The sequence below is a fragment of the Capra hircus genome, chromosome 20, assembly GCF_001704415.2.
Source record: "Capra hircus breed San Clemente chromosome 20, ASM170441v1, whole genome shotgun sequence".
Taxonomy (NCBI): domain Eukaryota; kingdom Metazoa; phylum Chordata; class Mammalia; order Artiodactyla; family Bovidae; genus Capra; species Capra hircus.
Window position 1 is genome coordinate 4,544,478 of NC_030827.1, and position 243,793 is coordinate 4,788,270.

The 243,793-nt window shown below is 50.9% G+C and overlaps 3 protein-coding genes and 1 long non-coding RNA gene across 5 annotated transcripts; 3 read left to right on the forward strand and 1 right to left on the reverse strand.

The window, feature by feature from the left end:
• Positions 57,496 to 60,651, reverse strand: DUSP1 (dual specificity phosphatase 1). The gene is made up of 4 exons (XM_018065720.1): positions 59,983 to 60,651; positions 59,561 to 59,706; positions 58,978 to 59,197; positions 57,496 to 58,547 (listed from the first exon to the last, which is right to left on the reverse strand). Exons 1-4 carry the CDS (start codon positions 60,347 to 60,349, stop codon positions 58,177 to 58,179), a joined length of 1,104 nt encoding a protein of 367 aa, XP_017921209.1. The 5' UTR covers positions 60,350 to 60,651; the 3' UTR covers positions 57,496 to 58,176.
• Positions 90,111 to 101,932, forward strand: LOC108638392. Its single transcript, XR_001919776.1, has 5 exons — positions 90,111 to 90,205; positions 95,873 to 96,000; positions 98,990 to 99,162; positions 100,132 to 100,252; positions 101,205 to 101,932. It is a non-coding gene; the product is annotated as an uncharacterized LOC108638392 (long non-coding RNA).
• ERGIC1 (endoplasmic reticulum-golgi intermediate compartment 1) lies at positions 112,002 to 228,497 on the forward strand. 2 transcript variants are annotated; one of them, XM_018065547.1, is made up of 10 exons: positions 112,002 to 112,151; positions 165,319 to 165,380; positions 172,220 to 172,292; positions 182,704 to 182,798; positions 187,410 to 187,534; positions 201,086 to 201,190; positions 208,245 to 208,305; positions 212,835 to 212,935; positions 215,667 to 215,789; positions 226,608 to 228,497. In XM_018065547.1, exons 1-10 carry the CDS (start codon positions 112,132 to 112,134, stop codon positions 226,713 to 226,715), a joined length of 873 nt encoding a protein of 290 aa, XP_017921036.1. In that variant the 5' UTR covers positions 112,002 to 112,131; the 3' UTR covers positions 226,716 to 228,497. The 2 variants fall into 2 exon arrangements, with proteins under 2 accessions (XP_017921036.1, XP_013828124.1); XM_013972670.2 differs by lacking the exon at positions 112,002 to 112,151 and adding an exon at positions 133,958 to 134,022.
• RPL26L1 (ribosomal protein L26 like 1) lies at positions 236,420 to 242,959 on the forward strand. Its single transcript, XM_005694533.3, has 4 exons — positions 236,420 to 236,541; positions 236,936 to 237,112; positions 241,793 to 241,933; positions 242,653 to 242,959. Exons 1-4 carry the CDS (start codon positions 236,446 to 236,448, stop codon positions 242,779 to 242,781), a joined length of 543 nt encoding a protein of 180 aa, XP_005694590.1. The 5' UTR covers positions 236,420 to 236,445; the 3' UTR covers positions 242,782 to 242,959.

A 243,793-nucleotide genomic window follows, 5' to 3' on the forward strand; every position in this document is an offset into this window, starting at 1 on the left:
AAAGGTACACAATAAGTGCCGGGGTCCAGCCCCGGTGGATCCAGGGTGATTCAAAGGTGGGGATGGAGTTGGCGTCTTTGGAAAAATACATATTTAATCACAGATATAGAGAGATTAGAAATGGATAGTGTAGTAGGAAGATTAGTGGAGAAAAAGAGGCTGAATAACTTGGATTACGTGGAATAGCATCCATGCTCCAGATGGGAATTCAGCCAGAAAAACGGGAGCAAGAAAGAAGCGACATGGGGGAATCAGTCTTTCCGGAAACTGATCCGATTTCTTTATTTTTGGGTTTGCTTATATACCTTTTGTTACACATAGGGATGAATACAGAGTCACGCGGGGGTCAGCAGTCCTGACCTTTATCAAAATCAGGTGCTTCACATAAATGTATAAAAAAGGTACATCATCTTCTGGCCATGAGTGAGACCTGCTGACATTTTATGATCCTTTCTTTCTGATAACCAAAAATCTTATTTTTCCCAAGGGTGTTTTTTCTTAAACCAGGCACCACCCTCCAAATAAAGTTACATTCCTATAGGGTGAGGGTGTAGTGAGTTACAATCAAGAAAGGAATTTATTTAACCCAAGGTTAACATGATCAATCTTAAAGGTTAATACTTATTTCTCCTATATGCTTAAAGGTTAATACTTATTTCTTCCTATATGCTAGTTATATTCATTATAAGTGTAGGGAACATGGAGATTTAGCAGCAAACATCAGCCCAACAAATGAAAATCCTTTCACCAATGCTCCCCTTAAGATCTATTTAGTCTTAAGATATGATAAAGTTACATTTTTACATAGCAAGGACACAGTGATTTATAACAAAGTACAGTGATCTATTACAAAAGAGAAAATCCATTAACTCAAAAAGTCTAGTATTGCTAACATCGAAAACTACCATATTTTCTTTGCTATATTCCAAATACATTGATTAATATATTCCCAGGTGCCTAAGGATATGGAGGCCTGGCGGCAATCATTGACTCAACAAGAAGAAAAAGTCCTATGCTAATTAAGACTCTCAAAATACTCCAAAACTCTCTGTGCTGTTTACCGTTGAGAGGTAGTAAACAATCATGTGCCTAGTGGCAGCAGTATGGATAATCCTGTCACACAAGCTAGTCTGTCAGCAGAGAGGTTTGACCTGAGACATCCTTGTCCCACCCAGAGCAGGGAATTAGCAGCAATTATTGACACAACAAATGAAGAACACTTCACCAATATAATTCCTAACCAACACACTATACTAATAATTTCTAACTCCCCAAAAGATTTTGCCTTTAGTAAGTCTAAAACATCTCGTGCCTCTCAGGTTGGGAGGCTGTAAACAATCACATGTGGCTGGACAAACCTATACAGGCGGGCTAGATAGCCTTCAAAGGAATCCGTAAGCTGAAACACTCTTGTCACGCCCAAGAATTTTTATTGCCTTGGAGCTGCACGTTTACTCCTTCTCCGAGAGAAACGGTTATGGGGGAGAGCCCCCTCATAAAGTCAGAGGTGTAGGTGAGAGCATAAAACAGACTCTGGTTTTGGGGTTAGATGCTCGGGAACAGGGGGTTTCCTGAGGCTTGATCACGCCTTTGCGTATGCCAAGCCTCCTTCCTCATGACCTTTGCCATGGGTGGAATTCCTCACGCTGGCCCCCGGCAAATAAGCCTCCGACTCTTTGCGATCCCATGACCATGGGATTCTCCAGGCAAGAATACTGGAGTGGGTTGCCATTTCCTTCTCCAGAGGATCTTCCGGACACAGGGATCGAACCCAGGTCTCCCGCACTGCAGGCAGACTATTTACTGTCTGAACCACCAGGGACTCACACAATAAGCCTAAAGTTCGCCTTTTAGGAATCTGGAGAATTTGTACTTTGAGTTGAAGGACTTATGGAGAAATGAGACAGCTTCACAAAAAAAAAAAGAAAGAAGGCCGAAAACAAACAGGCACAAATGCGTGTTTTGAGGTCCCAGCTGGGCCTCCCGACCGGAGACTGGGGCTGGGCCTGGCAGTCAGGGCCTGAATGCCCACCGGGTGAGACCTCCAGGCTGCAGCAGCCGGTCCTCAGGCGCGGGCAACAAACCTACTTTGTTTTGTTCCCTCCTTTGAAGGGAGGGAAGGACCCTGAGGAAGGAAGCGTGGAGGGGCCGCTTTGTGACCCCATGAGAGAGGAGCAGGAAGTCGAGGCGGCGCCAGGCTGCCAGTAACCCTGGGGGGGCAGGACCCACCAGCTGGAAAAACCCCCAGCAGGTCTTGCAGCTTCTGTGACCACTGGGACCACTCCAACAGATCTGGGGGCTGTGGAGGGCTGGGAAGGAGGTGCTCAGACGCCCCAGGGAAATCACTAGCCACGACTGCCCTGCCACTCCCCTGCATTTCCAGCCTGGGCCCAGGAAGCTGCCTTGGGAAGAGGCCCCCGGTCATCTCTCTGTCCTGTGGCCTTGGGGGCCTCTGGCGTGGAAGGTTTTGGACCCGCCAGGCCTCTGCCGCTCATTGGTGCTGTGATATGATTGACACTCTATCCCCTCTTCCATCTGCAGATTCCTCCTGTATAAAATGCGGTCGGTCATGGTGAAAACGAGAGAGTAGTTTCAGTGTACCAAGAGTGGCTCAGGACTTCCCTGGTGGCTCAGTGGTAAAGCATCTGTCTACAATGCGGGAGACCCGGGTTCGATCCCTGGGTCAGGAAGATCCACTGGAGAAGGAGATGGCAATCCACTCCAGTACTATTGCCTGGAAAATCCCATGGACAGAGGAGCCTGGTAGGCTACAGTCCACGGGGTCGCAAAGAGTTGGACACGACTGAGCAATGTTCTTTCTAAGAGTGGCTCAGGACGTTCAAAGCAGCAAAGCTGGCTGGCACGCGGGGCAGCAGGAGGAAAGGGGTGCAGCATGTCATCCTCACAGCATGGATTTCTGTCCCTGGGGTAAAGGGGAGCCATGAAAGGGATTAGCCCAGGAGACACACGATCAGATTTGCATTTTCCAACGTGGTGCTGGCAGAGGCTGAGACCGGGAGGAGGCTGCATCCACTGGGGCTCTGGTACCAGCTCCAGGCCAGACACCCAGGGTCCACATGCCTGCCCTGCCCACTCCCCGCTGCTGCAGACCTACTTAACTTACCCTGCCAATGCCTTAGTTTCCTCATCTGTGAAATGAAAATAAGAGGATTATGAGAATTAAGTGAGAGACATGAAGCACGAGGCCAGAGTAAGTGCTGAACCCAGGGCAGCCATTACTGTTTGTCAGTAAAAACCGTCATTTTAAGCAGAGTACATCATGTGAGACGCCGGGTTGGATGAAGCAAAAGCTGGAATCAAGATTGTTGGGAGAAATATCAACAACCTCAGATATGCAGATGATACCACCCTAATGGCAGAAAGCGAAGAAAAACTAAAGAGCCTCTTGATGAAGGTGAAAGAAGAGAGTGAAAAAGCTGTTTAAAACTCGACATTCAAAAAACTAAGATCATGGCATCTGACACCATCACTTCATGGCAAATAGATGGTGGAAAAGTGGAAACAATGACAGATTTTATTTTCTTGGATTCCAAAATCACTGCAGCCACGAAATTAAAAGACACTGCCTCCTTGGAAGAGAAACTATGACCATCCTAGACAGCATATTAAAAACCAGAGACAACACTTTACCAACAAAGGTCCGTCTAGTCAAAGCTATGGTTTTTCCAGTAGTCATGTATGGATGTGAGAGTTGGACCATAAGGAAGGCTCGGTGCTGGAAAATTTATGCTTTTAAATTGTGGTGCTAGAGAAGACTTTTTATGTTTTCGTTCAGAAAGGCCACTTGACTGATGGAGGTAAAACGGAAAGGTGTTCTCCACAGCCCTCCCTCACTCATGTCAGTGGCTTCACTGGGCCCTTGGACTTCAAGATCCAACCAGATCCAACCTAAAGGAAGTCAACCCTGAGTATTCACTGGAAAGATTGATGCTGAAACTGAAGCTCAAACACTTTGGCCATCTGATGCAAAGACCTGACTCGCTGGAAAAGACCCTGATGCTGGGAAAGACTGAAAGTGGGAAGAGAAGGGGAAGACAGAGGATGGGATAGTTGTATGGTATCACCAACTCAATGGACATGAATTGGAGCAAACTCTGGGAGACGGTGAAGGACAGGGAAGGCTGGCGTGCTGCAGTCCATGGGGTTGCCATGAGTCAAACACAACAGCATCTGAACAACAACGAAAGAGTCGTAATCAGTGAATGCAGGAGTTTGTGAAGACCGAAAAGGACGCAGTCACTGAAGGCCCTTGAGAGTGCCTGAGGAACAGTGTGGCCCGGAGGACACAGTGTAGCAGGACTCCCTGGCCCTCCTTGGGTGCCAGGCTGGGAGCTGATGCCTAGATTGCACTCCCGCCCCTCTCCTCCCTGTGCCCTGGCCCGATCCACCCACATGACCCAGCTTCCTGTTTGTGATGCCAAGGCTGGTGGGAGGAAATCAGTGCCCCCACCCTGGGGCTGGAGGGCAGGAATGTGGATGTGCTGACGTCAAAGCGTGTCCTAGTTCTAGGGAAGTCGGGATGGGAAGGGCTTCCTGCAGCTTCGCCTTTGATCCCATGGCTGCACTGGAGATGTGAGCCAGCCCAGAGGGAGTCCAACCACAAGAGCAGGGTTTTTTTCTGATGGATGCCCCTATAGTGAAGTCAGGGTCCTACCCCCACACGGCAACGTGGTCCAAGGAAATCACCTCCCCCTCCCAGGCTCAGCTTCCCTAGCTATAAGGATCTATGAGTATCCATTCCAAAGCCTGCTTCACTCCTCGGACGCATATTAGGGGACCCAGCCTGACCTGGAGGGACTGATGCTGAAGTTGAAGCTCCAGTACTCTGGCCACCTGATGAGAAGAACCAACTCATTGGAAAGGACCTTGATGCTGGGAAAGATTGAGGGCAGGAGGAGAAGGGGGTGACAGGATGAGATGGTTGGATGGCATCATGGACTCACTGGGCATGAGTTTGAGCAAACTCAGGGAGATGGTGAAGGTCAGGGAAGACTGGCATGTTGCAGTCCATGGGGTCGCGAAGAGTTGGACATGACTTGGAGCGTCAACAGCCTGAGCTGGCTGATGGTGGGGGTAAGAAAGGAGGCCCTGAAGCCAGCAGACTGTGGCCAAAGCATTTCTGGAGGTGGCTGCAAGTGGTTTTCCCAGCATCAGGCCTGTGACGCAGGCTGAAGCCTGACCCAGGCACCTCCTGGCCCAGTAACTCAGTTTCCCCAGCTCTGCAGAGGCATAATATACCTCTTCTCAGCCGTGCAGAGGCAGTGAGGCATGGCTGACATGTGTCCATCTGTGGGGATCCTTCATAATATCATCTATCAAGCACTTGTCACACCCTCAGAGATTTATGTGTTTTCAATTGATCCCAAATTTAATCCTAAGAGATAGAGACTGGGATTGCTTCCATTTTACAGAAGGGTAAACTGAGGCTTCCCTGGTAGCTCAGTGGTAAAGAACCTGCCTGGCAACGCAGGAGCTGAATTGTACTTGGTCGTCCAGTTGTGTCTGAGTCTTTACGATTCCATGGACTGTAGATGACCAGGCTCCTCTGTCCATGGGGATTCTCCAGACAAGAATACTGGAGTGGGTTGCCATGCCTTCCTCCAGGAGATCTTCCCAAACTAGGGATCAAACCCAGGTCTCCTGCACTGTGGGAGACCATCTGAGCCACCAGGGAAGCTCAAGAATACTGGAGTGGGTAGCCTATCCCTATCCAGTTCCCAAACCAGGAACTGAACTGGAGTCTCCTGCCTGCAGTGCGGATGTGGGTTCAATCCCGGGTCAGGAAGATCCCCTGGAAAGGCAATGTCAACCCACTGCAGTATTCTTGCTGGGGAAGTGCCATGGACAGAGGAGCCTGGTGGGGCTACATATAGTCCCTGGGGTTGCAAAGAGTCAGACATGACTTAGTGACTAAACAAAAACAACAGCTAAGCGAGGCTCAGAGAGGTGAGGGAAGCTGCCTGAGCTCACAGTTAGGAAGTGGCAGAGCCAGAAAAAGAGCACCGTGTATCCCCGGCATCAGCAACATGCCCCTTTGACCATGGTACGGCCATCATCTCAGAGCACGCCGGGCAATCTGCCCCACAGAGGGTCTCCCACCCACTCAGACAGCCTGACCTGCAGGCCCCCAGAATCTGAGGAGGTGGCCCAGACCGTCCAAACCTGTGTGCAGGTCTGCCCTCCCTTCTCCAGGGTGACCACCCGTGGCTCCCTGAGCAGCAGGCTCACCCCTGCCCTGCGCTCCCTGGAGCACAGGGGCTCAGGCTCGCCACCCCCGCGTGGTGGGAGTGAAAGAATGCCCGCCCAGGAGCACTGGGAGGGTGTCCGAGGAGGGCACAGAGGGCTCAGGGCTCAGAGGGCCCGGGGCTCGGTGTCTGAGGATGTCCGAGGAGGGCTCAGAGCAAGGTCTTGGGACAGCAGGAGAAACCAGGGGTGAACTTCCCTGGGAAGGGCACCAGGAGCAGTTTTCAGAACCTTCTACCGCCCTCCACCCTGTTCTGCTGCCTTGCCTGCCCGCCCTCCCACAGCCTCTCTGCCTTTCTCCAGGACACTGCTCAGCCCCACTGTAGAGCCAGAGAACCTGGGAGAGAGTCCAGACTTGGCCGTCACTAGCGGACCATTTTTCCTTTCTCTGAGTCTCTTTCTTTTTCTGTATAAATACATCAACATAACAGCTGCCTCATTTCAAGATTGTTGGATATTAAGACATGATGTTTTGAAAGTACCTGGTACAATGTCTGACATAGAGTAGTCATTTGATAAAGTCACAGCTGTTGATACTGCTCTTGGTATCTTTTCATTCAAGAGTCCAGACAACAGGAAGAGCTCACTGAGTGTCTGTGAAGCCCTTTCCCCAGACGCCCAGTAGGTGGCGGCAGAGACTCCTTGTTAATTGAAATCCCTGCTGAGCGACAGCTCTCTCAGCGTTCAGGACTGTTAATCCCATCAGCAGTTGATTCCTGAGCACCCCAGCAAAGCGCCCAAGCCCAGGGGCAGTGGGAACAGATGGGAAGGGCAGGGACTTCTAGCCAGTGGATAGGTCAGGAAGGAGAGTACTGACCACTTCGAAAGAAAGCTTGGTTTCAATTCTGCACATATACCCAAAAGTGGGATGGTAGGATCATATGGTAATTCTATTTTTTTATGGTAGAATTAAAATTTAATGGTAATTTCTATTTTCATATGGCAATTCTAATTTAATTTCTTCTCTCTCTCTCTCTCTTTTTTTTTTTTTTTTTGCCATGCCTGTGGCATGTGGGATCTTGGTTCCCGGACCAGAAATTGAACGCATGCCTCCTGCATCGTAAGTAAGGAGTCTGGACTGCCAGGCAAGTCCCTATTTTTAATTTCTTGAGGCCCCTTCATTCTGTTTTCAACAGTTGAATTCAGTTCAGTTCGATCACTCAGTTGTGTCCAACTCTTTGCAACCCCATGGACTGCAGCACACCAGGCCTCCCTGTCCATCACCAACTCCCAGAGTTTACTCAAACTCATGTCCATTGAGTCGGTGATGCCATCAAACCATCTCATCCTCTGTCATCCCCTTCTCCTCCCACCTCCAATCTTTCCCAGCATCAGGGCCTTTTCAAATGAGTCAGCTCTTTGCATCAGGTGGCCAAAATATTGGAGTTTCAGCTTCAGCATCAGTCCTTCCAATGAACATCCAGGACTGATTTCCTTTAGGATGGACTGGTTGGATCTCCTTAGTATCCAAGGGGCTCTCAAGAGTCTTCTCCAACACCACAGTTCAAAAGCATCAATTCTTTGGCGCTCAGCTTTCTTTATGGTCCAACTCTCACATCTATACATGACTACTGGAAAAACCATAACTTTGATCAGACGGACCTATGTTGGCAGAGTAATGTCTCTGCTTTTTAACATGCTATCTAGGTTAGTCATAGCTTTTCTTCCAAGGAACAAGTGTCTTTTAATTTCATGGCTGCAGTCACCATCTGTAGTGATTTTGGAGCCCCCCCAAAAATAAAGTCTGTCACTGTTTCCACCGTTTCCCCATCTATTTACCATGAATTGATGGGACCAGATGCCATGATCTTAGTTTTTTGAATGTTGAGTTTTAAACAGCTTTTTCACTCTCTTTCACCTTCATCAAGAGGCTCTTTAGTTTTTCTTTGCTTTCTGCCATTAGGGTGGTATCATCTGCATATCTGAGGTTGTTGATATTTCTCCTGGCAATCTTGATTCCGGTTTGTGCTTCATCCAGCCCAGCGTTTCTCAGTCCAGTTTTCAACAATAGCTACACCATTTTGCATTCCTGCAAACAATGCGCAAAGGTTCCTGTTTCTGCTCATTCTCACCAGCACGTGTTTTCTTTTTCCATTTGTTTTGTTTTGTTAATAATAGCCATCCTGAAAGGAGTGAGGTTTTGATGATTTAGTGATACTGAGTATCTTTTCATATACCAGTTGGCCATTTGTAAGTCTTCTTTGGAGAAATATGCATTCAATTCCTTAGCCCATTTTTAAACTGGATTACTAGTTTGGGTTCTAGAAGTTTCTCATGTCTTTCAGATATATCCTTTGTCAGACCAGTGGCTTGTAAATATTCTCTCCCATTCTATAGGATGCCTTCTCGTTCAGTTCATTGTGTCCTTTGCTTTGCAGAAAGGTTTAGTCTGGTGATCACTGTAGCACTGTTCACAGTAGCCAAGGTGTGGGAGCAGCCTACGTGTCCACGGACAGGAGGATGGAGAAGGAAGATGCGGTGCATGCGTACAGTGAGGCCTCGCTCAGCCTTGGGAAAGAAGGAACGCTCGCAATTTGCAACAACATGGATGAACCTGGAGGACACCGTGCCAGGTGAAATCAGCCAACCACAGAAGGACAAACACTGCATGAGTCCACTTGCATGAGGTCCTTAGAGGCGTCAGATTCACAGAAACAGAGAGTAGAGGGTGGGTGCCAGGGCCTGAGGGCCAGGGCAAGAAGAGCTCCTAATCGAGGTGTCCGCACCGAGTTTCAGGGTGAGTGAGCTCTAGGGGTCTGTGTACAGCCTGTGTGTGCAGCTGACCTGCTTAGTGCACCGTGCGCCTCAAAATCTCTGATGACAGGTCTCAAGTGTTTTGGGTGTTTTTTCAAAATTTTTTCTATATTGGAGTATAGTTGATTTACAATGTATTATTTTCAGGTGTATAGAAAAATGAATTACTTACACATATATCTATTCTTTTTCAGATTCTTTCCCCATATTGTTGTTGTTCAGTTGCTCATTGATGTTTGACTCTTTGGGACCCCACGGACTGCAGCTCACCAGGCTTCCCTGCCCTTCGCTGTCTCCTGGGGTTTGCTCAAACGCGTGTCCGTTGGGTTGGGGATGCCACCCAGCCGTCCCACCCCTGCTTCCTGTCGAGGTCACTACGGGTTATTGAGGAGGTTCCCTGTGCTGGACAGTGCCTTCTTGCTGATTTGCTGTTTGAGCGCCGTTTGTCTGTGTTAGGCCCACACGCCCTATCCACCCCCTCCCCCATCCCCTTTCTGAATCTGCAAGTCTATGTTTCGTAATTAAGTTCATTAGCATCCTGTTTTAGATTCCACATATAAGTGGTATCGTACGTTATTTGTCTTTCTTGGTCTGACTTAAATGTCATCTTAAGTGTTCATACCACAAAAAAATACTTTGAAAAAAGAGCAAGGAAGAAAAGAAAGTTCAGGTGAAAACTATCACTGAAATCTGAAGGACGGTGGGGAGAAGCAGAGGAGGTTTGGGGCTCCCCAGCCGCCACTGCCCTCTTCTCTCCTTCATCTCTTCTGTTCCTTCCTCCTTCCCTTCCTTTCTTCCTTCTCTCAACAAATACGCACCATGTGCCCACTACATGCTCTGTGCTATGCGCTGAGAACGCAGCAGGGAGCCAGACCAAGCCTGTGCCTTCTGGAACCTCCACACTAACAGTGAGACACAAAATAAACAGAAAAACTGAAGAAACAAGAAAGATCCTTGCAGATCCTGGCAAGTATCAGGAAAAGAATAAAACCAAGTGATGGGATTCAGTGCCCAAGCAGAGAGGTAAGGAGGGCGGTGGGCAGCTGGGGGAAGGGTGCGCCTGCCAGAGCAAACAGCCTGTGGGAAGGCTCTGAAGCACTCAAGTCCATCATGTATTGGGGAAGAGGCAAGAGGCAACTGTGAGGTCAGCAACAGACAAGGGGCCCAAAATGCCAGGCTCAGCCAGACGTGCAAGGGTGTCTGCAAGCCTGCAGCAACCACAACTGCCTTGAACACTGACAGCACTCTCCAGGTGCCAGGCCCCAGTCTCAGCCCACTTTACAGATGGGGAAACTGCGGGAGGAGCCACAGCCGAGGCAGGGTCTTCAGGGCTCCTGGAAACCTCCAGGGCCACTGGTGAGAAGGAAGAGAGAAAGCAGGGCAAATTTAACATGTACTTAGCACCTCTGGGTACCAGGCACCCTGCTGGGCTGTTTGATGTTGAGTCCACCGTCATCCTTACTCCAGAGGATGGTACCATTGTGATGCCCACCCTAGAGATTGTGAAACTGAGCATCCAAGAGGAGAGGTAATTTCCTTGAGGCCACAGTCAGGGAGTAGCAGACCCAAGACTTGAACCTGGGTCTTCCTCATTGAGGCAGGGGGTTCCCTGTATCCCCGAAGCCTCAGAGCTCCCTGGAGGCCATTCTTCCTCAGACCCTACAGGCACCCTGGCTGCCGCTCCTCAGGGTCCTTTGATCCTGCCCATCAGCTTGTCCAGTCCATACAACCACGAGGTCCCCTCTGTCCCCCACGGCCAGTACTCCAGCACATCCCATCATCTCTCCCTGGATGGCTGGGCCCTGTTTCCTTCCTCCCTAACACTGCGACAGTCTAAGATGCTCTAGTTCACTTCTGTCTGGCCATCTCCCCATCTGACTGTACTCTAACACTGTGACAGTCTAAGATGCTCTAGTCCCTTCTGTCCAGCCATCTCCCCCATCTGACTGTAGTCTAACACTGTGACAGTCTAAGATGCTCTAGTTCCTTCTGTCCGGCCATCTCCCCCATCTGACTGTACCCTAACACTGCGACAGTCTAAGATGCTCTAGTTCATTTCTCTCTGGCCATCTCCCCCATCTGACTGTACTCTAACACTGCGACAGTCTAAGATGCTGTAGTCCCTTCTGTCCAGCCATCTCCCCATCTGACTGTAGTCTAACACTGCGGCAGTCTAAGATGCTCTAGTTCACTTCTGTCCAGCCATCTCCCCCATCTGACTATTCCCTAAATCCTGCAGACCTCTCCAGCCTCATTTCTCAACCCCCTAAACCCTGTGCTCTGGACTCTACCACCCTGACACATATATTTTCCTGAAAAAACGCACCGTGCATGAAAGCAGACACGAGTCCATCTCACTCATCCCTCCTTCCTCAAAGCTTAGCACTGCACCTCGCACAGAGAGCAGGCTCCGTGAAGGTGGACGGATGGATGAGGCTGATGGGGATGAGCAAATGGATGGACGGATGGATGGAGATGAACAAATGGATGGATGGACAGATGGACGAGGCTGAATGGAGATGAACAAATGGACGTTTGGATGAGGCTGAATGGAGGTGAGCAAATGGATGGATGGATGGATGGAGATGAACAAATGGATGGATGGACAGATGGACGAGGCTGAATGGAGATGAACAAATGGACGGATGGATGAGGCTGAATGGAGGTGAGCAAATGGATGGACGGATGGATGGAGATGAACAAATGGACGGATGGATGAGGCTGATGGGGATGAGCAAATGGATGGACGGATGGATGGAGATGAACAAATGGATGGATGGACGGATGGATGAGGAGGAATGGAGATGAACAAATGGATGATTGATGAGGCTGATGGGGATGAGCAAATGGATGGATGGATGGATGAGTGAGGCTGATGGAGATGAGCAAATGGATGGATGGGTGAGGCTGAATGGAGGTGAGCAAATGGATGGATGGGTGAGGCTGAATGGAGGTGGATAAATGGGTGAATGAATGGATGGGTGGACAAATGGATGGATGGATGGATGAAGAACTATTTGAGCATGCGTTGTACCCCTTACTCCCAGAAAGGAGGTCGGAGCATAGATGGCAGCAGGGAGCCAAGTAAGCGGTCCTCCAGGTGGGACCATCTGGGTTCAGGAGCAGGGGTCAGTGCTGGGGGCAGGCCATCACTGGGTGCTGTCAACCTCTTGTGTGCACAGAGTTATGACGTGTGAACCCCAAGACGTGAGCTGGAGCATCTGCTGGAAAGGACAGGAGTGGGTGGAGTACCAGAGCTGGGAGCAGTGAAGCATGTCAAGGCTTTGACTCAGTCAGGTGCTATGGGAGTTTGAAAACTGAGTACAAACACCCACCCCACGCACGGACACAGTCTTGTACAGGCACAGAGGACTGTCGCTTGTGGTGCCATGACTGAGCTTCACTGTGGTCCCTGAGAAGGTGAGATTCTGCCCATCATGCAGATGAAGACACTGAGGTTCCTGAAGGGGAAGTGACTTGTTCAGGACCGCCCAGCCAGAGGATGGCAGAGCTGGGTTAGCCCAGAGTGCCAGAAGAAGGTGGTCTGGTCCTTGCTGAGAATGTACCTGGCCTCTCTTTCGCGGAAGCCGGACGCACAGGTAGCTCAGATGTGGGGCCAGGCTTAAGAGCGTGCCCACGTGCAGTCTCCAGGCCTGCCCCCCGAGCTGGCCCAGCACCCAAATAACCTTCCCAAATGCAATGTGACCATGTCCTGCTCTTCTCTGAACTTCAGCTCTCCAGTGGCACAGGATGAAACCCTAGCTCTGGACTTGACCTTCTAGCTCCTTCATTCTCTGACCCCTGGAGACTCCTCCAGCTTCCTGCTTCAGCTCCCTGCACTCCATCACCCTGAGTGCTTATATTTTCCTGAACAAACACACAGTGCGTGCTCTCAAAGGCTGAACACCTTTAAACAGCCCAAGCTCTGTGTCAGGGCCACCTTCCTGGTCTTCTTCACTCCAATAGTTCCTACGTGGTCTTTAAGGTGTAGCTCTGCCTTCAGCCACCATCTGTGACCCACCCACCCACACCTAGGCTGGGCGAGGCAAGCCCACTGCTCTCTGCTCCAGTTACATGCTAGGCTGAGCTCTGCCGTCAGCGCAATTATCATAGAGCAGCAACCCGCTGGTTGCTAGTCTGCCTCTCTGACTACACTGTGAATTGCAAGAGGGTGGGCATCACGACTTGCCTCTGGAGCTGCGGTGCCTGGCACAGCACCTGGCTGGAAGAAGGGAGAGAAAGACAGGAAGGAGCAAGGCAGGGCAGGAGTGAGGATGAGCGAGATGGGAGGAGGGCAAGACGGAGAACAGGGAAGGAGGGTGAGGAAGGGCAAGAGGAAGAGCCGTCGAGCGTTCTTTCCTCTACGTTATTTTATTGAAAAGTTTGGGCAGCGAGGAAACCCGCAGGGAAGGGGCCACACCTCATTGCATAGGGCTTTGATGATTTTTGCTAAAGCTGCAGACCATTGTTTTTAACCTTAATCTTTGTTTTTAATTGGCTCACTGAACCAAATGAATCTTAAAAGGAAATGCTGCATCACTATCCTGAACGGAAGCTAGAATCACTTCCCATCAACAAAAAGTCTTCATAAAAATGAATAGAACTAGCGCTTACCGTGTGCCAGGTGCTCTGCTAGGCACATCACTCGCATTAACTCGTCCAGCCCCCAGCAGCCTTAGGGTGAGGCCCCACTGTGTCTCAAGCACAGAGATGGGGAAACTGAGGCACAGAGCCCCACCCAGTGTCACAGCAAGGAAGCAGCAAGCTTACCATCGGAAGCCAAGCAGCCTGGCTCCAAGAAACAATCAGATAAGACAACGTCTCGTCTTCTTTTTCAGGTTCTGTGCCTGAAGCCTTTCTTTGTTACAGATATCAGCAATCGCTAAAGAGGCATGGTGGCTCAGACGGTAAAGTGTCTGTCTACAGTGTGGGAGACCTGGGTTCGATCCCTGGGTCGGGAAGATCCGCTGGAGAAGGAAATGGCAATCCACTCCAGTGCTATTGCCTGGAAAATCCCATGGACAGAGGAGCCTGATGGGTTACAGTCCATGGGGCCGCAAAGAGTCGGACACGACTGAGCGACTTCACTTTCGCTTTCAGCACCAGCCTGAAGCTTTCTGAAATAATCCACTGATGGAAGGGGAATCAGAGAAAAACGGATTTCTCATGGTGTGGTCGGTCTACTTTTATTTCATGCCAAGTCTGGAAAACGGCCTCTGCTCATTGGCTCAAAACGAGCCGGTAGGGTGCAGCCCATACGTCGGGAACCTGGAACAGAAGGAGCTCCCAGCAGCATCACCAGCACGGCCCTGGCATTTTTAGCTCAGAAGACTGTCTGCAACTGTAGGAGACAGAGCCAGAGAGGAAGCGGAAGAATGGGCGAAATTCTAAAATTAAACAAATAAAATAAAATTAATTTAACTCTATAGCAAATTGATCTATCATTGGGGTATCTTAAGACCACGGAGCAGGGAAAAAGAACAAATCCAAGACACCTCTTAACACAGCCAAAACACCGTGCTGCCCTTGCGCTAAAGGCAACCGAAGTGGAAGGAAAGGCCGAGCTTTGTACAATAGGTTGGCTGTGGCGCTCCAGGTCTGAAACTGCACGTGGTTACTGTAGCACTGAGCCAATGAGCAAACACATTGGTGCTTTTGGAAGTCAGGGTTTTCAGCAAAGGACATACGAAGACGGAGGGGAGAAAATTCCTGTGGTGCTGAACTGGAATTTGAGGGGAAAGCATGACCTCATGCTGTAAATGTTGTTATTGTTGTTCTGTCTCTCAGTCGTGTCCAACTCTGCAACCCCGTGCACTGCAGCACGCCAGGCTTCCCTGTCCTCAACTGTCTCCCAGCGTTTGCCCAAACTCATGTCCATCGAGTCGGTGATGCCCTCCAACCATCTCATCCTCTGTCTCCGGCTTCTGCTGCTGCCTTCAGTCTTTCCCAGCATCAGGGTCTTTTCCAACGTGTCGGATCTTTGCATCAGGTGACCAAAGTATTGGAGCTTCAGCTTCAGCATCAGTCTTTCCAATGAATATTCAGGGTTGATTTCCTTTAAGACTGACTGGTTTGATCCCCTGTAAGTGTATGCAAATGAATGTTGATTTCCAGCTCTCTCTGCTCAAAGGATTGGGATCAATGACACTCTAATAACAATGAGCCCACCAGAGCTTGGTTTTTAATATCATTCCCAATATAAGGAACCAGGGCCATCTGGGAAAATGGACAATTCCAAGTTCGGGAATGAGAAAAATACAAGATGAGCCTGGAACAGAAGGTTTTGGCAGAAGATAAGGAAGTGACCAAAGAATGATACATCAAAAGGACACAGGAGCCAGCTCCAGGAGATCACTGTTGCCAACTGTGGAACAATTCAAGTATTGACTTGGAGGGGACAATCAGCATTGAATAATGATGGCAATGGATTGTACCATGCTGAATTAAAAAAAGAACCCACAAATTCCCCCTGATAAATATAAAATAAAAAAGGAAGAAAGGAAAGGGGAAAGGGAAGAGGGAGGAAGGAAATGGGGGCAGAGGGAGGGGGTTTGAGGGAAGCTCGTCCTTGGAGAAGAATGCCAACTAATGAATGAAGAGGAAATGATGGGTTTATAACATCATTTGACAACCATCTGTAGTAAAAAAAAACTAAGTCCTTTGTCATCAGTGGATGCTGGAGAGTCATCAAGGCAGAATCATCAAGGAATGATGGAATTAGAAAACCATTTGGATCCATAAATTGATTTAAGTAAGAGTCATCAGTGGGGGGAGGCTTATACGGGGTAGGCAGGGTATATACACAGTCTCAAAGCTCAGCCTCCGTATTACTTGCTAATCCTACAAGAGAAAAATGGACCTTTGTTGCAGAGAAATCTGGCAGAGTCCAGCTTAGCCAAGAGCTCATTTGGCACCATTGGACCTCACGTGCCTCCTGATGGGCTGCGCGGAGGACTGGACAGCGATGCTGCGGAAGCCCTGCCAAAATGCGGGACCCGGGTCTGATCCTGAGCAACAGGCTGACAAACCGGCACCTCAGGACAAGGACGTTCTACAAAACAATGGCCCTGGATTTTGCAGAAACGTCAAGGCCATGAAAGGCACAGAGCATGGAGGGACTAATTGTTTCAGATTGAAGGAGAGAAAAGAGGCAATACAGATCTCATCCTGGGCTGGCCTGCAGGTGGGAAAAAGAAATGCTATCGGGGTATTCCTGGGACAACTGGCAATGTCTGAATATGAACTGTATATAAGATAATCGTGTGTACCAAATGAATGTTATGATTATGCGGGGGGTAAGGAAGCGTGTAGGGGTAAAAAGTCGTGATGGCTACAACATATTTTGAAAGGGTTAAGCAAAAGAAGGAGGGGTGGGGGAAGAAGGTATATAGATTCATACAGCAACAGAGATGAAAGCACATGAATCGGTCCATTTAGAGCAGGATTTCTCAACCTTGTCCTTATTTTGTAGACGTGGAGTGTCTCATCTTAAACCGTTTTTCTGAAGATCTGTTTGCTTTTGGCTGTGCTGGGTCTTGCTGCTGCGTGCTGGCTTCTCCCTGCAGTGGTTTCTCCTGTGGAGCGTGGGCGCCAGAGGCTGCAGGCATCAGTAGCTGTGGCCTGTGGGATCATCGGCAGGTGGATTCTTAACAGCCAGGCCACCAGGGAAGCCCTTGACCTTGTCCTTATCGACATCATCAACCAGAAAATTCTTTCTTTTTTTTTTTAAAGAGTTGCACATGGCAATTTCATCACTTGGTTGTAAGAGTTGGGCTGGACATTAGCGATGTAATCTCTAGGTTGCTTAGAGGTCAACCACCCAAATGCCATGAGATTTAGTACTTTGTCCTAGAGGGAACCCCCTCAGTCTCTCTAGCATGAGTGTGTGTGTGTGTGTGTGTGTGTGTGTGTGTGTGAAACAGAAACATTCGCTCAGTCATCCCTGACTCCTTGTGATCCCATGAACTGCAGCCGCCAGGCTCCTCAGTCCATAGGATTTTCCAGGTAAGAATAGTGGACTGGATAGCCATTCCCTTCTCCAAGAGATTTTCCAGACCCAGGGAGCAAAACTGGGGCTCCACACTGCATGCAGATTCTTTACCATGTATACGGGCACTAGGGAAGCTGACAACCATCTTACCCTCCGTCACCTCACACAGTTAACATTTTTTTCCTTGTGATAAAAACCTTGTTGAGAGGAGCAGTCACAACATACTACGTATGAGGTGGCATCATAGCAGTGTTGAGTAGCATCCTTGGCCTTTACCCACTGGGTGCCAGTGACAAGCAAAAAGCTCTCCAGACAGTGCTTCTAGACCTGTCCCCTGAAAGGCAAAACCACCTCCAACTGAGAACCGCTGCTCCAGGTGAAGGGCCGAGAGGCGTTTATTGAGCCATTCTTACCACTCTGCGGATTTATACATTTCCCAAATACAAATGCTTAAAGCAACAGCCCACGTGTCAAAGTGTTGGCTGAAATAAAAACGAACAACGTGAGAGCTGTGGGTTCCAGTTTTATCTGGGGACTCGCTGAGGGCCATAGTCCAGGAGACCAACTTTCAGATAGTTCTGAGGAACTGCTCCAAGGTGGGGGAGGCAGGGGCAGGTGAGCAGGTATGCGATTTTGGAGAAGGGGTACATGCAATCATGCAAATCTCTCAGCAGGGTTGCTGTTAGTCTCAAGGAATAGATATCTCAGTTAATGATTTTAGTACTTTCCTAAGTATGGAGAGAGGCAAGAAACTGGGTTCATAAAATTTTCTCCTGAAAACATCTAACTATGTAAAGGCCTGTTCTGCCAGCTTCTCCAGAGCACAGAGAGTTCCTGATCTCTGCCCAGAACTCCTTTCAGGGTGTGGTGAAAGTGGAGAGGGAACGACGCAATTCTTGTAGAGCTGGATTCAACAGTCTTGGTAAAAGAAAGCGGCCGTGGGGGCTGGGGGCGGTGCAGTGTGTGTGCGCTTAATCCCTCAGTCACGTCCAGCTCTTGGAGACCCCATGGACTGCAGCCAGCCTGTCTCCTCTGTCAACGGGATTCTCCAGGCAAGAACACTGGAGTGGGTGGCCGTGCCCTCCTCCCGGGGATCTTCCTGACCCAGGGACTGAACCCACAGTCCTGTGTCTCCTACACTGGCAGACAGGTTCTTTACCAGGTGAGCCATGAGCGGTCGGGGGGGTAGAGAGAGGGGCATTTACTCCTCTGGCCGAGTTGTTAGAGCCCCATGGTCCCTGTTCCCTGTTTGAGCTCCTTGGTGGCAGGTATCTTTTTCACCTTCATTGCCCCACAGAGGACCTAGCCACAGCGATTATGTGTCAACCTGGGCAAATTCACAACGCCATCTTCTGCGTCTGGGAATCCATTGATTGGCCATCAGATTGGGCGTGCGTGCCGCCAGCTAAGGAGGCCAGAGCCAAGAGTCAGCTGAGGTGAAGCAGAGCATGGAAGCCCAGACCCTAAGCCCAGAGGGTCGGTGGCAGGCGGGGTCCTCACAGAGAAGCAGGAAGGTGTCTGAGCCAAGGCTGGGCAGGGACCAGCACGTGGCCTGGAGTTCCCAGTGGGCCCAGCATGGAGTGTCGGGACTTTTGATGGAGCCAGGCAAGGGGGAATCTGGAGCAGGCAGCAGGGAAAGGAAGCTGATGCAGCCAGTGTATTGAACGGGGCAAGAAGAGCCATGCCCAAGAAGGGAGGACCTCGGGCCTCCAGCAGCAACCCCCTAAAGACAGCGAGCTCCCTGGCTTCAGCCCTTCACTCCTGCAGCCCCCATTGCCTCCTCAAACTGGACTAATGGAACATTCCAGAAGGAGAGGCTTGGACAAGAAAGAAGAGGAAGGGATGTGGGACCACAGCCACTGCACAGAACTGGCATCTCATGTGGTCCATGTCTGAGAACACGGACTTGAAGCCAGCCTTTCCGGACCATCTGTGGCAGTCCTGGGGCCCTGAAGATGGCATCAAATTCCAAGGCCTCTGACAGCCCTGCCCGAACCAGCTCTCAGCACTTCTCTACCCTACCACAACCCCCCAATTCTGCTCCCTCACATCACTGCAGCCACACTGGCCTCCTTGCTGCTCCTCAAGCCAATTGAGACAGTCCCCCAGCCCCAGGACCTCTGCACCTGCTGATCTCTCTGTCTGGAATGTTTTACTTCGTTTCCTCTCAGTCTTCCTTCCTCACTTGCTTTAGCTCCAATTGCACCCTCTGAGGGAGGCCCTTCCTGAACCCCAACCCCAGTCCTAAACTGCGAAAGTGAAAGTGTTAGTCACTCAGTTGTGTCCAACTCTTTGGGAGTCCATGGACTGTAGCCCGCCAGGCTCCTCTGTCCATGGAATTCTACAGGCAAGAATACTGGAGTGGGCTGCCATTCCCTTCTCCAGGGCATCTTCCTCACCCAGGGATTGAACCCGGGTCTCCTCCATTGCAGGCAGATTATTTACCATCTGAGCCACCAGGGAAGCGCATGAACTGTTCTACCCGGAACTTATTTCCTTCATAGCAGCATTGTTTCACTTCTGAAATGATACTTTTACTCGCTTGCTTGTTCACTGCCTCTCTTGCTAGACAGTAAACTTCGTGGAGGTGGGGACTTCATCCTATTCCCAGCTATACACTCTCTAGAACAAGGTCTGGCATACAGTAAGTTCTCAATAAATACTTGAAAGAATGAAATACTTTAATTCATCACCCTTCTGTTCCGTGTTAAGGTTGTTCCCACCTCCAAAAGGAAAAGTCCTGACTCCACTTCTCTTCCTTTCAAATCTTTACTTTACCAAACTCTTTTTTCTTATTCTAGAGTGGGAAAGATGATCTTTAAAAAATTTTATTTTTGAAGAGCAGGGGAGATCATAGTAAGCCTGATATTGACTTCCCTTAAGGAAGTTTTGCTTTTTTTTTTTTTTTCTTGGCTACGCTTCATGGTTTGTGAAATCTTAGTTCCCTGACCCTGGTGGCTCAGACGGTAAAGAATCTACCTACAGTTCGGGAGACTCAGGTCCGATCCCCGGGTTGGGAAGACCCCTTGGAGGAGGAAACGGCAACCTGCTCCAGTATTCTTGCCTGGAAAATCCCATGGACGGAGAGGCGTGGCAGGCCACAGCTCATGGGATCCCACACAGTCGGACACCACTGAGCGACTTACGCTTTCGCTTTTCAGTTCCCTGCTGCTGTTGTTCAGCTGCCCAGTCGTGTCCGACTCTGCAACCCCATGGACTGCAGCATGCCAGGCCTCCCTGCCCCTCACCATCTCCCGGAGTCTGCCCAAGCTCATGTTCATTGCATCCGCGAGGCCGTCCAGCCATCTCATCCTCTGACGCCCTCTTCTCCTTCCGCCCTCAATCTTTCCCAGCATCAGGGACTTTTCCAATGAGTCATCTGTTTGCATCAGATTACCAAAATCCTGGAGTTTCAGCTTCAGCATCAGTTCTTCCAGTGAATAGTCAGGGTTGATCTCCCTTAAGATTGACTGCTTTGATCTCTTGGCTGTCCAAGGGACTCTCAGGAGTCTTCTCCAGCACCGCAGTTGGAAGGCATCAACTGTGGCGTTGTACCTTCTTTATGGTCCAGCTCTCACAACCGCATGCGACCACCGGCAAGACCACAGCCTTGACAGTACAGACCTTTGCTCGATCAGTAACGTCTCCTTTCCAACACACTGTCTCAGGCTTGTCACCGCTTTCCTGACAAGAAACAATTGTTTTCTGATTTCATGACTGCAGTCACTGTGCGCAGTGATTTGGGAGCCCAAGAAGAGGAAATCTGTCACTGCTTCCACCTTTTCCTCTTCTATTTGCCGTGAAGTGATGGGACCAGGTGCCATGATCTTAGTTTTTCTAATACTTAGTCCTAAGCCAGCTCTTTCACTCTGCTCCTTTACCCTCATCAAGAGGCTCTATAGTTCCTCTTCGCTTTCTGCCATCAGAGTGGTATCATCCGCATATCTGAGGTTGTTGATGTATCTCCTGCCTGTCTCGATTCCAGCTTGTAGCTCATCCAGCCCAGCATTTCTCACGATGTGCTCAGTGTATATGTTAAACCAACAGGGTGGCAGCAGACAGCCCTGTTGTACTCCTTTCTTGATCTTGAACTGGTCAGTTGTTCCATACACAGTTCTAACTCTTACTTCTTGGCCCACATACAGGTTTCTCAGCAGACAGGTAAGATGGTCTGGTATTCCCATCTCTTTAAGAGCTTTCCACAGTTTATCATGATCAACACAGTCAACGGCTTTAGCATAGTCAATGAAACAGAGATACATGTTTTTCTGAAATTCCCTTACCTTCTCAGTCCCAGGTGCTCAGCAGTTTCTAAGCACTGGAGCACCAGGGAATTCCCAGAATAGTTTTGCTCTTAAAGGTGGGTTCCTTGTACTTCCCTGGTGGCCCAGCAGTTAAGACTGTGTGATCCCAATGTAGGGGGCTCAGGTTTGCCCTCTGGTCAGAGGACTAGACTCCACACGCCCCAGCTAAAGATTCCATGTGCTGCAACAAACACCGGCATAGCCAAATAAATAAATAAAATTTAAAGTAAAACAAAAAAAATTTTTAAGTGGATTTCCCAAATGCTGATTGTGATCAGCCCTGGAAAACCAGCATCATGCTGAATAGCGCAAGACTAGGCTCCCGCTGTGGCCTCTGCCAGCCACGCTCTTCCCCTCACTGTGTGCATGAAGACCCCCAGCTAAGCCTTCAGATATTGGCTCAAATGTCTGTAAGAGGCCTTCCCCCGACCCTCCACGATGCAACGGTCTCTGCCACAGATGGCATGTTTGGTTCACAGAACATTTCATATTTGTAATTGTTTGCTCCTTGGTGGGTTTCCTGCCTCCCACCCTGGACTGCCGGCCCCAGGAGGGCAGGGACCCTGCCTAGGCTGTGTCCCACTGCACACCCAGCACCTGGCCCACTGTGGGTGCTTGCTGAGCACACGCTGGAGGGTTAATGAAAGCCTCCCCGAAAGCCTCCAGCGTGCAGAGCCCACCTCACTGCCCCTCACCGAGGATCCACCTGAGCCCCTCTTACCCATCACGGGACCACACAGTCCAGCTGCCCTTTTCTTTCTCCCCACTGTTCCAGGAATTCTGCTGGGACACTGCCAGAGATGGGCAACTCCCTTCCCCAGCCCTCGGCACAGCACGGGATTGGGGGGAGGGCGCCCTGGGGGGCCCTCCTGCTCACTAGAAGGGCTCCTCTCAGCCATGGCAGGGCTGGAACGGAAACTGCCACTTTAGGACAGGTCCTCAGTCCCCTGCTGTTGTGACAAAGCTTCCAGTTGAAGGTCATAACCCTCCCTGTTAAGACCTCAAAAGGCACAGGCCCTGGTTCTCAGAGTCATCAACCCTTTTCCCCAATCCCCACCCCCACCCTCACACCCACACAGAGCCATCCTGAAGTCCCCACTGCCCCCAGAGTGAGCACAGCCCCTCACCTAGCATTCCAGGTGCTTCCTGATCCCCCAGCCCTGCTCACCTGGCCGCTCAGCATCCCAGGGTAACAGGCCCTTTCTCAGCCCCAGGGGTCTGCCTGAGCTGAGTCTCGTTCAGGACATCCTCCGGGCAGGGGCAGAACCGGCCTCTCCCATCGCTGTGCTCCACACATCTCTGCACACCTCAGCCCGACGGCAGTAACAAACCTACGTTGAGCTTCCCAAGAGCTCTGCGTGTTCTGAGTGCTTTGCGCTAACTCATTTAATCCTCACAACAAGCTCACAGTAGGCACTAGTCACTCATTCATTCATTCAGGGAATTTGTTGTTGTTCAGTCACTCAGTCGTGTCCTACTCTTTGAGACCCCATGGACTGCAGCACGCTGGGCCTCCCTGTCCATCACCAACTCCCGAAGTTTACTCAAACTCATGTCCACTGAGCTGGTGATGCCATCCAACCATCTCATCCTGTCGTCCCCTTCTCATGCCTTCAATCTTTCTCAGCATCAGGGTCTTTTCCAATGAGTCAGCTCTCTGCATCATGTGAAATAGGTATGTATGTATTGTGGACCATGCTGTTCTAGGTGCTGGGGACACAGCAAAGAACAGATCTCACAAAATTCCCTGCCCTCTGCAGGTTACATTCTGGGCAACTAAAATAAAATACAGGATCATGGGACCTCCCTGTTGGTCCAGTGGCTAAAGCTCCGTGCTCCCATTGCAGGGGGCCCGGATTCAGTCCTTGGTCAAGGAGCTAGATCCCACACGCCAAAACTGAGAGTTTGCCTGCTGCGACTAAAGACTGTGCCGCAATGAGGGTCAGAGGTCGCAGGCTGCAGCTCAGACTTGGTGCAGCCAAATAAATATTTGGTGCAGCCAACTATATGACATAATGTACAATTTTATATATAACATATGGTTAAATATATGAATATTTAATTAAATACTGAAGGAGGGCACAAGAACCCATTCTGGTATTCTTGCCTGGAGAATCCCCATGGACAGAGGAGCCCGGCAGGCTGCAGTTCACGGGGTCGCACAGAATTAGACCCAACTGAGTGCACACATGCATATGTTAAAGTAAAAATGCAGGGTTACTGAACAGTGATTAGAGCCACATGGGAAAATAAAGCAAGCAGGGGGAACGCGAAGGCTTGGGTGGATGGGGGTTGTCCTTTACATGTTGGAGTCAGAGAAGATGACATTTAAGCAGAGACCAGAGGAAGGTCAGAAAGCAAGGCAGGCTCGCATCTGGGAAAGAACATTCTAGCCGGAGAGAACAGCCGGGGGAATGCACCAGGGCAGGTCTTTCCTTGGTGTCCGCAGACTGAGCGAAGGGAGGGTGAGAGGAGATGAGCCCTCGAGGCGAGGGAAGGCCATGTGGCAGGGCCCGTGGGTCCCCGAGGCCTTGAGTTTTCCCACTGATTTAGACGGGGAGGCACACGAAGGGCACTGGAAATAAGCTGCCTGGAGCCCGTGTGGACGCAGAAAGAGCAGGGAAGTGACGGACAGTGCTGCCTCTGAGCAGAGTGCGGGTGGGGAGGGAGACGTGATTGGATTCCAAATAAATCTGAAGGTGGAGCCAACCCGACTCCCCAACGGTCAGATGTGGGGATGAGGGGAAGAGAAGAGTCACCTGTCTCTGAAGTTTTGATCGGAGCCCCTGGAAGGATGGAAGTGCCAACTCCTTTAAAATGAGGAAAGGAAGGCGCAGGGAGGCAGGTAATCTTCCTGAGCTGCCGGCCCAGGCTGGAATTTGAATCCCGGGCTCTGGCTTTGGAGACTTTGCACTCCCTAACCCTCTGTGATGTTCAGCAAACACTGAACTTTATGATGAAAGAGTTTTCCAAAGACATCGATAGTCAGTGCCTGGGTTGGAAATGTGATTGCTTCTAGGATTGGCCCTGGAGATGGGAATGGCAACCCACTCCAGTATTCTTGCCTGGAGAATTCCTTGGATGAGGAGCTAATAGTCTATAGGGTTGTAAAGAGTCAGACACAGCTGAGTGACCAACACTTCCTAGCAGTGCAGCACCCAGATTTGGGCTTTCCAAATTGCTGAATTTCCCAGAAGGCTCATCACCCAGGCCTAGCTGCCCTTGTAGTTTCACTGGGATGGCATTGGCCGTGCCAGCCTGTGTAAGCCAGCCTGCTTCCTGCAATGCCCTAGGCACAGAGACAGCACCTGGGGGTGCCGGGCACACAGGCGGTTTCCTCACCTCCATCCCACTCAGGGTGCCGTCACCGTGGAGACACCCCACCAGGTCTTTGCAATATTTGGGTAACACAGGTTGGAAAGGCTCCTCCTCGTTGTGGAGGCTAGGCCTGGGCGTGCTGGGGCGTGGGCCAGGGGTGGGGCCTGGGGGAGTCTGGGGCTCAGCCCGACACTCCAGCAGAGAGCAGACCTGCCCCTCCTGAGCGCCCGCCAGGAGTCCAGCACCCCTTTATCTCAGCACGCCCTCCCTCTACCCCGCAAAGAAGGACCGCCAATCCTGATTTGCAGATGGGGAAACTTGGGCTCAGCGAGCCCAGGTGGGACAACCAAGAAATGGCAGCTAGTCTGAGTCCCGAAGCCTGCGTCTTCCCAGTCACAGGCCTCTCACCGCACCCAGCACATGAGGCCCCGGCAAGTGATTTCCTCGCCCTGGCCTCAGTGCTCTGTGAAAATGGGAGCGTAACCTTGCCTTCCGCACCGGCTGCCACGAAGCCAGAGTGACCTCGTGTGGGGAGCCAGGATCTGTGTTCACCACGCTGTTAGGGGGTTCTGAGGCTCGCTCCTGCGTGGGCACTGCTGTTTCAGGGCACCAGCCTGCGTCTCCTCTCGGCTCTGAATCCTTCCATGGCTCTCCATCGTCTTCTGGAAAAGCCCAGCGGCTTTGGAGTGATCTGAACTGATAGGAGGCTATTCACAGATAGCCTTCCCTATTTGCACTTTCTTTGCGTATCCATACATTTTGGTGTAGAAACATCATCAGTGTGTTTGTTTCTAGAAGACCCCTCCCACTGGATGTGTTGTGTAAATACAAGGTATATTTCCCTTTTTTAAATCTGGAAAGCTCGGATTTCTGAAACCTCTAACCCCAGCAATTTGGGATAAGGGATTGTGAACCCCTGATACCCTAAGGCTCTTGCTATTTTTCCAGGCACTAGACTGAGCGCTCTGCCCATATTTGATCCTGACAGTAATCTAAGCAGCCACTTTATTATTAAGTTCATTTGATAGAAGAGGACACTGAGGCTCCAAACTGCGCAGCAGCTGGCCAGGTTCACGTATGACGGCCAACCTCTGAATGTCAGACCACCGCTCAGAGCCCCGCACGCAGTCAACACATGCCACCGTCCTCTCCTGCCCTCTGCGAGGTCGGCCAGCCTGGTTGGGGCAGGACACACCAGATGGAGGCCTGAGTCACGGGCACGGCCCCTCCACAGCCTCTCATCTGACCAGGGAAACAGGTCTGGCACATCACATCAGTCAGGGCCACTAGGGAAGGGCTTCAGATGCTGGTTAGAGCCCTTGAACCTTATCCAGAAGGCCATTGGGAGCTTGAGAGTGTCACAATCAGGTCAGTGCCCTGAAAGAGCGGTGCCCAAGCATGCGTGGGCACCAGAGGGCTTCTTAGACAACTGGGCCCCGCCCCCGAGCTTCTGATTCCCTAGGTCTGGGGTGGGGCCTGGGAATTCCCTAGGTCTGGGGTGGGGCCTGGGAATTTTCATTTCCAACCAGTGCCCAGGTGCTGCTGGTGGTACGGGGTCCCGTGCTGAGACCTGCTTCTTTAGAACAGCCCAGCTGTGTGGAGTGCCTGAGTATTTGCTGGAAGAAGGGCTGCCACGCTGGTTGCTTGATCCTCGCAGCTCAGAGATGAAAAAGCCCTGAGACTCAGTGGGCAGAGATGGCCTGCACAGTCCACACAGCCATTCCATGCTGGGGCAGGAACTCCACCCTGGGGGCTTAGGGCTTCCGAGTGACCTCCCCTACACCTCGGCTCTGAGACGGGGCCACAGGTGGGGCTCTCAGAGGGCAGGACAGGGTGCTCGGTCCTCGGTGAGCGTCACAGTCACCCAGTCCATGAGTCAAGCCAACAGGTGTGGGCGTTGCTGCGTCCCTGGGCTCCGGACCCTCTCACCCACTCCACCTGTGGACCCCCAGCTGCAATGAGTCTGCCCCAGCTGCTTGCCACGGCAGCAAGGCCGTGAGCAGGTTCAGCCAGGCTGGGCTGTAGCTGCTGCAGAGCGCATCTCCTGATGAGACCCCTTCCCTGGAGAAACCCCTGACCTTGCCTTGAAGTCCCCAAATGGCTGCTTCAAGAAAATCCAGGCATTTCCCTCATGACCCTGTTCTCTGGCAGGTTCTTGCCTTCAGCACCTCTTGGAGGGACTCCACCCTGTACCCTCAGGAAGGGATGGCCCTGGGGGACTAGTGGCTGTCCTCTCTCAGCTCCCAACAAGGCTCACAGTCCCGGGCCCCTTCCTGGCTGAATGACCCTGAGCCCTATTTGCAGACTGCCCACCTCAGAGGCCGTAGGGGGGTGAGATGCCATATTATCAGGAAAACCACTATTTCCTGAGCACTCTGTGCCAGTCCTGTAGTCAGGCATCGGCTAGACACCCTCTCATCAGCAGGATGGATGATCTGCTGATCTGCTTATCTCCCTAGACAGGCCTGGGGGCCCCTCACCACCGCCTGCCACGGATGGCCATGCTCACACAGCCCTTATGTTCCTCATTTTTTAGGAGAGAAAATGAAGCAAATAAGACAGATGGTTAAGGGTTAAACAGGAGTGAGGGGGTGCTTGACGGCAATATGGTTTTCTGAACTTTGCTGAATGCTTGAGCTATTTTCTAATACAATCACACTAGCTTGGAAGGCAGGAGGAGGTCTGAGAAACTGGGTCAGGAGCTGGCCAAGCTCCTCATCATCCAGCTGTGATGGTGAAGACAGGAGGCTGTGACTCACTGAGAAATGCTGGGGTGTTCTGGATGTTTCTGAAACTCTGAAGTCCCCTCGCCCCTTGTCCACCTTCTGGCAAGGGTGTGCATGGGGTGAGCCCCTCAAATAGCAGGGTAAACCAGGGTGCCTGAGGGGTCACCCATCGCATTCCATCCTCAGACCCCAGAGCGCAGGGGGAATGCCGGGATCTGAAGCCTTTCCTGGAGCCCTTGTGATCCCACAACGCCCCCGCCTCCCATGGCCATGGTGTGAACCTTTGAGCCCCCGGCCCACAGAGGCAGCGAGTCCCCAAGCTCTGGGCCTGGCGGAAAGCACCTCGGCTGTAGAAGTGGGCTGACCCCAGCTTGTTGTGCTGTTGCTAAGATCTGTGCTGATCAGTCTGGCCCTTGTGGGGTTTTTTCCTCTGGTTTCATGTTCTGACGGGAACTGTGCAAATCTGGAGCGAGTTCATAGCCGCCACAGCATTCCAGAGGGTGTGACGCCGCCCCGAGTTCCTCCTTGGCCCCAGACCCCACGTCCACACCCTCCCCAGCTGCTGAGCGGAGGGACCGTCAGGAGAGCAGCTCAAACCAAGGCTGGAATATGATTTATACGATTCGATCCTCAATTGTCCTTTCCAGATGCTAACTTGCCTTCCAGTGAAAAGGAAGACGTTTTAGGGTCAGTACTGAATTCTGCTTCTTGGTTCCCTTTTCAGGTATTTCAAACTCCATAAATTCTGTCCTAAAGTCTTCCCCCAGCCTCATATTCCACAGTGCCTTGCGAGCCAGACCGGCCGTCCCCCAAATATCCTTGCACCTGGGGTTCACCTCTCCCCTCCTTCCTGTGTCCTCCCAGCTGGATGGGATCAGATCAGACAGGCTCTAGTTCCTTCCTCCCTCCTGCCTGCCTGCACCCCTTCTCCCTGCCCTCTTTCCCTCAGGAAACATGCATGCTCTCCCAGGGCTTTGTGTGTTCGAGAGACAGTTGTAAGATTGATTTATACATTTTATAAATAAAATTTCCCTGTAATATAACTTCAGGAAGAGATGATGAGCACTTTGAAGAAAAACGCAGGCAGGAAAGGGATGAAGAGTAGGTTGGGGTGTACGTGTGGGAGAGAGTTGGGGGCACTGAAGCCGGGGGTCGGGGCAGGCCCCAAGGAAGTGGTATTTGGGCAGAGACCTGGAGGGGAACACAGCAGCCTGAGAAAGACACACCTCAGGGGAGGGAAGGGCAGCCCACAGCCCGCGAGGGAGACAGCAAGGAGGCCCTGTGGCTCCGCGGTGAGAGGCACGGGAGCAGAGGTGGAGAGTGCGCCTTGGGGTCTGGGGGTTGCTGAGCTGCAGGAGGATCTGGGGGTTTTCTTCCACATGCCCAGAAGCTCCAGGGAGTGGAACGCAGAGACGCGGCAGCATCGGGGCTAGGCTTTAAAAGGCTCTCTGGCTGCCCATGGGTCAACGGTGGAAGCAGATGTCAGGCAGAAGGAGGCTCCCGCTGCATCCGGGCAGGACACGGGTCAGGCCTGAGGGGCTAGCGCTGGTGCCCCTCGGGAGAGGTGGTTGGCTTTCTCAGGGGCAACACTGCCTGAACCGCCCTGGCCAGGCCAGATAGCAGCCACTTGCATGAGCTGTCTTAATGACAGGTCTTGGTAAGGAACGCAGAACTAACAAGGTACCACCAACCGGAGGGAATCGGCAAAGCTCAGAAGGAGACACCCGTTCATGGATCCCACCAACCTCCCAGAATCCACCTCGCTGGGACCCATCTTGGCTTAATGATGCACACACCACCGGGAAGGACCCCGAGTCGGAGTGATCGGCCAGAGGCAACTCAGAGCTAAGCCCGTCACGTAGAACCCGAGACTGAGAGCCACGTGGCACAGCAGGCCTCCTGGGGCCTCTCACCCTTCTTCTCCCCACCAAGGGGGCCCCTTCCCAGCGAAGTCTCTTGCTTTGTCAGCACATGTCTCCTCGGACGATGCACACTCTCAGGCCCTGGAAGGGCTCCTCCCTCCTGGAACAGTTTCGGAATACCTGTCAGAGGGACAGGATGTGAGAGGGGAGGCCTAGTCAAAAACAGTTCTGGGGCTGCAGGCAGGGCCACTGCTGCAGGTGGGGGGGCGGGGGGTAATGGGATGGGGAAGATGCAGGCGGAGTGTGTTTGTGGGGGCAAAATCAGGAGGTTAGTTTGAGTTCCAGACAGCGTGGAGCCTCGGGAGCCATAGAAATAAACAAACCCGCTCTGCGTTGGTCCTGAGGGCAGTGGAGGAGCCACTAGTGGGTTCCAGGCAGAATTCCAGAACATTCTAGATGTTATCTCCTCTGGGGAGCTTCCTGGTGCAAGTGGCCTCTGTCTTGTTAAGTTACTTCATTTCAGAATCTTGACTCAGTTTCTCCGATATTTTGTTTCACTCTAAAAGCTTTTACTGGGATTTCCTTGGCGGTAAAGGACTGAGACTCCACGGTCCCAATGCAGGGGGCCCAGGTTCCATCCCTGGTCAGGGAACTCTCAGTTACAATGCTGTACAATGTCACAGCATTGTAACTAAGAGTTCACACGCCGCAACTAAGGCTCGGTGCAGCCAAATACGTAAATAAGTATTTTCAAAACTAAAACAAAAGCTTTTACCATGTGTTAGGCACTGTGCTGACCCTGGCGCCAGTGCCGTGGCATGAATTAGGAGGGGCAGACCATTGACTGCGGCACTGTTTCTTAGAGGAAATAGGCACAGAGAGGGTGGTCGCTTGTCCAAGATCACACAGCTGGGATTCAGACTCAGGCAGCCTGGCTCCAGAGTCTGGGTGTGAAACCACTGCCCTCCATTACCTGACTCTTCTGTCACCACTTCCCCACCCCCCCACCCCACACACATGTCACTGTGCAGCTATGCACGTAGAGACCTCCAGGAGAACCTGAGTGGAGGATTATTCTCCAGTCTGGGTTTATCTGCAGGCTCCTCTCTCTGTGTTTAATTCACTAGATAAATATTTAGATGTGAAGGCCGAGGCTGGGGGCTGCTGAGAAGCAGAGACGTGGAGCCTGTATTTCCTGCCTGCACAGGGATGGAGGGAGGAGGGGAGCGAGGTGGGGGCCCAGGCCGGAAAACTTGCCTTGCGGAGGGCTCAGCCCCTGGAGAGAAGAGAGCCCAGACATGGCCCCAGATGCCTGGGTTAGGGACAGGGGAGCATAGGCGTAGACAATGCCAGTTTTAGGGTAACCAGACAGCTTTCCTACCTGTCCCAGCCTCAGTTTCCACCTCGCTATAAAGAGAGCAGAGACACCCACCTCCTCGCACCATCACGAGGGTCCTATGAGGCCGTCCACAGCCCCAAACCGCCAGTGGGTGTCCTTCCTTTTCTAGCTCTGTGAAAACTGGCTACCGCCACTCCACAAAGAGAACCAGAACTTGCACTTCCAAGCCTGGGTTCAATGTTCCATGTCTGTCGTGCACCGTTCTCTGAGAAGCTCCTTTCTCAGGGAGGCTAGACAGCGGCCAAATGTTGGGTGGTGGCTCCTGGCTTCCCAGTGCCCCCTGCCCGACACACGTCCCGCTGGGGCTGGTGCAGAGGACACAGGGCCACACGGATTCCCAGCTGTCTCTTGACACAGCAGATTCCAGGGCCTTATTTAGAACCTTTGCTGTTCCGGCAGGGGGGCGGGGGGACCTGACACACTCTCCCAACCACTCTCCCCTCACCTCCACTCCCACCCCAGGGTAAACAAGGGCCTGGGCTCTGGAGCCAGGCTGACTCCCCAGCTTTGAGCACAGCCTCACAACTCTAGTCCCAGGCCTTTCAGGAACCCTCACTGCCAATGTTGGCTGCTTCTGCCAGGGGCGCCTCAATTTAGTAGCCAGGATAGGGTGACTGGTGATCGAGAGAGGAAGAAAAGCAAGACCTTCTTTGGGAATAGAAGTGAAGATGCTTTATCTGCACCATCTACCAGTATCATTAAAATTAAATATCATGCGTCTTAATAAGCATATATGTGACATTGCATATTGCCTAGAAGAAAGGCTAGAAGGAAAGACAATAGGGGGAGACAATTTCTGTCTTTGGATGGTAAGAGATGAGGAGCTATTCTTTTAATTAATTTTTATTGGAGTATAGTGGCTTTACAAATTTGTGCTAGTTTCTGCTATACAGCAAAGTGAATCAGCTATACACATACAAGATCCCCTCCTTTTTGAGCTATTTTTATTTACGTATTCATTTTTTCTATGTTTTCTAAAATTTTTCCGTTGAAAATACATCATCATTAAAATCACAAGGAGAAAGCACCTTTTTAAAAAGATCAAATTGTTAAAAAGATGAAACCCAAAGATACAGTAAAAAGCTATAGAATATGTTTTGAGAAGAGATGCAAAAATACAACATTTAAAGCAAAGATAATATATATAATTAACATATAAACCAGATGAGAACAGATTAAGATGTGTGACTAAAATAATATATGATATATGTGGTAGCAATAATATATTCTAAATGAGAAAATTATATGTGAGATAGAATAAAATACTGTATCTCCTGTATATCTCCCAGTACAGTACATACTCAGGGCTCCCTATGGTTTACTTGTCTTCATCTCTTGCTGGACTCTAAGGCATTCAAGATTCAAGGTACAGTTTTACTTATCTTTCTGTTCCTCTGAGGGCTTGGTACATAGTAGGTACTCAATAAATGTCCACAAATGAACAAATCAATATCTCCTTAAAAAAAAAAAAAAAGATACATATGGAAGCTCTAAGTGTACCAGGAACATGTTAATAAAACACAGAAGGTTGTATGTTTTCAGACAGGATCCCCAGCGGCAGCTCCAATACCCGTGTCCCCATCTAAGTCCCCTTGTCCCGTTGGGCTGCTTGTGGGCCCTGTGTCTTGCCCATCAGTCTTGCAGATCCATAGACAAGGACTGTCTTTGCACAGCTCTGAAGCCAAGGCGCCCACGCAGCTTAGGCCTCTCTCAGGAGTCCAGCAGAAACAGGTCAACAGTCAGAAAAAGGCAACAGACAAGATGACGTTGGCTCTGTAAACGAGTTAAGGTAGGTCCTTGATTTCAGACAAAAAGGTATAAGGGCACCAAGGATGGATCCTTAAGGGCGGACCCAGCTCCCCCTCAAGATGCAGCTTCTTTCCCCACTGCTGCTTCTGCCCTGGGGACAAGAGGAACCCCAACCCAAGAACTTAGGGGAAGCACTGTTGGCTCAAAAAGGAAACATCAAGAATGAGAGGGGCCGGAAAGCGTCCTGTCTCCCTTCCTGTGTCACGGAGTGGGTGACTTGTCTGTTCCCCATCTCGACTGAGTTCCTCACACAGAGGGGTGAGGACTTCTCCAGCGTTATGCAAGAGACTCTCAACAGTTGATTAAACTCAGATGGTGCTGAATGAACTGCTCTGCCCCACTGTATTCATTGAAAGACCAAATGAATGAATGGATGGATAGAGACCGTTTCGGCTGCATCTCCAGCCCTGGGCCCCTTCCCTGAGGATATCAAAATGAGGACGTCTTTGAACATGCATTTGAAAGTGTTCACTAGCTTCCAGTGTGTGCCTGGCACAGTTGTATCCCCCACACTCATGAAGCTCACTTGCTCTGTCCCAGCTACAAGTGAGATTTTTTAAATCCACTCTCCCTACACACATGCTGACTTGGGGGATATTTTTTCCTTTTAGAAGAAAGTAGATTCCACTCCTAGATAGATACCCAAGGGAAATGAAAACATATGTCTACGTAAAACCTGTTGAATGTGTACAGCAGCACCATTCATTATACTTCCCAAATGGAAACAACCCAGATGTCCAATCCAATGAGCGAATAAAGCAAACGTGGCTTATCCATACCATGGAACATTATTATTTGGCCATAAAAAGCAATGAAGTACTAATACATCCTATAACATGGATGAGCCTGGGAAACCTTGTGCTACGTGAAAGAAGCCAGTCAGTCACAGAAGATCCCCTATAACCCCATTTATAGTAGGAGTCCAGAGAGATGAATCTATAGAAACCGAAGTAGAATCGTGGTTGCCTAGTGAAGCGGATTCATGGTTCTTAGCAGCGGCCATGAAACGGGGCCATGAAAAGGGGTTCTTTTTGGGAGTGATAAAAATGTTCTGGAAGAGATTGTGGCAAGGCTGGAAAAATTCTGAATATACCCAAATCTGCTGAATTGTACATTTTAAATGGGCGAATTATACATGTGAATTATATTTCAATAAAGCTGTTATAAAAGCAAAAAAAGAAAGAAAGCAGAGAATTTCCTCTTTCAAGCAGGCAAAGTGTTGTGGGGACGGATTTCACGGCCGAGTGGTCTGCTTTGTTTTAGGAGTGGAATTTTTCTCTTTCAACAGATTTGAGTTCATTCTTCAAGGCGTCTTTTCTCAAGGTTTGTGCTCAGAAGCTCTCTGCCTTCCACCACCACTCTGTCCCCAGGCCGGGCAACCCTGTCCATGGCCCTTGACCTAGTTTGCTCCGCATCCCTCCCCAGCCTCCCCCTCCCCTGTGCCCACACTGCTCAGCTGCCACCAGCTCTCAAATGCCAGAGCTGCCACCTGGAGCCCTGACGACGCAGAGGCCCGCAGTGTTGTGATGTGTTTGGATGGAGAGTGAGTTTGGGGCCAGCGTTACCAGGCTCTGAGGGTGACTAATCCCATCTGTATTTTTGGTTTCAGCTGCCTGGACTGCTCATCTGGAGGACCTCAAACCTCTCAGCTGTTTCTGGAGAAGCTTGCCTCCCAGATGAGGCAGCGCGAGCTTAATTAAACCCGTTCTCCAGCCCACTCGGCGACCACTCACATGTGTATGTGCCCAGCAAGTATTTACTGAGCACCTACTATGTGCCAGACACTAATCTGGGGACACATCGATGACTAGACAGAACGCTTGCTCCAACGGAACATCACAAAATATTGTTGTTTTTTTTTAAGAAAAAAAATCTAGATGGTGTTAGAAGTGCTGTTCAGATAAATAAGCCAGCATGAGGCGATGGTGGAACTTAGAAGTCACTACATCTAGTTGTGGGGGGAGTGGTAGCAAGCAGCTTCTCTGGGGAGAAGACGTGTGATAAAGAAGGGTGCCTGTGAAGACCTAGAAAAAGACCGGTCTAAGGAAAGCAGCCCTGATATTAAAAGACGTTTGCTCCTTGGAAGAAAAGCCGTGACAGACCTAGACAGCGTATTACAAAGCGGAGCTATCACTTTGCCTACAAAGATCCACATAGTCAAAGCTATGGTTTTTCCAGTAGTCATGTATGGATGTGAGAGTTGGACCATAAAGAAGGCTGAGCACCGAAGAACTGATGCCTTCAAATTGTGGTGCTAGAGAAGATTCTTGAGAGTCCCTTGGATTGCTCGGAGATCAAACCAGTCAATCCTAAAGGAAGTCGCCCCAGAATATTCATTGGAAGGACTGATCCTGAAGCTTCAATACTTTGGCCTCCTATTCAGTTCAGTTTCACCTATTATGAAGAGTCAACTCATTGGAGAAGACCCTGATGCTGGGAAAGACAGAGGGCAGCAGAGGATGAGATGGTTAAATAGTATCACTGACTCAATGGACATGAATTTGAGCAAACTCCAGGAGAAAGTAGAGGACAGGGAGGCCTGCAGTCCATGGGGTTGCAAAGACTTGGACATGACTGAGTGACTGAAAAACAATAACAACAAGCAGAGGAAACAGCACGTGCAAAGGCCCTGAGGCAATAATGGCAATGAGCCCACCACGATCACAACTCTCAGCCAGTGAGGAAGGGCAGAAAATAGGCTGGTGCAGGCTGGATTATATACGGCCTTCTGCACCTTGGGGAAGAGCTTGTTGTCTTTAAACGCAATGGGAAGCCATTGAGGGGATTCACAAGAGAGGAACAGCATGTGTCTTACGTTTTGCAAAGGCTGCTCTGGCTGCAGAAGGGAGAAGGGGACCAGACAGGTGGTGGGTAAGGGGAAACCTGGGGCCAGGCTTCAGTACCTTAGGGGTCAGGCTCCCTCGGCCCTTGACTTCTTCCACTGTCTCCAGGAGGCCCCTGGGGCCCCGTCCCTCTCTTATTCTAGCATCAGTGCAGTAGTTTTTTTCTATACCTTTCCTGTTTTTACTTGAAATTTTCCTTTAAATTAATTGCTATTTTTACTTGTTTTTTAAAAAGGAAATTATATCACTGCCAAAAATCATGAGTTTAATGCATGACTTCCATTTTTCTTTCTAATACCCATTAACATAATTAACATAAAAACACAACCATTAAATGGTTTTAAATGAACAAGTGAATATAGTCTAAAGATGATTAGTGAAATCACAAGACTAATAGTTCACCAGAAACATATGAGTTTGATACACTAGTTATTTCTTCTCTAACACACTCTAAAATAAATACTTGGTTATTGAATTTAAAAGCTAATCCAAGTACGAGCTCAAATCATCTCATGCTGGTTTGAGAAACAGTGTTATGAAAGTTAGGACTGGAGACTCAAGCATTCAACAGGGCCTGTCTATTCTACTTGTTGGCTCTGCGGTCTTGAGCTGGTTACTTACCCTCTCTGAGCCTCAGTTTCCTCTTCAGTGAAGTGGGGATAATAACAACCCAGCCTCATGAGGTTGTTATGAGAACTACATATGTAAGGAGTACTTAGAATACTGTTTCACACAGTATAGGCTAAACAAACAGTATCTAGCTGAACCATCCCAAGGATGGTCAGAAGGAGTTTCCCAGCTGTCTGCATGCCCAGCCCAGCCAGTACCCAGACCAGCTGAGCAAGCCTATCCTTCTCTTGCCCCACCATGCCCCAATCCACACCCCAGGAGTTCCCGGGCTGACTGGCTGGGACTGACCCCAGGAGGGAAGGTCATAGTAAATGAAATCAATACGCATTGCAGAGGAATGGCTTAGTGACCCGTGTGCTCAGGCCTCAGCACACAGCCCTAATAACCAAAGGCCCCCTTGATGAACCTTCCCCAAGCCTTCCACTCCCTCAGCAAGCAGACCAGGGGCCCAGAGTCGGGGAGGGCTTTGCCCAAAGTCATACAGTGGGGCTCAGGAGCTAAAGCCAAGTCAGGGACTCCAGGGCCCCTTCTTTGTCCATTGCACAAACATGTGTATCTGTCTGTGGGTTTCAATCCCCTTCAAGGGCCCCCCACCTGCTCCCCACTCCCTCTGACACTCCCTGTACCCAAGAACTTGCAGTTGCTGACCAGCCTGTTTATCTCAAACCTGAGCCTTCTGCTGACTGTTCCCTCTGCTGAAATCCCCTTCCTCTACCCTTGATGCCTCCTTTACTCCTTTCCCACCTAGCAAACTCCTACTCATACTTCAGGGCCCAGTCAACGGCCTCCTTCTCCTCCAAGAAAGCTTCCCTGATCCTCAGCCCAACAGACTCAGTCCATGCCTCCTCTCTCATCACAGAGTGCTTCTAAATCACAGTGACTGAGAGCTCCTGGAAGGTAGAAAACAGCCTCTCCTCTCAACTTTGATGTCATTAGTATCTACCAGTAACTAAATGAACACATGAAAGAATTTATGAGTCAGCTGGCTTGCCATCCCACATTCCTGAAGGCAGCGACTGGGTTCAGTGATGTTGTTGAAAGTAGAGAGAGCACGGGCCGCCATGTGCAGCCTCACAGACTGTGCACTGCGCAAGGCCAGGGATGCCAAGCAAACAGACAGTGATGTGAGTGACACCCTCCAAGGGGGGCAACATGCCAGCCGGACTCCTGGCCATCCTGCAAACAGAGGCAGCCCATCAGATAGCGCAACAGAAAGGGCACAGGCTTTAGACTCACGCACTTGAGTTCAAATCCCAGTTTTGCCACTTATTCACTGTGTGCCCTTTGGCAAATGACTGAACCTCTTTGAGCTTCTGGAGTGGAACAGAAATACCCACTTCACAGGACTGCCCTTCCTTCCCTTCCTTGGACATCTGGAATTCTTGCCCTGCTCCTCAAACTTCCAGACTGTTTGCACGTCCAGGCCAAGTTCCTCCCAGACTGAATATAAACCCTTTTTGTTCCAGAAGCCTGGTCACTAGGACCAGTTTGATACAAATCAGTAAGGCCTTGTTCCTCTGGGAATCTCTCTCACAGATTCCCTCATATGTGTGCATGAGAATATACACCAGCGCCTCATGTATGGGGCAAAAGGCTGGAAATGAACTACATGCCCATCAGAAGAGATAGATTAGTGAGTTACACGCAGCTACCATGGGTACCACATAGCCACAGCAAAGAGGCAGCTCTCTGCTTACTAACAATATGCCATTTCCGACATAAAGTAAGGGAAAAAGAAAGGTATGAAACAGTATGTTTAATGACTCAGCTGGGGGTCAGGATCTGACACAGAACATGGAAAATGACATAAGGAAACATCCTCGGTTCACCCTAGGATTGTTCATCACCAGCACCACTCAGGATGCCGAGGAGAGAAGCTAATTCCTTACACACAATGATCCTGTGAGCCATTAAGGAAACCCCACTGAGAAAGGCCAACCAGATGGTCTCTGAGAAACTGATAATGCAATTCCTGAAATGGGCAATCAGGAGACTACGGGTAGGTGTGTAAAGAAGTCACTTATTACTAATCAGATCAGTGGATACTTACAATATTTTGTCATGGACATGAACTTTTAAAATGAAAGCAAACCATTTAAAATAAGATTTTGCGGCTGATATGTATGAATTAATAATAATAATAACGTTCTTTGACCTTGTGCAAGGCTCATAGTGACCCCATTTCCCCATCTTTAAAATGGAAGGACGATCAGGGGAAGAGACCGGATTTCTGTTCTCACGTCCCAGGGCCCACTGCTGTGATCCAGGCCTGAGAGCCACTGCTGGATTTCAGCAGGGCTGTCCTCACAGGTGTGGGATGCCACCATTGAGGGCCACCCCTAATTTGGGCACGAGTTCTAGTTCCTAGCAATTGGAGCTTGTTGCTTACACCAGTTCCCAGGGAGCAGGATCACAGTAGCCTCTGGCTCAAAGAGTCTAATTTTAAACTCTGGGTTCTGGGCAGACAGAACAGAAAGGTCAGATCCTGGCTGCCTCCAAGATGCATGCCCTTTAAAAAGATGACCCTGAGTGCCGAGGACAGCAGAGAGGAAATGATCTCTCCCTCCTCCTTCCTCTCTCCCTCCTTCTGCAAACTCCAGTGAGTTCCTATCTCCCAGAGGTGCCCAGCGGGGAAGCAGTGACCCAGGGCAGTTCCCATTTCACCCTGAGTCAGGGATCTCAAAGCTGCTTGATCTCAACAACCCCATCTAGGGTCATCAGTTCAAAACAGATCACTAGCCTCCAGTCAGGTGATATATTAGGACTTCTTATTTCTCAAATGGCTTTCATCTGTTTGGGGGTTTTGTTTGTTTTATAATTTGTTCAGATAGGAGTTCCAAATGATATGTGCACCTGGCGATTGGTTGCTATGGTTCCGAATCTCCTATACTCTTCTGATTTCCTCTCCATTTATTGCTACTTTCGTGCTTATTATTCCTCTCCCTCCCTCCATCTCTCTCCTTGCAATTTATCTACAGAAGAAACCACCTGTGTATCTACAGAGCCGCCCACATCTGAAGTTGGCTGACTGCATCTTCAAGGTGCCACTTAACATGTTCCTCTGTCCCCTGTAGTTCCTGTAAATTGTTCAGATCTAGGGGTTTGATCAAATTCAGGTTTGAGTTCAGGGCAAGACTACTTCCTGGGTGCCGTGCGCTTTGCATCAGGAGGTCACACCATCTTTTTGTGCTGTGAGCAGCCGTAGCTGCCAGTTTATCCAATAGGGGTGGCACAATGATGAGTGTCTAATCTGATCGTTTTTGCTACATTTTAAAGCAGGCAGAGCAAGTTTAAAGCTTAAAGCAAGTTTCTATTTCTCGAAACAGAAAGGTAGACTCACTCATGATGCTTTCTCTTTCTTCAGCAGCTTAAATCCCTTTTGGTACAATAAATGTGTGCTGGCAGGCACAGCTCTCAGAACCTCTGATGTGCACCTATGAAATGGGGTGCTGGTCTACTCACAGACCTGTTCTGGCCTATACGCTCAGCTCTCTCGTCAAGGCTGTGTACAGGCCGACTTCCCATGAACTGCAGAACCAGGCATGCAGCAGGGTTTTTCGGCCTCCTCCCACCCCTCACCCAGCCTCCATCCCAAACCCCACTGCTGGAAGATGGCAGAAGCCAGCAGGCCTTCCCTTGAAAGTGAAAATGTCAGTCACTCAGTCCTGTCCGACTCTTTGTGACCCGATAGACTGTAGCGTCCTTGGAATTCTCCAGGCAAGAATGCTGGAGTGGGTTGCCATTTCCTTCTCCAGGGGATCTTCCCGACCCAGGGATTGAACCCAGGTCTCCCGCACATTCCAGGCAGATTCTTTACTGCTCTGAGCCACCAGGGAAGCCCTCGTACATGGGCAAGGCATTTGTGCACGGCCTTCCTTTAGCCATGCACAAACCCGGTTTGCGGTGGATGACCCTCTGCATGCCTGCTGTGGGAATTCCGTGAGATAATACAGCAGGGGCCTGACCTCCAGAGAAACCCAGTACGGGTCTCTGGTCTTTCTCCCAGCATTCCCCCTTCAGGAACCACACAGGTACACACACAGCCTGGTGTACACACACAATCCAGTGTGCACACACACACAAGGCCCTGTTCTCCCAGCATTCCCCCTTCAGGATACACAGACACACACACCCCAGTGTACACATAAACCCCAGTGTGTACACACACACACTCCCAGCACTATCCCTCCGGGAGGCCCTATTGTTCAACCACTTCCCCAGCCCGGAGGGGGTGGCCTGCGGGGCCCTTCCTGCCGGCGCTGACGTGAGGCCTGCGGAAGGAACAGCGCGTCTCGGCCCGCATTCCTTTGCTGCCCCGCCCGGCCGCACGCACGTCCGCACCTCCAGCGACGTCCCTGCGCCGGTCCCTGCGCCCTGCGGCCGCGGTCCTGCTCCCCATCTGCTCCGGGAGGGGGCTTCTGGGGAGTCTGGGGGTCGGGGACCAGATGCCCGCGATCTCCCTGAAACTTCCCGCCCCCGCGGCGGTGGGCTCAGTCGCCCCGTTCAACAGCTGAGCAAAGTGGAGGCCAGAGGCAGCTAGGATGCCCAGGGCAAAAGGGCAGAACCAGTGCTCATGGCTGGCGGCCGTGTTTTTTTTATCTACACCGCACGTTTTCCCCACTTCCCTGCCGGGGAGGGAGCAGGAGAGAGGACGGCCTGGCAGGAGGCTTCGGTATCCAGGTGCCCCACCGTGTAGCCAGCAGGGGTGTCCGTGGGACCAGTGAGACAGCGGATTTATGTGACCAAGCAGTGGGGAAAGGAGCCGTCACTTCCTGAGCACCTACCGAGGTCAGGCTTCCTGCAATGATACTCCTCCATCCTCATGACAACCTTACCAAATAGATACTGTTTTTCCCAGGTTGAGTGTTTGGCTAGGAAGTGACTGAACCTGGGTTTTCTTAAGTCCAAAGTCATCCTTTTTCCTGGCATAACTGGGGTACTGTGGCCCCGGAGGAGCAGAATCTAGATCCCGGCGCCATTAACTCAGCTCGCTGTTCTGCGGTGGGCAAGTTTACTTCGCCCCTCAGCGCCTCATTTTCCTCGTGTAAAATGGGGCTCTCAGTCCCTCAGTCGTGCGCAACTCTTTGCCACCCCATGAACTGTAGCCCTCCAGGCTTTCCTGTCCACGGGATTTTCCAGGCAAGAATACTGGAGTGGGTTGCCATTTCCTTCTGCATGTAAAATGGAGACAATAGCAGTACCTACTGTGTAGGATGATGGTGAACATTCTGGAAGATGACCCAGGTGGTTCTTTCTTATTCTTATTAATTCATTTCTGGAGCTAAATGGGGCTGAAATGGAACTCAGGTGACTGACTGTCCCAGTTGCCAGTGCTAAAACCAGGATACCCTAGGCAAGCCAGCAGCAATGGTCACCCGTCATGATGCTGGTGTCTTTAACAGTCCATGCTGGTCTCTAAAAGCTGGGAGGATAGCCATTCTGTGCTCTCACTGCAGGTCAATTTCCCAGAAGCCCTCAGGCCTCAAGCCCTTTGTCCTGGTCTCCATCCTCTGCCCTTGCACAGCCAAAGGGAAACCAGACATTCTCAACATAAAAACTTTCCGCATCCTTCAGGGCAATCTTCTGATGCCAGAAATAGTCAGCAAGCTTTGGGAATCAGCCCAGGCCACTGAAAATAGCTCCCATGGCCCCCTGGAAGGCTTGTACCATATTGGCCCCGGGTGGCCTGCCACCCAGCCAGCTGTCTGACCCAGCCAGCACCTTAAATGACCATGAGCTCTGCGAGTCTTGCCGACCGAGCACAGCGGACACAGAAAAGCCTGGCTCCTCCTCCGCTCCCTCAGGCCAGCTGGCAGGCCAGGACCACCCTGGCCTACCACCCAGAGATGATCCTTCCTCTTCCTCACGGCATGTCCTTCCCCTCCATCCAGACAAGACGGCACGTTGCCCGAGTTGACGCCTGGACAGTCCCACAAGGGCCTCCGCGGTGTTCACACAAGCAAGGACACAGCAAGGACACAGGCCCCCTCCCTGACTACCTACCCCACGCATGGTTCAGCGCCTGCAAACAGTGACGCGCACGCACACACCAAGTGTCTATCTTCAGCTACTCAGTTGCCTCTACCCTCTTAATTAAAGCAGTGTTTCCAAACCTTTAACACCTTTGCCTCGATTCTCTGCAACCCCTCCACCTTGCAATTGCTAAGAAGATATCACTTTTTGCTATTGGTACCCAGGGTTTAAAAAAAAAGAAAAATAAATAAAAGGATGAATATGCATTTTCAAGCTAGTCAATATGTACGATTCCCAAGATTTCATATCTGCCCCCTACCTCCCTCCCTTCACATCAGTGAAGTCCAAGACCGACAGAGAGAGGATGGCTGGGGGCACTCGTGGAGGCGCCAGGTCCCCGCCAAGTCTCCCAGCCTGAGGCTCACAGTCCTGGTCTGAGGCGGGAGAGGGGCAGGAGAGGCACTCTGCCTGGAGAGGGGCCGGGCCTGGGGGCGGCACTCCTGGGGCACCGCCGCGTGCTGGAGCAGACACACGGCCTGTGCTCCTGTGTTGCCCTTGTTCAGTTGCTGTGTCGTGCCCGACTCTTTGCGACTTCATGGACTGCAGCACACCAGCCTTCCTTGTCCTTCATTATCTCCCTGGCTTGCTCAAACTCATGTCCATTGAGTCTGTGATACCATCTAACCATCTTGTCCTCTGCCATCCCCTTCTCCTCCAGCCTTCAGTCTTTCCTGGCATCAGGGTCCTTCCCAGTGAGTCAGCTCTTCACATCAGGTGGCCAAAGTATTGGAGCTTCAGCTTCAGCAACAGTCCTTCCAATGAACATTCAGGATTGATTTCCTTTAGGATGGACTGATTTGCTCTCCTTGCTGTCCAAGAGACTCTCAAGAGTTTTCTCCAGCACCGTGATTCAAAAGCATCAATTCTTTGGCACTCAGCCTTCTTTATGGTCCAACTCTCACACCCATACATGACTACTGGGAAAACCATGCCTTTGACTAGATGGACCTTTGACGGCAAAGTGATGTCTCTGCGCTCCCTGTTGTTTGTTGCTGAGTCGCCCAAGCGTGTCCGACTCTTCACGACCCCATGGACTGCAGCACGCCGGACCTCCACAGCACCTCAGCAGACCAGACTGAGTCCATGGAAGGCACGGAAATAGTTGGACTTTTATTCTGGGTGCTGTCTGTGCTGTTACCCAAACCCTACCCTGGCCTGTCTGCCTTCTTTCGGGGAAGAAAGCAGAAGCAGAAGAAGGAATGTGTTCCGGAAGCAGCCCTCCATGGAGTGGAGGCCACATCCTCGTCCTGTGGAAAAGCAGAGGAAAGAGAGCTGCCTGCCAGGGTTTGACAAGCCCCAAGTGAATGCGGAGGAAGGAAGCTGAATTCCACGCAGGCATCCCCACCCCATTCCTGCTCTGGCCAGGTCAGGTCCTTGCCCCTCACTCAGCCTCAGCTCCCACTGACAGAGGCTTCGGACAACTGTGGTCCTTCCCACTCGCGCATTCATTCACTTCCCCAAGTATTTCTTGAGCACCTACTATATTCCAGACCTGGTCTAGGGCTGGGAATGCAACTGTGAAAGAGGTTGATAAGGGCCCTGCCCAGCGAATGACGAGGGCTTACAGTGCAGACAGGGGAGCAGAAACAGACACTGTCATCTAGACCAGAAGCTAGGCCTGGGCCTGCCTGGTGCATCTTGCTGTCTGATATGTTGGGTGAGTGGAAGCAGCCCTTGCTGGGAGAGGTCTGTAGTCAGGTAGCAAGGTGCGGGGGTGTGGAAGTGGAGGGAGGGGCCTCCGGCGTGAAGGTATTCAGGCAGGACCTCTCTGAGAAAGGGAGAAGCCAGCCTCACAAAGGAGAGTGTGCAGAGGTGTGTATGACTGTATGAGTGTTCATGGATGCATGTGAGTGTGAGTATGTGTGTGAGAGCATATGTATTTGAGTGTGGATATGTGTGCGTGTTTGGGTCTGTGTGGGTGTGTGACTGCAGGTGAGTGTATATGTGGGTGTGTGAGTGTGGGTGTGAGTGTGTGTTGGGTGTGGGGGTTCAAGTTCCAGGTAGAGGTAAGGGTACAAATGTTCTGCAGTGGGGAAGTGCAATCTGTTTATTGAAGTAAATGAAAGAAAATAGTGGAGATTCAGAAAGAAAGTGGAGGTGGTGTGGGGAAGAGGTGCTCTGCCAGTAGCAACATGTGTGGGGCACTTGTCACGTGCCAGAAGCCATGTTACATAGGAACTCGCTGAGCCCCACAACTTGAGGAAGTATTCCTATTATTAATCCATTATACAGATGAAGAAACTGAGGCACCAAAAAAGTAAATAACTTCCCCAAGATGACAGAGTTTGAACCCTGGCTTCAGGGACCTCTCTTTTAACTGTTCTACCAGGCACCAGGCTAATTGAGTCCACGGAAGCCAGGAAAAGAGCTGAGCTTTTATTCTGGGTATGATTGGAAGTCACTACAAGGTTCTAAGCAGAAGTATGACTTCAGGTGTTAGTCAGAATTAGGGTCAGGTGCAAGAAAAGTCCCAGAGAAGGCAATGGCACCCCACTCCTGTACTCTTGCCTGGAAAATCCCATAGATGGAGGAGCCTGGTAGGCTGCAGTCCATGGGGTCGCTAAGAGTCGGACACAACTGAATGACTTCACTTTCACACACTGGAGAAGGAAATGGCAACTCACTCCAGTGTTCTTACCTGGAGAATCCCAGGGATGGGGGAGCCTGGTGGGCTGCCGTCTATGGGGTCACACAGAGTTGGACACGACTGAAGCGACTTAGCAGCAGCAGCAGCAGCAGCAGCAAGAAAAGTCCAGTATAATAGTGGCTTAAACAGCAGGAATATAAAATAGAGTTTTCTCACACGCAAAAAAAACCCACCAGATTCCAGAGAAAGAGAAGACAAGCCACAGGCTGGGAGATAAACCACTGTTATCCAAATACACATACAAACATCTTGAAACTCAACGGTAAGAAAACCACCTGATTTTTTCTTTTTTATCGTGCTACCTGACATGTGGGATCTTAGTTCCCTGACCAGGGTTAGAACCTGGACCCCCTATAGTGAAGATGCTGAATCCTATCCACTGAACCACCAGGGAACTCCCACAACCTGATTTTTTTTTTTTAATGAGCAAAAGATATGAACAGATAGCTTACCAAAGAAGATATAAGTATAGCAAATAAGCATATGGAAAGATACCCAACATAAGTCACTAGGGAATCACAAGTTAAAACAAGATATCAAAATAAGATACAAGGATATATTGTACAACACAGGGAATACAGCCAATATTTTTAAACAACCATAAATGGAGTATAACCTTTAAAAATTGTGATTCACTGTATTGTACACCTGTAACTTATGTAATACTGTACATGAACCATACTTAATTAAAAACAAAAACAAAAATACCACTACACACCCATTAAAATGGCCAAAATCCAAAACACTAACAATACCAAATACTGGCAAGGATGTGAAGCAACAGGAACTCTCATTCATTGCTGGTGGGACGGCAATGGGTGCAGCCACTTTGGAAGACAATTTGTCAGTTTCTTACAAAACTAAACATGCTCTTTCAACACAATCCAGCAGTCATTCTCCTTGTTACGTACCTAAAGAAGCTGAATGCTTATATCCATGAAACTCAGAGCAGCTTTATTCATGATTATTTATAATATTTATTTATGAATTTATCTGTAATTATGTTTTCATAATTGCCAAAACGTGGAAGCAACCAAGATGTTCTTGAGTCGACGAAAGGATAAATAAGTGGTCATACATCAGACAATGGAATATGATTCAGCTGTTAAACCATGAAAAGACAGGCGGAAAATTTAAATGTGTATTAGTAAGTGAAAGAAGTCAGTTTGAAAGAGCTATCATAAATGACATTGTTGCTGTTGTTCAGTCGGTAAGTTGTGTCTGACTCTTTAAGGCTCCGTGGACGGTAGCACACCAGACTCCTGTCCTCTGTTGTCTCCTGGTGCTGTGCGCTAAGTTGCTTCAGTCGTGTCCGACTCTTTGCAGCGCTATGGACCATAGCCTGCCAGGCTCCTCTGTTCAAGGGATTCTCCAGGCAAGAATACTGGAATGGGTTGCCATTTCCTCCTCCAGGAAATTGTCCCAACCCAGGGATCAAACCCGTGTCTCTGACGTCTCCTGCCCTGGCAGGGGGCTTCTTTACCGCTAGTGCCACACCGTCTCCCGAAGTTTGCTCAGATTCATGTCCACTGAGTTGGTAATGCTATCTAACCATCTCATCCTCTTCCACCCCCTTCTTTTGCCTTCATTCAGTCCATGGGATTCTCCAGGCAAGAATGCTGGAGTGGGTTGCCATTTTCTTCTTCAGTGGACCACGTTTTGTCAGAACCCTTCACTATGATCCGTGCATCTTGGGTGGCCCTGCAGGGCATGGCTCACTGAGTTATGCAAGCCCCTTCACCACAGCAAGGTTGTAATCCATGGAGGGGCAGTGACATTCTGGAAGCGATTAAACCTCAGAGACAGTGAAAGGATCAGTGGTGTCCAAGGGTCCCGGGTAGGGGAAGGACTGAATAGGTAGAGCACAGGAGTTTTTTTCTTTGCTATTGCATGTAGCATGAGGGGGTCTTAGTTCCCTGACCAGGGATCAAACTAGTGCCCCCTGCAGTGGAAGCGTGGAGCCTTAAGCACACAGGGAAGTCCTGATCACAGGATTTTTAAGGGAGTGAAACTGCTCTGTAAGATACTGTGATGGTGGATACCTCATTATATTGTTATCCAAACCTGTAGAATGTACACCACCAAGAGTGATCCCTAATGTGAAATGTGAACTGTGGATATTGGGTAATGATGTATCATCACTGTAACAACATCCTACTCTGGAGCTGTATGTTGACAGGCAGGAAGGCTGGGGCCTGTATGCGGAAGAAGGTACATGGGAACTCCCTGTGCTTCCCACTCAATTTTCTGTGAATTTAAAACTGCTCTTGTAAAATAAAGTAAAAATAAAAATTAAAAAAAAAACTGCTCTAAAAAATAAAATCTAATAAAAAAATTTTAACTACTGATACAGACCACAAAATGGACTATGCTAAAAGAAAAAAAAAAAGGCATGCTGATTGAAAAAATGCAGACACAACAGAAAGAATACTGTGTGATTCCATTTAGAGGAAGCCCTAAGATTACAATTTTAATTTATGGTGACAAAAGATATACCCTTAGATGGCTGGGGTAGGGATTGATTGGGCAGAGGCATGAGGGAATTTTTGATGATGGGTATGCTCTAGATCTTGGATGTGCTAGTGGGTATTCTGTATACATTTGTTAAAATTCAAATATATATAAAATTATGTAGATTTGTCAAAAATCACTACCCCATAAGAGTAAAATAGGTTTATTGAGGTGAAATTTATCTCAATGAAATTAGGAAAAAGGAAGGGAAAAAAAAATCCTACTAGGGCTAATGATTTTGCTCTGCTCAATGAAATTCTTTCTTACTTACAAACTAACAAGTGAGTCAACCAAAGTTTTACAGGTGCTTACAGAAAACACAGGACTCCTGGGTCAGAGACAGGGAGTTTTATTTCTCACAGCAGAGTGGGCAGCATGGGGTTCTTGTTTGCATTGGGTCCTCTTGCTGCCGAAGTTCCATGGGACCAGTGCAGTAATCCCAGATGGATGCTGTGGGTCTGTATCAGAGCTGAGACACACTGACTTTAGGAAAATCATTATCTTCTAGGAGGCTGCTAAAAAATCTAGCCAGCATTTGTTCTGGAGAATAACATCTCTATTATCCTGTTCAGAACAAATCTGTTCTCTGTTCCAAAAGAAGACACTATCTTAGTTCCCTCAGGCTATTTGCCGTTTAAAAATTCTCAAAAAGATGTGACTCTGTCTAAAGCATGTCACAGAAGGTATAAAAATTCCATGGAGAATTACCTCCTGACAGGCCTCAGGGACCCAGACTCCTATCTTTCTGCTCTGCAAGATATTCACGCTCTGCACGAATCATTCCCAGTATGCTTCCTGGTTTTAGCTGGCTGCCTCCGCTCCAGTCATCACATCAGTATTCTAGACGAGAAGAAAGAAAAGGGGAAGAAAAGCAGTCTTTAAGGACAATCTTTAAGGATCCTTTCTGGAAGTTGCACACACATTAGGCCTGACTTATTCAAATAGCCGCACCTGGCTGCAGGAGAGACTGGCAAACGTAAGACGTATACCTGGCTAGGAATCTATTACTAAAGGGAAAAGGGAGAACAGATACTCGTGGCCGTTAGCCACCTCTGCCCTCATCATTTTAATCATGGTCTGTTAATTTACTGAAAATGCTGAGAATACAAGGATACATCAACCCACTTCCCAGGAGCCCTGGGAGTGTGGGAAGCCTCATCAGTACTTCCCACCTTCCCCAGTCTTAGAGCGCCGGCAGGCTCCCGACTGCGGGCAGGACTCACCCCTGTCTTGCTTGGGGCAGTGGAAAGACCCTGCCAAACTTGGCCTTGGACCTGACACTGAATTCAGCCCAACTTGTGACTCTCAATGAATCCTCTACTTTTTCAGGTCCCTCCACTTTTTACTACCCTTTGTGACATGGCAATAATCCTAAACCCTGATGACGAGGCTAGACGGGAGCATTAAATCGATCACATATGGAAAGCAATAGCCACAGGAGGTGCCCAATAAATGAGAGTTCCCTTGTCTTTCTTTTCTGACCCTGAGATATCATGGCTGTATTGGACACTAGCTCTGGACAGCTGAGAAGGCGGTGGCACCCTACTCCAGCACTCCTGCCTGGAGAATCCCAGGGACGGGGAGCCTGGTGGGCTGCTGTCTATGGGGTGCACAGAGTCGGACATGACTGAAGCAACTTGGCGGCGGCGGCAGCAGCAGCTGCAGCTCTGGCCAGAGATATCAGAGATAAAGTTGTCCCCAGGAAGAGCAATGGCCTGAGTGGAACCCAGGTCTTGACTCTTCAAGGCTGCAGGGCCCTTCACACCAGAGAAGCAGCTCATAGTACAATAACTGGGCTTGAATGCTGTGTCCTGTCACATTCAAAGTCAATGGGAATGGGAACCGAAAGGGCTGACTCTGGGCCATGGGAGCAAGGCAGTCATAATCATATTGACTCATCTTAATGAAATACTGTACTCGACACAGTTTTTAGGTCCCTGATGAGAAGAGCCTAACGAATTCATTCATTTAAAATATGAAGAGGAAGCTGGGGCCAGGCTCCCAGCTAATACCTTTCAGTCTTTCTTCCCTGAGGGCCATGCCCTTGGCCTCACTTAGGGCCCCACAGTGCCCACAATTTGAGATGCCCGCCATGTGGGGCACAGGGCTCTGGTCCATTCTGTGCAAGAAGAACAGGTGCAGGGCCTCTCATGATGGCTCCTGGGAATTCACTTCTAGAACAAGCTGTTTCAGCCTGCGACAAGTCCTAGGGCCCTTCTTCCTTCTATAAAATCTATTAAACAACAATAAATTGGCTTCAGACCACTCCTTATACCCCTGAGGACAGGCATCCTTTCTGTGCCTTGAACCCAGACTTCTAGGGCTCAAGGGTCACCCCCTGCAGAAAGCTTTTTCTTCTTCTTCTGCCCTCCACCCTTTCCTCCCTGCATCTCCCCACTTTCTTGTCCTTTCCACACCTCACCACCAGCTCCCAGACCATTACACTAAAATCCTGGGTCAGCCCATCAGTCTATGCCACTTGCTGGGAGAGGCCAAGGTCAGGGACTGTGTCTTCTCCATTCCTGTGCGTCCAGTGTCCAATGGGAGGCCTGGCACCAGTCAGAACTCTAGCTTTCATGCCTGGATTGTGGGCTAAGGCACTTATCTCGGCCAGGACCATCTGCCTTAGACTCTCCAGTGTCATCGCAGTAAATACCAAACCCTAGTCTGACTGGCACTGACATCCCCCCGCCTGCCACTGCATACGGCTCTACCAGGCTGGCAATATCCTAGAATGAGGTCCCTCAAGATCCCCAAATATCCCTTCATTTCCCCAACCACTCCTTTCCCCAACTATAAGCCCAGCCTCATGGTGGGACACAGAAATGAGAAAGGCACGATCCTGCCCTCGGTGGCTCATAATCTGGTGAGGGTTGGATGTCCTCTCCCCCACCTCTCCTCCTCCCCTCTGCTCCCTGCCTTTGCTCCTTCCATATGCACGTAATGAGCAACAGATAGCCGAACAGACTGAGGCGTGCCGGGAAGGTGCTGCTGAGAGCCACTTGAGACCTTGACAAGGGACATTTCCAGAAGACTCAGTATGGAGATCTAATCCTCTTATTAGATGAGAAGCTGTGAGTCATAACCCCCAAGCAGTGCTACAGACTTCCCCATGAATCACCCACTGCCCCATCTCCGCATTAGAGGCACCCACCGCGGGGAATTCTCCTTTGGATGGGAGGGAGGAAATGTGGGGGAAAATGTGGGAGGCTGGGGCTCTGAATGGAGTCCCTGAGCAGCTCTCCCCACTGCTGTCCTGCCAGAGTCTCAGCCCTGATCCCGAGAACGAAGCCCCAGGGTGAGCCAGGACCCTCACGTTATTTCCTGATTACCAAGTGCTTTTATAGGCTTTATTTCAGTTGCACACCACTGTTGTGTTACTGGAAATTCTCCAAGGGAAATTGCCTCATGTGGAAGGGAAAGAAGTCGGTTGAGCAGAAAAGAACCACTTCCCCCTAGCCTGAGCCCAAGACCCACCCAGAAAGGAGAGGGATTGTCTAGAGACGTCCAGGTTCTCTCATTTATCGATCACATGTATTGACTGAGTGCCCACTGCATGCCAGGCTCTGTTGTAAGGGCAGAAGACCCCACACTGAACCAGACAGACAAGATCCTTGCCCTCAAGGCCTTCCGTTCTAGCAGGGAGAGAGACCATACACAAAGAAGTCAGTGTTAGGTGGTAATAAGTGTTACATGGAGGAACAAAACAGAAAAAGTACATGGGGTCGCCGTGGGGCAGGGTGGTTGCTAAGTTTAAATGGAGTGGAGGTCAGAAAATGGCCCATTAAAGAGGTGAGCTGAAGGAAATGAGGGAGCCAGCCTTGCAGGGATCTCAAGGGAGGTCTGTTTGGTGGAAGGAAGAGAATGGGTCCCTGAAGCAAGAGTGAACTTTGTGTACGCGAGGAAGATCAATGAGACCACCTGGTCTTGAAGAGATAATTGAAAGGGAAGAGGAGCAGAAAAGGCGGTCAGAGACGTAGCAGACAGATAAGTCATGTCAAGTCTTGTAGCCTTTGTAAAGACGTGGCCTTTTATTATGAAAGAGATGGGTGCCGTGGAGGGGTTTTGAAAGTCTAACTCCTTTCCTGTGTGACAGACCACGTCACTCTACTGCTGAGGACTAGGAAAGGTGAACAAAATATTTTTAAGCTTTTCAGATTGAAGACATTCAAGCACTAAAAGGGCAGTGAGGAACTGTGGGATCAGGAGGCAAACCCTGAGGGACGCGAATAGGATTTGGGTGTCTGCTTTCCCCAAAGGGTTATCTGCCAATTCTGAAGCGGAAGGCTGAAAGACTAGCAATGTGAGCAGAGACTTTAAAAGATTCATGAGTATAATGGGACAAATATTAAAGTTGAGGGCATACCAGGAAGGAATCTGGTACACTCCTAGGCTTTCTTGTATATTACCCCCAAAAGTAATATGGGCTCAGGGGGCTTGGAACTTCCCCAAACTTTTAGTTGAAACTACTAAGAAAGTGTTAATCACTCAGTCGTGTCTGACTCTTTGCAACTTCATGGACTGTAGCCCACCAGGCTCCGTGGTCCATGGAATTCTCCAGGCAAGAACATTGGAGTGGGCTGTCATGCCCTTCTCCAGGGGATCTTCCTGACCCAGGGATTGAACCTGGGTCTCCTGCATTGCAGACAGATGCTCTACCATTTGAGCCACCAGGGAGGCCCTGAAACTACTAAAGAATACAGCTTTAGAAGAAGATTTCCGTCCTCACAGGATCTAAAGTGCAGCTTCAGGCCCTCTCAACCCGTCTCCGTTTCTGGGTGGGTTAAGGTTTTCTCAGATTCCTAGGCCTCCAAGCCACCTACAACAAAGTAAGCCCTCTTGAAAAGAAAGAAACACTGCCTTAAATAATCTGTAAGATTTTTCATACACAGAGCCTGACAATCAAAAATAACCAGGCATATGCAGGAATAAAATGCGATTTTACAAATACAAAAGAAACAATAGGCAACACAAGAGAACCCAGAGAGTTATTAGTCCCAGACGTTAAAATAGCTGTTTACATGTGACAGTATCAAAGTGGAGGGTAACGGAATCTTCCAAGACTAATGAAAGACATCAAGCCACAGATTTGAAAAAAACTACAAATCATAAGCAAGGTAAATAGGAAGAAAACTACAGAGACATTGTAACAAGAACTGCTTGTAAACAGAGAGAGAGAGAAATCTGAAGCAACCAGAGGGAAAAAGACCAGTTACCCTCATGGGGACAACAGTAAATTAGTAAGCTGACTTCCCAAAGACAACAAAATTCAGACGATGATGGAATATGCCTTCAAAATGGTTAAAGAAATAAGGCTGAAATTAGAGTTCTTTGCCCCATGAAAACATTTTTCAATAATGAAAGTGAATTTTAACAAAACGTGTATGGAAGCAAAAACTGAATTTGTCGTCAAAGACGTGTCCTATGTATAGGCAACCCTAGAAGGATAGTTTCAGCCTCTGGTGGCAGGCAGAGAGGAGCAGCGCAGAAACGGGCAGAACAGTCGTGGGGCCACTGTGGCAATGCAGGCAACTTCTGAGGGCGCCTGGACCAGAGGGCTGGCTTTTGGAAGTGATGAGAAGCGGGTCTATTTTGAAAATTGTTTCGGTTTAAAAATGGACCTGTTTCTTAATTTACTGATGAATCAAACACATGCTATGAGCAAATGAGAGGAGTCAAGGATGTCTCCAAAGTTTCTGACCCAAGCTAAAGGAAGAATGAAGCTGCCAGTAACCAAGATGAGAAGGGCACAGATGGCGCTGGTTTGAGGGTAAATCAAAGGTTTGTTTTTGGAATTGCCAAATTTGGAAGTCTCCTTAACAAAGAAATGGATATGTCAAGGAGGTTGTTGGAGTCTGCAGTTAGGAGAGAGGTCCGGGCTACCTTTTTAAATTTTTTCCTGTATGATGATGGACGGGGGGGTGGTAGTGTTGATAATAATTATGGTTAAAGAGGTTAGCACTTATTGTTTATTGTGTGTTAAGTACTGCGCAAAATATTTTATATACATTATTTCATTTACTATTAACAACTACCATGTAAAGCAAATACTTTCAAGACTCCCTTTTTAGAGATATGAAAACTGAGACTTTGAGTGGAGAAGTGATCCAAGGTCATACAGCTATTAGTTGTTGTTCAGGCATATGAAACAAAGTCTCAGAATTTGGGGGATATTATCAAACTACTGAGCACTTTCTAGGGGATGATCACTGACTCCATTATTCAAAAGACATGTATAAGTACCTGCTGCTCCCTAACCCTTCGAGTAAGTCCTGGGGCCCAGACACGGGGCAAGACAACTCACTTCTCCCCATTTTCCTTCACCAGGACACTCTAGGGAAGGGTTGTTGTTCAGTTGCTAAGTCATGTCCGATTCTTTACAACCCCATAGACTGTAGCCCTCCAGGCTCCTGTCTATGGGATTCTTCAGGCAAAAATACTGGAGTGGGCTGCTATTTCCTCGGGGAGGGTGCTGCTGGGCAAGTGACAGATGGGGCCAGAATGGGGACTAGCTGTGTCACCAGAGGACAATGAGCCTTTCCTAAGCCTCTCTGACGGGCCCAGACGTGACCACCTTTCATTTAATCCTTAAAAAGCCTTTGACGGTCAGAGGTTATTGGCCCATATTACAGATGAGGAAACTGAGGCTTAAAGAGTTTGGTAACTTACCCACAGTAAGTAAGTCACAAAACTAACAAGTGGCAGAAGCAGGTCTTGAAGTCAGGTCTAGCTGACTCCAAGTCAAGTGCTTTATCCACCATCCACAAAAGTCCCTCTCAAACCTCAGGTCTTTACCGCCCTCCTGGCTTGGAATCCTCTTCCCAGTTGTATCCTCAGGTCTTAGGTTCACCAGTCACCCCATCAGAGAGGCCTCCCTGATCAGCAAAATCTAAAGGGCCCCCTCTTAATATCTCACCTTCAGAGCCTTCATCCCGCTTCTGTCTTAATTATTTACACACTCCAACTCCACCACTGTTAGCTACTTTATCTAGCGCTAAAGCATCCCTGGGCGTGTAGAGAGTCAATAAATATTTGTGGAATGAATGAATAAAAAAATGAATGAACCAACAAAAGAACGAATGGACTACTGCTTAACCTAAAAAGCCACAGTCAAAAAGAGCGATTCTACCCTATTTCCCTTGGCGGGCACAACTGTGTGCACTGTGGTGCTAGCCACATCCTTTGTTTGGAAGATGAAGACACCTCCTGAGCCCATACAGGGGAGCAGAGGCTTGGCTGGACCCCGAGGCTCTTCTCCAACAAGTTCGCCCTGCAGAGCCCCAGGAAAGTCCCCAGAAGTGGGCAGCCCTCCCACCTGCTCCTCAGAATGCAACCTGCGGAGAAAAACAGCCCCGGGTGACCTGGATCCACCCGGCGAGGTGTGGGAAACCTGAGCCGGGGCTGGCGCTGGGCGGGGCCACCCTACACGGCCTCGGCTTTGTTTGCCTCTGTGTATGGCAACCAGAAACCACCGAGCCAGCAGTTCTCAGAGGCCACCTCCCCCCACCCCTTTATTTTAATCTCCTAAACTGATTTGTCAGCACCAGGAAGTGACATGACAGCTTTCCTCACAAAAGGGAAACTCCTCCGGGTTTCCATGGGGATGGAGGCTACTGTGTGATCACAGATTTATATAATCTTAAAGGTGTACACACCATGATGTCATCTGCCAGGAGCCAGGGGAGGGAGGGAGGGAAATGGAGGCCAGAGGCTGCAAGCCTAAAGCAAATTAGCTGCGATTTGCAAAATTCCAAAGAAAAGAGAGGATGCGGTGGAAGCATCTGGGGTTGGTAGTCTCCTAATGGAATAATGGATGCCTGGAAACCACAGGAAAGCATAAAGTATGCATTGATGCATATTCTACGTCCTAGAATTAGAGGGCTGGGAGGAAGCTTACCCATTAGATCCAGTGCAAACTGGTCATTTTCTGGGTGGGAAAACTGGGCCCCAAGAACCGCTAGTGGTCATCAGGAGAGGAGAAAGGAATCTGACGTTTTTCCAGGGCCCACAACCTGCCAGGCACTTCTACATTCAAGAGCCTATCTCTCCCTCCCAGGTGAAGTCCAATAGGTTTTTTTATCTTCATTTTACAGATGAGGAAACTGAGGCCCAAAGGGATAAATGGTTTTTCCACCTCAATATCATGGGGTAAAACCATGGTGACGCCTGGTTGGCTATAAAGCTCATCTTTTCCTCACTCCTATGAGCTGTCTTTTGGACTGAACTGGAGCTTCCTTCCCTAGTCTTTTTACACGCCCACGTTCCCATCTCTGCAAGGCCTTTTACTTGCTGTATGACCTTGAGCTACAATCAGAGGGCTGTCACTTCACCTCTCTGAGCCTCTGTTTCCACCTCTGTAAAATGGATTTTGCTTTAAAGGTTAAATTCAATCCTATGGAAAGCAGTTAGTACGGTGGCTAGCACAGCGCACCAGTTCTAAAACTGACAGCTGTTATTACATTTATCGGTATTAAATGATTGAGATGTCCCTATGTCAGTCTCCCAGCTGAGAAACATTTTAATAGCTTAAGCATCTTTCTTCTCATCTTAGGTAATTTTTATCTTGACTTCCCTGGTGGCTCAGACGATAAAGCATCTGCCTACAATGCGGGAGAGCCGGGTTCAATCCCTGGGTTGGGAAGATCTCCTGCAGAAGGAAATGGCAACATACTCCAGTATTCTTGCCTGGAGAATCCCATGGACAGAGGCCTGGTGGGCTACGGTCCATGGTCGCAACGAGTCAGACATGAACTGAGCAACTTCACTTCACTTCACTTCATCCTTCCTAAGAAAAGCAGTCTCAGGCCCAAAGTGACATTTTCTGGAGGGCCTGAAGACCAGGAACTGAACACACAAAGAAGAGGGGTTATTATAATGCTGGCTATCGTGGCTGGAGGGAGGTTAAGTAGCTTGCCCTGGGATACGTGAGTGAATTGTTTTCACTGGCGTTTCCCTTAGGCAGCCACTGTATTTTTCCACTGTGTGGATCACATTGGAGATTAATTCTGGTTCAGCCGATGCCTGCCAAGCAGAAAGCGATGGCCCAAGCCCACAGTGATGGCAGCCGTGGCATCTGCCGTGGACTTGAAGTCGCTGGTATGCTTCCACAAAGGGAGATATTTGCAATAGTAAATGTCTAGGGTTTGATAAAAAACAAAACAGACGAAACAAAATTGGATATGGTTTGTTTTGAAAGGCGTGAACACTTGTAATCGGAAGCCCAGACGAGGAAATGAACTTGCCGGCCCAGGGTAAGTTCTCAGAGCAGGGAAAAGAAATCTTCCTGGCGCTGGGAGTCAAGCGGTGCATGGTGACCCAGTGGAGAAAGGTCAAGGCCTTGAACAATGGGCCTGGACCAAGACCACTACTCTGGGAACCCCTGGAAAACTACGCTGTTTGCTTTCTGGCTTCCTACAGCACTTTATCCAGAAACAAAGGAATGCAGAGGCTAAGGGGCCAGCAATCCAGAAGCTTCTCTGTTGTTTAATTCAGCATTAAAGACTGGGCTACGGGTTGGTAGTCAATTACACCTTCTCTGTTTCGGGCTGTTTGGCAAGACAGTGAAAATCCAGAATATTGCCCTAGAGCAAGCCAGATTTAATTGTCTATCTTCTTCAACAAAATTATGAAATCAGGGCAGCAAGTGACCTGAAGGAGGCTGCCACCAAAAATGCTGGGTACAGATGCGGAGATGCCCAGGGAACGGGCTCCAAAATAGTAAGGGTCAGGCTGGGGTGGGGGCTCCAGGTGACTTGTCTGCATTGTATTGGCTTACTGTGCTCAGTATTCCTTTCATAATTAATAAAGGTCTTTTCAAAAGAAAAAGAGCACGTGAGAAGCAAGTGATGAAATAAAAAGGCCATAAAATTAGGAAACAAAACAGACATAGGGCCCAACTCCCCCACTTGTGTTCCTTAGCTATGCTGGGTCTCTATCCTTTACAGATCTTGCTGAGTTGTTCTGGGGTAAGCACAGCCCACCTTGCACATGGTAGAAACATACTTGTGCCAAGCCTACTGAGGAACTATCTTTATCTCTTTAGTAGAGATCAGAGGAGGGGAGGAGGCTTTTTAAGATTAACCTGGGGGAAGGTAGTAAATGAGAAAAGCAACCAAGCATATGGCCACTTATTCCTAGCTTTGGCTCTGGGTACACTTGGGTTCCCTGTGTGACATGTTGGGAAAAACATAGGCAGACACTTGAATTCATTACCAAGAGCAGGTTCTAGTACTTTTATAAAATAATTGATCACATTTCTCTACCACCCTGGCAACCCAGCCATCTTATGGGACTGGGGGGCCACCAAGGAGTATGGGATCAGATGCCAAAACATATTCTGAAGGACCTTGTTTTCCCCTATTCCAGTTATGGGAAAGGAATAAGAGGGCTGACCAAGAAAAGCATCGAGATTTCAATAGAAATGCCATAATTTATTCTGTTGTATAAAAAAGTCATCCTTATGTAACAAAATGTCTTCTTAGAAGAAGATATATATTATTTCAGGTCATAAATAATCAGCAAACATACAACTGTTGGCAACTTAAAAAACAAAACAAAATCAACACTGGTGCTTTCCAGTGTTGAAAACAAACCTGCTTAGGATATATTTACAGGATATTACAGTACTCAAACACAAAAATTGAGGTATTTGGTTCTTCTAGGAGTAGACACTGACATTTGTGAAGGTGGACCGCCTACACAAAAATAAATAAAACAAAGTATATTCTCATATGTATATGCGTTGTCGGGAATGGTAATACTGGTAGGTATGTCAAGCATGAAAAGTGTCTTCAGAAAACAGGGACAAAAAGAAATCGGCTCTCACACTTGAGTCCTCTCTCTTCTGCCCCTTTCTGTCCGAGGGACTTGATGTACCCACTGTATGTTGGTCCCGAAATGTGCTGAGTTCAGCAAACATCTTGGCGTGAAGTCATCATTACAACTGCTCAGGAACCCAGTGGAACTTGGGTGAAATTAAATAAATAAAGACCAGCCCTCACGAGCCCCCTTCCCTGGAGTTATTGCATTTCCACTTTCCAGGAGCCTGGAATCCCGGTGGGTTGTGAAGATCACCTCCCGTGGCTTTTCAGCAGCTGGGAGAGGTCGTGATAGGGCTCTGAAGGTAGCTCAACGCACTGTTTGTGGGGTGGACGGGAATGGAGACCGGGAAGTTGAAGACAGTGGTGGTGGAGGTGCTGCAGTCAAGCACAGCCATGGCGGGGCTCCCCGCCTCTGCCGAGCAGTGGGGGGCCAGGACCTGCGACTCAAACTGCAGCAGCTGGCCCATGAAGCTGAAGTTGGGGGAGATGATGCTTCTCCTCTGCTTCACGAACTCAAAGGCCTCATCCAGCTTGACTCGGTTAGTCCTCATGAGGTAAGCGAGGCAGATGGTGGCCGATCGGGAAATGCCCGCCTGACAGTGGACAAACACCCTTCCACCAGCATTCTTGATGGAGTCTGGAAAACAAAGGGCAGCTGGTTATTTGAGAGCCCAGGAGAATGACTCCAACCAACCCCAGGTGTCTAAGAAATGCCACATGTGTCCTGTCCAGTATGGTCGATATCACCTCATGTCATCACAGACATACTGTCCATGAAGGCAATGCGGGCACAGTGGATTTAAACAGCGGGGGATTTAAACCCAGGCAAGGCATCGCCACTTAGCAGATTGATATTGGACAGATCAATTCAACCTGAGATTCAGTTTGCTAATTTATAAAGTGGGACATCGAAACTGTACTTTGCAGGGATGCTGCCCATGCCAGACTGATTTTAATGTCTAGAGGAAAGCTTAAATCTATGTCGCTCAAGTTCTTGCCATGGAGTTTAGTCTCAGTCACTGAAACAGAAGGTGTGTGGCAAAGTCCCAGGCATCTGCTCCACTTACCTATGAAGTCAATTGCCTCATTGAACCAGGAGCTGATGTCCGCCTTGTGGTTGTCCTCCACGGGGATGCTCTTGTACTGGTAGTGACCCTCGAAATGGTTGGGACAGTTCGCAGAGACGTTGATCAAGGCAGTGATGCCCAAGGCATCCAGCATGTCCTTGCGGGAAGCATGATAGGCACTGCCCAGGTACAGAAAGGGCAGGATCTCCACTGGGCCACCCTGAAATCCAGAAACATCCAACGCTTGTCAAGCTTTGTTCAACGCAATGGTGGTGCCCACATCCACAAAACCTCCCTCCTGGATAAGTTAGTTTCAATATTGGGTGAACCTCACAGCACTGTTAAGAGTGTCAATAAATATGGGACTAAACCCATTTGCCTAGGCAGGGCCAACAAGCTCGTTTCTGTAGTGCCAACAATTAGAGGCTCGGCTCCATCATACCATTTAACCACGGGATAAATGAAATCTCCTGTGTCCCCTGTTATAAATAAAGCTGCACGTCACTTTCTATATTTTCACTAGCGCGGCTCTGCCACCTTTGCCAGCTCTTCCTTCTCCCCTCCGGCACAGCCCCCTACTAACCTGATCGTAGAGTGGGGTGCTGCAGGAACTGCACCCCGATTCAGCGCTGTCAGGGACACTAGTACTCAGGGGAAGGCTGAGCCCCATGGGGGTCGACTGTTTGCTGCACAGCTCCGGGTAGGAAGCAGAAAAAGCTTCATATCCTCCTGCGAACACAAAGAGACACATTTTTTTCATTAGTACCGCCGAGACAGGGTACCTTCATACAACTTCCTCATCCACCAGAGCTGGAAGTTTAGCCCGGAGAGCCCCAGGCGAGTCTTTGTTCCTAGAGCCAAACAAAGCCAACAAGTCCCCACAATGAGACTCAGGCGTCCAAGCTCTCCAGGTGGAGCAGCACCCCCCGCAGCTGAGAACCAGGGGTCCCCAGACTAGGCGGCGGAGGGCGTGAGGCCCGCCCCTGAGCGTCCCCGAAGGCGTACCTTTGAGCAAAAAGATTTGCGCGCTGCGCGCCTCGCGGCAGAGCGCTCCGGCGGCCAGGGCCAGGGTGCCGTCGCGCTTGGCGCAGTCCAGCGCGGCGCTGCGCTCGTCCAGCAGCACCACGGCGTGGTAGGCGCCGGCCAGCAGGCGGCCGCGCAGCTCGGCGTTGGGCACGATGTGCTCCAGACCCATGGCGCCCTTGGCCCGCCGACGCACAATGGTGCTGAAGCGCACGTTGACCGAGCCGGCGATGTGGCCGGCGTTGAAAGCGAAGAAGGAGCGACAGTCCAACAGCAGGCACTGCGCCGCGCGCTCCCGCAGTAGCGTCCGGAGGCCTCCGGCGTCCAGGGAGACCACTTCCATGACCATGGCCGGCCCCAGCGCCCCCAGCGTGCAAGTCGTCCTGCGTTCTTTGTCCCGGGAAGCGAACAGCAGGGCGATGGCTTTCGAGGAAAAGCCCGACCCCGGTTTTCTTTGCGCCAAACCCAAACTGCCTTTGGACCGAGCGAGGGGTCGCCGTGTGGGACTCTCGACCGCCTCGGCTTCCTTGTTGCTCTCCCGAAGGCCCTTCCACCCGCGACTCGCCCAGGGCCCCGAAGTCTTTCGCCGCGAGTCCGAGCCGGCGGAGAGCGTTTATATTGTGGCTCCGCGTAAGCAAGCGGGGCGGCGCGGGGCGGGGCGCGCGCGCGCGCGCGCGCTGTGGGGGAGGGGATTGTTTGTTTGAATGACGGTCACGTGACTGGTGTGGTGACGTCACCCGCCTTGCCGGGTTTGGCGCCGGAGCAGCCAAAGGCGAAGACGTCAGCGGCCTCCGAGTGGGGTCCGCTGGCTAAGCTCTGGCTCGGGCTTCGGCCTCCGCCCGGCCGTCCAGCCTGCGCCTGGCGCGTCCCTAGGGGAGCTGGTCCGGGCCACTCTCCGGGCCCAGCGCGGAGGGGAGAGGGTGGGCGCTCTGCCAGCCGAGGGCTGACTCCCGTGTGCGAGTGCCTGGGAGCGGGCCGCGTGCCACGGGCCCCCGCCTCCCCTCCCTCCCCACCCTCTCCGCCGCGCTGCTTCCCGGCGCCCGCTCCTCCGCCGACCGGAGCCGAAAGGGGTCTCCTTTGTTACTGGATACACAGGCGCCGCTTTCTCTCATTTCCTCATACCCAGCAGGCGAGGAAACACGGGTTCCCGAGGAGAAGCGATTTATTATACTTGCCCAGTATCGCACTGCTGGGGGTGAGCGGGCCGAGAGGAGACTGAAATGAGGGTCGGAGAAAAATTGAGTTTGTCCGCTCAAGAACAACCGGGGTAGGTTGGGGTGGAGGTGTCCAGGGAAATACATTCCTGTTCCCCAGGCTTTCCTGTTACTTTAAAATGTACATTTAACAAGTAAAATGCCGTCCAACCAAACCCCAAGCAGAAAAATGTCAGTCCTAGTCATGTGGTCCTTACGTGGTTGTGAGCCGAGGAAGGCGGGTCAGGGGTCTGAAATGAGGGTGGGGGTCGCAAGGTGCGGTTGTGGATTGCGGACGTCCGGCTTTTAGTGAGGCGACCCCCCGCCCAGTGCGGATCGACAGCGCCCCCACAGGAGCCGCCAGACGCCTTTCTTCTGCTCGCGTTTTCTTAAGTCTCAGCGGCTTCATCTCTTTGTGGTGGTTTCTTCAGATTCTTTGCGACCTCATGGACTGGAGCCCACCAGGCTCCTCTGTCCATAGAATTTCCCAGGCAAGAATACTGGAGTGGATTACCATTCCCTTTTCCTGGTGATTTTCTTTTAGTCCCCAAACATGTACTGATTGAGCGCCTATTAAGCGCTAGGCTGGGAACGGCAAGTGGGAACCCGAGCACCGTCCAGCCCCAGGGCCCTGGTTCTTGCCATCAACGTGAGCTGGTCTTGAAATATAATCCTACAGCATTTTAAGAGGATTTACAGGACCTGGACAAAGGTTTGGGGAGACCCCCATGCGGTCACCCTCATCCTGGACCCTAGTGAAGCCCTCCGACCTCCCGATCCCCGGCGGCACCGAAGTGCTAGGTACACAAACACAAATATTGCGCCATCAGCCTGGGGTGCTGAGTCGGGAACATTCTGTGGTTTCCTCCCCTCTCCTCTAGGAGAGCGGGGTATTTCACTAACACCCAGTGTCGTTGATCTGCTGGTTGTATCAGCAGAGGCAACTTCTGCATTTGCCTCGCTTAGTTTGTGTTCTCACATGCTCAGACTTTCTGCCTAAATTCTAAAAAAGTAAAAGGCTAAGTGCTTTTTTAAAAAGAGCATTTTTGGCCTTCAGGTGAACACTGGCTGACAACAGCAAAGAGGTCCTTAGATTATGGCAACACCCGCCCTGTATCTTTAAAAAAAAGAGAGAGAAAGTATTTGTTTATACTACTTATTCAGCTGAGGAACTCAACATATTTTATGCATTGAATCATGAAATGTTACAGCTGCTGACTTCACAGCATACCAACTTGATCTATCCCAAGTTGTGTGTGTGTGTGTGTGTTTTACCAAGAGCAGTTTTTAATACATATTTTCGGAAAGCAAATTTTTTTAATACAAATATTAGAGCGGTAAGTGGCAGTGTGGCCCTACAATCAGGTGTCTGCTGAGCTCTGCATGGTTTTCCTCTCTAGCCTGCCTAGAAAGAGCAGAGCTTGGCCGCCATGCTGTCATTTTGCTCCTGGGTGATCCTAGCTGAATCTCTTCCCCTAATGAGCCTCTAAGCTGACATCTGAACAATTTTCTTACAACTGCCTACTTTGTGAATGATTTGAGGCCCAAGTTAGAGATGATAGATATAAGGAGCCCAGGCCCTACCCATGCCTTCTTGCTATGATTCACTAGATCTTTTGGTTTTCCCCTTCCCAGAAGAGCACTTCTTATATAATCGTGCCATTTTGTGTTTCAGCATTTGGCACCAGAGCCTGGTGAGAAGGTCACCACTGGATGCTGGTAGGTGAGGCTGGTACAGAGGTCCCTCCTTGAGCCCAATCAACACACAGTGGCTCAGGTTGGGGAGTTTGGTGGTAAAGGTGTAGCCCGGTAGGCCCTCAGTCCAGGATGTAGAGGTGCTGCTTCTGGGTGGAGATGGAGCCAAAGAGGGCCCAACATAATCTGGTCTGTGGAGACTGCAGAGGCAGAAGGGACTGGAGTTGTGGCCCTGGGAGGCCGAGGAACATGAAAGAGCATCAGGGGATTTTGACTCAGGGGAGGGAACCTGGTCTTTCTCACCTGGGCTCTTGCTGATTTTAGCTGTGCTCAGGAATAGACCTGGAGGCAGTGTAGAGTAAACCTGGAGGCACCGTTAATGTGTAGCTTGACAGTGAAAAGTGACTTTTCCTCTCGTGTCCCGACTCCCTCCTTTCTGTGACGGAGGTAAGGACATAGGGGCTGTGGGGAGACTGAGTAGCCACGATTGATTTTACACTCCAATCCCTGTCTAAATCCTGCCCTCAGAGTTGACTTTGGACCTGTTCTGAGGTCACTGGAGGAGAAAAAATGGTGCTCCCACAGATGCTAGTCAGAAAGTAGCCCCAGCTCACTGTCTGCTCTGTGACCTTGGCAGGCAGATGGCTTAACGTTTCTGAGCCTCTGTTTCCCCATTTGTAAACTGGAAGCGCTACCCAGTCCAAGATGGCAGACTAGTGTCTCAAAATAACCATCTTCTAGCTCAGCTGGTTAAGAATCTGTCTGCAATGCAGGAGACCCTGGGTTGGGAAAATCCCCTGGAGAAGGGATAGGCTACCCACTCCAGTATTTCTTGGGCTTCCCTAGTGGTTCAGACAGTAGAGAATTCACTTGCAATACAGAAGACATGGGTTCAATCCCTGGGTTGGGAAGATCCCCTGGAGGAGGGGATGGCAACACACTCCAGTATTTTTGCCTGGAGAATCCCCATGGACAGAGGAGCCTGGTGGGCTACAGTCCATGGGGTCACAAAGAGTCAACTGAGCAACTAAGCACAGCAGGGCACAGCACAGGGGGGTTGGGAAGCCCGTTATTTTATAGGACAGATAGGGGGAGGAGTGAGGAAGTAAAGACTATTATCCTACAAATATCTCTTGGAATGGCCAACCTCAGGAAGGGAGAGTGTTAATTTCTTCAAGCAGAGGGGCAGGGTTCCCTGAGGCAGGCCGTTATATATGATTATAATAAAAACGATGAAAAACAAGGTTAAAGTCAAAGAAACAGATCCATCATGGAGTCAGAATTGGCTCTTAGGAGTACCATCCATCTAGGGCCTGCTGTGGATCCCATCTGGAGGGGGTGCTCTCGAGAGAGGGTGCTGGCTCCCACTATTCATGTTCTCTTCTGGGATCCTTGTACGGTCCCCCTTGTGCTGTGTGGCAGGCAGCTCTTGCCTTTGCTTAGTACCCTTCATAACTCCCTCTGTCCCGGGAAATCCCACCCCTGGGCACCACCCCTTCATCTGGCCCCGCCCCCACTGCTGTCTTGGATTCTCTCATTGCATTCTAGGCAAATCCCTGGTTTCTCCTCCTTTCCCACCCCCACTCCTTTGCTCATACTGCCCCCTTCCCATGCCAGGATGCTCTCCTTAGGGCCCCAAATCCCAGAGTGCCATCCCCAGGAGGCCTTCTTTGGTTTCTCTGACTTCTGCCCTAGGGCTTCCCTCGTAGCTCAGTTGGTAAAGAATCTGCCTGCAATGCAGGAGACCCGAGTTTGATTCCTGGGCCCTGAGTCTGGAAGATTCCCTGGAGATGGAAATGGGAGCCCACTCCAGTTTTCTTTCCTGGAGAATCCCATAAACAGAGGAGCCTGGCAGGCTACACAGTCCATGGGGTCGCAAGACTTAGTGACACCGCCGTCACTTCTGCCCTAGGTCCTGGAAGACTTTGTCCAGAACTTTCTAATTATGTAAACATCTCTTAGGTCCTTATCTTATCCTGAGTTGCTTAAGGGCGGGAAGTGTGTTTTTCTGATCTTTGATCTCCCCACCTTTCTATCATAGTTACAGTGCCTGGCACATAGTAGGTCCACAATTTGTAGCACGGTGAAAAAATTTCCTATGAGGTGCTGTTGAAAAGTGTAAGAGAGAAAGGGACAGGAATGGCCATTCATGAAGCCTCACCCCGTGCCAGCTGGATTACAGATATCTCATGAAGCAGTCAATGATCCCATGAGGTGATTATTATTCTCATCTTACAGGCAAGAAAACAGCTCAGAGAGGAGAATGTGCCCAAGATGGCACAGCTGGTAATCATCAGATTCAGATCCTGGTCCTGTCTGATGGTGATATGGAGGGGGACCCCGGCATCCTGCGGTAGGAAACCCAGTCTGTAAGGCCTGTGGCCTGTTGCAAGTGCGTCCCCACAGCTCTGGCTGAAGCCTCTGACTCAGCTTGCCTGAAGCTCTGCCTCTGGCAGCAGCCCTGGAGGGAGCCTAAGCCTCCTAGAGCCCCGGACTCCAGCCCTGGTGTCCCTGTTGTCTCTCTGAAGTCACTCAGTGCTTGGGATTTGGGGCAGCCACAGGCACAGCTGGTGGCTCAGATGGTAAAGAATCTGCCTACAATGCAGGAGACTGGAGTTCGATCCCTGGGCCGGGAAGATCCCCTGGAGAAGGGGATGGAGAAGGGAATACCCGTTGCAGTATTGTTGACTGGAGAATCCCCTGGATAGAGGAGCCTAGTGCCCTTCAGTCCGTGCAGGTAGAAAGAGTTGGATACGACTGAACTACTGAGCACACGCGTAGGCACAGATGCTCAGCAGCCGGGCTGGCAAGGGGTGACTTCACCCTCCACACCCAGGCAGTTAGGACAGAACCGGCTTCTATTGCACAATCCTTAAAAACAGATCACCATGGTCAGGACCAGGAAGGCCCATGGGAGTGCACCATTTCAGTCAGCCCCCTCATCTGGGAGACAAGGACCCAGAGACATTAGGCAACCTATCCAAAGTCACACAGTGTCCAGAACATTCCACATCTAGTCAGCACTGTGTGGACTCTGTGTGCAAAACCTTGAGTGTTTGTCTCTGGAGGGTGGGGTTACTTTCATTTTCTTCCTTAAAGCTCTGTATGATTTGAATTTTCTAACACAAATGTGGAACTTTTGTAATTGGGGGGAAAGCTAAAAGTATTAAAAGGCAACCATATCTAGGATAAGCCCTATTTACCATATTTCAGGTAACTTACTAAAAGCAAGGTACAGAGTTCGACTGCCTGGGTTAGAATCCCAGCTTGAGCACTCACCAAGCTGTCCTCAGACAAGTTACTTTGCCTCTCTGAGACTCAGTTGCCTGACGTAGAGAATGAAGACAATAATAGCATCTATCTTGTAGGGCTGATGCGAAGATCGTATGAAACAGGTCAGCAAACTGCAGCCCATGAGCCAGATCTAGCCTGCTCCCTTTCTGTATGCTTCACAACCTAAGAATGGTTTTTATATTTTAAATGGTTGGGAGGAAAATCAAAAGAAGAGGGATATTTTTGTGACACGAAAGTTGTATGAAATTCACATTTTATTGTCCACAGATAATGCTTTATTAAAACTCAGCTATACACATTGGCACTATCCTCTGTGGCTGCTTTCACATTACAGTGGGAGGTGAATGACTGTGGCGCTGTCTGGCTCACAGAGCCTAAGCTATTTACTTCTGTCCCTTTACAGGAAAAGTTTGCCAACTCCTGATATGAGATCATGGATGAAAAGCACTTTAGAGCAATGCCTGGAACAGGATATTTAGTGAATTTTGTTACTATTAATATATGGATAGCTACGAAATCTTCTTTCCAAAGGATGTGTTCAAAAGCAACAATTGCTTTTATAATATATTTCATTGAGCCTAAAACACACTTTTCATATTTTAACATTCCTCAAAGTGGAATATAGACTTACGAGCAGAGGCAAAGCATAGTTGATTGGCGTAGTTAATAGCCAGCATTCCCCTCTGTTTAATTTTTCCATATTTATTTATTTGGCTGCGCCTGGTCTTAGCTGTGGCACTGGGGTCTCATCACAGAGAACAGGCTTCTCTTTAGTCGTGGCACATGGACTCAGGAGTTGCGGTACGTGGGCTTAGTTGCCCCTCACCATATGGGATCTTAGTTCCCCCACCAGGAATTGAACTCCTGCATCCAGAGGAGGCAGTGGCGCCCACTCCAGCACTCTTGCCTGGAAATCCCATGGGCAGAGGAGCCTGGTGGGCTGCAGTCTGTGGGGTCCCGAAGAGTCAGACACGACTGAGCGACTTCACTTTCCCTTTTCACTTTCACTTTCACGCATTGGAGAAGGAAATGGCAACCCACTCCAGTGTTCTTGCCTGGAGAATCCCAGGGACGGGGGAGCCTGGTGGGCCCCCGTCTGTGGGGTCGCACAGAGTCGGACACGACTGAAGCGACTTAGCAGTAGCAGCAGCAGCATTGGAAGGATCAGGGAAATCCCCAGCGTTTCTCTTTCTTAATGGCGTATACATTAAAGAGGGGAGGGGTCTCAGAATTGCTGACCTCTCAGTTCAGTAGAATACAGTGAAGTTAAAAGGTTTCAGATGGACAGGAATTAAAGCACTGCAGTCATTTCCACAATAAACATTCTGTCAGGGAGACAGATTTGTCAATTAGACAAGTGCAGCTCAGGTGCTAAGAGTCAGGATAGAGATAAGAAAGACCAGAAAAGGGGCTCTCCCCCAGCTAGGAGAGGAATGTGAGGGAAAGATGCCCAGGGGAGGGGCTGTCTCCCTGGAAACAAACACTGTCGCAGAATAGAAAAGTCTGGATGAAATACTTCTGCAGGATGGGTCTCAGTGATCTACTGCTCAGACCCTGAGAGTTGGGTCTCAGTTTTCTGCCGTATAAAACGGGGGCAGTAAGAGTCCCAAGAGGCCAACTCTCAGTTTTGATGTGGGACCAGATGAAGCCCCACAGCCTGTGTGAATGGCCCCGTGGCCAACCATCTCTGTGCCTACCACTAGCTTGGGAGCAGGGACAGGACTTCTCGTCTTTCTTGGTCCCCAGCACAAACCCCAAAGCAGGTTTGTTGGATAAACGCATGCAGATGAACCTGGGAGCCCGGGAGAGGGACCAGGAAGTAGCAGGGCTCCGTGACTCAGACAGGCCCAGCCCTGAACCCAGGGCACCGCTTGCCTGCATGGTCCCAAGCCCCCCCCAGCCACGAGGGGAGCTGACGCCGCAGTGAGAAGTGACAGGTCTCTGTTGTTATTTTTTTTTAGACAGACTATGAGTTGAGACGTCATTTCCTTTTTATGATTAGAAAACATTAATTAGTGTTGAAGGAAGCAAATGAGGTCATTGTCTCTTCCAAACTCTCCCCTGAGGAAGGAGAAGTTACCAGTGGTGTGTTCAGAATCCTAGTTCAAGACTCAAAAATTGTGCCTACCAATTTTGCCTTCATGGCTAAGTTATTTGGGGGCAATTTCTACTAATAATTGCTAATCTCTACTGAGCACTTGGGCTTCCCTGGTGGCTCAGACAGTAAAGAATCCACCTACAACGTGGGAGACCTGGGTTTGATCCCTGGCTCAGGAAAATCCCCTGAAGAAGGTCATGGCAACCCACTCCAGTATTCTTGCCTGGAGAATTCCATGGGCAGAGGAGCCTGGAGGGCTCCGGTCCATGGAGTTGTAGAGTGGAACAGGACTGAGCAACTAAGCCCTGAGTGCTTGCTATGAGCCTAGCCTTTTGCCGAGTGGTTTATATACATTCCCTCTTAGATCGTGACGCTAGCCCTGTGAGGCAGGTACCATTAACCATCCCCACAATAAGAGAGGAGGGTACTGTGGCTCAGAGAAGTTAACTAACTTGTCCAAAGGCACAGCAAGTAAGAGCCACTGCCTGGGGCCTGTCACTCCCCCTCTCTAAGTCCTTTGTCCTTATCTCTCCACAGCACATGGTGCGTGTATCATGAGGGTAGAGTGTTGCATCATTTCGCGGTCATTTCATGGGATAATGACTTTTAGGGGGCTGCTTCTAGATTCCTAAGGAAGGGGGAAAGGAAATAGACCTCAAACTGGGGCTTTCTGCCTTGCCCTCCCTGACTCACTGAGCCACATTGCACAAATGATTCATTCACTGGCCTGGACCTCAGTGGGTTTGGCTACCCCATTGAGAGTGAAGTCACACCTCCAACTTTCCAATGCTTTCATTGGTTCACTCACCCAACTTCGGGCAGGCAAGAAACAGGCCTGGCTGGCCTCACTTGGGGTCAGGAAAGCACACAAATGCTTCTCGATGTCTTAAAATCATGGCTGGGCATCTCACTTCTAGCCTAAGAGATCATCTGGGGGCCTTAAGTCAATTCCTAGTACCACAAGCTGAGTGGCGTAAAGCAACAGAAACTGATTGTCTAACAGTTCTGGAAGCCAGAAGTCCCAGACCAAGGTGTTGGCGAGGTTGGTTCCCTCTGAGAGCTGTCGGGGAGCATCTGTCCCAGGCCTCTCTCTTAGCTTCTGGTGCCTGGCGGGCAGTCTTGGATATTCCTTGGTGCGGAGTCATCACTCCAATCTCTGCCTCCATCTTCATCAGTCATGCTGGATCAGGTTCCACCCTAATGATCTCATTTTAACTTGATTACCTTAGTGAAGGCCTTGTTTCCAAATAAGGTCACATTGTGAAGTGGGAGTTGGGACTTAAGCGTATCTTTTGGGCAGAACATAATTCAACCCAAAACAGAGTCCCAGAGATAGCCGCCTAAGAGTAACATGTTCAGTATGGCCCAGGTAAATATTAATGTATCCATTTAACATGATCTTCATGAAAATACTGAAGATGGGTTGGGTTTTTTGTTTTTCCTGGAGTTGATGCTGAAGTTGATATGAAATAATAATCAAGAATAGACAGAAAAACTGGAAAAGAAAAGCAGTGTGGTGGGGATAAGTCCTACCAGATATTAAAACATATCATAAAGCCCCAGCAATTAAAATGGTGTAGTTAGGAGCATGAATAGCCAGGCAGAGCAATGAAACAGAATAGGAAGTCCAGAAATTTGCCCAAATACATATTGAAATTTGATGTATGGTGAAAGTGGCATCTCAGATCATTGGGACATGATGGACTTTTAAATAAGTGATCTTGAGACAACTGGACGGTGATTTTGAAAAAAGATAAAAAGAGCCATACCTCACACCATACATTTGAATAAGTATCCAATGGACCAGAGACTCAGATTTTTTTAAGTGAACCCATAAAACTTGTGGAAGAAAACATGAGGGGATTCCTGTATAACATAGGAGTGAAAGAAGCTTTCAGTTTAGGACTCAAAATCCGGAAACAGTGAAAGAAAAACTTGATAAATTCAACTACATAAAAATTAAAGCTAAAGTTAAGCTTTTTATGGCAAAAATAAAACTTCATAAGTGACATTAAAAAAAAAAAAGACAAGTGGTAGACGAAGGCTAATTTCACTGGTATTTAAAAACAGAGATTTTTTTTTTTTAAGTATGATTTTATAACAGACAAAAACCACAAGGAGATAGGTCCAGGAAAGGGACCCAGAACATGTAAGAAGATGCGTGTTCATAATCATAATAAGAGACAAGAAAATTCTAACTATGCTGAGAGACTCTCATCCTTCAGGTTGGCAAAAATCCAAAAACTTGAAGGTACCCTCTGCTGAGAAGTGAAATTTGAATATGAATTACGCGTTAAGAAGATATTGTAGAAATGTTCACTTTGGTGGTTGCTTAGGAAAATGTCTAGACCTTAAAAGATGCATGCTGAAGTGTTTGGCAGTAAAAGGTCATGATGTTAGCAACTTGCTTGAAATGTTCAGAAGAAAATACACACACCAGTAAATGAATTAAATGACGCAGCATGAACAATTGTTGAGTCTATGTAGGGTGTAAGGGTGTCCATGACTGCTATTCTTCTTTCACCCTTTCTGTATGCCTGAAATTTTTCAGAATTAAACGTGAGTTCCTGTCACATGGCCTCGAGGTGAACTCGGTGAAGTGGAAGCTATCAGCAAAAGAAGCTAGCTCAGCTGAGACAGTAATAATTGATACTGTGGGCACCGGGCAGTATTTCATCAGCCAACTCACTAATCATTACTGTCCCCGTTCACAGACAAGGAAACTGAGGCATCAGCAATCTGCCAGATCCACAGAGATTTGAACTCTGGAAGCTCTGCTGATTGATTTTAATCTGAGCCAGTCCCTGAGAACTGCTAATAGGCTTTGAAAAAACAGCCTTAAGTCCAAATGTTATTAAATTGGACTAAGTTCTTTACTCAAGTGAAAGGGTTCATTCAAAGGGTTAGCAGAGATCCTGCTGATGCACCTTAGAAACACTAGCCATTTATAAGGTCTACTGTCCTGTCCTCTAATTTAGACTCAGTCATTTCGGACTCACTGAGGAGAGAAAAGAATTGTAATAAAGCAGTTGTGCACTCCGTCTAATGATTCACCTAGCAACCTGTGAATGCAAATTCAGGGTAGTCTTTAAATCAAAGTATATTAACAAAAGATAACTTACAATTGAAGTGAAATGGAATCACTTTCAAAGTGCATTTAATGATGTAGAGTGCTTTCATCAATTAAAAAGTTTCATAATTTAAAGAAAACTAGTGCAACCCCACCCCAGCGCCTGGGTTTGAATCCCAGCTCTGCCGGTAACCTCAGAGGACGATGCTGGGGCAAGTCACACACCCTCCTTTGACCCCAAGTTTCCTCATCTCTAAAGTGGAGATGACTAGCACCCTCCTCGAAAGCTCTCCGGAGGGTTAAGTGACCTGGATGCGCTGTCTGGAGGATATGCGAGTTTGAGACCCTCTCCATCATGCTCCAGTGGAGCCACCCTGAGAAACGGCACCAACAGCTTGGTCCGTGATGGCTCTGCCTCCTGCAAGGCTAACTCGCCCCCTTTTTATGGAGGGCCCACTCTGTGCCAAGCCTGTGCAGCACACTGGGGACCGGGAGATGAGCGATACGCGGCCTCAGCCTGGATCGAGAGGAGCACATGAGTCATCTTGCCACTCGAGTGTGCACGGACAGGCAGAGCGTGACACCAGCACAGCTGTGGGGCCCCAGAGGGGAGCCTGGGGCGTGGACAGTACTGTTTAAAGGACAGTATCTGCTGGGGGCGCACAACAATGGGAATGTAGTTAATACCACTGACCTCTGTACTTAACCAATGGTTAAGATGATACCTTTTATGTGTATTTCACTAAAATATATAGATACTGTATATGAATATGTAATCCATATTTTAATGGTCAATACCTTCTTGGGGAGTCCCCAGCCCAGAGGAGGTGTTCTTACACTGGTTGTGCAGATGAAGAGATGGAGGCCCAGAGTCGGGGAGCAACCTGCGCCCCGCCCCCCACTCCAAGAATAAGGCAGCTTCCTCAGGTCTATCTGATGGAGATGGAAACCCACCCAAGTCTTGACTCTCTGGCCTCAAGTCCACTCTGCTGCAAAGACACAGAGCAGGATAGGATTGCCTGATGTCCAGCTGGGGGCTTTTTCCACCACAGCCCCCAACCACAAACGCCTAGACTGGGCCTTGGGATCACCCCCACCTGGCCCCTATCCTAGTTCTGGGACAAGGGAGAGGGTGTAAAGAGATCCTGTTCCTTAATCCCATGACGAGAGGGAATGTGTTTTCCTAGTCGCCAGGGGCAGAGGATGGTCTCCATAGGGTCAGCGGCAGAAAGAGTCACTGGGCTCCCATCTCCATTCTCCCCATCTCCTGAGTGCTGGCGTTTTCTGTTCTGGTGAAATCAAGCTTCAGGTAGATCCCTTGTCTAGGTGGGGGCTTGTCCACATGTGGCTGGGGTGTTCAGGCAGCCATGGATATATGTGAGCCTCCCTGGGTACCCCCACCCACTGCCTCCTGAATATCTGTATGGAGACCCTTGCCCTCCCAGCCAGGAAGGGTGGGGCAGGGATCCGAGAGCCCCAGAGGCATGCTTGCTATGCCTTCCTTCATCCCCCGGTGGCTGAGACCAACTCAGGCCCTCCTTCCAGGCACATTATTCCTTCTTGGAACTCTCAGGACCATCTTGAGAGGGGAGAGGGATAAAGTCTGAGATGGCCAGTGCTGAAGAGAAATATTGATGCAAAGTAAGAAAAGGGTTAGAAGTGGGAGTGGGCTGGGGTCGGGGCTCAATGTAAGTCGGGTGTTTCCAAGAAGGTCTTGGCAAGAAGTTGACATTTGAGTTAAGACCTGAGGGGGTGAGGGAGTGAGCCGTGGAGCATCTAGGGGAAGAACCGTTCAGGCAGACACCCCCAAACAGAAACAAGCCTCGCAAGAACAAGAAACAGGCCAGAGGCATCCAGACTGGAAAGGAAGAAGGACACTGGCTTCATTCTCAGATGACGTAATCCCATACGGAGAAAATCGTATGGAATCTGAAAGGAAAGTTTGATACTATGAGAACTAGTAAACAAGTACAAGGTCACAGGATGTAAGATCAATATATAGAAGTCAATTTTTATTTCCACATAGCAAACAATGAGCCAGCCAAAAATGAAATTAAGAGTATAATTCCAGGGAATTCCCTGGCAGCTCAGTGGTTGGGACCCTGCGCTTCCACTGCAGGGGGAAACAGGTTCAATCCCTAGTCAGGGAACTAAGCTCCTGCAGGCTACGTGTGACACACCCCCCCCCCCAAAATTCCTAATAGCATCAATTAGAATAAAACATTAGGAATTAATTTAACAAAAGAAATACAAGACATACACGATTACAGTATTTCACTGAGGGAAATTAAACTGTAAGTAGTTGGAGAGACATTCCATGGTCTTAGATTGGAAGACAATGTTGGTCTTCCAAGTTGATACATAGATTCAACATCGATCACTCAGTTGCCTCAGTCGTGTTCGTTCTTTGCGACCCTTATGGACTGTAGCCTGCAAGACTCCTCTGTCCATGGGATTCTCCAGGCAAGAACACTGGAGTGGGTTGCCATTTCCTCCTCCAGGGGATCTTCCCCAACTGGGGAATGAACATGGGTCTCCTGCATTGCAGGCAGATTCTTTACTGCTGAACCACTGGGGAAGCTCTTAGATTCAACATAATCACTATCAAAATTCCCGCAGGCACTTCTTTTCCCAGAAATTTGCAAACTGATTCTAAAATGTTTATGGTAACGAAAAATACCTAGAATAGCCAAAACATTCCTGAAAAAGAAGAACAAATTTGTAGGATCTTCACTTCCTGATTTCAAGACTCACTATAAAGTTACTGTCAAGATATTGTGGTACTGGCATATGGGTCAATGGAACAGAATTAAGAGTTCATAAACCCTTGCATTTATGGTTGATTAATTTTTGACAACTATACCAAGGCAGTTCACTGGAAGAAAGGATAGTCTGTTTAACAAATAGTGCTGGAACAACTGGCTATCTGTCCGCTTGCAAAAGGAAGAACTTACCCTTACCTCACACCACATACAAAAATTAACTCAAAATGGATCGTTAACTTAAATGTAAGAGCTAAAACTATACAAATTTAAAAAGAACACACAGAGGGATGAATCTTATAAACTTTGTGTCAGGGAAAGCTTCCTTAGCTTGGTTTATAAAATTTAAAAAATCAATACGCTAAAATTCGTGAAGGTTCAAAAATTTTGTGCTTAAGAGCCACCATTAAGAAAACCAAAAGGTAAAGAGTAAACTAGGGCACAATATTTGCAAAACCGAATCTCTTAAAGGACTTGTGATCAGGTATTTACAAAGAACTTCTGCAGCTCAACAATAAGACAAACAACCCAATCAAAAAATGAGCAAGCAATACGAACAGATAGTTCTCCAAAGATGATATACCCATAACTGATAAGCACTTGAACAGATGCTCATTAGTCATTAAGGAAGCACAAATGTCTAATGAGATCTATATCATACCCACTAGAATGACTGTGATCAAAATGACATATAATAACAAATGTTGGCTAAGATGTGGAGAATTGGAACATTCATACCATGCAGATAGGGACATAAAATGGGGCAACATCTCTGGAAGCTAGTGTGATGGTTCCTCACAAAGGTAAACATGAACCTCCCACAGGACCCAGCAACTCCGCTCCCAGGTCTCCACCTTAGAGAAGCAAAAACATACGTCCACACAAAGAGGCGTGAGTCAGTGTTCACAGAAGTGTTATTCATAATAGCCCCAAACTGGAAACAACCTGCATGTCCCTCAACCGATTAATGAAATGAATAGGCCAAATGTGGCCAGTGCACACACCAGAACTGTTCAGCAATAAAAAGGAACTGACGGATGACAGATGCTGCCACATAGATAAACCTCAGAGATGTTATGATAAATGAACGAAGCCAGACACGAGGGACTAGACAGTGTATGATTCTGCTTCATATAAGATGTCCAGAAAAGGCAAATCAGCAGACAGTGAGCTGATCAGCAGTTGTGTAGGGCTGGGTGGGAACAGGGACTACCTATAAACGGGCATGGAAAAGGCTTCTGACTGGGGACTGTGCAAATGTTCTAAGAGTAATTTATGGTGATGGTTGCACCTCTGGGTGAAACTACCCCCCAAAGCACTGAATTGTACTCTTAAATGTTATGATATTTAAAGTATACCTCAATAAAGCAGTTATTTAAAAAGCCTCTCTTCAAGGTTTGGGTTGAGGTTGACTTTACACCTGGCCCAGGATCCTTCCTGGGTTGCAGTAGGCTGGGATAGCTATCACCCTGTGGCTACGGAGTGCCGTGGGTCATAGTTCCATAGCACGGCCCCAGCGGAGCATGACTACTGGTTTACACATCGGGCTCTTCACTTTGGTATAAGCTTCTTGAGAACAAATATTTAGTGTTTATTCTCAGAATCCTAGTAATCCTGGGGAGGGAGCTGGGGAGGAAGGAAGCAGAGTGGCCAGACCCTGCAGGGCTTCACAGGCAGGACCTTGGAGGCTGTGGGCAGAGCAGTGACCAGGAGGACATGTGTCAACAGGGTAATAAGGACTCACTTCACCTGGGAGTGTGAGGATGAAATGAGCTCACAGTGCAAAGTCATAGCACAGTGACACAGAGTACACACCAGACTCACTAGTTGGTGTCACGATCACCATCTCATCCCCAGTACCGCTGGCCCAGGGAGATGAAGCACAGCTCATTGAGGTCACAGCTCTCTGTCTCATGACCTGCAGGAAGCCAGGTTCAGCAAACGCCCGTCCCTCAGGGGAAGCCCCGGGGGTGGTGGTCAGCTCCCGGAGGGCACGGTGCCATGCACTGAAGACAGGCGGAGTACAGAGTGCCCGTGACCGTGCCACCCACCACCACCTTGGCTCCTCACCTGGAGATGGGCAAATAGCAGCAACACCTCCTACAGGAGTCATTGAGGGTAAGACCCAGCCAGTGAGGTTGAAGTCCTGGGCCTGGAGGCAGCATCTCACAATCAGTGCCACCTATTCGGAGGCCTTTATTTGGCAGATATTTACTGACACACTGCAGACCATGCCAGCTGGGACACGGTGAATGAGACATACTCCCCCAGACCACACACACACACACACACACACACACACACACACAGAGACACGCACAGAAGCACAAACACACACAGACACATGGACATACACACACGTACGTGGAGACACACATACATAAAGACACAAATATACACAGATATATACACACAGATGCACACGTAAACACACACAGACCCAGATACATATACCATTCAGTTCAGTTCAGTTGCTCAGCCATGTCTGACTCTTTGTGACACCATGGACTGCAGCACACCAGCTTTCCCTGTCCATCACTAACTCCCGGAGGTTGCTCAAACTCATGTCCATTGAGTCGATGATGCCATCCAACCACCTCATCCTCTGTTGTTCCCTTCTCCCCCTGCCTTCAATCTTTCCCAGCATCAGGGTATTTTTAAATGAGTCAGTTCTTCGCATCAGGCGGCCAAAGTATTAGAGTTTCAGTTTCAGCATCAGTCCTTCCAATGAATATTCAGGACTGATTTCCTTTAGGATGGACTGGTTGGATCCCCTTGCAGTCCAGGGGACTCTCAAGAGTCTTCTCCAACACCACCATTCAAAAGCATCAATTACTAACATATACTATTAGTAAGTTCCAATTGTCAAAGCATCAAATTCCAGAATAGGGGTAGTGTTTATAAAATGCCTTCTGTGGAAATGAACACAGTAGGTGTCCCATGGGGCTTACTTGGTCAAGGATAAGCTGGGTGGCTCTTCCAGTTCCTAACTGACAGGTTTCTTTGATGAAGAGGTGGGAGAACCTTCAACCCACTCGGTCCTAGCCCTGGCAAAGTAACCATCCCAAAGAGAAAGAGAGACTATGACACTGGGGATATTTCTCTGACTTTATAAAAAAAAAAAATTTCTTTTTCATTTTCCCAGACAGAACTCAGCACTGTCAGCTTTAAAAAGCAGAGAGTCCTGGAACTTCCCTGACAGTCCAGGTTAAGAATCCTCACTTCCAGTGCTGGGGGCAGAGGTTCAATCCCTGGTCAAGGAACTAAGATCCCATAAATTGACTGGCTTGGCCTTAAATAAATAAATTAAATTAAATCAGAGAGTCCTGGTCACATTAACTCCCACCCCACACACCGCGAGGCAGGTTGGTTCCTGCTCCGGATGCTGGCGGGGAGCCCAGAGCGGCGTTCTCAGTCCTGGCCACACGCCGGAGCCCCTGGGTTCAAAGTCCTGACACCTGGGTCCTATCCCCAGTGCTTCTAACGTAACTCACGTAGAGTGGGGCCTCAGCGCTGAGACTTTCCATACCTGCCCAAGGGCTCCAAAGTCCAGCCAGGGCTGAAAACTGCAGACCTAAAGGATTATCTTTGAGGTCCAGCATCTGCTGCTGAGGGAAAAAGCAGATGGCAGTTTACTGTATGCTCATGCAATGTGATGTATTCATTCAGCATGCTCAGTGTGTATTCACCTAGTGTAAGTGTTAGTTAGATGCTCAGTCGTGTCCGACTCTTTGCAATTCCATGGACTGTAGCCGGCCAGGCTCTTCTGCCCATGGAATTCTCCAGGCAAGAATACTGGAGTGAGCAAGGGATCTTCCTGATCCAGAGATTGAACCCAGGTCTCCTGTGTTGCAGGCAGATTCTCTACCATCTGAATCACCAGAGAAGCCCCATATGTATACAGATGGCATGTAGATGTGTATAGACTGGCTTCCCTGCTTTTGGTTTTTCAAAGATAGGGTGTATGTGTGTGGGGTGGGGGATGGGGGCGCTACAGTCAATCACTCAGGACAGAGCTGGTGGGGCTCCAGCCAAACCAACCGTCCTTGTGGATGGGGAGGTGGGGCACTTTCAGTTTTCAGAGTATGTGCTGCTCAAGCAGTGGCATTTTTCACTCCAAGCATGTGTCGTTTTTAAAATTATTAATAAAGAGAAATGAAGCCACCATGCCTTGAGCTTCTCTCGCTTCCCTTTTCTTTACCTATTCAGGGGACAGAAAACACCCATAAATAGCTGGTGGGAAAGAAAGGTCAAGGTGAGGGTCGAGTCAGTGAGCCAAAGCCAGCCGGGCCGAGCTGTCTGGCTCAGCCTCCAAACCCCCTTCCAAAGTGCCCGGGTCCCTTCCAGGCTGGCAGGTTGGACACCGCAAGGGTCAGGGCATCCCAAGAGCAGGGAGTTCCCGGAGCAGACCCTAAGAGTCAGGAAGGGGCCTGGGTTCCAGCTCTCGAGCCAGCCGGCCCTTGGAGACCAGGCTTGGGGCTCCACTGGGTCACGGTCCTGGGCCAAGTCATCCTGGTGACCTCCCTCTGACAGTCACCTGGCCCTGCCTCTGGTCATTTCAGAGGAAACTCCAGACAGGGCTGCAGAGAGCCCAGAAGGGCCGTATTATCTAATGAGACCTTCACACAGCCCGGGGCCACACAGAGCTCCAAGGGCTCCAGCAGGAGCCCCCCAGCTGCTGCTGAGTGCGCTGAGGCCAGGCTCAGGGTACCTGGGTGCTGGTCCTAAGCCATTCAGGTCTGTGATTTCAGGACCCACAGCACCTTGCGGCCCACAAAGGCTGGCTGAGGTTCATCCCCCACTCACACTGTCCCAGGAACTCTGCCTGGTGGTCTCTCCACTGCTAGACAGAGAGCAAGGGCCCTGGTAATGTGACCCCCAGGCCAGCCCCAGGAATGCCAAGGCCCCATCACCTGTTGCCCCACCTACAAGAACAGGAAATGACGTCACTGAGTCACCTGCTCCAGGCCAGCTGCTTAGAGAAAGGAAAGCGTCACCTGCCTTCCGGGTGATAGTGTTCTCATTTTCCTCATTCACAGTCAAGAAAACTGGGGCTGAGAGTCATTTGGGCACATGACCTGTGTCCCCACAAACGGGGTGAAGAAGCGGGTCTTGTGCTCAAGACCACTATCCTGAAGGGCAGGCCCTGCAGTATTCTCAGAGCACCTGGATGCAGCAGGGGCAGAGGGCTTCCCTCCGGCCTCCGCCGAGTCCTCAGCCTCAGGCATCCACCAGGAAGGCCAGGAGAAGGCGCTGGATGCAGGCGGATCGCAGCTGGCCTCGGCCTTGCAGACCGAGTGTGTGGGCTGAGCCAGACTGGACCGGAGGAAGGGCCCCTGGAGAGCCAGCCTCCGGGCCAGGAGCCAGGCGGACCTCTGGCTCTCAGGCCAGGACAAGGGCGTCCCTTCCCGCCTCCTTCTTTCTTAGAAGTCCTCTCAGTGCTGTGCTTCCTGAAGTTTCTGCTGTGGTGCCAGCAGCCTGCCTAAGCCCTCATCCCCCGGGCCTCCTTTCCAGAACCCAGAGGGGAGGGATCACAAGAGGCTGGTGCCATGGGTTCAGGGGAAGAGAACACGCATCCAGGGCCCTCCAGGGTTCTGTCTCAGCTTCACCTATTGGACGGTGTGAGGCCAGAGACTTGGCCCCTCAGAGCCTTGGCTTCTTCAGTTGGCAGTGGAGTTGACAGTGACAGCAGCTCTGCAGGGCCTGCTTGCAGACCGAATGAGGACAGGCTTTGACAGGGGACCGAGCACCTTCCTTGAGCCACTTATTGTCGTAACTGCTGGGCATGGATGAGCATTTCCTAATGACTTCTTCCCAATAGCCAGATGGAGTAGAAATTAATATTTTCCCCATTTTATAGCCATGGCAAGAGACGCAGGGAGAGAAGGCAGCGGTCACGAGTAGAACAGTGCCCCTGGCAGCAACATAGATGGCCCTAGAGATTGCCATCCTGAGTGAAGTCAGACAGAGAAAGACAAATATGATATCACTTATGTGTAGAATCTAAAAAAATGTCACAAACAAACTTATAAAATAACAAGACTCACAGACTTCAAAAATAATCGTGGTTAAAAGGGAAAGGTTGGGGGGGGCATAAATTAGGAGTTTGTGATTAACATACACACCCTACTGTATATAAGATAGATAACCAGCGAGGCCCTCCTACACAGCACAGGAACTCTCATTATTCTGTAATAACCGATTCGGGAAAGAACTTGAAGAAGAATAGGTACATGTACATGCTGTACATCTGAAACTAACACAACACTGTAAATCGACTATATTCCAATATAAATAAAAATTAAATTAAAAAAATTTCTTTAAAGGTTTGTGGTAGAGCTGGGAGAAGTTGAGCTGAGGGGACAGAGCCTTCACTTTGCCTCCCATGAGTAATAACACCACCTCACAGACTCCTCGTGGACTGTGACCCACACAAGGACAGACCTGGCGCATTTACTGTATACCTGTCCCAGCACCTAGTAGGGCACATGTCACAGAGTAGGCACTCTGGATACAAGAAGGTTCTGGATGGACAGTGCCGACGTTCGGAGAGGAAGTAACCTGGGCTGTGGAATGAAACACCCGCCGTTTGCGAGCCCTGTCACTCCCAGCTCTGTGACTTCGCATACCGCTCAGAGCCTCAGCCTCTTCATGGAGAAGTGCAGTGATAATCACAATAGCACCATGAAGGAGTCACCGTGAAGATTGGAGGCACATAGCAAGGCCCCTTTTACGAGGCTGAAGGGCTGCACGCGAGCTGACCGTGAGATCACAGCAGTGCAAACCCTGTGCGAGGGGTGACGCAGGTGTGAGTCATGGCACATCCAGGCTGTGTGCAGGCCACGGGCTCCGGGCCACAGGGCCTAGGTTTGAGTCCCCTCCGCCGTGGACCAGCAGGGGGGCCCTTGAACCGGTTTCCTCACCGCTCTCTGCCTCAGCTTGCTGGGTAAGAGAGTACTCATCCCACGGAAGATCCATGAGGTACACACACTTGGCCCGGGGCCCAGCATCACCAGGTCATGGCCATCATTATTGTCTAGGATAGTTGTCTCTGAGCCACACGCTTGCACACGTACCCCGCTCCTGGACTGCTTCCAGAAGCACGGCTGTCACCTTGAGTCACTGGGACAGAACTTTCTAGAAAGGCATCAGCATTTCTCTGCGCTACTGTTGATGCCCTCCAGTTCTTTCTGGCTGACTCCAGCCACCCTAAGGCCCTGCATTCCTGCCCTGGGCCATGACACAGCGAATCCTAGGGGGAGACCAAGGCTCGTGAGTGTCTTCACTCCAAATGGCCCCAGCCTATGGGGTGAAGTGGGGTCTTCCAAGAGCCCTGACTGGGGAAAGTGAGCTTGCGGTAACCTCGGGCTGGGTGTTCCTCCTGCGTGGGCCTCCTCATCCTCTGTGGCAAAATAAGAGATGATATAAAATAAGATTGCAATCTCCCTCCGGTGTTGCTTTGACGGCTGATATGCTATTTTTTGTCTTCTCTGTTAACAGCTCGTCATTGCCACAATAGCTGGCACTGATTGAACACCTGGCACGTGCCGGAAACTAAACGCAGGGATGGAGATAACAGCAACTATCAGTTATTGAATGCTGACATCCACCAGCCGTGACCAGTCTCCTGATTGTCTCATCTGATCCCCACAGCAACCTGACCATCCCCACCACAAGGATGAGCAAGTAGGTTCCGTGCAGTGAGATGGCCTCATTCACCTGGGATCTGAACCCAAGAGCCAGGCTCCTGATCATACTTGGTCATGCCCAAGTCCCTACAGCCCTAAGAGGTGAGAATTAGTATCTATTTCACTGATTTAAGAAAACCAAAAACCTGTGGCCCAGAAGGGAAGTGAGTCAGCCCACGTCACACTGTGTGAAATGATGGCCTCTGAGGATATCCTGCTTCTATCTTCTTTTATTCTGATCGACTCAGCTGAGGCTTTAAAGAAGCACGCTTGGACTTTGTGACTCTCACTCCCGACTCAGAATTCCTGTCTTGTTACTCTGGGCCTGCAGCTGAGCCTCAGATAACCAAGGGCTCAGCCTTGGGCAGGAGGTCTGACCTCCAGATAAGCAGAGCCCTAGGGTGGAACAAAGACAGGAGTCAGAGGGGAAGCTCACATCACATCCACTTCCTGGTTCCTCATTGAAACTGAGGAGGGGGGGAAGGGGGAGCATTTATTCCACCAGGGCACATGCAGCATGTTTCATGCTCATCATCTTCTTTTCGGTCCATGACAACTTTGTCAGCTCCATGAGACAATCCTCATTTCGTGGGAAATGGAGCTCATGTGATTTACCTAAGCAGGGACCAGTGACCAGTGACCAGTGTCCTCGGCAAACTGTATCATCCAGGATACTTCAAAATTCAAGCAGGTCGTAGAGGGTGGGTTGTTTTTCACTTTGAGAGAGAGAGTCTAGAGGTGGAGGCTTCAGGCCCTGCCTCCAGCCAGGCAGGAAAGAGGTTGTGAGGAAGGGCAAGGCTGCACCTACAAGCTCCTCCCTGAGATGTAATCCCTTTCAGGGGCTGCCCTGGAACCAATGGCAGCTTAGTTCCTCTTGTCAGTCCTCCCTTTTTATACTCACCTTATCCCCTCCAAAAGTCAAGAAAAGAGGAATTGGCTGTTTGATTTCGGAAGGCCCAGGCTAAGTGAAAATAGGAGCAGTCCTGAGGGGTGTGTGTGTAACTCACCCTCCAACCAAAGGACCAGGCTGTCCAGAGCGGAGGGGACCTTCTTACGACCTGGGCTTTTGTTCCCTTTGGGACCCGAATGAATCACAGCTCCCACCAAGCCACACTGGCCAGTCCCAAACTTTCCCACGTAGAATCGAAAATGAGTCCCAAGCACCGCAAATGAGTCAGGGGGGCCCCATCAAGCACGCAAAGGCAAAGGCTATGCTCTTCCTTACTCTTCACCTTCAACTTGGCCCCTGAAAGAAGCCAGACAGGACATGGTGCTCTTTGGGGGCAAAGTGGAAACTGCAACCAGAAAAAGGTCAGCCACAAGGCCTCTATGGAGACCAGCTGGCAAGGTGGTGACCCCCCGCTCTGAGGTGGCTGTTTGGACACCACGCAAGCTTGCTTACTTGTTCACTGACTTGGGCAGGTCAGGAGCATTGGTGGGGTGGCCAGCAGCCTCCAGGCTTTCTGCAGACTCTTGCTCCTGCAGACCCTTGCTCCTGTAGACCGTGCCGAGCGTGACGCTCCTGCAAGGATGTGGAAACCAAGGCACTGGCCAGGGTCGCCCAGCCAGGAATTGGTTCCAGAGCAGTCTGACTCTGGTGCCTTGCTTCTTCTGATCCTGTGTCTACAGAAACCCAGTCTCCATCAGTGGGCAAAGAATGCCCACTTTATAGGTCACTAGATGAGTTGGGCCAGGAGAGTCTAGAAAGCCTGAGACCTTTCTCCACCCAGCAGCCGGGTTATTTTGGAGGAGGAGCCTGCCCCAAAGAGCAGCAAAACCCCAGGCCTGTCCCCTGGGGCCTCAGCATTCCAGAGGCCAGATGTGCGGGCCTGAGGCAATTCAGCAGGTCGTGGCTGGCTCCAGGCTGCGCTCCGCTGGCTTGTGACCCGCGTTCCTCCACGCTCCCCTCCTCCCTTTCCTCAGCATGAAGGAGACGGAGCTGCTGGCAGAGCCTCCTCAGCATCTGGCAGAACATTCTGGCCCACTGCTGAGCGCCTCTCACTCCCCAGCTGTCCCTGGGGATGGCCGGTGACTCATGTTTCCATTTTCAACACCGGGCCAGGGACCAGATCTTTCCATGACCACCAGGGCGGGACATATGGCATTGGACCCAAGGACAGGAGCTGTGACATCAGACAGGCCTGAGTTCAAATCCTCCTTCTGGTGCTGGTATGTGATTTCAGGCGACTGACTTACCGACCTTCTGAGCCTGCTTCCCTGTTCATAAGTGGTGATCACAGCAAATGACTCTAATATCTTTATTGAAAAAATCTCTTCCCTTTGGCTTGCAATTCTAAAAAATAAACCTCCCCTTCTATCAGTTTTCTTTTTTATATACTTGCCATTCATAAGCCAAGGAGAGACGAAATTGATATTTGGTTTCTTAAAATGGAACAGTAATATTTATCTACCATTTACTATGTGCGAGGGATCTATTATAAGATGCTATCACCAACCCCATTTTATAGATGAGGCAACTACCTCCCTACTTTATCCAGGAAGGTTTACTTTACCCAGGAAGGTAAAGTAACTTGCTTAAGCTCACACAGCCAGTAAGTGGCGAAGCTGAGATGCACACCCAGGCTGTCAGGCTGCAGAGTCTTGGCTCTTAATCAGTACGCTGAGAAAAGTAAAGATGAAGCACATAGAGCGAGTGGCATGGTGCTGGGCACATCATGGATTCTGAATGCTCGCTGGCAGTGTTATCACCACTATTGTTTTTGCTTTGCTATCAGCATGTCCGAGTCTCATTCTTTTTTTTTTTTTTGGCCATGCCAGGTGGCGTATGGGATCCTAGTTCCCTGACCAGGGGTGGAACCTGTAGCCCGTTTGTTGGAAGCACAGAGTTTTAACCAGTGGACTTCCAGGGAAGTCCTTGAGTCTCGTTCTTGACCATGAAAAGAAGTGAGCGAGAGCTCCTTGCCCTTCCAGCCAAATCTAAGAAGCTCAAAGACAGTCATTGGCTCATCCAAATGTGTAGGTCCCTGAGCAGGCCAAGTCAGCATTCCTGCTGGGTGGCCTCGAGCAACTGACTTCCTGTCTCTGGGCCCCAGTGTCCTTATCTGTCAAGTGGAGTTGCTCTGTTCTAACTTACCTTTGGGTTGGGAGCAGGTGAGAGAGCACTAGGCGTGCACTGTGTGCCCTGTTGAATATTGGCAGGCTGTCAGCAGACCCTCCAGCCCAGCAGCCCGTGGTAGCCACTGGGGTCCGTTGCTTCCCAGGAAGAATGCTCCTGTCAAAAGACGAGGCTCGCAATTTGGCCCCCAAACCTCCAAATCAAATGACCAGTGAAATGCTGGTAACAGAAGACCCACCTGAGTCCAAGTATCCCTGGGAGGTACTGAAAGACATGATAATCAGGAAAAGATGAACAAAAGAACGCAGGGCTGGCAACGTTGATAACAGAGCATGATTTGAAGGAAAAACATTCGGTTCGATGGTAAAGGGACCCTTAACTCTCTTTGCCTCCACGTGCTATCCTCAACTGGCTTTTTTAATTGATTTTTTTGGTTGCACCAGGTCTTGGTTGCGGCACACAGGATCTTTGATCTTCATTGCCTCATGTGGAATCTAGTTCCCTGACCAGGGATCAAGCCTGGACTCCCTGCATTGGGAATGCAGAGTCTTAGCCTCGGGACCACCAGGGAAGTCCCATGGCTTCTTATTTTTAATGTCCTCCCCAGACCTTTCCACCTCATCCAGGTCTTCATTATTGCTTCCTGGTCCAAAACCTGTCTTCATATTACTTGAAGCATGGAGCCAGTCTCCTCCAGGTCTCCACACTGCTGCTCACATTCACTTCTTGGAGGCTATTGTCTTGTTGAGATCTTTCCTGCCTGGTTCCTCTTTGGCCAGAAAGAGCCACTGCCCGTCTGTCCCCCTGTTTCCAAGGCCCCACCCCTGCCTGCTCTCAAGATAGTAGGGAGTTTGCATCGAAGAGGAGTGGAGGGGGAGTGGGCATCCAGAAGACCTCCACCTGGTGAGTTGCTCACAGAGCCAACTCCAGCACTAGTCTATGAGTGACACGGGGCCTGGCTAAGAGTAGACATCCATTAAAGACGGGTGGAGTGAGCTTAAACTGAACCCTTAGTCTGTTAAATGTTAGTTCAACCCGAAAAAGTGATGAGGAGGAGGTCTTGTCTGGCAGCATGGGTCCTGAGCTACAGAGAGAATTTTTTAAAATTCTGATTGAAATTTTTCAACTGGAAAATATGTCCGCTGGAATCTTCCAAGCCCATGCCTTTCTCTTACTTCCTTCAGTCAATATGTATTCATTGTTTTTGCTACCAGGCTCTTGATGTTGTAAACATGCAAAGATGGTGTAAAGACTGGAGCAGCTAACTCTATAGAAGGGGCAGGAAGTCTCTTAGCCATTGGTCAACATCTATGGAACATCAGCTATTTACTGCAGATATTTATTGCGTACAATGCAGTAGGGAACAAAGGCTTCGCAGAGCTTACCGTCTGGGGAGCGGGGAGAGAGTGGTGACAGATATTGCAGTAAGAGGCAGGCACCCACACACACATAGTTACATTTCAAGACACTCCCTCTACAGTTGTGCTGGGCTTAACATCCTGGCTTCTTTACTAATTTCATGTGACCTGGAGCAGGAGGCTTAGTAAGCTCCCTGAGGTTCAATTTCACTACATTTAGATGGAAATGATAATTACTTTCTTTCTAGAGTCACCATGAGAATGATAAGAAACAATTCAAATAGCTGGCATATCATTTTTTATATTTAGGACAAGGATGATGACAATATAATAAATGCCAGATGAATGGTTCAGAAAGAGAGGGAGAGGAATATCTCTTCCTGGAGAGGGATGGCATAGATGAAGAGGGTTTTCACGAGAAGGGGGTGATTGGTGCTAAGTCTTAAAGGAGGGGTTGGATTTCTATACAAGGAAGTGGCCAAGAATGAATCAGTTCAAAAGAAGAAAAATGAATGATTCAGAAGGTCATTAAAATAAAACAACTAAAGAATCTAAACCAAATGACTAGGTTCCTTAAAAATAGGACATTGCGCTGCCAAGTTAAGAGAGCGTTAGTCAGGCGGGGGAGGAGGTTACTGGGAAATTTCACCCAGTTCAGCATTATTGAGAAGCTGCGGGTTCTTGGAGCCCTCAGCGAGTGTTGCACAATCTTGTGGGGTCAGGGGTCCCCACACTGTGGGCCAGAGACAGAGAGGGAAGTGTTTAGGACAGGACTGGTGTCAGAAAAAAAAAAGAAGCTACTGGTAAAGAGGAGCTGTCTCAATTCACAGACACTGAAAACAGACTTGTGGTTGCCAGGGGACTGCAAGGAGATCCAACCAGTCCACCCTAAAGGAAATCAGTCCTGGGTGTTCACTGGAAGGATCGATGTTGAAGCTGAAACTCCAATACTTTGGCCACCCGATACGAAGAACTGACTCATTTGAAAAGACCCTGATGCTGGGAAAGATTGAAGGCGGGAGGAGAAGGGGATGACAGAGGATGAGACGGTTGGATGGCATCATCGACTCGATGGACATGAGTTTGAGTAAACTCTGGGAGTTGGTGATGGACAGGGAGGCCTGGCCTGCTGCAGTCCATGGGGTCGCAAAGAGTTGGACACGACGGAGCGACTGAACTGAACTGAACTGAACTGAACTGAAGTGTTAGGGGAGGCAGAGGGAGGGACTGGGAGCTGGGGATTGGCAGAAGCAAACCATCTCATATAGAATGGATGGATAACAAAGCCCTACTGTATAGCACAGAGAACACTCATTAATGTCCTGGGATAAACCAGAATGGAAAAGAATAGGAAAAATAATGTATATGTGTGTATACCTGAGTCACTTTGCTACAGCAGAAATTAACACAACACTGTAAATCAACTGTAATTCAGTTTTTTTGTTTTTTGTTTTAATAAAGGAACTGTCTCAAGGGAAAGCGGTTAAACGTATTGGAGGAATCTGGGTGGGTACACAGGCCAGCAAAAGTCTGTTCTGGGAAACTAAGGCAGGGACGATGCGTACTCAGGGGTCTGGGTCTGATCCACAGGAGTGGATTCCTTCTCCACCAGAGTCCTGCAGCCCCTCCTCAATTTCCCCCACCCTCTCATACTTGAGGACCTCCCAAACTTCTCCGTCCAGCTGGTGGAGCTAGGCAGACAGACGGGCTCAAATCCCAGCCCTGCCATTTGCCAGCTGTGTGATCACTTCACCCCTTGTACCCTCAGTTTTTTGTCTATACAAAGGAGATTGTAATGCTCATGTCACTGGATTACAGTGGAGAGTTAATGAAACACATCCCTGGCACCTTTAGGTGCTCAGAAAATGTTAGTTCCAGCGCTTTCTCCCATTCTCTTCCTTCTTCTGACTTCCTCTTTCCCTATCTATTCTGATGATTTCTTGCTGGAGGTAACCAAGCAGTCTATAGCAAAATAATTCAACGCTTCCTATCTGGTACCCTGAAGTAAGACCATAGTTTCATTCATGTCATTCAACTTACGTTTATAAATACCTAGGAAAATGCAACCCACTCCAGTGTTCTTGCCTGGAGAATCCCAGGGATGGGGGAGCCTAGTGGGCTGCCGTCTATGGGGTCGCAGAGAGTCAGACACAACTGAAGTGACTTAGCAGCAGCAGCAGCAGCATCATATAATAAGCATTGTACTTGGAATAAAGACCAAGTGATGAGGGGCATACAAAGGATAGAGATGATGAGCCAAGGAATTGAAAAAGGAGGGACCAACATTTCCAGTGCCCCAGTTGGATGTGGAGGTGGACATGGAGGATAAGGAGGCGAAAGTGACACCCCGTAGCATTGGGGGAGCCAGACCTCAGGTGGAGAGAGACGCACACACCAAAATCACGACTGTGGAGACCCATGGGAGGCTGTGATTTTATTGTCTTGGGAAAGCTAAGAAAGCTTCCAGCAGGAAGAGACAGAGAGTGCTGGGTGCTGAAGAGTGAGTATTCACCAGGCAGATAAAACGAGGAAGCACCTTTCAAACCGAGGAACAGCCTGTGCCAAGGCCCAGATGCATCAAAGGACAGAATGTTTGGAGAACAGTTGGATGTCTCTTTAGAGGAAATGAAATAAAATCTTTTCATTTAGTATAGGACCTGGCACAGAGTAAGTGCTCCATTAAAGTTGGCCATTAGTATTGACAAATGGTCCACGAACTTGACCTTCAGAGGTTAGCTAAGACTCCAACAGAGAGCCCAATCGCCTTCCAGGGTGGAGGCAGGCTCGGGGTCAGAGGAGGGAGGGAAGCAAGCTTCCGAGAGGGGCCGTGGTGAGAGACACTTCCTGCTTCGGGGGCCTGCGCTTGTCCCTCCTCCCGGGGCTGCATGTTCTGTTCCCTTCCCCAAAGAGATCCTCCAGATCAGCCTGCTGACCGGGAAGGCAGACCACGCTGGGTCCCAGTCATTGGCTTGCCCTGATGATCCAGGCCCTGGGGATTCCTCGGCCCCTGGGAGCAGTTAGAAAAGTACCCGGTGAGTCACATGCCCCGGGCAATCACTGCGTAGTCAGAGCTGCGCAGCGCAGCTGGGGAAATGGCAGATTGCAGCACCGAGATTGGTGGGAACGAGCGCTGGGCCCCAGAGCCGGCCCTGTTGCCGGAAGACGGTTAGGTAACCCGCCTTTGACATCTGTGTACTGAGTGCCCACTGTGTGCAAGGTGCTGTTTCGGGCTCTGGGAACGTTGCAGAGGCGGACGTCCTATCCCCGCTTCAGGGAGTTGCCGTTCTGGAGGAAAAATACGCTCTAACCATGCCCTCCTGTGTTTGTTGATTTACTACTCATACATGCCAAGCCCAGTACCCCACATCGCGCCGGCAGGGTCTCATCTCATCTCTTTAACAAATCTTGTGATTGTTATCCCATTTTATAGATGACAGTCTCCCGCTTTAGAAGCCTACCCACAGGCCTTCTCTGGCAGTTCAGTGGTTAAGACTCAGCGTTTCCAATGCGGGCAGCACTGGCTTGATCCACGGTCAGGGAAAATGAGATCCCACTTGCCAGCTAGGGGTGGACAATACTAATACTAATACTAAAAAACTACCCACAGGGACCTTCTGCAGATCTGCCCATCAGCGCCTTTCAAAAGAGGGTGAGCTAAGGTGAAGTGCAAACAATGACACAGAGCCTTGCTCTCAGCTCACAGTGACCTAACGAGGCAGGCATGAGGGGTCTGGCATCTTCTGATAAGAGTCAGGCCCCGCCTGCCCAAACCACTCTCCTGAACTCTCCTGAAGAGCTTTCGAATGCTTTTGGAGCCATGTAATAATGCCTTTTCCCAGCATTCTTTAATCATCATTACTCCGTACTCAGGCATTTGATTGCTCATCTCTTTCTCAATTCTTTCATGAGTGGAGACTTTCTTTCATGATTGGATTAGGGCTAGAGCAGCCTTCAACCCAGCGGTGCCAGAGGTGAGTCCCCCCTGCCCACCGTCCCATCCCCTATAATTGCCACTTCACTCTCCCTTTCACCCTCTCTCCCAGTACCCATGTGTGACCCCCTTCTGTGTGCCAGGCACTTGGGTCAGGAGACCCTAGGGAGGCAGAGGAAGACGCAGGCCTCTGGGAGAAGGGTGACAGATAGGATCCAGAGAGGGGAGCCCAGGAGACTGGAGGAGCCCAGGGGTCCCATCACCTGGCCAGGGGAGAAAACAGCCCCTGCAGGAGTGAGCATTTACAGCTGTGCCTGGAGGCCAGGAGGAGTCGTCCAGGGTAGGGTTCTCTGGGTTACAGATGCAGGACAGGACGTGGCCTCTGGGGGGCTGGATGCCAACCAGGGTGTACCACGGCATCTGGAGGATAAGTCCAGGTAGCAAAGGGCCAGTGAAGACACGAGTGGTCGGAAGGCAAATTCATGAGGGTCTTCAGAGCTGGGTTAAAGGAAGTGCTTTCCCCTCTCCAACAAGCGGGGATGCAGCATAGCCGCAGAAACCAACTTCCGTGTTGGATTCAATTCGACCAACAGTTAGTGAACATCTCTGATTAACCAGGTTTCTCAGGCGGTGCTAGTGGTGAAGAACCTGCCTGCTAATGCAGGTTAGATGTGAGAGATGTGGGCTCGATCCCTGGGTCAGAAGGGTCCCCAAGGAGGAGGATCACACAGAGTCAGACACGACTGCAGCAGCTTAGCTCGCACACACGCCACAACTGGCCTTGCTCTGGGAATGTGTGTGTGCCAAGCGGTTTCAGTCGTGTCTGATACTTTGCGACCTATGGACGGTAGCCCGCCAGGCTCTTCCGCCCATGGGATTCTTCAGGCAAGAATACTGGAGTGGGTTGCCATGCCCTCCTCCAGGGGATCTTCCCCACCCAGAGGCTGAACCTGTGTCTCTTACATCTCCGGCATTGGGAGATAGGTTCCTTACCACTAACGCCGCCTGGGAATAATAGACTCAAAAGCAGCACGTAAGAGTGATTAAAATAAGAGAGATTAAAAATGCACTCATGGAGCTGGCATTCTAGTGGGAGGAAGAGGGGAAGACAGCCAGTAAACAAGCAAGCAAAAGGCACGACACGTCAGCTAGGGGTGGGAATCCAGCAGGGGAGGAGAGTGGAGGGCGCCTGGCGCAGAGAGTGAGGACTTCAGTGTCAACGCGATGCTGGGGCCCAGACCCCAGGAAGATGAAGGAGGAGCTGCTGATGTTGGGGGCGAGCTGTCCCAGGCTCAGTGAGGCACAAATGCTCAGGCCAAGAGGTGCAGGCTGATCTGAGGAGCAGGAGCCGGTCAGGGAAGCTGAGTGAGACAGGAGGGAGGGTGAGAATGTGAAAGGGCTTTCTTCACCTGTGAGCCCAGAGAGATGGGGGCGCTGGAAGCTTGGCTACTGTGAGAAGCCAATAAAGGCATCAGAGAAAATAGAATGGGTGAATGGCAGGCCCGCCAGCAGCATAAGCTGGTGGAGGATATGAGATCTCTTCCAGACAAGCTCTGGAAGATATGAGACCTCTCTAACCTTAGAGAATGTTGCTCCTAAAACTGGCAGCCTTTGTATAACATGATCATGAGCTGGCATAGCTGTCCGTGAGATGGTACTGAATTTTTAAAAAGTAGTTTGCAGCAGAATATAATCCACTTTGTGTGGGAAAAGTGATTAAATGATAAATAGATGATAAACTGATAGGTAGAGATAGATACAGTGAAAGGAGAGGAGGAAATGGCCAGAGAGAAAGAGGAAGGAAGGGAGGAAATTGCACAGACTTGTTACCCAGTGGGAACCAACCCTGCAGCTGCCCTGCTCTTGAACTGACTCTAGACTCAGCATAGCCTGACCACCTCCCTCCATAAACCCAATCCTGAACTGTTACCAAAGGTGTACATTTTGCTTTTGATTTTCTTTACTTTCTGTTTTTGGCCACGCTGCACAGCATGTGGGATTTTAGTTCCCTGGCCGGGGGTCGAACCTGCGCCCCTTGCCCTGGGAAAGCGGAATCTTAGCCACTGGACCGCGAGGGAAGTCCCTGTTTTTTCACTTTCTTTATCATGAAATATATGAATAAAGAATATGCACAGTCTGGTCCACTGTATTGCCAGAAACGGAAGTCTCAACAATAGATTTTGCTGCTGGTTTCCCATAGAGATAGAGAAGGGGGTTACAGGATGCAGGGCTTGTGGAGGCTTCTGGAAACTCCATATAAGTACCCTGCTCCCTTCCCAAAGCCCGTCTCTCCACCTCACCCCCAACTTTCCACTCTTAGCCCCCTTCTCCAAGCACCTTGGCTTCCTTTCCCTTCTTCTTGCTCTTCCGGGCATTTCCTGCTTGGCAAGACCACAGCTCAGCGCCCTGAGCACTTGACACCGCAAACAGTGGGCTGCTGGTCAGGCTGGGACCTGCTGCCCTTTGGCAACCCAGGGTCCCACTTGTGCCCTCAAGAAACTGTTTAGAGTGGTCTCTTCTGGAGAGGCTTGGCATGCCATTTTCCTCTCTTCTGAACAATTAAGTTCTTCTCTGAAAGTGAAAGTGTTAGCCGCTCAGTCATGTCCAACTCTTTGTGACCCCACAGATTGTAGCCCACCAGGCTCCTCTGTCCATGGGATTCTCCAGGCAAGAATACTGGAGCGGGTTGCCATTTCCTCCTCCAGGAGATCTTCCTGACTCAGGGATCGAACCTGGGTCTCCTGCTTTGCAGGCGAATTCTTTACTGTCTGAGCCACCAGGGAAACCCTTCTCTACACTAATTTTATGTTTTTTAAAAAATAATTATACTGCCATCTAGGCCTGCCGTTATCATCACAGGGCTCAGACAAAGAGAGCAGAAAGAGGCCTCTGAGCATTGCTTGCCCCTGCCCCTTCCCTTCCCATCCCAGATCCGGCCTCTGGGCAGCCGTGGGAGATCATGTGCTCGGCTCACTCCCAATACTCGAAAGCAAACCCTCAGCACTAGGCCTGCCCTTGTCAGGTATGACCAGACGCAGGCCTCTGCAGGCTCTGGAAGTGGACATGGGAACGTTCAGGCTGGAATCACATAGATCAGGCTGCCCAGACACACATCCACCCAATGGTAGGATTAGGACCGTCTTCCTCTGACATTCTTCAGTCTTGTTGGAAACTTTACATCTAACAGAATATGTATGATCTCTGTGGCCCCCAGATTACTTGGCCACATTTTAGGGAATCGGTTTGACTGCAGGATGGCACAGTGGAGAGCTAGGGCACCAGGCAGATCTGTAGGATATTCTGGGTTTTTTCACTTTCTTGCTGAGAGTCCTTGAGCAGGTTCTCTCAGCTGTCTGAGCTTCAGTTTCCTACTCTGTAAAAAGGTAAGAGAAATGACCACTTTTCAGAGTCACTGAAAGGATTGAGGGCCAGGCAAATGAGTGGCACATCTTAAAAACGCAACTATTACTAGTTTTTAAATGCCATTTGATGCCAGGAATATTTTGACGATCCTCCTAGGGTGGTTTCAGAAAGCTTATTTCCTGGTCATAATCACTTCCTCCATCATCCCCTACGTCATTCTCGGTCCTTACTTCACTCACTGTCCCCGCCCTGCCTCTCCCACGAGCCACATCACCGCTCCCTGCCTCAGGCTTAGCCGACTCCCCACCCCCACCCCCAACCCCGCCTCAACTCCAGGGTTCAGCCTGAGGAAAAAAGTGCCAAGAGGGCACACTTTCTCTTTTTCTTCAGGATGCTCTTTTGACCTTTTCCCTCTCCTTGACCCATTTCAGACCCTTTTATTCACTTCTGCAGAAACCCTGTGATTGAGCAAAAATCAAGCGTGTTACTGCTCCCAGGGTTATTTGCAGGTTATACTGGATAAGCTGAGGCTTTACCACTCACTCAGGGGGAAAAAAGCTGGCTGGGAGCCAGAGACTTGGATTCAAAGTTTTGTGTCTGTGCTGCCTAATTGTGGGGTCTCTGATGAGGTCATTTTTACCTCTCTGAGCCTCAGTGCTCTCACGCACAAAATGGAAGAAGGATTCCTACCCAGCAGTTTGTAGCACAGATCACTGACATGTGTCAGGTACGGAGAAATAGGAGTTTGGTCAGCATTAGCAGTTAGTGGGGTCAGATCATGCAGGGCCTTGAAAAGTAACTAATGGACTTGGGCTTCATCCTGAGGGCACTGGGGGAGCGGTGATGACTCTCAGCAGGTGGTGGTCATACTTGGTGCTGGAGCTGTGGTGGGGGACGTCTTGCTCAGGGTGACAAGATGGGGAGAGGCAAGAGGTAGCGGAGCAGCTGTGAGACCTCAACTCAAGCAGTGGCTGGAGAATGAGGAGGAGGAACAGATTCGAGAGCTGGCCTGGAATTGGCATCCCCTCGGGAGGAGGTGTCCTCCTTCTCCACTCCTGTCAACTGGAGGGTCTGAGAGCCTCTGTGCAGCACTGGTCTCCTGGATTTAACCCTGGATGGGGGGACAGGAGAAGCAGGAGGAAGGAGAGCCTGAGAGGGGGGCAAGGTGAAAGTCAGGGGACATCTGACTTTTTTCTTTCCCAATTTTTCAAACACTGATTTTTAGCTACAGCAGTCAAAACCTGGCAAAAATGAAGGAAAACAAATTTTTTACTGAGAAATAATCATATCTAATTTTCACTGAACTCTTTCTGTATGCCAGGTTCCATGACAGCCATTTTACTCCATACTCTCACCTGGCGGCTCAGACAGTGAAGCGTCTCCCTACAATGCGGGAGACCCGAATTCAGTCCTGGGGCTGGGAAGATCTCCTGGAGAAGGAAATGGCAACCCACTCCAGTATTCTTGCCTGGAATATCCCACGGACGGAGGACCCTGGCAGGCCACAGTCTATGGGATCGCAGAATCGGACACGACTGAGCGACTTCACTTTCTTTCTTTCTTTCTCATTTAATCATGACGATTAGCCCATGGAGCAGGTATCATCCGTGATCTCACTCTTAGAGATGAGGAGCTTAGGAACAGAGAGATCGAGGATGGTGTCTAAGGTGAGAGAGGACAAGGACCGTGATTCAAGGTTGTCAGACCTCAAACCCCCAAGTACCTAGAGGACAATGAAACATCTGAGAACAGAACAAAAAGAAAAGCAGAAGTCTGGGATGTTCGGTAACAGTGGGGTAGTCACTCTTCCCTACAAATAGTCAGCAACCCTTAGAAAAAATTGTGCAACATGACATAAGTGGGAAAAGCACGTTAGATGCAGTGTGACTACAAGTACATTCTAGAAGTCCATGAACACAAGACACTATTCACAAAAGCAATAAAGAATATAAGGTACCTAGGATAAGCTGTGAAAGCCTTTTAAAGAAAGTTATAAAATTTCATTAAATGACCTTAAAGAAAACCTAAATGGAGACACATGCTATGTTGGTGGATAGGAAGGCAGTTTTCCTCAAAATGTCCTAACACTATTTCAGGCAAAAACCCAGCTCAGTGTTTTGTATAACTTGGCATGCTGTATCTTCAAAATATACAGAAGAGCAAAGGGCCCAGAAAGGCTAAGACAATCCCAAGCAGATTTCTGGGCAGGGGCTTAGCTTCCCAGATATCAAATTAGTAAAGCAACCACAAAAATGAAGGGCCCCCACAAGGGATCCACACATATTAGAAAGCCTGATTTTGTTATTTTATTATTGCTCTTTAATTCTACTTATTTACTTTTTAGAAAATTTGGATGGCAGATGCCCTGAAGGCCAGAGAGGAAATAAACATTGATTCCACAAATAAATCTGGGGAATTCGGCTATCCAGACGGGGAAAACAATACCCTTAGCACATAAAAGATCAATTCCAGGTGGGTCAAGGCCTCAAAAGTGAAAGAAAAAGCTCAAAATTCTTTTTTTTTTCCTTTTTTTTTTTAATATAAAATTCTTAAAAGAATTATTCAGCCATGAAAAATAAGGAAATCCTGCCATTTGTGACATGGATGAGCTTTGGGGGCATTATGCTAAGGGAAGTAAGTCAGACAGAGAAGGACAAATGCTATGTGATATCATGTATATGTGGTATCTGTTGGCAGAGCTTGGAGGGGTGGAGACAATGGGGCGATGTTGGTCAAAGGGTATGAACTTCCAGTTACAGATGAATAAATGCTGAGGATCTAATGTATAACACGGTAACTGTATTTACGATACTGTATTTTGTCCTTGATATGTGCTGAGACTAGATCCTAAATATTCTCATCACACACACACACAGACAGTAACTATGTGAGATGACGAATACGGTAACTAACCTTATTGTGGTGATCATTTCACAATATGTGATACATATAGTAAATCATCATGTTGTAGACCTTAAACTTACACAATGTTATTTGTCAGTTATGTCTCAATATAGCTGGGGGCAAAAGCCTTGGAAGAAAATATAGAATACCTTTATGATCTCAGGCAGAGACAGATTCTGAATTAAGCAGAAGTCAGAAAGTATAATCATAAAGAAAAAGATTTGAAAGAAAAACACTTGGCTAAATTAAAATAATTTCCTTTCCATCAAAAGACATCAAAAGAGATGAGATGACAAGCCATAAATTTGGAAAAGACATTTGTACTATATACTCAATAAATGTTTAGTATCCAAAATAGATAAAGTCTTCCAATTCATAAAACTAAGGCAAACAATTTAATAGGAAAATGGACAAAAGACTTAGATATTTTACATAAGAGGAAATAAATATGACCAAGAAACTCATGGTAAGATACTGAATATTGTCATTACTCATGAAAATGTAAAATAAAACCACATTGAAATATCATTTCACACCCACCAAACTGGCAAAAATGGTAAGTTTCACAATAGTGTGCTGAAATGAGAACAATCATCTATTCTTGATGATGAATATATTGATCCTGCCACAGTGGAAAATAATACACATACATATATCTTCAGTTAAGTTTGGTTCAGTCACTCAGTCGTGTCCAACTCTTTGCGATCCCATGAATTGCAGCATGCCAGGCCTCCCTGTCCATCACCAACTCCCAGAGTTCACTCAAACTCATGCCCATCGAGTTGCTGATGCCATCAAGCAATCTCATCCTTTGTCGTCCCCTTCTCCTCCTGCCCCCAATCCTTCCCAGCATCAGGGTCTTTTCCAATGAGTCAACTCTTCTCATGAGGTGGCCAAAGTATTAGAGTTTCAACTTCAGCATCAGTCCTTCCAATGAACAGCCAGGACTGGTCTCCTTTAGGATGGACTGGTTGGATGTCCTTGCAGTTCAAGGGACTCTCAAGAGTCTTCTCCAACACCACAGTTCAAAAGCATCAGTTCTTCGGTGTTCAGCTTTCTTCACAGTCCAACTCTCACATCCATACATGACCACTGGAAAAGCCTTGACTAGAGGGACCTTTGTTGGCAAAGTAATATCTCTGCTGTTTAATATGCTATCTAGGTTGGTCATAACTTTCCTTCCAAGGAGTAAGCATCTTTTAATTTCATGGTTGCAATCACCATCTGCAGTGATTTTGAAGCCCCAAAAATAAAGTCTGACACCGTTTCCACTGTTTCCCCATCTATTTCCCATGAAGTGATGGGACCGGATGCCATGATCTTCGTTTTCTGAATGTTGAGCCTTAAGCCAACTTTTTCACTCTCCTCTTTCACTTTCATCAAGAGGCTCTTTAGTTATTCTTTGCTTTCTGCCATAAGGGTGGTGTCATCTGCATATCTGAGGTTATTGATATTTCTCCCGGCAATCTTGATTCCAGCTTGTGTTTCTTCCAGTCCAGCGTTTCTCATAATGCACTCTGCATAGAAGTTAAATAAGCAGGGTGACAATATACAGCCTTCACGCACTCCTTTTCCTATTTGGAACCAGTCTGTTGTTCCGTGTCCGGTTCTAATGGCTGCCTCCTGACCTGCATATAGCTTACTATGCAACAGTTCAGTTATTACTGCATAACTGGAAAAACTCCCACATACATGTACCAGGGCGTATGTGCTAGCGTGGTCATGGCTGTCTTGCTCGTCAGCAATTCTGGAATCACTTTATATGCACACTAGAATGGCTGTTACTAAAAGAAGAAGAAGAAAGAAAGAAAGAACAAGTGTTGACAAGCGTGTGGAGAAATTGGCATCCTTATGAGCTGCTGGGAGGATTGTACCATGGTGCAGCCGCTGTGGGAAACAGTGTAGCATTTCCTCAAGGATGAAAAGTAGAATTAACACATGACCCAGCAATTCCATGTCTGGAGATACACCCAAAGGAATTGAAAGCAGGCCCTCCAATAGATATTTGTACACCTGTGTTCATAAACACATTATTCTCAGGATCCAAAGGTCGAAACAACCCAAGTGTCCATCAACAAGTGAATGGATAAACAAAGCGTGGTATATACACACAATGGAATATTATTCAGCCTTAAAAAGAAGGAAGTTCCAACACATGCTACAATATGAATGAATCTTTAGGACATTATTCTAAGTGAAACAAGCCAGACACAAAAAGGCAAAGACTTTATGATTCTACTCACATGAGACATTTAGAGCAGTAAAACCTAATAGAGAGGGAAAGTAAAATGGTGGCTGTCAGACATTGTGGAGAGGAGACAGTGGAGAGTGACCATTTAATTGTTACAGATTTCACCTTGGGAAGATGAAAAAAGTTCTTCAGATGGATGGTAGTGATGTTTGCATAACCATGTGAATCACTTAATGCCATTGAACTATACACTTAAAAGTGGTTAAAAATGGTAAACTTTATGTTAATATATATTTTATCACAACAAAATATATCTTTAATCATTCCATTTAATGAAATATTTCAAAGAAAAAAAAATCCTGGAAGCTATCCACAGGTCCAGCCGCAGGAGAATGGATAAATAAACTGGAATGCGATGTACACACACGAAGGGGTGAGAATGAGTAATCTACGCTTGCACACATCAGTGCGGTGGAATCTCGCAAAGATCATACATGAAAGAAGCAAGCAGGAAAACAAGGCACTTCAATGATCTCAAGGTAAAAAGCATTACACTGTATGTTTGCACAACACAAATGCAGTAAACCTGTAAAGAGAGCAAAGGAATGGCAGAAAATCCAAGATGGCGGCCGCCTCTGAGCGGGCTGGGAGACAGGGGCGGTGGGGGCTTGCGTCTAAGCTACGCGTGAAGTTCTGTTTCTTACAGTGGGTGATGGATACGTGAGTATTCACTCTGTAATTCTTTAAATTATACATCTGCATTATACATACTTTGGGTGCATCTATATTACATGCATTTTTAAAAACCTGACTCAACAACCACAGCAAATGACACAGGAAAAAAAAAGACTGAAAGAATTCTAAATGTGATGGTATCTCAGCAGTGGAACTCTTTTACTTTCTCTTTTTCTCTATTTTTAAAATATTCTTTCACCCTTTCATACGGAAAAGAGCACTAAACCATATTAAGGGAAACAAAAATTGAAGAGAGCTTTTTCCCTCAGATTTTCTCAGAGAAAAGGGAAGTGAGACAAAATGGGTGAAAGCTTTGGGCTTCCCCTAATTTTAGTAGTAACAGATGACTTTGGGATTTTGAGGCAAAGAGATGATGAATTTTAATTGTTATCTTGAGGAGGGGAACTGTTCCTCCCAAAGTGAACTCCCCCATCCCTCTTCTCAGGAAACCCCTGCCAGTTTCAAGAGTGGGTAGCGGGTTCTGATGCCCTTTTGAAACAAGGGACGTCACTAAGGAGATGAAGCCACGGGGCTCAACCAGCCCTTGGTGGGATTGATTTCAGATCCCCTGAAATCAGGGCATGCATCCCTTTTCAAGAGCCTTAAAGACCAGATGAAAGAGAAGATTACGAGTAACATCACAGAGCTAAGAGAAACATTTGAGCTAGGAGATGGCTTGAGAAAATATGGTCCCATACAGTCGCCACACAATTATACAGTATGATTGCGTTTGGGTAAATTTACTTCAAGAGATTATGGGTTTCTCTTCCCAGCACTGTTATCTCGTGTGTCTCCTCTCTCTCACATCAGTGAGACACGAGTGAACACTCAACTGATCACTCTCTTGAGGCATTCATGTACTCCGCAAACACTGTCTGGGACCTGGAGGTGCAGGTGAGTGAGACAGGGACTCTCACTTCAAGGACCTAACCCCTGTTAATGAAAAAGTTAATACTCAATCTAAGAAAGGAACTGAATATTTTATTGGAGCCAATCATAACCTGGGAGATAGTCTTTCAGAACGCTCTAAGGACGGCTCTGCCCATTAGAGGTCAAAACATGGTAATATAAATTTTTGAGACAAAGGTTATATGTCAATGACTCATCACTGACAGTTTACACAATCCAAATCTATGCATACAAAGAGTAGTGGGTCACGGATCATCTTGATCCCAAGCTGAGACTGAAAAGGACTGTTATCTCCAAAGGATGTCTAGTTAACACAGCTGTACAATACTTACTAACGGGGAGGGAAGGGGCCCAGACAGGCAAAGAAAAATTTTATGTTCACATTTTTCTTACCTTGCCATAAAATATGAATTTTATGTCATCACCCTTAAGAAGAGGAAGGCACATATAATGGCAATTAGAATAGGAGGGGAAATGCTTTGATAACAATGAATACAAGACATTGAGGGCACAAAGGAGGAACATCTAACTTAGCCTATGGGCGACAGGAGAGGCGCCCACAAGGGGATGGTCCCTGCACCAAGGTGCACAGGATGAGTTACAGTGAACCAGGCACAGAGGGGCTAAGATGGGGAGCTGGTCTGCCACACGCAGAGTGGATTGCATGGGCAAGGATGAGGAGGAGAGAAACAGCTGGGCCTGAAGAGAACCCTAAGTAGCTTGTTTTTTCTGGAATGTAATATTGTGACTTATAATAAGAAAGATAAATTTGGTCTTTGTCCAGTTTCTGATGCAGGGCTTCTAAAACCTTAGGAATTTCCTCAGTGATTAAAGTTGTCTTTTTTTTTTTAATAAGAATTTTTTAAAATTAATTTTAATTAATTTTTTATTTTTTAAAGTCTTTGTTGAATTTGTTTCAATACTGCTTCTGTTTTAGGCTTTGGTTTTTTTGTTGTGAGGCACTAGCTCCTGATCTGGGATCAAAGCCTGCGTTGGAAGGGGAAGTCTTAACCAGTGGACAACCAGTGAAAAGAAAGCGAAAGCGAAAATCGCTTTCATGTCCGACTCTTTGGGACCCCATGGAATATACAATGCGTGGAATTCTCCAGGCCAGAATACTGGAGTGGAAAGCCTATCCCTTCTCCAAGGGATCTTCCCAACCCAGGGACCGAAGCGGGGTCTTCTACATTGCAGGCAGATTCTTTACCAACTGAGCTATCAGGAAAGCCGGACTGCCAGGGAAGCCCCTAAAGTTGTCTTTAGATATTCGTAGCAAATTCCTTTCAACCACACCTGGGTTTATGTTAATGAGGTGACTCGGAAAGCCTCTAAGGATGAAAGCTGTTTGACAGGGGAACCAACTACGTGATTGGAGGGGTGTAACTTAGCTGTCTCCCTGAACTCCAGGAAGGCGAGAGGGGCTGGAGATTGAGTTCAATTACTAATGGCCAATGATTTAATCCATAGTGCTTATGTAATTAATGAAGCCTCTATAAGAACTCAAAACGATGAGGTTCAGAGAGTTTCCAGGTTGGTAAACGTGGAGGTGCTGGCAGAGTGGTTCCTTGGAGAAGGCATGCAAGCCCCTTCCACATACCTCGTCCCGAGTACTTCATCTGACTCTCATCTGTATCCTTTATAATATCCTTTATAATAAACTGGTGAACCGAGAGCCACTCTAGTAAGTTAATTGAACCCAAAGAGGGGCTCATGGGAATCTCCCCTTGCTGGCCACTCAGAAGCACAGGTGACAACCTGGACTTGAGAATGGCATCGAAGGGGGGCAGTGGGCACTTAGCTTGTGGGATTTAATGCTATCTCCAGGTAGACAATGTCAGAATGGAGTGAATTGCTCGGAGGTGTCAGAAAACACACGCTGGATGGAGAACTGATGACAAGGCGGGCCTGGCCACAGGGAGCTGGAGAAATGACAAGAAGCCTTCTGTCTAAAAGATCTATTCTTACCCAGTCGAGGGACTTAGGCTCAGTCCTTTGCGAACTGGGGGGCCATGCAGGTGTTTTAACAGGGAATGGAGGTAGTCGATTTGTCTCTTGAATTATGATTAATGCGCCATTAAAATAGCCCCTTTGATGACATCATAAACCAGGAAACTTAGAGCACAAACCACAAGCAGATTAGATAAAGGGCAGGTACAATCCAAACTCAGACAAAGCCACGTCTGAATCCTGCTCCCCTTCTCACCTGCTGGGGTGAGTCACCTGGCTCTCTGAGCCATGCTTGCTCTCCTGGAGTGGGGCTGACGTGAAACACCGCCCGTGGAGGCCCTGAGCATAGATCTGTATCCACCTGAAAAGAAACCTCCCAGATATATTATCAGTCCAAAAGTGAAGTGGCAGAAGAATACGTATGAGACAAATACAAGCCAAAATGCAGAGAAAAAAGTTAGCAAGATTCACACCAAATTGAAAACAGCGATTCCTTCTAGAGAGGTAGAAGAAAACCAAGACTGGAGTTAGAGATCAAAGGAAGATTTAGCCTCATCTGTAAAGTTTTATTTTCTTTTTTTTACACAGAAAATGTATTCCTATACTACTTGTGTATTTAAAAATTAATTTTAAAATAACCTAACAAAAGTCCTTGACAGTGAGAAGATATTTGATCAGTATTCCCTCCTGCTTGCTCTCACAGTGAGATTTGGGGCCTTTCCAGCCCCATTTCCCAATTCCAACCCTAGGTGAAGGCCGGCCTGTCATAGTCACTCAACAAATATTTGTGGAAGACCTTTCTGATAAGGTAGTAGGTCTCTTGCAAGTGGGTTAAAGGTCTCCCTTGGTGAACCTGAGACCCCACAGTCTCCCCCAGAGACCACCTGAGGCACTCAATCCTCAGTGTCCCCATCCTGCCCAGGACACTGCCCTCCCTCTGGCCTTCTGGTAGACCCTCGGCTCCATGGGAAGTTCCACTCTGCCTCCTCTCTCCTGGCCTCAGAGCTCCTGGCTGGCAAAGTAGAGAGATGCCGGCTTCCACTGCCTTCCCAAAGAAAGGCTGGGGTCACCCCTGGCCACCAAAAGGCCCTGTCCAGTGAAGAAAACCTTCAGAAGTGGGTGCCCTTGCTGAGGGCTGAGAGGACAAGAGAGACTTCATTTTCCACTGTGAACCCCCTTTCCTGTCTGAATATCTTTTTAAATAGTTACTTTTTATATTAAATTATCACTGTTTCTTTAAATAATCAATTTGTGAAAACAAAAACATCTCACAAAAACTAATCCTATTTTGAAAACCCTGACTGAGGCCAGATTAGAGTCTTTGATCAATGTAGACTTGAATGGAGTCAGGGCCGAAAAAGCAGTGGTCTTTTGATGAATGGGGTGACTCTTCTGGAGCGGAAGCTAGAGTTAATGTCTCCTTCATCCAAAATACCTGAACACTGAGACTTCCCTGGTGATCCACTGGTGGAGACTATATGCTTCCAATGCAGGGGGTCTGGGTTTCAATCCCTGGTTGGGGAACTAAGATCCCAGATACCATGGAGCACAGCCAAAAAAAAAAGACAAAAAACCAACAACCCACTGACTAGAGCTCAGTGAGGATTTCTTTCATTTACACTTACGTATTTATTTTATTTTTTTAGGATTTCTTGGATTTAACTCACATGGGAAACCATGTCTCGGGTCTGCTAAAAATGTACTTGCTTTGGAAAGGAGGAGAGAAAATGAGAGGACAGAATGAATTCGCAGAGCAAGGAAAGGGCTTGGTTATCCTTCAGATCTTTTCACTTCACCATGAGACCGGAGGGGCGGATGGGACTTGGTATCCAGCTAAACCCAGATCCAAGGCAGGGGGAATTCACATATGACCACTGGATAAACACTCACCCCCTCAACTATCCCGTGAGGTGGGCATTCTCTCCATTTTGCAGAGCAGGAAACGGCGATTATGGTGGGAAATTAGACAGCCCCAAGGTGACTCAGACAGGTATCAGCTGAACTAGGCTTGGGATTCTGACCTCTGACTTCAAAGCTTTCTCTTCCACCTTTGACCTCACCTCTCATCATGCAGCTCTTGGGGTTCCAGTGAGCCCGATTTTCATCTGATTTTTCTCCGTTGGAATACATGAACCTTGCCAGAGGCACATTATTATTGGGCTTACCTATATTCACCACTATTTGGGGGGCACTATACACTCCTGCGTGGGAGGAATTTCAGCCTTGTGCACTAGTCAATCATCAGCTTGAGTGATGAGTGAACAACTGGAGATCCATGATTTACAGATGAAGAGGCTGAAGCTCAGGGAGCTGAAGGGATTTACTTCAGTTACCTGGGAGTCGCACCCAGAGCCTTCCAGGGTTCCCTTTCTGTTTCCTCCTCAGAGTCAAGGTTGGCTTACCACCCAGCCCACCACCAGCCTACCCTGAGGAAACAGCTCCACCCTCAGCCAGGAGAACAGCCCCATCTGCTCCCTGGGTGTCCCACACACCACGACACACAGTCATGCCCGGGCCACACAAAGGCCTCCCCAAGTCCCCAGGTTCAGTCAAGGGGCAGGGATGGAGGGAAGGGCCATGGGGGATGAAGCCGCTGGGAGACACCCGAGGTGCAGGCCCCACCCAGCCCCAAGCCACGCCACAGACTGCGGAAGAAAGGGTCCAGGTGAACTCCAGGCCAGAAAGAGAAGAGGAAGACGCCCAGGTGATGCTGAGTCACCAAGCCGGTGCAGCTGACTGCTGCCGGCAGAAGGGAGCACCGAGTTGAGTGGGACCTCAGCCCCGTGAGCTTCTCAGGTCTTGAAAAGCATGGATGGAATGCCACAGCAGAGGCAGCCAGATGTGCCCTGTCCAACACTTGCAGATGGCTGATGGAGGGCGTGCTTGTGTTCTCTGATTTTCACGAGAAGGGGTTTCCCTCAACACTTGTGGGGTCCCCTCACCTACTGTCTGGGGAGATGGGTGAATTCTGATTGGCAAGTTGTCGCCTGGGGTCTGTGACTTTGCTGTCCGGCTCTTTGGGAAGGAGGCTGCCCACAGGGAACCGCGTTCTGCTCTGTCTTATCTCAGATCACCCCAGGGAGGCCTGACCTTTTCCTGCCCTTCCTGTGCCTGCCTGGGTCTGTATGCCACATTCAGAGATTCACCGTCAGGAAGCTCTGATGTTCCAAGCACAGCCAGGAAAGAGAGGACATATACTGGGCTCCCACAAAGCCTTAAATCAAAACATTGTGGCGCAACCCCGCTTTATATACTTCAGGGCCCCTAACTGTCTGTAGAAGAAAGTTCACGCTTTGAACACGTCTCTCAAAGCCCTTCACAACCCAGTCCCCACCTACTTGCCTCTCCAGCTTGACGTAACCCATGGCCACAGCCACTGCCTGCTCTCCCAACGCCATGCTTTTGTGTCCTTCCCAGGATGTATCCAGCCCCCGAGATGGGCCCCATGATGACCCCCACCTCCTGGTATTCACACGCTTGTGAGATTCCCTCCCTTCGAGTGGAGGCTGGACTTATGAATGAAAGAAGGTGGAAATGACAGCACACGCCTTGGAGAGACTTCATAGAAGGCTGGCTCTCTCACTTGGCAGGGAGAAGCCGTGTCGTGATCAGTGTTAAGGACAGGCCCACGTGGCGAGGGCTAAACTCTCCTCCAGAAGCCCCGTGGGTGAGCCTGGGTCCACCAGCTCCAGTCGTCTTGAGACTGCAGCCTTGACCAACAGCCTGACTGCAGCTTCATCATGGATCCTGAGCCAGAACCACCCAGGTAGCTGCTCTTGGACTTCTGACCATCAGAAACTGCAAGGCAGTAAATTGCTATTTAAGCCTGGGATAATTTGTTACACAGCAATAGATAACGCAGTCAACCTGCTTTTCTCCTTTTCTCCCTAAAATCTACTTATTCTTCAAGGTCTCAGCTCAGATTCTTCTTCTTCCTTGAAGCTTTTCCTAACTCCCTGTAGAAGATACCTGACGATTTTTCCTCCCAACATCCTCTCCTTCTTTGGGAATGCTGCTCTGACTTTCTTTCTTTCTTTTTAAAGGCCTTGCTATGGGATCTTAGTTCCCCGACAAAGGATTAAATCTCAGCAGTGAAAGTACTGAGTCCTAACCACTGGACTACCAGGGAATTCCCACCCCTGACCTTTCTTTAGGAAACTACATTTCTTCCATCTGAATCTGCATGTGTTGAATAAGGCTGATTCCACTCCAGGCTCGAGGGTGGGGATTCAGTCTAGGCTTGGCCTATCCCTTCTCCTGAGCCCACTATGCTGGTCTGCGAACCCCCTGAGGGTTAGCCCAGGAGCCTTTGCCTGAGGCAGCAGGAAACAGCTTGCCTTCAGCTGCTGGAGTTGCAGAGCTGGAAAAACAGCCTGGAGCAACAGGCAAGCATTTTGCCAGCACAAAAGGAAAGCCTCTCTAGAGACAAAGTCAGAACTTAAAAGATGAGCCTATGGGACTTCCTTGGTGGGCCAGTGGTTAAGACTCTGCACATCCACAGCAGATCCCACATGTCTTGTGGCACAGCAAAAATATAAATAAATAAATAAATAAAGGTGAGCCTAGGGATGGGGAGAGAGATTCCTGATGCAGTTATTGAAGTGCCTGAAACCAAATCTACGTCTGGACTTTTCTTTCTTCCTTCTTTTTTTTCTCTTCTCTTTGTTTTTCTCTCTCTCTGGCCCTAGGCAGGATATGTTAATTTGAGATGATCTCAGCCACCTTGAACTGAAAGTGTTCACACCAATTTACTCCCTTGGGTAGAATTAGGAACACTCTACCAGCCTCCTAGAACCTCCGGTGCTGCCCCTAACACAGCGCTTACCATGAAATTGTACCCACACAAGGAGCTGGGGCCCCTGAGGTCGATTCTTTGTTATAGCAACACACTTCTGCTTACCTTCTCCCTGCTTCCTCTACACAGGGATGTGTTGTGTTTCTTTCTACAGCCAGAGGATCTGTCATAAGGAGGTGTCTTCTGAATAACTTAAAATGGATGAGTGAATGAATGACAGTCTTCTAGTTGGCCAGGAGACGTTACAGAGCAAGAAAGGAGAATTTGTTGAGAAGCCTGTTATGAGGCCCAAGTTACCCTCAACACCTCTTCAAGCTGACAAAGGACTATTATTTCTTAAGCTCTTCATCCAGGCCACAGTTGAACCAGCCACACCCCTAGAACACAAACCAGGCTCCTATTACAGAAAAACAAATCTGACCTGGCCATTTCCCTGCCTCAAACAACTTTCCGTGATGTGTTTGGCAAGAGCGGGTAGAGACCAGTGAGCATTTGGAGCCAGGGAACTTTCTACATTATAGAATGTTCATGTGTTTATCCACTGATTAATTCAGCAAGCATTTAATTAGCACCTGCTGTATGCCTGGCCCTGTACATGTTACTTCACCTTTACAGCAAGCTTTTAGGCCATGTATTTGTTAACTGTTGCTGCATAACAAATTGTCCCAAACTTAGTCGCTTAGAACAACAAACTTCTCATTTCCTGGGATCCAGATGCAGCTCAGCCGAATGCCTCTGGGTCAAGGTCTCCCGGGAGGTTGCAGTCAAGTTGTGGGTCAGGGCTGCGGTCAACTCAAGGCTCAACTGAGGCTGAGGGATCCACTCCAAGTTCAGTCACATGCTGTCCGGTGCCAGAAGGTTCACCAGTGAGCTCTCCATAGGACCTCTCCACAGGGCTGCTGGCTTGCCCAGAACGGTTGATCTGAGAAACAGTGTTCAAGGCAGAAGCCACAATCTTTCTGTATCTTAGTCTTAGGAGCGACATGCCATTGTATCTGCCATATTCTGTTCATTCAAAGTGAATCACAAGTCCAGCCTACACTGTAAGGACAGAGATTATGAAAGCGTTTGGATACAAGGAGGTGGGTTTATTGGGATGGTGATTTTAGAGGTTACCTGCCACAGGAAAGGTATGTTTATCCTTCACTGCATACTCAGACAACCAGCTAGTTAAACTGTGTGTCCATGGCTCTCAGCTAGAGAGTCATCTGATTGCAGTGCTTTACCATTTCGCTAAGCCTGTTGGGGGTGAGGCGGAAGAAGGCAGGGAGAATGTGCTGGCAGAACAATGAACGGGGGATGGGGTCTTTATTGACGGTCTGCACTGTGCAACTGAACACCCACGAGTTAGTGGCTTACACTAAACATTTATTATCTCACAGAGTTTCTAAGAGTCAGGAGGAATCCAGGAGTGACTTAGACGAGTGGCTCTGGACGAGGGCTTCTCGGCTGGAGTTAAGCTGTGGGCTGGAGCTGCAGCTCTGAAGACTTAGAGGCTCAGGACCCACTTCTAGGATGACTTGCTCACGTGGCTGTTGGCAGGAGGCCCCAGTTCTTTGCCATCCGACCCCTCTCTAACCATGCTTGAGTATCTTTATGACCTAGAAGCTGGTTTTCTCCAGAACAAGTGATTCAGGAGAGCCTAAGGAGAAGCCTCAATGCCTTTACTACCTAGCCTGCAGAGTCATATGAGGTGATTTCTGCAATGTCCTGTTGACTACCCAGCTTGGCACTTCACATTGTGGGAGGTGATTACCTGAGGGCATGGGAATATCAGCCACTTGAGGCTGGCTACGATAGGGTCCTGAAAGATCAGCAATCCTAAAACTCAGTCTTTAGTAAGTTACTTCCCTGGTCAAGAGATGCAGGGTTTTCTCATTTACTGTAACACAACGTCTGATTTCCTTTGTCCCATCTTACACCGTCTTCTGGGCACACAGGCCTTCTGGGACTGGCTTACAGACCTCAAGAGTCCCCACAGAGATCTCTGTTGATGTGTCCCTTCCCCCCATTCTCTCTGGGAATTCTTACAGAAGGCCTGCTTCTCTGGGAAGCTGCCATTCAGCCTTCAATACATAGTTGTGGCCCCCCCACCACCTGCCCCACCATGTGTAGGCTCTGATTGGGTGCTAGGATACAGTGATGAGCAAACAGACATCCATCCTCCACGGAGAACTTCCAGTCAACATGGGGAGGTAGACACTAGCCAATTCCTCATCACAAACTGTGACAATTTCTCCCCCTAAAAACCTATGGGTGCCATGTGACCATATAATGGGGGTCCAGGCCTATTCTGCATGTGGTAGTTGAACCAAGTCAAGAGATAACTAGGCTGGGTAGGTGTATTAGTATTAGGTTCAGGTGTTAAGTGTCTGAAAATACAAAATAACAGTACCTTAAACCAGACATGTGTGTTTCTCTTTGGCTTAGAAGTTTGGGGAGATGTTTGAGGACACCTACACTGTCATTCAGGGGCAGGGGCCCAGGCTCCCTCTATCTTGTTGCTCTGCTCTACACGACCTTCACTGAATGGGGCAGGATGGTGGCATCTACATTCTGGGTAGCCAGAGGGAGAGAAGGACACAATGGGTAACATCCACTGAGAATCCCTGAAGCAGCTACATTTCTTTACATCTCAGTGGCCAGAACTTAGTCACATGGCCACACCTAGCTGCAAGGGAAGCTAGGAAATGTAACTTTCCTTCTGAGCACCCATATGCCCAGCCAAAAATTGGGAGCTCCATCTTCATGCAAAAATAGCAACCATAGTCAAACCTCTGTTACACTTACTCTGTGCCAGGCACTATCCTAAATCCTTGACATTCACCAACACATTTTATCCTCACAACACGTCTATGTGGAAGGTACTATTATTGTCCTAATGTTACATGTGAGGAAACTGAGGTACAGAAGTAAAATAAATTAGTAAGTAGACAGACTAGAATGTGACCCCACGCAGTTTGGCTCGAGCATGGGCTCTGTTACCATCACTAAGAGTTATGAAGAAAGGGAGAATCTACTGGGAGGCATGCATATTCTCTGTTCATTACAGCAGGGTGGAACACAGAGAGATGAACGTGCTCAAGGCAAAAGAAACAGCAAATGCAGAAGCCCCCTAACCCCCCAAAATGTGGTCCTTTATCACAGTGTCTCTAGGAATTAAATGTGTCAACGAATCTTTTGGAGACCGTGAGAAATGCACACTTAATTCAGTAGGTCTGGGCTGGGGCTGAGAATTGGCCCCATGGTGCCTTTGCAGTTGTCTGGTGGGCCAGTACCAGGCTGTGGACCAGACTTTGAGAGGGAGGATTCATTGTCAAATGCTTACCCACTGTGACTCCCCTCCTATAGAGGGCCAGGCAAACAGTCTTTTGGGCTCAGTGGCTACTCAAGGCCCCTTCAACCTTTCTACTGCTCCTAGGATTCAAGTTCCAGCTGAGATTTCCTTCTCTCTCCCAGGAGTGTCAGGCCCCTTGCTGGCTGAATGAATGAATGAAAGAAAAGGGAAGAAGAGGCAACACTGTATAGGGTCCAGAGGAAGAGTGCGGTTCACAGCCCACACCCTACAGCAGACAGGAACTGGCACCATGCATTCTGAATCCTCCCAAAGGAATAGGTACCACCATTTCTCTCTATTTATAGACGAGAAATGGCCTGCTGGCCCTGCTTTTCGAACCTGAGCCCCACCGGCCCCCTTCCTCCCTTGGGATTTTTCAAGCTTCTGTGTTAGCAAAGCCTTGAGGTGGGGCCAGTCATAGAAGGGGAAGTTCAAAATAAGTTTCCTCCACCTGGGTCTTGTATTACAGCTACCAGCTCCTCTCCTTCAGCAATCCTGAAAGGAGATGCTGATTACCTGTGAATTGCACAGAAGGAAACTGAGGCTCAGAGAGGTCTACCCTGGCCCAAGTCACACAACAGGTCTTGGTCTGCCGTCCACAATAGACTGGGCTCAGAGCCAGGCTCAGTGAATACCACTGAAATGAACCATGAACTGAAGATGCAAGCAGAGAAGCGGAGCTAGCAGGCCAACCACAACAGCTTCAGGTGACAAGCCTTTACTAGGTGCCAGGCATCACACTACGCAGTCTCCCAACTTTCTCATTTGATCCCTAGGAAAAACCTCCTTGGGTAAGTGTCATCAGCTTCTTCCTGCAGATGTGGAAAGGGGTGTGGGCTCAGAGAAGCCCAGCGTGTTTCCCAGAGAGGCTCAGCAGGGATGTGGTTGGGTCCACTCTACAAATCTAGGCCTGCCTGACCTCCACATTTCTGTCACGGTATTAGGCCCTTCACTCAGAGTTAGATGCTGTGCATAGCCCAAATTTGTACCATGCCATTTAATTTGCACAACTCAAGAAAGTGAAAGTCGCTCAGTCGTGTTCAACTCTTTGAGACCCCATGGACTGTACAGTCCATGGAATTCTCCAGGTCCGAATACTGGAGTGGGTAGCCTTTCCCTTCTCCAGGGAATCTTCCCAGCCCAGGGAATCGAACCCAGGTCTCCCGCATTGCAGGCGGATTCGTTACCAGCTGAGCCACCAGGAAAGCCCGAGAATACTGGAGTGGGTAGCCTATCCCTTCTCCAGCGGATCTTCCCGACCCAGGAATGGAACCGGGGTCCCCTGCATTACAGGCGGATTCCTTACCAACTGAGCTATCAGGGAGGCCTCAACTCAGGATTACTGGTTTGCAAATGCAAAATAACGGAGGCAGTGGGATTTGTTCGAGGCCACAGAGAAATTGATGGAAAACAGTGGGGGGCGGGGGCTGGCAAGGCATGAATAACTGTATCTTTGGGTGCTCCCTCCCTCTCCAAACCTCGAGCCCCACAGCGCGCCCCGCTAAGGCCCGCCCCTCCGTCCCGGCACCCAGCCCCCCACCCCAGCCCCCGGGCCCCTTTAACGGTGCGGCGGAAGGGGCGGCCGGGGGCGGGGGCGGTGCCCAATGCGCTGAGCAGAGCGTCACTTCCCGGCGGCGGGAGGCAGCGGCGAGTGTCGGAGGCGGGGGGCGGCCGGCGGGGGCGGGGCGGCCGGAGGCGGCGTTGGCAGCGGGCTGGGACCCACGCGGCGCCGCGGCCCACCTGGCCTGCAGCGCTCCCATCCCTGGCGGCGGCGGCGACGGCACGATGCCCTTTGACTTCAGGAGGTGAGTGTGGCAACACCGGCGCGGGGCGTGCTCAGGCACGCTGCGGACCCCTCCCGCCTGAAACGCAAAAGCAGTCCCCCACCCTGTGCATGCCTCCGCCGGCCCTCGGGGACTCCAGGCGGGCCCCCTGCCGCACACAAAGCCAGCCGGAGGCTCGGAGGGCCTCCTCGTGCAGCGGGAAGCTAGGCCACCCACCTCTCAGGCCAATCCGCCCCTTCCCTCTCGGGGTCCCCCTCCCCAGGCTGCCCTGACACCTCGCAAAGTCGCATCCCCTTCCCCCCCATACTGGGAAACAGATTTCCTTCCTCCCCTAGATGGGCGCGAACGAGAAGCCATCCCCTTCCTCCCCTCTTCAGAGCCCCTCCTGAACCCCACCCCAGTGACAGGTGCGTCCAGGGCACCTTGGATGAGCCCCCAGGGGTCCACAGGGGTCTGCAGCCCCCTCCCGCCACGCAGCTGCTGGAGGGTTTCGGGTTTCCGTAGGCTCAGCCTCTCCCCACTGGCTCCAGCTGGAGGCCCGTGCCTCCGCTGGTCCTACTCCTGTGCTCTGGGTCTGGGGGCTCCTTGGGGGAGGGGGGGAGACCAGACCAGGGATCTGTGGGCAGGGCTTTGCAGAGAGGGCCCAGCCGGGTCTGGCCTCGGCTTTCTCCAGTCACCACAGTGAGCCCTTTGTGGAGTCCGGCGGTCACCTGGTCCACGTTGTGCTGGGCTAGGCCTTCTGGAAGCCTGACTGACAAGGGTCTCCACCAGACTTTCCCTTGAGGTATGGAGCCCCAGGGGCTGTCCAGGCCTGAGGCAACATTGCTGGACGTGTATACCAGGGAAAACTAGCAGGGCTTTAGTGGGTTAGAATTTAGTGTGAGCTGAATTAGAATCCTGTCTCTGTCCCCTCCACTGAGCAGGTTGGTATATTCTAGAAGTTGGGGCAAAGGCTCTGGGTACAGACCTCCCCTGAGCTGCTCAGCTGGATGACTTGGGCAAGTGTCTGAGCCCTCTCGGTGTCTCTGTCACCACCTGCAGATTGGGGCTAAAAATAAAGTCCCACCTGGTAGGGCTGAGAGCCTGAAAGACACTTAATTCAGAGCCTGGTGGGGTGTGGAGTTCAGAAGTGAGATGTTAGTGGACCAGCTGCCTCTCCATGAGGCCATTTCCTTACCCGCAGACTAGGGCTTCTGGTCCTTCCCTGCAGCTGTGAACGAAGCCAGGGTAAAGTGCCAGCCTTCCTGGCAGAAAAGCCTGGCAGTGCCCCCCAGGCGTGTGGGTGTATTGGGGTGTCAGCCTGAAGAGCTCAGAGGCCTGGGAACTCGCACTGGCGGGCGTGGAGCTCGGCCTGCCGTGGGCGCTGTGGCCGTCTCACAGCCTGCCCCTTCCACGCAGCCCTGGGGCTGCCACCAGGGTAGTTCTCACACAAGGAAAGGCTCCTCTGATGGAATTCAGGGGCAGACCTCATACCAACAGCTAACATTCAGGCCATGAGAGAGCTGTAGTTGGCCAATTTCGGTTCCATAAAGCCTCCCCTTACCCAGGCTGGTAATTCCTGCCCTCTTCTATCTTCTGTGTGGTTCAGTAGGTTCTGGTGATTTTGACCTTATTGAAGAAGTCACTGCTTTGGGGCATACAATTCATTCACTCTGCACCTAACCTCACATTTTAAGGGAAGGAAGTTGAGGGCTGAGGGTCTTGCCCTAGATTGAAGGGTGGATCAGGGTCCCAGGTTGCACAGAGTTCCTGACTTGGTGCTCCTTGAGTTGGAGATCGGGCATGTCTAGGTGTCATGGGAGCCCCAGCTTAATGAGGTGTTTTAATCGATTTCCTTGAAAGCTTGTGCTACTCCAGAACAGTGAGAATGTATTAACACTTCCATTCGCACCTTGGAGGATGAGCCTAGTAACCTACATTTCTAAGACGTGTTCCTTCCAGGGCTCAGGTTCAAAGGAAGGGTCCGCCGTCCCATGCACTTCAGGGTTCACTGATCAAACATTTACTGAGTGTCTGCTCTGTGCTTAGCCCTCCGCCCGATGCCCCACTGCAGAGCTGGGTGACATGTGACTTGTTTGCCCAGCGCCAGGCAGTGGTGAGCTGATGGAGCTGGGATTCAAACCGGGGACTGTTGGCTCCAAAGCCCTGGAGCTTGATCTGTTAGCCGTGGGTGAAAAGGGAAGACTTGGAAGGTCCCCAGCCCTGTCAGATCTCTTAAAAACCATGGGGGGAGAGAGAAGGACATGGAGACCCACTCACAGTATTCTTGCCTGGGAAATCACATGGTCGGGGAGCCTGGTCATCTACAGTCCGTGTGGTTGCAAAAAAATCACTAAACAGTAACTACAAAGGATTCGCTCCACCAGGAATGTGGGCTGCCCCGGCAACCCCAGAGACGACCCGCAATGTTACACGTGTCCCTTCGTAGTCCCTTCTACGTGTGTGCGTAGGTGACGTTTGAAAAGTTGTCTTGCCACTTGCCACTTGATTCATCTCTTGTTCTGCAGTTTGTATAAACCTATTGAGAGTATAAAATCCAGCCACTGAATTGTGGTCACAACTGTATGAAAGTTTAAGAACGTATATCAGTTTTGTTATAGGTATATAGTGGTACAATTTATGCTCAACTTATGTTCAGTGAAATGTACACACTGTAATTAAATAACCCTTAATACAAAAAAAAAAAAGACCACGGGAGATGGAGAGGGATATATTCTGATTGAATCCTCCCTCTCCCAGTTCGAGGCCAGGGAGAAAACCAGGCTTCCTGGTCATTTTGCTTTCCTTAATACAGAATGAAATCAAGGAGGAGAAAGGAATCTCTTGCCCTTTCTTATTAGCACTCCTTGCTCTCTTAGCGCCTGTGGGACCTTACCTCTTGTGTGCTTTCCTGTCTGTGAAATGGGGATGAAAACAGTACCCATTGTTGAGGAGATTAATTGAGCCACTGTGTGTAAAGCATTTAGATGCAGAGTAAGCACCCAGGAAACTTTGGTCACTCTTTCCGTTACTGGTATTATTTCATCGAAGCACCTGTTGCCGAACACTATATAATTCACTTAATTATTTTGTGCTTATTTTCTTTCTGCCTCCCATGAAAACATGAGCTGCCTCAGGCAAAGACTTCTATCTGTTTCCTTCATTGTTGTAACTCCAGTGCCTAGAAAAAATTGCCAGGGCTACCCTCGCCCCGAGGACGGGTCTCTCAGAGTCTGTGACTTCAGTTCAGTTCAGTCGCTTAGTCGTGTCCGACTCTTTGTGACCCCATGAATCGCAGCACGCCAGGCCTCCCTGTCCATCACCAACTCCCGGAGTCCACCCAAACTCCTGTCCATCGAGTCCGTGATGCCATCCAGCCATCTCATCCTCTGATGTCCCCTTCTCCTCCTGCCCCGAGTCCCTCCCAGCATCAGAGTCCTTTCCAATGAGTCAACTCTTCGCATGAGGTGGCCAAAGTATTGGAGTTTCAGCCTCAGCATCATTCCTTCCAAAGAACACCCAGGACTGATCTCCTTCAGAATGGACTGGTTGGATGTCCTTGCAGTCCAAGGGACTCTCAAGAGTCTTCTCCAACACCACAGTTCAAAAGCATCGGTTCTTCAGCACTCAGCCTTCTTCACAGTCCAACTTTTACATCCATACATGACCACTGGAAAAACCATAGCCTTGACTAGACAGACCTTTGTTGGCAAAGTAATGTGTCTGCTTTTGAATATGCTATCTAGGTTGGTCATAACTTTCCTTCCAAGGAGTAAGCGTCTTTTAATTTCATGGTTGCAAAATCACCATCTGCAGTGATTTTGGAGCCCCCCAAAATAAAGTCTGACACTATTTCCCCATCTATTTCCCATGAAGTGATGGGACCAGATGCCATGATCTTCGTTTTCTGAATGTTGAGCTTTAAGCCAACTTTTTCGCTCTCCTCTTTCACTTTCATTAAGAGGCTCTTTAGTTCTTCACTTTCTGCCATAAGGGTGGTGTCATCTGCATATCTGAAGTTATTAATATTTCTCCCGGTAGTCTTGATTCCAGCTTGTGCTTCTTCCAGTCCAGCGTTTCTCATGATGTACTCTGCATAGAAGTTAAATAAGCAGGGTGACAATATACAGCCTTGATGTACTCCTTTTCCTATTTGGAACCAGTCTGTTTTTCCATGTCCAGTTCTAACTGTTGCTTCCTGACCTGCATACAGGTTTCTCAAGAGGCAGGTCAGGTGGTCTGGGATTCCCAGGATTTCTTTCAGGATTTTTCACAGTTTCTTGTGATCCATACAGTCAAAGGCTTTGGCATAGTCAATAAAGCAGAAATAGGTGTTTTTCTGGAATTCTCTTGCTTTTTCCATGAGCCAGCGGATGTTGGGGAAGCCAATTATAATGTGATGATGCCATTTCTTCCTTTACTGGGCACCTTTTCAGCTCTGGGTGGTTCATTCCCCCCTTTCTTCCTTGAACATGTGCTTCTCTAAGTTGCACTCGGGGTGGGGGAGCAGGCAGAGCACAGAGGAGGCCCCGGGCTTTCAAAGGTGACTTGTGTTTGCCTGGCTCCCAAGGCTTTGTTTCGTTAGTCGCTGGACCTTGAAGTGGTGGAACTGGCCTTGTGACCCAGTTCCGTGGGTGTTGGCCCTGCCGGGACCCAGTTCCGGCTGGCAGGGGCCAGAACACCTGCTGTCTCTGCCTTGGCCCGCGGTGGCGGTTGGGGGCAGGGTGCAGTTCCCGTTGCCCAGGCCCAGAGGAGCCTGAGCAGGACTTTCAGGCACGCAGTGGGGAGCTGGCCACCTCTGCTGAAACCCGAAGACCTGGGGCATGACGCTCCCCTGTCGCTGACCATTGGGCTCTGGAAGAGTTGACTTAACCTTCTCTGAGCCTCAGTTTCTTAATTTTCAGGAGATGGCACCCTTCGCTGCCTTCCCCGGTAGGGTCGATGCAGGGGCAAATGAGCTGTCTCTGCAGGGTGTGGTCAGCTACAGAGTTTGTGGGGCCTAGTGCAAAATGAAAATGCAGAACCCCTTGTTGAAAAAGTATTAAGCTTGTCAGGACAGTGAAGCAGAACGTTAAGCCAGGTCTGAACGCAGCCCTCCGAGCCTGGGGCCGTGTGACCACACGGTTCTCAAGCCTGCGATGCCAGCTCTGCTGGCATCTTGGTTCAGCCTCCATTGCCTCTCACTCTTGCCTTCCGAGTGGTCAGGCATCTCCAAGAGACCGTAGATCTCCTCAGAGCCCCAGGGGAACTTTCTGAAGTTGACATGATTTTTTTCACATCCTGGTTTCAGCCATCAAGTGGGGCCTGTAGCTCTGATCAAGGACAATTTCCTTAGCTCCCCGTGTGGCCTCGCCCGATGGGGTCCCTGCAGCCCCCCTCACTCCCTGCACCGGTGTCAGCCTCCCAGCCACCGTGGCGGGCTCTGAGCACAGTCAGCACTCGGCAGATAGCAGCTTACCCGAGTGCCTGCATTTCTGCCCTGCTTCAGCCCAGAAAGAACTTGGGTAAGCTGGTGGAAACACATACTTTACAACAAGTTTTAAAAAATTTAAATAGACTTAAAAATGAGGGCAAAAGGGAAATAAAGATAAGACCAGAGGAAAATTTTAGGTGAAAATCAAGCCAGTATTTTGTGTTTATTGAGCACTTACTAGTGCCTGACTCTTGTAAGAATCCTACCTGTGCTCATTTAATCCCTCAGTAACCCTGCAAGGCAGACACTGTTGTTATCCCACTTTAAAGACGAGCCAGTTGAGGTGCAGCAGAGGTAAGGGACATGATGGATCAGCAAAAAGTCCTGGGGGCTGGAATGCTGCTCTCTGCCCCAGAGCCCTGCTTGTATCCTGTAGGCTCATCTCTAAAGTTTTCCCCTCCCACTCGCCAAGTTCAGAGAGAACAGAATCCCCCTCTGATTGGACTCATTGGTTTTCTCATCTCTAACCTTTTCCCAGAAGTGCTCACTAAGAAGTTTAAAGCCACCAACCCTTGTTTTTTAACTAACCTCATGTGGTCTGACACCTGATTCTAAAGTCTTTAAAGCACCCCCCCCCCCAACCCCTTACTATGGTCTCACGGTAGTTTAGAGCAGTGGTCCCCACCCTTTTCAGCACTGGAGACTGGTTTCATGGAAGACAGTTTTTCCACGGACAGGCAGGGAGGTGGGGAAGAATGGTTTCAAGATGATTCAAGCGCATTACGTTTAGGGTTCACTCTCCTATGGGAATCTAATACTGCCGCTGATCTGACGGGGGCTGGAGCTCAGGAGGCAAGGCGAGTGATGAGGAGCTGCTGTAAATACAGATGAAGCTTGCCCGCTGCTTACCTCCTGCCGTGTGGGCCGGGTTCCTAACAGGCCACGGACCAGTATCGGTCTGTGCCCCAGGGGCTGGGGATCCTTGACTTAGAGCCTCTCACTCTGGAGGGCCCAGGTTTTCCTGCTCCAGCCCCTGGGGCTCTAGAGTGTAGGGCATGCGTTGACGTGCTCATCCAACATGGAAGGAGATGGAAAATCTCTCCTCCCAAGGCGGTTTGGATTCCTGACCTCGATACTGTAGTATCTTTAGCCAGCTGTGGATTCATTAAGTTCTGTTTCCCATCTGGTAATCTGTTCATTTTTAAAATTTTGGAACTGCTCCTGGGCGGTAGTAGAGAGGCAGGCAGGGTGTGAGAAGGGCGTTTGGGGTGAGACTTATCCACTCCCCTTGTATCAGTAACCTTCAGCTCTGGCGGAATATTAAGAGTCACTGGAGGAGCTTTAAAAATCCCCAAACTCAGGTGGCTCTCCAGACCCGGTACTCAGGACCTGAGGGTGGGAGGCTGAGGCATCAGTGTTTTATAAAGGCCCCCATGTGATCCCAGTGCACAGCTCAGACTGAGCAGATTCCTCTGCATCAGGAGAACCATCTTTAGTAGGCTGAGAGCACAGGGAAGGCCAGATGCTGGAGTGGGTCCCTGCAGGGGAAGCTGGGGAGCGGAGTCTGGTCCCACTGGTCAGCCCTGCAAGCCCATTCCCTCCTCTGGGTTGGTTCTTCACTAGTAAAGCTGTCAATAAGGCAGGTCAGTGGTGGTGGTCGGGGGAAGGGTTACCTTACTTTTCAAACTGTGGTGCCACATTAACAGCGTCAGCATCCCCTCGGAGCTTGCTGGAAAGGCAGCGTCACAGGGCCCACCCTGAGTCTATCTGTAGTTTACCAGGGTTCCCGGGCTCTTTGGATGTACAGTGAGGTTGACTCGCTCAGCGTCTCCTGGTCTGTGCTGCTCCATAATGGACTCCCTCCTGGGAGATCCACAGCATGTGCATAGCTTACTAAAGACTCTGAGAAGTCCTGCGCAAAAGGAACCTGAGTCACTTGGCTCAGTCCAGCTTTTGCCAAATGTACTCTGTAAGCCACCATGTGGCTCATAGGGCGGCCACTACCATTTCTCAAAATATTGTTTGGGAAACACAGCTCTAATTGATCCTTGAAGGAAGTGGTAATTAGCCTAATTGTCTGTTGTCAGCTTTAACATTCAGGTCTGTTAACTTAATTACATTGGTCTGTGCAGGAAAAATAGGGCTTCCCTGGTGGCTCAGTAGTAAAGAAGATTCCACCTGCCAACACAGGAGACCCAGGTTCTGTCCCTGGGTTGGGAGGATCCCCTGGAGAAGGAAATGGCAGCCCCCTCCAGTATTCTTGCTTGGAAAATCCCATGGACAGAGGAGCCTGGCAAGGCTGCAGTCCATGGGGTCTAAAAAGAGTCAGACACGACTTAGCGATTAAACAACAGCAGCATGGGGGGAAAGTACCAGACAGGGAGAAAAGCCTGCCAACGCTTCTATGTGTGCGTTTTTAAGAGAGGCAGGGGGTACTCAGGGTTCCCTGTACTACCAAGAGCGAGGGGAATGCAGAAGGTGCTTTACAAATCTCTCTACTCTCTGACTGGGCATTATTCCTATTTTACATCCAGGGAAGTTGACCCCCAGAGATGCTGGGTCACACAGATGGTACTTCAAAGGGGCCCCAGGGGACCAGCTCAGCTCAGACACCTGAAAGCATAATCCTTTCCTTGAACGCTGCCTCTCGGAACCTTCCGGGCAGCACAGCTGGACAGGAAGCAAGATCCGTTTGAAATGGACTGAATGTTCTGTTTATCCAAAAGGTGGAAACCCTATTTGAGATGAGTGGCCTGGCTGCTACCAAACTTTAGTCGCAGGTCCCTGAGCATCGCGTGCTGGCAATACTTTTCTGTTGAATTTCGGTGTGAGGCTTGCATCCCTCAGGAGGAAAGGGGGCAGTCCGTGTCTTACTGGTAATGCCCGACAGTTCCGGACAGTTCCTCAGCTGCCGGTGTGTGTGCTGTTATTGAACTGGAAAATCACACTGGTCACACGAGATAGATACGATGATAGTCACTTATTTGTCTGTGCTTTATCTTTTTAATTAGCATCAGAGAAAGTGGCCTTTTTTGGGTGTACTCTTCTACGGACTTCATGCCGTGTGACCGGCCCACCGTCTGGATATAGAACAGTTTCATCCCCTCAAGAAACTCTAATTCTATCACTTTATTAATTGAAAATTTTAAAACTGTGGTCAGAACACTTTAAAATGAGGGCTACCCTCTTAACAGCTTTTTAAGTGCACCGTGCAGTATTGCTAATGCTGGGCGCAGTGTGGTAGAGCAGATCCTGGAACTTATTATTTGTCTTGCATGACTGAAACTTTATACCTGTTGAATGGCAAATTCCCATTTCCTTCTCCTCCAGCCCCTGGCAACCACTGTCGTACTCTCTGCTGCTGTGGATTTAACTGTTTCAGATGCTTCCTATAAGCGGACATAGTAATTTGGTCTTCCGTGACTATGACTAACCACTTCCCTGGTGGCTCAGACAGTGAAGAGTCTGCCTGCAATGTGGGAGACCTGGGTTCAATCCTTGGGTTGGGAAGATCTCTTGGAGGAGGGCATGGCAACCCACTCCAGTATTCTTGGCTTCAGAATCCCATGGTAGAACAGCCTGGCAGGCTACAGTCCATAGGGTTGCAAAGAACTGGACACGACTGAGCAGCTAACACGCTTTCTGTGACTGGCTTATTCTACCTAATGCAGTGTTCGCCATGTTCATCCATGGTTTCCTTTTTAAAGGCTGAGTAACATCCCTTTGTGGTGTACGCCACATTCTCCTCATCCACTCATCCGGCCATGGACACGCGGGTCATTTCCACATTTCGGCTGCTGTGAATAATGGTGCGGTGAATATGGGGGTGTATATACCTCTTTAAGATCCTGATTTCAGTTATTGTGGATAAATACCCTGATTACTGATTTGGTATTTCTATTTTTAGTGTTTTGAGGACCCTTCTTACTGTTTTCCGTAGTGGCTTCTCTGACTGACATTTCTGCCAACAGTATACAAGAATTCCAGTTTCTCCACATTGTCCCCAACACTTGTTGTCTTTTATTTATTTGGGTGATGGCCATCCTGACAAAGTGTGAGGTGGTATCTCACTGCGGTTTTGATTTGCATTTCCCTAATTGTTGGTGAAATTAAAAAGCAGAGATACTACTTTGCCAACAAAGGTCCGTCTAGTCAAAGCTATGGTTTTTCCAGTGGTCATGATGAGAGTTGGACTCTGAAGAAAGCTGAGTGCTGAGGAATTGATGCGTTTGAACCGTGGTGTTGGAGAAGATTCTTGCAAGTCCCTTGGACTGCAAGGAGATCCAACCAGTCCATCCTAAAGGAGACCAGTCCTGGGTATTCATTGGAAGGACTGATGCTGAAGTTGAAATTCCAATACCTTGGCCACCTCATGCAAAGAGTTGACTCATTGGAAAAGACCCTGATGCTGGGAGGGATTGGGGCCAGGAGGAGAAGGGGACAACAGAGGATGAGATGGCTGGATGGCATCACGGACTCGATGGACTTGAGTCTGAGTGAACTCCGGGAGTTGGTGATGGACAGGGAGGCCTGGCGTGCTGCGATTCATGGGGTCGCAAAGAGTTGAACACGACTGAGCGACTGAACTGAACTGAACTGAATTGTTAGTGATGCTGAGGATCCTTCCATATACCTGTTGGCCGTTTGTGTGTCTTACGTGGGGAAGTGTCTGTTCAGGTCCTCTGCCCAGTCTTAATCAGGTTATCTGGTTGTGGGTGGTGGTGTTGTTTTATATTTTGTGTGTGTGTAATTTGCTATAGAGTTGAAGGAATTTCTTACGTATTTTGGATATTAACTACTTTTCAGATACATAGTTCACAAATATTTTCTCCCAGTGAAAAAGGTGCCCTTTCACTCTGCTGATTGTTTCCTAATTTAGTTTGGAAACGGGAAGCCAGTATTTAGAGCTGGGAAGTGACTGGCCCAGGTACACAGCTGAGGAAGTGCGGGACTAGGCCTTGAACTTGGGGCCTGAGTCGAGCCAGGGCGCTTTGGCATGTGCTCCCTGCCTCGCTGGTGCCCAGACGTTGTTGATTTTTGTGGCTCCCCACCAGGTTGCACCATCCTTTTCCCTCGTGCTTTCACGCCAGGAGTCGCTGCGACATAGCAGAGTTTAACTAAAATACCCCTTCACTACTTTGGAAGGAGCCTGGCGATACTTGCCCTGTTTGGATGTTTTGCTGGGTCCAAGGGCACCTTTGTGACATGGAGCAGGTGTCTTCAGGGGCAAGGGCTAGGTTGTGGGCCCCCTTTAGGAGTGGCTTTCTTCCCTATGAATCCCTTGAGGGCTGCCTCCCTCGGGAACAGACCCTCACGCTCAGCCCATTTGGCAGATCGCCCTGGATACAAAGCCATTGCCCGTGTTCCCTGGGCTCCGGGCCCTGAACAAGACGCCTGAGTCTGTGAGCCTCCCTTTTCCTCAACTGCGTGTTGGGGTACTCACACTTTCCCGGCAGGACTTCTGTGAGGATGGGCTGAACCGTGTGGATTGCAGGTGCTTACACTTTCCCGGCAGGACTTCTGTGAGGATGGGCTGAACCATGTGGATTGCGGGACAAGTATGCTTAGAAGGCAGGGTGTGTTTCTCTCATCCTGGCCTTGGCTGGCTGCCCTGTGCTGTGCCCCATGCTCAGCCCTGGTGGGTCTGTGCAGAGGGGCACCTGATGGGCGGACATGGTAAGGCCGGGACTCCTGGGGTGTGCAGGGCAGAGATGTGCCCTGGTGAGGACACCTGGGGTGATTCAGCCCGGAGCTGGGCTCCCTTCTCTTAAGTGGCACCCATGTGGTGACCCCGGACACCAAGGCAGTAACCTCTAGTGGGAGACAAAGCGGTCACAGGGTCACACACAGATGCCCCCAGGATCCCAGAAGGTACCTTGGGGTGGGGGGGGGCAGCTGAGTGCAGGGGCTGGAGCCCGTCAGAGGGTGATGCTCCATTGGAAAGGGGCAGCTCCCTGTGGCTTGTTGCCCTCCAGGTCACCCTGTTTTTCAGGAAATGATGAAAATCTCGTAAATTGTGTGAAAACGATTAGTAACTGCTTTCAATTTTATTTTTGTTGAACGTTAGGCTGGGCCAAACCAAAGCCTTCTGAGGGCTGATGACGGCCTGCGGCTGGCGGCGGGTGGGCTGTGTGCACCGGGGGCCAGCACAGGCTTGCCCGGTGGACAGGACTGGGTGGAGCCCCTGGACTCGGGAGGGGGTCTGGTGGGTCTGGACTTGGAGCTGGAAGCAGAGGAGTGAGGGACCCCCAGATTTGGGCAGAGGCCTCTCAGGGCGTGCTTCCTGGCCTGGGGCTTTCGTCCCCTGGATGGTGCTGGGGGCGCACGGCCAACTCTGCCACCAGACCTGACTTTGCTCCTCAGCAGTCCCGGGCTGGCCTAACCTCAGTCAGAGTGGCACTCCCTTCTCCAAATCCCTGAATACCTTCAGCCCCCAGGGTGTCTCTCTCAGGGGCCTCCCAGCGCTGCGCTGTGCCCACGGTGCCCACGGTGGTCCCTGCCTATCCAGTGCCTGTGCTGTGCCCATGGTGCCCACGGTGGTCCCTGCTTACCCAGTGCCTGTGCCGTGCCCATAGTGCCCACGGTGGTCCCTGCCTATCCAGTGCCTGTGCTGTGCCCACGGTGCCCACGGTGGTCCCTGCCTATCCAGTGCCTGCGCTGTGCCCACGGTGCCCACGGTGGTCCCTGCTTACCCAGTGCCTGTGCTGTGCCCACGGTGCCCACGGTGGTCCCTGCCTATCCAGTGCCAGGCTGGAGGCCTTTCTTGTTTCAGGTCAGCCTCAGGGTGATCAGGCCGCTTGCCTGATGAGCATGCTGGGCACAGAGGGGATGGGGTGTGGCCAAAGTTGCACAGACCACGGGCAGGTGGAGCGCTCGTCTGTGATGCCAGAGCTGCTTTTCTTACCCAGCTTGCATGCCCTGGAGGGGAGTGTTATCCCCTTGGTGCAGGGGGGCTTCTCCATGGGCGCTCCCGATGCCAGAGGCTGTCTCCTCAGTGGGTTTACAGTTTGCTGCCGGGGAAGATGAGGGAGGGGGCTCCGGGTTGCCTGAGAGGAGGCCGGGCCTCAGAGGCCGTTGCCAGTATTCAAATGTGTACACCTGGGCCGGGGGACCAGCTGAAACCCTGCTGGGGGGAGGGGTGCAGCCCTCCCGTGGGGACAGGTGGGGCCGCCCAGCCCTCCCTCGCTCTGGCAGCCTCTGGAGCCCCAGTTAACAGGCCAGCCCTCAGCTGGGGTGGTGGAGACATTGTCTGTTGAACATATTTCTTGAGGGCCTGCTGTGTGCCAGGCACTGTGCTCAAAGCTGGGCATACAGCGCTGAGCCAGCCAGACAGCTCCTGCCCCCCAGCCTCATGAGACATATGTTTTGTTGGGCTTCTCTGGGGGCCCAGACAGTAAAGAATCTGCAATGCAGGAGACCTGGGTCCGATCCCTGGGTTGGGAAGGTCCCCTGGAGGACGGAGTGGCGCTTTTCTCTCTTTTCTTAAAGACACTTTTAAATTTTAGAATAGAGTTACAGGAGGGTTGTATAGGTGGTACAGAGCCCCTCCAGTGTTCCCCATGGTTCACACATCTGTCCCAACCAGGAAACTGACACGGGTGTGTTACTGTTAACTAAACTCCAGACTCTATTTAGATTTTGCCTCTTTTCCACTATTGTCCTTTTTGGGGGAGGAGACAGGCTTTTTATTTCAAAAAGATAATCAATTTTCATTATCCAAACAGTTACACTATTGGTTTTCCTTTCTCCCAACTGGTTCCCCAAGAGACCACACCAAAGGAGAAGGCACACATCTAGCATACCTTACTGGAGCCTCACCGGAAAGGGGAGACTGGGTCGGAAAGAAACGTTTTAAAAGACTGTACATTGCCAGCCCACAGACCATAACTTTCACAGCCAGGTGGGGTAACCAGTGCACCCCAACCTGAACGAAGCAAAGTTTCAACACAAGATAAAATTTAAAAACAGCTGTTCCACTAGCATCCGTTTATTGCTCCAGGACGTAATGCATTCGGGGATCGCGTCCCCCCCAGTGCCGCCTGGGGGCAGTTCCTTGGTCTTTCTCGTTCTTCATGACTGTGGCAGTCTTGAAGAGCCCTGTCCGGGTGTCTTGCAGAATGCCCCCCACCCTGGGTTTGTCTGACGTTTTCTCAGGGTTAGGCTGGGTGAGGGGTGGAGTGCCCTTCTCAGCACATCCTGTCGGGGTTACCTGACACCCGCCTGGCGTCACGTTGGCATTGACCTTCAGCTGGATCCGGCGGCGTTTGCCAGGCTGCCCCCGTGACACTCGTTATTGATCAGCAGTCTTCCCCCCTTCACTCTCAAGTGGCCCTCCCGCAGGGAAGCAGAGCACCAGTGCTGGCATCCTTGCGGAGTTTCACGTGCTCTCTCAGCAGAGCCTCTTCCCGCTCTGCTGGTGCAGGACATGCTGAAGCAGACACCTGTGTCTCTTCTGAGGGGGTCGGAGGCGTTGCACCATGTCCGCTTCAGTTCTTTCCGTTACACCCCATGCCCTTTGAAAGAAGAGCCGGTAGCGAGGCCTGGAGGAGCCGTAAGAGGAACTTTGAAAGGACTAGGCAAGATTCGTCCAGCTCAGGGAGGCGCTTGGAAGACTCGTCGCTCGTCCCTGTCTTTCAGGCCCCTCCGTGGACAGGGTGGTGGGCCTGGCCCCAGCTGACCCCTGTGGCTCCAGGGGGTTGGATGAGACATATGTTTTGTTGGGCTTCTCTGGGGCAAGCTTCTCTGGGGCGCCACCTCCCCACTCATCTCTGCGGGCTGAGATCTCACCCACCCTCCTGGGCGGCCTTGAGCACCACGTCCTCCAAGCGACCCCCTGTTCTTTGGGGGGTGACGCGCCGCGCTCGCCACAGCCCTCCCTGACCGCGCCATCCTGTGTCCGTCCGCCTCAGGGCCAGCCGCCCCCCTTCTCGCTTCCCGCCTGCTGGCGGGGCTCCAGGCCATGGCAGTGCCACCCATGCCGTCTCCTGCAGGACCCTGCCCGGGGGCTGACATCGGGCGTGGCAGTCCCTGGGGCGTGTGCTTAGCAGAGGCTGCCTGGCATTGTGACTCTGACAGCGCTGGATTCAGGTCTCAGCTTTACGGCTTCCCCGATGTGCGACTTTGGGCAAGAAGCCCTCTGGGTCTCCATTACCTCACTGAGACATAGTAAGCCCGCTGCTGCTCGGTATTGCCTGGCTCCCCGTCCTGACATGAGGACTAACTGAGCTCATCTCCGTGAAAGCCTGGGGACTGTGCCTGGCATCTGTTACTTATTAAAGGTAACTTGATAACATCTTTGAAAATGGACAAACGGTATCTCCTACCACAAACAGATACAAATAAATAATTGCAAGTGTATTCCTTTCTATCCAGCTGGTGCCTGCTACAGTGGCTGGGGCTGTTTAAAAGGGGATGTTAGCAAGTGCTAGAGAAACAAGCAGGTGACGGCCAGATAGCTCTGCTTCAAGATGTTCTGTTTGGTGTTCTCAGTACCCTCAAAGGAGTTGAACAGGGATTGGCCTTCTCACTGAGAAGTCTGATGCCATTTAACCACCAGGTTCCTGCTGCTGCTGCTAAGTCACGTCAGTCGTGTCCGACTCTGTGCGACCCCATAGACGGTGGCCCACCAGGCTTCTGTCCCTGGGATTCTCCAGGCAAGAATAATGGAGTGGGTTGCCATTTCCTTCTCCAGTGCATGAAAGTGGAAAGTGAAAGTGAAGTCGCTCAGTCGTGTCCGACTCGTCGAGACACCATGGACTGCAGCCCACCAGGCTCCTCCGTCTATGGGATTTCCCAGGCAGGAGTGCTGGAGTGGGCTGCCATTGCCTTCTCCTGCATGGCCTGAAATCACCATGGGTCACACCGGTGGCTTAGGTGCCACACTTTGGGAAATGCTGGCTTAGGGGACAGAAAGCCCACAATTTGTGCACAGGCAAATCCAAAACTTGGTGCAGAGAGAGGTGGGTGAAATCACCCTTTCACCTCAAAACACTTATCCCTTTATAGTTTTCACTGTGACTCAAGCTATTAACTAATGATGTCACTTAACCAATGGGGAAACTGAGGCCTGGAGCAGAGCATGACCCCTGGCTCTTGCAGGACTCACGGCCCCCTTCTGTCCCTGGTTGCTGACTTTGGTCAGGGAAGGCTTCTTGCCATAGGTGTGACCATGCTGGGCAGGGTCATGTGTCTTCATGATGCTCTCCTGCCTCCCTGCCCTGCTTACCAATGCCTGCCTGGGACACGTGACTGTGTGTGCACGGGAATACCTATCTCCCAGGCCTGCTTCAAGGAGTCGGGAAATCAGGAGATGACCCTAGGCATGCCGGGGAACTTGTCACACACTCACTGGCGCAGGAAGCGACACGAGATTTGTGTGGGGACTGCAGCAGTAGGTGCTGCCCTTGGGGACTGCCTGCCTGCCTGCTATTGAGGGGAGGGCTCCCTGTGTGCCCCGCCATGTCTTACTGAGGTTGTTTTACGCTCTTGACTTGGGGATGCTCCCCGAGTGGCTTGTTCTCGGGGTAGAGGAGTTCGGCTTCCTCTCCTGCTCCTAACTCCCCTTTCCTGTGTCCCACCCACTCCCTTGTTATGCCAGCGCCAAGCCCACCCATTGAAAACAGGCAGTGTGCCCTGGATCTCCCAACAGCGTGGCCAACAGTATTGTTACTCTCTCTCTCAGGAGATCCAGGCCCAGGGAAGCAGGGTTCGTTCATTCATCGATTCATGCACTCACCCAAAGGTTAATTGAGGAGGACTCCAGGGGCAATCAGACTGACATTGTCTTTACCAGCATGGCATTTCCAGGGTGGTGGGAAAGGTAAGCAGAGTGACAGTGAGCAAATAATGGCACAGATTATGGTGAGTACTAAGTGCTGTGGCGGGGGCTGAGAAGGAGGGAAAAGGAGACAGGGTGAGAACGAGCTTGTGGAGGAGGAGCTCCCTGGATTAGCTGGGCCACCCAGTGCCCTTCCTCCGAAAAGATCTCTCTCCAATTTGTATCGACCCCTGTCCCTTCCCGGGCTGTATCTTTTATCACACCTGGACATGTCCGTCAGCTCACTTAGCCCAATTGCAGTGATCTGGGTGTGCCATTTGTCACCTGACATCTGTCTGTCTTGGTGGAGTCTAAGCTCCGGAGGGCAGGGACCAAACTTCTCTGTCATCCCTGGATCCTGGTACTGAGCCTGGGGTCTGCATACAGCGGATGGTCTGAGAGGTTGTTAAATGAAAGAAGGAAAGGAGGTCTAGTTAACCCGGAATCAGAGCCTTAATCTGTGGGAGGTGGGGCCCTGCTCTACGAACTTCACATCTCCTACAGCTCAGAACCCAAAACAGATGAGACTCCCCAAGACCTGGCAGAGGGGTCCGGGTCCTCTGGAATTGGGGGCGTCGTTGCCATATCTCTGTGTTTGGAAAAATGTTTTCAGTTTTCTTATAAGAGTCTGAGCGTATCAGAAAGGATTTATTTCCCTAGCAGTGGTAATGGGAAATGTTCTACCGTTACCATCACCATAATGGGTAATGGTAACGGGAAATGAAGGTGTCCTGAGGAACTGGGAAACCCCTCATTACTCAGGGCCGCCCATACTGGGAGTGGGTGGCCAGCTGCCTGTCCTGCTGGGAGGCTCCCAGGGTCCCCTCATCCCCGCTAGCTCCACTCACTTGAAATGACCCGTGAGCCCCTGGAAGCTGAGGTGGGGAAGCTGGGAGGGGGCAGACACCTGACATTCCACACTCACCCCAGCCACGGGTCTCAGCCTAATTGTTTCCCATTTTGAGAAAACAGAGGCTCAGAGAGGTTGAGGGCCTGGCCCAGAGTCACACAGTTAGCAAAGTAACAGCCAGTCCCTAATGTCAAGACTTTCCAACCCCCAGAAAACGAGACTTTCTGTTAGATCACCTGATTGTGGGCATCCTAAATGCCCCTTTTTCAGTTTCAGTCCAGTAATTCTGTCCTCTCTAGATCTGGCTGATTCTCCTACTCCCCAGGGTGCTGTCCTGCCCCAACTCCCAAGTCCAGCCCATATAGGTCTGGAGGTCTGTGTCTTTCAAAGTTTCCTCAGTGATTCTCAAGGTAAGCTGGGGAACCTGAGGAAGGGTCCCTGTTATTATTCAAGTGTACTTCTGAGACTCAGTACCACAAGTCTTAACTAAGTTAATAACGATCATCACAGAAGCGTCACATGGGGCTTCAGAGTCTAGAAAGCCTTTAGAAGATGCGTGGGGTCTGGGGATGATCGCTTTTCTCTGCAGGTGTAGAAACAGAGGTTCAGAGGGGCTACGGGAATGCAGCTTTTCTGCACTTGGACCCTGTGCCTTTTCTACTTTTTATAGGAGGCGTTTGCATCCTGGTGAGTGTTAGGTCCTCAGCTCCTGCACAGTGCCATGTGGGCTTTGACCTCCTGTTTGTCCCCAGTGCAGAGAACCAGTCCTGACCCGTCCTCTGCAGGCTGATGTTTCTGGAAGGAGGGCAGAGAGAAGCCACAGGTGCTGGACGGTTGGAAGGGATGGTGATGGAAGGAGACATTTACTGAGCACCTCCTGGGCGTCCGGCACAGTGCTGTGCACTGTGACTCTATCACTGGATTCAGTTCTCACAACAAACCAAAAGTGGGGCTTTTACTGCCCCGTTTTGCAGAGAAGACTGATGGGTGTTCAGGTTCCAGAAGGCTGATCAGACCCTAAACACCGGAGCCCGGGAGGGCCGGGAGATGGGTGGAGCCAACCCCTTCCTTTTGGAGCTGAGGGCCCCGCCCCTAAGCCCTGCAAGCCAGGTGGCCAGGCTGGTTCTCCTCTCAGGCCTGCCCACTTTCCCCAACTTGGCTTCGGGTGGCTGAGCTTCGAAACTAGGGCATTCTCAAAGCCAGGTGGTTTGTCAGAGCTGAGTTAACCCTGAGTCAAAGGAGGAATGAGAGGGCTCACTCACCTCCTCCCTGCCCCACCCCACCCGCCCCTTCCTGGGTCAGGCCCCTCACTGTGGGGCCGCACAGACGTCACCCGGCTTGGACCTCCGCCTGCCTCACACGCCCTGGAGCATGGAGAGTCAGCTGCCCAGGACTCAGCTTGTTCTTGAGCCACTGTTGGGAGGTGCCAGACAGACATGGGGCAGCTGGGCTTTGAAGACTGGTGCACCTGGGGCCCGATCCTGATGCTTCTGCCCCTCGCTGTGTGTCCTTGGGCAGCTCACTTCACCTCTCTGAGTCTGCTCTCTCTCTGAGTCTGCTCTCTGGGGATGTGCACCCTGCTCTCTGGGGATGTGCTCAGATTACCAGTCTGAGCTGAGAGCGCCTCCCAGCTACTGGCTCATTGTGGGGCCGAATGCACTGACAGGACCCTCTTCTTCCTGTCCCTGTTTATGAAACTTCTGTCTCACTTGATCTAAAGCAGAGACCTTAAGCTGGCAGCATTGGGCATCGGATGCTGCCCAGTCACAGATGCGATTGTTTGGTTCTCCCATCTAAAATAATTTTTTAAGTTAGATGCCAGCATTTCAGATAAGGAGATTTCACATAAACATCTGGATTTCCAGTGCCTCCAGAAGAATGGCGCTCCAGGCTTCACTGGCCAAAAGGAAACTGCCAAAGAATCAGAACCAGGTATATTGTCATCGTTTGAGAGGTGGCAGTATTGTATTTCTCGTGCCTCCACTTTGAGCCCAGTGCTTTAAGGTTCTCATAGGGCCACTCTCCAGGGAAGGAGTAGATTCAGAAGTGACGTAATCGTCCACGACTCTGTTGCAGTCTGGCGTGTGCCACATGTCGTGGGTGAGCCGGCAGGGCTTGGCTTCTGTTGGCCAGTGTCTCTAACCCAGACCACCTCCTCACAGGGCCTTTCTGTAGGCCTCCTGCCCACCGTGGACACGGGGAACCCCGTCAGGGAGGTCTCCCTTTGGAAGGCGCCAGTGGAGACCAGGGCTGGGAGCTTGGTCTCCAAGTCTCCCAGCTGGCTGTCAGTGGCTTGCTCTGCCTAGGTCCCCAGGGCCTAGGACAGTGACGGGCACACTGAGAAAGGTGTATCGAATTGCGGTCTCTCTGGCAGTGAGCCACAGCCCCGTTGCTTGCAGAGCTGGTTTGCTAACAGCTTACCCACGTCATCAGCAGGGTTGGTGATGGTACCTTTGTCCTGGGGGGCAGTGGAACTACAGTGAGGTAACTCGGTAAACTGCTCAGCACGGCAGCACCCACTGTGTTAAGTGCCCAGCACACGTGGCTGTGTCGATTATTTTAGTTGGCACAGATATTTCTGTGCTTGGACCTTGATACAGGCCACCACTTGGCACTCTGCCCCTGCAGGTAGTGGTGTTACAACTTTGGCATCTGCCTAAGCATGCTGGTGGTAACAGCCTGGAGGAGAGGGGGCACACGGGCTTGACCAAGGGTGCAGGTCCCCAGGGAGGACCAGCTGTTTGTTGGCCGGTGTCACTTCCTGGCATGGAGATGTGAGGCGTGGACGTGGTGTGCGCCCTCCCACAGGCTGAACTGGTTCGCCGGGTGCTCTTGTTGCCTGAAGGTATTGCACAGAAGATGCAATGAGTGGGAATGTGCCCTGGGCCTGGCAGGCCCCATGATGTGTGAGCGGCTCCTGGGTCTGCTCCTGCCCCAGCTGGAAGCAGCTACAGCAGCCCAGCTGCAGCCCCCGCAACAGTGTGTGCTGGTCTTTAGAGACCCTTCCTGGCCCCCAGGGCTCCAGAAGCAGAAGGGCTGGTCAGGCAGCCCAGAGCGCCTTCCGCAGGGGGCAGTTGTGCTCCGTACCTCTTGGCATGCCTTGATCGTCCACGTGGCTCTGTGGGGAAGGGGCCACCCCTTTCGCAGATGGGAAAGTTGAGGCCCAGGGAGTCACAGTCTGCACGGCCAGCTGGGGCAGTTGCTGGTTCAAATGCAGATTCCCACCGAGAGAGTGTGTGTGCGGAAGCAGGGCCCTGGCCTCTGTACTCTTAAGAAACCTCTGGCACATTGTGACCATCAGGAGAGGAGGGGAAACCCAAGCAAACACTCAGGGCTTGAGCTCTGGCCCTGCTGTTTGCTCCGTCAGCTGAATCACTGACTTCTGCAGGCTTCCTCAGTGTCCCCCGCTGTGTGAGGTGAGGAGGGCAAGGGGTACTTCCCGCACAGGGTGGTTGTGAGAATCCCATACGCAGTCTGTCTAAGCCCGTTTGGCAGTTAGTCATGTAACATTCTTAGGATTCAGGGAGTATTGATTTGTTGCTATTATTCCAAATGTGATTTCTTACAAAAGCGATTTAAGAAAGAAAAAAGATAACCTTTGCATTACTTAACAGCCGTGTCTTCTCCCTTAAGTAGGAATCTCAGGACCCTGGGGTCAGGGTGGCTCTGCCCCACTTTATTTATTTCTGTATTTGGTGCCGAAACCCAGGAATGTCTGCCGCACCGTAGGGATGAAACTGCGGAGGGACAGGTTGGATTTGGACCTCCCGTAGGGGCAGGGTGGGCGTGGCTGGCGGCTGCCCTGGGTGACCGCAGCCGTGGGCTGGGATGGTCCCCGCCACCACACCCCCACCCCTGGCCTGGGGTGGTGTTTCTCAGAATCCCAGGAAGCACCTCCGGGCAGAGATGGTGATACTGATTTCCAGGAGGGCCCTGGGCGTGGGAGAGGAAATGCAGCCACACCTGCTCTGGATCCAGGGGACACGACCTCCTGTGTGCCCCCTCACTCCTCCACTGGTGGCTTGACGGGGCTGTAAGTTCTCCCAAAGCATGTCTGCTGAGGTGGTCTTCGTCCAGCCAGCACCCTGCCTGCGTATTTGGTCGTTTGTTCATGTAACAGTTACCTGTTGAGCACCTGCTGTGTGCCATGTGCTGTGGCTGGCTCTAGGGTGTGGAGCTGAACACCACAGACATGGTACCCCTCTCATGGAGCTTCCATTCCCACAAGGAAGATGGACAATTAAACCATCAAGAGTTATCTGAGCAAAAATGTCCAGGGGTCTTTGGGGACCTTCTCATCTAACTTGGTGCGGGGCTCTGGGTGGCCTCCCCTTCATGCCACCTCGAGGCCTTGTGGAGAGCAGAGCTGGGTAGATGCCCGGGTGAGGGGTCCAGGCCCGTCCAGAGGCAGGGCCAGGAGTGAACTCTCAGCCTGCAGTGAACTGACCGGAGACTGCATCGTGGGCGCGATGAGGAGCGTGCCCTTGACCCTCAGCACAGCCGGGCAAGTTTGAGTGGGCAGCTGGCATCTGTTTGTGCCGTGGGCAGCCTGCAAGTTTCTGCTGCAGACTCGGGCCTGGGTGCAGCCGGCAGGGGCCAGGCCAGCAGCCGCTGGCTCTTGAGGTGTCCAGCCTTCCTGCCAAGAGGCCTCTTTGATTCACATTTTCCACAAGGACTGGATGTTTTGGAAATGTTGATCTGCAACTAATCAAATGTCACTTATTAAATTGCAAGTCATATCCTTTTCAATTTACAGAAAGGACACTGGATTGATGACTTAGTTCATGGCCTGCGGGCAGGAGGGAACTGGACAGCACTTGAGACCAGAGAACAAGTAGGTGCCTGATCCGTGACCCCCCAGTTCCCCAGGGGGTGGCAGTGTCTTCTCCGCGAGAAACTGGGCTGAGAGTGAGGCTGGGGAAGCCGCCAGGCTGGAGAAGGTGTGGCAAGGCTGGAATGCCAGGTCCAGGTGGGTGAACTTGAGCGTCACTCGCAAGGAGCCGAGAATCCCCTTAGAAAGGTGAGGTCAGTTCATGTAGGCTGGAGAGGAGTCAGTGCCACACAGGCAACAGCACGTGACTAGGAGAGAAGCCGAAAGGCAGGATGTGCACAGGCAGGGAATGGGTGGGTGGGGGCTTCCTGCAGGAGGGACCCTCGAGAGAAGAGTCAGGTCAGGATCAGGCGTGGGGTGGGGGGTGCGACACTCTGGCCAAGGGGCTCCACTCTGGCCACTGGAGGCAGGGGCAGCAGTGTGGGAAAGGGCAAGGGACGCAGTGGGGCGGGGAGGTGGGCCCGGAGTGTGGACCACCTGGAGGAACCTGGCACGGGGGTTGCGTCTGCTGCATCAGGCACTGGGGAGCCGTGGCGGGCTCTTGAGCAGGGATGGTTCTTAGGAAGGAGAAGGGGACCAAGTGAATGTAAAAGCTACCTGGGGCATGGGCAGAGGGGAGCTGAGGGCCACTGGCTTGTATTAGTATGTTTCCCAAACAGTGCGGGACTGTTCTTCCTGATGGAAGAATTCTCCTTCACACCCTCAAGGAGACTGAAAACAGACTGTGGAGGCTTACCTCAGACCGAAGCTCTGCATATAAAAGTGCCTCACATGGCAGACCTGTGGGCCACCGTGGGAACTAGGGCCAAGGGTTGGAGCCCCTGAAAACCCCAGAGCAGGAAATTCACAGATGGAGAATCAGAAAGCGTTTGGGACACAGCATTGGGGTCCCAAGGCCACTTGTGGGCCTGAGGAACACAGTGATGTACGTTGAATTTCACTAGAAAAATACACTAAAGAGAATATCTGCAATGCGTTAAGCATCTTAGATTAGGAGTAACGGGAACTTGTAAATTCAGTTTCCTCATCTGTAAAATGGTCCTTAGGATAATGCCTGCTTCCAAGGGCTGTTCTGAGGATTAAATGGACTGATGCAGATGAGATGCTTGGCATTGAACTTGGCTGGGGTAGGTTCTTCAGCTGATGGCCTGGAGAGTCTAGTTCATCCCCTCTTACCATCCTGATCTGCTAAAAAGCATACGCATCTCTACTCCAGCAGTTTCAGGGAGATACTAAGAAATTTGTTTCACTTTCTTGCAGGGATGCTAGGCGTGAGAGACTTCCCCCCTTGAGTCTAGAACTGGACTAGGGTCTGGACTGTTCCTTGTGTGCGGCAATGAGTAGTCACAGCCCTGACTCCACCCCCTCCCAGCTGTGGGATCCCGGGCAGGTCCTTCATCCCCGTGGGCCTCAGTTTCCTCATCTGTAACAATAGGCTAGTAACCCTCACTACCGCCCAGCGCCAGGCACTGTGTGAGGCAGGGTGAAATGGTGCATGAATTGTCAGCAAACACTCCATCATGGCCACCTGGCGCGCAACCGCCTCCTCCTGGGGTCCCCTCAGCCCCCAGGACCCCAGGCAGCCCTCAGGTATGACTGAGTTCCCACCTCCTGTTCCTTTCTTCTTCCTTTATAGCTCCTAGCGTGGTGGTAATAAAATCTGGGGCTCTCCATCTGCTCTTTGCTTTACTTCCCATTTCATTTTTCATACCCTGGGCTGTTCAGTCACTCATCCATTCGCCCTCTCGTTATGTACACATTATGCTGGTGGTTGTGCTGGGCACTGGGGGTGGGGAGCAGTGGTGAACAGGAGGGATATAGCTCCTCCTGTCATGGAGTCTCCATTTTCAGCGATTAAATCAAGCATCCAATAAAATTTGTACTTATCAGCTGCTATGAGAAAGGAAGAACACGGGGGCTCTTGTAGAGGTCAGGGGAAACCTCACAGCAGTGATGGCTTGAGTAGCTTTCTGAAAGATGCTTTGGGATCTCTGCGAGGAGGCCCAGGTGGAGGGGTCAGCATGGGCGCGGGCCCTCCAGGGAGGGAACATTGTCCGGGTACAGGTGTCTGCGGGGCAGAGCCCGGCAGACCCCGGATGGGAGGGCTCAGCTGGGCCAGGCCGCTAGGGCCTCGCAGGGCACAGCTGGGAGGGTGACCTTTATCCTAGAGAAGTCTTTGCCCCTTTAAGCTTTCTAAGCAGGTCTTCGTGAATAGCTCATGTCAGAGCCTCCTTCAGCGTCCAGGTGAGGGTGGTGACTTTCATCACACACTAGAGGAGCCACTCATGGCTTGCACTTGGCAAGACCAGAGTCCTTGTGTTGATACAGAAAAAAGTCAGAGGCCAGGACCGTGTGTCCCGGAAGTTTGGGGTGGGGCCCAGGAGCCTTTGCCGAATCACCGCCTGTCACAGTGGTGACGCTGGTGGTCAAGGCGGCTCAGAGGAACCCAGGGAAAACCTATTGTGTGCCCAGCAGGTCCAAGTTCATGCTCTCAGCTGACCTTCCAAGCGCCCTGTGGTCCAGGGTGGGTGTGCCCTGTTGTCCAAAGAAAGCAAAGAGGGTTGGGCGCTGATGAGGGATCTGCCCAGGATCCCGAGGCTCCTACGTGCCAGGTTTGGGGCAAGGTCTGTACTTCCTGCCTGTAGGTAACACCTGGGAGAGCACGTCCCTGTTTCCGAAGCACTTTGGGTGGCAGCACCCGGTCAGGAGGTCCTGGCGCCAGGAGAACCTCCCTGAGGTTGTGACTTCTGAAACTCACATCGCCTGCTCCTGCCATGTAGCCCAGGCCCCATTCATCACTTCCCAGGCTCCCCCAGGCCCGGGGACAGCGGGTGACCTTATTAGGGGCGGTTCTCTCCCATGCATGTCCATCCCCCCTCTGTGTCTCCCCCCGCCCCTCAATTTATCTTTCAGGCCTTGGGTTGAGGCAGGGCCGTTCCCTGTAAATACCAGTGCCCTTACTTGCGCATTTTTCCTCTATGATTTTTCCTGTTTTGATGAAACGCTGCTCTTGGCTGTGCAGGTTCCCAAGAGGGAACTGGGGCCCTGACCCGGCCAGCCAGTCATTCAGGAACTTTGCTCCCAGGCCCAGCCCCACACCCAGCCTGCATTCCGCTGGGGCCGGAACCTTAACCTCCCTGCACTGTGTGAATGGGCCGTCCCTCCCCCACTCCCAGTCCCCGGATTCCCATGGCCAGCTCCTTATCGCCTTTCCCAGCTGACTGGAAAAAGTGCGTTCCAGCCCCCAATTAGCCTCGCCCTCTCTGCCTTCTTCCCGACTGAGGGGGGGCGAGTGTGCTAGGGTTCATGGTCTGAGCCCCCTGCATCCATCAGGGCCTGACTCACATACAGGCCACCTGTAGGAAAAGAGTCCAGGGGTGCCTTAGCCCGCTCATTCACTCGTGTGTTCAGCAAATGCACTTATTGCCTACTGTGTGCCAGGCGTTGTTCTAGGCCCTGGGCGCAGAGCGCGTGGAGGTGGACGAGTATCGCCCGCCCGCCTGGTGAGGCCCAGCGGCGCTCCTTGGCTCCACTTTGCAGATGGGGATGGAGGTGTGGAGCACTTGGGCAGGTTTCCAGGGGCGTCTGGCCACCTCTCTGCCACCTCTGGGGGGAGTCATGTTAAAAGCCTCTTGGGTGGGGCCCCTGGAGCCTGATACAGCCCTGAAACCTCCTGTGACCGAGCGTGGGCGAGACTCCAGCCCTCACCCCCTGCCTCGGTCAGGTGTCCTTGGGCAGGACAGCCTGCCCAGCTGGACACGGTGGCCTCGCCAAGACCACAGCACAGCCAGTAGGTGGTGGTTCCTGGATGTGGGAGCCTGATTGCTCTTACCCCAAAGCCAGTCCTTTGGGGTTCTTTACTGTTTGTTGGCTCGGTTACGTCTGCCCCTGTTTCCACAGTGTTTCTTGCCTTTCAGCAGTGCTGTGCCTCAGGCCTTGTCTTCATCCCCCAGCTCTGCCAGAAGTGCTGTTCACAGTGTTTGTCCTGAGTAATTACAAGTTTTCAATCTTACCTTTGACGTACATTTACCCACCCCACGCTCCTGCGTGTTTGTTAATTCCTTATTCATTCTTTCAACAAACAGCGTTTATTCAGGACCAGGCCCCTGCATGCCAGGGAGGAGAGAGAGAGGTGAAGCAGACTCATCCGTGTCCTCGGAGGGGGGACGAGGACAGGGTTCCCCTGCTGTGTGCGGCAGTGGGGCTGATACTCCGAAGGGGCAGGCAGGCTGACCTACTTGGCCCTCGTGCTGGTGACGGGCAGAGCTAACCCCGAGGAGAGGTCTCAGGGCACCTGCATGGCCTTCTCGCATCTCTTAACTGATTTCATCTCAGCCGTTGCTGTGAGGTGGTACAGGGTCTGTTATTATGAACGCTGTGCGTTTCAGGAGCTAGGCCTTCCCTGGTGGTCTAGTGGTTAAGAGTCCATGCTCTCCGTGCAGGGGTCTGGGTCCTGTCCTTGATCAGGGCACTAAGGTCCTGCATAGCAAGGTCATAAAACCATAATAATAGTAAATAAAGTGAAACCCACCTGATTCTTAAGATACATCTGGAGCTAGCTAACTTACCCAGGGACAGCTGGCTAGTGGCAGAGGCGGGACTGAACCCAGGCTTCCTGGCTCCCCAGTCTGGGCCCTAACTGCGCCAAGCTGCATGGCTGTGAACTTGTTAGAGAAAGAAAAGGGAGCGAGAGCGTGCGAATGGCAGAGCTGAGAAAGCAGCAGACCGCCCCGAGGCTCGAGTGGCAGAATCGAGCCCGGCTTGCGTGGGAGCTGGTGCCTGCGTGCATCCAGGGCTCAGGTCCTTCCAGACCGAGAGACCCAGAGTGCTCTTGGGTGAGCACAGAGCCAGGGTGTCGGCCGCACCCGTGTGTCTCACTGAGCACAAAAACATACTCCAGAGCCAGACCCTGAGTTCCACAGCGTTTGGAGCCCTGCCTGAGGGCCTGGGCCGGTGCTGTGTGGAGGAGGAAGGGCCTGGCCGGGGCAGACGGAGGCCAGGCCAACCTCAGCCGGAACCTGGCGCTGTCGCTGACCGCCAGGGTCACTCAGGGTGAGATGGGGTCCGCCCTCCTGGGCGCTCAGTGCGCCGCTGCACAGCCACTGCTGAGGACAGTAGAGGCCTTCCCCCGCCCGCAGGGGCCTGCGAGACCCGCCCTTCCCCGTCACCGCCGAGATCGTCCTGCACCATCCCTGCTCCCCATGCTCCAGCCGTGTGGGCACTGATGCTGGGTGACCAGCTCGACCATGCTCCCCCCTTACCCTGCCGCTTGGAGGCCCTTCCTGGTCTCAGCATGGCCAACTCGTCCTCTCCCCACAGGTCTCTGCTCAGAGGTCCCGCCCTGACCACTCAGCCTTGCAGTGTCCCCATGATCATCCCCACATCACCCTGTGTGCTCCTGTGTACACTTAGCACGCTTCAAAACAGCCATGTCTCTGTTTTGTCTATCCCCTCCACGAAAACACCAGTTCCTCAGTTCATGGGCCTTGCCTGTCTTGTTCACTCTCCTTTCTCCAACACCAATAGTGGTGACTGGCACTTGTGGACACTAAATGTTTGTTAGCTAGACGAATGAGCCTCAGTTTCCTCATCTGTAAAATGGGAAGGAGCTTGCAGCTCTGATAAAGGTGGTGTAAAGATTAGAGTGTGTTTAGGTTGAGGTGCCTCGTGCAGACCTTGCACTTACCGTAGACACTCAGGATTGGTAAACGAAGCATGTGCTAAGACCCAGGAGTGAATGAATGTCCATCCTAGTTTAGACTCCATAGATGCTGCATGGCTAGTTTTTTTGATAATGCCAGGCCAACCTGGTGCTCACCAGCTCTGAAAATCGAGGTGATGGGTGAGGCAGAAGCCGGTGAAGGAAGGAAAGAAGAGAAAACATGGAAAGGAAGAAGGCCTGGGTTGTGGACTGTTTTCTGGTGGAAACGTAGAAAGAGATGATTTCTCTCAAGGCCAGCTTTGCCTCCTGAAAAGTTTGTAAATTCCTGCCAAGATATATATAATATATATATATACTTTAAGACCAAAAGAAAAGAGGGAGGGCACAGGTAATTTCAATTAATAAATCTGGAAATGACAGTTTAAAAGTCACCATTAAAACCCCACAGTAATAATTGTTTCAGTTAAAATCTGCTGCTGCTGCTGCTAAGTCGCTTCAGTTGTGTCTGACTCTGTGCGACCCAATAGATGGCAGCCCATCAGGCTCCCCCGTCCCTGGGATTCCTCCAGGCAAGAACACTGGAGTCGGTTGCCGTTTCCTTCTCCAGTGCATGAAAGTGAAGTTGCTCAGTCGTGTCCAACCCTCAGCGACCCCATGGACTGCAACCTTCCAGGCTTCTCCATCCATGGGATTTTCCAGGAAAGAGTACTGGAGTGGGGTGCCAATGGATGGTGGGCAAAAGTTTAAGTAGAGACAAAATATTTTTTCAATAGAGACAAAATATTTCATCTGGGAGTCTCAGAGTATCTCCCCCCAAATATTTAGCAGTTACAAAGTAGGAAGTAGTAACGGCTAGGAGAATCCTGCAGACCTCATCTTAGCCGAGTGCTAAGACGTGTGGCCTCACGTCCCCACTGGGGGGCTTTCAGCAGGGGACAGCCCTGTGGGATTCATCCCAGAGACGCACAGCCTGGCTTGCATCACCGGAAGACGTCAGGCCGTCCTGGTTTGACAGGTATTCTACAGAGTCAGTGGCAAAGCCTCTTCAAAAGTGTCACAGTCATGACGGACAAGGGGAGACTGGAGACTAAGGAGGATCCTAGATTGGATCCTAGATGAGAAAACAAAGGACATTGGTGGAAAAACTGGTAAACTCCCAGATAGGTTTGTCTTTTCCCTAATGGTATTGTACCAGTGTTCATCTCCTAGTTTCAAGAATTCTTCTGTGGTTTTCTCTGGCTCTGTAAGATGTAACACGAGGGGACACTGCTGAAGACTGTGTGGGAACTCTCCCTACTGTCTGTGCACTTCTGTTAAGACTCAGGTGGTCTCAGAAAAGTTTAGAAGGGTGACTCTGGTTAAAGGGGAGAGTAAGGAAGTACGGCAGGACAGATCTAACAGAGACTTTGTTACATGCTCAGGTGCTGATTCATGGTTGTCTCTTTGCAACCCCGAGGACTAGCACACCCGGCTCCTCTGTCCATGGGGTTCTTCAGGCTAGAATGCTGGAGTGGGTTGCCATTTCCTACTCCAGGGAATCTTCCCGACCCAGGAATCAAGCCTGTGTCTCTCGCATCTCCTGCACTGGTAGGTTCTTTGCCTCTGAAGCCCAGAGACTTGGTTATGGCCGCGCAGAATGCGTAGGTATTTGCAGAAAGGCCTGGTGACGGTGACCTGAGTTCTAAGGCACAGAGGCAGAAACCATTCTATTGAAAAAATCCTGGGTCCATGAAGAGTTCTCCACAGCTGCTTGGCTGGCTGGCCTTGACTTTGCTCTTCCTTAAGGGTCTCTGATTCTTCTCTCCTGAGCTCTGTCCCCTCTTACGCAGCAGAGGGTGTGTCCTTTAGTGACGCTCACTGATGTCAGGCTGTAGAAGGCCACAGTAGGACTCCGCAGATTTGGGAAGGTTTTAGCAGCTTTGTTAAATCTATTCCATTCCCAGGCCATTTTGACACCTTTTGCCATATCTGCCTCTACCCATACTATTATAAACTTTCTATTCTATTTGTGTGGACTTGCTTTAAAGATTTAAACAGATGAGTTAAAAACAGAAGGTAAGACCAACATCATCTGCTGTGAATGTGAAGTATCCATAAAATTCAAAGACGTGAATTTCGAAGAAAATTTGGCTGTTGCTGGTGGAAAGTTCAAAGCCTGAAGCCTGCTCTTGGATTTATTAAAAAGTGAGATTGTGCGGTGTTAAAAAGGTCCACGGAACCAAAGTGAGACTCTCTTCTAGTCTCTTGCAGGAGACTGATGGAGAAGCCGAGTCGGGGGGAGCTCCCTCACTGGATGACTAGCCGCCCTGTCTCGGTTCCACCTAAAACCATCTCATGTGGGACTACAGATGCTCCCCTGGAGCCACCTCGCTCTTCCTGAAGGGCAGACACCCGGGGGCCGAGCTGGCCACACACCGTCAGGGTGTGCAGCCATGAGACCTCTTTCTCCCGGCCCCAGGGATTCAGGTCTGAGCATGAGTGCCCACGTCTGAAGCCACCTCCTCTGACCAGCTATCCCTCATCTGCCCTCAGCGTCGGAGCATGTTGGCTTAAAAAAAAAAAAAGCAAACATCTGACTTTCTTGGAGATACTGGAATTATTCTCATATTACATTATTGGTCCTATTTAATTCCAAGAACCGAGCTTTGTTGCATTGAGGTGGTACCTGCTGTGTCAGAACTGTGTGGAGTTTAGTGGAACAGGGCTCTTAATCACTTTCGACATCTACCCTTTGTAAGAAATACAGTTTATGAGGACTTCCCTGGCACTCCAGTGGTTAAGACTCTGACGAGGGAACGAGGGTTCAATCCCTGGTTGGAGAACTGGGATCCCACATGCTGCAAGGCATGGCCAAGAAAAAGAAAGGCATTTTATATCGCAGCCCAGTGGACAACATGTGAAAACTCAGCCCGGCAATGATTCCTTTATACAGGCAGTGCAGAAAGGTACCTTTCACTTTATTTTGTGTGCGTGCTCAGTCACTTCAGTCGTGTCCATCTCTGCGATCCTATGGACTGTAGCTCTCCAGGCTCAAGGCTCCAGCCCTCCAAGTTTTAAATATTGCAGCATTAAAAAAAAATTGTTTATCTGACTGCCCCAGATCCTTATTAGTTTCGGCACGTGGGGTCTAGTTCCCTGACCAGGAATCAAACCCGGGCCCCCTCCATTGGGAGCGTGGAGTCTTAGCCACTGGACTACCAGGAAAGTCCCATGTAATGTTTTTTAAAATGCTGGTCACAGCCCACTAAGTTGATTTCTCAACTTGCTGTAAGAGTTGCTCAGTCGTGTCTGACTTTGCAACCCCATGGATTGTAGGCCAGAATATTGAAGTGGGTAGCTGTTCCCTTCTCCAGGGTATCTTCCCAGCCCAGGGATTGAACCTAAGTCTCCCACAGTGCAGGCAGATTCTTTACCAGCTGAGCCACAGGGGAAGCCCAAGAATACTGGAGTGGGTAGCCTATCCCTTCTCCAGCGGATCTTCCTGACCCAGGAATCGAACCAGGGTCTCCTGCATTGCACACGGATTCTTTACCAACTGAGCTATCAGGGAAGCCCGCAAAAGTGAAGGTGAAAGTCGCTTAGTTGTGTCCGACTCTTTGCGACCCCATGGACTGCAGGCCAGAATACTGGAGTGGGTAGCCTTTCCTTTCTCCCTGGGATCTTCCCAACCCAGGGATTGAACCCAGGTCTCCTGCATTGCAGGTGGATTCTTTATCAGCTGAGCCACCAGGGAAGCCCCTCAATTCCCTAGTCAGTCTCAACTTGCAGTTGGTGAAACATTGCTCTAGAGGGTGAAAGCGTGGCCCATAACAGGCCCCATTTTTTTGAGTGCCTGGTATGTGCCAAGCACAGTGCTGAGCGCTGTCTCATTTAACCCTGACCACCTTTGCTCATCAGATCACTGAGTCTCAGAGAGGGGCGTCACTCAGCCCAGCTCCCATGGCGAGTAAGGGCAGAATCCGGATTCCCACCTGGTTGCCCACGTCCTTTGGGCTTGGGAACACTTCCCCTGTGTATCTGCCTTTCGTACCTTTTTCAAGATGGTCTGCAGAGGAGGTATGGGTGGATATGGAAATGACGGAATCAAACATCAAGTTGGTATGGAAAGAAACTCAGAAAGAATCTCTTTATTTTTTTATGCTAAGCCCATGCGGGGGTTCAATGGCCAATTATTTGATGTTCTTTCTTCTTAACTTTAAACTTCTTAGCTTTTTAATTACTTTTTAAATTGAAGTATAGCTCACCGTAAAGCGTACAGCTTAATGGCTTTTTATGTACATATGCCCACCCCCAGATCCAGACACAGAACAGTCCCTGCTCCCGAGAGGGCTCTGTCACGTCCCATCCTGGTCAAGACCCCAACCAAAAGGGTACCCTACCCCTGGCTTCCCTCACCATGGGTTAGTTTTGTCCATCCTTCAAGGTCACAGAAATAGACCGGGCGGTGAGTGGGTGTCGGCCTTCTTTCTTTCAGGCTGTGGGATTCATGCGTGCTGTGTGCGTCAGGCATTCACTTTTGTGTTGTAGCATCTGATTTCTTTTTTGGTACCTTTAAGCTTTTTTAGAACTTTTCATACACTCTATTGGGAATATCAAATAGCATAGACACTACCTGTCTCCCATTTCCATCTTTGACACATCTCCCCCCGCCGTCCCAGGATAACTACTCTCCCAAATGTGGTATTGATCCTTCCTGCGCGGCTTGGCAAAGCTTTACTGTTTGTGTATGAAAATTCTTAATGGGTCTTTCATTTGCGTGTGTGCGCGCATGTGCGCACATGCTTTTTTTCTTTTTTGCATTGCTGAGCCCAGATAAAAAATATTTTAAAAATGTTCCAAGTCTTTCTGGAATTCAGAACCTCAGCTCTGTGCTATTGAGGTCAAGAGAGCCTGGGCAGAATCCAGAAGGAAAGGCCAGGCAGGGAAAGGTAAGCAGAGAGCAGAGCGGGGACGGGAGCCTGGGGGCAGGAGAAGGGGGGGTGGGCACTCCCCACCGTGTGAAGCAGCTGTAACCTGGGGGCCTGACACCCTGCCTTCTGTCTCATTCTGGACCCATAGGGACCTCACTGTGCCCCTCTTTTTTTTTTTTTTTTCCAAAAAAATGTTTGGCCAGACCCCACGGCATGTGGGACCTAGTTCCCCCAGCGTGACTGAACCCACGTCCCCTCCCTTGGAAGGTGGAGTTGTAATCACTGGACCGCAGGGAAGTCCCACTGTGCTGTTCTTTCTGACCTGATTTCCTGGGTCCGGCGGTCCCACCTCTGCTGAGACCGCCCTCCCAGGGATTTGGTGAGGAGAGAATGAGATTCTCCTTTGGAAGGAAGAAAAGGCTGTGGTCTTCTCTACCTCGCACCCTGACGCCTGGTAGTAACAGGTGGAATGGTGAGCAGTCACTCATGGGGCTAGGTGCTGTGCTAAATTAGCACTTTCCACGTGTTAACACGTGGACCACCTCAGAGCCACCCAAGGAGGGGGGCACTGCTTGACAAACTGGGAAACTGAGGCACAAGGGGGTGGGGCAAATTCCCAAGGCCACTGCTAGCAAGTGATGAATGTGGACTCGCAGAGAAAGGCCAGCCCCTCTGGGACCGTACACCCTGCAGCCTCCGCTCTTGTGCAGTGGGGAGGCCATCTTTTCCTGGCACTCGTCTCCTCCGTGACTGCACGTTTGTTATAGACCTCTGCTTGACTCTGGCTTCAGGCAGGCAGGGGCTGCCTTTGTTTGGTTCACACTGGGTCTTGAGGTCCTAGCTCAGCCTCCAGCACAGAGCAGATGCTGCTGACAGCTGCAGAATGATTGCTGAGTGAATGAATGAATGGGCAGCCGTGCAGGAGCAGAGCTGGGGAACCGTGAGGTGGATTCTGCACACGCCGGGCTTGCCTCTGGGCTTTGGGGAATCTGAGAGCCAGGGGTCTGAGTGCAGCTCCACGGCTCCCAAGCAGCACCACCTCGACCTTCCTCATTTGAAACGTGGGGCTGGTGACAGTCCCTCCCTCCCAGGGTCACCGACACCGCACGGTCAGTTGTGCGGCATCACAGGCCATTCTGGGTGCGGGTGGGGCAGCTGGGTCTCCCAGGCAGGTGGGTCCTGGGTAGACAAAAGATCAGGGTGATTTCGTGGGAGAGGAGTCCTGGCTCAGGCCCTGCAGTCGCGTGAAACTTGCATGCACATGTGAGCTGTTCGATGGGTGCTGCCTGTAACTGTCCCCTGTGTCCCCCATTCTGCCCCTCAGAACCTGCAGGAACACTGACTGGCTTTGGCCACTGCCTCTGAATTTCAGCCCTCTGCTGTCATTTGATACCAAGAAGACAGCCAGCCAGCTAGGCTGTATAGGAGTTACCACCCCCATTCCTGGCTGACGTCTGCTTGGTCCTGGCTGGGCAGGACAGCAGTGGCCTCTCCCCACAGGCACCCTGCTTTGAAGTCGCTTCTTCTGGTCCTGGTACTAACCAGCAGGCTTGCATCTCCATCCTCTAAAACACCCACCCTCGGCCTTGTCTGCGTCAGAAGCTCAGCCAGGCTGTTAACAGGAAATGTGGGATCTTTCCCTCATAGCGTTGAACTAACCTTCTGTGACTGCCTATTGGGTGCGGAGGGCTCTTTCTGCATTCCAGTTAGTGGTCCCATTTGTTTCTCAAAATTAGACTAGAGTTGGGGCATAATCCGCAGGGGTTCAGAGAGGTCTGGCTAGTTGCTTAAACAGAGTCAGCATTAGAATGCCAGCTGGTGTGAGACCGAAGCCAGGCTTGTCTCCACTCCCCTTCGAGCAACCCGTGCTCCCCCACCCCGCCATGCTGCTCTGCAGAGAGAAGGCAAGAGTAAGCCCAGGAGTGGCAGTGACAGCCGCAGCATCCTGGCGGTGATCATCAGTGATGAAAATTGCAGCTGGCGTCTGTCATCTGCCGTGTGCTTGCTCCCTGCTGTGAACTGTCTTCAGGGCCTTACATGTCCTTCCGCTTACAGTCCTTACTCCCATGAGGTCGTCAGTAATTTTATTCCCATTTTGCAGATGAAACACACTGAAAGCTCATGGGAAATTTTGTCCAAAGGCACACAGCTAATGAATGAGGCAGTAGAACCCCTGGCTTTGCAGACCCACACCTCGGGGGTTGAAAAACCAGGAATGCTGTGGTTCACCCAGACATCGGATTATTATTCAGCCCTAGAAAGAAATGATCTACCAAGCCATGAAAGGACATAGATGCTGCTGCTGCTGCTGCGTCGCTTCAGTCGTGTCCGGCTCTGTGCGACCCCACAGACAGCAGCCCACCAGGCTCCCCCGTCCCTTGGATTCTCCAGGCAAGAACACTGGAGTGGGCTGCCATTTCCTTCTCCAGTGCATGAAAGTGAAAAGTGAAAGGGAAGTTGCTCAGTCGTGTCCGACTCTTAATGACCTCATGGACCACAGCGTATCAAGCTCCTCCATCCATGGGATTTTCCGGGCAAGAGTGCTGGAGTGGGGTGCCATTGCCTCCTCCGGGACATAGATGGGGGAAACTATTGCTCAGTGAAAGAGGCCAATCTGAAAAGGTTATATACCTGTGTAATCCAACGGTGTGACATTCTGGAAAAGGCAAAAGTGTAGAGAAAGAAAGAGGCAACAGTGGTTGCCTGGGGCGGTGGGGAGAGGGAGGGATTCTGTTATTCAGGCAGAGTAAGGATTTTTATAGTAAGTAAAACTTCTCTGCATGATACTATGATGGGGCATCTATGTCATTTTCCGCTTGTCAAAATCCATGGAGTGTACAATGCCAAGAGTGAGCCCTAGTGCCGACTGTGGACTCTGGGTGATAGTGGCGTGTCAGTGCAGGTACATCCATTGTGACCGATGCCCCGCTCTGTGGGAGAGGTTGATGATGGGAGAGGCTGTGTAGGTGTGGAAGCAGGGGATCTATGGAAAAAATCTCTGTGCCTGCCGCTCCAGTTTGCTGTGGACCTAAACCTGCTCTAAACAGTGGTCTAGCTTTTAAAAAGTCAACAGGTACGCAATGCAGTTGATGTCTGAGCCCCCGCCAGCCTGACCTCCAGGCCGTGTTCTTCCAGCTGCCCTCCGCAGTGATGTGAGTGGGGGTGGGTGTAGCTCTCCAGAGTGTGGGGGCATCCCTGGGTTACCTGTGAGATGGCAGGCATGCCAAGGGACTCTGCCAGGGGATGGACTGATCCTCCCGCTTGGGGAGGAGGAAGGAGGAGGTGAGGGAGGTGATAACCGCATTCTTTGGTCTTCATTCCCTGGGACAGTGTGTGCTCAGGGAGGCTGGCCTTGCCCCTGCCAGGGCATTGCAAAACTCAAGTTCAGTTGAATCAATGTCCTTTGGAAAAGTACATTCTGCTCAGGAGCCAAGTAAAACTGAAGGTCTTGTAGCCAGCACACTGGAGTCGAGCGCTGTGACTCATGCCGAGTGGGAGGGAGGCGGGCCGAACTCAAGGCAGGCCTCGGCTCCCAGGTGGGCCCAGGCTCGCTCTGGTGCCAGGCCTCTCTGCCAGCTCAAGGCCCTCAGCTGGGGCAGTGTGCGTGCTCTGGGGAGCATCGTCATATGGCTTCGTCAGGGCTCAGACCCCCTCGCTGGTTAGAAAAGGTTCTGTCCCAACAGAGCTATGGATAAAATGAATCACTGTTAAAATCAGATTTTCTTATTAGCTTGCATTATTGACTTAGAGATGACTCCTCTCTAAGGTAAGTCTTTGGCAGATGTAGGGGCCCCTTGGTGTCATGGGAAGAGCCCCAGATAGGATTCACAGGTAGTTCTCATTTGTGACATTAGGCAATTCAGTGTTGCTTCCCGAACCTCGGTTTTTCTAACTTTAAAATGGGTCTGAACTAAATCAGCTTTGTTGAATACCGAGGAAGCTTGTCACTGGTGCCCCCAGTTCCTTGGCCTTGGCAGACATTGCGAATCCATCCCAGCACACACGCACCAAGTCCAGTCCCAGCTGTAGCATCTGGGCAGCCACTGGAATCGAGCCCTGAGGAGCCCTGGTTTGGCCACACAGGGGCTCGTGGTCTCAGTGTCCTTCTAGCTCTACAACGGGCGATTCCTGCTGCCCTCTCGTATCTTTTCAGTCCTGCTGTCTGTTCCATAACAAAAATATTTCAAGATTGAAGGCCAAGTTCACCAACAGTCCCGGGGCTGAATCTGAGCCATGGGAGTGTTTTCTTTGATGTGCATATTATTTTATTTAAAAAACAAAAAGCAAATTTAAAAACCCTGAAAATCCCAGTCGCCATCATTTTTGTTGCATTTATTTTTGTTTTGGAGTTGGCTGGGTCTTCACTGCTGCACGGCTTTCTTCCGGTTGCAGAGAGCAGGCTTTGCTCCCCAGCTGCGGTGCAGAGGCCTCCCATCGCGACGGCTTCTCTGTGGACATGGGCTCTAGAGTGCGTGAGCTTCAGTACTGGGCACATGGGCTTCGGTGCGCCACAGCCTATGGAGTGTTCTAGACCAGGAAGACCTATGCCTCCTGCACTGGCAGGTGGATTCTTCACCACTGATCCCCACCATCATGTTCCAATTGGTAATTTCATGTGAGACCCCAGATTTCTTTCTGGTTTCTCCTGACCTGGCTGCCCTTCTTCTGGCCACAGGCCGAGCTAGGAGGCGTTCTCCCCTCTTTAGGTGGGCTGTGGATCCTCTGATTGCCACAGGCTCCACCGGCCCACTCCTCTCATCCCGGTGCCTGCCCAGCCTTGGTGGGCGTTTTCCACTGGGGAGCACATAACGCCTCGTTGCCCCTCCTTGGGCGCTGTGAGCAACTCGGGGATCCGCGTCTGGGCCCGCTGATGCATTTGGGATGCTTGCTGTTTCCGGGAATCATTTTCAAAGGGAAGAGTGTTAGCTCTCCGTGAATAATCACCCCCTGGTGAAGTGGTTTTGAATTTTATTTTTCCATGTGGGCTCTCCTGGAAGTGAGGGCTCAGCTAAGCCATGTGCTGGTGAGGGAAATGCAGGTGGAGGCAGATGGGGGAAAGGGGAAGTAGGGAGGAGGCCCCCTGCCCGCCCGCTGCCAGCCATGCACCCCCCTGCCTCCCGTAGGTCTCCTCCATGACGTCTCATTGCTGGGGGCTGGTTAGGAAGCCAAGAGGTTCGCTGAGGACAGTCGCCTGCACATCTCAGGTGAGCTCTTGGTCCAGAAAGACCACTAGTCTATGTGACTCGGTGGATCTCTTATTGCTTAAAAATTACGCTCCCCACTTTAAGTGCCGGTACTGAGGCCCCCACAGTGTATGAGACCAGCTCCTGCCCTTGAAGAGTTTGCATCTGTGAAAAGAAGATGACACCAATGTATTTTTGTAATGAATATGGTGCTACTCCATAAAGTACGGATAGAAGAAAAACAAGCGATAATGAAGTAACCCAGGTTTGGTTTCCTACTGTTTTTATACTCCCTAGATCGTTGTCTTTTTTAGATTCCTCACGTTGAATGGCAATAGGCACTGTTTCTTTCTCCAGCTGACTTATTTCAGTTAGTGCAGTACCCCCAAGTCTATCTGTGCTGTTGCAAATGGCAAAATTTCATACTTTGTCATGACTGAGTTGTGTCCATTGTATGTATTTTTACCGTAAAGAATCCGCCTGTAACGCAGGAGACCTGGGTTTGATCCCTGGGTTGGGAAGATCCCCTGGAGAAGGGAACTGCTACCCACTCCAGTATTCTGGCTTGGAGAATTCCATGGACAAAGGAGCCTGGCAGGCTACAGTCCACGGGGTCACAAAGAGTCGGACACGGCTGAGCTACGTTCACTTTAGTTCACTTTGCGCGCGCGTGCGCACGTGTGTGTGTGTGTGTGTGTGTGTGTGCGCGTGTGTGCGTCCTTTATCCATTCACCTGTGGATGGAAGACACCAGCAGTAGTGATGAGACAGACTAGGCTGTGTTGTTTGTTCATGATTGCACATACATAGTGTGCAATCCATGTGTGACAGTATACTGTGGGCCAAATGATGAGAGAGAGCAGCTCAGGGGTGGTGGCAGCTGGAATAGGGTGCCTCAGCCAGCCTGTGCTGATTGGAGATGGCTTCTCAGAGGAAAGGGTGTGTGAGCTGTTTTAAAGAACTACCTGGGGCCTCTGACTTCATCTTCCAGTCCAGCTGTATCTGCCTCCATGCCATTTGGGAAACCTGCCAGATATGTTCCCTGCCTCCATCCCTTCAGCCTGGAGCTCTCACCCCTGGACATCCAGATGGCTGCTGTTCGACTTGAATGAGATATCTGTGTGTATGTTGCCTTGTCAGATGAGCCTTCTCTAACACCCACCTAAAGCAGCACCCACACGACTTCTGTCTCCCTAGCGTGGCTTATTTTTCTGCAAGGCACAGGCATATATGAGTTCATTATTGTTTGTCTCCCCTGGGATGTGAGCTAAGTGAAGGCAGAGAGTTTTGTGTCTTGACCGCTGTACTCCTAACACCTAGAACAGCTCTGTCCACGGTGGCACTCGGCAGTGGAGCAGGGTTGAGCTGGCAGAGAGAGGGAGGCTGCAGATGGGAGCACAGTCTGTAGAAAGCATAGAGCTGGACAGCAGGAGCCTTTCTGAAGCCAAGGATGGGGTCGTGGGGTGAGGGGCCGATAATAGAGAGGCAGGGGTGGCGAGCCCACAGCAGGTCTTTTGAAGACCCTGACTGCCGCTGTTTTCCTGCTTGTAACCTGTTTATTATGGAATAACTGAAGAGTACCAGGATATGCCCAAGGGACCCTAACCGAGCTCTCCCCCAGGGCAACAGGGGAGCACTTTGATCCCTTTCCTTGCGCCTTTTTGCCTGGGACTGTCTGAACATCCCACCTTTTCACTTGTGAGCCAGACCTCTTTTCCTAAAGCTCACAGCCACTCCCAAGCTTGGCGCCATAACTTCGTGTTTGGACAGACCTCCGTCTTGCCGCTTGCTGAGTGCGTGACCTCGGGCATCCAGGGCCGTGACCCTTGGCCAGAGCTGTCACTCTGTCCGGGGCTTCTCTCCCCCCGCTGCCCTGGCCTCGTGTCTGCTTGTCTTCTTGCACTCAGGGACCCAGCCCCAAACTCAGCCTCTCGGCCCAGTCTTTTCTGAGCCTCAGTTCCTTTTCCTGTGAAAGTGGGGGTGAACCTCATTTTGAGACATTGAATGGCTTTGAGGCTGCGATGGGGAGATGTGAGCTAAGAGACTGGCACATGGGAGGTGCTCAGTACATGCTGTTTCCCCTCCCGTGACACCAGCTTTTTCTCTGTGATACTTGCCTGCGAATCTCTTCAGACCTTAATCCTGTTCTAGGCTTCTACCCCAGGACTAGCCAGAACTCAGCCTTCACTTCTCCAGTAGCTGAACTGTTGTCCAAAAGGAGGTCTCATGGCTGAGTGATTCTGAATCCCCCTAGCAGGTGGAGGTCAAAGGGCATTTGGGGTCCCTTGAAGGGGGCCCCTTCCACAGGTGTCTTGGCACAATTGTCTTTCCCCACAGTTCGCTCCTTTTAAACTTAAAAACCCCAACGCCAATGGTTTCTTCCTTTTAAATCTCTGTAGAAGGCCATGCCCTGGCGGGGAGCCACGACCACGAGAATCTAATCCCCGAATAGCTCCTGCCGCTTAGCATTTAAAGGCCGTCTGTATTTTTATCCGATGATGGGTCACTTCTAAAAAACTCCGCTCAGGTCCTGCCCCTCTAAGAACACATTTCCATTTATAGCGTCTGCGCTCGGGATGTTGTCGTGTCCCGGTGTGGAGCCGCCGGCTGCGTCCTGTTTCCAGTGATCTGGAAACACGGTGGGGGCCGTAGCTGTTTCCCCCAACCCTGGCTCTCGCTCTGTGGCCAGGATGCGTGGGAAGCTGACTCCCAGCCAAGCCCTGGCTGCCTGACGGCCTCGAGCCCCGACACCAGGCCTTTCCTGTTGCTGGGGGAACGTGGGCTCCTTGGGCTGTTGCTGGGCGGGGCAGGTCAGGGGGGTGAGGGACCCCTGTCCGGCTGTGCTCTGCTGGGGCCTCAGCGGCACCTCCTTGCAGTCTGTAGCTCCTCGGGGCCCTTCCTCCTTCCCTCGCTCACCAAGTGCCCCAGCCTGCTGTTGGTGCCAGGTTGTGCACAGACGGCCACGGCCCCCAGCGGCTAGGACGGAGCTCTGGGTATAGACCCTCCGCAGAGGGTCAGTGTGCACCTCCAGTCCTGACCCTGCCGCCTGCTGGCCGTGTGAGCTCCGCCTCTCACACACGGAGAGCTATGTGTAGAGTCACATGCCATGTCAGTTTCTACCTGGGTTGATGGTACCTTGTGGGTGAGGGGGAGGGGTTCAGTGGGTTAAAGTAGGCCAAGGGTCCCACAGGGTAGGACCAGGAAATGCCTGTCCCTTTGCCTAGCCCTCTGTTGACCTGTGGTAATTCAGGTGGGTACAAGCAGAAAGTCTTAGGAAATACATTTGAAGCTGGAAATAAACATACAACTTACACCTTAGCAGTCCTTGCACACCAAATGCCTCCTGAACTGCAGTTTTTCTGGCTGTGAGACTTCTTGCCGTCCCCACCCCGAGCTGGTTTAGTCCTTTCTGGAGCAGCAGAGCCCTGGACTCTGCGCATTTAGCCAGCCTCCTAGCGGGTTCTGAGGCGGTTCCATGGACCAGACTGAGAAACACTGCCTCCTCCATCCATTGCAAAGCACTTCTGTAGACCTGCTGTGTGCTGGGTGCTTCTCTGGGCCCTGGGCATGTAGTGGCAGGCAGGCCCTGTTAGTGATGGAGTGGAGCAGTGAGCAGATACGCATAACACAAGGTGGTGATTGCAAGTGCGGTGAAGGAACAGGCAGCAGAGGGAGGAGTGTGCGGAGTGCTGTGTTTTATTTGGTCGCTGGGACAGGTCTTTGAGGAGGTGACATTTGGATATATACCTAAAAGAAGTGAATGAGCAAGACAGGAAGAGATCTGAGCGGAAAACATCCCAGATACGGGAACGCAAGGGCAAAGGGTCTGAGGTGAAAGCTCACTTGCCTGACTGTTCAAGGAGCACCACTGCGTTAGGACTTAGAGCTAATGAAGCTGAACATAAATTACAAGACCAGTGCCCGCTCCTTGCTGTGCGTGAGTGTAATCCTCCCCGATGAGCCTGGGTCCAGGAAACGGGTAAGGGCATTGCCTAGCACAGTGAGGCCTCCGTCTTTCTGCTGATAGACCATCTAGAACACTCTGAGAATTGCCTGGATGGCCGTCTTCCTCATCAGCTGACTTGACTTTCTTGCTCACCGTGGTGGCCCAGAACAGCACATCTTAGAACTTCTCAGACGTTTGGGAACCCAGGAACACACAGGCTGTGTTCTTTTCTGATTCTTTGGGAAGAATCAGGGATCCTTGTATCTAACACAAGACGTTAGACATCTTGAAACACATCCTTCCCGTGTTTCATTATAGTTACCTGCGGATGTGCACGTATGGGTTCCATGGTCCCTAAGGGGACCTCTGTTGTTTTCAGATCGTGAGAGCAGGTTTTGTGTGAGGAGCTGTTGATTTCTGTTCTGTTTTGCTCCACATCGAGTGTAAGAGGCAGGTGTGATGCCTCTGGGAACGGGGTAGCTCCTTGGGCGTTACCGTGGGAGCACCACAAGGATAGTGCCACTCTGTCTTGTTGCCTTTCTCCTGGCTCCCTTGAACTCGGCACAGTAAATTAAGTCATAAGTTGAGGGTGGGAATTAAAAGAGAAGGGACCTGAACACAGATGCTTGGGATGTACCTGGATATCGGGCAGGAGAAGGAAAAGGAACAGACAGAGAAGATGCTGAAGATGCCGTGGTGCTTCAGGCTGCCGAGAGAAGGGCGAGATCCGAGAGGGCAAGGACCGTCGGCTGGACCGGTGCAGAGGCAGACCTGGGCGGAGCCAATGGCGTCTGGCCCGTCGTGACTCGGGTGATTTTAGCAATGGCAGGTACAGAGAGTGGGTGAGGGGGGCAGGCTGCTACAGGGTAAGGATCAGATGGAAGGTGAAATGTGAGGTTATTCTAGGTGAGCCGTGGAGAGTGTACCACATCACACTGAGAGAGAGGTACAGAATAATGGGTTTTCTTTTTTTTTTTTTTTTTTTTAATACTAAGATCGGTCACTGGGTTCAGGTGATGGTAGCTGATCTGTCTGTTATGAAATTTAGGTAATAAATGCCTGAATCCAACATCTCATCAGAGGATGCACAGTGATGGTTTTTCCAATTCTATCAGTTCTTCCACATTATTCTTTCAATTTATTCTATAAAATAGGACTTTTCCTCATCAGCTATTTGGTTTCCTAGAAATACATTGTGTATACCAAACAAAAAAAAACCCAGAATAAATGCTTTCCCGTTATTTACCAATTTTCAGAATAATGACTTGCATCTTCAAAGGTATCTAAAGAGGCTTTTTGTTTGTGTGTTTTTTGAAGTATTTTTATGAACTCATAGATTGCTTAGTGTAGTTGATGGGTTTCAGTCATGGCTATGATGGAAAAGTTTTTTCTATTAATAGCAGTTCTATTGAGGTGTAATTGGCATACAGTAAACTTCACTTGCATGAAGTGTACAGCTTGAGAAAACTGAGGTATGTGCACACCCATGAGATGGAATCGTACGGCAGTTGCTTCCATGCCGCATAGCTGTTTTGGGAATCGTCCACATTGTCGTTTGTGTCAATCTCATTGCTTTTTACTGCTGATAATATTCCATTGTGTGGACGTACCGTCTATCCATTTGCCTGTTGATAGATAATTTGGGTTGTTTCCAGTTTGTGACTATTACAAATTAAGCTTCTATGAATATTCATATACGTGTCTTTGGGAATATACTTTTGTTTCTCTTGGGTAAATGCCTGGAATTTACCCAGGCATTTAGGAGTGGGATGGCTGGATCAGATGGTAAGTATATATTTAACATTTTCAGAAACTGCCAAACTCTGTTCCCTAGCGGTTGTACTGTGCATTTCACCAGCAGTGTCTGAGAGTTCCAGGTGCTCCATATCCTCACCAACGCTTGGTGCGACCAGTCTTTACCGTTTCAGCCATTCTAATAGGTATAGGGTGGTATCTCTGTGGTTTTAATTTGCATTTCCCCAGTGTCTTTGATATATTAGCATCATTTCATTTGGTTATTCACCATCAGTAAGTCTCTGATGAAATGCCTGTTTAAATGTTCAAATTTTTGCCCATAGTTTTAATGGGTTGTTTTCTTATTCCTGTGTTTTGAGTTCTTTATATTGAATATAAATCCTTTCACAGATATGTGATTCACACATGTTTTTCCTAGTCCATAGCATATCTTTTCATTTCTTTAACAATGCCTTTTGAAGAGTGGAGGTTTTTCATCTTGATGAGGCCTTATCTATATGTTTTTTCTTTCATAGATCATGCTTTTGGTGTCTTACCTAAAGTCTTCGCCTAACCTAAGAGTGCTGAGATTTTCTCCCGTGTTTATAGTTTAGTTTATAGTAAGTCTGGAAGTCGGAGTCAGCTTCGTTCTTTCTCATAGTTGTTTTGGTTATTGTAAGACCTGTGCATTTCTGTGTGAATCTTAGAATCATTTTGCCAAATTCTACAAAAATGCCTGCTGGAATGTTTTTCTTGGAATTGAGTTGATTCCATATCAATCTGGGGGGAAATGCCATCTTAACAATACTGAGTCTTCTGACCCGTTGACGCAGTCATGTATTACTCTGCTCACATCTTCGATTTTCTCAGCAGTGTTTCATTGTGTTCAGTATGTGGGTCTTGCACTTCTTTTGCCATATTTATCCCAAATATTTAATATATTTTATGCATCTCCCAAGAATAATAGAAGTAACCATTTTTTTGTTAGCTTTTGGTTACAGCTCCTATTGTTCCTTTTCAAAGATAATAAGCAAGGATGTCGATTTATTTTTATCACCAGCCTCCACTTTATGGATGGTTTGTAGTCTATGAACTTGTCCCACTGGATGGACATTTGAATGGTCTCCAGTTGTTTGCTATGACAGACGGTGTAACGGTGAACAACCCTGTGCCTACGTCATTTTATATTTTCCCCTGGAGTTTACTGAATGCCATTAATGGGCCGAGCCCTGCACAACCCACGGGAGATTCAAGAACAAATCTGACCGTCCCAGCTCAGCAGGAGCAGAAGACCCTGCAGCCATCTTGGAGCTGTGCCAAGAGTGCATATGCCCACAGAGCCCCAGGAAGACGGGGCTGGGGGGGTTGGTGCCTTGAGAGGTGCCTTCTGGAAGCTCAGCAGTCAGACTTATTTCTCTTTCTCCTTGGCTAGGGCTTGGTGGTCAGAGAGGATATTCTGAGACAGGAGACATCACAGGTGGAGGCAGTTGGCTCTAGGACGCCACCCTGCAGATAGGTAACCTCCACGTGGGCACTGAGATTGAGGGAGAGAGCCACAGTGGGTGGGCTGTGAATGTGTGTGTTTTAGTACCTCATACACAGAGCATCATCACCCAGCCACCCCGCAGGCACAGGCCTCTACCCCTCCGGTTCCCGGCCTGCCACCCTGTTGCAGGCAGGCACAGGTTGCAGTGGACAGAGCAGAGGTCCTGGAGCCAGGCTGCAGCAGTTTGAATCCTGGCCCGGAATCCGGGGCAAGGAGAACGGGGAGAATGCTGGTGTCCACTGACCAGGGCTGTGCAAAGGACGTGAGCTAATACAGGCACAAGCCAAGGCCAGGTGCACAGTGATCGTCACAATGGGGACGGCAGCAGCGTCGGTGTGACGGTTCTTGCTATTGTTATCCCCCCTCTAAGCTCCTCCAGTGGGGCTGGAGAGGCAGACTTTTTCCCCTTCCTTTTGCCAGAGGGAGGTGTGGTGTGTGAGCTCAGAGTGGTATATAGTTTGAATGTCAAGGGCAGGATCTGCGGACTGGCAGACAGAGTGGTGAGAATGATCCTGGATGTCATTAGAGCTAATGCTCGCATGGTTCTGTCCCAACCGTGCTCAGCTCTAGCGTGTCCACGCACCTCTGTATGCCCTTCAGCACACACGTGTGGCACGCACATGCCAGTGGTTCTCAGTAAGGTGGAGGAGATGACTAAGTGAACCAATAAGCAGTTTTCACCCAGCTCCCTGAGCCTCTCTGAGGGCTCTGATGAGCTGGTGGGCAAGGGTGAGCAGCCAAAGAACCCACTAAAAGCCTTGCTGCCTATTTTTGGGACTAGTGACCCACCACTTCCAATGACTTGCTCCTAAGTGGCGTCTAATTTCATTAGGCCATGGAAACAGTGACATCACGAGCGCCTGCCTGGTGACCGCCCACACATGGCGAACCACAGGGCGCTCTGAGATTCGTCTTCAGGAACAGGGGAGAAGTCAGGTCCCAAGCAGCAAAAGTTAAAATAGCAGGAGCTGAGGCATTCTGCTATGAAAAGAAATTACAGAAGAAATCCATTAGTCAGAGATTTCCAGCGGCTGTTTCCTTGCTTGGGAGCGGGAGAAGACTGATGCCTGTTTATTTTGGGTGAGGTTATACAGCCGTCCCTCACTCTGTATGCTGGAGGTGGCCTGCACATTGAATTTCCTGTTAAGTAAATCCTGTATCCTCATCAGCTTCTAGTTCTGATGTTGATGTGTGTTTCATTCTAAGGAATTTGTCTGATCCTAAAGTGTAATGAAGTTGGAGGCATGGATCCAACAACTTTTTTCTTTCTTTTTGATTCAGTGACACTTGTACCTCGTTGCTGTTGTTCAGTTGCTAAGTTGTGTCCAGCTCCTTGTAACCCCATGGGTTGTGGCACGCCAGGCTCCTCCATCCCCCGCCATCTCCTGGAGTTTGCTTAAATTCATGTCCATTGAGTCGGTGATACTATCTAACCATCTCATCCTCTGCTGCCCCCTTCTCCTCCTGCTCACAGTCTTTCCCAGCACCAGGGTCCTTTCCAGTGAGTTGGCTCTTTGCATCAGGTGGCCAAAGGATTGGAGCTTCAGCTTCAGCAACAGTCCTTCCAGTGAATCAGGACTGTCCTTTAGGATGGACTGGTTGGATTTTGGCATCCACAGGATTCTTAAGAGTCTTTTCTACTTACTCTTACTGTGCCTTTATAAGGAGTCACAGATCCCGGTGGACTTTATTTTTTCCCTGTGGTTTCCTTTGTCTGGTTCTCTCCAAGTGTGCTTTCTCAGACACAGGGTGAAAAAGGACAGGGAGAGACTACTTAGTCCAGATTCCTGGTCTCCATGGAGGTGATCAAGGCCATGGCTGTGACATCACCCAGCCGGAGCAGAGGCAACTGGAGGCGTCTCTGTGGAGAGAACCCAGGCCCGGTGGGAAATGAGCTTCCCACTGCCTGTTGCTTTGCCTACAAAAGGGTTTCTCAGCTTCAGCACCATGGACACTGGGGGACTGTATCCTTTGTTGTGGGCTTCCCAGGTGGCGCTAGGGATAAACAACCCACCTGCCATTACAGGAGACGTAAGAGACATGGGTTCGATCCCTGGGTTGAGAAGATCCCCTGGAGGAGGGCATGGCAGCCCACTCCAGTACTCTTGTCTGGAGAATCTCATGGAGAGAGGAGCCTGGCGGGCTCCAGTCCGTGGGGTCGCAGAGAGTCAGACACGACTGAAGCGACTTAGCACTCACACATGCACACCCTTTGCTGTGGGGCCCCCTGTGCATTGTAGGGCTGAAGGATGCATTAGCAACCCTGAGCTCTACCCGCTGGGTACCACCCACTCCCCAGGGTGACAACCAAAAATATCTCCAGACGTTGCTAAATGTCCCCTGGGGGGCCAAAATTGCACCTGGTTGAAAGTCACCAGCATATGACATTTCAAGAGCATGAGATAACAAGGATTTCACAAGTTTTTTATTAGCTTGTTTTTGTTTTAAATACTCTGCGTTTAATTATACTTTACATTGGGCAAGTCACTCCTTGGAGCTTCTGCTTTCTCTCCTGTGAAATGAATGGGTTGGACACAGTGATCTCAGCATACCCTCTAGACCCCACAGCAGAACGTGGTGAAGCCATAGGGTTCCTGTGTTTGGGTCCTGTCCCAGCAGGTGACAGATGTCTAGTCTAACTGGCTCCAGGCACTGCTCCCATTCTCCTGGCACCTAAGCTTAGTCTTTCTTAAGTTCAGTTGATTATATTCTTGCTTTCATTTAAGCCCATTTTGCCTGATTTATAAGTGAAAATTTCCAAATACAGTCCAAGGAACCCCTGAGGACATATCCCCACCATCCATTTCATCTTAATCTTATTTGGAAGGCCAGCCAGTGGACCTTATCTTTGTGTAGACTCATCCATTGACTCATTCATTCAGGTCAGTTCCCCAAGGGCCTGTATTGGGCAGAACTGAGCAGCAAGGAAGCCCTGGTTTTTTTCCTGGAGAAACTCACAGTCTGGGGGGAGAGCAGGGGCAGGGAAAGAGCTTTTTTGTTTTTTTGTTTTTTTTTTTGATGAACATCAAGAATCCATCCTTGGGCTTTCTCTATTTAAGATTAAGCAATTCTAGTTCTTTAACCTTTCTTGCTAAGAAATATTTTCTACCCAAATGGTCCTAGTTATCCCCACATCATTGGGAAAAGCAGCAACAATGTAAATTAGGCCTGGATTCAGATCCGTGCCGGGACACTTTATAGACGTGAGAGCTTGGCCAAGTCAGCGGCCTCTGACTCTCATCTGTAAAATGGACTGACAATCCCCAGCTCACACGTGGGCTGGGGGAGTTAGATGAGAACATGCCAGTCCAGGGCCCAGCACGAGCCCAGCCCGCGTGAGGTGGGCACGAAGCGTCCCTTCCCCTCTGCCCCTTTCTCTTTACTCTTCACTCTCCATTCTCTTAACAGTGGGTGGCCGCAGCTAAGCACATCACCGCATGCCCCAGAGAGGGACTGACTAATGGGAGCCGGAGAGGACGGCTCACTTCCTCATCTGTCACATGCCTGGGCTCTCACCAGCCTCCCAGCGGCCCGTTTTCTTAGTGCCATTCACTGCTGACTCACTTGGCTTGTGGTCAGCTCTGAACCCAGGGTCTTTTTCAGCTCACTCTCTTTACCCTGCCACCACTCCCCAGCCTGGGATTTGTGGCGTGGGAATGGAATCATTGTCAAAGAACATTCTATTTAGTTGACCCTTCTCAGGGAGCCAACAGCGTCGTTAGACCGACAGTTTCACCAGGGCAGGGGCCACATCTACTGACCGCTTTCATTTTCTACCAGCTAGAGCACTGCTGTGCCAGATTTAGTGACATTCGCTCAGTTTGTGTCTGACTCTTTGCAACCCCATGGACTGTATAGAATTCTCCAGGCCAGAATACTGGAGTGGGTAGCTGTTCTCTTTTCCAGGGGATCTTCCCAACCCAGGGATTGAACCCAGGTCTCCCGCACTGCAGCTGGATTCTTTACCAGCTGAGGCACCAGGGAAGTCCAAGAATACTGGAGTGGGTAGCCTATCCCTTCTCCAGGGGATCTTCCCAACCCAGGAATCAAATCGGGGTCTCCTGCGTTGCAGGCAGATTCTTTACCAGCTGAGCTACCCGGGAAGCCCTAGGTACTTAGTTGAGCAAAGGAATGTATTTTGAACTGTTCCCTGTCTTCCAGGAGATTGCCACGTGTTCTGGGACAGCGTCTTTAGAAAAGCAAATAAGTGAAAACTTGAGAGTTTAAGGTGACCAATAAATGGGCTGTAAGCTGAGTCCCACAAGCACAGGCAGTGGAGGGACAGTGGCCTGTGAACCCAGACTTGGGTTTGTATCCCAGCTCTGCTAATCGTTAGCTTGCTGCCTTGAAGCAAGTTGCCTTTGGCTGAGCCTCAGTTTTCTTCCTGGAAAAATGGGATGTCAATATTTCAGAGTTATTGAGAACTAAATGCAAGTGTCTATGGGAGCCCGGCCAGCGGGAGAAGCCGGTGCTCTTGGTTCTGTGTTGTTCACTCTCTCTAAAGCACCTCTCGTGTGTGACTGCCGCTGCCTTCTGTAGTTGATGCGAGCCTCACCTCTCCTCTCCGACCTTTGTTCACTCAGCCTTTGTCTCCCCTCCCTCCCCCGACAAAGATGGGCTCTCCCTGACACCCGGCACACTTGGCCAACGTTTGTTTAAGCCAGTGTGACCAACCATATACAAAGAAGCGGACTGAGTGGGAGTTTTACACGGAATCTCCCCCTTAAGCTTTAAATGTCTTTTTCATTAAATGTTTTTTTTTAGCTTTTCATTTTGAAATAATTGCAGACTTGCAAAAAAAAAAAAAATTGCAAAAATAATACCAAGACTTCCCATATGCCCTTTACCCAAGCTTCCTTAAATGTTAACATCTTATATAACCAAACCATTTTCGAAACTAGGGAAAGCACACTCTACCATCCTGTTAACTAATCTGCAGTTCCTATTCAAGTGCCATTGGTTGTCCCGCTGACATCCTTTTTCTGACCCAGGACGTTCTGTGGGATTTAGTTGTCATGTCTCTTTGGTCTCTGCCTCTGACTGCTCGCTCCTTACGCTTCACTTGCCTCTGAATCCTTGATACTTTAGACAGATGCTGCTGACCAGTCATGGTGCATCATGACCCTGAGTTTGGATTTGTTTGATGTCTTCTTGTGATTCGTCTGCAGCTGTGCGTTTTGAGCAAGCTCCCCATGGGTAGAATGGGGTGCCCTCCCCAGTGCGTCATGTCAGGAGGCACATGGCCTGTCTGCTTACTGGTGACACTCATTTTGGTCACTTGATTAAGATGATGTCTGCCGAGTTTCTCCTCTGTCAAGTTACTCTTTTCCCCTCGATGATTAATAAAGATTTTGTGGGGGAGGTACTTAGAAGGTATGTGAGTATCTTGTTCCTCATCAGACTTTTGGTTTACTTATTTCTTTACATCTGTGTAGATCTGTGGCTTCATTTTATCTAATGGGTCGTAGCATTTTACTTCTAACATTGCCCCTTCTTTGGCCAGTGGGAGCCCCTTTAAGCTGGCTTCTTTTTATTTATGTATTTATTTATTTTAATTGGAGGCTAATTACTTTACAGTTTTGTAGTGGTTTTTGCCTAAGCTGGCTTCTTGTCCTTTTATTGCGTCTTATCATTCTTTCTTGCTTTCTGACATAAGAAGATACTCCCAAGTTCATCTTGCATTTTCCTTACCCAAATCAGCCATTTCTCCAAGGAGCTGGTTCCTTCTGGTAAAGAATGATATTGAGAAACCAAGGCTTGAGGGCTCGATGTGCTCATTGCCATCTGCCTGCCACTTGTCATTGTTCCTGCACCCTCTCTACAGAATGAGTAGGAAAAAATACCTATGTGATGTGTATTTGCACATGAGTCTCTCTCTGTTTGTGTCTGCTGAAAACCATGCATTCACAGCAGTGCCGTCATTTCCACTGTGACACCGCAGGGTTTATTCTACGTTTTTCTCCATATGTTATGTCCCTTCTCCAACAGTGAGGCGCCTGGCCCCCGTTGTCCTTACTGTATGTATAAACTTTTTCAGCTCCCCCGTATGTAACGATCTCCCATCTCTCTCTCTCACGCCTCTCTGGTTCTGACAGTCTGCTCTAGACCACCTCCACCTCCTCACTCTGAGTGGCCTCTGACTTCCCATAAAACTCCCAGTTCCATTGTTTTGTTTTGTTTTTTTTTTTTTTTCAGTTCTACCAGTTTATTGCAACCAACCTACCTCCCTCCCCCCTCATGCTCACTCATGCAGCCCCGGGGACTGCAGCCCGCCAGGCTCCTCTGTCCATGGACTTTGCCAGGCAAGAATACTGGAGTGGGTTGCCATTTCCTTCTCCAAAACTTCCAGTTTTGAAATGGTGCCTCATATATCATTTAAACCATGAGGCCCGTTTCTGACTGTGCCCTGGCATTAACTGGACCAGGAAGCTGGCTTCTAGGGCCCTCCTGCCTCTGCAGCACACTAGAGCCTGTCCTCTCCTTGGCCTCTGCTCTCGCTGTGATCACTGCCTGGACCAGCACCTGCCCTTTCCTCCCATCCTCCTGCTGTGTTCAGACGTCACTTCTTGCAGGAAGCTTCAAGGTCGCCCTGGGTGCCCTCTGTGGGCTCCTCCACCCTGTGATGAAGCACCACTGTGTTCTCCTTTTGTGTCCTCCTTTGTCTCTGCTGCTTAACTGTAGGTGCGCAGAGCCAAGGGCCAGTTTTATCTCCATGTCCCTAGTACGTGAAGGAGGGGTAGTGCACAGTAGGTATTCGTAAGTGAGTGTCAAAGAAGCATTCATCGTAGTCATAGCAAATACTCATAGAGCACTTTTAGGTTCCAGGCATGCTCTAAATGCTTCGTATTATGCACCAAGTCATTTGGTCCTAATCTCTATGCTGTGAGATGGTTACTGTTGTCCTCATTTTGCAGACAAGGGAACTAAGGCACAGAGAGGTTTGGTGAGGCACCCAAGGTCACAGTCACATTTGAGCCCTGGCAGGCTCACTCCCCAGTACCTGCGCTCTCCCCTCTAACCTGCCTCCCACAAGTAAAAGGGGCAGCATTTTCAGGATTAGGGAGGTGATGATTGAGTCATGGGAGGCCCCCCTCCCTCCTGACCATAGCAGCCCCACTTTGAGTGCCCTCTGGGGCCCAAGCACTGGTGACTGGTGGCTGAGCAGGTAGGGGAGAAAGTGATGCCTTTTAGCTCTGCAGGCCACAGGAATGTTTTCTCCCTCTAGGTCTTGGGAAACCAAGCACCTTTCACGTGTAATTAGAGTGAGTGCCCAGGAGGCAAGTATGCGGTCTAAGTCATTGCACTGGGATTGCCAGGGCACTAAGCTTGTTTCCCAGTCGCCCAGGGAGAAACCACCAGGAGCCCTTCAGCCCTGGGGGATGGAGCAGCCAGCCTCTCTGCTGGGAGTGGTGCGTGTCAGTGCCTCTTGGTAGCTGAGCAGGGTAGCTGAGCAGGGTCTCGTGGTCGCAGCCCCATTTTTACAGAAAAGGAAACTGAGGCTCAGAGAGCTGACATCATTTGCTTGATGTCACACAGCAAGGAAGAAGACCAGGCAAGATTTGAAACCAGGGCACCTCTGATTCTAGGGCCTGAACTCTTAAAAACAACTGGCCATGTCTGCCTGACTCTAGAGTCCCCACTTTTACCCCCGCAGCTCCCTTCTGCTCTGGTGGGATCCCTGTGAAGGAAAGGCACGTGCTCTGCCTCTGGGCAGAAACCCACAGTCGCGGGAGCCAGCGCTGTCACGAGCTGATGTCGGCCTGGACGGGATTTTCTGTTAACCTCCTGCCTTGGAGTTCAGGAGACTCCCCACAAGGAGCCGGCAGGAGCCTGGGAAGAGGGGAGTGGGAACGGGAGGAGGTGGAGGCAGGAAGGGGAAGAGGGGGCGGGGAGGTGACGCCAGGTGAGAAGGCAGCCGTCAGAGGACTCAGGAAAGACTACATTCCCCTGTTCCCTCGGCGTCAGCACTCCCCCGGCTCAGTTCACTCCCCCGGCTCAGTTCACTCCCCCGACGCTTGCTGAGGACGTGCTGTGCCCCAGGCCCGGGCGAGAGGCTGGGGGTGCAGCTGGGACGACACCTAAGGACACACTCTGATGGAGGCAAGACCAGCCAAGAGCCATAGGCATCTGAGGGGTCCCAGCCGTCTGCCTCGGGCTGATAAGTTGTGACTAGGGAGGTGTGGGGGCTGAGAGGGGTCCTTCAGGCCTCTTGGAGGAGCTGGTTCTGGGAAGGTTCTGGGAAGAGCCAGTGCTGTTCCCCCCACTGCCTGGCACCTGTGCCCTGCGCCCGCCTCACCCCGTCCCCTCTGCTCTCTGCAGGTTTGACATCTACAGGAAGGTGCCCAAGGACCTGACTCAGCCGACGTACACCGGCGCCATCAGTGAGTAGCCCCCCGCGCGCCCGCGCGCCACCCTCCACACCAGTGCCCACTCGCCTCCTGCAGAAACGCTGGGCTGGGGAGGGAGACGGGGAGACAGGCAGAGGGAAGAAAGGACGGGCATCCTGCCGGGCCCTGTGTCTAGTCAGTCCTTCAGCCCAGCCATGTCCTTGCTGTAACCCCACAAAGCATAGCATCACCTGTTTCTGGAAGGAGACATCAGAAATCATCATGGGTGGCTGCCCCTGGGAGGGGAAGTGGGGCCTGGGGGCTGGAGGATGGCCGACTTTTCTCTCCACACCTTTCGGACTATGTGAGTTTTTGATGTAAGGATGTTTCTATCCCTTTAAAAAAGTAACCATCTCTCACAGATTTCGGCTTCTGACTGCCAGTCTTGGATCCAGGCTCCCGGGAGAAATGGCTGATAGCAGGGCTGGGGCAAGAAGTGTACAAAATAAACCTGGACTCCTTGTGCAGAAAAGCGAAAAAACTGCACAGAGGGGGAAAAAAAGGGTGGGGGCATGTCACCAGGCCCCAGGAGCCAACCTGAAAGAGGGCAAAGCCCAACCTGGGGCAGTTTGAGTAACACAGTACATATTGGTATGGACTTCCCTGCTGATCCCGTGGTGAAGGATCTGCCTGGCAATGCAGGGGACGTGGCTCGACGCCTGGTCTGGGATAACTCCGCATGCTGCAGAGCACCCAAGCCCACGCACCTCAGCTACGGAGCCCGTGTGCCAAAGCTAAAGAGAAGGCACCGCGCTGAGAAGCCTCTGCACTGCGCCTAGAGAATAGCCACCACTCCCTACAACAAGAGAAAGCCCGCGTGCAACAATGAAGACCCAGCATAGCCATAAATAAAGGAAATAAAAGTAATTACACTGTTGGCCTATTGCCAAAGAACTAAGAAAACGGTCCGTGAGTCTGGAGTGATCTAAATAAGTGGGGGAGAAAGGATGGACCTTCCTTATAGAGGAATTCTAAATGATATATATGAACATACCCCCTTCCGGGAGGTACAAATCAACGCTCCTCTCCTGGAGTGCGGGCTAGTGACTCGCTATTAAAGAGGACAGAAGGGAAAGGAAATAGTGACTATGGCGGAGACAGCCAGAGGCGGCCCCGTGACTGAGTGACGAAGGGTAGCATCAGCCAGTGAGGGAGAAGTCACGTGGATGTCGTCCACCCAGCCCCCACCGTGGGGTGTGATGGGAAGAGCACCTCACCTCAGTGGGATCTTCCCCCCAAAGCACAAGCCGGTGCAGTCATGGGAAAGCAGCAGACCCCTCCCCCAGCCCAGCCTGGGGGACTCTCTGCAGGACACCTGGCCAGCACCCTTCAAAAGTGGCAAGGTCTTGCAAACCAAGGAAAGACTTGAGGAACCATACAGATTTGAGACTAAGGACACGACGAATAGCAAAATGGGATCCCAGGCCTGGCCCTGGAACAGAAAATGGGCACCAGTGTGGAAATTAGTGATCTAACAAATCTGTAGCTTAGTCAGCAGTTGTACAATGTTAATTTCTTCAATTTGACCAATATACCAGTGTTATATAAGGTGTTAACAAAGAGGAAGCTGACTGAAGAGTGTATGGGAACTGTCTGTGCTATCTTTGTGTTCTATTATTATTCCGCGATAAAGTTTATTTTAAATAAAAACAAACCAAAAGCACCTTGCAAAGCAGGAATGCTCTACCCACATTTTCCCAATGAGAAAATGGACTCAGAGAAGTGAAGCGACTTGTCTGAAGTTTCACAGCCTGCAAGAGGTGGGCCTCCCTGAACCCAGCACTTGGTGTGGGAGAGGGACCCTTCCCATGGCCAGCCCCCTGAGCAGGGCCCTGGAGCAGGGCACTTGTACAAGTGTCCACTGCTGCCTGCCAGAGCAGGCTGCTGTCTGGGTTGGGGATGACCCTGGGGACTCCCTGCAGCCCAGCCAGCCCTGCCGAGCTCTCCCTCCCTCCAGCTTCGGTCATCCAAGCTCTAGGTGCCTTCTGGAGCCTAGACCTCCATGTGCCTGGAGAAGAGGACAGAGCAGCCTGGCAGCAGGCTTCAGGTCTGGCAGAGCTGGGCTCAGTCTCCCGTTTAGCAGCTGGGTGACCTTGGGAAAGTCGGTGCACCTCTCTGAGCCTCAGTTTTCTGATCTGGGGATTAAATGTGATCATACCTGTCAAGCGTAGGACACATGCCAAACCCTCCGAGCTCGGACCACACGCCTCTTCTCACTACTGTCCTGGAGCCCGCGGCCCCTGGTGACTGCAGGCGCTGTGGCACTTTGTGCCTTGATCCCCAAGGAACAGGCATTCAGGGGACATGAAGAAAGGGGCTTGTTCATCTGTACATTCAATTAATTTATGAACCTTGGTCACAAAATTCCAATGAGGTTTCCTGTCTTCTTCCTACAACCAACCAAGAGCTCAGACCATTTCTCAGCAGGCTCTGCCATCCTCTCCCTTGTCAAATATGTTTAACAATCAGGTCTGTGTCCTAGAATTAAAAAGGAAAAACCATATTCAGGCTGTGAAATACCTGCGTCATCATTTTACCTGCTTTTTCCAGGCGGAGTATGCTGGGCACACCATGCCTCCCTGCCCTTTTCCAGCTGATGTCGTGCACACCTTTCAGACCAGCATGTAGATGGCCACCACGCGCCTCTTTCCAGCTGTGTTGTGTTCCATCATCCAGCCGCCCCACAGTTTACGTAACTAGCCTCCTGAGGGTGGGCGTTCTGATCCCAGCTTATTGCTATTACAGACAGCCTTGTCCATATGTTTTTGTATCCTTGTATGGTTATTTCTGTAAGGTAACCTTCCTAGAAGAGGAATTACTGGGTCACAGGACACGTGCATTGTAAAATGTAGAAGGTACTGCCAGATGACCCTCCGGGGACGTGGTCTGCTTTGCAGGCTCAAGCACAGTGTGCAAGAGGGCAGATTCCCTTGCACAAGAGGAAAGGCGTGAGCATGGGAAGCCAGCCCTCACCGACCATTTAGTGAACAAATATTTATCAGCCAGGTCTGCGGCCGGGCCCTGCGCCAAGTCCTGGGACCACGTTGATGAATGGGCTTCGGTCGTTGTCCTTGAAGAGCACATGGCTGAGCCAGGAGGGCAGGCACAGAAACACACCATTTCCTGACGTCACCCTTCGTGCTATTAATAACCGAAGGAAGCAGCAAGGGTGTTGGAGACTCAGAGGTCGAGGTTTGAATTTTGCCTCCCCGCTGAGGCGGCCGTGTGGCCTTGGACAAACCCCTTGACTTGCCAGCGTCTGGGGTCTTGGGTCCAGCGCCTCCTTTGCTGGTTCCACCAGGCCTCTCAGGAGCGAGCGTCCTCCTGGGGTCACATTCCTACCGTCCCGTGCCCAAGTCAGTTTCAGAAGTCTGGAGTCAGAGAGCCTGAGCATCTTGCCCAAACATGGATTGAAAAACCCTTCAGGATCGGAAGGCTTTTTTGGTGGAAATGCTTGCTACCTGTCTTCACGTATTTCACTCATTCCCTCACTGACTCAGATACTTATTTCCTGCCTTCTCTGAGCCAGGCGCTATGCCGGGCCCTGGGGTCCCAACGGTGCTGAGCTGTTGTCTGGCCCCCAGTCTGGAAACAATGCAGGAACAGTGGACCCGCCCCCGGGGCTGCTGGGCGCTGCGACTCCGCTGCTTAAATGCTGCACTCACCCCTTGCTGGGCCCACGCCTGGGCCATCTGCAGGCTCGGGGCAAGGAAGGCAGCTAGAAAATTTGGATTCGTTTCAGTTGGCGTTGACCTTCAAAATCACCTCCTAAGCCTGTGCCTGTTCATCCTTATAGCAACCAATTGTCTTCTGGGGCTTGAAGGTGGGATGGGAGGGGTGAAAGTGACTGAAACGTGAGTCAGAAAAGGTACGAGATTGCAGGTAAAGGGTGGTTTGCCCAGCTGGCTTGTTTTTGTTTTTTTAAATCAGGAGGCATCATAGCTGCAGTGGCTTATTTGCAGGTGAGAAGGGGAAGGCTGTGAGTCTGGGAAATTTGGATTGCCAGCCGGTCTTCTGCAGTGGATTTGTTCAGCAGCTGGAGAAGACATTTTGCGTTAATTTCTGTGCCGTGAAAACAAGCCACATGGCCACTCTGATAAACTGATGTGACTCCTTCCTGGACGTAGGTTGCTGCATGAGCAAGGCATGTAGATATTGGGCTCTTTGCTTAGAGGAAAAACTCATAAGCTCATGGCAGGACACAGGACGGTAAGGGCAGTACCTCTGGACGTGGGGCTCTGGGTCAGGAGTGAGAAGGAGACTGGTATGGTATGCCTTTTTATGCAGATTGATGATTTTTCTTATCATTTAGAGTAAAACCCTTAAACTCTGCTCATACAGCTTTTCTCACAGTTGGGAAGAACGGGGGAGTCCTTCTAGCATGCCCCCTGTCTGGGGGTGGGTTTGGAGGCTTGGTGGGGAATCTGGGGTGTCCCTATGCTATCCTTCTCTTCGGCTCTGAGACCTCAGGGTCCTTTTCTCAGGGTGTTGGCTCCAGAATGGTCAGGTTTCAGCCTCCCCCTGCCTGCCACCCAGTGTGTTCCGGGGTCAGACCCTTCCCCTCTCTGAGTTTTCATTTCTACACCCTCCACGAGGGTTTGTGCCCTCTGCCACATGGCAGTGTGACATGACCTGTACCTGTGAACGTTCCCACAACAGGGCATGGTTAGGTGCGCCTCAGACACTTGTTCCCCGCCTTCTTCCCTCCGAACACATCTTTGCCTGTTCGTGTTACCGTGGACAGGTGGTACAGTAATAAGGCTGCAGCTGCTGCTGACGAACACCTGGCTTCAGCATCTGTCAGGATGGCCTAGTCCACCCGGGGCTGCCTGTCGAGAATGCAGCTGCATCAGTCGGTGGGACTGACTGAGAACTTTTTTCTTCGTGGGAGACTGAGGGTCGACCCATTTGCCAAGTCACCTTCCTGGAAGCAGCAAACCCCCCGGGGTCTCCCTGATGACGATCCTAAAAGGAGCTAATGCTTGCACCATTATTACCTGTCAGGCACCGTTTTAAGCCCAGTGTCTGTGTTATGGAAACTCTCAAGCAGTCCTGTAAGGCAAGTGTTAACTACAGTGCCGTTTTGCAGATGAAGAAACAAGCAGAGAGAGGTTGATTAGCTTACCCGGAGAAACACAGCATGTCAGTAGCAGGGCGCACTGTGGGAGCCCTTGCTCACGCCTCTGTGATATGCCCGGATGAGGCGCGCTGAGCCCATGTTCTGTATTTTGGGGGCTGGCTTCCTGCCTTCCACAAAGCCTGTTATCACCTTCTATGTATCCAGTCCCAGCCCAGACACTGGGGTTGTGGAGTTTTTGCCTTCCGGGTTATCAAACTAGTGAAAGGCAGGGCTGCAGATAGTCAGTAACATTTAGAAGGTATTCAGATGGAGGCTGGCAGCACAGAGGAAGGAGGGACCAGTTCCACCTCTAAGGCCTGGAGGAGCTTCCCATAAGAAGGGACATTTGAGTTGGGCCTCAGCCTGGGAGGATGAACAGCAGATCACCAGGCAGAGCTGGTAATGAGGAGGAGGAGTGAAGATGGGGAGGTGCCTTCCAGACAGAGAATCCTCGCATTTAGGGACCAGCACAAGGCCCGGGGTGGCTGGGTAGTTAGATGTTGGGGGCACTGTCGGGAGATGGGGCTGGAGAAGAGTTGAGGCCCAGCCCCAGGGGTGCTTGTTATATCCTGCCCCAGTGAACGACTCCAGGGTCACAAATCCCAGCCTCGCCAGGGGCCAGGCAGGCCAGACAAATATGAGTGACCTGGGACGACCTTGGAGGTCCAAGGCACTCTCTGCATTTCAGACTTGTAGGACATCCCGCGGAGAGCCTTCTCTGGAAGCACGGCTCTGGGTGTCCTCAGTTCTCACCTCTGATGGGGACTCGGGCGCGTTGACGAGTCCACAGCAGGCAGGGAGAGATGGCAGGGGACGCCCTGCCTCAGCCTTGGAATCTGGGTGGCAGGAGGGAACGCTGAGGCCTGAGGCAAACTGGTGAGCCCAGGCCACCCCCTCGTGGAAGCAGGGCTCAGTTGTCCTGGAACAGCCAGAAATCTGGCCTGCAGTGTGACGTCTGCACATTGTTCGATGTCGAGTCCAAGGTCTTCTCTTGCTTTGTGTTTATTTTGGCTGCGCTGGGTCTTCATTGGGGCGCACAGGCTTTCTCCTGTTACAGTGTCTGGGCTTAGTTTCCCCGCATCACGTGGGGTCTTAGATCCTGGACCAGTGATCGAACCTGCGCCCCTGCATTGGAGGGTGGATTCTTCACCACTGAACCACCAGGAAAGTCCCTCCAAGTGTTAACATGTATATCCATTGAGCCAAACAGAACACATCTGTGGGCCATTGACCTGCAGCTGCCGTTTTGGGACTGACGTCTGTGTTAAAATGTTCTTGTGGGGAGAAGCTGGGCTGGCCCCTCCGAGGACTGGCACTGGTCCTTGGCCCGTAGGAAACCAGGCTGCGCAGCAGGAAGGAAGCGGCGGGTGAGGAAGGAGGCGTCGTCTGCCGCTCCGTGTCTCTCGCATGACTGCCTGGCCCACCTCTCCACTCCCACCCATCCCCCTCCATGGAAAAACTGTCTTCATGAAATCGGTCACTGGCGCCAGAAGGGTTGGGGGCCTCTGCCTTGGAGGATCTGCCCAAACCGGGGGCTCTGTCCACACGGGCGGGTCAGATCAGCCGGAGGTGGTCTCCCTCTGTGGAGTGGGGCTGCTTCTCGCGCAGGCCGAGAGGTGGAAGGGGCTTTGGCCGGGGTCTGTCTGAGGGCAGGGGCCGGCCTCCTGACAGTGCCCACCACCCCTTAACCGGGCGTCTGTGTCGTTTCTTTCAGTCTCCGTCTGCTGCTGCCTCTTCATCCTCTTCCTCTTCCTCTCGGAGCTCACCGGATTCATAACGACAGAAATGTAAGTTATATCCCCCCTGGGCTGGGCCATTCTAGAGGTTCCGGGGGCCCCAGACAAGAAGAGGGTGGGGCTTGACAAAGGACAGAAGCCTCCGAACCTTCCGCCTCCCAGTTTCAAAGCCTGTGGCATCAGTGCCTCCTTTGTGTCCTAAAGGGTTTTAAAGCTAGAGTGAAAACTAACGTCACTTTGTTGAAGCCGAAGAGAAAACTTTGGTTCCCTTCTGGGGTCCGGACGGCGCCTCCTGGGTCCGCAGAGGAGCAGAAATCATTTCCTCCTATTTGCTGTCTCTGTGTTTGGCCAGTGGGCCTTTTTCCCCTCTGAGTCATCACAGGGTCATTTGATGTTAAAGCTGGAAGAATTCAGAGGAAAAAAAGAGGGCAGCTTTCTCCCCAAGTGGAGGCGAGGTTCTGACATCAGAGGGCACCCCCTCCACCACGTCCCCTCCCCTGTCCTGAGCCCACACTGGGTGAGGAGTCCACGTGGGCTTCCTGGCAGTGATTGATGCATTGTGAATGCATCCCGGATTCCTAGAATCCTCTGTTGTCTAGATAACCCAGTAAATCCTCTGGGGCCTGTGTAACATTGAATGCCACTGGAATTATTCAGTCACGGCCTCATCAGATGCCCCTCCAAGATGAATTAGACCCAGAAGCTTCCTGCCTTCACCTCTGGCTTCCAGACCTCTTCATTTCCATGTTTACGACCCTGAAAGTCATCACGGGGCTGGGCTGTGGCCACCCACTCCCCTGTCCAGCACTGGAATTCTCCTTTTCACTCATGGAATTTCTTGGTTTCCTGTGCCTCCCCGTTAGCCACAAGACAATAGGAAATGGGAAGCTTAGCTGTGCAGCCATCCCTGCCTTTCATCTTCAGACAGCCCTGGGACATAGTTGTCCCCTCTTGACAGATGAGGAAACTGAGGCTCAGAGAGGCGGGGGGACCTGCCCACGGTCCTTCCTCTCCCCCCACCCCACCGCCACAGCTCGCTTCTGAAAATAGCTTTCTGTCCTCTGACGTGGGAGACTTTGTTTCCTTGTTCCTCTGATCCTGTTTGTAGCCCTGATGGCACCAAAGCCCCAGGGGCCACATGGAGTAGTAGAAAGAACACTGGACAAGGCCTTGGCAGGTCCAGGATCAGATGGCCTCTGCTCAGTTACTACCTGCTCTGTGACCTTGGACAAGGTGCCACCCCTCGCTGGGTCCCGGTGCTGCCAGCCAAACAGGGGAGGGTACACCAGAATCAAGGCACCCTTCCAGGTCTGAGGAGGCTTGTCTGCTTCCTAAGACACAACCCCTTGACCAGGCAAGGGTCAGACAGAGGACTTTGTTCCCCCCAGAATGGACTCTCTCCTAGTCAAGTATACACATTTGGGCCACTGGATATTTCACGGGTCACCCCATCATGATTTGGAGGTAGAAGCAGGGAGAACAGCCAGAAATTGAGACCTGGTGGTGTTACTAAGGACCTACTGTGTGCCAGGCACCTGGTGGTCTCTCCCAGGCACACCCCACTCCCTGGGAGGGGGGCTGCTGTGCAGACTACTCATGTTCGAGACGAGGTGAGAAGGGGTCCCCATGTGGCAGCTACGAGGAGGGAGCCCTGATCACGTCCCAGGTGCCAGGCGCAAGGGTTTACGTATTCCAGGCAGGGATGCTGGCAAGTGAAAAGCCGTGAGGCAGGAGTTACCCAATGTATGTATAGAGAGCCGGTGTGGATGGAGCAGAGTGAGCCAACAGGGAGAGTAGAATGTGGAGCGGTGGCCTCTGTGCACTGCCCTAGATCAGTGCGGATCACCCTTGGTCCTGACCCCGGAAGTCTGGGGTCAGGTCTGCCTGACTCACTCCTGTGTGGCTGCCTGCTCAAGAGGAGCCAGAGATGCAGGCAGTGACACAGACGGTCAACAGGCAAAAAAAATGGAAGGTGTCAGCCAGTGATAGGGCTCTGAAGAAAAAGCAGGATGGCAGATAAGGAAGGTATGTGGTGTTTTGTGAGATTTTAACAAGACTATTTACCTACAAGGACCTTAATATAGTGCCTTATATACTTCAATATCAGTAGATCCATATCCCTTCAGGCCTTCATTCATTTCATATTTCTTCTCTGTGTAACAGAAAACAGCAGTGTGTGTAACGAGTGCTCTTTGTCCTTTCCCTTGAGTTAAGAAGGGGCCTCCCTCACCTTCTGCCGAAGTCCTGAGGGGCTGTTCCTTCGGCTGATCGTCCGCGTCGCCCATGGTGAGGCAGGGCGCTGAGGGAGCACCCAGCAGGTGCGTTTGGATGTCAGAGCCGGTGTCTGCGGCAGGAGGAGCCCGCGGCCGTGTGCAAGCCGGCCAGCTCGCCCGGTTACCGGGCCGGGGCCCACGCCTTCCCCAGGAGCACGGTGTGTCCCCGCCGCTCTGGCCCATTCCCCTTTCCAGGACATCCTCTTCTTGGCTCCTGGGGGCATTCTGGACACTCTGGCCCCACCACATGCCTGGAGAGGAAGAAACATGAGGGGTGAGGGGCAGAATCCAAACATGAGGGGCCGTTCATTCGGTGCTTGCATTGTGTCCGGCTCTGAGCTGGTGAGCTCCCTGCGGGGAGAGAGGGAGGGCAGGGGGGGTGAGAGAAGAGGCCTGTGGGGCCAGAGGCTCCGTCCACGATGATACAGTGACCCTGATGCCTCCTGTCTGTGGCCTCGTGACCAAGGTGCAGGAGCTGCCCAGAGGGCGTCCTCAGGGGCGAGGACTCCACAGAACATTCCAGACGAGTAAGAGTTGTGCCTCGGGGTCCTTCCTCTCTCAGAAGCTTCTCTGACCACCCCTGGCCCCCAGGAAGCCCTGCCGATCCAGGAGGGACTGTGGGTCAAGTTCTTTTCCTTTTCGGTATGGCTGGCCCTCCCGGGCAGCTTGGTGACCACAGTGGATCGGCCTCCCCACCCCCCACCGTGAAATTGTAACCCGAGGAGATGAGGTCACCGCTGGTGGATCAACATCGCTCCAGCACTGGCCTGTGTTCTCGGTGACATAAGAGGCTATTCTGACCCAGCCCGGTGAGAGGGAGACCTGTTTGTCTGCGTGATTGGACTTTGACCCGGCCATTAATTATCCATGGGAAAGTGACCCTGCAGGGTGCTCAGAGGCTCCGTGTTCGCAGGGGAATGGCACCCCATCCTCAGAGGGCATTGCCACGGTACATTCCGGCCTTTGGCTGCCCAGGCTCTGGCTCTTCTCCACTATTAACTTGATGAGGATTTATAATTTAAAAGATGGGGTCACCGGATCTCTCCATTGATTGTTTATAGCTTAATACAACTCATTGTACTTTCCAGTTTTGATTTATAGCGGGTGACCGTGTGCTGGCCACCGACGTCAGCACTTTACAATGCTCTTCTCTTAACGGTCGCAGAACCCCTGGTGCCAAGTACTGCTGTTGCCATCAGCCTGACTTTATAGCTGGGGAAACTGAGGTACCAGGAGGCTAAAACCACAGCGAGGTTGGTCAGTGAGCAGTCTGAGTGAGAATCAGGCCCAGGCCTGTCTGAGGGCAAAGCCTAGACTTGGTACCAGGCCCCCGTATCCTGCCCTTTCCTGTTCAGAGCATTTTGGAGCCCCGGGGACATGGGAACTCCTGTTTTCTGGAAGGAATAGTTCCCTGAGAGACTTGGATGCACCATTCTAGAGGGGGTGGGGGGCTGCACAGGCAGGGGCCCCTTGCCCACCAAGTTGGAACTTGGGCATTCCCCTGAATGAATTGGGCATTATCCTCACATGGAGGCCCAGAGTGGGGTGGCCAGTAGCGTAGCCAGGAGGAGGGGCTGGATGGCTCCCTAGGAGCCCAGGTTGCCCACTCTGAGGTCTGGATTGGGAGCCCAAGCTGGGTAGAGAGCATGGTCACCACGTGGAGGAGCAGCGGGAGGCCTGGAGGCTTCTGAGCAGTGATGGGATCAGGTTCGTGCCTTGGAAAGATCACCTCTTGCAAAGATGGGTGTGGGATGAGGTGACCCTGGAGCCCAAGGCCTGGTGGGGGGTGCTGGATGATGATCCAGGACAGAGGGGCTGAGGGTCCCAGGGCAGTGGCTGTGGGGAAAGGGGCGGGGGCAGGACTAGGTGGCTGGAAAAAGATGCTTTCTGGACATCTGCCTGGTAGGTCATAGATGGACTCACTTGCCCCTGGAACTGTCAGGATTTCAAACTCAGGGTCCCAGAGAGCTTGCCTACATAACCTCATCCCTCTCCTTCCACTCCCACCCCAGGCCCTTACCACGAGCCTCCCTGCTGTGTAAGTTCCCGTTAAATCAAATGATTAAGCATGGAGGTCAGCAACTTTGGGCAGGAATCCGAAGTATTCAAGTACTCTTCTAAAAGCAAATAAAATTGCTTTCCATAGATGTCATCGGACTCACGCCTCAGCCTAGAATTTCAAGGCCCTCTGTTACATTCCACCTACCCTCCCCTGCCCATACCTCCCCAATCCCTCTCTTCCTCTCTCCCTACGTGGCTGCTGCTCACTGACCCCCATGCTGTCTGGCGTCCTCCACCTGGAATGTGCCTCACCCCAACAGAGGTCGTGAGCATGCGCTTTCTGCTACCAGTTCAGGGAGCCCTTGTCTGGGGTAGGGGCTGGGGGCGGGGAGCAGATGCTGCAGCCCACCAAGGGGTGAAGGGTAGAGATGACAGGGAGGGGCACAGAGGGAGTGGACCCCTTACACCTCCGTGCCCAGTGGTGCTTGGGCCAGGGGTGGAGTGAGGTGGGCTGGCATCTGGAGTTCACCAGGAAGATGGTGGCCCCTGTGTCACAGGCCTCCTGGGAGCCACCTGCCTCTCGGTCTTTCGTTGATCCTGTCCCATCCAGTGGAATGCAGTGGAAAGAGCATGGCTCTGGGCACCAGTGGCGCCAGCTTCAGATTCTGCCTCTGTAGTTTCCCAGCTGTGTGATCTTGGCCAGTCTTTTATCTACCTCCAAGCCCAGTTTCATCCTTGTGAAAACAGAACAGTAAACCCTATTAAACAGTGGTGTGCTGTGAGTATTAAATGAGCTAATATGTGTGGAAGGCCCCAGCGTAGTGCCTGGCATCAGCTGGTTACCCAGAACTGGGACGTCTCCTTGGATTAGCAAGGCCAGCTTTTGTGCGGGCTTTAGAATATACCAGGGCTTCCCAGGTGTGTCAGTGGTAAAGAATCCACCTGCCAGTGTCAGAGATGTGGGTTGGATCCCTGGGTTGGGAAGATCCCCTGGGGTAGGACATGGCAACCCACTCTAGTATTCTTATCTGGAAAATTTCATGGAGAGAGGGGCCTGGCGGGTTACAGTCCATGGGGTCTCAGAGTCGGACCCGACCGAGCGACGGAGCTCCCAAGCGTCTTGCACACACGTTTATTCCTCACAACAGGCTGTGAAGTGGATCCTGTCGCCGTCCCTGGACTTTGAACTCAGTAAACCTTATGGTAATAACAGTTAGCGTAGTGGACGTTCACTGGGCGTGTATGGTTTTCTAAGGTTGTGTCCCTGTTTTCCGTCTGGGAAAACAGTGGGTGAAGAAGGGAAAGCCCCCTGTAGGAGGTCAGCCAGCCCATGGGTGGCAGAGCTAGGAGCTGAGCCCCGGGAGCCTGGAGGTCCGTCGCGCAGTCTCGCTCCCTCTCCCCGGCAGGGCCCGTGCTCTGCGCTAGCTGCTCAGACACAGAGGGGCGACGCACACCCCTGGCCCGGGGCAGCCCGCAGCTTTGCACCGATCCTCACACACGCCTGTGAAGTCGCTGGAGCCACCGGCCCCCTTTTTCTCCTTTTCTCCCTCCCCTCTCCTTTCCTCTCGCCTCCTTTTTCTTAAGGTGCGTGTGTAACATACAGCGGGCCGATTTCTAGCCTCGGTTGGCCTGTCGGAGTCAGTCCAGCCGGCAGCAGTTAGCTCGGCCTGGCAGGCGCCCATGAGTGGTGCTGGGGGCACGTCTGCGGCACTGGCAGGCGTGGCAGGAGCCCAGGGTCCCTGGAACGTTTTCCCGAGACGTGGAAGGCGGCTGTGTTGACCTCATCCGGCGGGCGGACAGGTGATTGAACCGTGTTTATCTTGCAGCCCTGGGCCCTTCCGGAAGGCGCCTGGGAGGAGCCAGCCCCAGCCTTATGTAACCATGCTGGCCCCCAGCTCTCAGGCCAGTGAGTTTCCCAGCCCCTCCCCAGTCCTTCAGCCGGTTTGTCCAGGGGTGGCACTTCAGCCCCCGGGAGAGGCCTCCCAGAGCCTCGGGGGTGAGCTCACCTTGGCACCACACCTGGGCTGCACCTCGCTCTGCACTGAGGTCACCTCCGGAGGATTGCCAGGGGGTGACATCATCCCACAGGCCCTCAGCAATGTGCAGGGGCCCCGCCTCCCAGGTAGGAGCGGGGATTAGCTTCAAGGAAGAGTCTTACGCAGCTAGGAAGGGAAGCAGGAGGCTCTCCCTCAGTGACGTTCTCTTAATCACCTGGCGACCTTATTACTCAGCAACCCTGTGGGGCTGCGAATTATAGAAGTGGGGCACTGAAGGCTTGAGAAGGAGCATTTGGCTGTGCACAAGTTAGCCTTCCTCCAGCGTAAGCTCGTGTAGTCCTGATAGCTCCCCTGCCACTGGCTCCCTTGTTCCTCCTGATCGCTTATGTGGGCCAAACCCAGCCCCAGCCCCTCTCTCACACCCGGTGGCTTCAGAGGGCCAGGGCCCTCTTCTGTTTCTCCCTTGACCCTGGATGCTGAGGACAGGAGGGAGGGGGGGCAGTGAGTCCTGGAGAGCCTGGCAGAAGGCAGACCTGAGTTGGGGCTCCACCTTGATCGACTCTCTGGGGAAGGGGCTCACCTTCTCTGAGCCTCAGTTTCCTGGTTCTGGAATGGAGATCAAGGACCCCCTGTGGTCCAGTGGTTGGGACCCCACACTTCCACTTCAAGGGGCACGTGTCAGGGAACTAAGATCTCACATGCTGCGTGACATGGCCAAAAAGAGAATGAAATGGAGATCAGGGTACTTCCCAGGAGCAGATGGGATAACGTGAACATGTATAGACCTGTTTGGGTCTTTCCTGGCTTAATGGGATGCAGGCCCAGCCATCTGAAGGCTAAGCCAGGCCTGTTGCTCTCTCATCTCTGAGCGCATCCTTGTGACTCCCAAGAAACAGGCCCCAGGTATCTTTCCGAGCCTACCTTTTCTTGTTAATTGAATATCAGCGACATGCACCAGGAGCTAGGGACACAAAGACAGGGTCTTAGTAAAAATGAAGTGCCTTTGCCCCAGCCTGACTCATTCTTTCCCAAAGAAGTGATCATTGACAAGGCTCTCTTTAGAGTCCAGTTGTTTGGAGCCAATAGTCCTTATGTTACAGCCTGTGGACAGGACCCACAGGACCTGACTTTATGTTTAAAATAACCACAGCCTGGCTGCCTCACGCACTGTCCGTTAGGCTGGTCTCTGGAGTTGGTGCTCTTTCCCTGTGGGGAGTGACCTGGGAATCAGAGGTGGGCTGCAGCCACAGCCGCCTGGTGTCCACTCAGCAGCTCCTTGAGGGTGTCTCCAAGTCACCTTGGGCTCGGCACAGCCGTATGGAGCTTGGTATCTTTCCTTCCCCAGTAGTCCTGGGCTCCCTGTTTCAGGGGCTCCCAGCCTAACGCGTGGTTCCAGAAAGAAACAGGGCCATCTGCCAGCATGCCTCCTCCCACCCATCCCCACGCCCTGTCCATCGGCGAGTCCTGGCTGCTCCGCACCCTGTTCCCTGCATCTCCCCTCCTCTCCATCCTCCTGGGCACCGGGCCCAGGCTGCCACCTCTGACCACAGCAGCAGCTTCTCCCTGGTGCACAGGGACCCCCTGGGCCGTCCTCGAATCTGCCCGAGGGGTCCCATCAAAGTGCCAGCCAGACCACACTGCTGTGCTTGGGATCCAGTGTGAAGGCCTCATGTAGCCTCGTGCCTGCCTAACCTGGCGTCTGCCCCTTCTCCGACTGCATCACGCCCATTTCCCTGTGCTTCGCAGCCATGGCGACCTTCATGCATTTCCCCAAATGGCCCCTGCCCTCCCTGCTTCCAGGTTTCTGCACAGGTTGTCCCAACGACTCTCCCTCCCTCTTTGCCAGGACAGCCTCCTCATCCTTCAGACCTCATCTCTCATCTCCTCAGACACCTTCCTAGCTCACTCTCCCCAGGGGTCCATCACCCTGTGAGTCCCTCCCGCAGCACCCCGAAGCTTTCCATCAAGGCAGTCATCATAGTTGGGGTGATGTGTTTATTTAGGAGGCAAACAGTGTCTCAGCTCAGTGAAGGCAGTTGTTGGTTATTCAGTTACTAGGTCGTGTCTGGCTCTTTGTGACCCTACGGACTGTAGCATACCAGTCTGTCCTTCACTGTCTCCCGGAATTTGCGCAAACTAATGCCCATTGAGTTGGTGATGCCATCCAACTGTGCCACCTAGCCATCTCATCCCCTGTCACCCTCTTCTCCTCCTGCCCTCGATCTTTCCCAACATCCAGGGTCCTTTAGATCAGGTGGCCAAAGTATTGGAGCTTCAGCATCAGTTCTTCCAATGAATATTCAGGGTTGATTTCCTTTAGGATTGGCTGGTTTGATCTTCTTGCTGTCCAAGGGACTCCCAAGAGTCTTCTCCAGCACCACAGTTCAAGAGCATCAGTTCTTCGGCGCTCAGCCTTCTTTATGGTCCAACTCTCCCAACTGTACATGACTATTGGAAAAACCGTAGCTTTGATTATGTGGGTTTTTGTTGGCAAATTGGCTTTTTAATACCCTGTCTAGGTTGTCATAGCTTTTCTTCCAGGGAGCAAATGTCGTAAATGAAGGCAGGGACCTTGTCTGTCCAATTCCCCGCTCTCCTGTGCTTGACAGGTAGTACATGCTCAAAAAGTATTTGTTGAAGGATTTTCCTTAAGGATTCAGTGGCTAAGACTTCATGCTTCCAATGCAGGGCACCCAGGTTCAACCCCTGGTCAGAGAACTAGATCCCACATGCCGCAACTAAGATTTCTCATGCCACAGATAAAGATCCCACTTGCTGCAACAGAGATCAAATATCCCAAGTGCTGTACCTAGGACCTGGCGCAGCCAAATCGATAAGTAGATATTTGTTAATGAAAGAACAGCTGGTGATCGAATAGGTCAGCACACACTGGACACTTAGTGTCTTGCCAGCAGGTCCCAGTGTGATACTGTTGTCGCCGACAGCAAGGAGGCCTAGCTGCCCATGGAGCGACCTGCCCCACACTATGCCTCCCCCGCACCACCCAGGCCCCTGTCCCCGAAAGCAGCGAGTATGTTACCTTACAAAGGTAAAAGGGACTCTACAGGTGTGAGTATGTCAAGGGTCTGGAGACAGGAGATGATCTTGGGTTATCGGGTGGATGGAATCACGAGAGTCCTCACAAGAGGGGCAGAGGAGATCAGAGAGAAGAGCAGCTCCCCTGCGGCTCACGGAAGGTGGAGGAAGGAGCCAGGAGCCGAAGCCTCTGGAAGCTGGAAACGGATTCTCCCCGGAAGGAGTACAGCCCCACGGACCCATCTCAGACTTCTGACCTCCAAAAGTATAAGAGAATAAATGTGTGTTGTTTTAACCCATTAGGTGTGTGATAGTTTGCAACAGCAGCCACAGGAAAGGGGTCTGTGCGCTAATCATGTCTCGGACGTGGTGCCTGGCCCAGGGCCTTGTGAGTGCTGGGGAGAGGATGAGCACCCAGAGACTGCCCCACTTGAGAGTCAGGGGAGCTCAAAGAGGAGGGAGTCTGGACCTGGGTGCCTGTCGGTGTCAGGCCCCGACCCCTAATACGGTCTGATTACGCATTTAAGTGTTCAGGACACCCCGTGAACAGTGGGTGGGGGTACCCCCGTTTAATCGATGGGTTCGCAGAGGTGAAGTTATCTACCTGAGTTCCATAGAGAAGTGGCAGGATCACAAGTGGAAAATGAATCGTCTGACTCCGAAAGCCATGCTCTTTCCACCGTCCTGTCCAGGCCCCCTCCCCTCCTTCTGAGTGGTGAGGCCCAAATTTGAAGAATGCCACGGGGATGGGTTGTAACTCCCAAGGTGGTTCTCTCAGTAAAGAACCCACCTGCAGTGCAGGAGCATGCCTGCAGCACCGGAGACCTGGGTACGGTCCCTGGGTCAGGAAAAGCCCCTGGAGGAGGAAGTGGCCACCCACTCCACTGTTCTCACCTGGAAAACCCCATGGACAGAGGAGCCTGGTGGGCTCTGCTCCATGGGGTCACAAGAGTTGGACACGACTTTGCAACCAAGCCACAACCACGTATGGAGATGGGAGCCCGGCTCCCCTGTGCCCGGGCAGGCCCAGGCTTCCCCCAGCTGGGAGTCCACGGTATCAGAGCCGTGGTCACCAAGTGAAGCGTCCCTGGCTGTCCCCTGCAGCCAGGATGAGTCCCCCCGTCTCACTGAGGCTCCCGTACTTGTCTCCCGCAGTGTGAACGAGCTGTATGTCGATGACCCAGACAAGGACAGTGGGGGCAAGATTGACGTCAGCCTGAACATCAGTCTCCCCAATCTGCACTGCGAATGTGAGTATTCCCAGCAGCCCTCTGCTCTGCAAGATGCCACCTGTGGACAGTGCTGTGTGTGCAGAAATGGTGAGATAGGTTAGGACATTAGGTGGATGGCAAGCTGTAAATAAGGAGCAGCAGGAATCTCTCCCTGCCTACTTTTCATGGGGAGGATGTCGTGCCATGTGCGTGCACTTGGGGGGTTTTGGGAATCAAAAAACTATATTTAAGAAACTGCCAACAATTTACCTCTAGAGAGTAGCCAGGTTGAGGTAGGGGTAGGGAGTCTCTGAGGTCAAGTTCCCAAGAAGCAAAGCCTAGATGTTTCGTAAGTGACTGAGTGCGAGAGGGCTCCCAGGAGGAACCTGTAAGGGCATGAGGGAGGTAAGACGACAGGCAGGTGTGTGTTCAGCTGACGTCTGGTTGCAGCCTCATCCCCCGGGGAGCTGTGGCGTGTGAATGACATCGTGGTTTGTCCCGCCTGGTAGCAAGGGGCCTGTTGGTATCCGTGGCCTTGGCTGCTGGCTACAGAGTAGTGTGCGGGGAGGGCCAGAGGCCACGTAACTTCCCAGGCAATCCAAGGCATGGAGACCTCCAGCTACCCAGGAGGAGTCACCTGGAATAGGGTGAGCACAGTTATTAGCCATGGGGAAATCCCCTTTTACTGTGCACGCCTTTATGTGGCTGTGTGTGGGGGGCTTTTGTGGCTTTTGTTTGTTTTTCTAGTATATGTACTGCCAAAGTGAGCACTTTTAAAAAAATTTGTTTCAAAACCAAGAGAATGAATTACCTGTATAAAACAAAGCTCTTTGATTCTGGTTTAGGGATTGGATTCTAGCTCCTTTGTTTACTGAAACTGAGTGGCGCTGGCTAAGGTGACCTCTCCAGGCCTCATTTCGTCAACTGTAAAACAGGCATAGTGCTATCTCTTTTTAACAAATATATTATTTATTTATGGCTGTGCTGGATCTTCATTGCTGCGCTTGGGTTCCGTCTGCTTGTGGCCAGCGGGGCTTCTTTCTAGCTGTGCTGCACAGGCTTCTTATTGCAGTGGCTCAGTAGTTGAGGCCCCCGGGCTCTGGAGCCCAGGCTCAGTAGTTGAGGCTCCTGACCTCTGGAACTCAGGCTCAGTAGTTGAGGCCCCCGGGCTCTGGAGCTCAGGCTTAGTAGTTGAGGCCCCCGGGCTCTGGAGCCCAGGCTCAGTAGTTGGGGCCCCTGGGCTCTGGAGCCCAGGCTCAGTAGTTGGGGCCCCTGGCCTCTGGAGCCCAGGCTCAGTAGTTGAGGCCCCCGGGCTCTGGAGCCCAGGCTCAGTAGTTGGGGCCCCTGGCCTCTGGAGCCCAGGCTCAGTAGTTGAGGTCCCCGGGCTCTGGAGCCCAGGCTCAGTAGTTGAGGCTCCTGGCCTCTGGAGCCCAGGCTCAGTAGTTGAGGCTCCTGACCTCTGGAACTCAGGCTCAGTAGTTGAGGCCCCCAGGCTCTGGAGCTCAGGCTCAGTAGTTGAGGCCCCCGGGCTCTGGAGCCCAGGCTCAGTAGTTGGGGCCCCTGGGCTCTGGAACTCAGGCTCAGTAGTTGAGGCCCCCGGGCTCTGGAGCTCAGGCTCAGTAGTTGAGGCCCCCGGGCTCTGGAGCCCAGGCTCTGTAGTTGGGGCCCCTGGGCTCTGGAGCCCAGGCTCAGTAGTTGAGGCTCCTGGCCTCAACTGCCCCTCAACACGTGGGATCCTCCCAGACCAGGGACTGAACCCACGTCCCCTGCGTTGGCAGGCGGATCCTTTACCACTTGCCCCCAGGGAAGCCCAGCATAGTGCTGTCTCCGGCTTGTTGTTGGATGCTTTGAGGAGCTGGTTCCTAAATCTGTTCATGAGCAGGCTGGGTTTCCAGCTGCCCCTCTGCCCAGCCTGGCACTGACCCCGTGCGGACCCTCCTCCTCCTCCCACTCCCTCCCTTCCTCCTGAAGGGCAGACCGTTGGGTGGGTCTGAGATAGGGAGAGATTCAACCCTGTTATTGCTTTTGGTGAGAATTACATCACACTGTTGAATCCACAGTGGGCCCTGAGCCAGGGAACCTGTTGAAATGAATTGGTTTTATTTTTATTTTTTCTCTTTCTCTCAGAAAAATACTTGGTCTGGCAGCTTCTCATTTGGGAGTTGGCCATGTCTGTGGAACAAGGAAATGCTTAGGCCGAGGACTGGGACCAGTAGGGCAGGGGTGGGAGGAGAGGTGGCTCTAGGCTGGGTTCCAGCCCAGGAGGGGCTGAGCGACCTCAAGCCGCTGGTTGTGCCGACCCACATGGCCCTCCCCACCCCGCCAGAGCCCCACACTCAGACTTTCCTTTAAAGAACTTCAGATTTGTATTATAGGAAAAAAATGCATGCTCATCATTGTACCTTTGGAAAATCCGGAGCAGCAGAGAGAGAAGAAATCGCCCATAATGCCACCCCCGATGACAACATCAGTTGACATTTGACGCCGCTCCATCCCGCTGGCCTTCCATCCCTGTTCTTCTAAACATGGTTGAGATCATGCTGCCTGTGTAATCTCATATCCTGCTTTCAGAAATAATATTTTTCTGTTACACAACTAATCCAGGGATGCTTTTTTAAAAGAAGGTATATGAGTTCAAAATACAGAAATAACATTAAAAAAAAGAAAAAGTAGTAAGTTCATCCCACATGCCAGCCACCTGGACGAATCCTCTGTCAGCAGCTGGGACCCCTCCTCCCACCCCTATGTATCTGCCTGTCTGCAGACATAGGTCATGTTTGGTGGTGGTGGTTTTTTTTTAACATAATTGGGACCAGACTGGAGGGGACCTTTCTGAGATTTCTTGTTTTTTTCCTTTATATCTTGGGGCTCTTCTTATATTACTCATGATATTGGGAGAATAATAAGCACAGCTGCCGTTGATTCAGCCCTTACTCGGGGCCAGGCCGTGTCCCGAGTCCCTTGGTTGTGTGAGTGCACTAAGATGAGGTGTTCTCGCAGAGTGGCCAGAGTCTGGATCCAGACTCTGTGGGTTTCCGTCTAAGCGCCATTGTTTCTTAGCTGTGAGATCTCAGGCGAGGTACTTAACCTGTCTGTGCCTCAGTGTCCCCCAGTATAGGGTGGGTCTGATGATGGTATCTTCCCCACAGGGGTGTTCAGAGGGTGTCTTTTCATGGAAAAGGCACTTGGAAGAGGGTCTAGCCCATAGTCAGTTCGTTTTAACTAGGATAGAGCAAGCAACAGAGGCACAGAGAGGTTAGCTAACTCGCTCGAGGTGCCGTGGCCAGTAGGGGCAGAGCCAGGAACCCCAGACAGGACAGGACAGCCCCAGAGCTCACGCTCCCTCTCCCCACGTATGGATGGAGCCCTTTCCTTGCACCCGCTACACAGCGACCTAGAGGGGCTGTGCCATTGACCAGTCCCCCGCTGGTGGGCAGTTGGGTTGCTTCCCATCATCATGATTTCCAGCCAGGTTGGCCGGAGCCTTGCATCATGTCTCAATGCCTGTGTGTCTGGGGGATGAGCTCCCTGGGGGTAGAACTGCTGAGTCAAACGGAGACCTGCTTGCATTTCCTTTAGTCTGAACATTACATCAGCATTTCCCACATACTACAGAGCTGGGAGCATCATTTTTAACTGTGCATCACACTCCCTTCTATGGATGGGCCCTCTTGTCCTTCCATCCCTCATTGAGGAATGCAAGGTTCTTCCCATTTTTCCTTTTTATAGTTGGCTCACTGAAAATTGCTTCCAGCTGCTCTTTCTCTGTATCACAACCTGCTTTCTTAGCTTTCCTGTCAAGGTGACCTCTGCATCTCCATAGTTTACAGGGATCCCGCGCTTGCTACTTAGACCATCTCAGGGAATACAGTTGGCCTGAGCCTGCCCATTTTGCAGATTGGGAAGCTGAGTCATAGTAGGTGATGGAGAGTCACATTGGAGCCAGGACCGGGACTCCAGGCCCCAGGTTTCCCCTTTAAGTGTGCTGAGGAGCTCAGAAAAGTGCCCATGCTCCTAGAGGGCGGGAACAGGCACTGGGTAAAGGAAGGCATGAGTTGTGAGTGAATGGCTGCCTGACCCTGAATGATACCCAGAGGACGCAGAGACTGAAACTTAGCAAGTGCTGCCGGCCATTAGGTACTTGCCGCCTACTGAGCACTAGGCTCCATTGTAAGCATTTTTAACACATTAGTTATCTGATCTTTGTGATTCTCCAAGGAAGCTTTGATTAGTATCCCTACCCCTCCCCTCCCCATTCACAGGGAAGGAACCCAAGACCTGAGAGGTGAAGTGCCTTAGCCAAGGTTGCAAGCTGGGAAAAGGCCAGACCAGGATTAAGACACCTTCTAAGCCTGACTCTCTGCCGCCCCCACCCCGGCAGCCTCGAAGCTAACAGAGTCCTCACCCTGCACCCTCCGCTGCTGCCGCCCCCGACTCTCTCGCTGGCGGTGGTCGTGGCGGGGGACAGGAACGCTGTGTGCTGCCTCTCTCTGGCTCCAGCCGTCCCTGTCTCCTCCTCTCTGTGACTCTATGTGACTCTAGACTGTGGGCTCCTGGATGGCTGGGGGCCCTGCCTGGCCATCCAGTGGATGCACCAGGGGTCCCTGTTTCTCTGGGTGTTTGTGACTCTTCCCTCCTTGCCTCCTGCAGTGGTCGGGCTCGACATCCAGGATGAGATGGGCAGGCACGAAGTGGGGCATATCGACAACTCAATGAAGATCCCGCTGAACAACGGGGTGGGCTGCCGCTTCGAGGGGCAGTTCAGCATCAACAAGGTAGGAGACCCTGCCTGGTCCCCTCTCGCCTGTTCCCCGTCCCCACCGTCCCCTTCCTCCCTGGAAACTGGATGGTGGAGCTGTGCATCCGCTCGCCTTCCCTCCCCAGGCCCCTGGCAAGCTCAGGACCAGCGTCTAGGTACCTGGCAGTTCTTGCTGAGAATCTTGAGTGGGGATTTCGGGCTCCCTGAGGTTTGGAGCCCCAGCTGGCCGGTTGAGGAAGGAGCTACTCTTTTCCCCAACGCGGAAGGAGTGGGTGATGAGAAGACGGTGGGATTGGCAGCCCTGAACCCGAGTGTGCCTCCTTGCCCTACCCTCTCTTGGCCAAGCAAAGGTCTCCAGGTCACTCGAGCCATCTTAACCTCAGTTTTTAAATCTCTGGGCTGAGGGTGTGATGATAATAATTACATGACCCTGTTCACTCCACAAAGTCTTAGTGATGATTAAATGAGCTGTTACACATTCATTCGTTCAGAACGCTTCCATGGAGCACCTGCTGTGTTCCGGGGTGGGCTGTCGGCTCTGGGCAGTGCCTGGACTAGGTGGGCAGTGTTCCTGCACTGGTGGGGCTTCCGTTCTAGTGGAGGAGGGCAGACAGTGTGCAAACTAAAAGGCATTTCAGTGGGTGGTAAGTGCTGTGATGAGGGGTAGGGGGCGGAGTGAGAGTGGATTGGTTTGAAATTACCTGGTCAGCTCCAAAGGGCCATTCAGGTATCGATGTTGTTCCGTCGCTAAAACCAGGAACTTCGGATGCTAAGTTAAAGGTGTCAACACGGTGCATTTGGGACAGCCGGGGAAGCCCGGAGGCAGCCAGCACTCTCCTGGGCTTTTTATGTGTTGTTGCAGTGGAGCAACAACTATGAGGTGGCAGCTTTCTACACACGAGGAAACAGACCCAGAGAGGTTGACTGTCGCAGCCAAGGTTGCGCGGCTGTCTCCGGGTCCCCCATCTCTCCTTCCCAGTCCCAGACAGACTGAGCCACTGGCTCTTTTCCCCCTGTGCTGTGTCTTCGTAGTGGCACACGCTCTTCTCTGGTTGTGTAGGCTCTCTAGTTGCACGGGCCTGCAGAGGCTCCAGGGTGTGATGGCTCAGTAGTTACAGTGCACTGGCTTAGCTGCCCCGAAGCACGTGGGATCTTAGTTTCCCGACCAGGGATCAAACCCAAGTGCCCTGCATTGGAAAGTGGGTTCTTAACCATTGGACCACCAGGGAAGTTGTTGAGCCACTGGTTTCTGCCTGCCCTCCTGCAGCCTCTGCTCAGAGGCCCTTCTTCCTGCCATCTCAATTAGAGGTTGCAAACTCACTGGCCACACCCAGCCCCCAAACAAGTTACATTTGCCCTGTAACAGCGTTGGGATCCATCAGAGCCAATATCAAAGACTGGGCGTCCAGATCTCTGGCTTTTATTTTTTAATAAAGTTTTTATTATTAAAAAATTTCAAATACAGAAAAGGGGAAGGAAGACGATAACCCCCCCCCACATTCCCACCATCCTGCTTTAAGAACTGTCAACATCTGGTCAGTCTTGTTTTCTCCATACCTCCTCCACTCTCCAACTCACTCACTCTAGATTATTTAATATAGACATTCATTATATCATTATGTCTGTAAATAATTCAGTATTTATATAAAAACTTCAGTGTGACCAAAACTAAGTATTCTTTTTAGCATAGTCCCAATGTCATCATTACGCCTAAAAAATAATCTCTTATTATCATCAAACATCCACTTGGTGTCCAAATTCCTCCAATTGTCTAAAAAAATGTATTTTTCTGTGATATGTTCAAAACGATAATGACAAGGTTCACACATTGCCTTGTGTTTGGTTTGGTTAATGTTTCTTAGATCTTTCTAATCTATACTCTCTGTGTATATGTATATCTTTACATTTATCTTTTTTCCAGCTTTATTGAGGTATAATTAACAAATTTAAATTGTATGCATTTAAGCGTATATATTTAAAACAACATGATGTTTTCATTTAGTCCAGTTGTTTTTAAACATGGCTGCTCATTAGAAATGCTTCTGGAGCTTTGGAGAAGAATAGCAGTATCTGGGCATTTGTGTTTTTCAAAAAATTTCAAAGTAATCCTGTTATACATCTGGATTTTAAAAAGTAGACTCAGGTTTTCCTATTAAATGATAGTTTTAATGATATAGAACTCTATTATTTTCTGTTGACCAATCATGATACAAATGGTATTAAGTGAGTGATAGTTACATAATCACCATAGTAAAAGGTGTTTATCGGTTTTCACAATCAATACCCAGACAAAAAACAAAAGATAATTACGATTGCAAGCCATAATGGGAACGTGATTAACCTAACAATATAAAATAATTACATACAATTGGGGGGTTAAATAGAGTGAAGTGGCAAGTGGCAGTGCATACATGAACATGTTCTCATCCACTCAGCCAGTCTGTGATTTTGGTTGGTACACTAAATCCATTTACAGTTAAGGTAATTATCGATACGTATGATTCTATTATCATTTTCTTAATTGTTTTGGGTTTATTTTGTGTAGGTCTTTTTTTCTCTTGTGTTTCTTGCCTAGAGAAGTTCCTTTAGTATTTGTTGTAAAGCTGTTTTTTTGGTGCTGAATTCTCTTAACTTTTGCTTGTCTGTAAAGTTTTTGATTTCTCATCAAATCTGAACAAGAGTCTTGTTGGGTGGAGTATTCGTGGCTGTAGGTTCTTCCCTTTCGTCACTTTAAATATGCCATGCCATTCCCTTCTGGCTTGCTGGGTTTCTGTTGAGAAATCAGCTGCTGATGGGAGTCCCCCTGTGTGTTCTTTGTCGTTTTTCGCTTGTTTCTTTAATGTTTTGTCTTTGTCTCTGATTGTCATCATGTTTGATTACTGTGTGTCTCTGTGTGTTCACCCCTCGGTTTGTCCTGCCCGGAACTCTCTGCTTCCTGGGCTTGGTTTGTGCCGGGGTCCAGCCCTGGTGGATCCAGGGAATTCAAAGCGGGGATGGCGTTGGCAAGGAGAACTTATTTATTAATATAGAAATATAAGATTAGATTGGGGAGAAATAGTGTAGTAGGAAAATTAAGTGGAGAAAGAAGGCTGAATAACTTGGCTTAAGGGGAAGGCCAATAAAGTTCCAGACAAGGAGCTTGCACCATCTACGTTGGGCCACCGGCGCCCACTTGAATATCGAAGGGTGCCCCGCCTTAGGCTCCCTTTCGCGCGGGTCTTAGAAGCCAGGACAAGTCAGTAGACATGGCGAGCCGCCCCGCTCCAGATGGGAATTCAGCCTGAAATTAGAGTAAAGAGGAGACACGGCCCTGCCTCTATTGTCTAGAAAGGCCTTTTATACCTTTTTGATTGTACCTAGAGATCAATGGGTAATACAAAATTATGCAGTGTTAGCAGCCCAGACTCATCAAAACCAGGCTTTTCTCTCTGCATACCTAGTTGTATACACAAGTCTTAGGTAACTTACATCATCTTCCGGCCAAAAGGGCCAATTAACATTTTACAGCCTTTTTTCTGATAAGGGTTCGTCAACCAGAAGACTTATTTGTGTTGATCTTCCCAAAGTCTGGTGCCACTCTCAGAAAACACTAAATAAAGTTACATTCTTACATAGCAAAGACACAGCAATTTATAACAAGTAAAAGGGGTACAGTGATTTATAACAAAAGGAAAGTAATTAACTCAAAAGTCTAGTGTTGCTAACATCAAAACTACTATATATCTTTTTCCATATCCCGTTTACATCGATTAACATCCTCCCAGGTGCCTAAAAAATAAAGAATATGGAGGCCTGGCAGTAGTCATTGAGTCAACAGTGAAAACCCGTCACCGATATGATTTTTAACTCTTTAGAAAAGGCTCTGTATCTTGAAGATGCTTTAAGCTTTGTGCCTCTCGTGGTTGGGGGGCTGTAAGCAATTCACAAGCTGTAAGAGGTCCGGGGAACCTGTTAGGCAAGCTAGAGAGTTATCATAGGGGGTTTAACTGAAACATCCCTTTCAAATGCAGAAGACTAAAGCCCTGACTTGACTTTTTCCAGAGAATATCAGAAGAGTGGAAAAGCAGGCAGATTTTTTGGTTTTTGGGGTACATGCTCAGGAAATTCCAGGGGGAACCCCTGAAGCCTAATCACGTCCTTGCGTTTTGCCAGGCTTCCTTCCTCATGACCTTGTCATGGGCGGGATTCCTCACGCTGGCTCCCGGCATGTTTGCTCTTTGCTTTCCCGTCTTAGGAAAGTTTCCAGCTGTTATTTCTTCATATGTTTTCTCAGGTCCTTTGTGTTTCTTCTCCTTCCAGGATTCCTATAATGCAAAAGTTGGTGCATTTAATGTTCCAGAGGTCTCCTTGGCTGTCCTCTTTTTTTTTTTTTTTCATTCTTTTTTATATGTTCTGTTCTGTGGCAGTGATTTCCACCATTCTGTTCTGCAGGTCACTTATCCGTCTTGTGCCTTTATTGATTCCTTCCAGTATGTTGTTCATCTCTGTTTGTTTCTTCTTTAGTTCTTCTAGGTCTTTGGTAAACACTTCTTGCATCTTCTTAATCTTTGCCTCTATTCTTTTTTTCAAGATCCTGGATGATCTTCACTATCATTATTCCGAATTCTTTTTCTGGAAGGTTGCGTATCTTAACTTCATTTGGCTGTTTTTCTGGTGTTTTATCTTATCCCTTCATTTGGTACAAAACCCTTTGCTTTTTCATCCTGGTTTACTTTCTGTCATGCGGTTTTGTTTCTAGCCTCTGTGGGATTGTGGTGGTTCTTGCTTCTTCTGTCTGCCCTCTGGTAGATGAGGCTAAGAGGCTTGTATAAGCTTTTTTTTTTTTTCTGTCTATGTATTTTATTTTTTGACTCTTTTTTAATATAAATTTATTTATTTTAATTGGAGGTTAATTACTTTACAATATTGTATTGGTTTTGCCATACATCAACATGAATACACAATGGAGTATTACTCAGCCATTAAAAAGAATACATTTGAATCAGTTCTAATGAGGTGGATGAAACTGGAGCCTATTATACAGAGTGAAGTAAGCCAGAAAGAAAAACTCTAATACAGTATACTAATGCATATATATGGAATTTAGAAAGATGGTAACGATAACCTTGTATAAGCTTTTTGATGGGAGGAACTGGTGATGAGAAAAACTGGGTCTTGCTCTGGTGGGCAGGGCCATGCTCAGTAAAACTTTAATTCAGTTGTCTGCTGACGGGTGGGTTGCTCTCACTTCCTGGTGGTTGGCCTGAGGCTCAGGCTCTATGGTAGGGTTAATGGCGACCCCGAAGAGGATCTCGGCCAAGCGACCCCTTCCAGGACTGCTGCTGCCTGTGCCCTTGTCCCCTTGGCGGGCCGTTGCCAAGGCATGCCTCCACAGGAGACCCTCCAAAATTAGGGGTAGGTCTGGTTCAGTCTCCTGTGAGGTCACTGCTCCTTTACCCTGGGTCTTGGCGCACAGAAGATTTTGTTTGCTCTCTAAGACTGGAGTCTCTGCTTTCCCTAGTCCTGTGGAAATCCTGTGATCAAAACCCACTAGCCTTCCGAGTCAAACTCCCTGGGGATTCCCAGTCCCTTTGCAGATTCCCAGATTGGGAAGTCTGACATGAGGCTCAGAACCTTCACAACAGTGCAAGCACTTCTTTGGTATTATTGTTCTCCAGATTCTGAGTCGCCTACCCATTTGATTTTATTGTGATTTCACCCCTCCTCCCATCTTGTTGCGACTGCTTCTTTGTCTTTGGACACGGGGTACATATTTTGGGTGGGTTCTAGCACCCTGTTGTCGATGGTTGTTCAGATTTCTGGCTTTTAAAAGTCGCAGTGAGCCTGAGTCTCATTGGAAACAACAACCTGGAGCTAAAGCCCCCCTTGGTGTGCCCCCCTTAGCATGCCCCCCCTAGTGTGCCCCCCTTGGCGTGCCCCCCTTAGCATGCCCCCCCTAGTGTGCCCCCCTTGGCGTGCCCCCCTTAGCATGCCCCCCCTAGTGTGCCCCCCTTGGCGTGCCCCCCTTAGCATGCCCCCCTTCGTGTGCCCCCCTTAGTGTACCCACCTAGTATGCACCCTAGTGTGCCCCCTTCGTGTGCCCCCTTAGCGTGCCCCCCTTCATGTGTCCACCTTGGTGTGCCCCCTTGGCGTGCCCCCCTTGGCGTGCCCCCCTTGGCGTGCCCTCCTTCCTGCAGTCCCGGCTGGATGACTGGGAGGCTCAGCTCAGATGCTGGGGATGATTGGACCTGTCTCTCTCCATGTGGTCTCTCCATGTGGATTTCTTGCATCATACAGCTCAGGTTTCCTTAAATACTAAAGCAGACACTTCTGCAACATTTTGTGGGTTAATGGGAGTTAGCTGCCAGCCCAGGTTCTGCAGTGGAAATACGGAGGGACTGGGAGAAATACTCAAGGGTGTGGGTGCTGGGAGGTGTGGCTCAGGGGTCCCTTCATTGATCAGCTACCACACAGGGTCTTGGCTGTGCCCTGTGACTTGGATTTATGGTGTGTGTGATGGGGCCCATTTGAAGGTTTTAAGTAGGAAAGCAGTGCAGTTGATTTATGCTTTAGAATTGCACTATCCAGTACAGTAGCCTACAGCTCCATTTAACTTTTTTTTAATTGAGTAAAATTCAGTCCCCTAGTCTCACTTGCCACATTGCAAGCTACACGTGGCTAGTGGCTACCATATTAGTGCAGATATGAAACATTTTCATCATCAGGGAATGTTCTCCTGGACAGCAGATCTTTAGAAAGAACACTTGGGCATCTACACGGAGGGGGCCAAGAGCAGAGATCACAGGCGATGCTTGTGGCAGTGGTATTGGAGAGAAGGGTCCAGACCAGGGAGGTGGCGTCAACAAGACTTACTCATCAACTGGTTGTGGGTGGCAAGGGCAAGAGTGGAATCGAAGAAACCTCCTGGGCTTTTTTCTCGACAGCCGGGTGATCCCGTTCTCTATATATGGAAGCATGGAAAAGCATGGACTCTGTGGGAGTGGGGGCTGAGACTCAGTCTGTCAATTCTGGACACATGTCCTTTAGGATTCTCACTGGAGATGTTAAATTGGAAGTTGAGGGGGTGCTTCTGGAGCTCGTTAGAGAGCTCTGGGCTGGAGATATAAATGTGGGAGTCATCTGTAAACAGGTGATGGCTGTCGTGGTCTGTGTCAGTGCCCCTCAAAGTGGGGTCCCCAAGTTCCAACAGCGTGGAAGGACCCAGATGGTTATCATACCAAGTGAGGTAGGTCAGAAAGAGAAAGACAGACCCTGTATGATCTCGCTTATATGCAGAATCTAAAATATGACCCAAACTTACCTACAAAACAGAAGCAGACTCACAGACATAAAACAGACTTGGGCTTGCTGAGGGGGAGGGGTGGACTGGGAGTTTAGGGTTAGCAGTGAAAACTGTTACAGGTAGAATGGATAAACAGCCAGGCCCTACTGGATAGCACAGAACTATATCCAGTATCCTGTGATTAAAGCATAATGGAAGAGGATATGAAAAAGAATGTGTATATGGATAACTGAGTCACTTTGCGATGCAGCAGAAATTAATACAACATTGTTAATCAACTGTATGTCAATAAATAAATAAAGTGGGCCCCCCAGCAAGAGCAGTAGCCTCACCTGGAACCTGTCAGGAATGCAGATTCTCAGGCCCCACATCAGACCTACGGAATCTGTGTTGTAACAAGCCCTCCAGGGAGTCCTGATGCCACTCATGTTTGAGAATCGTTGGTCTAAGCTAGATTACCTAGGGAGAGGTGTAGAGTGTTCTAAACCTGGGGTCCACAGATGCCCCAGGAATGCAGATCAAATTCAAAGAGTCTGTGAACCTGGATGGGAGAAAAAAAATGACATGTTTAGTTTCATAAATGCTAAACTCCGATTTGGCACTCTCTCCTATGCTGAATGTAGGCTGTAAGCCACAGTAGCATTAGCAGCACCTGTGACCTTGTCACCAATAGAAATTACAACGTATATGTCGCTTTAAAATTGTCACAGATCATTTTGAGGTGCTGTTGACACTCATCGCAGTTTTGAAATTACAGTCATTAGTTGGCCTGTGACCGGGTCTTGTTATTTGCTGCATTAATAAAGAGGCATGCGCAAATGTTTGATCTATTTTGTTACTGTTTAAAATATTATTTCTCTACTCTGTGATTCTATATGTTTTATGCATTTGAAACACTTGAGGCAATTAAAATGAAGGTGTTGGCAGACTGACAAAGGGTCCATGGTACCAAAAATATAAGAACCTAAATCTTGATAAGGACGCAGTCTGAGGGCCGACTTCTGGTGCCCACCAGCGTTTAGAAGTGGGCAGGAAAGGCAGAAGGAGCAGCCAGATAGGTAGGAGGAAACCAGGGCTGAGTGGGCCCTGGAGTCTGGAAGGGAACATAATCAAAGAGTAAGGCTGGTGCTCCAAGGATGGGGTGGACCACTGACCCAGTGCTGCAGGGAAAGCCCCCTGCGAGACAGAGAACAGGTCCACTGCACAGCGGAGTTCTGGGGATGCTGGCCGCGGTGGAGGATGGGCCTCGGAGATGAGGGAAGGCCAGTGCGCGCACAGCCAGGGAGGTGGGTGCGTGAGTGGTGGGCCAGGCTCTCACTCCACCTCCAGTGCCCTCTCTCTGCCCCCGTCTCTGCCCGCAGAGCTGCTGCTCCCTCACAGGTCTTGACACGGGTCCCTCGGGGCACCCTCCCTCCCCTTCCTCCACCCTCATGGTCCGTATGTTGCTCCAGTCCTCTTCACATTCTAACTTCTTTGGACCATTGCTTCCCCTTCCCCCCGCTCATTTGTTCACGCATCCTGCTCTCGAGAGTGCCTGCTGTGTGCCTGGCCCCACGTTCGGCACTGGGGTGCGGTGCCGAGAGAAGCGACCGAGGCCCCTGCTCTTGGTGGCACTTACCGTCTGTTACGGGGTGACAGGTAAACCCTCAAGCCAGTGTGTAATTTCATGAAGCGGCTGGGGAGAGAATAAGTGAGTGTTATGGTGGAGGAGACCCACTGAGACGGAGAAGGCCTGTCTGTGGCGTGGAAAGATGGTTGAAGATGAACGGACCATACACACGCACCTCCCTCTTGTGGAGGTCTTCCTGGCGAGGGGTGTGATCACATGGGTTAAGCAGATATGGACACCCCAGATGGTGAGCAGGAGGCGCCCGGGAGAGACAGGAGGACCACCTGGGAAACAGCCCAGGGCCACACTCTACCCAGCGTGGCAGCCATGCCAAGGCTACAGGCGGCTCCCCTCAGCAGGCTCTGATGGGTGTCCTGCTGGCTCTGGCTGAATGAGAACTTGCTCTTTGGGGTCAGACAGACCTGTGGTTGAGAATCCTAGCAAGGACATTCACTGGTTAAAAGCCTAAGCAATTTTAGCCTCTCGGAGCCTCAGTTTCCTCGTCTGTAAGATGGGGATAGTGATACTGCCCTCACAGCTTGTGAGACGTGAACAAATTAAAGTCTGTGAAGTGCATGTCTCAGTGGGGACAGGACAAATCTTGCTGCCCTTCCCCAGCTGGCCTTATCTCCTGTCAGTGGGGTATCCGTGATCTCATCAGCTGGTACCTGCCAGCACTCCAGGGCAAGTGTGCTCACGAAGTGTGCAGGGATGACGTCCAAGAAGTGGGTTTTCTCTGGTCAAGGAGGGCTGGGATTCTAGAACAGGGTCACACCAGCCCTCACCTCTTGGCAGCCGCTTATTGGGTTTTCACCTGGCTCTACCCCACTGTTAGCTTATTCAGTCCTTGCAGCAGTGTGTAGGAAACAGGCGCAGGGTATTACGTGACCTGCTGAAGGGCCAGGAGCCAGGATCTCGAGCCAGGCCACCTGGCAGCAGGCTCCCTGCTCTGTCCCTGCACCCCTGCTCGCTGTGGCTTCAGGCCAGCATCTCGGTCACAGCTCAGGCCAGCCTCCTGTGCAGGGTTAAGGGCTCGTGCCTCCCTGGAGCGCCCCGTCGAGGGGTGCTTTGATAGGAAAGGCAGCTGTGATGACAGTGAGGTCTGCAGCCCCCCACCCTCCCATCTCCCTGCAGCAGGTTCACACGTGCCCTGTGGCCCCCTTATCCACTCATCAGGAGGTCAGCCAGATCCCAGTGTGCGCCTGTTTCGAGCAGCCCCCAGCCACGCAGACTCCTTGCTTAATCACCCAGCCCCCCAGGAGGAGGACAGGATGGGCCAGCCCGGCTCCATCTATATGTTTTTGAACGCCCATCAGAGACACTGACGTCAGTTCCTAAGTCATAGCTCTAAAAGCGTCGTCTCTGCTTTCTTCAGCCCAGCGTGTGCTGGCATGAGTCAGCCACCTGTGATGGATTCCGTGCCGAGGGGGAGTGGGTCACTGAGTCACAGCCCCGCGGGGCAGCGGCGGGTGGCAGATGTGCGGAGCCAGCCTCCTTGACTCACTTGACTCTGGCCGCATGAGGCCCAGGCTCCAAGCCCAGTTCTGAACCCTGCTCACGGCCTTGTCCACAGGGGGCCCCATGTCACCGCCTAGAAAAACTCAGAAGGACGCGCACCGGATGCTGTCAGCTTCTTACTTCTGGGGGCAGCAGGCAATGGGACTTTAGTTCTAATTTTATCACGTGACATTGTTCATAGTGAAAAATATATTTCCTGGTGGCTCAGACAGTCGAGAATCCACCTACAATGCAGGAGACCCAGGTTAGATCCCTGGGTTGGGGAGCTCCCCTGGGGAAGGAAATGCCTGCCCACTCCAGTATTCTTGCCTGGAGAATTCCATGAACAGAGGAGCATGGCGGGCTACCGTGGATAGAGTCGCAGAGAGTTGGACACGACTGAGCGACTTTCACGTCTAGATATTATTTATTTAACTAGCAATGAAGGTTAAATTACTTTCAGAATGCAGTAGGATTTCCACCCTGCACATATACACTTTTTCCCTCTTCCAGAAGGGTTGTTTTCTCTCGGCTCGGATGTGTTCGTGCCATGAAGCCAGCCCGGTAACACCTGCCGTCAGTTGTGTATTCCTCATCTCATTTAACCCTCCCACAACCCTTTGTGGTCATTATTCCCATTTTCCTGATGGGGAAACCGAGGCACAGAGTAGTGGGTACTGAGCTTGCCCAGGGGCCTCCAGCTAGGAAGTGAGGCCAGACCAGAACCTGTGTGTGGCCCTTGGCTGCTGCCCTACCATCGGGCCCCTGAAATGGGCAGCGCTGTCCTGCCAGGGAGATCTTGCCAAGTTGTTGTTCCTGTTCCCCCCCAGCCAGGCCCAGCAGGTTGCCCCCTCCTCCGAGCAGCCCAGGGCACACTTGACTGCGACTCACTGAGGCCAGGCCATGCTCTGTTGGCCTGGTACCTCTCCCGTCAGTCCAGAGCTCAAGCCCCAGTGAAGACAGGAATATTGCTGCAGGAAGCCCACAGCTTTATGCTGGAGACAGGCGTGCTTATCAAATAAGTGGACTCTGATGGACTGGTGGGCCGGTGGACGCTAAGCCACAGGCCATATTCCTTCCTCCAGTGCAGCTTTTGCAGGTTTTGCTGAGCTGGAATGAAATAAAGCCTGAGTTTTCAGGGGGGCAGGGCCTTTGCCAAGCAGCGCCCCCCATGGCTCTTTGTCTCCTGCCGCAGCTGCTGCCCCAGGTCTCTGGGGGTTCATTCGTACCCAGCTCTTCTTGTTCCTCACACGTGCCTCCGACCCGGCAGCTTCTGACCTCCATACCTGTTCACGCCGGCCCCTCTGCCCGGATGCCCTTCCCCCTTGTTCCTGACTCAGCTTCAGAGCTTAGCGCTGGGTCTTTTCCCTGAGAACACCCCCAGATGAGCTGGGGGCCCTCCGTCATCGCTCCCACAGTCTGTGCTTCCGTCTGGACCAGTGTGGTCAGGCAGCCACATTTTCTGTCCCGAGTCTGTGTCACAGCAGGCCAAGGGCTCATCCAGGGCCAGGCTCTCATCTGGGTCATCTCCCTGAGCCTGGCACCTCCCGAAGGACTGGCACCTCCTGAAGGGCTGCCTCCACATGGCGTCAGCCCAGGGCTGCTGAGGTCAGTCGCCCCAGTTTTGACATGTGACAATAGCAAGTTTCTTCACTGCTCTGAGCCTCGGTTTCCTTTCCTGTAAAACAGAAGTTGTTGTTCAGTCACTCAGTCATGTCCGACTCTTTGCAACTCCAGGGACTGCAGCACGCCAGGCTTCCCTGTCCTTCACCATCTCCCGGACTTTGCTCAAACTCATGTCCATTGAGTCGATGATACCATCCAACCATTTCATCCTCTGTCGCCCCCTTCTCCTGCCCTCAGGGTCTCCCTGCATCAGGATTTTTTCCAATGAGTTGGTTCATTACATCAGGTGGCCAAAGTATTGGAGCTTCAGCTTCAGCATCAGTCCTTCCAGTGAATATTCAGGAGTTACCGGGTGCCAAAGCCAAAAGTGCTATTTTAAGGATTAACGTCATTTATTCATTCTTTCATTCATTCAGTACATATTTATTAAGCACCTGCTCTGGGTCAGATCTAGGGAATACAGCATCAAGTCAGGCACAAACCCCACCAGTGGAGGGTTTCTGTTCTCGTGGGGGGACACAGAGGAGGACAAGTTGAGGGCAAGGTGGCACGTGATGCTGAGTGTTTCAGCACTTCAGGGCCTTGGGGGATGGGTGGCGGGGGATCCCGGAGCAGAGGCCAGACGGCAAGCCATGTGAAGAAGGTTCCAGAAGGGGGCGCAGCACAAAGGCCCAAGATGGTACCATACTGGCACTGTTCCCGGGGCAGCGGGGAGGCCGGCGTGACCAGAGGGAGGAAGCAGAGCAGGACACGAGGATGTGGCTTCACCTCGAGAACAGATGCCTTGGAGGGTCCTGAGCAGAGGCGTGCCGGGACCAAACCCAGGTTCAAAAGGTCCCCATTGGCCACTGTTGGGAAAGGGCCCGGGAGAGTGAAGGGTGGCAGCTGGGAACCCAGTGGGGACGCTGCCGCCATGTCCAATCCAGGAAGGCGGTGGAGGCTGGAGGGGTCAGATGCTGGGCATCTCAGGGGTGGAGCTGGCAGCATTTCCTGATGGGTGGGACGTCTGTGTGAGAGGAAGACAGGGCCAGGACGATAGCGAGGGCAGTGGTCTGAGCAGCGGTGGGGAGGGAGGCCCCAGGAGGCTCAGTACCGCTCGCAGGCTGCGCTCTGCAGGGCCTCAGCACCAGAGGGGAAAGGGGGGCCCTGCGGTCTCGACTTCACGGGCCCCAGTCTGTGGTGATGCGGTAGCCGGGCTAGTGATGGTATTTGGGGTGTGAGGATGCTTCCTGAGTCTGTGCGCCTACCCCCCATGTGGGGAACAGCCAGGGATTGATGATGGGCGGCTTCCTCTCTGAGCCTCGGTCCTTCACCAGGCGCCCAGCTGGGCCCTTCACATGCCTCCTCCACCCACAGCCTGACAGCCCCCTCCAGTGGGTACTGTTAACACCCCCTTTCCACAGACAAGGAGTCTGAGGCTAAGAGAGAGCTGTGTCCCACAGCTGGGAAATGGCCAAGCTGGGATGCAAATCCAGATCCAGCCCAGGTGAGGCCCTGCACCCCGCCTGCTGGGGCTGCCAACCCAGCCCCTGAGCTCTCCATCTCTCCCCCAGGTCCCGGGCAACTTCCACGTGTCCACACACAGCGCCACAGCCCAGCCGCAGAACCCGGACATGACCCATGTCATCCACAAGCTCTCCTTTGGGGACACGCTGCAGGTGAGCGGGCCACAGCTGGTGTGGGTGCAGGTGGGCATCAGCGCCTCTTCCGTCCTGCTCGGGCACCGAGAGAGGCCCTCCAGAGGGGTCATGCCCTTCAGGCCTCTGCTCCACCAAACGCACCCCCGCCTTCCTTCCGAGCGTGGCTACCCTGTCCCCAACACTGCTCTCAGAGCCTCAGCTTGAGACTGGGGCCTGGGGAGGGGACCGACTTTCACGAGCAAGTCCTCAGTGCTGGCACTCTCTCTGTGCCAGGCTGGCCTCGGGAGGGAGGAGGGGGCACCGCATCTGACAGTGGGAGCTGGGCCCAGAGGAGCCACTTGTCCGGAGACCCCCAGTGGGTATCGGCCTGGAGTCCGGGGCCCTGTCCGCCGTGGTGTCGGTGCCCACGTCCGTTCAGGAGGCATGAAGGAAGTGTCCTGAGAGTCCTTGTGATTTTGATGGAAAAGGCCACATCCGGCCGGCCCAGCCCGACAGTTTCCTCCCCGGGACGGCGGACGCTGACCGCCTGAATTCTGCTGGCCACGAGAAGGGAGCTATGCTGCCGGCTCTCAGCCCCCGGCACCGCAGGGCACCGCAGTGCTGATGAGGAGGGCTGCTCTGCCCTGCGGGACACGGGGGCGTCGAGGCTCAGAAGCGGACGTAACTGCTCCAGCCGCGGTGCTGATCTAGCTACCCCAGCTCCCGCCCCCAAGTCTGGCTTGATGAGAATCCTGTTTTGTGGGTGAGGTTGCTGCATTGATGCCCTCCAGACACCGTGATGTGTGCACGGGGCCCAGGTTGGCACTTGAGCGCACGCACGCACACCATTACTGCCCATGTGTACACACGTCTGCTCACATGAACAAACATACTCATCAGACACACACTGAAAGGTGGGCCCCGACATACATATGCTCGTACGTGCACCCTGAGCGCATACACTGAACACACAGCACACACTCATGGCTTACACAACACACACACTGGGGTGTACAAGCGTGCTTACAGGCAGCCCCCAAACCGGAGCAGTCACCCCTGGACACACACATATACTCACCTGTCAGAGATACACACACACACACACACACACACCACCCAGAGATACACACACACAGACACACACCACCCAGAGATACACACACACCACCCAGAGATACACACACAGAGACACACACCACCCAGAGATACACACAGACACACACCACCCAGAGATACACACACACAGACACACACACCACCCAGAGATACACACACACCACCCAGAGATACACACACACACACACACACCACCCAGAGATACACACACACCACCCAGAGATACACACACACCACCCAGAGATACACACACACAGACACACACCACCCAGAGATACACACACACCACCCAGAGATACACACACACCACCCCAGAGATACACACACACAACACACACCACCCAGAGATACACACACACACACACACACCACCCAGAGATACACACACACACACACACCACCCAGAGATACACACACACATACACACACCACCAGAGATACACACACACAACACACACCACCCAGAGATACACACACACATACCACCACAACACCACCCACAGAGATACACACACACACACACACCACCCAGAGATACACACACAACACACACCACCCAGAGATACACAAACACCACACCAGAGAACACACACCCACCCAGAGATACACACACACAGACACACACCACCCAGAGATACACACACACCACCCAGAGATGCACACACACCACCCAGAGATACACACACACATACACACACCACCCAGAGATACACACACACACACACACCACCCAGAGATACACACACACAGACACACACCACCCAGAGATACACACACACAGACACACACCACCCAGAGATACACACACACCACCCAGAGATACACACACACAGACACACACCACCCAGAGATACACACACACATACACACACACCACCCAGTGATACACACACACACACCACCCAGAGATACACACACACCACCCAGAGATACACACACACCACCCAGAGATACACACACACAGACACACACCACCCAGAGGTACACACACACACACACACCACCCAGAGATACACACACACCACCCAGAGATACACACACACCACCCAGAGATACACACACACAACACACGCCCCAGAGATACACACACACCACCCAGAGATACCACACACATACACACACCACCCAGAGATACACACACACATACACACACACCACCCAGAGATACACACACACACACACACCACCCAGAGATACACACCACACAACATACACACACACACACACACACCACCCAGAGATACACACACACCACCCAGAGATACACACACACAGACACACACCACCCAGAGATACACACACACATACACACACCACCCAGAGATACACACACACACACCACCCAGAGATACACACACACCACCCAGAGATACACACACACACACACACCACCCAGAGATACACACACACATACACACACCACCCAGAGATACACACACACACACACACCACCCAGAGATACACACACACACACACACACCACCCAGAGATACACACACACACACCACCCAGAGATACACACACACCACCACCCAGAGATACACACACACACAGACACACACACCACCCAGAGATACACACACACACACACCACCACCACCCCAGAGATACACACACACCACCCCAGAGATACACACACACACCACCCCAGAGATACACACAACACCAACATACACCACACCACCCAGAGATGCACACACACCACCCAGAGATACACACACACATACACACACCACCCAGAGATACACACACACACACACACCACCCAGAGATACACACACACCACCCAGAGATACACACACACACCACCCAGAGATACACACACACAAACACACACCACCCAGAGATACACACACACACACACACCACCCAGAGATACACACACACCACCCAGAGATACACACACACACCACCCAGAGATACACACACACAAACACACACCACCCAGAGATACACACACACCACCCAGAGATACACACACACCACCCAGAGATACACACACACATACACACACCACCCAGAGATGCACACACACCACCCAGAGATACACACACACATACACACACCACCCAGAGATACACACACACATACACACACCACCCAGAGATACACACACACATACACACACCACCCAGAGATACACACACACACACACACCACCCAGAGATACACACACACACCACCCAGAGATACACACACACAAACACACACCACCCAGAGATACACACACACATACACACACCACCCAGAGTTACACACACACACACCACCCAGAGATACATACACACACCACCCAGAGATACACACACACAAACACACACCACCCAGAGATACACACACACCACCCAGAGATACACACACACACACACACACCACCCAGAGATACACACACACACACACCACCCAGAGATACACACACACATACACACACCACCCAGAGATACACACACACATACACACCACCCAGAGATACACACACACACACAGCACCCAGAGACATGCACACCCACACACCCAGACCGGAGCGTCTTACACACAGATCCACAGGCACACGCGTGCCCCCACTGCCTGCCTCACACGTTCGTGCCACGCAGGCTGAGGCTTACTGAATCCTGTGTGTGCTGAGCACCTTCCTTCACAAGCATCATCCTCTTTTACCCTCTCAGCAGCCCCAGAGATACTAGATGTTGTCCCAGAGAGGGCACACCCTGGTGCAGAGCCCAGCTGTGAAGCCAGCTCTGCCCAGGGGCCACACCACGGGCTGCCTCCCATGCGCCCTGTCTGACTTCTTCTCCCTCCACGTTGCTCCCGCTTCTTTCCTGACATTTTTGCCCCTCCATGTATCAAGCACCACTTTCCCAGGCTCTTTGGAAGCCCCAGAGGTTTTCCTCTTGGAGGTGAGGCTTTGGAACCGCGGGCAAGGTCTCTCTGGGCCAGACTCGCTGTCCACACACTCTGGGAAGCACAGCCTGTCCTAGGACTGTGGACTCTGCCTGAAGGCGAATTCACACAGGCTTCACACCCACAGCCTCCCATCTTTTTGTTCAAGGGACTGCTCTGCGCTGGTTTCCCCACCTGCCTTTCAGGGTTTGGATCCTGGCTTCACCACTTACAAGTTGTGTGACCATGGACAAATTATTTATTCTTGCTAAGCCTCAGTGATCTCATCTCTAAAGTGGGAACAGTAATGGTACCTTCCTCATAGAATTGTAATGAAGATAAATTCATGCAGGTGAAGCTCTTGAACCGCTGCCTGGCTCAGAGTGAAATGAGCTGTGGCCTCACTCTGCCCCAGGCCCTGCAGGGTGAGATGCCGCCGGTGTGCAGGGCCTCCCACGGCCGTGGGGGAGACAGATGTGGGGTGCTCACTGCCTAGCAGGACAGGAGCTGACCAACTGCAGGCAGGTGGAGGGCCTGGGGCCCTTCATCTGTGGGCACTGGGCAGCATCCCAGCTGCCTGTGCGACCCACCAGGTCAGCAGATTCTTCGCGCAGCGGGGGAGGTGGGCACTGTGAGCCTTGGTGTACGCATGGGGATACCGAGGCTGGGGTCATGGCCCAGGGTCACGCAGCTCCCTGGAGGCGCCCCCAGAGTCCAAACCCCATCTTGGCAGCAGACCACACTCCCTCGTGGGCGCTGTTGGCCCCTCAGCCTGCACTGCACCCTGTGCTTTCTCACTGGGGACCAGTGTTCAGATGAAGCCTGGTTGAACCATCACAAAAACCCCTCAAGGATGCCGAGTGGCATTTATTTTTCCTGAGGAGGAAACAGGGTCAGAGGGGTTCAGTAACCTGCCCAGGGGCACACAGCTTGAAAACTAGGTATGTCTGGCCCCAGGCCTTCCTTGACTATGCCTCAGAGAATTATGGATTCATCAGACCCCCTCAAAATATCTGCTCTGCTCCAGGCTTTGCCTGAGGCCCTGGGGTAACAGCAGTGGATTCTTGCCCTCACGTGAAGAAGAGCCTAAGTGTAAATAAATGCCATTACAAGAGATAAGAGGGGCATAGGATTCTGGGCAGTGACATGGAGATGAAGGCAGGGTACTCCCCAGCTTGGAAAGTCAGGGCGGGCTTCCCTGAGGAGGTGACATCCAAGATGACATCTAAGCCAAGCACTGAAGGGTGAGAAGGATTTGGCCAAGCTCAGGACAGGGAAGTCTCATGGGCAGGGGTCATCTTGCATGTCACCCCTCTCCTAGAGCACCCTATGGCACATCCAATCAGTCATTTTCATATAAAAGACCCTCAAGATCAGTTTCAGAAAAAAAAAAAAAAGTGGGCCAGCAAGTGTCCATGACATCAGAACGGTGTTCTGTGCATGAGATGCTGGAGGCTCATCAGCGTCAGCGCAGAGGGCTCAAAAGTGTCACCTGGAGCAGGGAGCAGGGAGCTGGGTTTTAGGTAGAGCGAGAGACCCACATTAGATTTAGGAAGGTGGGGTCTGACGTGGGCAGGTGGCTGTCATAGGAAGAGCACCCACCTGCCTTGTGGAAGGTGAGGCGAGGCTTCAGGTGGGGAGATGAGGAAAGGGCTGCAGCCAAGCCCAGGGGACAGGAGGAGAGAGGGGAGGGACGTGGAGGGGCAGGGGCGATCTTGCATTGCCGTCTGCTGCTACAGGACACAAGGGCGGTAATAGCCTTCTACTTGCTTCTTATGGTGGAAATAGGATTTTTTTAAAATGTAAAATACTTAGCTGAGGATTTATCTACCCATTCATCATCCGTCATCCATTCAACAAATATTTATTGAGCCCCTACTATGTGCTGGGTGTTCCACACATTGGTGAGGATGAGCCTGGTCCCTGCGTGTATGGAGTGTTGAATAGTCTAGAGAGGAGGACAGAAATTAATCAAATAATCATACAAATGAATGTCAGATACAAACGTGACACGCGACGGTATGAGGGAACATTCTAGCACTCCGGCCTCCACAGCCACTGTCCTGGGGTTAGAACCCATGTCGTTAGTTGGTCTCCAGGCACAAGGGACACGCTTTCCCTTGGCCTTGTTGAGAGTGTGCAGCTCTGTCCAGTGCTTGATAGACATCAGTGGCCTGAGGCTGGGATCAGGGGGCGGGTCCCCCACTGTCCCTGAGTGGCCCTTCCATAGGAGCCTGTCCCCTCCGCCCTCTATGACCTCTTCCCTCCCCACCCCTCATCCCATTCCTCTCTAGGGCAAGCAAGCTCTGGTTCTCAGTCTCCAGGCTTACGTGTTTGCATGCTCTGCCTGCCTGGTTAACTTCCCACTTTCCTACAAATCCTGCTGTGACTTCCCCCAGGAAGCCCTCCAGGAGGCCTACCCCACGCACCCCTGTTAAGAATGCCCATGAGGACAGATTCCATGTACTGGGCAGGCTTTGTCCTGCTTTCAGTTTTCCTGGAGGCTGACCTGGTTTCCCATTGGCCTCAGAGGAGAGTAGGAGGTGCCCTTCAGCCCCTGGCTGGGGGGACACAGCCAGGCCAGCCGCCAAGAGGAGGCGTGTCTTTTCCCACTGCAGACAGGGTGGGAGCCCACAGCCTTGGGCCCTCTCTCAGAGGGAGGTGGGGTCTCCGGAGGAGTGTGCTGGGACCCACCTCTGCCCTTGCCTGAGTTTCCCATCTGCCTCCACGCTTGAGCCTTGGCTTGACCCTGAGCTGGACTCAGCCACTTCTCAGCTGCAGGACACTGGACAGAGTTCAGCGCTTCTCCAACCCTTGGTTTGCTCCTATAATGAGCCCGTGGTCCATCCTTAAAGGCATTAAATGAGACGACCCTCAGGACCCAGGACTGAGTGTCTCGCAGCAAGGGCTCGGAAGCAAGCTCATGCCTCCTCTGTGCCTCGTGCCCCAGGACTTTCCGAGACAGACTGTGCTGGGTGCCCGTTTTACACGTGGGCAAGGTCTCTAGACCAGCTGGCATCTGGCTGCTCCCCCTCCGCAGGCCCGAGCCTAGAGGTGGCGGCATCTTGGGGTCAGTCCTCACTGTGCTTCTCCGCAGGTCCACAACGTCCACGGCGCTTTCAACGCTCTCGGGGGAGCAGACAGACTCACCTCCAACCGTATGTACCGCGCCCCCGCCCCGGGAACAGCTTTCTGCCCGAGCTCCCCAGGGCAGTGGGGAAAGAAGCGGGATGGAGGGAACGTTGGCCAAGCCCTTGGTGTGAGCCTCGTGGCTCACGCTTCATTCCCCCGGTTGGCCTGTGAGGACGCGGAATTACCCCATCTTACTGAAAAGGGAGAAGAGTGACTTGGCGGGGCTGATGGGGGAGGGCAGGGGAGGACTTGGCAGCCGAGACACACCATCAGCGCTCTGTGAACACCTGGCCGCCATTGTTATTGTTGCCATTTCATAATATATTGTTGTCACATAATTGTTGTTGGTTGAGATAATTGCCCGAGATCCCCCAGGGAGTGCTGACCCAGCCAGAGTTCGTCCTGGCTCCAGGCGGCACCGTGAGAACGCGGCTTTTGGGCCCTCAGCCTGGCCTCCTGGGCAGCCGCCCACCCCACCCCTCCTCCCGCTCCGGCCCCTCCCGGAGCCCCCTCCCTCCCAGGCTCCCTGGCACCTTGGCGCAGATTAAAGAGTATGCCACATCTTTGCATACCAACAGACGAGCACACACACACACCCCTACACACGTGTGTGCACACCCATGGGGCCTTGCCCAGAACGGGCCTGGGAGGCCCATCTGCTTATGTGGGTCTACCCACTGGGTCCTGCGAGACATGTTACCGGGACTGTTCTCATCTCCTCCCCTGAGCGCAGCTTTTCACCCATATGTCTTTAATAGTTTCTTGAGGTACATTTACAGGCAGACCTCAGAGGTACTGTAAGTTTGGTTCCCAGTTAACCCAGTGAACTGAAGATTGCAATAGAGCAGGCCACATGAATTTTTTGGTTTACCAGTGCATAGAAAAGTTACATTAAAAAAAAAAGGAAAGCTACATTTACCATACACTGCAGTCTGTTAAGCGTGCAGTAGCATCGTGTCTTCAAAAATAATGTAAATACCTTAGTTTAAAAATATTGCCAACAAGTGTATCACCTGATAACACAGGGTTGCCACAAACCTTCAGATTTGTTTAAAAAAAAAAAGGCACTATTTTTGAAGCACAATAAAGCAGAGCAATAAAATGAGGTGTGCCTGTACCCGCTGCCAAACCAAGCATGGAACTGGGAGAATCCAAGCAAAAGAGAACTTCCCTCCATGACCCGCCCAACAAATCAAGCTTCTCATTTCTCCGTGACACTGGGCCTCCTTGTCCATGGGCAGAAGTCATTTTTTCCCAGCATGGATCACAGTTGACTTTCTGGTGTTTGCACCTGGCATTGTACTGTGAGCACAGTTAGTGTAGTTTTCCCACTGGTCAGGGACACGGTTGGCCATCTAGCAGCTCCATGGTGGTCTATCTTGGACTGTCTTTTCATGGAACACGTCTGTTGTTTCTACCACAGCAATGCCCCTGATACTTACAGGATTTGCTTTACGGGCTTTGCACGGCTTCCCGACTGGGTCCACGCCCACTCGTGCCACCTCCAGCAGCGTGTCAGTATATACCTGTACTGGTATTTCTGGGTTTCATGCAGATGTCTGGTTATAATGGAGAGGGATGATTCTTCATATGGTGGGGTCGTCATTGTGGTTCTGCGTGGAGGCAGCCCCCAAAGGGCCTGTCCGACCCCACTTGCAGTTAGCCTGGACCCCTCAGCCACCCAATTTTGGAGGAAGATCAGGCTAGGAAAGGTATGCAAGCCCGTGGAGGGTGTGGGCAGGAAGCTGCTCCTCCTCCTGGGCTCCTGATGAAAGCAGGGGCGGGACCCCCGGGGTCCATCAGGCTCTCGTTTCCTCATTTCCCAAGCCCGGTCCCTAGCCACCCACCAGGTGTTACTCTGCTCCCACGTCGCTGTGGGGGCTGCTTGTTATCGTTCAGGTCTCAGCTCGAATGCCACCACCTCAGAGAGAGCCTCTCTGACCACCTGTGTACAGGAGCCACCACGCCTGGCAGCACACGGCTCTCTTGTCCCGAGCGCAGACCACTGTGTGGAAGATGCTGGAGAGGGACTCTGTTGATGATCCACCTGTTATGATGATGGCATTGTGGTGGCTTTCTTTGAAAGTGTCTCTGTCTTTTAGAGTGACATCATGAAAGTATATGTGGAGGAACTGCTGTGAGGTCTGGGGTTTGCTTCCAAATAAAATGGGGGGAGAGGAGCAGTGGGATAGAGATGACACAGAACTGGACATGTGCTGTTCATGGCTGAAGCTGGGAGCGGGCGGGTTCCTGGAGGTTCCCCCTGTGCTTCCCTGTGATTTATGGCTGGGTTTTTACAAAGATGTTTAGGCGGAGGGAGGGGGCCAACAGGGCATGGGGTGTGCCTGGATCAGGTTGGAGCTGGCAGTCCCGAGGAGGGGTCCTCTGACCAGGAGCCCATGCGGGTGGGATCAGGTGCAGGGTCTCCAGTGGACATTTGGCAAATTACACCAAAGACCTTAAAACTGGTCACTGCCATTGGTCATCAGTTCTACTCATAGGAGAGTAAGCTAAGGAAACGAGAGCATGCAAGGCTTTAGGAAAATAGTGGTCGTTAGATCATTGTTTATAAGAGTGAAAATGAGCCACAACGTTGGTGCCTGGCCCCAGGGGCCTGGTCGAGCACATCGTACGTGGTCTTCCCTGGGAGATGCGTGCAGCCATGACGGTGATGTGTCAGAACCTACTGGTGTTCAGGCAGCAAGAGGTCCTTGAGCTCCTTCTACGTGGCAGGTGTTGCTCGAGGGGATATGGCGATGGATAAAACAAGGCGGTAGACCTTATGCTGTGTCCTAGGCTTGTCACAATGGCAGCGGTCTTCAGTTCTCAGAAGAAGGTTCTGTGTGATCCGATTTTGTATTTATGTTTAGGGAAACGTAAATATATGTATAAATAGAAGTCTGGCAGTTTGTACATGAGAGTACGAATGTATGATTTTCTGGGCAGGGTGGCTTTGTCGGTGATTTTTATTTTTTTTTTTCTTTACGATCATCTGTGTTTTGTACAGGCTGAACAGAACTATTACAGCTATGATTTTCATAGGGCATTTTTTTTCTCATCCCTTCAGATGTTTTTCAGGGGCGATGGGGATTTGGAGCATGGTGTTTCAGGTGTCGTGCGGGGGCTCCTGGTTTAAAATGCAAAGCCTGAGCCCCACCCCAGCCTCAGTGCACAGAACCTTCAGGGGTGAGGCCCAGGTGTCTGCCTATTAAATTCTGGGTGGCCCTAGTGCTCTGGACAGTCTCAGTGCCAGTGGGGTTGAGCAGAGGGATGTTGGGGTCTTCATGGGCTTAGCCTGAGACCACAGAGCTTTTCCCAGAGTTTTAGAGGAGTCAGGTCTCCAGACAGTTCAAGAAGCACTGCCGTTTCCTTACTAAGATGTCATATTGGCAGGGAGGGGCTGTGAGCACCATCCCCATCCTCTACCCATTTGCAGAAGATAAGCCCGAGGGCTCCGGACTGACTGAGCCAGGAGACCAGGATTAGAGCCCACAAACCTAAATCTCTGTATTTGTTTCACCTGCATGGGCCCTGACCCGAGATTCTAGAAGGCAGCAGTAGAGGGGTCTCTGAGCTTCTCCTCACATCCCAGAAGGCCCAAGGGAATGTCATTTTTCCCGGATGGTATTTAGCGGCTCTGGGCCAGCATTCTCTCAGCCTGGTGTTTGATTCCGGTTACCTCATGCTTATCAGAAGCTGATTCATCTCTTCTCCCATTCATGGGTCTGACCAGTCAGCTTTCCATCCATTCATTCATTCAGTAGGCATTTGCCAGTGTCCAGTTCGTACCAGGCCCTGCACAGGGTTCTAGGGACACCAAGATGAGGAAGGCTTAGCCCTCCACGGCCTCGCCCATCCAGCGGGGATGGCGTGAGAGTCTCCATGAAACAGGACACAGGGCCAGATGGAGGAAGAACTCATCTCTCATTAATTGAAAATGGAGAAAGAAATTAATCAGTAATCTGTAAATGCAGTTCTTCTGGTTGGTGGCTTTTTCTTTTTTAAAATCTTGAACTGTTTCGTTTCAAAAGTAACAAGTATTCAAACCAGACAAGAATGTGTACAGTGACATGTGACTTTTCTCAAATCCCGCCTCCCCTGCCCCAAGGGTAAAACTGCTCGTGGTTTCTTAGGTATCTTCTCAGAAAATTCTTCTATGTATTCACGCATGTAGAGGAGTGAATCTTCTTGCTTAGCCATCCTCCCTGGGAGTCTTTTCACTTAACAATGACCCCCTGGAGAGTGGCCTTTCCCAGCACCCCCCTCCTCAGCAGTTGCCCTTTGGTGGACATTTGGACTGTTCTAGAATCTAGTATCCATGTCCAGTGCAGGAGTGCAGATCCTGGCAGATGGAATCTTGCAATTCCTGGTGCCCAAAGGGAGAAACGAACAGGGGTTGTTTGGTGAAATCGTGCAGTCCCCTCTGACCCCTTCTCCTGCCCCCACCCCATCTCAGTACGGCTCCAAGCAGGTGTAGGGTTGAAATGATGTGAGAAGGCCTGCTGGCCGGGCGTTGCCCTTCACCCTGCCTCATGCTGCTGAGTCTTTCCCACAGCCCTCGCCTCCCACGACTACATCCTGAAAATCGTGCCCACCGTTTACGAAGACAAGAGCGGCAAGCAGCGGTATTCCTACCAGTACACGGTGGCCAACAAGGTACGCGGGCGGCTGCTGCGTGCGGTTGCGCCCTCTGCTGGCCGAAAGCAGAGGTCGAGCGTGATTTCCTCTGATTTCCTTTCAAGGGGCCTTTCCTGAAGAGGTCATTTGCCCTGGGTAAAGAGGGGAGACAAGTCTCAGAGTCAAGGCGAGGAAATCTAACTGGGAGATAGGGTGTGATCTGGTTGAGAAAGGGCAGGCAGGTAGCCTTTCCCAAAGATCTAGGGTTTGCAGACATCACAGCCGTGTATCTGGCTCTGGTCCTTCAGACATGGGACCCTGATTGGTTAGCACACAACAGATACTCTGGCTCGTGGGGCACAAGCTCTTTATCCAGAATCGTGAGGCTCTTGAATTACACCAGGTGGCTGTTGGTTAACTGGTATGTCCCAGGACCCCAACACTCCATGTCGTGGGGAAGTGGGCGGGCCTTGGTGAGAAGCAAAGGTTAGTCAGAGCCCTCAGAACAGGGTGACTGACAGTGGTTTCAAGCCAAGACAGCCTCAGCTTTCCCGGAGGTCACCCTGCCATGGGACATGCATGCTTGAAGCCCATTGGTTGAAGTATCCCCAAAAGACCCTTTACACTAGGTCCCTCCCTCTTTTTTTTTTTTTTCCTGTTCCAGAACCACCCAAACCGCTTAAAGTGATATATTGTTTGGCGCTAATAATAATAATAGTAAGAATGAAAGTGAAAGTATTAGTCACTCAGTCCTGTCAGACTCTTTGAGAGCCCATGGACTGTAACCCACCAGGCCTGTCTGTCCATGGGATTCTCCAGGCAAGAATACTGGAGTGGGTAGCCATCCCTTCTCCAGAGGATCTTCCTGACCCAGGGACTGAACCTGGGTCTCGCACAGTGCATGTCTGGGCCACCAGGGAAGCCCCAGGAAAGAGTGGTCGCTGTCATTTATGGGGAATCACCTGGGCTGGACATCATGCTCAGCTCTCTACTCCACCATCGTTTTCAGTCATCACAACAGCTCTGACGTTGGGCCTGTTATTGCCCCCATTTTGCAGATTTGGCCACTGAAGCACTGAGAGGTGGTCCTGGAGCTGTAAAGTGGATGAATGGGGATTGGAAACAACTTCTCCAGCTCCAGAACCTGGTCTCTCGACCATGTAACCTACTCAGTGTGAACAGGGGGCCTCTGAGTCTGCCAGGCCAGGAGCCCCTCTTTCTCGCGTGGCTTGGGGTCCCTCTGCCTGGCTCTGCCTGCACTGATGTGCTGGTCTAACTCTCTGGGGCAGAGGCATCCTGTTTCTTGGCGGGCATCTCACTGGAACCCTCGCGTGCTGACAGCATCTAACAGATGGGGAAGGCGGATGCAATCTGAGCAGAAAGCGTGTGGGCTGTGGCGCAAACTTCCGGCTCAAACCCAGCTCAGCCACTCACTCGGGCTGTGACCTGGGACAAATCACACAACTACCCTGAGCCTCAGTTTACTCATGTGTAAAATGGGGTTGGTCCCCACCTCAAAAGATCACTGTCACATGAGGCAGTGTTTTTAAAACCACTGAGCCCACAAAAAAGGCTTTGGCAAATAGTGCCTACCGCTGCTCTGTTTTATTATTTTCCTCTGTCCCTCAGCTCTGGGCCATGACCCAGAGAGTCACCCTGCCCCACCAACTCTCGCAGGAGAAAGCTGATCTTGTTTTGCCCAAGGCTTTTTCCTCTGAGGCTTTGGCAAGGGCCCAGCGGCCAGGACTGCGTGTTTAGCTCTCTCGCAACCTCAGCTCCAGTCTGCCCTGTGAGTGAGAGGGGCTGCATCTACGGGGACTGGTGGTGGTCCAACAGAGAGGGCCAGTTTCAAGGTTGTCCCTGAGAAGCTGCAGAGCTTGGCCCTTAGCGTTTGGGGTTGGGGTTTTAGTTTGGTTTCCAGTTGCTGTGGACGAACGAGTCCCCATGAGGTTTTCAGCATCCTGAAGTGGATGCGCTGTTAATTCAGCCCCGTGGTATCCTTGGAGTCCCAGCCGGTGCCTTCTCCAGGAGTCTGGTGGTGGGGCTTTGCCCTCTGGCTTTCCAGCTCGGTGTGTTCCTTCTTTGAAGAAGCCCCCTCCCGTCATCTCTCTCTCACACACAATGCTCAGGAGGCCATGCGTGGCTTAGCCTGTCCCCTCCTCGCCAGGCCTTCCAGACGCCTCTGGGACCCGGCCACTCACTGACGGGCTGCTCAGTGCTCCGTGCCCCTCAGCCACGGCACTCGCAACGCTGTGGTGTGGCAGATGGCTGCACACCTGCCTCCTCCTCCAGACTGTGGGCCCCCCTGGGGACGGGGCAAGGTGTTCCACCCAAGGTCCCCAGCACCCAGCGCGGGGCCAGCACACAGGAGGGATGCCTGGTGAACAGCCACCAGATAAGCCAGTAGATTCTGCGTGGCCCAGGAGCTGCAGGGGGAAGTAGGCCTTTACTCAGACTGAGCCCACGTCGCAGTGGCCCTTCAACAGCTCTGCTCTCAGACGCCTCTAGTTTGATTCTGGTGCTGCTTCCAAGGTCATACCATCCATTTCCAAGCAGCCAAAGGGGTCCCAAATGCCCCAGCGAGTGGTGGCCCTCCAGATGCTGATGGCCGAGCTTTGGAGAAAGGGTGTGAGAGGAGGGGTCCATGAAGCCTGACTCTGCGGGGAGGAGTGGGTTGCTGGGGACCCTGTGCAGCCCACTCCCACATCCCCCGTGAGACACGGTTGGAGTCTGAGTCTCGCACCCTCGCCTTTCTCTCATTCCGCTGCAGGAGTACGTCGCCTACAGCCACACGGGCCGCATCATCCCCGCCATCTGGTTCCGCTACGACCTGAGCCCCATCACGGTCAAGTACACGGAGAGACGGCAGCCTCTGTACCGGTTCATCACCACGGTGAGTGGGCGGGCGCCGCCTCCGAGAAGCAGGATGCAGCCCGCAGGGCGAGGTGCTCAGCCTGTCCACACAAGAGTGTTTAGACATGTCCTCAGAGGTACATCAATGTCAATGGCATCTCATCAAGAAAATCTTTTCCAGAGGGGAACGCCACTCATTCATCCCCACCCCTTAAGCAATTCCATCTTTAGCTGTTGCTGTTCCCGATTTTCTCCAGTGTTCTTCATTGTGGTGGAAATTATTCCTTAGCAGAGCTTCTCCTTCTCTGCATAAGTTTACAGTGAAGATTTCACTCATGGTTTTCAATGCTGGCTGCTGATAATGTCAGATTTTTTTCCCTTCTTTCCTTCCGCCTATTCTCTTTTTTCTTTTTTGCCATTGTCTCCACTAAGTCCAGTTTTCTGTGGGGCAGTGTCTAGCTGATGTCAGCTTTCCTTGGTACTGACTGTTTCTGTCAACTGTTCTATCCTGACTTCCCACGCACAGTGTCCTTGGGGGCAGAACAGCAGGGTCACAGTGCCCTGGCCCGGCCAGGAGGCCTTGAGAGGTTTAGTAAGCCAGAGGCGGTGGAGGTGGACGGGATGGGGTGATGTTCCCTCCTTCTTAGATTGGAAACTGCCTTTCTGCCTCTCTGTACTTTTAATAATGAGAGAATTTTAAAATAAGAGTTAGCTGTCCAGTCTTGGCTCTTTCATTTCCTGCTCCGACTTGGTCTGTATTAGGACCTGTTATTAATCCAAAAGAGACAGGACCCCACAGTATGCTGGCTTGAAGGACACATGGGCTTCAGGTATGGTTAGACCCAGGTACAGATGTCTGAAAAAGGTCTCTCATCATCCTGCTCTCATTTTCAAATAGAATTTACCAGTAGAAAGTGCCTCTTTCGCAGTAATTCTACCCCAAGTACTGGATGGAATAGCATTGTCATTGGCCTGGCTCAGCTCCCATGCCATCCTTGTGGCCTGGAAAATGAATGGTGTGCTCCAGTGGGCCAGCCCCACGCAGACTGCAAGGACAAAGACTGCGATGTAGTCTTTGGGGGGGTAGTCTTTGTGGGGTTCCCCAGAGAAAAGTCAGAGGCCAGTCACTAGAAGGAGGATGGGTTGCGAGGAGGCCCAAGGCCGGTGGCCGCTCCAGGCGCTTTGTCTCATCCTCTATGAGATAGGAATAACAGTCCCCACTCTTCCTGCCTCCCACGGCCTTGTGGGACTCTGAGCAGATCAGGAAAGGGCTGCTCTGCAGTTCCAGAAAACCATGTGGATACAAAGGATGTCAACAGTTTGGGGCTCATATGAGCCTCAAAATAGCCTTTTGCTGTCCTCTGACTCCATAAAAATTTGAAACTTCTCATCAGCCAAGGGTACTTAACATAAAGCTAAAATACCAGACACAGATCGGGGGAAGATATGTGCCCCACATACAAGAAAGATGTGGGGCTTCCTGAGTAGCTCAGCTGGCAGAAAATCCGCCCGTGATCCAGGAGACCCCAGATCCATTCCTGGGTCAGGAAGTTCCCCTGGAGAAGGGATAGGCTATCCACTCCAGTATTCTTGGGGTTCCCTGGTGGCTTAGACAGTAAAAAATCCACCTGCAATGGAGGAGACCTGGGTTCAGTCCTTGAGTTGGGAAGACCCCTGGAGGAGGGCATGGCAACCCACCCCAATATTCTTGCCTGGAGGATTCCCATGGACAGAGGAGCCTGGCAGACTACAGTCCATGGGGTCGTAAAGAGTCAGACACGACTGAGCAACTAAGCACAGCACAAGAAAGAGGTATGCTTCAGAATTTATATATCAAAAAATTCCTACAGGGAATTCCCTGGTGGTCCAGTGATTAGGACTCAGTACATTCGCAGCTGTGGGCCCAGGTGCAATCCCTGATTGGGGAACAAGGATCCTGCAAACCACATGGTGTGGCCAAGAAAGGTAAAATTCCTACAGATCAGTAAGACAAAGTTAAGTGATCAAAAAGAAAATAGCTAAGGACTTGACTGCTGACGGGAGAGACCACACTGACAATGGAAAGATGCTGAGGTTCACTAGGAACCAGAGGAATGGGATTCAAAACAGCAAGACCCAATCGTATCCCATCAGACTGGTGGAAGGATAGGCCTGCCCTGTAAAGACTGGGAGGATACCAAGCCGGAGGACTCACATATGTTCTCTGATGTGAGTGGGCTCAGCCACTTTGGATAGAGATGCACTAACCCCTTGGCTCCAAACTAGGGAACTTGAGCAAGTGATTCTACCCAAGGCCCCACAGGGTAGCAGCCCAAGTAGGTCGTGGCACTGAGTCTCAGCCAATACTCCTACTGCAGGCCCAGAATAGGACAGGAGCGAAGATGCAAGTAGGCACCCCTGTGCAGATGTGGTCTGCATCTCAGAGGCCCTGGGGTCTGCAGCCTCGACAGTGGCGGAGAGACGACCGTGCCCACACCTCGCCGTGGGGTCACGGAGGCTCTCCTGGCCTGCTTTCTGTTTGCTCCTGCATTCCTGACAGCTGAGGCTCTGAGTATTGAAATTTCTTGCCAAGTGGCTGAGAAGTGAAGTGACTTCATTTATTTGCTAAATAATATTTGCTAGACTTTACCCTGTGCTGGACAGCAGGAATAGTGAACTAGACAGAGTCTCTGACCTTAGCTTGCTTCCTAGCAGGTCAGGGAGATGGCTGAGCAGGCAGAGCTGCAGTCTGGATCAGCCAGGACTCTGATGTGGACCAGGCACCCCAGTGACAAAGACTCTTCTCTGTTGGGAAAGTTCAGAGAAGGACACCCCAGGATGGGTCTTGCAGGGTGAGGAGGCGTTTTCTAGGCTGGTGAGCAAAGCAGAGAGAGTCTCAGCAAAGGGAATAGTGTGTGCCGAGGCGCACAGCACAGCGTGTCTTGTGGAGGCCTTGTAGCTTCTTTTGATGGGGAAGGGCTTCTGAGAGCTGGAGGTCCCCCAGACCCCCAAGGCACATGCCTGACCTGCATCACCTGGAGGCCTTCTTCTCTTCCCTTTGGCCACCAGTCACTCATCCATCCCTGCCCTGCCCACCTCCACCTGAATGGGGACCATTCCGCAGGGTACCTCCTGACATCATTAGCCTGCTGGGTTTTCTGAGGGCCCCATGCTGCCATCTTGGTTGCCACGGCAACCGTGGGGTCAGTCCAGCACGAGCCAGCCGGCTGTCCCTGGCAGATGGCGTCATTGTGGAGTTTCAAAGGCCCCTGTCACCGGGCGGCAGATGTGGGATGACGCTCACACGCAGACACACGTGTGCAGAGACCCCCAGAGCCCTCGCCGGGCAGGGTGGGGCCGAGAGGGAAGTGGAGGCACCTGCTGTGACTTTTCTTTCTCTCTTTATAAAATCAGACACTTGTGTGCAAAGCCCTGAACCCCTAAAGAGGGGCCTCTGCAAATAGCGCCTCAGCGGGGCTGTTGAAGAGGGGACTTAAGCCAGGATGTCGTCAAGTGGCGGCTGTGTGGAGGCGGCTGTGTGGAGGCAGCTGTGGGTGGGCTGGAATGAGGGGTGGGTGCAGGCCGGGGCGGGAGAGTGGGTGTGGAGGGGAGAGGCAGGTGGGACCTCCCCGAAGCATTCTAAGTAACAAAGCCCTGGCTTATTCAGGGCTGCCCCTCCAGGCTCTTATGGTCTACAAAGGACCAGTTCATTCCCAGCCTGAGCAGAGGAGGCATCCTCCTTCCAGAATTCTCCACCAGGCTGCCCGGGGTCCTCTTTCTGGATACCCGGAGAACCTTGTTCAGACCTCTACCTTGTGTTGTTCCAGAAAATTGCACCACTGAGGGAATAAACAGATGGTGTTTAACAACATGCAAGCGATCCCCTTTAGAGTGCCCCTCCCACACGCGCACATTTGTTCCCTACCCCGCCACTTGCCAGAGCCCCTTTTTGGAGATGGCCTTCAAGTGGGCAGTGGTGACAGATTGGATGGTCACATTGCTTTCCTTGTGTGTTTTATTCGACTTGGGGGGAGCAACCAGAAGTCACCAAGTATATACCAGACTGGGTCAGTATGGCCGTGAGATTTTGTCCACCAGAAGGTAGCAGCTGTGATGACACGTCCCGTTGGCCAGCAGGGATGGCTGAGTTAGGTGGCATCCCTGACCTCGCGGTGCTTCTTGCCAGTGGAATAATCCCCCAGGCTTTTGATTGCACTTCATAGCTGCCAGGCCTGAGTGTGAGGAGTTCCAGGTCTAATTCACCTCTTTGTTACCCACATCTAGCACGGGACTTGGCCTTGATATAGGTGCTCAGAAATATACAAGGGACAGCTGCTTAAAGAAGTGATCGTAGGGCTGCACTTATTAAGCAGCTACTGGGTACCAGGTAATTTTACAGTCATCTCCTTTAATCCTACTAGGAGCCCTCCAAGATAGATGGTATCATTCCTGTTTTATATGGAAATTAACTGAGGCCCTGAGAGGTAAGGAAACTCTTCTAAGATCACACAGCCAGGATATGGCAAGGCCAGGACTTTGCCTTCCAAACATGCCTCTGCCATACCCTTCCCCACCAGTTTGGGAGCCTGCAGTTTCCAAAACAAAGACTCTTAAGGATGTCTGAGCTACAGAACCCCCCAGAGGCCACGGAGCCCTTAACAAGACACCAGGATCATCTGATATAGTGACTTCTGTCTTGGGACTCAAGAGGAAACATTATGGCAGGAAACAAGGCGATATCACGCGCGCATGTGGGAAAGTCACAGTCACGCCCGTGCGGACACAGGCAAGCAGGCAGACTCCACCTGAGGCCGGTCAGCTGCTGATGCACAGGGTTTCCTGCCTTTATCTGATTACTTTTCACTCATCTGTTGGGCACCTGCAAGGATTTTCCCATTGACAAAAGGCAGCAGGTGCATGAGGTGGGGGCACTTGGGATGGTTAAAAGAACAGAAGCTGAGAGGAGAGAAAACTGAGAAGGTTTTCCATCTGAGACTGTGTGCTGGGAAGAGACCAGCTTGGTGGCTGGACTGCTGGAGCAGCCGTTTCAGAGCCTCCATTCTCTCCCGCTCGGGCGTTCCTTGGTGCAGCTCTCTCTCCCCCACAGGGCGGGCTCCATCACCGTTCCTCCAGACCCGGGCTAGCCCAATGAGTTAAAAGCGGGTGTGAAACGGAGCCAGCACAGGGAGGGCACACTCCTTGGCCCACCCACCACGGGACAGTTTCCGTTATCTGAGGAACAGAACAGAGCCCCAAATTAGCTAAGTTATTCAGGTCTGGAAATGGGTAAAAAAAAAAAAAAAACCAACAAACTTCATTTCTGGTCCTTCTGGGCATTTGAGCCAAGTTCGTTCTTCCAGAAGGTTGTGCACCAGGCCCTGATTGCATCAGCTGGGTCTGGAACAGAAATGCCTGGCACTTCTTTTCTGGGGCAGGTTCTGAGACAAGGCCAGAGTATTAGAATGGCACAGGCTATGTTGTATAAACCACACTTATTTTTACAGCCACACAGCTTCTTCATGAACTTCCCTGACAGAGACTTCTTACCTCAGGATATCTGATACGTAAAACTTAACTGAGAAAACAAAATAGAAAGAAGCCATCCAAAAAAAAAAAAAAAAGCCATCCGTACGTGCAGATGAGGACTGAGGGGAGCCTTCAGGTCGGGGAGAAGCAGGTGGGAGACCTGAAGAGAAGAAGGCCCCCTGTAGCCCCACAGACCTGGGTGCTCATCCCGCGTGCCCACTTGGTATAGCTGTGTGACTGTGGGCAAGTCTTTCCCTCTCTGAACCTCTGTTTCCTCACTGTGAAAAGTCACTCAGCCCATTTGCCCCACCACTTGGCACGATGGGGTGGGAAAGCAGAGGGAAAGTGCTGTCTCGGTGCTGGCACATAGTAGGTGCTGAACAGAGGGGGCAGTGCCGGGGAGGGTTTGGGGGTTTGTTGCTTTGTTTTGGTGTTTTTGGCTTTACCGCATGACGTGTGGGATCTTAGTTCCCTGACCGGGGCTTGAACCCACACCCCCTGCATTGGCATCACCATCTCAATCACTGGACTGCCAAGGAGGTCTCCAGGGTGGGGGGTATTTTGCAGCTGCAGCCACCGTAACAATGGCAAGGAAAGGGCTCCACTCTCTCCCCCCAGCCCCCTGGAATAAGGGGCGCCAGTGGGAGGTTCGGCAGGCATGACCCCATGGCTGGAGATCACCGCGCCCTCTCCACCCCGCCTCTGCTCCCACCTCTCCCAGCTCCAGTCATCAGCTTCCCTTCCGCAACAGCCCCCACCTCTCTCAGCCACAGCCTCGGTGTTCTCATCCGAGGCTCCAGCCTGACTGCCGCCGCCAGCATTTGATGGGACTCTGATTCATTATTTATTTCCTCAGACTGTGCCTTTTCCCCGAGCCCTGCAAGCAGGGCTGAGTGCAGGAGCAAAGTGAATGAACGGTTCCCAGGCACTTCCAGTGGTACATCAGGCAGCTGGACAGAGCCTCCTAGTGGACCCCATTCACAGATGGGAGAAACTGAGGCTCTAGGGGGTCCACTGGCTTTCCCAGCCAGGGTCGCAGAGCTGGGAGCTGCCCCCAGGAATTCTGACTCCAGAGCCTGGTGGAACAACAGAGGGGTTCAGGCCACCAGCCAGTGTGGTTGGAACGTGTCCTCTTCATGTTAATAAGGCACCAAGAGCAATGACTAAAATGTCAAGGGAACACACACCCCTTCTTCTCAAGGTAGGCGTGCTGACTTCATTCTCCCCACAGTGGAAGGGCAGGCAGCTGGGGGAGCCACAGGGAGGGAGCGTCCGCCTGAGAACAGAGGGGCATTATGGATGGCTCCTGACGGAAGCAAGGGAACGTGCGTCTCCCAGACTCACTGGGGCCTCCGGACTGAACTGCCCTCATCTCCGTTTCTGGAGCGGGCCTGCTGACCAGAGCAGGCTCGCGTGTGCCGGCCGGGGTGGCCGCTCCCAGCTCAGCAGCCCCGCTCTCCCCTCCCCTCCCCCCACCCCAAGGTTGTTCCCCTGCCTAAAGCGGGGAGGTGCAGGAGGCCAAGGGAACAGGCAGTGAAGCGGGTGTGTGTGACCCGGGCAAGCCCACGGCAGTCCTGGCACGGGAAGGGGTGGGGATCAGCCTTCCCGTTTGTAAAAGTTAGGAAACTGAGGCTCAGGGAGCAATGGGGACGGCCTCCAACATCCTGAGTCTGGTCCTCCACCCACCAGCCCCTGGCCCACACCCCGAAGAGTGAGCCGTCCTTGCCCCCCGCCTAGGCCTGGAGCCCTCCTCCTCCTCTCCTGGGACATTGATTTGGTCATCCATTCTCTACTGCTCCTCTGCTCTTTGTCTCTCACTCCCTCCTGTATTTGGTGAGCATGTCCTGAGTCTGTGTAGCTCCGGCTCTCCTGCTGACTTCTCTCCCTGGTGCATTCAGGACAGCGAGCTTTAAGCTGTAGAGTTGGGGTAGGAGGTGGGGAGTTAAGGGGTGCTCCTTGCCTGGCCCGGGCCTGGAAGCAACCTCTGCGGTCTGCGGTGCTTTGCCCCCATGTGTGTTCTTCATGACATACGTTTCTTGCAAACCTGTTTGCCTCTGTAGAATGGACCTTCAGAGGGCTTGGGACCTGAGCAACTATAAAGAACCTGCCTGCAGTGCCTGGGACATCCTCACCGCCCTGTCCTTCCGTAAATTGCCTTGTCCTTTGCTTAAAGAGTTAGGTAAAGAATGGAAATTAAGCCCCAAAGGCCTGCTCTGGGGAATAAGTGGTATTTTATACGTTGTTCTTTTTAGACTGGGTCTCAGGCTTAGAAAAATCTCAGATCTTAGCGACAAGGTTGGAGCCTTCCAGTCAATTGGAAGGTGAGATGAGGTCCCATTTACTGACTACCTACTAAGTGCTAGGCACTCCAGAGGCATTGCCTGCAATTCAATCATTGGCAAAGTAGGAGTGGTTTGCCCATTTTGCAGATCAAAATACTGAGGCGTGGGAAGGCGCTTTCGTGCCCAGAGTTAAAAGGTGACGGCCACGAAACAACTCGGCTTCCAGAGGCCAAGCTCTTCCTGCTGCCACAGCCAGGAAAGCTGCTGCGGGCTCCTCAGTCCTCATCTCCTCACCTTGGCCGAGTGCTGTGGGGAGGCCCACGCCTCTGAGACTCCGCACTCACAGAGGCCCGGCTCTCCTAGCTCTGCAGAGCAGCAGGCCGGGGAGCCAAGTGTCGAGGACATGATTCGCTTTCTTTTCCTTTGTGTTCATCTTGGGCCCTGTCCCCTCTCCCAGGTCAGGGAGATGCCAAGTCACCATCCTTCCTTCCATGAGGCCTTTATCTCAAGAGCTGGATCACCCTGCTCACATGTGTGGTTGTTCATTCCCCCCCGCCACCATCAGCCAGGTCTGGTGAAGCCGTCATCTTTCCACCAACAAGGGAGGGCCCAAGTTTGAAGGCAGACAAACCATCTGGTGCAGCCTCATAGCCGCATTTGCATTTCAGACGTAGAGACCTCCTGGGGATGAGGGTCACGGCCACGACTGACCACCCTCTAGGACGAGTCCAGACGTGGCAGGCCCTTGGTGCTGGGCCTTTCTGTGGCCACCATCTGTTGAAATCCAGGGAGCCCTTCAGCCTGGGAGCACCCCAAGACCACTCTCCTCATGACCCCTGCCTCACCTCACCCCCTGTGGATGTGTGGAGGTGGGGTGCTCCAGCAGGCCAAAGACAGAATTAGGAAAGCAGGGGGCCGTGGCCACGTCAGGCGGCTGCTAGATTTCTCTCAGCTTCTGAGGACCGTCCCCCTGAAGATGCCAGGACTTCCCCTCAGCTGACGGGTGGCCAGCGCCTGAGTAGACAGAGGGGAATGGGGGACACGGGGCTGCAACAGCAGCGGATGCCCACAGAGCCTGCCGTGCTCCCAGGGCCTCAGTTTCCCCGCAGCTCTGCGCTTGCTCCCGTGCCTCAGTGCACGTGTTGTCTCCCGCTCCGGGCCAGCCCTGTGAAAGCAGCTCAGTCTGGGTGCCAGGTGTATGTGAGTCATCACACACACACAGGCTCCAGAGCGTGCAGATGAATATAGATATGTGTGTGTGGCTATTTTTTATTTTTTTTATTATTTGCTCCATTGCACTTAAGTCACATTTTCCTATCCTCTGATCCAAGCTCTGAAAGCTTTTTGTGGTATAAAATTGCCCATCATCTGATCCGCTCTACCGAAATAACCCAGCTTCCCTGCCGTCATCTTCCTTGAAAAGGGGCCCTGCGTCATGCTCTGAGGCGGGCGGGGAGAGGCCTTGCCCGCTGAAAACACTTCATAATAATCCCCCCAGCACTCCCCATCCTCCTCTCTCCCTGGGGGGCTGCTCCGGTTTCTGGGGCTGTTATTACTGGAATGCCAGCTGCTTACTTACAGCTCATCCATACAGACCTGCTCTGTCTGTCTGGGCCTCACAGGCCTCCGCTTAGCTCATCTGGTGGAAATATAATTTCAAAAATAAATGCTGGTGCAATGCACACTTCCCTCTTGCCTCCACTGTGTCTCCTGGCCTCGTCCACGTGGCACCGAGGACCCAGGGAGGCGCTTCTGTCTCCCAGAATCCTCCAGTGCTCAGCGGCAGGGGCCTGCAGGGTGGCCCAGCATGGCTTCTTCTGAGCCCCGTGGTCATTTCCCTGCTTAAATGTGGCATGGGGGAAGAAGTGAGAGCTCAGGAGGCAGACAGACTTGGCTCTGCTGTGCCGTTGCTGTGTGACCTTGGACAAACTCTTTCTCTCTCTGGACCCCATGGGTACATGAGAGAAGAGGTGCCTCCCTCCAGGGCATACGGCGTGGTGGGTAACACTGGTTTTTATGAATGATTTAAGCATGTCTTTAGGGGAAAAGTACATTCAAAGTTTCCTTACAAATCTTTTAGGCACTTTGGTTTCTTTGATAGCCCCAGAAAGCACTCATAGGTAAGCCAGAACATTTTGAGGAGAATTTAACATGTTGATGCGTCACAAGTAGGAGTCCTGTCAAATTCAAAGCAAAGCGAGTAGCTCTGTGAGGTGGGCTGTTCATACCTGGGAAGCAGCCGAGGGCCATGTTGAGAGTTTTGAACTCCAGTTTGACTCAGATGGTAAAGAATCTGCCTGCGAGACCGGGGTTCAAGCCCTGGGTGGGGGAGATCCCCCTGAGGAGGGCATGGCAACCCACTCCAGTACTCTTGCCTGGAGAATCCCACGGACAGAGGAGCCTGGCAGGCTACAGTCCATGGGGTCACAGGAGGAGCTGGACATGACCGGGCGACTCGCTTTTCAGCCACTAGACGCTGTGGCGTTGGGCGAGTGATTGACTGGCCCTGCGCCGCGTCTCCGCAGCGCGCTATGTTGTAAGAGCAGTGCTTCCCTCTGGAGCTGGCCTGAGGGTTCAGTGCGGTGGGCGCATCAGCACTCCAGGCCTGGCTCAGAAAGGTGTGTAAGTGCGGTCTGCTTTGCTGTAGCTCTTATCTTACTCTGTGAATTGAGGAAGTACAGACACACAGGTCACATTCATGACCATCCCCTTATGGCTGCAGGGTTGTTTTTTTTTTTAATTATTTATTTGGCTGCTCTGGGTTTTAGTTGCTGCGTGTGGGATCTAGTTCCCAGACCAGGGGTCGAACTGCAAGGAAGGAACTTGCGAACTTCCCCCGCATGGCAAGGAAGGCAGATTCTTAACCACTGGACCACCAGGGAGGTCCACTGATTATTTTTCTTATTGTTTTTATTTGAGCCCTGGGTGTGTTCCACATCCCACTGGTTACCATGGGGCGGGCATAACGGGTCGGAGCGTCAGTACTTGCTGAGCTCAACACCTCGTGACTTAGGGAGGTCTGGCCATTGCCCCCTTCCCCACTGACCTCTGACCATCCCCCCCCCTTTCAGATCTGTGCCATCATTGGCGGCACCTTCACTGTGGCCGGCATTCTGGACTCGTGTATCTTCACAGCCTCGGAGGCCTGGAAGAAGATCCAGCTGGGCAAGATGCACTGATGACCTGCCCGGCCCCACAGCCAAGGACCCGGGAGACCACCGGCCCTGCCCCGAGCACCCCGTCTCCTCCTGCCCTCTGTCTGGCCCAAGACTTGGCTGTGTCCCAAAGTGGGGGTGAGGGGAGGGAGGGGGTAGCTCCTGGGTTCGACGCTACCTCTTTTCCCCCAAGTTTAATTTTAGATAAATTACACTGCCTGAAGTTGGGGCACCCCTTTCTTTCCCTGAGGAGCCCCAAGACCAGAGACAAGGCCAGACAGTTCGGGGACGCACTCCTGGGAGAGCTGCAGTCCCCTCCCCTTTGTGGGGAAGCCCAGAACCCATGCCGATCAGCTCGCGGCCAGGCTTTGACAATCTCGCAGCCCCCACCGTTTGGTCCCACTGGCCACTTGGGTTCTGTCCTGGGCAGGCAGCCTGCAGACCTGGGCTCCAGGTTCTGGACCAGGCTACCCAAAGGCACCTCCCACCTGGCTCCTTCAACAAAGTACGGTACTTCCCAGGCAGGCCCCTGAAATGTGGCGCCGTAGATGGAGCCCTGGCCTCTGCTCCATCCCTTCCTGCCTGACCTAGAGCCCAGGCCTCAAGGCCCTCTCTCCCACGCCTTTCTTTTCCTGCCCAGAAGCAGATGCCCAGTGGCAGGGCAGCAGCCTTCGTAGACTCAAGTCTGCCCACTGGTCACTGGGCGCTTGGCGACTTCCCCTTCCTCTCTTCATCTCATTCCTCTGCACCCCCTGCCAATGTGCCTCAGCCCCCGTGCTGTGTGGCCCCAGCATGGCTTGGTGGAGGGGCAGGCTGTGACTGGGAAGTCATCCCTTGAGGACTAGACATGGTTTGTACATCAGTGTCCAGATGGGAAGCATCATTTTCTGCAACCCTAAAGTAATCATGTCTTGGCCTTTCCCAGATGGCTGCCAGCGATCCCAAAGCCTTAGGTGGGAGAAACCAAGTGGACCAGCCCGTCTCCCATCTTAGCATGTCCACCTTGGGCTCCCAAGGGTGCACAGCGCTTGGACCTCTCTGAACCCAGCTGTGGCCCACCTGCCCCGCCGAGCTCCCCGTTAGCTGGCCACACAGCAACTCAGTCCTGGTTCCTGGGGCGGCTCCACTGTTTCCTCACTGGCTCCCGGGTGGGTCCCCACCCCACTGCTCCCCCTTCTCCTTCCCCTTTAGTCCTGGAAGGGAGGGGCCGTGGTCCAGGCACGAATTCCACCTAGGGAATTTTAGGTATGCCCCTCTGTCCCAGCGAGAGAGCCGCCCACTGTTTTCCATTTATATCAAGATTGTTTGCATACTTTTGTAATTAAGGGGAGTGTCCAGTAGAAGGCATTTTAAAATTATCTCTATGGATGGTTCAAGTCTCTGCCTTTTGTGATTTTTGGCTCTCGATTCCAATTAGAGAAGCTTCCCTTTGCATTTGAGTTGATGGATGTAAGTGTAAACTGTATTTGGTTATTTCTGGTATCTGTGGCCACTCAGATGGGTTTCTTCCCCCACCCCCCCCACCCCCGCATTCTCTTCCCCCGTTACAAAAGGAGTCCCTTGGGTGTGTGAATATGTGTGCCTGTACATAGTGGGCAGGGCAGGGTGGGGAAGTGTGTGGCATGCACATGAATTGAAATCCCACATTGATGCATTAAAAAAAAAACCCTTTGAGGACATAGGGGATGTCAATTTCCTATGGAAGAGACACCTCTGACTCATAAGGAAAATCTCAAGGGAAAAAAATGTTTTAGTTCTTTCCCCACTCATTGAGTTCAAATAGATTAAAAGGCTGATTTTCAGAAATATTGCCGTGTGTTACTTTTGACTTGCTTACGGTTGGGTAGCCTGGAGCCTGGGATCGTAGTCAGAATGGAATTTCATTCTAGAGGAGAGAAGCTGGGAAATATAGGGAATATCTGTGAGCATGATCAGAAAGTCAGGAACCCTTGGATTCAGTCTTCCTCTATTGAATCCCTACAGGATGTTTTGCAATCGGCTACTTTCTTTCCTCTTTTTTTTTTTGAAAAATTTGTTTTATTGAGGTATTTGAGCTTGATTGACTACGCTGTGTTAACCTGATCTACTTTCCAGTTGCATAGCCTCAGTTCAGGTCCTTAACCTCAAGGCACTGTTGTAGAAATTAAATCTGTAGTTTGAGCAAATAAATTGTACTGGACCAGAACAAGCTCATGTATGCAGGGAGTGGTACACGGTAAATTTTCAAAAACAGTACCTGTTCCACATAGGTATTCCCAGATCAAGTAAGGGAGACGCCTCACCAGCTGTAAGAAAGGGGCTTGCACGGACACTTGCCCTTCCGCTGCCCAGTGCTTCAAAGCCTCTGCGCAGATGTGGATGAACATATCAGAGATGAGCGTGAGAGCGCACCAGTCTGCAAGAGACTCTTCACTGACCCTCTCTATTCTCTCTTTAACACTCTGTGTGACATTTGAGTCATTGTGACACTCAGACCTAGTGACCAGGAGTATATGCCCCCCAGGAGTCAGAGGCGTGGGCTTTCCAGATGGCGCTAGTGGTAAAGAGTCCCCCTGCCAGTGCAGGGCTCTCGAGAGACGCAGGTGTGATCCCCGGGTCGGGAAGACCCCCTGGAGTAGGAAATGGCAACTCACTCCAGTATTCTTGCCTGAAAAATTCCACAGACAGAGGAGCCTGGCGGGCTACAGTCCATGGCTGCAAAGAGTCAGACTCAACTAAGTGTACACAGAGGCAGAGCTGTGTTCCCAAACCTGTTTGTGCCAGCGGGGCTTCGTGCTGTAGTGATGTGCCTTAGTTAACCAGTGAAATATGATCGAAAAATGAAAGGACCTAGGAAAACTAAGTTGAATACTTTGGAGAGACCTGGTAAAGGTGAGTTGCCGCCCCCTCCTCAAAATGCTGCTGAACTCAGGGAATACACTGGCAGTCAAGTGGTTAGGACGCCATGCTCGTACTGCGGGGGTCGTGCAACTACCCTCTACCTGCCCCCAAAAAACCCACCAAATTCAAGGTGAAGATGACTGAAAAGGGTTGGGGGAGGACAGTCCTTGAGGATTCTGCATCCACATTGAAAATGTATAAATTCTTATTCCATGGTAAATGAAAAATTCTTTTCCACGGAAAATGAAACCTAGAACCTTGGGATTGGTGTTTGTAAGGACATAGTTTACAAAAGGAGGATAAAGGAGAACTCCAACAGAGGAAATGCAAAGCTCAATGAAAAGCTTTGCTTAGAGTCAAAAGATGAGCCCAATGTTTTGTGTTATTTTTTTATTTTATATTGGGGCTTTCCTGGTGGCTCAGATGGTTAAGAATCTGCCTGCAGTGCAGGAGACCTGGGTTCGATCCCTGGGTCAGGAAGATCCCCTGGAGAAGGGAATGGCAATCCATTCCAGTATTCTTGCCTGGGAAATCCCAAGGAGAAAGGAGCCTCTCGGGCTACAGTCCATGGGGTTGTGAAGAGTCGGACACGACTGAGCAACTAACACGGCCAGTTAACAATCTCGTGACAGTTTCAGGTGCACAGCAGAGCGACTCTGCCATACATATACACGAATCCATTATCCCCCAAACTCCCCTCCTATCGAGGCTGCCTCAGTGTTGAGCAGGGTTCCCTGTGCCACACAGTAATTCCTTGTTGGCTGTCCATTTTAAATATAGCAGTGTGTACATGTCATCCCAAACACCCTAACTATCCCCTGCTGCTGCTGCAGCTGCTGCTGCTAAGTCATTTCAGTCGTGTCCGACTCTGTGCGACCCCGTAGGCGGCAGCCCACCAGGCTACCCCATCCCTGGGATTCTCCAGGCAAGAACACGAGTGGGTTGCCATTTCCTTCTCCAAAGCACTAAAGTGATAAGTGAAAGTCAAGTCGCTCAGTCGTGTCCGACTCTTAGCGACCCCATGGACTGCAGCCCACCAGGCTCCTCCGCCCATGGGATTTTCCAGGCAAGAGTACTGGAGAGGGTCACCAGTGCCTTCTCTGAACTATCCCCTAGTAACCATAAATTGATTCTCTAAATCTGTGAGTCTATTTCTGTTTTATAAATAAGTTCATTTGTATCATTTTTTAAGGTTCTGCATATAAGGGGTATCATATGACATTTCTCGTTCTCTTGACTTCACTCAGTATGACAGTCTCTGGTCCATCCACGGACATGTTGCTGCAGATGTCATTATTACATTCTTTGAGTAACATTCCATTGTATATATGTATCACATCTTTTTCCACTCCTCCATCAACGGACACTTCGGTCGCTACGTGTGTGTGTGTGTGTGTTTAAGCTTGGCATGCCGGATCTTAGTTCCACAACCAGGTGTGTGTGTGTGTGTGTGTGTGTGTGTGTGTGTGTGTGTGTGTTTAAGCTTGGCATGCCGGATCTTAGTTCCACAACCAGGGATCAAACGCATTGCCCTCTGCAGTGGAAGCATGGAGTCTTCACCACTGGACTGCCAGGGAAGTGCCTGGTGTTTTTATGATTTCTGAACCAGTTTCTTTCAGTTACCTAACCAAGTGCAGACTATTTTCATGGGAGAGGATTTCTCAATCAGGGCTTATGATACAAACCCAGAGTGGGCTAGGTGATGGGTTGGGGGCTGTGGTGGTTCCGGCAGAAATGGTTTCTCCTGGGGAGGTGTTGCAGCTGCAGTAGAGGTGAAGTCGCAGAGGTGCTTCAGTGAGGAGCTCACGTGAGCGCACATGCTGAGCTCATGCTGCTTGGGGGCAGGGTGGTGCTGGGAAGCTTGGGGAGAAGTAGGCTGTAGCCGTGGGGCTTAGAAGTGGCAGCTGTGTAGTTAGGTTCTACAGCTAAACGTCACAAGCTTGCTTTTGGTTCTTGCCCAAAACAAATGGCAGGCCACTGGTAAGTCTGATCCCTTCTTAAGAAGCTGGTTCCTTAGCCGGTCCAGCAGAGAGAAGCCAATGTGAGGGGCCTGTGTGGAGAACTTTCACCCAAGGCACTCCCCTGCCCCGCCCCTCCCAGCAGTTGTCCTCTGTGTGATGAGGTCAGGCACTGTATTCTGACCAAAATGAGTAATTTTTATCTCAACTCTTATAGCTACCAATGGTTCAGGCCTTTCTTAATCCTCACAGCAGCCCTACAAGGTGGCAGCTGCCTCCTTGGTAAAGGAGGACACTGAACTTGGTAATTCATCTAGGGCACACGCTAGCACGTGGTGAAGCTGGCATTCAGACCCAGGCTCGCGCGCCTCCAGGGTTATGGAGGATTGTGCGGCTCCGCCTTTCTACCCACAATCCCTGTCGAAAGAGTAAACTGACTCCTCCCCCTAAAGAGAGGGGCTGGGAATTGAGAGCGGGGAGGGCACTTTTGGTCTTCGGTTTTCTCCCTTTAAACAGCCTGCAAAGGAAAGCTGAGTTGAACACTGGGGGACTTGATTTTTTTTTAATATATATAGTTTGTATTAGAACTGTTTGTTTATTTGGCAGCGGTGGGTCTCAGCTGTAGCACACTAGAGCTTCGATCCTTTAGGTACGGCATGTGGGATCTAGTTCTCTGATCAAAGATGGAACCCAGGCCTCCTGCATTGGGAGCATGGAGTCTTAGCTACTGGATCACCAGGGAAATCCCGTAGGGGGATCTTCTTCAGCAAAAATTTTTAACCCTTACAACATGATTTTATTTACGCAGATAATAATACATGCTCATAGCCCCACTGGAGGAAAGCAGAAAAGAGCAAAAAGGGAAAAGAGGAAAATTAAAGTCACCCATTATACCTGAAACTAACACAACATTGTAAATAAACTATAACCCAGTACATTTTGTTAAGATCAAGAGTAAATGAAAGTAGAATTAAAAATAAAGTCACCCATAATCCCACTCACTAATCAGGGACCATCATTTTTAATACTTTTGTGATATTCTTCCATAAACAAAATGGAATCATGCTGTTAACATTATTTTGTAGTTTGCTTTTTTCCTCATGTAATAGACACCTTCCTATGTTAGTAACAGTGGATATTCTCATTATCTTATTGGCTGCAAGATAGCAATAATGATTAGGTATCTGATAGTGAATCATGCTCCCATCTCATTCAGAACCTGTTTTCTCACTTGTAAAAGGGACACTTTAAAGGATTGTCTACTAGATTAAATAAGGTAATGTTTATAAAGCACAATGTCTGACAGTAAATGCTCAACCTAATACAACAAGCTATAATAATTCACTCATTTAAGAAATAATAATTTCTTGGTATTTCCTGGCAGTCCAGTGGTTAAGACTCCACACTTTAACTGCTGAAGGCCTGGGTTTGATCCCTTGTCAGGGAACTACAATCCCATGAGCCACATAAAGTGGCAAAAAAAAAAGCGCAAATTATTTCTCCTATGTGTTAAGTGCTTACTTTGTGCCAGACATTGTGCTAAAGATTCACAGAATCCTGACACCAGACTCATGAGGTGGGGACTCTTACTATTCCCATTTGACAGATGAGGAAAGTGAGTGACCAAGAGGCTAAACATGTCACCCAAAGCTCCCGGGCCAGTAAGTGGTGGAGATCCCAACCCAGGCAGTCAGAATCCAGGGCTCTCACACGTCCCCACCACATGACTCTGCTGTGGAGGCACGAAAATGTTCCCCTGGCGTTCCCTCTGAGCCAGGCACTATGCTAGATCCTGCGGCTTTATGCCAGTCTCTGTGCCTGTTTCCAAGGTAGGCATGTGGCAGGATAGTAACCCTCTATCTATTAAATCTAATTAGATCCTATTAGAATGGCAGAACCTCAGTCTTTTGTCATTTTATCTAGTGATGTCCCTTAATTCTTTTGAGCCATAGGAGGCAGAGGCTTCCCAGGTGGCGCTACTGGCCAATGCAAGAGACATATGAGAAGCCAGTTCGATCCCTGGGTGGGGAAGAGCCCCTGGAGGAGGAAATGGCAACCCACTTCAGTATTCTTGCCTGGGAAATCTCTTGGACAGGGAAGCCTGGTGGGCTACAGCCCATGGGGTTGAAAAAAGTCAGACATGACTAAAGCAGAGGGCAGAGGGTGGGGATGAAGAAATGGCTCTCCTCTCCGGTTGATAGTGAATATATCCTGATAATCCTGGGCTGTAACGATCTACCCTCACGTGGTTGCCCCTCACCAGTGAGGCCCTGCTCTCCTTGGGAGCAGGGACCAGATTTCACTCCTTCCCATATCTCTGCTCTAGCCCTAAACCTGTGCCTCCATGGAGGTACCACACACATGGCAAATGAATTAATGAGCAAATGGATGCATGTGTGGGTAAATGAGTGAATGTGATAGGGAAATAATGAACGAGCCAAGAAGGGGCCAGTGAGCCAGTGAATGGATGGATGGATGGATGAGCAACTTCTTGGGAGCTTGTGTCTGATGAACGCTGGAAGGGGCCTTTGCTCCCACCTTGCCCATAGGAAGTGACTTCCTTTTTACCCCCAGCTTTATTGAGATATAATTGAACTATAACATTCTGAATTTAAGACGTACTGTGTTAACCTGATATACCTACATATTGCATCATGATTACCACAGACACCTCCAACACCACACATAATCATGTGTGTCTGTCTGTCTGTCTGTCTGTCTACCGGAAGTGGAAGGAGGAGCTCTGGCATGACCAGGCAGGGCAAGGCAGGGACAAGGTGGGCAGGGGTGGGCAGGGGTGGGCAGGGGGTGGGCGGGCCCAGGGTGAGTCAGGCGGGGCAATGGCTCCAAACCAGCCGGATCGCTAGTCCGAAGAATCCTGGCTGTGCTACCAAGTTTTTAAAGACTTACAGAATTTAAAAAGGGAGACCAAGCACAGCTTCAGTTGGCACGAGCACACTGCAACTGTTTAGATCAAACACAGAAAGCTTACAGTTTGCGTCTTTGGGAGTTAATGGCAAAAGTCTGATTCTGGTGTGGCCTGCCCTTAGGGCTATTGTGGAGCAAGGCCCACAAAGAGGCCTCTGCTCTCTAGGAATAATCTCTCTGCCTGCATGCTCAGTCGTGTCCAACTCTTCGCGACCCCATGGACTGTAGCCCACCAGGCTCTTTTGTCCAATGGAGTCTCCAGGCAAAATACCAGAGTGGGTTGCCATTTCCTCCTCCAGGGGAATCTTCCTGACCTAGGGATCAAACCACATCTTCTGTATTGGCAGGCAGATTATTTTACCACTGAGCTACCGGAGAAGCCCTTAGGAATACTAGCTGGTTGTAATTGAGTGCTATGTGCCGGACACTTCTAAACACAGGAAACCAGATTAACACACTTAGTCTTCATAACAATTCAACGAGTCATCTACTTTAGATCATCCCCATTTCACAGATAAGTAAACAGGCTCAGACCGAGAAGGCAATGGCACCCCACTCCAGCACTCTTGCCTGGAAAATCCCATGGACGGAGGAGCCTGGTGGGCTGCAGTCCATGGGGTCGCAATGAGTCGGACACGACTGAGCAACTTGACTTTCACTTTTCACTTTTGTGCATTGGAGAAGGAAATGGCAACCCACTCCAGTGTTCTTGCCTGGAGAATCCCAGGGACGGGGGAGCCTGGTGGGCTGCCATCTACGGGGTCGCACAGAGTCGGACACGACTGAAGCGACTCAGCAGCAGCAGCAGCAGCAGCAGACAGGCTCAGAAACATGGAGGCATCTCCCCAAGGTTCAGCGACTTGAAGAGCCACTTGAGTCCATGTGTCATTCTACAACCCCAGCTTTTCTAAAAGACTGGGGGACGTTTTGCAAAAGACAAATGGTTGGTTTGTAATGTCCCTCAAACATTGGTGCACCTCAAAGTCTTTGGTGAGGGGGAGTGCTTGCTCTAAATTCAGAGCCCCTGACCCCAGCCTAATACTGTCTGATTTTGTAGGGCTGTAGCGGAACATGAAAATTTGCATTTTGAAGAAGCAAGTCAGCCAATTGCATTTAAAGCACCGCATTGTTTAATCACCCCGATCATTTGCCTAAACAACCTCTGAGGAGGGTAACGGGGCAGAGTTTTGAGTGGGAAAGAGACTATTAATAATGTTCCTTTAAAAAGAACAGGTGGCTTCCATGGTTGCTCACACTATACAAAATCTGCCCGCAATGAGGAAGACCCAGGTTCGATCCCTGGGTCGGGAAGATCCCCTGGAGAAAGGCGTGGCAACTCATTCCTGGTTTTTTGTGTTTTTTTTTGCTTTACAATACTGCACTGGTTTTGCCATACATTGACATGAATCAGCCACGGGTGTACATGAGTTCCCAATCCTGAACCCGCCTCCCACCTCCCACCCCATATCATCTCTCTGGATCATCCCCCTGCACCAGCCCCAAGCATCCTGTATCCTGTATCGAACATAGACTGGCGATTTGTTTCTTACATGATAGTATACATGTTTCAATGCCATTCTCCCAGATCATCAAAAATATGGAACGCTTCACGAATTTGCGTGTCATCCTTGGGCAGGGACCATGCTAATCTTCTCTGTATCGTTCCAATTTTTAGTATATGTGCTGCCGAAGCGAGCCCTTATTCCTGTATTCTTGCCTGGAGAATCCCCACAGACAGAGGAGCCTGGTGGGCTACGGTCCATGGGGTCACAAAGATTAAGACACGACTGAGCGACCAACACACACATAAAGAGAACATCAACAAGGCTTTATTGCAAGCCCTACAAATCTGCCCTTTCTCCCCGGCGGCACCAAGTCAGTGGGTTCCGGGCGTGATCCGCAGAGCCGCCTAGCCACCCAGGATCCCTGGAAACGAGCCACTGCGATCCCACCCCAAGCCTCAGGGGGCGCTATTCAGTTTCGTTCTGATGGGAATGGAGCATTGTTTTCTTTCTGCGCTTGCGCAACAAGAAATCCTCACTTCCGTCCCTACGCGCGCACCGTCTGAACTCGGCGGTCGCTCGGTAAGTGAGTGGAGCCGGTGAATTATCCGGCTACGAAGCCCTCCGCTCCACTGGACCCAATCCTTCCTGCCCGGGGGTCTTGCCGCCTCCCCAGAGATCTCTCCGCGTGACCCCCAACCGTGCATTCTTCTGCAGTCTGAGCCCTCGTCCCTCAGCCTCAAGGTCCCAGTGCCGCCCCCTCCCACCCCCGTTTAATTTAGTTCAGCATGCGCCCTCCACGCTCGTCTTGCTCTGTGTAACACCCAGACCTTTCATATCCTTCATTTTCCTCCTTAAGCCTCCTTTCGAGGCCACCTCCCTAGAACCCCTGGGCGGGGATGGAGCGAAGTGTCCCGGATGGAGAGAAAGCCCTGGTACCCCACCGAGCCGCTCCTTCCCTTTCCTCTATTTGCAGACGAACACGATGAAGTTCAACCCCTTCGTGACCTCGGACCGCAGCAAAAACCGCAAACGTCATTTCAATGCCCCCTCCCACGTGCGCAGGAAAATCATGTCGTCTCCACTCTCCAAGGAGCTGCGACAGAAGTACAACGTCCGCTCCATGCCCATCCGCAAGGACGACGAGGTCCAGGTACTTGTCTCCCGGGCTCTAGTTGCCCACCTGCGTGGCGCCCGGGCGCCGCCTTCGCCGAAAGTGTCGACAGTGCTTGGACGTGGAGGAGTCAAGAGACTCACACGCCCTCAGGACCGGGGCAGATGATGTGACCCTGCAGGTGACGGGAGTTGGGGCCCAGAGTCACCAGAGCACGCCTGCCCAGCTTAATTTAGAGCATTCCAAGTCAATTCCTTAATAATAATAATTTGAGAAGTTTTGCTTTGCTTTGCCAGCCAAGCAAAACTGTGCTTTATTTTTCAGTCCAGAGGTTGCTAGTTCCCAGACACTGCTCGGGGGAAGTGTGTTGGATCTTTGCAGGGAAAGGTGTTGAAATAAGAGTAAGGTTTTGGCATCGTTCGGTTTAGTGGAAGCTGAACATTTGATGGTGCTGGATTTGGCAGGGAGAATGGGGAAGCAAATCAGAGGCGTGAAATTTTGAGAAAGTATAAGCTGTCTGTTCTCTGACTGGAGTTTAGAATGTTTAGTAGGGAAGGGAAGTGAAGGTAAGATAGATCAGAGCTATAGTTACACCTTGAAGAAATAATATATTGAGCATTTACGGGACCAGGCACCATTCCCTAGAACTCTAGCGGTGAACATCATCCACAGGGTCCCTGTTGCAATAGGGCTCATATTTGAGAACGGGTTTCCGGACCTCGGCACTGTTGACTTCTTGGGCTGGGTAATTCTTCGCTGTGACGAGCTCTCCTGTGCACTGTACGATGTTTAGCAGCACCCCTGGCTTCTCCCCACTAGATGCCAGTAGCACCTTCTCACACTTAGGATAAGCAGAACTATCAGTTTTTCCAGGTATTGTCCCTGGGGAGCAAAATTCACCCCTGACAACCTCCCCCAATTGAGAACCATTATTTTAGAGGATGAAGTAAGGAATTTGGTGTATCTGTAAGGGACTGGGACTTGGAAGGTTTGAGGAGGAAAAGGTCGGAAGCAGGAGAGAAGTTAGGTTGAGAATGTGACAGGAATAGAGTGGAAAAAATAATTTGGAAGTACGGTCCAGCCTCTTCTCTTCTGGAACCTTCCCGTCAGACATGCTCTAGTTTATGTTTTGTTTTTTTGGCCACAAGGCATGTGGGAGCTTTGCTCCCCGACCAAGGATTAAACCCGCACCCTCTGCATTAGAAGGTGAAGTCTTAACCCTTGGACCTCCAGGGAAGTCCCTCAGACATGCTCTAGAACGGGCGATTGCAAGCGCCTGTAGGTACCAGTCAGGGACATGCAGAAACACCAGTAGGTGCCAGTCAGGGATGCGCAGGAATGCCTGTAGGTGCCAGTTAGGGATATGCAGGTTCTTCAGCTGTCAAATTCTGCAGTTTTGTGAGACCTGGAAAACCTGGATTCTTTCTTTTATAGAAACTGCTTTTGGCTGAGACCACCAAAAACCTCTTTATGACTAAATTAAATGGTCCCATCTTCATCTGACTGTCCTTGACATTTTCAGCAGCATTTTGCATGGGTGGCATCACCTTACTTCTTTAAGTCGTCTCTCTTTTTAGCTTCTGTGAAACTTCAAGCTCACAGTTTACTTTCAACTTTTTAGCCTGCATTGCTTTCTAGTTCTCCTCTGTCTGATCCCTAAATAATAGAGTTTGTCAGGGCCTGCACCTTCTCTTCCATTGGCTGGCCTACATTGTCTACCTAGGTGGTAACACTATACCTAGAGTTTTAAATATCTGCTCTGGGCTAACACCTTCTTCCTTTATATCCTGGTTCAAACCACTTTTCTGACCACAGACCTAAGATCTAACTGCCTGCTGAATGTCTTTATTTGGATATCTCACAGACATCTCAAGCTTCTTATGCATGATATCCTGACATTGCCACTGCCTCTAAAATCTGAGTCTCCTCCCATCTTTCACACCTGAGTAAGTGATGCTTCTATCTCCCCACCTGTGTATACCATAACCCTTTAAGTTTTCTTAACTTTCCCTAACCCCTCTCTTCTGTCACTGTGTCTTGTTGATATTACGTTCAAAATAAGTCTTAAATCTGACACTTCTTTATATTTCCATTTTAGTTCAAAGCATCTTCAGCTTCCACTGTTAACCCTAATCCATTCTCTACAGACAAATTATTTGCAAATCAGAGCCTACTTAAAACCTATCAATGGTGTTTGATGTGCTAAGTGTAACATCGAAATCATTGATAAGGCTCCAATGATCCAGTCCAGGCCTAATTCTCCAACCCCATCTCATTTTATAAGCCCCCTCACTTGCACCGTACATCAAACACATCTTTTCAGGTCCTTAGAATGCTCTGGGTCTTTGTCCAGAATGCTCCCTCTGCCTGGAGTGCTCTTCTCCCCTTTACCTCACTCCTCATTTTGCAGGTCTTACCATTTCAGTATCTTCCCATGTGCCCTGTTCATGGATCATATATTTGTATGTTTACCTGTTAACTCCTTACTGTTCATCAGACCAAGCTCCCTGAGACCAGAGAACTTTTCTGACCTCAGTGCAGAGCCTGGCACACAGCAGGGGCACAATCAATATTTATTAAATGGATGAAAACGATTGACTGGATGGAATTGGAACGTGACATAAAGAAAAGGAGGCATGAACTGTTTCCTTTTTAGATATGAAGACAATGAAACTCAGGTAAAATAATAAAGAATAGTATAGAAAATGAGTGTCCAGGCCAGGAATACAGGTCTCTTAACTCCAGAGGTCATTCGGGGTAAGCACGTCTCCAGCCAGGAAAGTAAAATAGTCCAATTAGGTTTGTTAAAGTGCCTTTTCTCTCTTGGTATCTTCTAAGTCTCACGTGCCTCTTTCTCTGAGTAGTTGAGTCTTCCTCCTCCTTTACAGAGGGAATTAAAACTATCATCCAGGAACTTCCAGAGTCCTGGCTCCACACCCTCTGGCTTAATACCTGCATTTCCACCCCTCCTGTCTTCATTCTCTCCTGCTATAAACCCCGTTTCTATCTGAAGCTCTCCCTCTGCCACTGAATGAGACATCCACCACTCTCTTCTCCCCTCTTCAGATCCTTCTATCCACTATCTCCTTTCTCTACAGCTTCCTGTACCTTCTCCTCCATACTTGTTCATTTAAATACATTAATGTTTCCCCTTCTTAAATAATAAAAAATTATCCCTTAACTTCACATCCCCATAGAGCACATGTCCTCTTTCTGATCCTGTTCAGATCCATGCTTCTTGGGCCAGGCGTTTTTCATCCTCATCTTTCCACCTCTGGTGAATTCACGGCCTTACCATACACAACTTTCATCCTGCTGCTCCACCGAAAGCACTGTAGCCACGACCACCGGTGACCAGCTTGTTGTCACCTGTTACTCAGTCCTTTCTGTTGTTGACCATTCCTCGGCATCTGACCTTCTCGTCGCTGCTGTAACGCCAGGTTCCCTGGTTTCCCTTTTATTTGCTTATCTGTGGCTGCGCTGGGTCTTCACTGCCGCGTGGGCTTTCCCCAGTTGTGGCGAGCGGGAGCTGCTCTCAGTAGGCGGGCCTCACTGTGCTGGCTTCTGTAGCAGGGCAGGGGCGCCAGGTGCAGCGGCTTCAGTAGTTGTGGCCTACAGGCGCCATAGTTGCGGCAGGCAGGCTTAATGGCCGGTGGCCTGTGGGATCTTCCCAAGTCAGGGATTGAACCTGCGTCTCTTGCATTGCCAGGTGGATTCTGTACCCCTGAGCCACCAGGGAAACTCCCTGGTTTCCCATTCTTTCAGGCCGCTTCAGTCTCTTGTAAACCCTTCCAAAATGTTGGCTTTTCTTAGGTTTCTACATTCTGCCCTTGTCTCATACCAGCAGTCCCCTGCGTAAACTCAGGCTTTGAGTTGCCATGTCTGTGAATGACTCTCGTGTCTTTGTTGCCGGCCCAGTTGGCTTTCCCCGTGTATGGAATCTCCCCATTCCACGCTTCTGGGAAAGGCATGCCTGTACAACCAGGTGCGCAGCTGGACTCTGGATGTCCTCCTCACCTTGTCCCTCACCTCTCAGTCCATTGACCGAGTCTTTTCCCGTCTCCTTCCTCACTGGGTCTAGTGTTTAATCTACTTTTTTTCTGATGATAAAATATTTGTATTAACTGTAGAAATCTTGAAAGGTGGACTAATATAAATTAAGAATTCTACTTCCTGTCTAATGGCAACCATTATTGACATTGGGATATATTTTCATCTTGTGTATACCAGATGTATGAAGCATGTACACACACGATTCAGACTGTATTATGTTTAGCTTTGTATTCTTTTTTCTCTAAAGGTCATATCTTGAAAATTTCCCTAGGTCATAAATTGTTTTTTGAAAGCATGGGCTTTAGGTAGCTGCATGAGAATCTCAATATAATTTTTTTCTTTCTTTTTAAATTGAAGTGTAGTTGATTTACAATGTTGTGTTAGTTTTATTCTCAGGACTAGTTGTGTGATGACCAACCTACTTCAAGGAATGTTTTGTTCAGGTAAGAGAAGGAAAAAATGCAGGTGAAGAACCTCCACCTGACTTAGAATAACAAAGAAAAGATTTACACCAGAAAAAAAAAGGCTGATTTTGACTGCCAAGATTAATCTGTTTTTTGTGCAAAAAGTTTCATTGTTAGCCTGTATGTTCCTGATCATTAGTTTCCTTACTGTGATATTCAAGCATTAGAAATGAGGAGAATTCACTTTTGTATTTTCTCTTAGGTGGTTCGAGGACACTACAAAGGTCAGCAAATTGGCAAGGTAGTCCAGGTGTATAGAAAGAAATACGTCATCTACATTGAACGGGTGCAGCGCGAGAAGGCTAATGGCACAACTGTCCACGTGGGCATTCACCCCAGCAAGGTATGGCCCGGGGCCACACGGTGCCAGTGGCTGCGTAGCCCAGCATTCCTGCTGGAGTTGTTGGGCATCAGTATTGCCCACACAGGCAGATGTGATAAGGACTTTAGAGGGAGGTCAGGCAGGCTTGGTTGGTTCACTGGCTAGTGGTAGCATCAAGGATCCAGATTGTTTTCTTGTGTGTTCTGTCACCCTTGGTGATGGCCCGTCTGCAAGCTGGTAGCAAGAGTGTTGCAGGCATGATTTCCCCACGAGGGAGTGTGCAGAGGGACTAGAGAGAACACCTCTTCCTTCAGCCCTCACTCCCAGCTAGTGGAATTGACCGTTCCTCTCTTAAACTCCCAGCTTATACGCTGTAGAGCCTCTCCTCCAGAGTTTCAGATCCTTTAAGGGCAGAATGGTTGGGTCTCACTCATCTGTGTGATCTCTGTATTGCCCAGTAGCTGGTGGGAATGCAGTATTTTTAAAAACAATGTATTTTGCCAGCCAAGGGATGACAGACAAACCGTCCCTGTTGGTAGTATAATCTTCAGTCTTTGTATCACTAAACTACATAAATGGTCCTTAGACCCACAGGAGTTAGGGGTTGGAGACTGGGTAGCAGAAGAAGGAACTCAAGCTGCTATCATTGAGGGAAGACCTGCTATGTGAGATAATTATGCTTTTAAGTCCTTTCCCCTTAAAAAAGAAATCAAGATCTGTTTGTTTTCTCATCCTAACAGGTGGTCATCACCAGGCTAAAACTGGACAAAGATCGGAAAAAAATTCTTGAACGCAAAGCCAAATCTCGACAGGTTGGGAAAGAAAAAGGAAAATACAAGGAGGAACTTATTGAGAAAATGCAGGAATGAATGTACCCTGTTGCACAGCCATGGTTTATCTGTAGGTTCTTTACCTGGCATGTAGGCCTTTAAAACTTTCCAAGATGTCTCTCTCTCGGGTATTTTATTTCCTTCCTGTTTTGTTATTATTATTTATGTGGTTCTGTAAAGCCACTAATAACTTTATGAATAAAAATTGGAAATGTTTTCTTGTTCCGAATGGTATTTACTGCTTTATAGGTAAAAGCCATCTGAATTCTCAGTTCCCCATTGGGAGTCTTTCATACTTTTAATCTACAGAGAGCAGCACAGTAGCAGCTGTGAGATTAAGACAGCCCTGCTCCTGCACCCCATGCTGACGGGGTGGACAGGACAGGGCTCTGGTTCCTGATGCAGAGATCTGCCCCGCTTAATGGACGTCAGCCTGTGCCTGACAGGCACAAGGCCCCACTGAGAGCAGCGCCGCTCAGCACTCCCACCCTGGCCTGCCGCACTGCCCTCTGGCCAGCTTCCTCTCCATATCCTAACCAACCCAGGGACGTGCAGCTCCCTGACCCGGCTGCCTGGCCCAAGTCTGAAATACCACCTCCTAAAGATGGTTCAGAAAACTGATGGCCTACAGGCAAGGCTTGACTTGGTTCACAGGTTTTGTGTTTTTTTTTTGTCCTATTTTCATAACTGTAAAAATTAATTTCCAACATATAAAACGTAATGAGAGCACAGAGAAATCCAGACCTTTTGCTTCATCTGGCTGTGTGAGGCCCTCAGCTGCGCAGCGTCAGTGTGTGGAGACAGGGGACTCTTCCTGTCCTCAATGGACTCCAGTCTAACTTCTAGTCATTCCTTAAGATTAGCTTCAGAGCCACATCTAAAATCCTCCCTTGCCCCTGTGGTAAACAATCTGTTGCTTAATGCATCAAACAGCCTTCTGTGGTTCTCTAGTAACACAGGGTTTATCTGACACCGATGTTTCTTATCACATTCCATTATTTTCCATTTTCACTGCTGAAGAAAATGAGTTTAGGTTAACTGCCCAAACCCC

Bases quoted from the DNA above. Each gene is read 5' to 3' on its own strand.
- DUSP1 (XM_018065720.1), bottom strand. From the start codon at position 60,349: ATGGTCATGGAAGTGGTCTCCCTGGACGCCGGAGGCCTCCGGACGCTA. The intron at 59,707-59,982 runs GTACGCCTTCGG...TTGTGTTCGCAG, and splicing joins GCAAATCTTTTTGCTCAAAG to GAGGATATGAAGCTTTTTCT. The intron at 59,198-59,560 runs GTTAGTAGGGGG...TCTGGATTTCAG, and splicing joins GCACCCCACTCTACGATCAG to GGTGGCCCAGTGGAGATCCT.
- ERGIC1 (XM_013972670.2), top strand. From the start codon at position 133,973: ATGGCCTGCGGGCAGGAGGGAACTGGACAGCACTTGAGACCAGAGAAC. The intron at 182,799-187,409 runs GTGAGTATTCCC...TGCCTCCTGCAG, and splicing joins CCCCAATCTGCACTGCGAAT to TGGTCGGGCTCGACATCCAG. The intron at 201,191-208,244 runs GTGAGCGGGCCA...GCTTCTCCGCAG, and splicing joins CCTTTGGGGACACGCTGCAG to GTCCACAACGTCCACGGCGC.
- RPL26L1 (XM_005694533.3), top strand. From the start codon at position 236,446: ATGGGAATGGAGCATTGTTTTCTTTCTGCGCTTGCGCAACAAGAAATC. The intron at 236,542-236,935 runs GTAAGTGAGTGG...CTCTATTTGCAG, and splicing joins CTGAACTCGGCGGTCGCTCG to ACGAACACGATGAAGTTCAA. The intron at 241,934-242,652 runs GTATGGCCCGGG...TCATCCTAACAG, and splicing joins TGGGCATTCACCCCAGCAAG to GTGGTCATCACCAGGCTAAA.